This window comes from Fistularia commersonii, chromosome 6, assembly GCF_037954325.1.
Source record: "Fistularia commersonii isolate RoL2024-O1a breed Wild chromosome 6, RoL_Fcom_v1.0, whole genome shotgun sequence".
Lineage (NCBI taxonomy): Eukaryota > Metazoa > Chordata > Actinopteri > Syngnathiformes > Fistulariidae > Fistularia > Fistularia commersonii.
In genome coordinates, this window is record NC_141289.1 from 11,108,389 (window position 1) to 11,352,181 (window position 243,793).

General features: G+C 38.8%; 5 protein-coding genes across 14 annotated transcripts; 3 read left to right on the plus strand and 2 right to left on the minus strand.

The window, feature by feature from the left end:
• Positions 1-7,426: 7,426 nt before the first annotated feature.
• On the minus strand, positions 7,427-61,294 carry LOC147233355 (E3 ubiquitin-protein ligase Midline-1-like). 3 transcript variants are annotated; one of them, XM_086148062.1, is made up of 10 exons: positions 61,162-61,294; positions 28,829-29,622; positions 22,616-22,711; positions 18,624-18,731; positions 16,331-16,479; positions 15,881-16,008; positions 14,584-14,727; positions 11,808-11,969; positions 11,367-11,574; positions 7,427-9,965 (listed from the first exon to the last, which is right to left on the minus strand). In XM_086148062.1, the coding sequence occupies exons 2-10, from the start codon at positions 29,552-29,554 to the stop codon at positions 9,617-9,619; spliced, it is 2,070 nt and encodes a 689-aa protein (XP_086004188.1). In that variant the 5' UTR covers positions 29,555-29,622; positions 61,162-61,294; the 3' UTR covers positions 7,427-9,616. The 3 variants fall into 3 exon arrangements, with proteins under 3 accessions (XP_086004188.1, XP_086004189.1, XP_086004187.1); XM_086148063.1 differs by lacking the exon at positions 61,162-61,294 and adding an exon at positions 44,577-44,595; XM_086148061.1 differs by lacking the exon at positions 61,162-61,294 and adding an exon at positions 44,369-44,566.
• Positions 61,295-90,332: 29,038 nt separating this feature from the next.
• LOC147233356 (rho GTPase-activating protein 6-like) lies at positions 90,333-158,460 on the minus strand. Of its 3 annotated transcripts, XM_086148069.1 has the most exons (15): positions 129,139-129,502; positions 126,952-126,987; positions 106,545-106,704; positions 101,971-102,042; positions 98,880-99,028; positions 98,509-98,637; positions 98,228-98,423; positions 98,065-98,120; positions 97,468-97,618; positions 97,168-97,316; positions 95,637-95,816; positions 94,735-94,826; positions 94,398-94,648; positions 94,165-94,248; positions 90,333-92,930 (listed from the first exon to the last, which is right to left on the minus strand). In XM_086148069.1, the coding sequence occupies exons 2-15, from the start codon at positions 126,961-126,963 to the stop codon at positions 92,359-92,361; spliced, it is 2,253 nt and encodes a 750-aa protein (XP_086004195.1). In that variant the 5' UTR covers positions 126,964-126,987; positions 129,139-129,502; the 3' UTR covers positions 90,333-92,358. The 3 variants fall into 3 exon arrangements, with proteins under 3 accessions (XP_086004195.1, XP_086004193.1, XP_086004194.1); XM_086148067.1 differs by lacking the exons at positions 126,952-126,987; positions 129,139-129,502 and adding an exon at positions 156,989-158,460; XM_086148068.1 differs by lacking the exon at positions 126,952-126,987.
• A 2,860-nt stretch (positions 158,461-161,320) lies between these two features.
• On the plus strand, positions 161,321-170,327 carry LOC147233357 (MSL complex subunit 3-like). Of its 2 annotated transcripts, none has more exons than XM_086148070.1 (14): positions 161,321-161,548; positions 162,613-162,695; positions 162,880-162,975; positions 163,254-163,348; positions 163,436-163,533; positions 163,623-163,751; positions 163,927-164,084; positions 164,588-164,746; positions 164,826-165,061; positions 165,225-165,314; positions 165,644-165,753; positions 166,055-166,154; positions 166,278-166,362; positions 169,177-170,327. In XM_086148070.1, the coding sequence occupies exons 1-14, from the start codon at positions 161,450-161,452 to the stop codon at positions 169,274-169,276; spliced, it is 1,638 nt and encodes a 545-aa protein (XP_086004196.1). In that variant the 5' UTR covers positions 161,321-161,449; the 3' UTR covers positions 169,277-170,327. The 2 variants fall into 2 exon arrangements, with proteins under 2 accessions (XP_086004196.1, XP_086004197.1); XM_086148071.1 differs by lacking the exon at positions 161,321-161,548 and adding an exon at positions 161,897-162,023.
• A 4,762-nt stretch (positions 170,328-175,089) lies between these two features.
• On the plus strand, positions 175,090-238,215 carry LOC147233358 (FERM and PDZ domain-containing protein 4-like). Of its 4 annotated transcripts, none has more exons than XM_086148076.1 (16): positions 175,090-175,504; positions 221,115-221,237; positions 223,703-223,854; positions 225,096-225,198; positions 225,799-225,844; positions 226,224-226,328; positions 226,698-226,805; positions 227,052-227,183; positions 228,377-228,496; positions 228,853-228,989; positions 229,694-229,820; positions 231,788-231,877; positions 232,015-232,197; positions 232,326-232,464; positions 232,714-233,721; positions 233,948-238,215. In XM_086148076.1, the coding sequence occupies exons 1-16, from the start codon at positions 175,500-175,502 to the stop codon at positions 237,259-237,261; spliced, it is 5,892 nt and encodes a 1,963-aa protein (XP_086004202.1). In that variant the 5' UTR covers positions 175,090-175,499; the 3' UTR covers positions 237,262-238,215. The 4 variants fall into 4 exon arrangements, with proteins under 4 accessions (XP_086004202.1, XP_086004199.1, XP_086004201.1 ...); XM_086148073.1 differs by lacking the exon at positions 175,090-175,504 and adding an exon at positions 183,126-183,211; XM_086148075.1 differs by lacking the exon at positions 175,090-175,504 and adding an exon at positions 183,126-183,211 and having other exon boundaries at positions 226,224-226,304.
• A 1,979-nt stretch (positions 238,216-240,194) lies between these two features.
• Positions 240,195-243,112, plus strand: LOC147233359 (uncharacterized). 2 transcript variants are annotated; one of them, XM_086147477.1, is made up of 7 exons: positions 240,195-240,569; positions 240,784-240,894; positions 241,068-241,195; positions 241,377-241,411; positions 241,490-241,538; positions 241,728-241,954; positions 242,423-243,112. In XM_086147477.1, the coding sequence occupies exons 1-7, from the start codon at positions 240,503-240,505 to the stop codon at positions 242,517-242,519; spliced, it is 714 nt and encodes a 237-aa protein (XP_086003603.1). In that variant the 5' UTR covers positions 240,195-240,502; the 3' UTR covers positions 242,520-243,112. The 2 variants fall into 2 exon arrangements, with proteins under 2 accessions (XP_086003603.1, XP_086003602.1); XM_086147476.1 differs by having other exon boundaries at positions 241,377-241,538.
• Positions 243,113-243,793: the final 681 nt, after the last annotated feature.

Sequence of the window (243,793 nt, forward strand, 5' to 3'; positions counted from 1 at the left end):
GCTGTTATAATATCTGCAATGATAGTTGTATTTTGATAGTTTTCTAATATTATGGCACAATCATCCCAATTGCTCTCATAAAAGCAGCATAAAAGCATACTAAGCCCATTCAGTCTTCTATCATCCACAGCGCTTGTCTTGGACTCAAGTTTACGGGGAGACCGAAGCCTATACCAGCTGTCATTGGGTGAGACGCAGGGTGTACTCTTGGCTGGTAGCTAGTTAATCACAAACCATTACTTCTCTCATTCAAGTCACATCTGGGCAATTTAAAGTTTCCAATGAACCTCCTGCATTTTTTTCGGGCTGTTGGAAGGAAATGAAAAATATCCACAGGCAGCCCACGCAACAACTCCTTTGGAAGCATAACATGCAAACTCCACACAGAAATGCCTCCTGTCAGAATCAAACCAGAGACCTTCTTTCTGTGAGTCAGCAACCCTAACTACCATCCTGACAAATTATAGTATATTCTGTCAACAAAACTTTGTTGCTGAATCACATACCATTTGATGTAACTGTCTGCATTTAAAACAGTTGCGATATCGGAGCAATTCATTTCTCAGTAGAGCGTTTAAAGTGGTAAATTCCAAACATAATCAGCCTGAATTTACTGGATGTCATCCCAGTAATCAGAGTGTTCTGGCAATACATTTATACACTGTTACCCCATATACCATTCATTTTGAGTTTTGATATTTTGAAGTGTTTTTGTGTCTGATCACACTGTCAATGAGTGTGTGTGTAATAAACAGCTGCATGGAATTACTTCTTTGTGAGACAGTAAGATAAGAGAGACAATGTATCCCCTTATGATCTGAAAACAACCGTCACACAAACACAGCACCTCAGACAAGGCACACAAATCAGGCAAGGCAAAATCAAACTCGCTCTGAGCGGATATGAACATGATTCAAGGAGTCACCTGGGAGTGTCATTTCTAAGTATCTTCAGTGGGACTCGCCTCAGGTAATCCATAAGCAATTATGGTGGGGAGACAACAGACAGGCCTGTCATATCCGTTCTCCTCTGTGCGAAAGCACTCAGGCAAGAACAAAAGCCACCATGAGAGTGTTCACAACCGCAAACACACAGTCCCTTATTTCTATATGAATGTGCAAATTTGTGTGCTCTCCTCTCACCCATTTTGCTATCTCTAACAGAAACACTACCCTCCCACTAACTGGCTGGATTTACGCATCTTACTTCACTTTATAGCCTGTCTATTCAAGACACACAAGTTTTTCCTTCATCTTGTCCTTCTCTTCATTCAATTCCCTCCGGACTGCGATTACTACTTAAAAAGACATTATAAAATGACATTATGCATAATGAGGGCACCGCCCACCTCAGGGACTGAGGGCAAAGTCATCTCAGCCTGTGCTGTGTTTATGTTTAGAGCTCCTTCATCTCACCGTAGTCACTTAGAGCATTAATAAACCATTAACTTGACCTGGACATAAATCTAATCCTGAGTTTTGAATTTGATCAAATTCGAACAAACTTTTCAACCCAAAGTCGAAGTCTGCCACCTCGTGTGAATACATTTTCTCATTTATTGATGTTTTCTTTTTGCATTTTCAAAACTATACATGAAGGAAAAAAATAAAATCGCTATTAGTCATTGTAATGACTAAGAGCCACATCTTTGGATTGTTGCTGCCTGAAGGTCTATTTGTCTCACAGCAAGGCATGGCCTTGTTTGTCAAGTCAAGTCAAGTCAATTCAGAATTTATTTATATATTGCCAAATCACAACAGGGTTGTCTGATGACCCTTTCAATGTAGAACAGGCCTGGATCGCACCCTTTAAAATGATTTACGAAACTAAATGCCCCCCCCTCATGAGCAAACACTTGGCGACAGTGACAGTGCTCTTCTGCCTTATTAGGTCCGAGACACTCTGGATGTTTTCTCATAAAAACTAAAGTCAATGTGTTGCTGATTCAAGCAAGGCTCCTTCAAAGGTCAAAAGTGGAGAGGGAACAGTGCAGTGACCTCAGATGACCCGGGTTGCACACAGGTCAACCTGGACTACATCTGACTCTTGGTTGGGACTCGAATGTCAAGGAAGAAATGAGCAGAAATGACCCAGACACTTAACTAACTCCCCTCCTGTGTCTTGCTACCTTTTTTAATTTTAGTTTTATCGTTTCTTGCCACTTGGTTGCTTTCTGCTCTTGTCTCCCTTATATATTTTTTCTTCCAATTACTCGAGTGTACAAAAGCCCTCGCCCTTTTGGAGAGCCATAATTTATTGTCTCTTAATTAAGCAGCCAGGCAGTAAAAGCATGTCTGCCCCAGTTTGCTTCAATTCAAATGAAGATGTTAAGATTGAAAGGTGCCAATTAATTGGATACTCCACTATATGTCTGGATTAAATTGTCTAACTACCTAAGAGGGATGTTGCTAATAAACATTGAGGTTGGGAGGAATCATCGTGGGTTTGAGTTTTCTCTCAAGATGAGAAACATGCATTGATACTAAAATCATTGTTATATGGCAGACAGGATTGGTATTTGACACAAGACAGATACTTGCAATGACTATTCACTAAATTTGGACCCAAGTCTTTTTGAATACCATTTGTTTAATGAGTCATAAAAGCCAAACTCTGCAGAAACTCCAGCATTAACTCGATGAGTAATCTAACTTTAATTACCACGCAGGTATTTGCTAATCAATACAAGGAGCTGTGTCTCAGATTTCTCTGGAGTCTGTCTTCAACGGATTAGAATGCAATTTTAGAGCAAATATAACATTAAACTGTAAAATTAAACGAGGTAGAAATGAGCAGCCTCATTTCAATAACCCCATTTAGAGACTGTGGGTTTTGGCGGGCAGGAGTATTGTTTAATGATATTGAGAGAATGAGAGAAAGAGAAAGAGAGAGAGAGAGAGAGAGGTGAGTCCTGATAAGGGACCTCATTCTCATTTCCTCATATCTGCATCATAGAATAGAGAGCCTGGGAATGACACCAAAGTGTGGGAGGAGGGGGTGTGTCAAGGCTCTTGTTTTTAAAGAGGCATTCACACAATTCATAGGCCTCGCACCTGAAAGGAGGTTTTGTTTCTTTTTAGAGAACCGTTATTTAAACCAGTGATGAAAGTCAGGTTGGAGTGGCGCACTGCGGGATGCCCCTTAAAAATCCCCGTGGAAGCCAGTGTGTAATTACTATAAACCGTGCGTAGGCTAATTGCAGGCTAAAGATATGGATGACTCTCCTTCTACCTTTATAACCTCAAGAGAATAGTGCCAGGCAACAACGTGGGAAGTTATTGTGCTTTTGTTTTTGTTATGTTTTTAAATGCAGGAATGACTTGCCAGGCAGCTGTTGTACATCTAGTCCTCCTACTCACAGGGGGCGAGGGGGTAGGGGTGGCCAGCTGGCAGCCAAAAGCCCTGTAGGGACCTAACGTAGAGCCAAGTGAAAAGGACCATTCCTAATCCAGACCGAGCCCCTGCCAGTTCCAGCTACCTGACCTTCAGAGATGTCATATTGTGGATTCTCCCCCGGCCACAGTGACAGCGACGTTTCTTGGTCAGAGAGGTGCTCAAGCAGAAAGTGAAACCACGTGGTAACATCACTTCCAAGGTAACGGGTATCTTCCTTCAGCGGTGTTCCCAAGCTGCAGAGCACACAGAAGATGATATTGCGATGCTTTTGCAGCCAAGTGCAGTCAGACTGGGTGAGGAAACCTGCCCTGCTTTCCCTCAGGTGTTTTTACCATAAGAGCTTGTCACATGAAACATAATAATTGTGACTTTATTTGCAAAGCATAATTGTTATTTCAAGGTATATGTGAGTGTTTTGAAATAGCAGCTGAAATGCAATGGCAGTGCAAAAATTTACATATGCACCAACTAGCGCACAGCATATATGGAATATTTTCCTTTTTCAATACTTTAACTGGAAATTTGTTTTAGGCTTGCATTAAAGGGTAATACGCTGCTTGATAGCTCAAAAAAACAAACAACAGGCATGTCGCAAACACATTTGCATTCAACAGCAATTTATTGGACATAAGGAAAATAGTGCTGGTTGTGAGAACTGAGTCAGTTCACAAGAAAGCACATTTACATAAAACCGTCTGGATTCAAACAGATTTGAATAAAACACATACAAATCTGCATTAAAAGCAGAGCCAGGTTCTTAAGGTGAGTACTGAATCAAGTTAAATAATAAAGTGCTCCATGTTAATTTACCAGGCTGACTCAGAAAATGTCCTTACACTTGCTGATAAGATATTTTACGATCAAGGATATAAAGTTGTTTTTATGTCCCTGATGATATTAGCTTTTTTTTTTTTTTTTTTATGTTGTGCCTCGCATTTCAATTTGTTCCGAAGCTCATATTCTTTTCAAAGAACAATTAAGGAAGTGTTAGTAGTCTAACCAGCATCCCATTGGACTATTATGATGATGCTAAACCTCCCATGTGCCAGTTGATCTCCTCAAAACAGCTGCAGCTATGAGTGCAGATGTACACATAATCTATGTCCATTGTTGGTTCATCAAATATGTGTGCATCTTTTGCTATTTTTCTTTCTTTTTTTTTTTTTTTTTTGCATTTTGCTTTTGGAAGCCAGTTTCTCAGATAACTATTAAAGAGTTAGATTGCTCAGGGCGTTAATCAAGTGAAGAGCTGTCGGTGGAACCCCTGTGAAAAGCAGCACATTTAATGTGTGTTGTTTTTCATAAAGTAACGACCTCACGATGAGGGTTGCAATGCTTTTAGCTGAATATTAACAGTGACATCTACTGGACATCTATGTAATGAATTTCCTGAGAGCGGAAAAAATAGATGAGGCGTGTGGATGCTTGGCTACAAGAGCCCATACAGAGCTGGGATGATATTTAAAACAATAATTTTCCACTGTTGATCGAAATCTTGCCACCATATATTTATTTTCAAAGTTGTTTTCCACGTGTTGTTGTTGATTTTAATGGCTAATTGGGATTTCACATTTACAGAAATTAGGTTTGAAGAGCATTACTCATTCATAACAGATGAGTTAGACCCACCCTCGTCTTTTCTTAGCCATCAGAATCACAAATCACGAGCTCCAGTTCCTTCCAATAGTAGGATTGACAAGTTTATTGATTTATTTTGGCAAGTACATTGATTTATTTATGTACTAGTAAGTTGTTTGTTTATTTCAATTTGTTCATTCCTTATTTACCACTTATCATGCAGTCACAGTTGCAAGGGTTCTGGAGCCTATCCCAGTTATCATTCATGCTGGACCGATCACCAGTCGATCCCAGGGCCACATCTCGACATAATCAACCACTCACTCACTCATTCACACATATGGGCATTTTCCAATTTTTTCAATTTCCCTTCCACATGTTTTTGGACTATGAGAGGAAACCGGTGACCCGGAGGAATCATGCAAACTCCACACAGAAAGACCCTCTGTGGAACCAAGGACCTTCTTGCTATGTGGCATAGGCGCTAACCCCTGCATTACTGAGCAAATGTTATTTTTATTTTATTTTATTTTATTTTATTTTATTTTATTTTATTTTATTTTATTTTATTTTATTTTAAATCAAACTTTTTTTCATTTATTCAATTACATTTTTCATCCTTATTTATTTACATAGACGTAAGGCAAATAGCCACTGTAACATACACATTTTGCTTCCTCGGGAGCACAGATGCTGTGCCTCCTGATGTCTCATCTCCCTTCCGATGCTGTGGCTTGTCTCCCATGATCCTCTGGGCATTGGAGCAGGGTTACAGTGACAGCAAGAACAGCGGCATGCCCAGCCAACTTTGGCCTGATGCTATACACAGAAGTGGGGCAGTGCCTAAAGGGAGTGAAGTAGCCTTGTGAGGGAAGGTCAGTGGTTCAAAAATTGAACGGTTAAGAGCCCGAGTCTCGCTTAAATATATTTCCCCTGCCCTTGAGAGAGAAAAAGCCCAACCAATACTTTGTGAGCTGTCATAAAACAGTTCTCAAGTGGTAATATGGTACATTATTATTGTATGCACAGTATCTGAGGCGAGTTGAATAGAAACAAAACAAATCTCAAGCAAATCTTTGCCCTGATAAAGGTTAATAAAATAGTTGTTCTTCAACCTTTGAGGTACATTTCAACTCAGCAGCAAAATCTCTAGAAACATTATTTACAGTATTGATTGTCTGAAATGTCACATAGAGTCTTGCATGAGAACACAACAGGGTCAGTGAGCACCTTTAACTGCTGAACTTAAATGGTATTAACTTGGAGCAAAAGAGAAGCTTTATGGGACTAGATTGAATTGAAATTCATTATTTATATGAAGGGAATTCATTGTTTTGCACAGTCTCAAAACATGTTTCCTGTGCAGACAGTTTTAGTCCCCATTAATTATTTGTTTAGCAAAGCACCATAGCTATTCCATTTATATTTTATAAATAAATAAAGTAAAACCTCATAAAACCAGATTTAAAAAACAAAGTTAATTAAATTATAAAGCAATTAAACAGGTCTGTTCGTTTTTTTTATTAATTATTATTTGTATTATTTATTATTCATTTATTATTTTTTATTATTTTATTATTATTTTTTTATTTTATTTTTTTATTACATTTGGTGGAACAGTTTTCTGGATACATATCAAGAAATTATATAATGCACTCATTATTTGGTAGTTATCTTCATTTATTCACTCATTATCTATAACGCTTAACCTGCACTCAGGGTCGTCGGGGTGCAGGAGTTTGTACCAGCTGTCATCTGGCGAGAGTCAGGGTTCACCCTGGACTGGTCACCAGTCGATCACAGTTTCACATATAGACACGAACAACCATTAATTTTCATTCACAAGCAATGTACAGACACACAACCATTCACTCTTTTAGTCATATGTTTGGGCAATTAAGGGTCTCCAATTAACTTTTTGCATGGTTATGGACTGTGGGAGGAAACCAGAGAACCTGGGGGAAATTAGACACAGGTTAACATGCAGCCCTGTACCAAAATCAAAATTGGACCAGGGGCATTCTTGCTGTATGGCTGAAGCACTAACCACTGTGCCGCATAATGACAAGCATTCATTTGACAAAAGGTGTCTGAATTTGCAAGGGCTTGCATTTCCAGAAATAAGATCTTTTGTGTGTCTGCTAGGAAAGAAAGAAGCCATAGCTTTGTTGTCAGATTCGGTTATACATAGAGCACATCAGTGAAATTTGACCACTTTATTTAACCCATCATGGATGCACTATGAGCAGAAGGCAGCTGAGGAACAGCGCCAGGGGAGCAGTTAGGGATTCAGTGTCTTGCTCAACAACACTTCGACAGGTTAGGAGGAACCAGGAAACTACCCAGGAATGTTCGGTTTCAAGGAAGACTGCTCTACCACCTGCGCCACGCCACCCAAGCCATAAATGTCTTGTGGCATTTAACCCTGGTGAAAAATAAACACACTAACATGTAAAGAGGAACCACATTTATTTTTGACCTTCTCATACACGTCTCACGCAATTGTGATGCAAGCACTACCGTTTTTTTTTTCCCTTGAAATCCCCCACAGAGAAAAAACATATATAATGACATGGTCATAATGTTAAAATGGAAACATTAAATTAAGCAGTATTTATTCGTATCACATACAACATACAGATTGAGTCAAGAAGACATAAAATCAAACAATAAAAATATTATTATCCTTCAACACTGGAGTGGAATTAACATACCTTAGAGTGTACTGGGTAGGGAAATAAAGCGATACTGAGAAATACAACCATTTTTTTCTTTGTTATTTACACCAAGGAGCTACATTTTTCCATTTATAAAGTATACAAATATAAAGAAAAGGAATTTTATCACAGATTGTATCACAGATTGTATTCCATTTGGAGTACGCATTTATAGGTTCTTGGACTCTTGGTGTGCTCTTGTTTAATTTCCAAATCTGTCCGAGTTTGGTTTATTTTCTCTATTCGTTCATTTAATAAACAACTTTCCAATTAAGCATCATGCACATTTGTCTCATGAATCTTTGCAAGTAATAATTTCATAATTATACTTACTATCAATATTACCTCCCTTCCATGTTTATTATTAATAGCACTGTTTATTTAATGTGGAAATAAATTTTGTCTCTTTTTACATTTAAATTAGTTTGGGTTTTCCAAACTAAACTTCAGCTGAAATCTCCTGGGGTTTGTCAGTAGTAGGTATTCGCCTGATAATATTGGAAAATTTACCAATCCTTGGCAGAGAAGCATTTGCATTTATTTTAGTTTCTTTTATTTATTTTTTTAAAATGGAGATTAACCTCTAATATACAGCATTGATTAAATAAGACCTCAGTTTCAAAAGGGCATGCTAAAAGTTTTAAAAAGAACTAATCCAAGTAAAAATTCTGCTGCTGTGAAACTAGAAAATTGCCTTTCACAGTCCCCCAAACTAGTAGGGGATACAACAGCAACACAACTCATGTTATGTATCACACACCAAAAAAAAAAAAAAAATTCTGTGGCAACAGTAAAATAAAATCAACACAATAAATCAACCGATACAAAACATTTTCCTCAAAATAAAAGCAGGTTAATTGCACCAAAAAAACTTAAAATGCCTTTTGTGTATGAACAATGTGCAAAAAAGGAAGGAAATTCTGCTGTTAATACTATCATAATACTAAAGTCTGTCTCGTACTTTCAAAAATAAATCATCATCTTTCAACTCGAGAAGAATTCATGTAAAGACATCTTGAAAGACAGCGATGGCTACTTTGGTCCTTTGTCATGAAGAAAAGGAAAACACCGGGTGAAACGTGAACATTTACAAAATATAAATCTCATATATCGTCCTTTCTTTAAGTCTGATTCTTCTATAATGAACTGTATGTGTATACTAGCACATCTGTGGTGTTTGGGTACTATATTAGGAACTCTCATGGATTTTCAAAGTGCTCTGTCTGATAATGTAGTGTAAAAAGAACATTAGAAATCAATGTGTGGCTTGTTTCCTTTTTTTATGCCAAAGTAAAAATATTTTATTTCAACTGTAGCCAACAATGCCTCAGAATAGCATTTTTCTCCCAAACCATCTTTTTTTTCTAGCTCTTTTTACATCAAAAGTCAGTCCTCTGGAGTTGATTTGTATGTAAAAAGTCCCCATTGAAGCGCATTAAAATGTATACAAATGCTTAATAATATTATATTCGGGTTCAAGTCAAGATCTGAGAAGCCAAATGTAATATCAGTTTATCAGTTTCACTGCACTGAGCCACAAATGGCAGCAAATCCGGTTTGATGGGTCAAATTATTCATTTTGCTGCTCATTCACACTCAATTTTAAAAAGCAGACTTCTTTTATGATTTAGATTTTTTTTTTTGTCTGATACGTAGCAAATAACAATTGGAAAAGACGGAAATATGAAACACTGGCGATTTCTTGTTCTTTGGAGAGAATTTTTGCTTGCTGCTCAGAATATAACTTTTTTTCTCCATTAATTTCTTATTGCCTCTGGGTACCAAAGTGCATGACCGGAATTAAATATGAACAAATAGAGCAGCAGCGTATGAATTAAAGAGGACCGATAAGTGCAGTCTTGAGATCATTATGCAAGTTTAGCTGATTCTTTTCTATTTTTTTTTCTTCTTCCAGCGTGTTGCTTTCAGTCTTCAGGTTCCAGTCCCTCTAGATGGTCTGGGATGGGGAGACCAGTCAGGATCGTCAAACACTTGTTCCACACGTTAAATACTGGACATACAGGCTGGATGAAAGAAACATGAAACGTGTGCAGGTGTTGGGAGCCCACGGCATCATAGAAGGTCAGGTAACCGGCATCGTAGTCTAACAAGACTCCGACGCGCCTCAGATGAGGCGAGGGCTCGATGGCCAGCTCCTTGCTGTTGTGACGGACCACCCAGGAGTTGTTGCAGCGGCAGAGCACCCAGGAGGCCGAGTTCTTGCCGATCCACTCGTGCTTGGGTGCTGACTTGTAAGCTATGCCCACAGCATACCTGAGGACGAGTGCAGAATTCTATTATCCAAGAAGAACAACAGCTTGTGTTAGGTCTGTGTACTAAGTATTGAACAATAGGTTACACCAGGAGTCTCAAATTCGATTTAGCTGGAGGATTTTGGAGGTGGAGTCTGGGTAAGGCTGGGCTGTATTGACAATTCCACATTTCCACAACATTTTCAAGTATTCCAAACAGAACAACGATCAAATCTTTTCAATCTTTATTAATAACAGCTCTTCAGAAGATAGGCTTATCTACTACTACTTCTACTACTTATTTTACCTAATCCTTCCTGCCAGAGACCTGGCACCACTTCCTTTTGCACAGCTGAGCCACATTTTGCTCGAGGGAGGAAGTAATTGAGATCTTCAGTATGTCTTGAAGATGCTTATCAGTGAGTTTGGACCTGAATTTCAACTTGTTAAAGTTTATGGCGGACAAGAGCTTTTTACAGATATGTGGTCCCAAAATGAAACCTCAGGGAAGGGGGGGAAGGCAAGTCTGTCAAAAATTGTCCAATGTTGTCCGCTTTTTCGCTCACCACCCAGAGCTTGGCTCTGAGTTCAAAATTTAACGGCTGGTCAATTAATTCCGTCAGTGTGGACTTAAAAGTCATAGCTCCAGTCCCACTATTTGCCACGTTTTCTTTCTATTTTCTTTCCTTTGCTAGTAAAAGGTTGCCTTGCTTGCCATAGGAGACCTCCCAGGTTCGTCCCTGTCTGTCTCTCTTGCTGCCATTGGCCTCAGTAAAAATTTTTTTGAACTCTCTTTCTGCTGGTATGAAAGTCTTGGTGTTGCAATGGGGTACATGCACCACCAGTTACAGATCTGTGGTGCAAAAAAGCTTGGAGACCACTGCTGTGAGTGATTAAAAAAGTATAAATGGCCTAGGGCAATGATTAAGCAAAAAGGTGTGTTTTAGAAGAATGTCTAGCTGCAATCGCTAAACTTTGATGTCAAGTAGGGGGTCACAAAATATCATCCTGCACACTGCAATTGGCCCACGAGTTGGAGGTTTGAAATCCCTAGGTTATACAGTTACAATACCATTCCAGGAGAGGTGTTACTGCTACTCATTGTACTTATTGCATACATAACCCTCAGAAGGCACAACATACGGACTGTGTATGTTTTGCTGATTGAAGAAACTAAAGCCTCATGCATACAAAAGAGAGCATGCAGACTTCATGAACGCAAACTCTCCTCACAGGTAAAGAGCTACTAGCTTACCTTTGAATTGCTATAAAGTTAGTAATGTAACTTTGGAGGGGATTTAGATATTTAAGATGATAAATGTGAATAATAAATGTGATAAATGAGAATGAAAGGATCCTGATTATGAAATACTTGATTTACCTTTGAATATTTATTTAGTGCTCCTCTGTTTACAAAACTCACCATGTGCTCCCTCCAATAAGGGCCTCCCAGTAGTGTCGCCCACTGTCGATATAGACATTTCCCACCACGCCATAGCTGCTCTGACTGGTGAAACGATCCTGGCTGTGACCTTTTTTGGATGTGGTCTCATCTCGCTCCACTGTCAGGTTGTCATGGGAGACTTTCAGCTTCTTGTGAGCTGACTTGGGGTCAAGCTTGAATGGCTGGCCTGCGAGTCAAAAATGAACAAAAGTGAAGAGTAAATTGGCTAAAATAATCAACATTCTTTAAAGAAATAATTATTTTCAGATACTTTTCTTTCACTTTGGAGAGGTAAAAATATAATCCCCTCAAGAAAAATGCAGCAAATTGAACTTTGCTTTTGTGCATGCATCTACACATTAACTTTCTGCAAAGGTCGGTCAAATGTGCATGAAGTGCTATTCCTAGTCGGTGGCTTACTGTTGGTCTTCAGAGTCCCCGGTTCACTGCTTCTGCTCCCTGCCTGGTTAATAGCCTTGACAACAAATATATATTTTGTGCCACTCTGCAGACCATGTACCGTGTAGTGGTTCTGCTTTATGTTGGGAACAATCATCCAGCTCTCCAATGAGTTGCACAGACCTGGAAAGAGGATGGCAAAAAGTCATAGAGGGAGGGAGAAGAGGGAATGTGAACATGTCAGGTCACTGTATATAGAAAAAAAATAACACTAAATATAATGCTATTTATCTGTTTATCGTGTTGCCTTATTAATTGAATGGAATTTAAATCAAATATTGAATAAAATTGAATGATATAATGCCACTGGCCCCACTTTGACGCCAATTGACCCCAACAATTCATACTTCATTATATTTCTTATTCTTCCTCCTTTCTACTATTATCTATTACTGTTATGTTTTTTACTTGAAACTCTGGCACAACAATTTCCTTCGGGATTAATAAAGTTGTTCTCATCTCATCTCACTTTGTCTTCCACATAACCTGTTGGTTAAGTGGGACAAATGCTAAGCATGAGAACATAATATAACGGCAAAAGTTCCTCAGGGCCACATCCATTTGCAAGTTTTGTTCCACAGTTGAAACTTTTAATCTTTACTTTTTTACAAAGGAAATCAACTATAGTGGAATCCGGGGAATATTCAAGATGTCTAGAGTATAACCCATAATACATAACATAAAATATATATTGACAACACTATCATTTATTGGTATTTATAAGCACTGTTTGGCTCTGATTTTTTATGACTTTAAAGAAAATAAGTGGCTTCTATAGGACTGTAATTTCACACTATTCTCATGGATTGTTTCTGAGGAAGCAAAAAGTGGTGAGGTGTGAAAAGGAACAAGAAGAAACCCTTTATGCTCTGTTGGCTTCTCAGCTTTAATGTGCTCTCTCTTTGGTGTGTACCTTCCGTGTGTGTATGTGTGTGTGTATGTGTGCGTGCGTGCGTGTGTGCGTGCTTGTGGATGCAGACATGTCTTTTGTGTTAGTTTCATTCACCGACACTTCAATACTGTTGAGCTGCGTCCTAAGGCTAAATGCAGACCAATCAATCATTTCCTTTAAAGGCTGTCATGCAGAATAAATTCATATGTAACTTTGCACATTCTCATTCCCCCTCCTCTGCCATGTGAGTGCTCGATATATAAATTCACAAAGAGGGTTTCTGCCATCCAGCTGCTTTTTTTGTTCACCGAGCAATGAACATATTTGACAAGAGGGATCTATAGCCTCTAACAAAAGAATGCATACTTTTTGTTTTGAGAACTTGATGCCTTATTTAAAGACATAATAATTATCAGTGTGTGTTCCTAATGTTTACGCCTGCTGAGTAAAATTTAATTTGATTTTTGTTGCTTCAGGTACTTTTCCTTAGTAAAAATGTTGTGCTCACCATTCCAAATTGTTGCCAGTTGCAAGTGTTTGCCAGAATGTATGACCTTAGAGGATCCATAATATCATATGTGACAAAGTGTATATGGTTATTATTTTTTCTTCTTTTCATATTCAGAATTTTGATGATGTTGCCAAACTGAAATTGATGTGTACTAAATAAATAGTCATTTTAAAGTGACGAGATCAGAAATTTTGGATTGACAGCAAAAAGCCAAAATAAATATTGAATAAAGATAAACAACAAACAAGGCCCATCACCAATATAAACATCATCACCTAAGTCAAGAAGGTCGACATAACCACTTGTACAAAATTCACACGACCTAACTCAAAGTGAACATTCATTAAAAGGACATGTTATGAATTAATTTGTTATATTTGCTGAATTTCTTTTATCCAAGGACCGAACAAGTATACAAAAAGATGGATTTAGTCCCTTAACTATCATCTTTAACATACAATTCCCTTTGGAAATCAACTTCTCAAAGGTGTTTCTTACAGATTGAAATATGTTGTGTTTGTGGTTATATGGAATTAGTGCTATGCGTCTGTCGCACTTGTTATTGGTTGGTCCATGGGGAGAGCGGGTTCTGTTCCATCACTCAGATGCGCTCTGCAACACCTCTGCCATAATTAATTGTGAAAACAAGAGTGAGCATCTTGGGGAACACATGGATATGAAAGAAAGGAGACCAAAGCGAGAGGAAAACTATAGTGTCAGATTAGTTTAATAGCTGAGAAGACGAGCCTTTAAACTGAAGTGACATTGCGAGAAGGCAGTGACAAGGGTGTAACCTTGGAAATATGTGAGGAATTGAATAAAGGGCGGAAGGAATTTCTAAGCATACAGAGCAAGGAAATGAAGCAAAAAAGAGTGGAAGATAGAAAGGCGGAGAGAAAAGAAAAATCTAAATGAGTTCTGGTGGAATGTAGAAAAAAAATACCTTGATGCTCATCTTCAATCGCTCTGACCACATTTTCTTCCGTGTAGTTTTTGCTCACTCAAGTGTGCCTGTAATTTTCTGGTTTGTGAGTGTGTATGTATGTGTGAGTGTGTGTGTGTGTGTGTGTGTGTGTGTGTGTGACAGCTTACAGTGGCTCTGTTATTTTATAAGGGAATTTATCAATGTATAATTAACCACGTATCATTAACTATGTATCTTCTGGGATGCTTATACATTTTACAGCTTTAACAGTAGCTTCATCTTTGGCTGATGCAAGAATTTGCATCACTAGTACCGTACACTATGTTAGGATTTCGTCATTCAAATCACATAATGCTGCTATAATCAGTTGTATCTACTATCCAAAATCCTTCCTGTTTTCCATACGTACTGGCAATGTTGGACTGTCCAGTAAAGATGGCATACTGGAGCTCATAGGAAACCACCGTGAATTCATCATCTGATGTCCAGTGGACAGAGATGGTGTCATAGGAGGCCGTGCACAACTCTTCTCTGATGCATGGAGCACTTGGCGCTGCATTGGAAAAGAATTATTAAAAACAAGCTGTAGTTCAACTATTTTAGGTCCAAATAACAATAACACAATATCACCCCCCCCCCCAGTGGTTTTAGTAGTTATAACAAACTGTTAACCTTGTTCATTTTCATTAGGTTCAATTTATGAGAAGAAAGGCTTCATTACACACGGCATTAAATTATGTTTGTTCCAGCTCAGTAGCAGGATGACAGGTGCAAAAGTGATGCAAAATCGAAACCAACAAATTCAGAATGAAAGCAGTTTGTATTAAGACAAGGTGTAGAATAGATACCACTGGCAATTTTGACGTAACAGATGAGCGCCATTACATCACGCTTGGCTGACTGACACGCTCCCCCTATATTTTCCATTGTGTTTGATGACACAATTGCTTTGTTCTTTAGCAATAATTTGTAAAGATGTATATTTTAAACGCCATGTTTCTTGCAGAATCCATTGGACAAAGGTATGTAAAAAAAGACAGCTTTAATTTATTCTAAATCACATCCGATCACTTTCTGTGTCTCTGTTGCTTCTGTATTTCTTTTTCTTTCTGTCTCCCTCTCCCTCCATCTGTCTCCCCTCTCTTATCCACTCTCCCTCTCTTTCGCTCTCTTTCTCTCTCCTTGAAGCCTTCTGTCATGAATGGCTGCACACAGTGGAGTGATGCAGACTGATTCACTTAGCAAAAGGCCCTCAGGCAAAGCCCTCTTGCATCCCAGAGAGTAAATACATGCCAGCCATTTTCACAGACCTTCAACTCCACTGCACATGATGCCTTGTTTTTGTCCCCAGTGTACGCATAATTCATACAGTGACATTTTGCAAATGGGACCTCAAAAATGAGTGTTTAAATTACATTTTGGATTGTTGAGACAAATGCTGCAAATGAATTAGTCAAATATGGAAGTTTAAAGATGTATTACAACCATAATTTGAAGATGTTATTTGTAGTCATGGAGGGAATTTCAGCTGATTGTGATCATGGGAAATGAGACATCACTGCACTCCATCTGTATTTAAAATATTTAATGTTGATTTTTCTAGTGACTATAACATATAGGTGCAAAATATGTGCACCACAAAAACAGAAAGATTAATGAACAAGAAAGAATGAATTACAAGACAATGATAATGAATAACGTTTTACCAGTGAGATAATCTAGATTCTCAAGGAGTTTCTTCTCTCTGGTGAAGTCCAAAGCAAAGGTGTCAAATGTATCGGTTAGGTGTATCTCAGGGATCAGCACTTGCGTTGATGCAGTTGCCATGGAAACCCTGGATCATATCCAATAGAAAGAATAAAAAGGTTTAAATGGGTATGTGGTAGTGATCCCTAATTGCTCGTAAACTGAAATGGCGAATTGTATTGACATCTCTGAGAATATTTACACCTAGCTTGTAAAATTATTCTCTAATAATTATAAGCATCACATCAAATCATACCATGAAATTAATTTTGAGTTTGAATAAAAGTGAAAAATTTGTAGTCAAGTCAACCAATGTTTAGATCCTATTTTCAAACTTTGTTGTATCATTGGCCTACATAACAATGCATTTTCACCCTGTATATGCGTGACACGTATAAGAGCTATCACACCTCTCATTGATGCTCTTTGCAGTTTGCAGGAAGCGAGCATGATCGCTCTCTTTGAGGGTCTGATCTGCCTGTGTAATGAGTGCAGAGGACCTCTCAATGCATTGCTTACAGTTAGCAATCTGCTGGGCAAGCTTCCGTAGCCTTTGTGCCTGGAAAAGATGGAATATAAATGTTGCAGAGAGAAATATTAAAACAGATTTTTTTTTTTTTTTTTCAACAAGTGTACAAACAGGCTATATTTTCATCTGGGGAGCTTTGAGATCACATGACAATGCGGCATTAATGCAAAATGGGACAAGAAATTAGGGACATTTGTATGAAGAAATAAAAAATGAAGTGAAATGTTCAATGCTAAGGTCATTATGGTTCAGAATGCACCCTCCAAACAAGTGCAGGATGGGAAACATTCCTCTTTTTTCTGTTATATTCCAATTAATTTTGATCTTTTACTTTGTGGCTTTTCACTGCCAAGTGGCGCAAATGGTTTTTAATAAATCAACCAAAGGACATTTATCTGAAAAGTAGTCTTTTTGGAAAGCAAGCAGGAAATCACATACTCAAAAGAGATGGTTACTCACGGTTTAGCATTTTCAAGTACATCGAAAATTCCGTTGCACCGAAAAACTGTGTTTTTCATTCCCTATCTCCCCTCCCCCATACACAATCTTTCTCTATGTGTGCAGAGATTTTAGGAGACAGATTGAGGGCAGTGGTTGGAATGAGGTCAATGGACATTTCATCTGCAGTTTGGTTTGTTAAGAATCCAAAACAGAGTAAGCTCAACTCAAATCCAGCAAAACCCACCAAACCACAACTTGTTGAAAACAGCAAAAGGAGAAAATGAGATTAACAGTCAAGAGAAACTTCGTCCCACAACATTGAATGTAAGTGCTAATGAACAAATTTAGAACTACACCCAGCAAATCTGTTTGCTGTAAAAATAAATACATATGTGTCTATCCACATTTGTAATGTATCTTTTCATACCAGTGTAAATGCTAAAAGCTTATAGCACATTACACAGTCAAAGAAAATCTCTGTCCCGTTCCAAAGCTTATTAGTTTCAGTCAGAAAAAAAACATTCTGGCTTTAGAGGACAAGTACATTTTCATTCTTCCATATGTTCTATGGGATTCTACTTTCAATCCACCCCACTGATTTTGTTCATTACTTGGAACTGTGAATTCCAGGCTGCTTAAGAGAGCGCCATCTGTTTGCCATAAAAGGCTCAGGTCAAGTGGTTGGAAGTGGTTGGAGCAAAGAACTGCATTTGACCTAAAATGAGGTCAGACTATAGCCTGCATCATTTCCAGTGCATGCGTGTGATTACATAGAGATAAATAAATGTAATGACATCACCTGTCAATCAGCTCAAGCGACACAAACCTCCATATAATTGTCATTCATACTCAAATTGTACCACCCTTGCACCATACAGTACATCCTATTCCAAATGAGCGAGATTTTTTTCGTTTGGATTGTTAGATACGCAGACAATGTTGGATGATTTATGGTTGAGGGAATGGATCCCAAATATATAATGATCACAGACTGCTTAAACTATTATCTACAAAAGTACTGGCTCCAGGGCCCTGCTCAACAGAAGTCAGACAGCTATTCATCTCGCTGTGTTTACGAATTTCCAACAGAACCAAATGTCAGGGATATTGCTTGTCTTTTAATAGAATTCAATATGAATATGATTTTCACCACAATCTAGCCATTTTCACCTTAAATATTAAGGGTTGACGGGAAAGGAGGAAAAACCTCACCAAGTGGCATGTAAAACACTGTCAGTATGTAGAATGATAACGGGCGTGGAATTAAAAACAGATGAAAAAATGCAAGTGAATACATAATCTCAAGATAGCTCTTGGAGCAACATGAGTCATTACGGCAGTGTGGCTCAGTTCGTCTATTTGGAACAGAAAGCTCCTTGTTCAATCCCCAAGCTCCTCTGAACTGTCAAAGTGTTGTTGAGCAAGACACTGATCGGCTAACCTGCCCCAGGGTGCTGCTAAAGGAACTGCCCGCACTGGTTCACACATTAAATTGCGGAGAATAATTTCACACAAGTACACAAATCACACGCTTTAAACAGGAAACAACAGAATCTTGCTGTGGAAAAAAAAACAACAAATTTGACAATGTTAAATATAAACTCCATAATGTTTTAAATATAAAGTATGTTTCACTGTTCTTGAAAACTCAATGTTGACATGTCAGAGGTGACAAACTGAAGTAACAAAAATAGCAAAGTAATATAAACCCTTCTAAAGAGTGTGCCCCTCACCTTCCCCTCCTTGATCTTGCTGCCAATTATTTGCCTCCTCTGTTGGATTATTTCAATCAGAACATCACACTCGTCCATCAGCTTGCCCTCCTGTCTGGATGCGTTTACCTGAGAGCCACAGTGAACACAAGATGAAGAGAGATCAACTTAATGCCAGAGTTGAGAGTGCAGAGAGATATATGTTTAATTACTTTGTATCATGTCAACCGGGAGACAGGGTGTTATTTCCATCAGTCATCTGTGTGCATCTAATATGTTAAGATTATGCAAATTCCCTTTATGAAGAGATAAGTAAATAATCAGAGAGTCATGTAACATCAGAGGAGAGTCTCCCAAACCTATTTTAAGGGAGAGATCTTTATTAGTATCACCAGAAAAAATGAACAAACCTTTTTTTCTGCTAAAGAAACAGTTGTTTCTATTGGGACTTTGAGTCTAATTACCATGGTCACCTCGCAGCAAGATGGTTCAGTAATTTCAATGATATGCTTGGCATGAAGCCCACTAATGGCAAAACAAATGATATGATTTAGTCTGAAAGTGTTTGGGGAGGCGCTGCCCAATACATTTAGCACATAATAATGCATTCAGCTCTGTTCTGAAACACATTCCTCTCACTTTACCTATGGAACTTTTATGGTCCAAGAGGGCAATAAACGTAAAAAGTACAATAATACAGCAGCAAGCTCTAAAATAATGCACAATTCCTCAATGCGGTCGTTTTCAGGTGGTCCTTTCGGCACATTTTTAAATGTTCTCTTGCTGGGGCCAAGTGACAGGACAGGGAGCAATGAAACAAGTCAGCTGTATGTGTCAGTTACCCAAATACATTCTTCTACGTATAGATACTCCGGCTGACAGGTAGTTTAATGCTGACAAAAAGGCAAACATAAACTGTCAAAAAAAAAAAAAAAAAAAGGATCTCGCAGTACCTTTACCATTCCCTTCCTCGACTGCATTTGTGTAAATTTCGGTGTTCACAATGTCAGTGGAAATAGGCAACGTCAGTGTTATGAATAACATGATTTATGGAGACGCAGCATTAGAACCATTACATTAAAAGTTGTAGATTTTTTTATCTACAACTATCTTATTTGATAGTTTTAAAGGAAATAACAGCTTGGACTATGAACCATCTCACTGAGGAATTTGACATACTGATTAAGCTTGTTATTTTGAACGAAAATTTACAGAAACGTCAAACACAGATGTTCATTTGAAAACTGAAGTCACACATTGGTGGTTTTGATATTTCTTATTTTTTCAGTGAGCCAAGAATTGCTATGCCCCACTGATAACAATTTAACTTTATTGGTTCCAGCCGTTCTGCTCATTATGTTTTGCATTATCTGAAAATTCATGACGGTTAATTCAAGATGATAATCTCAAGTGTTGCTTATTTTGCTGCAACATCTGTTCAAGTGTTTGCACATGTAAACCCACGTGCTGTCATAGCCAAAAAAAACTGACCAATCCCCTGCCAGATTTATTTAGAACATTTGAAGATTCTTTACATATTACAAAGTACAAGTTGATAACACGCTTGCCATAACTAAATGTGGAGCATCTAATGACTGTGGGCAGGGTCCTCTGGAGCTTGTGATCAGTTTGACAGATTGGATCTTGGGATGGTGATTAAGTGATTCATTTAGCCACTCTGGGGAAAAAGCCTAGAGGATATTGCAAACTTTTCAAAGGGCAAATTAAGAATAAAGGCATAAATAAATAATCTGTGCAAACATTTTACAGGCCTTGTCTTTGTGCCTGTTTGCATTATATTCATATAAACCAACCGCCCACTCTGCATCAGGAGTGTCACAATAACCCTCGGAGTCAAAAATACCTAAGGGGGACTTTTTCAACATGTTTGCATATTGGCTCTGTGAATTAACTTGATGATGGAAACATGTCATATTCAGTAAAGTACATTGTTATCAGTTGTCCTTTATGAATTAATTGCAAGAGTGACCTCTGTGACTGCTGAAGTTTGCTGTTACCACTTAGCAAGCGCAATCATGTTGATATAGCTTAGATTTGCACATGGAAAATAGACGTTTTAGTCATTTTTGAAAGCCAATGCTTGGATGCAGTTTTAGATAACAAAAAATAATAGTTATCCTGCAGTGAAATGCAAATGAAAATACAATGACAAATTCAATTACTGCAAATGCATTTTTCTAGATTGACATGAATTGTACTGTAACATATCACTATTTGAAATGACACTAATTTTTCATGATATGTGATACATCTGGTAGTTATCAAATAACCTCATGTAGAAGCCAGCTAACAACCATGGTTTGATATAAAATCCTGTGGAACAGCATCATTAAATTTTGAGTACAGTTGAATCACATCCCACATAGAGAGACAGAGTAACTAAGTGTGACCTGATTCAGGAAGACTACCGGTACTCATATTTTCTTAAAATAGGTAAAGAAGAAGCAGAGGACAGGTTTGCAAGACTGGATGTTGAATTTTGAATCCCCACAGTTTTTATGTTCCTCTCATGTTTTTTTTTGTTGGTTTTTTTTTTCCCATGCAGAGTGTAAAGTTTTTAAGAATTTGGCGAATCTCAGAAGCAACCTCCAGAGACGGTTGGGAATGGATTGTCAGATGTGAAAGAAATAGTTAGAAAACTCCACCAAGTGAAAACCATACTTCCTGTTCCCCTTTCTTTATACTACTATGAAATTCAAGTTTACCCATATGCAGATATATGTGTGTGCTAGTCCCAGCATGCTTTTATGGTTATATGTCATGTTTTTAGATCATGGAAATTGTCAAGTCCCATGTCTTCTAACATTCCATTTCTGTTTGTTTCTTTTTGTCATTGTTTTGCCCAGTATGTAAGAAGACTCTTCTCACCTAAATATAACTTGCTACCACCAAAAACATGTCAAGCTATTTTGGGGGTTAAAAGCGTTTGGGACATGTATCTAGTCGTGACTGTGATTTACTTTGAAAAAAATGAATAAGTAACTACAAACAAATAAATATATAACTAAGTAGGCCATGCTGATTTTTGCCCTTTGTTTGCTTATTATTTATTCAACCCTGACTTTTAAATTATAAAGTGCTTTGTTTTGTTCTTTTATTCTGGTCTTTTTGTGAGGATGCTCTTATTTTGTAATATTCCAATTTTTTAAGGCTCACTTCAAATAATTTCCAGGCTATTCAATATCTTGCTTGGTAATGATGCATGGTAATGCATCATTAGAGTAGAACAAAAAAATTCTCAACCAGCATGTGAGAAGTACAATACATAGCAACATTGTTTTCTTTGACAGTTTAATGTCTGTTGTCCACAGATGCTGTACTAAATTAATGGCACACATAGAGGTCACTGCAGTTTTAACCCTTTGGCACTGCTGTGAATAAAAGCCTCTTATTAGGCCAGCATTACACGGAATGGGCAGGCTCAGCAAAGACTTACAGTCAGTAAAGCTAAACACACACTGTGTGCAATTATTCAACCACTAAATGGTAAACAAGCAAAACCAAGTTGTTAAACAATAACAAAATCAGCATGACAGCAAAAACTTAGCAAGCCGTTTTCTACAAAATATCAGAAAATGTAAAACTGCTGAAACTTTAAAGATTGTGATGCACACATTAATCTTTAAATCACTGATCTGAATAAAGAAAAAAATGCTCACATTGCAGAAAATGTAATTTAAAAATGTAGCTTTATCCAGCTTGCAGATTAAATTCCATCTTTCAATAATACTTTTCAAACCACAATTCAAAAACAGATTTCTCAGCAAATAGATTTCAGTACAGCGTACCAAATGGTATAGATTATATTCCCCTGAAAGACAGTCTCAAGTGACCCCGAGATTGAGATTAATTATTTCAGTGTTACTAAATCTTTTTTTCCGTTCATTTTTACAAAGCATTATAGATACCCATAAACCATAGATCTTTACCATGATGTACATTAAAATATACTGATGACGATGTTGGTCACTAGTGACCTTATAGAAACTCACCTCTACATGTTGACAAGTCTGGATCAATTTTCCCATGAGAGACTCCAGTTCATTGTTCCTCTTGATCAAACTACTCAGGTTGGAATCCAGTGCTTGCTGTAAGAACCATACATACAAGCAGGCACACACACACACACACACACACACACACACACACACACACACACACACAAAAGTCAACAAAGATATGATAAAACAAGCAACAAATAGAAGCAAAGACAGAGCTTGAAGCCGAATGCAGCAGATTTGCCTCCCTTAGGTTTGTCTGCCTACAAAATCTGAAGAAGTTTTGAGACAACCTCAGGCACTACATCACAAAACAAACAAACGATGTAATATAGTTGGACTAAAACTGCCTAGAAAAGAAAAAAAAAACTCAAAATGAGTGAGACGTGTGATCCTTCAGACATCATTCACCAAAGAGAAGCACTGTTTAGTCATCTTAGTTCTAATTTTCCCCAAAAGTTTCAACTGAGGCACCCCACTTTTGAAAGAGATGGCTGCTTGCATACCTCTGCGAATGGGTTATAGCCCTCATCCCTGTGCTGCCTCCTCATCCTGCCCTGTCCGAGGCTCCGACAGAATCCTGCACAGGGAGAGGATCTGACTGGGACAGCCACTCCACTGAGCACCAAGCCATGCGCAGACCCAGCCAAGCGGCAAATTAAGCATCAAAAGCGTTCCCTATGAGAGCTTGCAGCGCTTTCAGCTAACGAACCGGCAAACAGGTGACAGCACGTCAGAGATGTCCCATAATGCCCCCTCCGTTCCTCTCTCTCTCTCTCCTGTCCCTTTTATCCCCCCCCCCCTTTTTTTCTGCTGCTTTTGATCCGCCCAGGCTAAAGCTTTGGATCTAAGACCATCATAATATTGCCAAACTGAGAATGCCAAAGCTGCATTGATACTGCGTCTCTACTGTCCTATACAGATCTGGCTTCCAGATGTATTTGAGCCCAGCTTTGGTGAATGTTGAGATGTCTTTCATGGTTCACAAAAAGTGTGTAAGTACACTGGATCATCGAGGCCAGGACACCAGAGACCAAATTGACTGACATATACGTCTCCGGTAGAACTTGACAAAATGAGAACAAATTACTGCACATACATGCCGACAGAGAAAATTGCCAAATATGTCACTTAACAAGCTCAATCCACCCTCTATTTCAACCATATATCAGCAGTATAAACACAAACACGTTCTGATATCGTATATCTAATAATCCGTCAGCATTGCTCCTCTTTAATCCCCTAAATATGAGTAAACACAGAAAGAGATGGTGTGATTGGTGTGACATTGTGAGTGGGAGCTGTTGTGGCACGGGCAGCTTAATGGATGGCCTTAATATGGAGCTGACACACAAAAGAAAAGGCAGTATAAAAGGTCTGTTGTAATGGAAATATGACGGCTCGGTCCCTTTGATTCAGGGCGATGAAAAAATAAACCGAGAAATGCTAAGTACAGGCACAAGAATTTGTCATGAGCTACATGTGAAGGTTGGCATGTGCTAAAAAAAAATTGACAGTGTAAAGAAGTAAATTAACGTCCAGATTTGATTCATTCCAAAGCATCATCCCAGTCAGTGGAAAGCCGTTCCAATGTGGAACACTGATCCTAGCTAAGCTTCTTCTGCACATCGCCAGACAAGAATCCACTCTGTGTCAATGATGCATGCATTAATATTTCAGTTGTTAATATCCCCCTTTCAGTTTGAAACTGCTTCACTGCTCACTATCTTCTATTCAGTGTCATATATTTTTCCCCTTCACCCTGACACAAGCTACCATTTCACTTTCAAAACTCATTTGTTCACCAGCTGTGGATGTTGTGGTTCACAAGCTGTTCTGAAAAGTTAAAAAGGTGATCTAACACACACACACACACACACACACACACACACACACACACACACACACACGCACACACACATACACACACACACACACACGGAGGCAATTTGACTGAACCTTCAGGGGTGTAACTTTCTTTCCTTTTTTGAGATTTACTGCCTAAAAAACCAAGCTAACATGTGTGTTTGAGAGAGTGAGAAAGAGCAAGATAAAGAATAATTAGAGGCTCCTTTGTCATAGAGATGAGCAACAACACTGATTTGAAAATACCAAAGCCGACAGTTGAAGAGAAAGACATGAGCAGTAGATTCATACATATGTATGCATATGATTTTGAATTACATGGATGAAAACAAAGTTTACCTTCATTCAAACAAAATGGAAAAAATAGACACCTGGCTATAGCAATGTAAAGGTCAATGACATGCTTATCTGAAAAGTTTGCAAATCAAATTTAATTTCTTATTTTTTTTGAAGTCTCTTCATGTTTCCTGTTTGATTAGGATCGCGATCACATGATCTCCGAAATGTTTCAAACACCAAAGGTCAGTTGATTTAAAGCTAATGGCCGATAATGCAACCATAATAAATTGATTTTTGTGAAACCAAACCTAACATTACACACACACACACACACACACACACACACACACACACACACACACACACACACACACACACACACACACACACACACACACACACATACACACAAATAGCTCCTTTATTACATCCTTGAGGTTGTAGTCTTTAATTTCGAAGAGCCAAGGACTTTAAAAGCTATTTCAAAACATCTTACCTGTCAATTTCCTGTGATGGAAATAATTTTATCTCTGGAAAAAGGATGGGAGTTCCTACAACAAGCTCTTGGGTTCTTATCAGACCCACCACTACAGCCACTGAAAAAGGCAACTATTCCAATTATCTGATATTTTTTTCTTTCTTGATGGACTGAGGGTATCTAAAGTTCCAGCACATCAGAGCTAAAAGCAATATGCTTGAAAGGGTCCAGACAACGTAACCAAAAAAGCTTCAACTTGTCAGAGTGTGAACTGTGAAAAAACATCTCTTTGAGAGGTGGAGCTTTATGTAATATCTTTGGCATTTCAAATGTTAACCAGTCAAGTTTTCTGTCAAGTGGAGGCTTCCATCTCTACACTCATTCTTTTTTTTTTTCGATAAGGACTGCCATGAATGTTAAATCTTCAGCATTTTAGTGGAACGTAGAAAAAGAGCCCTATGGTAATTAGATAACATCTCCACGCTTCTGTTTCAAAACTGATTTTGACAAAACATCAACATTGCTTGATAAAAACTTGAACACATTTTAAAAGTCAATCATTCAGTACATGCACAAAGTAATGAGTTGAATGAAAGCTGACGGGGCTCTTCATTTTCTGAATGTTTCTTTTATTATTATCTTGCATTACATAATGACATTTGAAAAACGGTTGTCTATGAGGCTGTATCTATCTGTCTGTCTGTCTGTCTGTGTGTCTGTCTGTCTATAATATTATATTATAATATAATGTCATGAGATCAGCTGGAGTCTACGGTAAGAAGAGTTGGGGGGCTTTGCAGGTGATCCAGTTCCCTGCACAGTTCAAAAAAGCATATTTGCTGTATGTGTGTAAGAAAAGAGGCTTTGCTTCTGGGCTATGTGTCAAATCCATATGAGCGTACAGGTTTGTGTAATATGTGTGGGTTTACTTGCCCCAGTTTGTGTGAGAGACACTTCAGTGATTACAACTTTTAAACACCAAATGAGGAAACATGAGTGAGAATGTCTAATCCTCATAGTAAAGCAATCATCTTTGATAATTACTCATTTAGCAATCGCTTCATGAAATGTATTAATTTTGTTTCATTATCTACTACAACCTTCATTCTGCATTATTTTAATAAACAGCTGAATGAAATCATCAGTACTTCAACTGCATGTAAAACAAATACATGTATTTCATTGTGGCATGTCACATTAATGGCTAGAAAATATGGACAAAGCAGCCTTTTCAAGTTGCATTGTTTACAATTACGATAAATCCAAATTCTCTGGCAACGTATTGACTGATACTTATTTTGACCCTGTTCTCAGCCTATATTTCAGATTAGAGAGTCATTAACATCAGTCTAATTAAAAATTCAAAACTGCTGGAATATGTGATCCCTTATTACAAATGCAGGGAACTGTTTGACATGTTTGTACAAGCTGTTTAGAACCAAGTGCAGCATATCATTTGAAATATTGTGTGCTACCTCAAAATGTGCAGGGGATGTAATAGCCATTTTTCAATATCATTGCCTTTTTAAAAATTGCCTATTTTCAGAGAACAAAAAAAAACTGAGCCCACAGGAGTTGATTTAGGCAAAAAAATATATGTATTTGTTTTTGGCACGTTGGTGATATATAGAGCTCTTAATCAGTTTTGCTATTCTGTGTTCTACAGGATTTGATGGAAATATTAATAATGGTTAAGTAAGAATGCTATTCAAGGTTAACAGAAAGCAGAACAGACCGCTGGTTGAAAATGTGACATGAACAGTGTGTGACATGTGTGAGTCACTTGTCTTATTTGATGTGCAATGTGCCTGCCTCATCTACTGTGATTCTGATGAGCAAAAACATGGCTCTACTTCTATGTTTCCTCTGTATATGGATTCTCGTCATCACTCTTATGCGATAGATCTATGATCATTTTTATGGGCATTTGAAGTGACAAGAAATGCATCTTTTAGTGCATATGTGTGATTCAAAACTCCCGTTGTCAAATATGTAGCTTCATGGGTTTTTTATTGCTGTAATAAATTGGACTTGAACAGGTCTATGGAAATACGTATGTATAGCAATACATTCTTATGCTGACATGTCATAATAATTATCTGTAAGACAAATTGTAGTTGTTCATTCCCTCGACTCACATGGGCAATAATTAATGGATAAATAGCTCGTGTGATATCTGCTGCACATAGGCTACTGACCTGAACTTAGGTACTCTATGTTCTGTCACCACATGAATGAAGAGGAGGGACACAGAGAAGCACGATAATTAGTTGAGGCACTGCCCTGGAGCATTGGTGGTAATTATTCCACCTATCTTAAATTTACTGTAACATGCAGAGATGTGACTTGACTGTGATGACAAACAAAATAAGGTCCATAATGGTGAAATTGGTTCAAAAGTGTGTCGAGATTTGCTGCCTGAAACCAACCAGTGTTTTCCTAAAACAACTGCATTTTTGTTATTTGGCTTTTTGGCTTGCTTTTTTTCTAAAACTTTAAGCATGGTTCTGCATATTTGAGGTATACAAACTGGTCATGACTCATTACATGTATAGTGCACACTACAAGTTGTTTGAATCTTCATGGTAAAAGAAATGTTTTGGGAAAATGAAAATAAACATCTGACAGGAATTATAACATTTTTGGCTTCTATTCACCACTTAAACACCTGCCTTTTTTACTCATTTGTTTCTTTTTATTGTTTTTTTTTAATTCTTTCTTTTTTACATTCATTCCTATATTTGCTGTTTTGTCTAATCTCCCTTATTCCTATATACAGAAATGTTCAACTTCTGGCGTGCCTACTGACCGATGCGTTTGGGTCCTGGTCCCATTCTTGATGATAATCATGTGATTATTGGTCTATGCTGCTAATCATACAAATTCAGCAGTAAGTAGCAGTAGGTGCTTATTAAATGTGTAAAATTGTAACAATTACTCTGCGATTTTTAATATCACCTGTTTAACCTCTCAAATTACCCAGTTAAACAGTCTGCTCGCCTCTAACTGACATTGAAATATGAGGTTTGTCATTTATCCTCAACTAGAAAAGCAATAATCAAACACAGTAGTATTTTCTCAAGCGAAACTCTGCAATTTAAGTTTTTTTTGTTTCATTAGAGTAGCATGGTGAGCACACAAGGACTCAAACTTTCTGTTCAGCCATTATGCGAGAACTTGGTAGTCTTGTTGAATAAACCCTATACCACAGGCACTTGGTCCTCAAGAATCCACAACCTTGCACAAGACACTACCTTGTTACTAATGACATTTTACATATTCTCTGTATGCGTTCCTCTGTGCACCTCTGGCACATTGGCACGGTCAGTGATTATGCAAATTGCTTAATAATTTAAGGGAGATTATAAGTCATCATGAAATGATAGGATCTCACTTGATATTTGAGCTAGATATAAATTTTCTTATTGCAGAACAAAATCAAATTAGACCTTGGAGTTCATCACATTTTTTTCAGGATTAAGGATGGTTGGGATTCTAGGAAAGATGGAATGGAAAGACAACCGTCTGTTCATAAAACGTTCAAAAAGAAGTCATTGCAATGAAAATAAAAATATTTTGCTTACCCTGAGTTTTTCAAAGCGGTCACTCAGAGCTGCCACCTGGTGGTCTCTGTGTCTGCCGACCAGTTTGCAGAGGGAGCAGATCAGCTGGTCATCAGTGACACAGTACATGTTCACCTTCTCCTCATCGTGCTCCAGGCACTGGAGCCCACGAAGGTGGGAATCTGGCATCGGCTCAATGAGCCTATGTCCAGTGAATGGCTTCTTGTTGGGATGTGTTGCTCGAAGGCATTCCTCACAGTATGACACCTCGCATGTCACGCATGTTTTAACCGCATCTTGTGGTGGGTCCTGTTCACAGAACTGGCACTGGACCGGCTCTGGAGGCGTACCTGGGCTCGACATGGCAGCACTGACGGGGACCAGCGCCAGCCGGTTGCTCCCTTCCTCTGACGGAGAATTTGGCCCACTGTGGGGTGCAGGTAATGGCAGCGGTAGGGGGAGCCCAGCTGAAGATGAGGCCCTTTGAACTCGATCAATAATGTTCTGCAATGTTACGTTTCTCTTAAGCCCTTCTAGTCCACGTTCAGGACTCAGGGAAATAACATATCTACAAGTTGGACACTGAAAAGCGTTGATGCTCTGAACTGATTCGTTTGTGGCACAGTGGGAGACAAGGATGCGGTGAGCACAAGCAAAGCAAAGGCTATGGGCACAGGGGAGCAGAAGGGGGTCTTCAAAGAGCTCCAGGCAGATTGGGCAGGTCAGCTCTGACTCCAGGGTGTCCATCCTGCTCAGGAGAGGCCAGGCGGCACCAGGTGTAGTGTCAGCAAAATCCAAGAGAGACGCTCAGCTGTCTGAAGATGAGAAGACAGAGATAGAAGGGGGGAGACAAAAAGAAAAAACGTGAAAAAGGAATTTCTGATTAAATGGTGTGAAACAGCTAAATTGTTGCTGTCTCTTTGGACAAGTTTAAAAAGACCACAGAGTGAACACGAGTAAGCTGTATTAGTGTTATTTATTTCAGTAAGAGTGGATAAACAGCGTTGTAAAATAATTTTAACATTTGCAAATGTGTGCAAGACAATCCTAAGAGCAAAATCTTCTGCAGGATGGCAATCCCTGAACACACCACCCCTATGAAAACATGGATTACTGGAGTAGTCTCCAGGAGCAGCAGTAAAATTCGGATGCTGGTATGTCACTGCAAATTAGGAAGTAGTGAACTGCTCTATGAAATCCAGGGTCCCCTATACAGGCTTTCTGGTGACAATGTGTTGTGGATATATCAACAATGTCATTCAGTACAACTGGACATGAGGTCCGCAGTTGTAAATCCTCAAAGATGAGCAAGAGTGTTTTTAAAGGTTTGGTGTGACGTTTCAGAAACCCACCATGACAGATACATTACCTACAGTTTGTTATCATGAGACTAAATAAATATTTTGACTGTAACCTTACAACTTAACCAATTCTACAACTGTAATGTGTTTTTGTATTGGAGAAATGTACATAATAGGAAGTGACGTGCAGTCAGTTGAGGCAGGGGAGGCCAGGCCTCACCTGACAGCATGGAGAGAAAAAAAATGTCTAATGAAAAAGTAAATTAATGATTATATTCATTCAGTGATTTGTACTATAAAGTTATTTTCCACTTAACTTCACCATTTTTAGTCGTTTTTTTTTTTAAATCGCTAAAAAAAAATTCATGTTTACCGTTCAAATATGAAGAAGAGACGTGCGGTGACACAGCAACCAGCTGAGCCCACTATAGATTGCACAGTGATTATGCTAACTGTGCTGGCATGCTATGCACTGAGACCATATTGCTGTCTCTATATATGTCACTATTAAGAAACAATCTTATTATATGAACAAAATTTACATAGTTAAGCTGATGTGTATAATGTTTTTCAACAACAACTGTTACGTGTTTCTTGTGCTGAGCGATCATAAAACGTCTGAGAAGAGACATTAAGTGAGGCAAGCAGTAACTGTGCCTCGGGGTAGGGGGCACCGCTGATCCCAGGGATCCTTCTTACTACTCGGCTACAGAATAACAGAATTAGCAATAACAAGCTACAGTAAACAGTTAGCAAGTGAAGTGCAGCCACCCAGTTATATTTTTGCCGATCTCATCGGGCTGTATAGCTCACAAACGGTGAGGGATGAATGTAAATCTCCTGGGCAGCTTCTCAGCTTTTTGGCCCAGAGGGATTTCATTCAAACTGTTCCTGAGGAGACAAGTTGCTCCGGCCGGTGTTTACCGTCCCAGCTACGATAGCATCGGCGGAGCGGTCATTCTCGGCACCGAAAAGACTCAAAACATACAGTCGGAACAGGACCTATGAAGGATGACTGTCTTCAATGGCAGCGATTTCCGTTGAGACAGAGAGACTTTTAAAACTGAGGAAAGATAAGGAAGACTTCTACAAGCAAGTTATCAGTGCTTTTCTTCAGAAGGAGCGGCGCATGGACCTCATTTACAAGTAAAGGTAAGAGATAAAACCTTTTTTAAAATGTACTTTTTTTCTATGCTACGGTTTGTATATGTAAAGAAGGCTGATATGATACCTTAAACAAAACACGGTAACTGGTGCCAATTAAATGGTGAATAAGCTACTCTGTAGGTTTCATTTGTGACTGTGATGACGTCAGTGCCTCACCAGCCATGAACCTCACTGCACTGCACTGATGAGAGGGTATGAATCATTAAGACTGTGTGTATATGCTAAAGCACACAAGGTGAAGATGAATGGCTTATTTGTAAATCTTTGCACAGGCTATGGGGTTGTACTTATTTGAAGAAAATGGACCTTAGGAATGTACATGAAAATAAACTTGTAAATATGCCCTATAAAAATGCAAAAACAAATTGTGTTTCGTGTTGGAGGTATAGTTACGTGACTCAAATTAAATCAAGGACAGACTATAAATGTCATGAATAGCCCTTTATATTAAAATGCATGCTTAGTGAGCTAACCACACTCCAGGTCATGAGAAATACAATAAAATAAAAAAGAGTTAATTAAAAAAAAAAAAGGCTGACATCATATGATAGTCAATACCTATATGTGGCGGCGTGTCTCTAAAGCCATGTCAGTACTGTTTAGTGACAGCATTTTTGTCAATTATCAATAATACGTCACATCACTTCGTTGTAATTTCTATATGATACTGTGCAAAATCTTTTTAACAACTTTATTTATAGCCTATGTTTATAGCCTTGTTCTCGTATTTTCTCCACTACTCCTTCCAGCAAGATCCCATGTACTCTCTGCTGTTGAAGCATCGTTGCCTCAAAAACATCTTGGAGGTTTTGAATTAGATCATGAAACTGATGTGCAAAAGCTGATGACAGAGACTGATTCTCTCCAAGCCAATCTGACACACTCTAGCAAGCATCATGAATGTACTCAGAAAAACTATAATGGAGGAAAATGAGACCTCGAGTAGCATCATTGTGGAGCACTACAAAAACTAAGGGTAGAAAATGATGCGCTCAAAGCCCAACAGGCAGACCCTCAGCAGTCCTTGAATTTGTTATGCAAAATCTGATTTATGAAAATACTAGTCTCAAAGCCCATCCGGTAGCTTTGGAGCAGCGCCATTGTCCTGATTTGCAAAATCCGATTTTGGGAAATGTTGTACTCAAAGCCCAACAGGATGGCCCTCAACAGCAGCAGTCGGGCGATGTTGGAATGAGATCCCTCAGTGAGATATCAGAGTTGACACGGTCAAAATATGAATGGGGTCACTGAGGTTTCAGAGCTAACTACTCAAGACTCTGAGAATCATCTATGCTTTGTACCATATCTGTGAAGAGAAAATGCATGAGATCAAATTTGAGTGGACAAAGTGTTCCACATCAATCTGAGCATTTCTTCCAATCTGTCAATCTCACACCAAACACAAACCTCAGTTTAAAATTATACGAGGCTTTCAAAATGCAGCAACAGCTCACTGAGACTCAAACAGAACAACAGGAGCTGTCTGCCAAAGGTTATTGAATGCAAGGCTCTCTGTCATGAAACTGAAAATATTAAGAGAAAAACTCTGCAGCCATGGGGCCCTTGATGCACACTTTGGACATATGGAAGGAAGAGGAATAGCTGTAAAACACAAAATCCTCTTATGTGGATAACAGAAGCAATAACAAAAACAAAAAGGAAGAGAATGCCATTTTGAAAGAGCCTCTGCAGACAGAGTAGGAAGAGGCTCAGAGGGGAACACACTCCTTAAGCATGGAAGCCAGGCTGGGAGCAGTTGAGTCTAGGATTCAGGAAGGGTTTGGTATGAATGATAAAAACAGAAGAAAGGCTGCCTCACAGCTTACAGGGTGACTCCACATCTTTCTAGCCTTTTTGCAAATATGCATTATTTTGTGTGTTCCATTCCATTGTGTTCCAAAATCCATTACACACACAGAAAAAAAATAAGTATTTCCTCTATGTCTCACCTTCTGAGTCTGCAACCTGTTTGTAACATCACTTTTTCCCATTAAATGTATTAACATCTGAAAAAACTGAAATTACATTATCAATTCCAAACACCACTGCCAATTTTATGAAAAAGGCATCAAGTACAACTGCTAAACACAGTGTGAATAACATTGTGAATGCCTTTTAATGTAATAACTATGAGACATTTGGTTTAGCCTGTGATATATGCATATATGTTTCTTGGATTCGTGAAGCACCCAGCGTTCCAAATATGGACTAATTTCTTAAGTAAGAATGCATTTTGGGATCTCAGTAATGTTTCACAATATCACACCATTTTGCAATTCCTTTCAACCCACAATCTTCAATTGCATTTTCTCAGGGAAATCTAATTAAAACTAGTTGATAATGATTTGTAAGGCAAAGCAAATATTTCCATCCTAAAAAAAAAATAATATGAGAGGATACACTATGGACTTAAACTGCTTTTGACTCTGTATCAAAGGATGAGGAATTGCTTTGTTGCCACTGCTGTCTTTCTAATCTACCTACTGCTCTCATTCTTCCATCCAAACTGCAACATCCTCCCCTGGTGGCCTGACAAACTCTGTCTTTGCAGCAAGTGCAGCCCAACAACTAACACACCCAACAATGGTGGTGACTGCATGTGGTGTTGGCAGGCATTCTGTAAATCTGCAGAAATCTCTCTAAAGAGCCTTTTTTCCCACCATCCAGGCATGTCAATAAAGGGCATTCTTTGACATTGCCTCAAACTATTCATTTTCCACATGCAAAAGGCAGCACACATAGCCTGTCCACTTACAGGAAGGAGATAACAGCACTGAAAGATTCAAACTCCAAATGTGAACAGATAGAACATGGTTATACATTATAAAACCCCCAACCAACTTCAGGCCCTTCCAATTGGATTTGATGTTATAAAAGCCATGCACTGGTGACAGTTTTTCTATAAAATACTCACATGATTTGACTGCCTTGAAAGGACAACTAAAAGATTTGTGTGCTTATTCGTTCAAAGTGAAAACTCAAATTCAGGATCACTATAATACAACAGACAAGTTTGAAGTGGAGAAGCAGAAAAAAAGGATGTATATCTATACATAAAATGAGTAGTAGAAATGAGGTGAGTGTCGTTGCTCAAACAGTCAATCAATCAAACGCTATTAACTGGATTAATAAGAAATCTAATTAATCTTTTTTTTATACTGATCACTTTTTGGATGTATTGCTGTCACAAAAAAGGCAGCATGAATAATCATGCACAAGTGAAATGTGACCTTAGCTGTCACACATTGCACAATTCAACAACCAAAGCAGTTAAGTTTTACAGGTGACATCATGGAAAGCTTATATGTAGGTATGGCCAAGTCATCAAAAGCAATAGTAAAGACCAGTTAAGGTAAGACCTGAATGAGGAGATTATGAGTTGTTCATTTTACAAGTATCTTACAGTCACTCCATTTAGCTCACATATTTTAACATTTCCCTTACACCACCAAAAAGACATATTCAAAGTATATATGCCTGCATTTTCTTTACTTACATCAAACTCCAACCCCACTACATCTTACAAATGTTAATGCCATGTTTGCATCTTTTTGAGGTCCTGAATAGTCAATAAACCTGCATAGAAATGAATTTAACATATATCGGTACACATTCTCATAGTAACTATTGCTCATTTTCACAAGCAACAATGTGTTGGGTGCCATATGGGCTGTACAGCAAGCAGTGCAGTGAAAACTGGAACTGGAAGTGAAGTTATTCTCAGCTGCGGATGAATCAAATGAATCATTGCTTTTCAAATGAACAAATGGTTGCAGACTAGCTGATGAAGTTTTGGTAATTTTTTTCCTCAAGATTGTCCCGAATCTGTCTTTTTTTTTTTAACGTGTGCAACACACTCAGTTGTTATGTTGCAGCATTGGCGTTCAAATCAAAATTAATGAGTGGATCTTTCCCAGTTATCTGGTACTCTCTATTAAAGAGAAAAATTGTTAGTAATCCAACTCTTTAAGAGCCCTTTATGACAGCTTTTTGGGGCTATTTAGGGCATCCGCCTTTTATCTTTTCGGGTAAAAATCTACCCCACCTGTGCTCCCGAAGTTGACATATGATACATTTACATCATGGGTAACCGTTATAAAAATAGGTTTGTTGCTTCATACTCTGATGCAGAAAACATTGGATTTTGAATCTGTGCCCTGGAAAAACAAGTAATAATCCAGTGACAAATGATCATCTAAATATTATTGGTGTTATTCAAAGCAAAATCTGTTAGGGCGCAGTGACATGATAATGTTTATCCGAGCACTGTTTTTCTGTAGTTGTTGTAGCAACTCCCACCATTCTTGATCAATTCTAGTACTGCAAATGCTGGGGTCATACAGTTCACAATGGAAAGGAAAAATTATATTTTCACAAAAATATGTTATTCTTAGTGGACATATAGAGATTTAAAAGATGTAAAAATCCAGCATTATGTTTCAGCAAGCAACTTCTTACTAAGGTTAGAGTGCAGGTCTTTGCTAGTTAATATAAGTGGAGTAACTGGGAGGTTGGATACATGCAGATGCTCTTTTTTGAAACATCTGTATGTATCTCTCTTTCCCTCTCCCCTACAGTGCAACTTTTCTCTGCACGTTACCTGTTTTTCAGTAGATGTCACTGTTTCCTGAGTTTGTCTTGTGGGATTCAAATCATCCATCCTACTTGTTCTCAAACCAACCTAATGCAAAGATTTCTATCATCTCCACAATAGGAGAAAGAAAAAGCTGCAGATAAGATGTCCTCAACTTAGGTCCAAGCTGCAGCAGCATTTTGGTGCAGATGAAGTGTGAGGGCAGATGCCACTTAATTTGCTGCTCAGGGGAGCAACTGAGACAGAAAATGGAGGGTTAAAATTTCACATCCAGTGACAACCACCTGTTGTAAGCTTAACTAGTTTGATCCATTACTTCAAATTGTAAAATTAAATATTGAGGTGTTTTCCTTGACTTTTGCCTCCGGTGATTTATAAAACTCCTCGCTTGGTTCAAGTGTCTTAGGGCGGAGGATGTTGTACATTGCCCCAATTCATAACATTTACCCAGAAGCAGCATCAAACTTGTTTTCACATATAATGACGGAGCTTAAGAGCTGTGAATAAAACAACTGTTTAAATAAAAGATCTAATGCATTTATATATGGAGGAAATTGTGATTTTATGTACATTCCTGTATAACCAGTAGAAGGTACCAACAGGAATTCATAACAGAATAAAAATATCCTTGATCTGATGTCTTAGTTTGACAGGTCCCTGGCAGTTTACTGCTTGATCAAGCAGGACATCTGGGGGCAGGAATTAGACACAGAGAGCCTATTTCTTACGAAAAGAAATAAATAACCCAAATGTACGCTTGGATGGAGTGATAAAAAAAGAAATTGGCAGGTTAGACAGGGTGAAATGTCTCCTGCACACCATAGGTGACACTGTTGAACCATGTGCTGAGATAACAGCATGGATTGGGGGAAGAGAAACAACAGCGTTTCACTGAGAGAAAGAAGGAAAGACAAATATAGTACAATTGGATATGGAAGACTTGGGAGAACAGAGCAAAAAAATCAGCATGCAATGGTGGAATGAGCTATTTTTACAAAGGTAGGAATGTAGTAAATTATTCTTTTTGTTGCTTGTTTTTTCTGTTTTTTCCCCAAATCTTTTTGTGTATAATTAGAGTCAGAGCTCTTTGGAAAAAGCTCCTCTCCACGATATAAATGTCATTAACAATCCTTTTCAGTGGGGTGGTGGGGTGGGGTGCGTATGTCTGGTTGTATGTGTGTGTGTGTGGGGGGGGGGGCATTTAAAAAATAAAATAAAAATGAAAAAATGAAAAAATATAAACTCATACATTTTGAATTGATGAATTACTTAAACCAGATCTCAATTACACAAGATATTTGTAATCATAAAAAAGTAACGATACCTCTTTGCCATCATCCCCTCCAAGAATTGTATGGTAATTTCTCGTTGCTTTTTACATAAATTCATTAAATGCATTTCTGATTCAGTGGCCCATGTGTGGGCAACAGCATTATTTAGAATGATAATGACAGCTTCAGGATACCAAAGTTACAAATATTTTTATTTAAGAATGTTTTAACAAGGCCAATATTACAGATAACATAGTAGTTTTCAGTGTGATGCAAGGTTTAAATGTTGTACAGTGTAAAGTTGGTATCACTGATTGGACGGTTGACGACCGCATACCCAGATCTTCATCGAATTATATGCCTCTGCATTCTGTCCTCCCTTTTATTATTTAGTTTCCCAAGTGTGGCACTGCATATTATCCTGGCAGATTTTGTGGAATGCTATACAACATGTCATCAATAAACATTCCAGCATCTTGTAGAGTAGTGGTGAAAGCATTTTTTCCTGATCGAAGATTTACACTCTTAGGATCGTTAATGCAGCACAGTCTATCTTCTTGGATTCATGAAAGTCACTAAATAAATTTACCTGCTGAATTATCATTCAGTTACTGTAAATCTAACTGCCTTTAAACACATAAGCGTCTCCCAGGATTCCTGCGAAACTAATAAGCATAGTATTGAAAAACAACTAATTAAGTCCATCAGGATGTAAGCTTTTGTCTCTTCCTATTTATATTTGGGAAGACTCCCCCCATTTTAGTGCTCTTCTAAATCATTCATTAACTATGCAGCTTTCCTCTCCACCCATAGTTTAAACTGTTAAAAGTTTAATAGAAGCTCTTTCCTTCCATTTTCTTAAAATCAGATTTGACAAGAACACAATTCAGATAAAAACAGAGCCTAGAGAAAGTCTGTGTTTTTGAAATGGGAAAAGAATGTGTCTCCTGCAGTTCTCTACATAATACATGGATATACTCATAATACTGATGCACTGTTGATAATTGTTAATAAATTCAAGCCCAAACTGCAGATGGAAATGATGTGTTTTCATGCTCCGTATACTGTGCTTTAGGGAGTTCTGTTTCGTCAGATTAAATTTTTTCCTACAAAATGAAAACAGAATTATTCCAATTGCTGATAGCTGGACTGATTGAGCCAATAGATTTTCTATCTTCCCAGACAATGCGGAGTGTCTCCCTTCCTATGACCTTCTTGGTTAATGATGCAACATGAAATCACTCAATAAATTATAATACGTGGAAAAAAATTGTGTAGCTTTGATTTGAAAAAAGAGCACGTTTGAGGGGAGTTGTGTTTGGTGACATGACGTGAGCGGCTGTGGCGGACTGAGAAGTAGGTCATCCCTGTTGACCTGCCTCACATAATCAGCATACACTGTGTATGTTTGCTTCAGCGTGTGACTATGCTGTTCTAATTCTCCTTTAACTCACAGGAAACAGCAAACAGAGGGTACAGAGGAAGCGAGTCTAAAGGAAGAAAAGCATCTGAAACTGCCTCTAAACATATCTAGCTATCAGCATTCCTATCATTTGTTGAGATTGGAAAGTTCCTCCTTTTTAAAGAAACGCAACAGTGAAATTGTCTTGGTTGCAGAGTCTTTTTTGTCTATGTTCAAGCAATAAACATTTGAAAGCACATTTCTATCTAATGTGCAAAAGATCCAAGTATTCAGTTGTTCAAAGTTACTTTCCTTTTGTTTTTTTTCCCAACACCTCTCTCCCCTCTCTTCCCGATTTAGCAGTTATACAATTTTGTCTTAAACAAACAGCTGAACACTTTGAACAATTTTGCTGAAGAAATTCTTTAACCGATTGAGGTTAACATAGTAAGATCCCTCAACAGCTTATGGGATCCAGGAAAAAAAATCTGCCTGTGGAGTGGTGGATATTGTACTATTATGGATTAACCTTTGACCTAACAGAATTGTAGAGAAGAAGTAGTCTTTTTCGGGTCATGCCCAGGGTCTCTGCCAATAGTTTTTTCTTTTTACCTTCATTTTTTTTTCTTTACACAATTCCAAACACTGTATTGATTCAAGTATGCAGGGGTCGGGGGGTCACCAGGCTCCCCTGCCATGTTGAGCCAAACCAAAACATTTGTCTTTGGCACTCCTTCTAGGAAGTGCTTGATATGTCTTGCAGGCTAGGAGCTGAAGAACATTAATTTTAGCAAGACATGTGGTCGAGTAGAGCAAGATATAAGGTTGGCGTTGTGTAACGTCAGTTATTAGAGAGGAAGGAGAATTGCACTTTAGTGATGAACTAATATCATATCTTCTCTACTTATATCCAACATTTCCATATCATCATTTTCTTCCTCTCATACCAAGAAAGTCAAGCTGTATTCGTTGTTCAATCACCAGTGCCACACATTAAAAAACATATACACACACATATGCAAATACATACTTTTGTCTTGTCTGATTCTTTGTCTGATTCCAGACACCATGCCATGATGATCTCTAATCCGCTTCCTTCCACACTCGCTGTGACCAATCATAGCCTTTCATGATCTGAAATGGTCAGTCACACCTAACAGGATTGGTTGGTTCCAGTCCAAAATGCTGAAGCTATTAGTGATTATGATGAAGGCTGACATGTGTGAGTGTGAGTTGTGTGTGTGGTAGTAGGGTCTGTCTGGGGTCCTGCTTGTGTGACCCAGATTGAGCACGTATTTGAAAGGGTACGTATTAGATGTGATGTTTAGGGCAAGGGATTATAGAGGGCAAAAACAAATCTGGTGTACTCAAGGACATGGCGGATGCTTTTTCACACCCAACTACTCAGACACACACACACACATACACTATCAAACATTTCAGTGCCTGTTTGATCAAAGCACCACATTGGTGAAATCAGTGGTATCAGCTAAAAAAAGATGGCTTAAAATACATTGTTTAACTGCATGATGTCAGGCAAGTATATCCTGCTCAAATGGGCATGAGTAGACAGAAATTTCCTGGGGAGTACAACTGGTAAGTTGGTGTGTAAAACACTCCTTGATTTGCCCTCCAAAAAATCCTGATTCTATTCTGACCCTTCGGACCCCTCATTCACTGCAAGACAAATTAATGGTGTTACCCTTAAATTTTGATGACAAATCTTTGGACGTTTAAAACAACATGAAAGTCAAGTCAGTTCTACACTGAAAAAAGTCTTCAGTTTTTCACAATGCTGGCATGAATAGAAAAAAGTAGATCATCCCAAGCCTTGCATTCTCGAGTAGGATTTTCTGATAGAGCATGGGATCTTGTGATTGCCGGAACTCAAATTGTTTCAAATGGGTAACTCATGTAAATGTCCTCCCTGATTTTGATTTCAGGACACACATGAATATACAAAAACATGCACGAGAAATATTTAGATTTTAAATGTCACTTGTACATCAGTGAATGTTTTCCAGGCATGATAAATGTGCCTGAATATGACCAAAATGAAGTCTCAGGTCACTGCTCAAAGTAACATCATATGCCAATATTGATTGTCAGCATATCTGATATCTTTAACTAAGGGACTGAACCTTTTCAAAGGAAACAGGTCCATAAAGCAAAACAACTAATGGAATAAAATCAATTAAAAATGATGTCCATACAGTATATTTGTGTGGATTCTCACATATCCACACTTCACATGCTTCAGCTAATAGGAGAAATAATGTAATAAGAAAATCATGTAAAATAATGCAAAATCAAAGCCCCAGTAGCATTTTTTTTCTACAAAGTATCATCATTCATATGAATGATGCTGGATTTTATCCCACCATGACCTAGTGAATTAAGTGACCAAAAAGAGCTAAAATATTTGGATACAGGAAAAGTAATCCTACATCTGTCAAAGTGAAGCTGCTGTCTCTGAGGTGCCTCTGATCCTTTCCCACCTTCAGACTGTTCAGCAGTGTGAAAGTTAGTTTCTGGCTCAGCTTGTCTTTTAAGTTTTATAGATTTTTCCTACATTAATTTCACTGTTGCAATCAAGTAAGTCTCTTCTGGGACATTTCTTCTTCTGGAATCCTACTGCCCTGCTACTATCTGTGGTGTTTTATATAAGTTGTGTTTAACTAACTCCCTGTCCTGTGTGTTAACTACATTGACATGGAATTCATTGTACCCAGACATACAGACTGCTTGGCTCAAAAGCCTTCACAGTACCTCTGAATGATCATTTTTTTTCAAAACTTGTTTTTTGGCAGCTTTGTTTATATTGAATCTGGAGTCTTTCAACATGTGACAACAATTAATTGTTAGAGTGCCAAATCTGACCTTGGTAACCCGTCATATATTGGGTCTCATAATGCTTAACACATGGATAAAATTGTAATGTGCTTCCAATTATGAAAGATTGTCAGCTCTTGCTTTATGAGTGATGACATTAAAGAGCAAAGTGAGACGTGAAGTGATCACTGTTTATACAGAATCTGAGAGAACTGAATCCCATCAAAACACATGATACTGAGCTCTGACATCCCTCAAGTGGCAGGTTTTCAAAATATGATATGAGCTGGCCTCTTACATCTGCTGCTCTGCTGTGTGGTAACCAGAGATCACAGGGCGCAGCACATACGTGTCACATAACCTCATATAGCTCAGATTTGAAGATTAAAATTGTTAAAAGCTACTCAGGTTTTACACCTGTAGAAATGCACTTCAGCCATTTTTCTTTCAGTCTTACTAATTACTTCAGTTCTGAAATGGTAAAATATTACAAAATATTGATAAAATATATTGATAAAGATATTGATAAAAATATTGATAAAATTACCCAAAATATTTAACGAGAATTATACAGACACTAAATAAAGCCAGTATTACTGTAAGTGTTACAGTCTGGTATTATGAATGTTCTAATGACATGAAGCATCTCTGTAATTGCCTTACAAAGAGGAAATTAATAAAAACTGGACTTTAGCGCTGGAATAGTTACCTCCTTTGTCTTAAAAAAAATCTTGGAGTCCACCACATGACTACAGAGAGAAAGAAAAAGAATGAAACAAGAAAAAAAATGAAATATATAATGAAAAGAAAAAAAAGAATTTGGGCATTATCTTCGTCATATGACTACAAGCTGCCTGGTTTTACTGAACCACTTCTGGTCATGGTCACAATTTCTAAAGTTTCTATGGCAACATTTCACTTATCTTATTTGGTAAATGATTAAAGACACTCCAGAATGAATACGATTATACTGAGTGAAAATGTGAAAAAGGGGGGAGAAGGTGTGAAAAAAAATTGCCTTTAACCTGCTTGGATTGCAATTAATAAATTCCTCTCAAGTGCTTGAGCCAAGTGACCGTTGATGCTTTGAAGAAGAAACTAACAGTTAGAAAACTTATATTTTCCTAATTTATTAGGCAAACTATACAGACTGATTGGTATTTTGGGGTAATACGGGGGGCTGATTCTATCAAGCAACATTTGTAAAAGCCACATGAGCTCTTTTCAATCAAACTGAGAAAAATGCGAAACATAAAATATTATCATTGTTTTGTTTACTAGGTCATAAAGTCAACCCTAAGGTTGGGAAAGGAGCAATCTTAGGTCAATGATGCTTTTCTCAATGTCACTCTTGACAATGCATCCGAAACGTGTCATGGGAAAACAGGAAAAGAAGCAATAGCAACACCATTGATGCTATATTGGTCGGAACCGTGAGAACTACAATCAACATATCAGGCGGAGAGTTGTTTTGGTTCTTGTGCTCAGTGTTTGATAATGGAGATTTTCTACATGACAAAAACATAGTGGAAACTTTACTGGGACAAAGTAACCCTCTCATGATTATATAATCACTATGAAACTTTCTTAATTACAATGAATTCATCAAGCAATTAGCTCTCTGTTTGCTAAACAATAGCTTCCTGGCTATACAGTCGCTTCCTCTCGATGATTTTCCCATTCGCCTCCAGGTCAAACCATGTAGTGGATTTCCTTCATCCTTTCGACCTAAGCAGGTGAGAAGGATCAGCAAAGACCTTGCATAGCAGCCAGCTGTCACACACTTGTTCCGGAACACATGCATTCTCACAAACATACAGTTCCTGTAATTCAGCACACAGGAGATGTTGTGAAATTGAATTATCTAAACCACTGGGTGATTCATACAAACACACAATAACAGATTTGTACAAAAAAATGGATGGATAGTGAACATGTCTGTGGTCATGGTGAATTCTTCACCCCTCTCGGATGAGGGGTGAAATGTTTTCAAGTAAAGGAATTCATTTCCAGTTGCCACGACAAGAGGATTTTGACAAGATGGATAGTGAAGTATCACGTTTGTTTAATTCATGGCTTCAGACTTTCCTGGCAGTTGCTAAATTAGCACCCTTATATTCCCTGTGAGGTTTTGAAAGAGAACAAATATGCAGGACCTTTCAAGTCACTCATACCTAAGCACACACACTGCCTCTACTCAAGTACACCAACATTTTAAGCATCCCTCAAGGCGCCGTCTCCTATCTTTATGTCTTGAGCTTCAAGCATCACCAAAACACACAGCTGCTCTTTGAAATTGGGTCACACTTAACAGACTCAAACGCAATGTAACCACTCACAAAAAACAAAAAAAAAAAAAAAAAAAACACACACACACACACATATGCATACATACATGAGACACATACAAACACAAACACAGAAAAAATATGTAATATAATGTTGCTGTGACCATATGAGGAACAGCACAGCTTTTATAACAACTCTACCGTTTCTGAATTTTCTCTTTTCTAAGTTGAACTCTAAGGCAATGTAAAGCTCTTTAAAGCTAATCTCATACAGGACATGAAGATTGATACACTGTAGTCTACCAAGCAAAGTAAGTTGTTATTACCTACACGGCATCATTAAAACAGACATGTGATGATGTACATACAACTATTTCTGCCGAAGTTTCTCCTCTCCTCGACTCTGACACAGATGGCTTTGAAAGACTCATTGGTTGCGTTCCAAAGCCAGAACTCTATCATTATCATTCCAGTAATGCTGGCTCCCAATGCTTGACTCTTCATTTCCACTGGGGATATAGTTTAAAAGCCAAGAGTCAGGGGAAACACATGCTGAAATCCCCCAGAGTCACAGATTAAGTAAACTAAGAGGGCCACAAAGTCCCTCTGACACAGGCCCCTTATACAATATGAATAAGAAAACAAAACAAGGTGGCCCCCCATTCCATTCCCTCCCTTCTCCCTCATGCCCCCCTTCTCCTCTTACCTTCCACATGATTAAAATCCCATCATCCACAAAACAAAGTGAAAAAAAGAGGAAGTCAGAGAGGTGGGGAGAGAGAATGAAAGCTATCTTTGGCTCTCTCTCTCTGCTCTGCGGGACACAGTAGCAGTCACAGCGGCACATGCAATGGTAAGCAGCGAACTTGGGAGTCAGTGAGGATGTGGATGTGTCTCCGTGGCTATGTCATCACCTCTCATAACATGTTTCCTCCCCTGCCTGTGTAAGCCTTTCCATCCTGACCCAGCTGAAAGAGAAAGAGAGAGAGAGAGACATAGAGAGAGCAGGGACAAACTAGTGCACCGCCTTCATCTCTTTCTCTCCTCCCCGACTCCTCTCTGACCACCCACCCCCACCCCTCTGTTTCCCTGTATTCAAATCTGCCAGTGGGCTGCCCTGCTTTAAGTAGGCCAATCGCTGGACCACTGAGGGTGGAGTCTCAGCTGATTAAATAAGCTTACAGTCATATGGGTTTATGCACATATTTACTTGAGTGTGGGCATGTAACAGCTGAAGTGAACACAAGCTCATCTTTTATTTCTGCATTCTCATAATAGCAAGTTTCAAGGAGCAAAACAAGGTGTCATTGGATTATACTGTCTTGTTATACAGCTTCCGTTCTGTCCACCTATTCACATATAATCTAAGCAGTTGTTCTGTGGATGCAATTGTGGCTAAAATGTCCCATTTGAATAACCCCACCCATTATCCATTAGCTATAAAATTGCCCAATATGTTGACAAAAAAATGGTACCCTGTTACTTTTGCCGGAATGAGTGATAAGACAAACATCATTTTCAAAGCGCACAGTTAAAATGTTGCAATGTTTAGATGTATTTATGTCATCATGGTATGCAATCAATAATCAAGCATTCAGTAGTTACTTAATAAAAACTGAAGACAAAGAAGAAGTAGAAAAGAAGAATTTTTGTACTCTAAACTTTTTCTGATAAGATTTCCCTTTTTATGTTAAATTATTCATTGACATACTGTTCAAATCCAACATATTGATTAATAATGTCTGCCATCTTCTATTACCTTTACTTTACTATCAAGCAAGGTAGACCCAGACTTAAATGTAGGTGCAGAGTAAACCGAGTTTTCGCATTCCTCATATTAATTCTCTTGTACTCTGTTCTCCCTTTGCCTGAATTTAGTCTTTACAGTCAAATGGCCCATGGGTCTGTGGTTGGCTTTGCTAGCACTCTTGCTTACAGGGGTGTTTTCTTGTGTTGCCTGGCACACCTGGTGCAATGAACGTGAACGTGTTTGGGAACAGCTGTTTTCTTGAACACCCTGTTCCTGACTTCAATGGAGAGTTTTAATTGTGTTCCCTTGTTGTTCAGGGTAAAAAAAATTGAGACAATTCAGGGAGGAGCTCTGTCAAACTTGCATATGTCTTCTGTGATAATGTCTCTCTTGCCTTAGTCAGCGTGCTAAACATTTTTGTGTGGCCAACTCCATAGTTCCATAATTACAGAAACAATAATGTCAAGCACAGCATCATTTTCTCCTTTTGAAGAACTACAGAATTAATTAAGTGGAAACATAGTGTCAATGAAACTCAATCTCCTGTATTCACATTAAAAGCCAACTGCCAATAAAGGGATCATAGCCTTTGTATTGTTGAAAGGCTTTACTGGAAAGTCTGTCGCGAAGTACTGAGTCATATTTCCAATGTCACTATTTCAGTAAAATAAAAAAATTCAGAATGCATGTTACATAATGTACTGTAGAGATATCCATCGTTGTTTATCCTGCACTCAGGGTTCGCAGGGGATGCTGGAGCCTATCCCAGCTGTCATCGGGTAAGAGACGAGGAACACCCTGGAATGGTCGCCAGTCAATCACAGGGTCACTTACTCACTTGGGGCAATTTGTCAATTTTTTTCCAGAGATTGTGGTTTATACAGGGCAAATTATGTCCGCCAAAGTAGCTTATTATATTCACACACAATTAGAAAATATTGAACCATGTAGAGAATGGTGGATTTTGCTATTCCTCTTATTTTTTCTCTTTTTTTGAAACTTGCAGCCACCTAAAAACTAAAGGCAGCCTACATGCACCTCCTCTCAAATAAAATAAAATAAAATAAAATAAAATAAAGAATACATCCCATGTCAAGATTAAGCCTACACAATGCAATGTCCAATTGTACAACAAGGAAAATAAAAAGACTGTTACCAGCATAACTTGTAATGTTTTCAAACCACACTTAGATAGATTACATCATGGAACTGTATCTCAATTCTGTTTCATCTCAGTATGTTGGGCTAAAGATTATAAAAATCACCAGTTATGATCCAAAAGGTGTATTTGATGTATTTTGTTTGACTGTGTATGTGTGTGTGAATGTCTGTGTGTGTGTGTGTGTGTGTGTGTTGGGGGTTTGGGTGCATTATAATGGCTAATGCCCAAATACGAATTCAGTGTTGCTGCAATTTGTCACTGTTTGTATAGAACAGGTGCTTTGTACCTTCTTTTATTGAGCTTCTTTTATTGGTAACCTTGATGAAAGTGATCACTAAATGACCACATGGATGTCTGAAATTAGATGACTTTTTTAGCCTGTGAGAAAAAGACTTTTAGACTTTGACATTATGAACGGAGGTTTGATTACCATTCCCAGAAGCAAATTAAGGCTGTAGAATGACAGAGGAATTGTTCTTTTCCTGCAATTCACAGAAAGGTTTTCAATATCACAGTTGTTGCCTAACCAGACCAAAAATGCTGCTATAATCCAAGCCATGACAATTTCCCCCTGATCTAACCAAATTTTAAAGCAAAATGTGAACACGGAGGCCTCTTGCTCTTCACTTTTTCACCTTGGCCTAACTTCTTCAGTTATGTAATTTTTTTAGTTTTTCTTCTGTCTTCATCCACATTGGAAGTTAGCTGCTTCTTTAGTAGAAATTTTGTTTTCGCTGCATCTTTTCCAAACAACCCCCTTTTCATGTGCTTCACTGGGAAAGCAGCTTAAAATAATCTCCAAGATGTTAGTCAGTCATTTAACCACCCACACAAAGAATATTGCCCGCCATGATTGTAATCTTTGCTAAAAATGCCTCTGCATTCACGCTTTCTTTTGAAAAATATTTTTGGATTGTGATATCAGTTATTATATGAAACTGAAAGCAATACAATACAGAAAATATTAGCACAAACCATAAAGCTAAACCTCTCAATTCAGGTGATGTCAGACCTCGAAAAGTGACTGCTCTGTGATGAGATTCCCAATAATCCCTCACATTTTGCCCCATTGAAATGAGCCCTTGTGGTTCTCATTTGAGTTTAATCCTATCCTGAGCTACAAAATCACATAGCAACAAATGTTTTTGGCACTGAATGTAGTTTTACGCATCAATTAAAATTGATGTCGGAATCTGATAATTTCCAAACAACATGCCCAAAAATCAATGCAGCAATGGCCTGCCATATATTGACATCGATTATGACACAGATGGCGAGTATATAATGTGATTTGAGTCAATTGAAATTCCTTCTGTTCACCTTTGCCTCAGAAATCTGTATCATTTACGGTTGTATATTGGACAGTTTCACTGAACTGAATGTTTGAACTTGAAGATGGAATCATTACCTGTAAGTAAGGATATACTTGATGTGAACTGAAATATTTGAATTATATTTGACAACAATGCTCAAAAATATGTTAATTTACCTCCATATCACAGGTTGTGTCTAGCAGCTTTATTGGGATCAGCCTTGATGAGGTCACTGCCAAAGAATGAAAGTTTCCATCTCTGATTGTTGTGAGCTCAATAATTTGTCAATAATTAAGTTTCCATACCCTTGTCACCAGTCCACTGGGGCATGAAATGTTCTCTTAAACAGTTTAGTAGAATTATTGTACTCTGTGAGATTAAATGTCAACTAGTCAAGGCATCTCAAATTCCTATCAATATTTTTCGTAAGAATTTTTTTTCTTTTTCAGTGTATGTGTATTGTATCTGGTATGAAATTATTGGAAGTTCAAACTATAAGTTTCATTAAGAGGCTTTTTATATAAATTCAGTTATTGACTATCATTATATCTTTCATACTTACTAATTATCAGGTCTTCAATTACCCTCTGTGCGGTAAAATATACAGTATGGCACCACTACGTTGAATTAAAGCAGCCTCTTTATACACTCACATCTCGAGTATTTTGTCGCAGCCTGAAATATCTTCCAAGTCCGTACGAGTACATTGGATTGACCTTGAAATACACTATGCCCACTGTGAAAATTCCCCCAACAGCATAGTACAAGTCAACATAAAAGTCAACAGAATTCAGAATCATGATCAAGGCTTGATTAGGTTATGTAAGTATGTTATCCAACCCTGTGGTTTGTGAACTGGTGAAACTGCAATGAATGAGAGGCGGCAAAACAAACTAAAATTCTATCCATCCATTCATCCAAAAATCTGTGTCAGTGTCTGACAACTGCGAGAAAATTTTTTTAACCCTCCACATCCCATTTGATTGACATGACAACTTTCAGTGTCGAAAAGGATCTCTCTCTTTCTCTTTTTTTAAAAGCAAACAGGAATGAATGGAATGTAGTCCAGTCCGTCTGGTCTCTCTGGATGAAACAATTACTGGGATAAACCATGACAGGGTTACGAGCACGACCTTTTCTAAGGGCATTGGCACTGTGGGTAGCTGAGGATTTATGGAAAACATATGTGCACATAGACATGTGACAACAGCATTATGAACAAAATCGAAATGATGCAAATTATATGAATACTGTTTATTTAAAGTTTAAATTAATGTACAAATATAAATCAGATACTGACTTATGACTTACGTTCCTTTCACACTGTCCCATATAGGCACCTTAAATACATGATTTTAAACTCTATTTAGGTCACAACCAGATTGATCACAATAATAATAAAAAAAAAAAGATATGTATTCCGTATGATCCTCGTGCCTTTGAGATGGCCATGTCTCACTTGTGTGTGACCTTTTCTAGAGCATCTTTGCTGTCACAGCTAAAGGCCTTTAAGAAAATGCCAAACACATTTACCCTCAAACTGACCTCCTGCCTTCTAAGAGAGTTTACAAGTCAAGGTCTGGCTTGAATTAGTGAGAAGATGTACAGCTGGTACCAGCTGAGTAGAGAGGCACGGCAGCTGCTAAGAAGCATAGTTTGGGATTAGGAAGGAAAAAAGGAGGTACATAAAATAACCCAGTATTATCACACTATTCTGCTGTTTTGTAGAGGCTCTAAAAACAGAATTTAGGAGATAGGGATGGCAAACAAGGGCAACAGATTCAGTGATACAGAGAGATGGATTGAGCGGGGCAAGGTAAAAGATGAAGACTTGATATATATATATTTACAACAGTATTTTATTTGAAATTGATCTTTTTGGTATGCAAGGCAATAAAACCAAAAGAGAAAAGAAAACTATCAGGTTCTAGGTGAACTGGACACAAACAGATTATTCAGTATTTCAAATCTATGTAAATTTATGTCTGGAATTTAGTTAAGTGGGATCTGAGGTGGTTATCTGAAAATAAGATAAAGATAAGATTTCTAAAGTTACACAAAAATTATTCTTCTTCTTTTGCTTTCAGCTTTTCCCTTTAGGGGTCACCACAGCGAATCAACCTCCTTCATCTAACCCTACTCTGCATCCTTTTTCTTCACACCAACGAACTCCATGTCCTCTTTCACAACATCCATAAATCTTCTCTTTGGTCTTTTTCTTGACCTCCTGCATGGTAGTTCCAACCCCAGCATTCATCTACCAATATATTCAATATCCCTCCTCTGTAAATGACCAAACCATCTCAGTCTGGCTTTTCTTAACTTTTCCCAAAGACATCTAACATATGCTGTCCCTCTGATGGACCCATTTCGGATCCTATCCATCCCCATCACTCCCAAAGAGAACCTCAATATCTTCATCTATGCTACCCCCTGCTCTTTTTCCTGTCTACTCTTCAATGTCACTGTCTCCAACTGACACAACATCGCTGGTCTCACAACTGTCTTGGACACCTTTCCTCTAATTGTGGCTGATATTCTACAATCACATGGTACCCCAATACCTTTCTCCACCCATTCCAACCTGCTTGAACCGTTTCCTCACCTCTTTTCCACACTTTTCCGCTCAGGACTGTTGACCCTAAGTACTTAAAATCCTCAACCTTCTTAATCTCAACCCTGGTAGCCTCATTGTTCCACTTGGGTCTCTCTCATTCACACACATTGCTGCAACTAACTTTCATTCCTCTCCTTTCCAGAGCATACCTCCACCTCTCTAGAGTTTCCTCCACCTGTTCTCAGCCCTCACTACGGATCACAATGTCTTCTGCAAACATCATGGTCAATGGAGATTCCTGTCTGACCTCATCTGTCAGCCTGTCCGTCACCACTGCAAACAAGAAAGGGCAAACAGCTGATCCCTGATGTAGTCTCACTTCCACCTTGAACTTCTCTGTCACACCCACAGCACACCTCAACACTGTCTTGCATCTAACATACATGTCCTGCACCTGTCTAACATACTGTACTTCTCTGCCACTCCAGACTTCCAATTACAATACCATAGTTCATCTGCAGCCTGTTGCATGCTTTTTCAAGGTCTACAAAGGCACAATGCAGCTTCCTATGACCTTCTCTGTACTTCTCTACCAACATCTTAAAAGCACATACTGCATCTATAGTACTCCAAGTACTGCATCTATACTGCATCAGTGCTCTTTCCCAGCATAAAAGCATACTCCTGCTCATAAATGCCGACCTCTGCTCTCTGTCTAGTTACCACAACTCTCTCCCATAACATAATGGTATGGCTCATCAGGGTTATCCATCGAAAGTTACTGTAATTTTGCACACCTCCATTATCTTTAAAAATGGGCACCATCACACTTCAAGTTCTGACATAATCATCTGCATTATCTGGGCTTGGGACTGGCTCAGACACTGGCTTGTGCCCCTCTGAGGCTGCATTTTACACAAAAATGTATTATGTTAATGAAAAAAATCAAACACCATACAGAATAATCTGACCTTTTGAATATGTCGCTCACTGTGCCGATTCTGCTTCCTGTCCTCCTTGTTGCTGTGGATCTTTTTTGAAGGCTCAAACAGAATTCTGATTTGAGTCCCACAGAAAATCAAGTGACTGGATCCACAGATCCCCTTATTGGATTGGAAAGTTTGATTTTGGAAAAATTACTTATCTATTTCAGCAATGGCAGCACAATAATGAACAGTTATCAGAGATGAGTTCCACCAATATATTTGACAAAATATATGTTTGAGAAGCTATCCTAGCTCTACAAGGAGCAAATGAAAAAAAAATCCTCATTTTCAACATTAGCCTCAAAACTTCAGGGGATACTGGCTAATAATGGACATAATCAGAGACTATTTGTTTCAAACCATCAGCCCTCAGACATTTCTGTCCTGCATTAAGAAATACTGACACGTTGTGATTCCAGAAAAACATTGTGCATGAGCTCATGCATCATTGTGAGTGAATACATCAATCGAGTGATGAGTTTTTTTTTCAGTCACCAAATTAGTTTCTAAAAAATAACCAGAAAAAAGTTCACTTTTCTTTAGTGCCAAATCCTGAATCTCCATCAGCTACAAGCTGATGTCAAACATAATAGAATGCGATGAAAATCTAATCCAGAGAGATCAAAACAGAAAGTGTAAATGCTGTCAGATTTATGGGCTTTCATTTTGAGAGTGCATCGAGATCCACTTGTAAACATATTTTATGCATACAAATCTATCCAGATTCATCACCCGATTCTGAGATTACTCTGCATCAACACTCAAGGTCATCTTCTGTCACACTGAATAAATTCACTGCAGTATCATTCAGGCTAATGCAAACGTGACCATGCACAGACTGTACGGTAAATACAAAACTGCCCAAAACTCATCAACAAATTTGAACATAACTGCACAGACTAACACTTGCACACAAATGAATTACAATCATGCAGTATATATAACCAAGTAGTTTTGACACCCCCACACAAACACCCACACGCACAAACATATGTATAAATATCAGTGTCAGGCAGCATCAGCATGAGCTGTCAATGGCTTCAATGTGTCCCCAAAATGTCACTTAAGGAGTCAAACCCTCACTGCCTGTCCTCCATTTCAACAAAAACCTGCTACAAGCATGAATCACCAAATATTTGTTTCTTGCTCATAGCATAAAACAAGACATGATTTTAGTGCCGCAGTGTTAAACGATTGAAATTCAGCACATAATTATTACTAGCCATCGCTAAAGATGTCTCACTTAAACATTAAAATAGTATTTCACTGTACAATACACCATGTTTGCATGGAGTGGTCAATCTGGTCAATCATTGGGAGAATATTTGCAGTCTTACCAAGTCTTTTGTTTCTTCGTTCTTGCTTGTTTTTTTTTTTCCTTCAAATGATGTGATTTTAGTATGTAGAGGTGAAAAGCAAAACACATATTGTGTCTGTGAAGGCTGTTAGTCATCCAGGTCATGGTAAACTCTCACACACACACACACACACACACACACACACACACAATAAACACATCCATACATACCTAAAAATATACAAAACATATTAGAGCATTTTGACCTCACCATATCAGCTCAGTCTGAATTCTATAAGTGCATAACTTATTGGACTGGACATTTATTTTTACTGCAGTGAAACAAATAATAAAATAGTGCAACTAAGTGCAACTCTATCATTTGAAGCTGTGAAGGGAGTAATTAGAAATTCTATGTGAATATGTGGATAAAGAAGCATACTGTTGGTTTAGATGAGCTTCACTGCTGTGAAAAAGGTTGAATTTTTCCCAGATGTGCATAGTGATGGCGTTAAGCATGAATAAGTTAAAAGTTAAAGTCAGGCTCTTCGACCTGCCCTGCTCTCATTCTCACAGCACCATGTACCTCTGTGTGTGGTTAATGTTATTCAATGGTAAATGCAGTATAAAGTCAACCTGGAAGTGAGAAAATATTCTGATTTATGGGCCTGCCATCATCTGTGACAGCGAGAGTGCAAATACACATAATGTAGAAAGTGGACATGTCTTACTTGTCTCTTTTTGAGTATAAAAGCAATGTGTGTTTCTCTACCATAAAAAGAATGAAAGATGACTATGGAGTGAAGTACAGAATCAGTGAGAGGAATTGAGAGCTGGAACATTAATCAAAGTACATGCATTTTGTATGAAACTGGGAAGGTGGCATGGTGCAGTATGCTGTCATTGCATCCAGTAATGAATAATAGATGGAATAAATGATGGTCTCAGTTGGTTCAGTAATGAGTTCAACGATTAGTAGACTTTAATACAGAGCTGTTTAAAACACAACTATGTCATTTACTCATTCACACAAGACACAAATATAAACACATTATATGTCACATTGGTTGACCATTGTTTTCATGTTCAAATAATTAATTTAATGTTACATTTATTTATCTAACTTTTCTAGGTAAAGACAATGGTTATATTGTTCATTAGAAAAATGTAAACAAAGTTTTCAGCTATGACTTGAGGTGTAACTCAGGAATCTATATCTGTATTATTGTGGACTATGACACAAGTTTGCACAGTCAACTTGTGTCAAAGTGATTTAAAGCACAGGAACAAGGCAAATATAACTTTGCTTCCCAATTTGATAAATGGTTACGCTAAAAGAATTTTTAAAATAATTTATTGGTACAATATGTAATATTCAGCTAGACCAAAAAAGGTCCTGAGTAACAGGGTTGCTATGATCAGTTATTATATTCTGTATTGCAAACCTTCCTTCTTCTTTTATTCAAAAATCACAATTTTAGCATTTACAACTTTAAGGCGAACTTTCTGCTGAATGACTAACTTGAAATCCTTTAATCAGATGCTCTTCCATTTCTTTTCTTTTTTAATTTATTCAGAATCACAAATGTGTTTCTCTGGACCATGGATTTGTGTAAAGTCAAAGTCAGAGGACAAATAAAATCAATGTATCATATTGATTTTTCTAAAAGACAAAACAACCATTATCACTGTTTATTTGCAAGACTATCTGTGCATCAATTGGGTGTGTATAGGATTTAAGTGTTCAGGTACACACATGTTTCTTAATGTTAGGGAGTCTTTTTGGGTAGAAATTGAGCAAGTGTTATTAGACTGGTTAGTAGACTGAAATGCATGCACTGGGATGTAGCTTTGTTTAATCATGCACACACTGGCCACTCAGATAGCAGACCGCTTGTTTGTTGTTTTTGTCTAATGTTTTTGCTGCCCCACTAACTTTGGTTTGTCATCCTCATTCCCTCAGGTACATTGGTGGGTGATATAAACATGTATGTCATGTCTTACATTTATAATGCGTAATTTTAGATAAAGACAGAAGGCAGCAGATGACCTTACACACCCTACTTCCCTTAGCTTTTGTCAGATACTGTCTCAGTCACATTTAATTCACAATGCAAACAGGCACACAGGGATTTCATGGCACCCTGGGATGGATCCACAGAGGGACAAAGCTTCTTATGACCAACAACATCTGTTTTCAACATGGTATTTTGCTCTCATAACATGGCTTGCTTCCCTAGCAAATCTTGGCTACGTCCACTGGCTGCACCAATACCTTGTTTCTATTCTTCTAACATCAGCACAGATAAATACTGCCACACACATGCACCCGCACACACACACACACACACACACACACACACACACACACACACACACACACACACACACACACACACACACACACACACACACACACACACAGTTAAGTGGATCAATAAACCACCCTTTTCAAAAGCATCGAGATATACAAAGTGACACTGATGGTAGGTGTTTGTTTACTGCCCTCTAAAACAAGCAAGGCAGCGTAAAAGGCAATGAGTGATTTCACACTTATTTTTGGAATGCACAGTTAATGCATCCCAGCGCATATGCGCTGTATTCACAAAGAAATCCATCCAAAATGATCTGGGCTTAATTTGAAAAACATCAATAAGAAGTCAAAAAACAATGTGTATTTTCTTTTTTTGGACCAATAAACCATTATATTGCTATAAAAAATGCTGCTTTAAAAAGAACTGCTTTATTCCACTTTTAATGATGATAAATATTTTTATAGAGCATACATTGTCAAAGTGTTGTATAAGTGAGACGGGTAAACACACCTTGACTATATGTCGAAGGATACACATAAACAAATGCAGACACAGAAAAGCTTTGAAGAATCACCGTATATCTGACATTAAATATCTTCCGCTGCATTTTTGGCTTCATTAATGTGGAAAATATCCCATTGTCCAGATGATGCCCTTTGTTCTGGAGGGGAGCTAATTTACAACTGAACATTGCCCATTATGCGGAAAGAATAAAAGAATGAATTAGCTATTCAATTTCATGAATGGCTTTGTTGCATTCATCTGATGTTGATAGATCTAGTTATCAACAGAAATTCTTCTCCAGGTTTGGCTGGTACAAGGATATTATTCAAATTAACCACACTTTTCCATTATCTTACAGTCACCTCTGCTTGCACTATCATATGACTGTCTATCATCATCTAACATATGAAAAAAGATGGCTCTGTCTAACTTAGTAGGTCTTTAATCTTTACTGATATTTGTTGGCTGCTGTCCCGACAACATCAATCTGCATTTTAAGTGAGCAAATACAAAAGCTGTAAAGTCTGACAATGTCTTGTTTAATTTCAAAAGCCATAAAATGTTTAATCATGTGCCAGTGTTTTTGGCCAGGTTTAGGTTGTGTCATGTGACTACATGTGAAACAAGAAGTTTGAGATAGCAAAACAACACCAACCTCTTTAATGTACAGTCTTTAGCTCTACATTAGAAAAAGAATCTGTACTGGCAGTGAATCTAGTAACAAGAATCTGCATTCTTATTATTTTACTACCGTCAGATTCAGTGATTCATTTTGTTCATTGGCTCACAAATTGGACAAAATTTGACAGTTTCTTGGGTTGGAAATGCCAGTCTTGTGGGTAAGGTGATGGTGAAACTTTATGATAATGAATGCTGGAGTGTAACTGTGTCTACCCGTTGATGAGTGAACACTGAGGTCCAACCCCTGCATAACTCTTTCCAGTACAGCTCATAGATGAATACATCATAATCAATTACATGCTATTTAATGCATGATTTTGTCTGTTATAATATGACTGAGAGCGAACACAATCGCTTTGAGGTTCGGTTCTACTTTGAAAAACCACAAATCCGGCTCACCCCAATTAGATAGCATCTTTTCCTGGAACCATATCGTTCATCATAATATAGTATCATGAAACTTCTAATCTGTACACATTTTTGTAAACAGGGCTCTCTCAGCTTTGGGAACAGCTCTCTAGTTTATGAACTCTCCATATGGATACATCTATCTGCATCTTGTGGGGCAAACACTATCTCTTTGTTTCAAAGAGCAACGTACATGGACTGAGCCGTCATGTTAATCAATTGCATAGTAACCTGCACAAGCTCAAATTCTTTGTAAACTAGATGAGAAAAATTCTCAGCCATGTCAGGGTGCTGTTTGAATTGTATTCTGTCAGCATTCTTTACGTCTGACTCATTGTATTCAGGTTCTGTGGACAATTATTCTTGCCTTTTTCCCAGATGAAAAAGATCTATCAAGTCATGGTTGCTCGTGAACAGAAAGGTGTTGTCTTATTCAGAATCACCTTGTATTAAACCACTTTTAGACTTCTGTGTTGTGTCACCAACACTTTTTCCTCTGGAACCCACTGTGAAGTCCAAGGTCAGAAAATCACATTAACCATGTAATCACATGAATATGTTTGTGTATTAATTCTCATAATGTGTCGGGCCTAATTTCAATAAAGCCTCTCTGGTTCTATTGTAACATATATAACTACTGAGGAAATTATTCCTTGAGAACCAATGAGCAATTACACTGTAGTTTGAGCACTCTTCCTTCAGTATCCTAGGTTCTGTGCTACTGGGGAAATAGCTGCTGCTTCTATCCAGAGAATACTGAGTGGATTTAAGTGGTAGATGCCTCGGCAGCAATCGCACATTAACGACACCTCATACCTGAACAGGATTACCAGTCACACATTGACATTACACATTCGGATGGGTTGTCATTTGCAAGGTCCTGCTGCTAGGACAGACAACAGTGTTCCCTGTACCCAGGACGAGATTATCTCCGCTGTGCCCCCGCCCAAATCTCTTCTCTCTTCCGCCCCCTGTTTATTTGTTGCCTTCTCTCTGAGGAACATCCAAATTCAGCTGTTTCAGTCAGTGGGGACATCTTTGGTCAGGATTTTTTACAAGGTAATGGAAGGTAAAATCAGTGTTGTTGATGCCAAAATGCTGTTCACCGCTAACGGCAGTGCTGTGTGTTATCTTGCTGTAGATTAGCATTACTGTGTGGCGGTTCCTCACCCACTGCACCATTTATATTTTCTTATATATAAATAAATTTGAATGAAAAGTCACTCAATCCTCATTTTTTTTTCTCTTTCTTTAGGATTTACACTCAAGAATTATGCTGAGCAGTTAGTTCGGCCAGTGAATGAAATTAGTTAAAAAAGGCAAAAGTTGTGCCCAGCCAAGACATTTTGTGTTGTGGTGAGGGTGCTCCTGACTACTATTTCAAGAGAAATAAGGTAGAAATTGGAAAATAATATTGAATAAAAAAATCTCCATATACATATATTATACAAAGCTTTTATGTAAGTTTGGGAAAAAAAAAGTATTCCTGATGATATTTTAATAGTTTGCAGGCCAAGTTCTAGCCGCCCTCCATGCAGTTATTTTGCCAAGTAGAGTTGCTGTGTTGAGGTCTGGACATCAGTGGACTGAACCCTCCAACTCACTGCAAGATTGAAAAGCTGATTTTAGATATATTTTCAGTGTGTTGCAAGCATGACTGTGGGGTGAAAAAAAAATCAAGAAATGGATCCAGAAATTGAGAAAGAAAATGGCAATAGATCTTAACTGCCTTTTTGAGCCACACACCACAGTTTTGGAGCCATGGCCAACATTTGGCCCAGTATCACAATCATTTGCATGGGACAGCACAACACAGTGGCCGCACTTAATGGAACTGAATATTTTGTTGAAACTACTTATGATATTTAATATGCAAACTCATTGCAATTGTTAATGCTACTTGCATGTACCCAAATTAAATCCCATATTTTTTTTTTGATATATGGTCTCAAATTTGTGACTAGCGTAATTATGGATAAAGAGAAACTTAGGTTCAAGTTTAAGATAAGATAAGATAAGATAAGATAAGATAAGATAATAATAAAGCAGCTGACTGCTCTCAGAGCAAAGTAGTATTCAAAAGATAAGAATCTGTCCATCTTGGTGAAATTGTAATGGAATCCAAGATCAATTTCCCTCCTGGGTTCACACAGCATTGGTACACTCTTTAAAAGCTTCCCATTGTCTTCAGTGATGGTAAGACTTAACTATTGTCCTGTATTGGCACAAATAAACAACTTATCGAGATAAGATGGAACATCACCATGGACAATGCTGCATCTGGCCCAAAGCTGCATGTTTATCTGAATTGGAAAGGGAGAAAATGCTCTTGACAAGTTCACTTGGTCCATCTCATCACCAAGTGTTTTTGGCTCTTTCATGCTTTGTCATGATGTAGATTAACATTCAAGTGCCATGTTTGGTCATCCATAGAACAAATCAGCTAATTCATAAACTCCAAATACCCATGGGGTGGATAAATGAAAGGTATTACAAATATAATGCCTTTACTTCCATTGAAACACTCCTGGTTTCATTCAAGCTCCTTCTTTAATTCATTCTCTCTTTAGGAAACCATTTTCTTTAGCTGTGGTATAAGAGAAGAGGGTGGCACAAAGCCAGAGTTCTGCTGTTGGGGGACTGAAACTCGAATGCCAAGCTCTTGAGTCCTCAGCAGAGAGATGGAATTTTGGAGCTGGAATGTGGGGGGGTTTGGCTAAGTATGAAAAAGACTGGCCACATTTCCAGTTGCTGTTGCCAAGGCCTCCTGGCTTGAAACCATGCTGAGTTCCAAATATGGCAGAAAGAGTGTTAAAATAATCAGACCACATTGCAAAAACAGTTAAAAGAGGGAATGCTTGAGGCCATTAAATTCAAGAAATATTGTGTTATTACAAATAATGCCAAACATAAAGCTTGAAAAAGTTCAGATGGACAGCCATTTAAACCTTAGCTTTTTCTCGGGAATGAAGATTAAGATAGACTTATAGGTGGGATGAAAAGCAGAAGCCTCCCACAAATATGCCACAGAAACTCACTCAACTCTGACCAGTGTCAAATGTCTTCTCAGATGGATGCTAGATTTCAAAGTGATACTCAGAAACAATACACCAGGAACCTCTACGATATTTTCCTTTCATTTTGTGAAGATATCCACTTCTAAGTTGTTATCCAACTATATAGGATTTTTTTGTCCGCATGTGACCTATTGTATGCCCAAGTAAGTGTCGTGTTTTCTAACATTCCTCCACAGATCATCTCACTTAATTTCAGCTCAGCCCCCAGGTATGAACTTGACATGTATTGCTATTACTAACTCTTCTTTTGCAATATGTAAGCACTGATCAAGGAACAAGTGTTTGAAATTTAAAATTTGGAAACCAGACACCGAAAGTGTTTTCATTTATGACCTACATCCTCATTCTTCTTGGACAACAAAATGAATAAGGCAACCAGAATACCAACAAAAAAATCTATCAAAGAATTACAAGCTTGCTTATCCATAAATCTTGAAAAAATCAAATTAACTTTATAATCTATTTGACTGAAAGACTGTTATTGGAGGCAAAACTTTGCATTGAAGATGATTGTTTATTTTGGTTTGATTGTCAGTGCATAATGAATGAACCATAAGTGGAATGTCTGTAACATTATTTTTTAAATCTAAAAACAAATCTGTGTAAATCAACACATTTGTGCCATCAACATTTTTGGTGATAAATTTTTACTGAGCTAGCAGGTTATCAAAAACTGAATACCTGGAAGAAAAGTGCAAGCCAACACATGTGTCCATCATAGATATCTCTGTTAAGCTTTAAGCTTTGCAAAGTACTTCATAATTAATAACATTGTACATACACTATTTGAATTATTTATTGACCAAGTCAGTTGCAATATACTTCAGACACATTGCAGTGCACTGAAGCAATAAATGCATGCGAACTTAAAAGAAGTTGAACTAATAATCATCTGAAAAAAAAAAAAAATTCTCATATTTCTGTTGAATGAGTAGAGATTATCATGCATCTCACAATAGTTCAAAATACAGTACAGAAACAAGAATTTTATTGTTTAGACAAGTTGTGTGTATGATATTGTGTATATGTGTGTGTGTAAGGACTTGTATTTTTGAATATGACGATTTCCCAGGATGTACATCTTTTATGCTTGCTCTGGCAAAACATGACAAAGAGATTCAGCAAAACATTAGCCAACATGACCAACAAATGCAGCGATCCAACTTTTGAAATAAAGAAAGCTGTGCAAGAAAATCTTTGGAGACAATGACAGCAGCAGACATGTGCATTCACTCCCCCGCCTGGACCACATGGACCCATAAAACCTCCTTAACACCCCCCAACCATCCGAAAACCTCCCCCTCCCCCTGACGCCCCCATCCCTCAGCTGTATGACAGCCCCATTGTGCATGTGCCACAAAAAAAATCTTAAAAAAATGAATAAAATAAACACATCAGCTCTAAAGGAATGGTCGCAATGAAAGTGAATTAAGCAACAAAGGCACTTACATTCAAGAGCCTCACATGATCCTCCGACAAAAAAGAAGAGAAGCGTGCAATGATTCCCAACTGAGAAAACAATAGTGAGTAGCATTGAAGAGAGAGAGAGGGGGAAAGAAAGAGCATGTGAGGGGAATGAGAGAGTTGGAAGCATGGCAAATGAAGGTGACAGAGAAGACGCAGGTTCATGCATCCATATACCCGGCATGTTGATACAAATCAAAACACTTGGGATCTTTTCTTGCATGTCCCCTCCTTCTCCTCCTCCCTCTCCTGTTCTGGTTTGCCTCCCCCACCCAACGCATGTCTTCAGGTTTGTCATGTGCTTAGGTTCAGGCAAGCGTGAAGCAGACAGAGGAGAAGAGGACTGCAAGGGCTTTGTCCAGCAGTTTGAAAACTCTTGTTTTTCATTGTGTGGAACACTGAGCTAATTGGCTCCTTTTGTGTGTTTGATCTGAAGCAGATGGATGGAGAGGCAGGAGAGGATATCCAGAAACTTGGCTTATCTACAGTATCACACCTTCCTGGGACTTCCACAAAAAATGAGTCCATGTCTCCTGTGGAAAATTGCGCTGGCTACAACCAGTTCTTTTAGGTACACAAGATATTATTTTACACATACTTTTGATGTTCCCTCTTAAAAGCTGACACAGACTGCTTCAATTTTTAATGTTGTTTACAGCTTTTCTTTTACCCCTGTTGCTTTGAACTTTTCATTGTTTCTAGATAAATGTGGAGAAATACCAATTTGGAGAAAATTGCTGATCCAATTACTTCCACAACAATTTTAAAAACATATAAAGTATTAATATTAAGTACATTACTGGTAGTAGAGTGGTGACCTTATCCTTGTGTTGCTGATGATCCTGTTCTGTAATGTATCAATGCGAGGGGTCTTTTTAAGGGATTTATGCTTGCACTCTTTTATACTATGTATTGTACTACAGTGAGAATTTTACATCAGTTGCCATCTATGGAATGGCATTTCTCAAATTCTAAGCTGCTGCATGCAGAGTCACACACCACTACTGTTTTACTAAGCGGAGTAGAAATTTCAAGCGCACAATCAAGTATCTGGAGTCATCAGGATATTCTCCAAGCCCTGTGTTCCCAACAACATTGTTCCCATTTTTTTCCTGAAATGATAATTTGTTAAAATTATATGTATTCCTTCAATTTAAGTGCTTATTGCATACTCTGGGTTAGTTAGTGAGCTCAAGAAATCATCAATGCTATCACTCAATAAAATGTGTACAGAACTCAGTTGTTCATCCTGTTGTTCCACACACACCTCTGGCACATTATAACCCTTTCACTGATTTATTGGCTGCAAGAAAATGTGTTATGAAAAACCTGTTCAGTGTTTTTTTTATGATTTAAATTGGTGGAGCATTCCAAATTGTTCCTTTAACTGTGTGCCAGCCATGAAAACAACATATTTCCTCTTCTCATTTCAATTCATAATATCATATTGAAGATGACTGAAAAGGGAAGAAGTGGTTTTCTAATTGAGGTTCATAAATGTGCCTTTATTTCAATTTTTTCCATCTCAGAACACTGGGATTGTTTTTTTCTCAAAGAAAGATCAAAAACCCTGGTTTAGTTCACATATAATACCACTCTTAAATGTGTTATAATGAGGCAAACGGATCACCTGTCCTGCTTATGTCCAATGATGAATGTTAATGTCAATACCAGTGACTCTTTCCCATAGTTCTGCACTGGTGTATTTTCTTTGGCCTTTTTTCCCATTTTGATTGCGTGTGGCCTGGAAATGTGACCATTGTGTGTCTTGATTCTTCTCTCTTTCTCCTCTTTAATAGTGATCTTGACTTCTTTGTATCCCCATTACTTTGGATATATTTATCGGATATTGTAGATTTTCTTTTTTCTGTGTATTTTTACTTTGAGGATAGTTTCACAAGTGAGATTTCTGTGAATTCCTGGAATTCAAGTATCACTGACAGCACTTGTGTGCATTTTTAAATTGAATTTAAATTTTTTGTGGTAATAATTAAATTACTTCAGTATTTCAAAGCATTAGAAAAATATTTTGTATTTTTTTTCTACAAAATATCTCAGATGTCAATCACTAGTGATGATGAGCCAGAAATTAAAAACCAAGATATAATAATAAGGAATCAATTCACCAAATGACTGTACATTATGATGGTATTGCTTTATTTAATTTTTTTTCTTTTTATTCATTGGAAAAAACAGCTAAAAATACAACACCTCATCCCTAGCTTATTAACATTTCAAATTTAATGTTCAAAAACATAGACTGTTAGATGAAGTTGACATACTGCAGGTATGGTTTTGTTACAGCAAGAACTTCATCTGACTGTGTTTCATCCTAACTAACCAATAAGTGCCAGCTTAAAAAGAGAACGGACAGTAGCTGCATTGTGTTTACCTTTTTTTTTGACTTTTAGATTACTGAAATTTGTAATGCATTGCCTTTCAGCCTAAAGTTGGAACAAAATCTTCATGCGATTGAAGTTCAGTTCATAACCTCTGGAAAAAGCACTTCAAAGAGGATGATTAATGGAATCAATATGTATCAATATGAAATATTTGCTTTGAGTGCAGGGACATAGTTCATACAGATCCCAGCTGTATTCTGTATATAGTTTGAAAATGAAACAAACAGGCCAAGGCTCCCTTGTAAGCGTCAGCAGTTTATATCACTGCACTGAGTCTCCAGGCCAGTTGGTCATCCTTTACAGAGGAGAATCAGACACGCATCCAACGTCTGTTGACCCATCTGTACAGCAGAAAAAGGACAAAAAGAAATGAGTGCATTGCTGATAATACACGAAACACAAAGGCAGGTCCGTGCAATCAGCTTTGTGACTGTTTCATTTCCAGAGGAATTCAGTGTTCTTTAATTTCATAAAAACAGAAGGCTCAGAATGACAGCAGTGGTGATTGAGATAATATATAGGTATATATATATATATATATATATAGGTATATATATATATATATATATATATATATATATATATATATATATATACACACACACACATATATATACATATATATATATATACACACACACATACACATACATACATACATATATATAAACATACATATTTATATTTTTTTTTCAACTCCAAGCTGTTTAGGCTATGGCTAAGATCGAGAATGCTGAGACAAAGAAGTTGGCATGCCCTCAGGGTCCAACCACGAATATATTATGGCGGAAAAATCAGACCGATTTTCACATATTCAAGTTACATTACAGAACACGGTTGACCTATTTGCTCTTAGAAGTACAATACGCTCACTGTTCTTGCTCACCTTCTTGATCTTATTATACAATATTGTCTGACAATGATAGTTTAGAGAAATGTGTAGCGAATATGTTGCATTAAAGCCCTGGGATTAATTTTTTTTTTTTTCTTTGAATGTGCTATAAAATGGTAGTCCTTTGTGTTCAACATCCAACCGATGTTGTCCAATGTGTCCCAGCTGTATGCTGTATATAAACAAAAGGCAAAACAATCAAAAATTAATAAAACAAGACAGGATGCTGAAAAGCTTGAGTGCATGCTTTGGATGTGCATGCCCTCTGTTTTGTGGCTGTTCCACTTACCATATTACTTTGTATTTACTTGCCAATGTCATCGGCCTTGATAACCCAAGGCAACGCCTTGTGGCCTTGTAGCGTTTGTAGGGGGAGGATAAGCATGTCATGACTGCTAACTCCTCCATGCCAGCATATTCTGCTCAACTCCCTTGGACTTCCTGTAATTATTGTATATGTGCTGTTCTAACAGTAGCTGAGACCCAGCTGTGAGAAGCAAGCATGCGAGCTGACCTGGAAAACCAATGCCTTTACTCTGACAGGCCCAGAGGCTTTAAAGGGCACTATATAGAGGAGCAACTGGCAGAGCTGAAAGCATTGGCAATATCATCCCTGTCAGCTGCAGTTGCATTTGTTTGCAGAGAAATGCTGTTTTATACAGCTTGTGCAGAAAACATTGGGCATCCATAATGAGATGGCGGTCAGTGGCTGTGCTGTGCTTTGTTTTGCTCTTTGCTGAAAAACTTTCCAATGTCCCACATTAAATCTCAATACAAGGGAAGGACACTTAAAGACCTTTAAGAATATTCATTAGATAAGGGATTGAATGCTCTCAAGACTATTTTACATGGTTATTTCTTACTGCTTCCTTGAAGCGTGTGCAGTAATTCAATTAAGTCCACTGACTTTTCTAAAGGGCAATGGCAAGAACCAAACAATTAATAAAATGGGTGACTTGCCTGCTCTCCACTGCTCTTTCTTCTCCTTCGCTCATTTGAGTGGCGTACCATTTCCCTTGAAGCTCATCAATTGTTTTGCATTTAAAACATTGCACATAAAGTGAAATTTGAATTTTGGGGTAAAAATCCAACAAGGGTAATGATTTACAATTGTGCATCACTATGGCATTGCTATGTTCTTTTGAAACAAATATATTTATACCCTCTGATGTTTGAATGCACAGCTCAATGATCTAAAATTAGAGATTTGGCTGGATGACAACCAATGCTGTTAATGCCGGTGGTGCAGATTGTGTCCTCAGCATATATCGTGTCCCTCGGGAGTGGATTTATCCTTCTCAAATGTCAGAGTTTAACTGATGATTTGCCTTCCAAAATGGTGGCACTTTTGCTTTGATTTTCTCTTTAACACTGAGGGTTATGGGATGGCTGGCAGTGGCTCATAGTCGCCTCAGGGTTCCCCAAGGACAGTTCAAAGTGTAATGAGATTAGTTAGCAAGAATCACACCCTTCACAAAAGAACAGCAATCATAAATTTTGAAATGAGCAGGAAGTGTCAACTTTCTATCCAAATAGTTGAGGACTTAAGACAACTACTTTTGAGGGAAAATAAACAGGCATCTACAATTGTTAGTGGAAAAAAAAATCGAGTTAATTAAAGATCTTGTATGTTTGAGCCTTTTTGAGTATATGAATCATAAGATTCTAGGACAAGATTCTCTAAATTGAAACAAATATTATGTGTAAAAAATGTATTTACTTATGCATGTCAGAAGGAGGAGAAATAATCTGCAAATATGCAATTTTAATCATTTGATTTTATTGGAAAAAGTTTGGGCTGCTAAATTAATAAATAAACATTTTCACAAATTGGATGGTCATTTTTGGTACCAGCCGTTAACTAAGCTTTTTGAAATATCTCTCAGTCAGAGGGATATCTCTTCAAGCTGCTCATGTATACCCCATAATCCAGCCAAAAATCCCTTCCCAGATGTCACAAATGAACACACACACACACAGAGTCCACAAGGGTGGCTTAAGGATACATTGATGATGTGAGTACCAATAGAAGGTCAGCATCCAGAATCCTTAAAGTTGTTCCCCATAGCATTATAGAGAGAAAAGATTTAAGGTCAAAGACAAAACAGATACACATAGAGAGACACAAATAGAGGGTGTTTGTGACTGAACTATTCATGTTTACATGTGTATAAACAAAAAATTAAGAATATTTAATTCACTGTCAAGCCGTTTAGCTGTGCCTTTCAGCAGCCTTTGTGAATGCAACGGTTTTTATGTTTTTTCTGCATGACTTTATGCACTACACATGTGAGGAGCTGTTCAAGGCATGCTGGAAGGATTATCGGTCTTGCAGTATACCAACATCTGTTTTCCATTGAATGCCCTAAATTATGCATCTTCTCACCTGCTTTTAGCATTCAGTTTGTCACACTGTTATACAAGCATATAATACATATGATGTAGAAGTGTATTTTTAAATGTTGTGAGATTTTTATATGTAGCAGTTGGGAAGTCACTCATGCAGACAAAATTTAAATATATTATTCAAAATTAGAGCACCTTTTTTTTCATGGACTCATGCATCAAGTATGTTGGTTGATTTCAAAAGCAGATTGAGGATCAGCTCAGCAATTCTTCAGAGGAAAAAGGCATAATTCCGTTGTACTACAGTGATCATCTTCACATTCTGAAGATAAAACACAGCTGTTAACCCATTGTTTCTGCAGCATGCAACCAAAAGATGCTCTCTTATCTAACAGCATGAAATAGCATTTCTATATTTGCTTTATCGTCCATTTGTAAATTCCCAATTGAGATCAAGTTGAGAGCTTTTCAAATAAAAACGAAAAACCCCAGTATCTCCTTCCCCTCATGTTTTTTTCATGCACTTCGATTGCCGTACTGTATTTCTACATCTGTATGAGTCTATATATTCACTTTTGCCATGCAGGTCCTTGGGACAATGCACCTCTTGCCTCTCAAGAGGCATTAATGTCTGACATACGGAACGGAAAACTCATGCTTCAAAAGGGGAATGAAAAGCTCTCAAAAGCCACATGAAATCTTAAACACCTCTTTGGCCCCTTTTTCCCTTTTCATTTGCGAAGCGGTGCGGGTGCCAAACAAATCTACTCATTTCACTTGGTGGATGCCCACTTTCATCCCATTTGTCATTGTTTTTCAACTGTCAATGGGGTTGAGCCTAAAAGATCAAGGAACAGCGGTTAGAAATTTAATGTTTGTATCTTGAGAATGAAACCATCTTGATTTAAGTTTATCACTTAAAAAAGATGATACCTCCTAATTATCATATTATTTAAGTATAAGTATAAGTATAAGTATAGTGGTGGAAATTCTCTACTTTCAAGGAATGCTTGATTCCAAGTATTCAATTCTAGGGTGCATATCTTCAATGCTCTCTAATTTGTACTCTTACAACATAATCTGCTCATAATCTGATTTTCAAATAAACATAAGAAAAATTTGTGGTTAAACATCTGTTTACAGATGCACTGTTCATAATATATCAATCACATACTGCAATGAGTACTTTCTCCAAGTGATCCTCTTAAACATGGTATCACAATTTTACCAGTTTAGTAACTTTACTTTAGTAACAATGCATTTAATTTAATTCAGTGCACTGTAACTATGTGTGTATGTGCGTCTGAGTATATTGAAAATTACAATCGCACCACCACAATTGCACTCAAGTGTACTTTATTGGTGCTGGTTGACGTTTTCATATACTTGCAGCAGCAGCAGCGGCAGCAGGAGCAGCAGCTGTAATGGATTATTTAAGAGTTGAAGGAAATTATTACAAAAATAAAACTTAACATGAAATTATTTATACATATAGCAAGAGCTCAGAGAATGAATCGGTTGCACTGGTGGAAATCTAATATTAATTTATTTATTGGTCTGCAAAAACAGTTGCCTTGAGCCTGTGAAGCCCCGATGCAGAGTTACATTTATTTGGAGGGATATGCTGCATCTTTTTTGAGCAGTTTGTTTTCTAAGTGGATTTATGAATAATGGTTGATAGTGTTAACAGTTAATTTCTATGGAACAACAGATAGATTCTGCTTTCGGAAAGCTGACATACACAGAATACAAAAGCTAGAATACCGGTATATAAATAGTTAGCTGAAAGGTTAAAAATTTCTACTGCTGATTCTCCGCCGGGTTTTTTCCATGAGTAACACCTTTAGCATTAAACTCTCAGCATTCCTTTTCCCTGTATACACATGGTCAGATTATATTTCCCACTGTCTTGCTATTATTCTTAACAAAAGAGTTTTGTTCTTAAATCCCCAAAATGTAAACCTGTTAAAACAGTTGCGTCATAGCGCTGGTACATAAAACAAGTTTTGCCTGAACGTAAGATTCCCATCACCAGCTGTCATTTCAAATCCCTTTAACTACCAAATAAAGGAAAGAGAGTTTAAACGGAGCTGCTCGGTCATACAAAGGGCAATTTTTCAGACTTGTCCTTGAAAAGAGACAAAGTTTGCATAATCTTGCCAGTGAATTAAAAAGCTTATAGTCTGTGCCATATTGTGTAATGCAAATGTCCTGCTCAACACTACCAACTGCTTTTTTTTTTCTTTCTCACTGCTGCTGCTAAAGATTTGCCTGTGTACAAGCCACAGGAGAGGAAGAAACAGATGTGGTGTGCTGAAAGTAATACACAACTCAAATAAATGTGGAATTAATGTTGGGATCTGTTTGTTGAGAGGCAAAACATCTGTTACGCAAAGAAGTGAAATGGCATCATTCTGTGGCTCCATAGCTTGGACTCACAGCAATCCTAGCCCATTTTTATTTTGTGTTTTTAGACTTTGATAAGCATCCCATTTGAACAGTCAAGAGAAATATATAACCGAGGTTAAAGGGTCCCTCAATTAAACTTTTTTGTTATCTCCGTAGACTACTTGGAGGGACTACATCCAGTTTTGGACTACTTCTACTTCTCGTATTGTGATCTTATTTTTGGAAGGCATGGCTTTAAATGCGCATTTCAGCTTCAGTTTAGCCACATTTTCTAGTGCCTTTCTATGACCTCCTAGATATCCAAAGCGATTTTCTGGCAAACTCATAACACAGATTTTGTTTTCCAACCGTCATCATGTGTCTGAATATAAATGGTCTGAAAAGTGATGGACATCTTACTAAATTGCAGAGGTCAGGTTTGGCAAGTGTTTGTGATTTCTTGTATCTGGGAACCTCATAAAGCATGGACAGATATTCACCAGCTCATTCTACACCTCTACTATGTAATGAATGCTAGCGTCGCAAAATAGGACTAAATTTTTCATTTTTTTTTTTTTTTCAGGCATGACTAAAATGTTTATAGCTGATGTTAGCTTGTTTGATTTGGTTTAATATCAAAAAACAATGAAAATATATTCATATTTGTATCCAGTAAACTAAAGTTCACCCGAGCTTCTTTCTCTGTGATGTGTCCATGAATGCTATTTTTACCTACATTTGAATATTCCAGTTTTTCACATAAGCCTGAATGACCACCTCCAGCCCAGCCTGTGATACGGCACCTCTGAGCTTTACTATGGAGACAGGAAGAGAACCTTTCCTATGTGCTCCCACAGACACCAACAGCTGGGCCCTCCACTTGTGATTTTATGATCTCCTAATGCCAAAAGCTGAGGTAAGAGAAGGCAACACAGCAATACACACACACATACACACACACATTCTCTCTCCCTCTCTCTCTCTCTCTCTCTCTCTCTCTCTCTCTCTCTCTCTCTCTCTCTCTCTCTCTCTCTTTCTCTCTCTCCCAAACACACACACACATAGATATATTTGTATATGTGTTCAAATACATCATCTTTTTATTTCTTTCTTTTTCTTTTTCCCTCAGAAGGTCCCCATTGCCTCCGGCCCACCCACATATTTGGCTTGCATGCTGCCCCCGTCCGTATCTATGACACTGCTTTCCACTTCATGAGGTAAGATGCAGAAAAGAGGAAAAGGTTTGAGTGTCCAACCAACACAGTTTCTCTAAGCACATATATAATTAGGTTAAGTTAAGAAAATAGTAGCTTGCATGGAATGGCACAGTCTGTGGGAGTCCACAAAGACAGTTTCTTATTCATTGTTGAAGCTGAAAGTAGAAGAGAATGACACAGCAAACTGAGGTTTTGGTGGCGGAAAGCATGTGTGACTCAAATTGATTTCAGATGTGTCTTGAAGTTGATAGGTTTACCCTTCAGAAATTCTGACCAAATGGTTGCTTTAAATTCCCAACAGCTATTGACAAACTGAATGTTATGATGTATTCTGATCTTACCATCATATACTTGTGGTCATGGTGAAAACAATAAGACAGTTGCACTCTGTCCAGGGAAAGGAAAGCTCTGGATGTATCTGCAGTCATTCCTGGCTTGGTAGAAGACCACAGATGTGCACGACACACCCATGCTCAAACCACATACTGAATAGTTCAACTCACTGGGGAAATGAAGATTTAAAGCTGAAAGCGAACTGAAATAATATATGCTTTCATTAGATACTGCAAACCTTTTCATAGATGCAAAAGGAGAGTAAACTGATCAACTCTTACTTTATTTCCTCTCATTTAAACTATCTTTCTCTACTTTGACACATACACAGAATTGTTTCAAAGCCCTATATTACCAAATGCACAATAATATCCTCCATCAGCCTTGAACTCACCTTTAGTTTGTTACAAGACTTAGAAGAAATTGATACATATACATTCTCACTCGGGTTCTCTCTGGGTCCTCTGTCAGAGTTTAGATATAAATACAGTATGTCAAAAGGAGGATTAGATAAGTTGTGAGTGCATATGAAAAAATAGCAAAAAAGGGTGAATGCAAGACACTTTGTAGCTGACTTTCAATACATATTAGCCAGATTAAAGTTGCCATGTACAGAAACACAGAAAAGAAACTTATCGTTTCATTCTTTATTTTGGTGATGCTTGTGAGGATATTGGTAATAAATCCAACCTGCTGGGTAGGGCAGACATTCTTACTTTGAATTTATGGGATTAATTTGTGTCAGAAAGATTACCCTTATAATTAGTTTCTTGTAATGCATATAATTACTATGGAGTTTCATCCTGACACGAGCTGACTTTGTCCTTCGGAATCCACTGCCAAAGGGTCTTGTCATCTCAAGTCCTTGTTCTAGCTTTAAAACAAAAGCAGGGCAGAGGATGTGCAGCCAGCTGTTTATTAGAGGAAGATCATTTATAGGGAATGTAGTCTGGTGAGGTTCTGAATGCCAGCAGGCAGCATTATAGGGAAGGGTTGTTAATTTGAAGGTGGAACTGGTGCTCTCGGGACAAAGATTTTTTTGCCATGAAAGTACTATTATGAGGTTATATGACCCATTAAAAAAACAGTAGAACGTCAAGCCGCTCTTGAACTCAGGACAATGAAATGGACTCTGACTTCAATGGCGAAGCCAACTTATGTGATTGATTGAGAACAGATTTAAATTTGCAGTTGGAAATGAGTGCTTAATCCATTCTGTTTTTCAGGATAACCTATTTTATAGGAGCTTCAGCGATGCCAACTACTGGGTATTAAGTATAATTCAATCAAAGAATAGCCCAGAGGGCCCAGATTTGACATCACCCACAAATCAGTCGCTCATTTAGGGCCACACAAAAATATATCAACCCATTATTTTCCTAATTTCAAAATTGAGAACCTGGTTATGGCTATAACAAACTCACTTTGGTCAGGTGATCTTTATTGGTTGGGAAATTAAAACACTAAATTCAGGTGTCCTGCCTCTAGTGGTGGTCCATATGGGTTAAACTGAGGAAAAGAGGGGAAGCAGAGCTTGAAGTAGCAAAGATAAAGATGATGATGTTCACTTAAATAGTGACGAGGATCAGGAAAGAGTCCATCAGAGGGACAGTACATGTTAGATAATTTGGAGATAAGGTCAGAGAGGCCAGACTGAGATGGTTTGGATATGTATGCTAAGGTGGAACTGCAAGGCAGGAGGTATAGAGGAAGACCAAGGGAAGATTTATGGATGTAGTGAAAGAAGACATTAAGTTAGTTAGTGTGAAAGAAGCAAATACAGAGAATAGGAATAGATGAAGAAAAGAAAAGAAATGAAAAGAGAAAAATAATAGATCTTCATTGGTGGACAGTCTGGACTAGAAAGGCCTTCTCTGCTGGCCCTAACACTATCAGTGATTTATATTGGAAATTATTTTTTCCATTAATATATAATAATTAACATCTTCCTTTTCTCATAGCTTTTCTTCTGGCTGCAGTGCTTCCAGCGATGTATATTAATATCAGAGCTTTTAATCGATGTGATTCCAGCCATTGTGTGTTACTCGTGAAAAAGGCATCTGTCTTAAAGCCTCCAGATCAAGAGTGCAGACACCTGAGGTTCAAAAATCGCACTTAAGTTGTTGCTTTATCCAGTCAGATTTTGAGTTTGGCGTCATCACGTTTACCTAGCAGTTGTATGCTCATGTCAGCTTTTTCACGTCTTGTGATTGGCCAGCGAAAAAGCAAACTAGTCAAGGCTAGAAAAATGCTGTTGAACCAAAACTAGCTTAATTGTTTTGTTTAGATTTACACAATTATGTGCAGAATTATTAGGCAAGCGATTATTTTGACCATATCATAATTTTATCCATAATTTCCAACTCCAAGCTGTATAAATTTAAATGCTTATTGGATTTAATGCATACCAGGTGACGTGTATTTGTGTAACGAGGAACAGCGCAGCCTTAGGAGATCAACATCCCATATCAAGGTGTGCATAATTATATGGCAGATTCTCCTCAGGGAAAATGGGCCTAAAAAAAGAGATTAACTGACTCTGAAAAGTCAGAAATCATTGTTTTACCCCATTCAGTTGCATCATAATTCTCCACACTTACAGTTGCCTAATAATAGTGTACATATCGATATTCTCTTAAGAAAACCAAAAGTTCACTTTTATGACTAAACGGCCAGATTTGAGGGTTTGTTGACCAAGAGCACGGCAGTTGTACATTAACAAAATTAATCCTCAAAATACAACTTGCCTAATAATTGTGCACACAGTGTAGTAGCGTTTCTTAACCCACAATTGCAAAAGTAGAAGAACTTGATATGGTTTTCTCACAAAGCCATTTTTTTCAAGACGGACATTTCCAGAAAAGCTGATATTATTAAGAAAGGTCGTCAGACGCTACCAAGTCCATCCCAGCCAGGTGTGAACGCCACTGCCAAAACCGTGAATTTGAAAGTTAACCTCTGAGGAACATTAGCTGATAATCAAGGTCTGGTGAGTAAAAGGAACTTTATTTACATTTCTTTATATAGTATCTTTTTATGCATGTTGCGCAGCTGTGGCTGACGGGGTTACTTGCTTAAGCTATGGCATTCACTCTTACAACATGAGATTCCCATATATAATGCAGCTTTCTGTTTACTTGGTTTCTGTGCAATGTTGATGGTATTTTTAAACTTTTGTATCGGGAAGTGTTTTGATTCTATTGAAGGCCTTGTTGTAAGATGTATTGTCCACCACTGCACCTCTTCAAGTCTGGAACAAGTTAAAAAATGATACCGTACGTATCTATGAACTATTGGATGAAATGTAGTGTTCTGCTTACAGTATAACAAAATCATGTAGCCATTCCATTCTGCTAGCCATTCCTAGAACTACAAATAAAGCACAAAAGAAACATAAAAGATATGGAAACCCCATGGTAAGCTAGATGTGCCATAACCAAAAAGCTCTGCTAGATTTTAAGCTCCTGTGTGTTGCAGAAAGTAATTCAGTGGGATTTTTTTTCCCTTTTGCTCACTTTGTAACTAGTGGTTGACTAAGAAAAATCAGATGGAAAAGAAGAAAGGGGGAAAAACTAGAGAACAGATGAGTTTTACAATCAAACATTTATGTGCCTGGTTCATTTAGGCAATTTTGCAGTTTTTGTGAGGCTGAATTCCTGTAACATGGACAAGTTCATACAATGTAGAAATCAATTTATTTAATTTTAATAAAGTACAGACTTGTACAACTTAAAATACCATTCCCTTTTTTTCCTTATTTCTAGCCTTTTCCTAACTAAGCACTTCTCTTCAGCAGTCCTGTGCGAATGTTAACAGCTAATTTTGAGTGGAGCTTGATCTCATTGATAGGCAGGAACGTGGGGAGAATTGGCACGGATGAATATGTAGGAATTGTTGCAGGATCAGAGGCAGTGGAGATAGGGGAAAAAGTCAGACAGCTCGCAAGTTTTTTGTTGGCCTCAAGTTTGCGTGATGGAAATGATATTTCTGAATTTTTTACTGCCTGTGACAATGGATTATTTCAAAGTGTCTTATCATCATAGACTGCCAGTATTAGTGTGAGAAAGTGGCATGTAGTTTGGTCAAGCCATGGCTAAAAGAGGGTTCAAAATAACTGCCGGGACTATAATTCTCTACTCATCCTCTGTCGCTCATCCCACATCACGGTCATGAGGGATGCTGGAGCCGATCACAGCTGCGATCTGGTGAGAGGCGGGGTAGACCCTGGACTGGTTGCCAGTCAATCGCACCTAACTATAATTATAGCTGCCTTTTCTCTATCTGCCTCCTTTTTATGAGAATCTCACTTTCTTTCCAAACTCACAACAACACTGTCCCACATATCCTCTCTTTGTCCATTCTTACCTGACCCCTGTCGCTTCCACTGCTCCTCTGCTGTCCTTCTTGGTCCTCCTGGAGATATCTGGGACATTTGTACCTCACAAGATTCAAACATGTATCCAGACTGGAAACAGACACAAAACAAAATCTACATTTGGACTCAAAGGCATATTTGGTTAAAATATACATTTAGCACAGAATCTGGTCTGGACTTCTATAGAAGTTTTAAGCTTAAATGCACCTGAGATGTTACAGAATCTGCAGGGAGTGGCTGAGGATGGCGCAAGAAACATAATCCACTCACTTGAGTGACATGTTAGTTGTCCGAGATGTTTGTTGATGGATGTCGTTTTAAACTTAATTCAAGGGATGGACTCTCATTGACTCACTTTCTAAAGTGAGAGCTAGACCCGCTGTGTATGAAGTGAAAACCTTTTTAAACATTTTGAAAGGTGTCTTAAATGAGCATGTGCATGCATGTGTGCGCTAATCCAAGTACTGTCTTGTTATTATTCATGTTTTAAACAGTTTTGTTTTTTGTTTTGTTTTTTTGGGGAGGGGGCATTTTTACCCTGTAAGGGCTGAGGTTCTTGCCAAGATATATCTTACAATAATCTAATGTTTCATCACTATGAATTGTGCCATGTGAAAAATCAGGAAAACCAATTTATTTCATCCGATTTACCAAACCTCTTGCTTCAGTCCAGGCTGATGTGACTGCAGGAAACATTTCAGTTGGTCAAACAAAAACCAAAAAAGCTCTCTGAAGTAAGTCTTTATCTTCCCTGACATCTATCAGTCTTTCCTGAAATGAAAGAGGTGCAGGCAACGGGCAACATCTATAGAACTTGAGTAATGAATCAATAATTCACAAAGCCTCTTGTGCTGGGCCCTGAGCTTCTGCAGGTCTTCACCAAACAATAGAATCTTGACCTACATTATTCATCTCCCACCGATTCACTCCTCTGTTGGTCAAATGCGAACACACAAGGGACTCAACTTTCCCCAACTAAACTTCAAATAAATAGTACCCTTTCAAAACATTTGCCTCAGTATCCTCAAAACAATGTTGTATTTTGAGCTACCTTGTGCTATCCCTCATACAAGACTTCTTTTCCTCTTCTTTTAGACCTTCTGCCTGTTAACTCCAATTCCAGCATCCATATACCAATTCACTATCCCTTCTCTGTACATTACTGACCCATCTCAGTCTGGTTTCTCTGACCTTCTCTCTAAAATATCTGATGTTCTGTCCCTCTGAGACACATTCCTGATCCTATCCATCCTCGTCACACCCAACGAGAACCTCAATATCTTGATTGCTGCGACCTCCAGCTCTGATTCCTGTCTTTTCTTCATGCCATTGTCTCCAAATCATACATCATTGCTGCTCTCACCACCATCTTGTACACCTTTCCTTTCATACTGGCTATTGCTCCTCTCGTTCACACACACATACGGTCTTGCTGCAACTAATCTTTATTCCCCTCTGGACTTTCCCCAACCTGTTCTCTGCTCTCACTATAGATCACAATGTCATCTGCAAACATCATGATGCATGGAGATTCCTGTCTCACGCTCTGTAAGCCCCTTCTTTTTTGCAATGGTGATGGACAGGCTGACCAATGAGGTTGGATGGCAATCTCTATGGACCATGATGTTTGCAGATTGTGATCTTTAGTGAGAGCAGAGAACAGGTTGAGGAAAATCCAGAGAGGTGGAGGTATGGGCTGCTTAAGAGAGGACTGAAAGTTAGTTGCAGCGAGACAGAGTATATGTGTGTGAATGAGAGGAACTCAGGTGGAATGATGAGGCTCCAGGGAGTGGAGATCAGGAAGTTGGAGGATTTCAGGTACTTGGGATCAACAGTCCAGAGCAACAGTGTGAAAAGAGGTGAGTAGACGGGTTCAAGCAGGTTGGAATGGGTGGCAAAAAGTGTCAGGGGTACTATGTGATAGAAGACTATCTGCCAGAATGACAGGAAAGGTGTACAAGACAGTAGTGAGACCAGTGATGCTGTATGGACCAAAAGCAGTTACAATGACCAAAAGATAGGAGTCTGAGCTAAAGGTTGCAGAGATGAAGATGTTGAGGTTCTCTTTGGGAGTGACCAGGATGGATAGGATCAGGAATGAGTCTATCAAAGGCACAGCACATGCTAGATGTTAAGAGAAGGTCAGAGAAGCCAGACTGAGGTGGTTTGGTCCTGTACAGTGGAGAGATAGTGAATATATTGGTAGAGGGATGTTGGAATTGGAGCAAACAGGCAGGAGGTTTGAGGAAGACCAAAGAAGATTTATGGACGTAGTGAGAAGATATGACAGTAGTTGGTGTGAGAGAGGAGGATACAGAAAATTGGGTTTGATGGAGAAAGTTGATTCGCGGTGGCGACCCCTGAAGGGAAAATCTGAAAGGAAAAGATTAATTCTGAGGGCGTGGTCTTGCACATGATTCAGGGCAAGGCTCTATCATTCAGGGCAGACACATTCAATGGCGTGGACAGAGGTATGGTTTCTATATTGAAGCCGTACTGTTGTTGGCTTCTCTCCTTGTTTCTCTCCCTCAGGCCATTACCAAGGCAGATAGCCAAATATCAGTTCATCTATGATTTCAGGCGTATCTAAGGGAGCTAACTCATTACTCAAGGAGTCACTGAGGGTGTGAAAAAATGTGCTCTTAAGCACAGGGGAGTTCCACTCAGATGCAGCAGCAAGTATTCTAAATTCGATGAAGTCAGACCTTGTTTAAGCATCCAAAGATTTCTGGACCGGGTGGTGTGGTCAGAATTCTGGCTTTGCTTGAAGAATTCCTTGAAGGTACAACCAAAGCTGGAGGGGTTCTGGAATCGAGCCTCAGCCCATCTTGGGGCTTTGCCAGAAAGTCCCAAGGCGAATTAAATCTTTGAGTTATCATGGGGGCAATGTGGTGAGCGATTGAAGGCCAGGTTGCACTGTAAAAGAAACCCCCCACAACGGCCTACCTCTCCTGAGAATTTCTCTGGAATGGGTGAGCTAACATCTTGGGAGGTTGCGATGGCCTGGGAGACAGGCTGAGCAGTGGGGACCCGTGTAGGAGGAAGAGCTGGATTAGATTGAAGACTCAGAAGCAGCTGATCCAAGCGCTGGTTAGTGCTATCTTGTTGACTGAGAGGCCTTAGAACAGTGTCATGAGAGTTGATAAGAGAACTCTGTTCAGAGAGGGCTCTCTTGAGAGCATCCACTGACTCAGAATGGCCAGACTGTTTGGTCATGATTTTTGGAGGGTGTGCCTGACCCAAACGCAAGGACACTCTGGAGGTAAGGTGTCTCAAGGGGTTTAAATTTATTAGGGACATTAGTGGAGCGCTATGCTGGGTCCAGGTTGTTTCCTGGGTCGTGTAACAGGGGTCTTAGGAACAAGGGACTTACGAGGAGTGTCAAGACGTAGAATACAGCGACGAGGAACAACCTACAATATGGCAGCAGGCGCCTCTTATCCTTCGGCTGTCAAGACCTGATGAGCCGCAACTGTGCACTGCCCCCAGCTGACCTCCAAATTGGGCTCTCTGGTGAAAAACAGAGGTGAAGGAAAACGTTCATAGACCCCCAGCCCCGGATGCCAACAATACGTGGCTAAACTTCAAAGAAATGGTACCTTTCAAAACATTTGCCTCTTCATCATCAAAGTGCTGTTGTATTGTGAGTTACCAAAGGCTATACCTAATAATGTCAACCATGTCGAATAATGCATAGATCCTGCATTCCTTTGTCAGACTATACTCAAAGACCACACCATCTTAAACTTATTTTATTTTCCTGAAATCCAGTCAGTGAGAGAAAAAAAAATGACATTTAGCACTTCGGGTTTCTCCCAATGTCTGTTCATCTTTTAAGTAGGTTTTAATTAGGTATGGGTGGTAAATAAGTGAAGAGTTCCCCTATTGATTACGGAAGTCCACTGGTAACTGCACACAGTGGCTGTGGGATTGATTGCAATTGAATCGAGTCATTCAAAGATACAAACCTAGCAAGGGAGCCATTGATAGGCACAATGAGGCTGAAAGACACACCTGCATATGCCCTCAATGCATTTTAGTGATCTTCTGTTTTACTTAAATACATGCAAAATGTTTGTGAGTACGCCTACTCTTTGGATTTTCCCAATTCTATACACATAATACATCACTGTGCAGGGGCTCTGTGAATGTGTTCTTATGTTCCGTTCTAACATTAAGAAAATGGGGGGTAGAACGGTGAGCAGGTTTGTGCTGATGTGTAACGCATCAAAGAATATTAGCCTCTTGCAGCTTTGCTTCATGTAACTTTAAGTTGGATTTCATCATACAAAAGAGTGACCAATTATGTGAGAAGAGTTGGCTTTCCATTCAAGCAATGGGCAGAAGTCTATTCATCATTCATTGAAAGACCACTGACTATCCGTGAAAAGCACTGAAACAATGTTACATAATTCTTAGATATTTTTGAAAAACTGCGTCTGATTTAGGATGTCCTCTCCTGGGCCGCATACTTTAACATTGAAAAAGCTTATGCATTCAAGTGACCTGAAAGTTAAGCCCAGGGGGGCTTCATAAACTGAGCAGGGCCATCCAAAGCGAATGGGTAAAAAGGCACAAAATGGAAGAGACAGGCCCTGGTCAACCCATTTTGGGTTGAGATAAAGGTCAATTGCCCCACCTGAGAGGAAGAAAAAAAAAAGAAAAATGAACCACTTATAGTTACGGTGATGATGAAAACCAAACCAAGATATAAAAGATTGTCTTTCATTTGATCTGTATGCTCCCTGTGAAGCAAAATGGGTACCTCCATGAAGAATTGAGCACTAAATGCCACTGATATCTAAACAAAGTTGATGAAATGCTAAAAATAAAGGAAAAGTTTAGATCTCAACATTTGAGTAATCACTTCTTTATTGTATAGAGAAAAATGTCAGCCAGTCTCAACTAACCATGAGTCCAACAAACATTCACAGTCGCCTAGTCAGGTGATGTAATATTGTGACTCTTTAAAAGTAAGCTTAAAAAAAAAAGCTTAGAGCCACTTCATAAGATATTTGTTTTATTTATATTTAAATCTATGTGTATATATTGTCATTTATTGTATATTGTCAATGGATATTGATTTACAACAATTGTTTTGTTGTAGAGCCAACTTTAAGAAGTGATTCCTGTTCAGTGTTTAATTCATAATTTTAAAGTCAAAATATCCATTTCCTTTAGAAGATTATACTTAACCCAAACCATAATTTGGAAATATTATTTACATTATTTAATGTGATGCCCTTGATTCCAGTAACACTTTGTCCTGCCTGAAAACGTAGCAGGTGACAGGGAGGTGAAGAGACCTCATTGGACCTTAGTTTGGACAGTCACACCACACGAAACGGTATGAATGGAAGCCAAACGGTCAGCTATGATCCCTTGCCAGAAACAAACTCCAGACAGGATCTTCTCGCTATCACAGCTCTGCACACAGCAGGGCACTGAGGAAGGTTTGGCTGAAACCAGCTGGCAGCTATGCTTAGAAGCTTATCCTTTTAAAGGCATATTTTGGTGTAGAGCACAATGAGATTTTCCAATGGCCCTTTATTAGAGTTTTGACTGAAACAAAACTGTCAAAAACCTTTTTTGCAGCAGAACTAAGAGGAGCAAATGAGATCAAATAAGCACCTCAAATCATTTATTTGGTCACAATATAAATAGTATCACTACAAGCCTTGTCAGTTTAGTTAACATCAGTGATGTGCCGCATAATGTTTTATCTTGTTCCACTCAAAAGCTGAAGGAAACTAGTTAAAGCATAGCTGAGTTCGTCAACGCCCAATGTAACTGGTTTTCTTTAATCACTAAATTATCAATGATATGTATTATCAATGCATGATTTGTCACCAGTAACAAATCAGAATTTAAAGTTCAGATACACATCTGGTTGAACTTTTGGGGAAAACACAGTTCATTTGACTCAACCCAATGTGAACAGAGGATATTTCAAGTGTTTGAGGGAAATTAACAGTTGTAAATGTTCATCTTCATTTACACACATTCTGAAAGTCTACTGACTTATTCAATAGCCCCTGAAGGGGAATGCTTCATCTGTAATTTATGACTCCCATGATTAATTCACACCTTGTAATTTATTCAAGTAAATTTGTGAATGACATACAAGGATTACTCTCCTTCTCTCTTCCCTTAACATGTACTGAAGGACTCACTGGATTCACACAGCTTACAAAGTGAGTTTAAAGCCTCCATAAACAGGACTGATTGACCGGTTTCACAGGTCTCAAGGCCGGGTCTCACAGGTTTTAGTACTGGGTCCCTGCTCCCTGGCAGATTAATGCTTGATACCTGATGGTTCTTTTTTACTATTTAACAACACCCTATGTTTTTCTCTTTTTTTCATTCAAAGATAGCTTGCATTTGATTTTATAAATTAATTTATTCATATCCTTTTTTTTTTTTTTTCCATTAATTCATTCATCATCCATAACACTTATTCAGCATTCAGGGTCGCAAAAGGCTGGAACCTATCTCAGCCGTCATTCACCCTGAACAGGTTTCCAGTCCATCACAGCACCACATATAGAGAAATAAAACATTCACTCTCTCATTTACGCTTTCAAATGGAGAAATACTGTGGCGGACACTAAAGGGTGTGGCCTCTCATCCCATGGGACTAAGGGCTGGAGGGGCGTGGTGAAGCCGGGTATATATGAGTGATCCTGGATGTCCAAGTTTAGTGTTATCTGTTGGTGTTTCTTTATTAAAGTATTAACCTCCTCCACTATCTTTTCTCAGCAAAACACCACAATACAACCATTCACATGTCCAGGCAATTTAGAGTCTCCAACACCGAATATTTTTGGACTGTGGAATAAAACAAATGAACCCGGAGGTAACAAAATATTCTGTCTTTTAAACTGAAGCTATTAAGCTGTTGTTTCTTTTTTGGGATTATAGCATTCAAAAATTAGAAAGCGGTCCAAATTCAGGGATGAGTAAAAACAGAACACTCATTTGCATAGCTCAGTCACCGTCAACAATAGAATTTAAACAGCCAGGGGCATGGCAGATGGTGACCTAGCAGCGTTTGAAATGTCATACAGGCAGATGTAAAATATAATTACACAGAATAGAGAAGGCATTTCAATTGCAGAAAATAATGGAGGATGGTTTGTGGCATAATAAAACAAAAGAATGTTGTAAGTAAAACATACAACATGTGATGTCATGAGACCAGCTGCTTTTTGCTGGGTTATACTGTATATTCGCAGTAAATTTGCCCTCCCTCTCTGTTGTTCAATCATTTCTGAAGCACTGAATACCAGATCTGAAAAGATGATCGTACACACACAGCGTATCATCGTGTTACACAACTAGTGACAGTGGGTTCTGCGCAAAAGTCAAGACAGACTCAGGACACTTTACTCGAATTCCCACGACAGAGTGGATGGTATTCCATTCACACATTTGACAAGCTGGTTGCCCTGGAACCCCCATAGGGCTCTAAAGTGTTAGTAAAGTAAAAAAAGAAACTGAAGAAAACTTCTTGAAACCTTCCTTTCTTTCCACCTGCTCCCTTAAGAGGCTGCACAGTGAATAATATTCCTCCATCTAACCCTTTTCTCTGCAATCTTCTTGAAATCAACCTTTCAAAAACTGGTGTTAATTTTAGAACAATATTTTGCCCAGAGTGCACTGTGATTTCTCCCCATTTGCTTTGTTTTTGGATCACAACTCACTGCTGTTGCTACGAAATTAGCTGCTTATAGATAAAAACAGCATAAGGACAATCTTAACCAATTGGTTATCAGATCAACTGATTTGTATATAGTTTGGTCCAACTTATGTTTCTGTAAGTACAGCATACAGTACAAATGTAATCTGAAATGCTCAAAGTGGTCACTTACAGCCCTACATAGATTTAATATATGTCTTAATTCAGTTGTTTTGTCAGTAAGCATTACATACGACCATATCACCCAGCATGGTTAGTTATAATGTCCTGGAAGAATTGTCAGTGGTCATAATATCTGAAGTGGCACCAAGCTTTAAATACCAGGCTTAGACTTTGGTCTGGATCCATATTTAAATGCAATTTAAATTATAACCAGAATCTTGTGACTCATTCCAGTTGCAGTCATCTGAGAAGAGGTGGACTGGAGAAATTGTCCACTGATTGAATTGAAAGTAAACTTCTTGAATAACAAAAATCTGGCTAAGACCAGAAACAAACATCAGAAGTGAAGCGGAGCCTTGATTTTCAATTCTTTGCCTCTTGCAATAAGACCTCGAGAAGAACGAAGGAGTAAATCCAAATTATGCTCTGCTATAAGTCCTTTGCAATTTTCTTCCAACACAGAGCACAGCCATCTGTTCCTTGAAGATGTGCCGACTATCATGTTAAATCAGTTACAAGGTTTAGCTTTGGCAACTTTTGGGAGGGGTCACTCACCAGCAACTCCCTGGTCAATTGTGTTGGCATTTTAAACTCTGTTGTCAGGGATTAAGTCTTCTTGATCAGCTGTGTGTTTTATATCCATGACAGGATGGCTGTGGCTCAGTTTGAAGACCTGGTGTCATTCCAATGAGAAATTGGCAGTTTGTATCTTGTCTGCATGCTGAAGTGTGCTTGGGAAAGATGCTGAACCCCCAAGTTTCTCCTGATGGTTTGGGTTGTGTCTTGCATGTGTGTGAATGTGTTCATGTAATCCAGTGTAATTTGCTTTAGAAGTGGAGACCATTTGCCACTAACTATTCATGTTAAACAATATGGCTGTTGATCGCAATATTGATGCATACAGAAGAGCAATACTATGACAGCTAGGGATGCTATGACACATCTGACTGTATGATAGCATAAATAAGCAGCAATGCTAGCAAATCAATCCATAAGTGATTATGTTTTATTTTGGTTCTGATGGCCTCCAATCCTAAACACATGACATCCAAACAGAATATTGTTGAAGAAAGCATTTTAAAAATACCCATGAAAAAGGTTTGAACTCACTGAACCCCCACAACCATACTAGTGGGTTTAAATGGCTTGTTTTCTTTGATAAACATCAAAAATTACACTATTTATCAGAGGTTGAAGCCATAACAGCAGAACAGACCATCAAACAGTAAAGTGTGATTTAATCAGTTGGACAGTTTTCTCATTTCAGATAACGATAAAACATATTTTTTCCTCCAAGCAGTTTCTCTAAAATTAATGAAAACAACTTTCACTGGATCCTGCAGGCTCTAAGATTTGATAAATCTGGTTTGCATCTTGTCGTTATGGCAATCAAGGGCTGTTTTTATTTTAATCACATTTATAATTCAGCAGAGGTTCATCACACGGACCCAGCGTGAGAGAATTCTACTGGACCCATCTGGAGCATTGCTGTGTTCAGTGAAGTAACAAAATGCATCACTAATTATGAAGTATTTTATGGCTTTTTGTGATGGCAAAGAGCTAACACATCCTTCAGAAGGAACTTTACATAAATTTACAATAATTTTCTGCGAAGAGGAAACTATCCTTTTTTTTTCCTCTCTTCCTCACAGCACTCACTGTTTGTAGCTGACCTGTCAACTTTTTCTTCTTTTAATTTCGGCTTTTCCCTTCAGGGGTCACCACAGTGAATCAACCTCTGCCATCTAACCCCATTCTTTTCCTCTCTCACAACAAACTAACCTCATGTCCTTGTTCACTATATCCATAAATCTTCACTGTGGTTTTCCGCAAGACCTCCTGCCTGGCAGCTCTAAACCCCAGCATCCTTCTACCAATATATTCACCATCCCTCCTCTGTACATGACCAAACCATCTCAGTCTGGCCTCTCTAACCTCGTCTCCAAAACATCTAGCATATGCTGTCCCTCTGAGACTCATTCCTGATCCTATCAATCCCCCCCCATCAACTTCCTCCCAGTACAAGAAACAGTATCTTAATATAAGATTTCTAATATAATTATGACATGTCAAGTAGGCAGTTGAACTGGAAATGGTTTATTTTACCAAACTGTGCATTGCAATGGATGATTTGTCCTATTATTTTCTCTATGTGTTGACATGCAGCTGAACATGTCAGCTGTGTGCCTGTGTATTTATAACCCTGGGGCCAGATCAGTACATGTTATGGATGGTTGGACATTGCTCTCATGTCACATGGCTAAAGTTGTCACATTCATGAAGGGACATTTACCGGTTAAAATAAAGCTTTTTCTTCCCTCTTCACTATAGCCTTTCAGAATGTCATAGGGTACATTATGGTTCTCTTTTTGATGATTCTTATGAACATGGTATCAGCTGTAGAGGTACAATGTTACTATCTTTATAGATGATTTACCTAAATAGATTCAGTTTTCAAAATTGTTTCATTAACAGTTGACTGTTGTTGGTTTGGCTTGCATATTTAGATAAAATATGTTTAGTTGAGGTCAGGATTCAACGCTTGACCTGAAGGAACTTAAAAAGTATGCAAGTTGAGATTTGCTGAGAAATCAATACATTGGCAATGATATTTACTGTTCTGTTACAGTGCCTGTTGCCGGTTAATCAAATTTAATTTAAACATTCAATATCCACTGTCATACATCCAATGTCAAGCTAATTAATGTAATATTGATTTCCACCCATCCATCCATCTTTTACATCTTATCCAGGGTTGGGTCACAGGGACAGCCACAGCAGAGAATCTCAGATTTCTCTCTCCCATGTCACTTGGTTGAACTCTTCCTAAAGGTTACCATGTCAGCTTAGAGACAAAGTCCCCCCAGCGTGTCCTGGGTCTTCCCTGGGGCCTCCTCCCAGTTGGACATGCTTAGAACATCTCAGCAGGTAGGCATCTAGGCAGCATCCTGACTAGATGATCATAGGTGACGGTAGAGTGTTTCCTTTTGGCTTAGCTCTTTCTTTACCAAGACAGACCGGTGCAGAGTTGGACCGGTGTGGCATCAGCAGCCTGCACCACCTGTGCACTGATCCACCTATCGATCTCCTGCGACGTCGAACAAAATAGTTGAATTCCCCCACTTGAGGCAGGACCTATCTCTTGATCTGGACTGGGCACTGAGAACCATGGTCTCAGATTTGGAAGGGCTGACCCTCATCCTGGCTGCTTCACATTCGTCTGCGAAATGTTCCACTTAGAGCTGGAGATAATGGTCTGATGAAGCCAACAGAACCACATCATCTGCAAAAAGCAGAGAGCCAATTCTGCGGCCATTAAACCGTATTTCTTCAACTGCACCTAGAAATTCTGTGCATAAAAGTTATGAAGAGAATCAGTGTGTCAGTGTTAGCCCTAGCAGAGTCCAACTCTCACCGCTAGCAAATCTGACTTGAACACGGCAATGCAGGCCATGCTGACGCCAAAGACTGTACAGCCCATATTAGGCTCAGTATCCCATACTCCTGGAGCACCTCCCACGGGATTACCAACAGGACACGGTCGAATACCTTCTCCAGGTCCACAAAACACATGTAGACCGGTTGGGTGAACTCCCGTGCTACCAAAAGGATCCTGTTCAGGGTGTAAAATTGGTCCATTGTTCCACAACCAAGACAAAAAACACACTGCTCCCCCTGGATCTGAGATTCAACGACCCAGTGGACCCTCCTGTCCAGCACCTTGAGTAGACATTTCCAGGGAGGCTGAGGAGTGTGATCCCCTGTAGTTGGAATAAAATCAATTTTAACAAAACATAGTTTTTGTTTCTTGATGAGAAGAGTGAGGAACCCCATCCCCCATGAGGGCCTTCATGATGGCCAGCAATATTCTGAAATCAAATTTCAAATAAATCATTTCAGAGGACAGTGTTTACATTTCAGGAGATTACTTAAGTTATATTTTGTTACCATAATCCAGTCTCCCACTGATTTCTTTCAGCATTTTTTTTCATCCAACCAATCATACCTGCATATGCCCTTTGACACCCTAGAGGTGAAGTTGCTATAATTTAAATGTTACAGTGTCTCTGCAGCTGTATTCTCAACTTTGTTTGTTATTCCTGATATCCTGAATAATCATCACACAGGAATGTTTTGCAATTAAATTATCAAGTGCAGTGCTAAACCAATACTTTCAGCAACTTGACTGAAGAAAACTGGTTATTGCTCTTGTTTTCTGTCAGTCATTGTACATCTCTATATGTGCCTTTAACCAAATCCAAAGTATACTGCTGTGGCTGGTTGAGATTTGAGGACATAATTAGTTTCAAGTTAACTGCAAAAGCATTTAAAGCTAAACTCCACAAGCCCCAATTTAGGATATGGCCATTCTTTGCATTGACAAAGAACTGAACTTAACAGAGCTTGAATAAATCTTTATTTTTATTAAGGAGTTCAGTTGAGGATATCAGCCTCGTATTTCGCAACATTTTTATTTTCTGGGCCTTTTTTTCATTCACATGAAGCAACAAATGAGAATAGTTCAACTGGTTTTACTGACGAGGGCCTTGTGGGTCAACATTCCTTTCAGGATAAATTAAGCCATGTGTGTCTGCATGCAACTGCAAAAAAACAAAAAGAGTATCATGGTTCTCATGAAACAAACAACAGCACGTGAACTTTGAAATGTGATAAAACTAATTGAAATCCGCATTTTGTTTACAGACATGTACGTATCCCTAAATCCCTGCAGGAGGAGGGCTAAACCCTTGTTCTGGCAATTACGAGTAGTAATGAGTCCATGCATAAGTATTTGTGCATGTGTATTTTTCTGGAAAGTCGCCTTTCAGTTTTGGCCGAGTGGATAGCGATGCTCCAAGCCAAGTCATTAGCCACTGAAATAAAGCAGCTTTGTTTTGCTGTCATGGTCCACAAAGTTCTATTTAAAATCAGGCTCTCATCCAGAAAATGACAAAAACGTGACACAAAAAGGAAATAGAGAAAGCTCAGAAAATGTACACTATCTAAAAGGAAGCTGTCTCCAATCACCTATCACAATTGATCACTAACTTTTCGAGCATTCATGACAAGTTCATTTGAAATTGGGACATACCAAACAACCTTCGACTTCGATGTGAGATATGAAAGAGAGTAGTTTCCCCTGATAAATGGAGCAGGTTGGCTAAGTGGGTGGAATAGACGACTAAAAGACAAGAAAAATTCTGTTAATAGAAAAAAAAAAAAGTCCTCTGGTTGCACTTTTGGGAGGAAAAATGGCTTGGATTATGATATGCAAGGAAAGATTCCAATTACGTTTTAGACTTAGTGGCTCAGAAGTCAGAAGAACCCGAGAGCGAAGAATTGATTAAAACTGAGGGCAAATCTTCTACTGCAGCTGAGAAATGTACTTTATTCTCCTTATCCACTGAAGAACTGAGAGAAAGCAAGTGAAAGTTAACATTTTAAATGGTCTATTTTCTCATATTGCCACCTGTTTAAAATTCTTGTTAACAATTTTATTAATTTGATCGATGGCCAGTAAAAGTACCACCAACATATGAAAACTATTTAAGGCTCTTGGCTGTCCTCTAGTGGTAGAACTAGAAACATTTAGAAGGTTTGACATTTTGATATTTTCCTGGCACCATCAGCAAGATTAATTTTTTTTTTACTTCATTTTTTTGGCCTGATGATAAAAACAAAACAAAAAAAACAGGAGGTCAATGGCAGTGACTTATCATTTCTTGAGTTCACGGACAAGAGGGTGAAGTTGTTTTGCAACAAAGGGTTTGGTCGCTTAGTTGTTTTCTGTTGTTTCCATTGTCAGTGCGAGGACCTGTTTTTTTTAAGGACTGTCTGCAGATTTGTGCACATTTTCCTTTTGGGGTGATGGCTCATCATACATTTACAACACTAACTGGCCCTATTCATAACTGCACTTGGCGAAATTTGACAGATATTGATTTTGACATCGTATACTGAAAACGTAATGACAAATAATCTGTCATGTTTGAGAGTTTGAAGCTGGTTACACTCTAGCTTGAGAAGATCATTGCTGCTGTTTGAATTGCAGCAGAAAGTAGTATCTTGTCATTGCTGCCATTATATCCTATTTTCTAAAATAAAGTTTAGCAGATATTTTCAGAGACGCAAAAGTAGTTTATGCCACTGTGTTTCAGACAGTTATTGAGGCAAGGCCAGAGACCTGTGAGTCCATCACCATGACAAACATTATTTAGCTCATCATACAAACAAAGCCAGTGAACAACTCAGCCACTGGGTGAAAATGTTCAGGCGATTCCTAAATGTTCATATAAAGAATTTTCAAACTAGAGGCAAACATGTTTGCCTAAACCGGTCGATCTACATCACCCTCACCTATGGTCATGAGCTGTGGGCAGTGACCGAAAGAACAAGATGCCAGATACAAGCAGCTGCAATGACTTCCCTCCTCAGGTTGGCTGGACTCTCCCTTACTAATAGGGTTAGAGGTCTGCTCATCCGGAGGGTGCTCGGCGTAGAGCCGCTGCTCCGCCGCATAGAGAAGAGTGCCTACAGGACCCCTACTGGGGGAGGTATTCCGGGCATGTCCATCTGGGATGAGACCATGGGGAAGACCCAAGACATGCTGGAGAGACCATGTCTCCAGGCTGCCCTGGGAACGCCTTGGGGTCGCCCCACTGGAGCTGGACCATGTGGCAGGGGAGAGGGAGGTCTGGGCCTCACTGCTCTGGCTGCTGCCCCCGCGACCTGACTCCGGATAAGTGGAAGAAGATGGATGGATGGATGTAAATATTATGCACAAATTTGAATTGATAGAGTTGTATTATCATTTTATAACTATATATTGGCATGCCATAAATTAATTCCTTCACATGCCATGTATTCCGCAATCAGGGCCATGACGGGTTTGGAGCTCACAGGGAAACATAGAAAGATACAACCAATCACTCTAATTCACCGGTCTGGGTAATTAATATGCAAAACTTACAGAAAGGCATCCTGTTGGAACAGAATCAGGGTACCTCTTGCTGTATGGCAGAAGTGTTAACCACTACACTGCCATTCCACCCTGTGTTGCATAATGTTAAACACTAAACCATATGAATGACAGAGAATGATACACCAGGGCTAATGATGAAGACTGCATTCTAGTTTCGGATATATATTGCAATATATATATCGGAATATTGCACCTTCTTATTCTATGTAATCTCAAGTTATTATTTATTATCACAGGAAAACTACATTATTACATCAGTCTATATGTGCCATGCACTTGTGACAAACTGATTAAATAACTATTATCATCAGTTTCATCATAGTGTTATGTCTGAAGCATTCATGCCAACAGCAGGTGTAAACTTGGTCATATTTAATTCCATTGTAGCATATTTACGACACACAGTACAAAAAGCAAATAACAAACATTCCATTACAGGTTGGACCCAGTAAACCCACCAAAACAAACAAACAAACAAACAAAAAAAACACCATAGCACAAAGTCTTATCTTTAGATTCATACTGACTTCAACAAGATAAACATGATCATGGTTTGGGGATACAAAGCTACAAAGTTAGTATAATGTTCCTTCTTTTTGAATAAAAAAACAAACAAAAAAACATATATTACACTGCTCAAAAAAGTGAAATAATTTCACAATATATGAAGTTTAAGCAATGCTGGAGAAATAACTAAGAGTGAGACCAGTGGCAAATTAATTTCCCCACACAGATTTACATGTTTTCACAAAAGGTGCTTTTAGTCACAAGCTTTTTTTTTTATGAACACAGATAGATTCCATTGAAACTTGCAATATGTGAAGCAGCAACATGCTAGTGCACATTGTCTGACAGTAGATGGTGCCAGAAGCTCACCACTATCCTTCCCTACTGTGAGGTTTTTTTCCATTGGCTTCACAATGACACTTTCTAAGTAACATTAAAATCCAATACAAGATGCATCTATCCCAAGATTTCTTGCAAAAGTTTTTTAGCTAAGCAAATGCAAGACTGACTCTTTTTAAACTGAAATTTGCCAGCAGACCTCTGTGTGACTGAGGCTTACAAGTGCGGTTGAGCAGGTGGAAGATGATCAAGTGCATTAAACTGAGAATGCAAACACACGACTTGCCATAATACACGAAGGTTTTGAAACAGTCAACTTGATATCAACAAGCCTTGGTCTCTTCCTTGGTTGGTGTCAAAATACATCTATGGGTGTTTTGTTAAGGGATAAAATAATAAAAAAAATATAGAATTTACAATATAAACTGGTCAAATCACTCCAGAATGAAAAAAAACCTAACCTTCCTGTCTTTCAAATGCAATTTAAAACCAGAATTATTTGAAAATATATGTGTGAATACTTTTTTAATGGACAGTCTAGTATAGATTTTCCCTTTGAGGATACTCCTGCAACCCGGTGCTTAAATTCTTGACGGACACTAAACAAATTTTGATTTTCTCTACAAGTGAACATCCTCATGAAATAAACAGAACTGCACAATAAATATCCTGAAGTTAAAAATAAAAAAGAGAGACTTTGGCACATTGTTCCTACAGTGCAGCAGGTGGCGAGGGCACATATAAGCACATATACAGCTTTTATATCCAGATCTTAGTAATTTGCCATTTACAAACATTGTATATTCAATCTTATAGACAAACCAGCAGTCTTACAATCACATACATTTAGACTGATGGTTCAAAGGTTAAAGGGCTTACTTACATTAAGGTGAAATGGTAAATTATATACTTGATAAATAGTCAAATGTAATTTCACTTAATAAGATAACTCAACTGATTGGTTGTGACTGAACTACGTGAGAAGTATGCACAAAACAATACCACTTTTAGCAGCGACTAATGTGAAATACCGTCATGTTTGACTCAACTTTGTTCTTATAAAATGTGAAAAAAAAAACTGAATAATTGCATTTCTCCAATTGGTAATCTTTATAATATGAAGACTAAATGTGATAAGTTTTGATCATATTTTCATAATGTATGGGCAGGCAGAATATATATATGAAATCTGGCCCTAATACTCTATAGTTTTGAGGTATTTTTGATGGGCGTGTTTTCTGCAATGTGAAGTGTCACTACAGACTGAAAACAACATTATATTATCATAGATAATAAAGAAGTAATAGTAGTGGCTCATGGATGTAAAAGTCTGCATAAGGCAGCAGCTAGACATGTAAACAACAACACTGTGGTGCTGACATGCAGGATAACAAGAGGACCATGGAAAGGAAAAGAATCCCTAGATGACTAGATGAAAAAAAAATTAAGATAAGGATGAGGTGATTGTCAAAGGGGGAGGTGGCTGATCATTTCAATCAATGGATCACAGGGAAAAGTCTGAGACAAAGCTTGTCTCAGCTCATACTAAAGTTTCAGGCAGTGTGTCAGCATTATCTGAGGAAAGGAGTTGCCAGATCTGCCACCGGTCTCTCTGCCAGTCCTGCCACTCCGGGCTGTGTGGCACCATGTGTGCTGCTGAGGTGGAATTACTCTGCTCTGGCCCTGGCTTTCCATGTTGCAAAAGAGTTTGTGGAGCTCCTGCGAGCTGTGGAGAACTTTGAGAGTGGGCCAGTCGGTGATTGGCATTATATGGGGGAGGAAAGCGGCTGTCTGTGAGTACAGATTGGCTGCTGTCAGCAGTGTTTCTCCCCGCAGGCCTCGGGGACTGGTTCACTCTTTGTCCACCTCCTTGCTGTGCACTGTTAAGTTGTGTCTGCGATGGGTTGATGTTAAGCTGCAGATGTGGCCATGTGGAGACTGCCTGAGGGCTAGTGCACACCCTGGTCACGAGTGGGTGGAGTCTGCTCTGGGTGGAACCAGGTACTTGATGTGTCTGTGTTACTGCAGACTGCTGTCTGTTGTCACCTTGGAGTCCATCAAGCCCCTCCTGTGAGCTGCGTGAGCTTCCTTCTGACATGTTGCCATGGGACCCTAAAAACAAAAATATCCCTACATGAGTATAAATACCTAATTTAATTCAATACTTTTGAATAAATCAAAATTTAATTGCAAAGCCTTCTCTTGTAATTAATTCATTATAGGGAATAGCTTCGCAGCGTGCACTTAGAGATCTACGGTCATTAAACTGATGCAGCTGTTTGTGCTGGTGCTCCAGAAATCCTTAAGTAGTTTAACATGTTCACCTGAGACTACATATGCACAATAGCAACAAATTAAAATCATTTGAATTAGGTTAAATCAACAGGACAGGCACTACAATGAACATCCCAGAGGTTTTAACTGAAGTGTTATTTATTTTTTTAAGCTATACTTATTTCTCTGATGTGTATCACTTGGATACACATCATGGTTGTGTAACCGTCTAAACCAAATCCTCTAATGAAACCAGAAAACACCTGAAATCCACAAAATATATGAATAAAAATTATCAAAAATTATGAATAAAAATGAGGATAGGATTTTATTATTATTATTATTATCATATTTCCAACACTATAAGGCGCACTTAACAGCCTTTAATTTTCTCAAAAACTGACAGTGCACATTATAATTCGATGCGCCTTATATATGGATCAATCTTGGATATTTATGGCTACTGTAGTCAGGGGGCGTCACTGAAAGAGCAACGGTAAAAAGGGTAAAGCGGAATTCCAGTCACACACCAATTGTGTGCGTATAAAGATCCCAAAGCTCAGCTACCGGTACGTACAGTATCGTATTGTGAATGCACTAACTTGTTTTGGGAGTGAACGGAGTCAGAACGTGGGTTTGTATTATAATAATGACGTCTGACTGACTGACGTATCTGTTTTATTGTCATTACCTTTAGCGCAGCTTCATCTAGCGATGACGCTACCCCAACCACTACAGTAGTTTCTATTCTATGCGGCTTATAATGCGGTGCGCCCTACTGAAGGTGTGCCTTATAATCTGATGCGCCTTATAGTGCGGAAAAGACGGTATATAAGAGGATTGAACATACACACCTGTCTACAGAGGAAGATATCAATGGACAGGAAATCAGTTGTATGTAAGTTTATGCATAAATAAGTAAGCTACATTTTAATAAAATCCAAATACTTCTCAAATTAAGCATGCATTGACCATGACGCTGATAATACTGATGAAACTTTTTCTGTACTGCAATGTTTTATGAATCAATAAATGTCAATAGTCAGCTGATCAGTTTGTGTTGTCAGTTTACCAGTATATGATTGGTCCTTAAGTGTTGGTTTCAGAGTTGCATGCCATGTCCCCCAAATGCTAGTATGCTCCTCTGTTACACTGTCTGAGGAAAGAGAACCAATGTAACTGCTTCGCATTATTTTGTTGTTTTTTTTTTTTTTTTCCAGCATAATGGTGTAACAACACCATTGCTGAAAATATATCGCTTAAATGAGATATTTTTCCAATTATGAATGCTAAAATTCAACTCACCCTTGACAGGCCAAGTCTCAGATGCAGGTTCCCTACCCCAGCCAGCCACCTGACCTCCTAGAGTGTATTGTTCTGGGACACGAAATAACTTTTCCCTCCCGGGGCTTCCGGGTTCTCCTCTACGTTCACTCAGTATGGGAGAGTTGTTGTCATATGGGGACACCTCTCCACTAGACACCTTGTTAGAGTCAGTGGAGGAGCGACGCTCACTGAGGGTGAAGGGCTCCTCTGATTGCAAGAGGTCAGGACTCCTGAGGGGGAAACACTGAAGCTAAAAGAGGGGATGATGGAAAGAATTTAACAGCCGACAGTTTGTGTGTGTGCATGTGTGACTCACTGTGAGGCTTTTCTCCTCAGGAGATAGTCCACCACATCAGGGTCAGTCTCCAGTAGACTCCTCAAAACTTCATTTTGCAAGTCAGGTGGGACCTGAAAAATATGAATTGAATATTATAAAATAAGATAGTTTTTCAGTTTTGAGTGTTTTGAGAACAATATATTCTGGCTCATCCAGGTTATGGACCAACTGATATTTATTAAACTTGAACTGTTTAACTCATCAGGACCAGGAAAGTAATTCCCGATTCACTCCTGACCAATGTGATTAATTGGTCTTCATTGGCTTACTCCAGGAATGTAATCCTTAGGGAATTACGGTGGCAGATTGTAAAACATCACGGTTGAATATTTCGGACCTGAGATGACCTGAAGCGCCTGTCTGCGCTTCTTGGGAATCCCAGAAAGAGTGCGGAACAAAGCTGCTCATGAAGCAATAATCTGTGCAAAATTGTGACCTGGTCTGACACCCCAAGAGGGATTTCATGCCTGAATTTCTTTTAGTTGGTGGGGATGATCTTTCTGTTAGCTCACAGAAAATATTTCTCTCTCAAACATTTGGTGACAAGGCATGTCAGTTAGATTCACAACAAAAACCGACAACAAGAATGTTACGCAGAGCATCTTACTGACAAAGAACACATCTTTAACTGTATTTTCCTTCTTTGTCTTTTGAGTGTGTTTCTATCTCTACAGCCACTAAACCAGGCTGAGCCCTGTTTTTCTAAGCTCACTGAAACACACCCATTGTCTGTTAAGCTAGGAGAGGATTGTCTTACTTAAAATCTACCCAGGAATGTTAAAGGGAACGATTGCATGTCCACCCAGTATGTTTATTTAGTAAAAAGAGGAAGTAAGAGTAAGAGAGAAGTGCACACACACACACACACACAAGTGACTGACCATAAAGAGGGATTGGTAGCTGGTGATCATCCTCTGCAGCACTGCGATGACGGCTGTGCTCTCCTCTGCCCTGGCAGAGCTCTGGACACTGAATTCCTTGTCTGATGACTTAAGCTTATGAAGCAGGTTGGGGCCAAAAATTGTGGCCAGGTTCAAAGAAGTCATCTTGTTTCCTGTGATCTGTGCGAGACAGAGAAATAAACAGCTTTAATGATGGAAAATATTGAGGCAAAAATGAAAATCCTTTTTTTTTTTTTCAAGAAACATCACTCCCTGAACAATTATAGATAGACTGCTCTAGGATGTCAGGAGCATTGACATTGTGGTGTCCACTCTGTCACAAAGGATGTTAATATGAAATTAAAAACCTTTGGAAAATAACGGTATCTCCCTACAGTCCAATTTATCTCTCTTTAATATATTAGATCTATTTTGCTGCCATAATTTTCAACTTTTATCGGTGGCAAGAACACAAGAACGTCCCTGGTTTGATTCCGACAAGGGGAAAGGTATGGAGTGAACAAGTTGCCCTTGTGTCTGTGTGGGTTTCCCTCAAGTTCCACAGTTTCCTCCCGCAGTTCAAAAAAACATGAATTAGCCTAACTGGAGACCATAAATTGCCATAAATTAAGTGTGAATGTCTCTATATACTGGTGAGAACAGTCCAGGGTGAACCCCGCCTCTTGCCCAATGACAGCTTGGATAGGCCCCAGCACCCCGTGACCTTGGGTGCATGATAAGCGGTACAGATATAGTAATACTGCAGTACTCAGGTGTAGTTTTAAGTGACATTTTCTCTTTTCCATATTTGATATTTCCTTCTGCTCTATATAACACCTCTATCTGTGTTTTTTTTTTTCTACTTCTCCCTTAGTTTCCTATTCGCATTTCCTTTCGTTCCAAAATGAAAATGTTTCCAATGAAGTGAAACGATGACCCCAAATCCCCCTGAATTGATGTCAAAAAATATTCAAAGTCAACTCTTACAGCTCCTCCCTTTACACTCTCAGTCTGGCAACAGAAGCGACAACAGCAAAAAAGTATTAATGCGCTGTTTGAAAGAAGTGTTAAACACTCTTCAGTCATAATCTGAGGTGCAGATCCTGGAACCAGATTCTTATGGAGAGATGGTATGGTGGAGACTTGGACACAAACGCACACACATACACAGTTGAGCCCATTCTCATAACAACAAAATAGACTTCCATCTGCATGCAACACACAAATAGAACACACTCTCCACCCGTTCACACCTAAATACTTGACATGTGCTAAGAAAGACCCCCTACCATATACACACAGATGCTTGAACTCATATTTTGTATTCCTATATAATAATGTCATTTTAGAATCAAGACAACTAATTGGAAAGGCTAATCAGCAGGCCAACACAATAACATGCCGTTTTTACGGCAGCTCTTGTAGAATTGTTTCTGATTTTTCTGATGCCTTACAGCTTTACCACCTGTTCTCTGGTATAATTCTTGGAGTGAGTTGAAAACTACTGACATTTGGCTTTAAATGTGTTCACCTCCTGTCCTTCCTTGTCCTGCTGGTCATGGGCGTGGTCAGCTACAGTAGATAGGAACTCCAACAGACGATGGAGAGTGTCACTGTTGCATGCTGGAAGCAGGTATATCAGGAGCTGGGTGACATTCTGCTGCTCATCTCGATCTAGCACTGCGGCAGGGATCCAGGTGAGAGTTGATGAAAATAGAAAAAGGGAGGAGCATGAAAAAAAGTTTTGTCTCAATCCTAATTCTGAATGAGTATTTAATGAGAAAACAAAGAGGAATCCATTTACATTCAGATGCATCATAAAACAGCTTACATGTTGTGTTTATGAAGGCAGTGTAAAGCTCCTTAGTGAGGAGTGGATCAGGCATGTCCCTGAGGAATTCCTTAAGCAGAGCAGCCACATCGTGAACACTGTGTTCCTCATCCAGCTGTACATCGATGCCACGATCAAATTCCTCCCGGAGCTGAAAGAGGGATGAAAAGAAAGAGACGGAAATAGAGAAGGGGGTACATGAGATACATTATCCATTAAGGAGTGATGGATATTTCACTTGAAAATAGCACAATTCCTCACACACACACATGGGGGTTTCCAAAGTGTTTTCATACTCTGTTCATTTAGGTCAGACTAACTTATAAAATAAAAAAAAAGTATACTTTATTTGTTATCACACATTTTCTAACTAAAGAGGAAGTATCGTTTGTTTGCCATTCCAATTTGTGACAAGAGAAAGTCTAAAGTTATTTTTGAAAAACAACCGAATTTTATTTCCTGGTGATTGATTTGCTGTCCCAAATGTTTCCTTGATGGGGTGGTAGAGGAAGGGTAGGAACTGAAGTGTGATAGTAACGCTGCGCCTTTCTCTGTCACTATTTTGAAAGACAGAGGAGAAATTTCAAGAGCACCAACCTGACGAACTCTCTTCTTGGAGCTTCCAACCCTAAAAATCCCCACTGTCTGCAAACCTTTGAATAATGGAAACAAGAATCTTATTAAAGAGGCTGTGTTTGTCTCCAGCATCAGTTACTGCCGTCATGTTGTAATAGCATAGTGAACATAAGTAGCTACACACCATATTTCTCAATATGCTGACAACAGCTGTCGACCACCCGAGGTACCTGACGATAAATGGGATTGAGACTTAGGCGCTTGTCCCGATGCTTCTCCTTTTTACTTGGCGTTTCAGTGGGCAGAGAGAGCTGCAGTGCCTCTAAAAGGCGGGACTGATTGTCATCCAGGTCTGTGATAGAGTCCACTGACATCCCTCCCTGAAGGATCAGTTATATATTTCTTTACACCACATTTAACTAAATTCAAAAAATGGAAATCTAATAGAGCCAATTCCTGTCTTACTCGTCTGCGAGCTCGTGGTGCTGCCTCGGGTGTGTTGGGTGACGTTGACTCATTGGCTGTCTCCGAAGTTGAGCTTAGTGAGGAGTTGCTACTGGAAAGCTCTTTGTTGGACGGCCTCTTAGTGGCAAACTGTAGAAAAAAGGTCAGACAAGAGTGGATTTTGGCACAATCAAATCTTTTGAGTGGGTTATTAGTTTATTCATTTTCTGCTATTCATTTTCTTACTATCAAGTAAGATAGTGGTGCAAGTATTTCTCAAGTTAACTTGATGTTCGTAAACCTCACCTTGCCTATTGCTATAATCTGTTACTATGATACAGTGTCACCACAATGCATACTGAACCCGTTAGTCTACAAATGAAGTGACAAACCTGTAAAATTGACGACACGAGATCAGAGGAGTCCTTGTGTTCTTCACGTTGTGGGGGATCCTGTCGATAGCCGTCCTGACGCTGCCGATGTGTTCTGTCATTAGCAATGACCTGAGAGAGGGGTATGCTGAATGCCTGGGGAATGCATTCTAGGAGCAAATGAGAAAGCTGTTTTAATAAATGTTGTAATCCACTAATATTGTGATACAAAAGTGATGTGAAAAGTAAGAATGTCCTTTTGGCAGTGTTTAGATGTGGACTTAAGTTAAAAGGTGATTGAATCATTGTATAGTAAATATGTGCCATTTTCAGAGCTGGTTTTGTAAAAAAAAAAAAAAAAAAGCATACTATAAATGCATACCCTAGTAAAGTGTAAAACACTTGCAGTACGGAGGATTTCCAGATAAAACATCAAAGCATGTATCCCAGGGAAGTGGTATGCAGATATTCAATTCTAGTGCGCCTGACTAAAACAGTGCTTTTAATCTTGCAAATAAGCAGTGGCATGATCTCCATGGAGGACGTATTAAGGAGCCGTTAAAGACTGACACAATGAAATTTAGCACATGACCTGATAAGTCTTGCTTTTCGGTTTATTTACTTATTTGAACTGTCTTCAATTTACAACATAACATTAAACAAGACAGTTGTACATTTCAATATTTATTTTTATTTTTTCCTTTTTTAAGCAATACAATATATGAGAGACTTTCCACTTGAGGAAGTACGCACAAAATAAGGGGATGCAGTCAGAGAAAAGTAATGTAGTACAAAGTTCTGATTTGGGTGTTGCCCAACTAGCAGAAGTGGACCTAATATGAGAGACAGACACACACGCACCCATAAACATATATACAATTAAACATTGACGATATGGGCCAGCACACTTCAAAGAGACATGATGTCACACTGGATGATCATAGACCATATATTTTATGAAACAGAATCCCAGCCAATTGATGGAAAAAGAAAATCCATCTGTTCTCGCTCCCTGTGTGTGTGTGTGTGTGCGTGTGTGTGTGTGTGTGTGTGTGTGTGTGTGTGTGTGTGTGTGTGTGTGTGTGTTTATGAGACGAGGAAAAAACAACAGAGCACATGCATTCCACTACCACAAGTGGAGGGCTGTGGTTCATGAATAACATGACCACTAACTTTGTGACACAACATATTTACTCTAGTGCAGCCAGTGCTGCTTATGTAACAGCTCTTTCTCTCGTCCTCTCACACACACACACACATAGACAGGAACACTCGAGCCTACAAATTAATATATTCACAATCAGAACCGCAACATGTGAAATGCTTTGCCAACACAATGCACCACCGTGGACAGTGGATCATAACCATATCCATCAAGCAATGTCAGATGTTCATTAAATTTACTTTTAACAAAATTGCACTGTCAAAGGAAGAGCAAGTTTTGGTTCTCAGCAGCATCGTAGACATTTTAACCATGTCATAATGTTCTTGTTGGATTGTTGTATTTTCTCTGGCAGCCACATAACACATGAAATAACAGTCCACAAACTTTCAAAATGGTGGCTTGGACCACACAGATCCCAACAGTGATTGCCAAATACATTTCATGAGACCAGTGGGTTTGCATTCACTTTCACTTTACAAGATACTTCCTGAGGTTTATATGTATATGCATATGTAAATAGAATCATATACACAGTATATTTATGAGGTGGTGGGGCTCAGGTAATAGAGCTCTCTTCTTGGAACTGAAATGTTAGTGATTCAGCTCCTCCTATTCGATCTAAGAGTTGATGAACAAGATAGTGAACCCCATATATGTATTTATTTATATGCACCTGATGTCAAAACATATGATAAACATTGCTAAAAAGAGGTCTTGTCATAACATCATAAATGCAATCATGCAGTTGCATTTTTTAATATATATTCATTGATTTATTTTGGTCTCAATCCATTCGAAGGGAAAGCAGTTTAAACGAGAAAAGCAATGACATGTTTTTTTTTTTTTTACTTTTTCATTGGTTCTAGGGAAGAGAGTTTAGTCTACAGGTGCATGTGAACTATCTTGAGTTTCAGAACTTGCAAGCCAAAAATGTGGTGGTGGAAATACCCAGATAGATTTTCTTCCCAAACCCAAAGTTAGATGGAAAAAAAGATTCAGAGTATGTGCCCCTAAATGAATGTTCTTACTGACAGCTGTGATATTCTACCATCAAACCTGGAGTTTGGTCAAGCCTGTAGCCTTCATAACAATGCCTATTAAGCGTAATTTCTCCCAAATTGTCCTGAATGTTTTTTTTTTTGATAATACCGATATTTTCCATCCCTCCATCTATGGGTAGCAACTCCATTGATGTGCTATTGTAGGCATTGGACAACTATCTTGTTTCTGAAAAAGGTTTGAAATACCCAGCTGCTATCAAACCTCAAAAAACTGATATAATGCAGGTCTCTAAATGATAAATAAAAGCTGGTTTTAGAAAGGCATGGTATTTATTCCTAACAGATCGGAAGATGAACATTCGGGGTAAGCTGGACAATTTTGAAGGATAGTCAGTTTGCAATGTAGAGATTTTGCAAACACATTGACTGATAATGATTAGTCTCTAAAGGCTGACTCCAATACTGTTGTTTGGCTTTTAAAAAAAAGCTGAGCTTTAACTGCTCGTCGGAACATCACAGATCCTTGTAAAAAAAAACAAAAAAAAAACGAATAAATAAATAAATCCTTCAATCAGCAGCAGGCATACAAGACTGATAAGACAATACTGTTTAATGTCAACCTGTCCTATCTGGACTCTTTGATGATCTATTTTGCTTTTTCTGCCAAATACATTGCCTTGCTCTGTACAACATAGTGGTGGCATCTCAGAACCGGTCCTCTTATAAGGAGTCCCTCTAGGTAATCTAAATATAAACTGCAGAAGCAGAGAAAACATAAAACGTACTATTATAACCTCTGTGTTCACCTGCCTAGGGGTGGAGCCTCTTTGGCCCCCACTTCTCTGGCAGGAGAGACAAAGGGGGTGACTCATGATGAGAGGCGGGATCGAGGGCAGTCAAAAAAACTGGAAGCAAAATATGTACCCATTGAAAGAACTCGCCGTACCTTTGTCTTTACTCTTTTCTTTTGCCAAAGAGTCCAACTTCCTCCTCAGTGACTTCTTCCTCTTCTGTCCATCTAAGAAGGAACCGAAATTGGAAAAAAAAAATCATAATCGGAAACAAATTATTTCTTCATCGGCTTTATCATAATCTGGCTCACTTTATTCCAACAGAGTGTCGTCAAGAATGCAGAAATAAATCGGCCATTGTTGGAAAATCCGTTTAGCTGTAAAGTCTGTAAGAGTTGGCTCCAGTGTTAGTGGGGATTGAAATGCATCAGCTAAAGTCTATTAAAAATCTATACTGTTTTACACTCATTAAAGTATCTTAAGACCGTAATTCTGCTCACTGAACAGTGTTTTTTCTTTGCCACTTTGTCACATTACTGAGCTTTGTTCAGGAAACTGTCACTCCTTACACCTTGTTTTGTAAAACTATTTTTAACCCTTGTATTAGAGTTAGACATGCACAAATCTGATTAATATGGAATAGATGCTACCTTGATTACAACGTTGTTTCAAAGAGTCATGTGTTTCACATTTCACAAGACTAAAAACACTCAGTATTCTGAGATAAAAGTATTTTATAATAAGTATAAAAGTTTCTACAGATAGCCTTTTGTCATTGAGGTTCAAGAAAAGTTGTGGAAGGTCCAGGAATGTGTAAAAAAACACTGGCAACTGTCATTTTAAACTCAAATACCAATGAACTACAAAAAGTAGTTACTTCAGTCAAGACTTAAGTGAAGAATGACCTGTAAAATAGAAATAATAATAATTTATCCTTTATTAACCCCCCCCCCCGCCGTGCCTGTATGGGTTTCCTCCGGTTTCTCAAGGTCCCAAAACATGCAGTAGGTTTATTGGAGACCCTAATTTGCCCAAATGATTGAATGAGAGACTGAATCTCAATATATTCCCATATTTGGCCTTGTGATCAACTTTCTACTGGTCGAGGGTGAACTCCTTCTTTCACCCAGTGACATCTGGATTACTCTCCAGCACCCCCACAACCCTGAGTTTAGGATACGCAGGATAATATTTCAAGTTATATCTGCCTTAATTAAATCAATACCATATTATAGTAAATGCTTTTGAAATGTTATCAGAGGCAGAGTACACCCACCACCAGTCCATCACAGGGCCATAAATAAACAACCAACCATTCAGTCCGTCATTCAAATAAACAAAAAATCAATCAAATTCCTCTTTTAAGCCAAGTGTATGTTTTGGGACAGTCCACACATTCAAACACTATTTGAATGTGAACTTGCTATTTCGAGAGAGTGCAAATGATAAAAACTTCCACTGTCCAAATTTGAAAATGACAGGAAATGCATTGTTTCCCCAGGGACTGTTTTTAGATGCAGGTTGCAATATAAATATAATATTTCTTTAAACTGTGATAAAATCTGAAAGTATCATTGGTCATTGTTAAAAAAGAAAGTGTTTTATTGACCCATCCATTCACCCTGACCTTCTTACAAAGAGAAAGTTCTGCAACATTCACATCATCTGGTTTCATTCTTTCATCTGTTTCCCACTAAACTGAGAATTCTTTGCAAGGCTTGTAAGTCAGCCATTTTGAGTGATTGTTCACAAAAAAGGTTTAAATGTGACCAATTGTGTCCAGGTTTGGACTGGAATGCTAAGAGAAAGAAAGTCTCTACATCAGATGTCAAACATGATGTATGTGCTTTGTGTTTGCTGATTAATGATCAGGAAACTCTGGATATTATGGCACAGGAAACTTGAAAGTCTCGCAATCCTTCTCAGTATTGACACTCCTCTGTCACCGGGGTCGTGGGTCTCAGTGGGAAAAACCTCCAGGAACTTTTAAGGGCTGTTATCTAGTCACTCTTCTGTCTGGTTCTGGTGGACTTGATTTCCTGATTTCTGAACCTCAGTTTGGACCCCTGATGATCCCCTCAGCTGTACCAAATGAGAAGCTCTCACAGCATGAGCCGCTCACGTCAGAGGGCAGTATCCTCTGGGGTCCAATCATCCGGGTAAATGTGAATTACTTGCACTTAAACTTTCCTTTCAAAATTATATTTCTCCTTATTCATGATAAAAGTAAATAAAAATTAGAGCCTTAGATGAAAAGAAAAGATCGTCTTTGCTCGAGATGAAGGAAGGGACAACAGAATGCAATAATGGGGTTTGTGGGAGAAAACTAGGTGGGAAACCAAGGGGTTAGGGTGTGTAACTGGAGGAGAAAGAAAGCAGATGTTTTGATGGCAAGGGGGATCTGGGAGAGAATGAGGAGGGAGAAGCAGAAATAGGAAATGGTTTGGATATTTGACAGATGGCTCGCAAAGCCATACGGAAATCCCCCAAACCTCTGAGCCGGCCCAGTTCAACTAGAACCAGTTCTGAGGATGTCTGATGAACTTCTGCTGCTTCTCTTCAGCTTATCAAGCCTTCACGCCCTCTAACCTTTCTGTGTCTCTCACTTCAGCTGTTGTTCAATTTTCTTTCCACACCAGAGGAAAAGCCAATAATACGATCCCTTCTGTAAACAAAACTGGAAAAAAAAGCCTAAATTTTGTAGTTCTGAAACAACATACACACTTATAGTCTTACACACAAGTTGAACTATTTCCCTTACTTGCACATGGCGGCCGTGAGGGGTTCTGGAATTCATAAGCAGCACAGACAAGTATGTATTAAATCATGGTAGGGAGAAGTTTAAACTTCAGTTGGAATGGAAGGCCCTGGATTATCAAGCAACTGTATTGTGCTGGCAGCCATTTTACCAATACACTGAAATCCCTGTGACCAATAACTGGGCTGCATCTCAAAATAGTCCTCCGGTGTGTCATGTCAAATTCTTTCATCATTTGTGTGACCTTTTTATGGCCCCGTGACATCATCACAAGATATGAGACCAGGCAGAAAGCTCTCAGACAACACAATGGCATTTTAAGAACAAATATAAAGAACAAGTTAGCCACACCATCTAAACCAGGTGTTGTCAAAATGAGGAGTATGGGTATGAGTTTCTTCAAAGCTGATGAGGGTTGCAAAGAAACTTCAGAGAAGAAAAACAAATTAGAAACATATAGTAAACACTGCATTCAAGCAATGAATGGTACAAAATACACAAATTACATCAAACAACAAAGCACTGCCTTGAGAGTTGACATTTACTTTAGAATCATAAGCTGCTAATAACAAACTGGATAGACAGTATTGTCCTATTCAGATTGATTTGAGTCATTGCAGATAATGAATGATTCAGACAATTTCCATGACGGCAATTTATAACTTTACAGCTGAATTTCAGTGGCTTAACTGAAAATTTGGATGTGTGAGGTGGCGTTACTGCATCAGTCACACTCTGTAAACACCATCTGATGCATCATGTATCTTAAAGACTGACAGCTGACTGTTTGACAGTTAACGCTGAACAATTTACTGCATGACTGGAAATTAAAGAGAGGAGATTTTAGTATGAATGAGGATTTATTTGCTCTTTGCATGTCTGCATTGGGTTTGTGTTGCCATAACAGTTTCACACCTGGGAAGGTGAACTTAAAGCTATGCAATAGCTGACTAGGCAGGAACAAAAAGCAAAATAACATAGACTCCAAATAGAAGGACTGTAATGTGCTCTTTAATCTATTCACATAACTTAATCAAGGTTTTAAATGGTCATACTGGTATTAGAAGGTACAGGATCAGTAAAATAGACCTAGATATCTGAAAAAGTTTTTTTTTTAAATTTTGTTATGCGAACAAATAATATTGAGTAATACAGCCAACCTTGTGTATTTTTTTCATGCCACTTCATGAAATGCCTGATACGAATGAATTTGCAGAGCTTTGTTTGATTAACATTTATCTATATATAATATATATCTATATTCATTTCAATTGCATAATGGTTTATGTTAATGCTAAACATGGAAGGATTTAGTTGGAAGTGATATGTCATTTGCAGCCTTTTTTAGGCGTTATCTTGACTAATTTGTCAACTTGAAACAGTTTGTTTTGGAAGAGCTAACTCTGTTCAGCTTCAACACAAATGAAAAAATAAATAAAGGCTATTTTGAAACATTTTGAACTCTACATTATCGAAAGGGAGGGCACAGTGGTTTGTGAGTTAACATCAGCCAACTGCAGCTGAAGAAGAGCCGCATGTGATTTGGTTAAGGGGGACCAACAGTTAGTGTTAAACAGGAAGTGCCTGATCCCTGTCTTAAATATAGTTTACATCTAAATTCGCATGTTGTCACAACTTCCCCAAACATCGTCTCTGCATGATTTCCTTTCAATGGACTTGAAGAATTACAAGAGGATGTGGTGAGAGGGTGGAGCTTCATTTTATGAGACACTTGAAAGTAGATGCACAAGCTGAAAACAACACAAGCGTGCATGTAGAGACAGTGGACCGGAGGCGTTCCTAACATTGAACAGTCCTGAGGTCAAACGCAGATGTGTTTTGTCACGGTTAACACTTACATAAATGTCAAAAAGCCGATGCTATCTGGTGTACAGTATGTTGAACCAGTAAATCTCACACTCACAATCGTAAAAAAAAATATGTAACAGTTTAAAAGGTATTTTCACCTACCTTTTGGCAAAGTTATTTGACAACCTAAATCATAGTTCTGGTGTAAACGGGTGCAGGCCACCTCCTGCAACCTTGTCCTCTCCAATTCTGACAGACTCTGGATGGGAACCGGCGTCAGACGCACGCTCCGGCCTGACAGGCTGCTCCAGGTGAAATCACCCTGGAAACGATAAGAGTGACAAAACAGAATGGGAGGCTGTATTTAATAGTCAGAAGTGTAGATGTCTTTCCTTTTGTGCAAGTCCACTGATTTTTGTCTGAAAGAAGCAACGGAACAAAATGTAAACAACATATAAATACATATACGATAGCTACTCCTGAAGGAAACATTTGTATGGTTAATGGTGTTCCCCGTTTTGTTACAGACTTGCATCGCAAAGCAACACAAATGACACCAGTCATCTCAGCCGTAGCCAGTTGACTCAAGCATAACAAGGCAGTTTCCAGTTGGCAAACTCAAACAAAGTCGTGCAAAGAGAATAAAATCTTGCCTCTCATAAGTCTTCAAACAACTTTCACATACTCCATTTCTTAAGCTCACTGACAATCATTTTGACATTTTTGAGTAAGAGACTGTGAAAGTTACTGAATGGTATGTTCAATGGTGTTCATTCTCCCATTGTTGGGTAGGAAAGCACAATCAAAACTGAACATCTTAAACAGCAGTGGTGTCTCGAAATCCTTTATTTGGCCAATTTTAACTGTGGCTTTTCTAAGCAAGATCGTCACCACATTGAGTAAGAAAACAAAATTGAAATAATTGAATACAGAAAAGAAATAAGCAATTAAATATGGTCAATTGTGCATACATTTACAGCAAGTTTCTCAGCTGTCTTAAAAATTGGGGTCAACATGGTAAGCAGAAATACATGGTAAAAGAATAACCAAATTTATGAATTATGACAAATTCCATGCGGTCCAGAATTGATATGAGAAACAAAGTACCTTTTTAAACATATTGCAGTTTAAGTCTGCTTTTAATCATAGTCTAAAAATTCAGTAGATGAATATCAGAAGACTGGAACATAAAAAACGTGGGTAGACAGATAGTTAAACAGAGAGGTGGCCTGTACCTAAGATAAAGTTTTTTCTCCAAGGAGCAAGTGAGGACATCCTTCAACACTGATAGATTTGCTCTCTCCAAACATAAATTAGTTTTATGCACACATAGCACATGTTGATGGGGAGATTGAGTAAAAGGTAGAGTGTAAAAAATGTGTTGTCACACACCTTTCCTTCAGTGTTTAAAATTAAAGACAACCGTAATGAACTTTTAGAAATTTCAGAAAAAGACATGATGAACCATACAAGTAAACAGATCATATGCATGTCTGGTCATACATTTTTGTGTGTCTTCTGAGGTATGGGGTCATAGAGGGGGAGATGTGAAGACAGGAAAAAGCAAGAAAAAGGCACAGCTTCAATTCATTTAATGTCTTATCCAGACGAAGGGCTCAAAATGTACTACACAACGCAAGGGGTCCTAAAAGTGGAGGCCGAGACCCTGCTGCTAGACACATTGCCCAAAAAGGACCTATAATGAAAAATATCTAGCAATTTAGAAGAAATGTATTTGAAAAACAGACATCATCCGAAATGTGAGAAAGAAATTGCCTACAAATTAAATGTCATATCTTGAGGAAATGGTCAATGTTTCACATTTATACTACGAAAAAAAAGGTAAACGATATATAATCAAAACACTCTTTGAAAGTCACATTATAGATGTACATGGACAGAGAGCGACTATTCTATTACAATTTTTTTTTTTTTGTTTGTTTGTTTCAGAAAGGCCCCCCTTGGTAATGACTGTTGCCTTGAGTCACACTGACAGTCATTGTCAAAAACTCCCTTGTTTTTCCATACTAGGCATTAATGACAGTATTTTTCTTGAAATTATGACGCTTCAGCTGTCTGTTAAGCCTCTGGGGGAAAGTGCCAGTGCATGTGTGGGGGGAGCGAACAAATCTAGTTACTGCCCCCTTTTAAATGCACATTTCAGCAAGGACATCATTGCCACCTTCCTGGGTGTTTGTGCCTGTGTTTTCTGTTCATTATTGCTGGAGGAGAAAACCCTTGTCTCCTGCTTGATCTCACACACAGCTTGAGGGTTGCACACACTGCACACATCATGCACGTGCGTGCACACACACACACACACACTCTCTCTCTCTCTTTCTCTCTCTCTCTCTCTCTCACACACACATACACTAAAAGAAAGACAAACAGTTGGAAAAGTTAAATAATAGGCCTCTCCTCGGTCTAGCTGGTTCTGCCCAGCAGGAATTCTGAAGGGGATGGATGAGCTTTACTTCTTGTGTGTCAACCTATGAAACCTGAGGAATGCTGACAGAAAAGTAAAAGGGGGGTTGGGTGCTGGGTACAGACTAAATCCTGGTATCACAGCTGGAATGGTGCAACAGTGACCTAAAAGCCTGTTCGATAAGTAAAAGACCATTTAGATTTATGAACCACGACATTCCCAGTTCTATCTTAAACTTTTAGAAACTGATATTCTTGGGAATTATCGTGTATAATTCCTTGTCTATATGCGTTGAAAGACATTGACAGACAGTTATTTCATCTCTTTTAAGCTGCACAAATTCCTGCTGGTGTAATTTGTGCGGAAAATTGGCAGAATTACATTTTCCTGATTTTGTAATCAGTGCAATCACTTTTTGTTGTTTCAAATTTAAATTTTTCTTTTAAGTTGTTTAGTCTTGACATATTGGCACTGTGGTTAGAAGTCCTGCTTGAAACTAGTTTTCTGGTTCGATTATGTCTGGGGCCTCTGTGTGGAGTTTGCATGTCCTTATAGTGGTGGTTTTTCTCTGGGTTCTCCAGTTTCCCCCCTGTATCCAGTAACACCCAGTCAATTTATTTAAGACTTCAAATAGCCCATAAGTATCAATGAGACAGTGCAACATTGTATTTCACTTTAATTGAATAATGACTGGACCAGGGTGTGTATGTAAATCACTTGCCAGTTCTCTATAGTGCAGATCTGAATGTATAGATGGATCTCCTCCAAATTGAAGGTGCCGCATCTCATGCAAATGCATGTTATGTCTTATTCTGAATCCATTTACTGGTGGCCCAACACATCATGTCAAGCCTTAACAGTTTTATGTTTATCTCCAAAATAGTTGGTTGCTAAGTGTTTGTAAAGCTGCCATCATCTGTATTCTTATATGTATTACAAATATGGAATGATGAAGTTTACTCATATTAATGAACAGTTAATCAAATAAACAATGTCCAACTAATGCTTTGCTGCTCTTGATCACATTTTTTTCGAAGCAGAAATAAATCAAATGAAACAAGGATTGTGCTTTAAAAATGGAGGCAAAAAGTAAAGGCTGATTTGAATGTCAAAGTTTATAAAAGCCAAGCTTATGGGATGTAAGCATATGATGGAAAATGCAATGTATAACCTGAGGGTCCACTCAACATGTGCTGGGACATGAAAGCTCTTCACATCCGATAGGGGTTCGACTAAAAAGATGAAGAACTGCTGACTGAACTGGCACCATATAGCATGATGACTCATGCTATTTGGTCATACAAAGGCACCGCAGCATGTCATTTCAGTTCTATTTCAAACAAAGGACAAATGGTGCAAGAATATGCCTGTTTCCCTGGCAACATATACACATACAATCGGGGGACCGGGAAGTGCGAGAAAAATTACTATGGTAACACACCTGGAACAAACATGGCAGGACACTTGTTGCTATGATGCACAGCATAAATATTCCTGGTTTAAGCCAAATTTCATTGCTGTGACGACTGAAAGTCTCTTTCACACAAAAACTATGAGTGACACTCAACTAAAATGTTGTAACTATGTATTACCCCTTTGCGGTCTTTATTTCGGCACGTATCGGCAAAATGGGATTTACATTTTCATTTTCCATGATGATATATCGACAGCTCTTCTCTGCACACATCGGCTCCTTTTAAAGCCATTGTTCAATACATAACAGAGACATCAGGGTGACTATAAAAGTGACTACTAATGTTGGCAGTTGTTGCATAATGGTTACAAAACGGTGTGACTTACTCTCTTTAACTTATCCCTCTAGCTCTTCTTAATAAAAATTAAAATAACAATAAATCTATACTATTTACACTGTGTGTTTGAGTATGTGTGTGTGTATGTGTGTGTGAGTGTGTAAGTGTGTGTCTTTGGGTCTGTGTGCAAGCGGGCGCGTGCGTGAATATATATTTTGCAGTTTTTAGTCCAAGTTTTGAGCAATAAAAACATTGCAATTTGAGCACCTCCATTGCATTTTGGCCTTGTAGAGAGTTAACTGCTTTTAACTGCTTTGCCATCCCCCCCGGACAAATGCTGAAGTTTATAGACACGTAACTAAATTATAGGTTTCCAATGGCAAAGTTTGTTTTGCTTTCCAATTCCATTATCATTGTGCAGTAAAAGTGGAGTGATCTCACAGAAAATATGTAAAGCGGCTTGTGAACAAAGAATTACATGGCTGTGGAATATAATGATTTAAAATTACATGGCAGCTCCCCTGAAATAATGCCAGTGTAAATAAATTAGGATCCTTTTTTCATGCTGGCCATTAAATCTACCCAGTTTAGCAATGTTGGGTTGTGGTTACTGTTGTTAAGACAAAAGGGGTAGGGTTCCAATAAACACTTGTTTTTTTGGCGAGAACAGGTGTTCAAGTCTCATTTAAAGGACTGTTTCTATCAACCTTAGGGGAGACTAAAAAGTTCTTCTTACTTTAACCAAGGGCTTATATGCCTGAACATAAATAGACCTATAATTATCAAAGAAAAATAGACAAGTCAGTGACTGCAAATAGTCCAGAGTCAGACCAAATCAACAGAGGAAGTTGATCATGTCTCCCTCACTTCATTTTAGGTGTCAACTGCCTCTGTCTGAGACAACTGGTAGTAAATGACCTGATATTTCTGAAAGGAGAAATTTGACAGAGCAGAATGAATGTGTTTTTGCATTTTTTTTTCCAATTGGATGCTATGCAAGATTCATGTTTAAGGCATTGTTTTCCTGTACATTTCCCTGCAATACAGAACATAGTCGTCTCTTAATAAAGTCTATTGGCCATTTTATTTCTAGAAAAACTGATCTTTAACAAAACTGGCATTTGAGATATTATCTGTCCAACAGAGGTGTGTGAGCGTAAGTGAAGAATAAGGTGCTGCTTAACATTTGCATCATTTGGAACATTGCAATGTGTTTTCCTTGACTGGACAAAATTTTTCATCTATTGACAAGGTAAAGGTTTTCCAGGAAAAAGAAGAGGATTTTTAATTATGCAAATGTTTGCATTATATATTTAATTGAGATTCATGTTCTCCATGAATCTGGTAATATTGCACTGGAACATACAAATGTATCTAAATGAATGTGCCAATGGCAAATACACTTTCTTATAAACATCTTGTGTAAAAATACAAGCACACATATCTGGTAACGACAAAAACCTTGCCAATCAGTGTAATGCAAAAAAAAACAATCGAGGGTGATATGTTTCTGTGCTATTGCCAGAAGGTTCAAGAGACCTAGGAAAAGATCACTCACATACAAATACACGCACTAAACATCTTTGCATCATATTTGGATTTGTTTTCTTTGCGTTTTATATTGCAGCTGGCTCAGATAACTCGAGTTCCTGAGCCACAAGGATGAACTAGAAGAATTCATAGTACTTTTAAACACTTGTAATAGTGTAACGTAATAGACTTTCACTGGCCCGAGACCTCAAGATTCACATCTGCTTGTACTTATTGACCACCCGAACTAGTCAGCTGGTGCTTTTGGTATGTGTACGCATGTGTGTGTGTGTGTGTTAGTCCAAGCATCGACCTGTCATACATTTTTTGGGCTTCGCGACTTCTTTTGGGTTTCCCCTGATACTTTTGGATAAAAACGGATACCCATCAATACAAATCACTTAATCCCCCTAAATGTCTGATAACCACATGTCAAATAGATGTAGATTTTTCTGGCTCTATAAAATACAATATTATCAACTTACTGTGCGTCAGGACATAAACAGACTCCATTGCCATACTACGGTACTGAGTGCTATCATAAATGAAAAACATCATTAAATTATAATTCAAACAAAAATTTACAAACATAAAATACCAAGAAAATTCTGACAGATATTATTTACAAATTTGTGCAGGCTTGAAGATAAACAAAGTCCGAGCCAAATGTGCAGCTGCAATTTGAAAAATGTGAGACGATAAATATTTGGAATGATGAATTTCAAACACTGTGAGAAATGATAGAACTGATTGATTGATTTGCTGTTGCTATTTTAAATGATCACCAGATATTTAAATAACTAGATATTTAGTTTGAATCAAATTGGCAAAGGTGTTTTCTTGAAATCCAGCTTCATCAAATATGAATATGTTCTGATTCACTTTTTTCTTGTCAAGATTCAATTATTTTCTAGCAGCAGTGATATCAAGATGTCATTCGAAGCCTTTGTAAATGCCATGTTCCGTCACATATTATGACCCAACAAAAAGTCATGGATTTTGAGAAACAGTTCTAACAGTTGTTTGACCAATAATAAGTTATAGTTGCTATCAGCCTTAGAGAAAACAGCTGTGACTACAAAAATTTAACAACTTGTTTCATATAGTTTTGATTTACATGAAGTTGGCATATTCCAATCATCGGCTGTTATACATAGCAAAACACTTAAGCAAGTTAACATTGAAAATGTACCTTATTTCTTATTGTTGAACTACCTCAACTACCCCTTAACTCCCCCTCAAAGCTGAGACTCTTGAACATAGTTGCATTTAGGTTGCATCCACATTTTTCTACCATGCGCTGATAACAAACCGCGGGAATCCAGGAAAAAAATTCTTAAAAATGCTGGTTCCAGCATTTACTCCGTGCCACATCTCCTATATTTACATTTAATGAGGCCTTTCCCATTTAGTCATCTAAAAAAACAAGTGCAACCTACATTGTGTGCTCAAAATATTTCCAATAATTATTTGCAGGGACCTCAAAAAGGCCTGGGCGGACTTCAAAATATTTCAAGACAAATTAATACATAGGGCCTGTTGTCATAATGAGGCCCTGACCTTGAAGGCTTGGCAAATTGCATAATTGTTACATGAAGCGCAAAAGCAAAGACTACTATATCAACACTTCATCTGATAGGAGAAGTGGGTTAGTATGCTGTTGTGTGTCTTGTTTGACACACCTTGACAATCCCTTGCAGAAGTCTGCCTGCTGTCAGCTGACTTTGGCAGTCAGTTTATTTTGAACACATCTCTTTCATTCCCTCCTTCTCTCTCTCTTGATATACAATCCATGTATTCATTCTTATAAATGCTATGAGTAAGTTCAATGCTGTGCTTTTAATTCCTTATCACAGTGAGATTTCTATGAAGGAGCCTGGTAAAATCTCACTTGAACATTCTTTGTTTTCAGCAATTCTTCTACTTGCCTTGCATAACCTTGCTTTTCCCTGCAGGGCGTTTCTAACATATCAAAGGAAGAGAAACACAAGCCAAACAAATGCACCAATAAAGTAAGAGACAAGCACATCACCTGCCTCCACCCTACTCCTTCATTCCCATCCATGCCTATTAACCAACCTTATTTGCCAATACTTCGTTCCACAGAATTTAATCTCTCTGCTAGCTGGACACAGACACACAAACTGCCCTGACGAATGAATGCACAAAATGAACCGTATCCGTAAGTAAATGAACCTCCTCCTCACTCCCTCGAACCAGATTTGCTTGTTGAGCTAATGCAGCTTGTTAATCATTAATAATCTTGCATGAGGAGTAGAGGCAATACTGAAGGACAGGTGCATGTGTGTGTGTGCTTATGGAATTATGAGCATTCTAACATAAAGGTTAAAAAATGCATTGTTTACTCCAGACAAGCTTGGACAAAGGCATAGCGCCTAAATGCAATAGCAACACCTCTGAATGAATATGAATATCTCACTCTGCAGTGAGACTGAAGACTTGAGACTCAAACTAAGGTCAAAACTATGAGGCAGTCTGAAAAAAAGCCAAACAGAACTGAGCAGATTGTGCTGGCAGCCTTTCAGATTGTTGAGGTGAACATGATTTTCATTAAACCAACTTACTTGAAACAAGTGCTACAAAGACGACTACATCCATCTTTCCTTCTTGCTGAACAAATGTTTGTTCTTTTTAATTTTAGATTATTACAAATATCTGCGCAGAGGCTGGGAAAATTTCTATGATTTGTCTTTTGTGTCTTGATGAATGACTGAATGATTGAATCCAGTGTCATTACATCTCTATGGATTGATTTTCAGAGTAAACTGTGCATGACTGCAATTTATCTGCCAGTCTTTCATAATGTTTGTAAGTAGCCCCATATGCATTACTTTCCCATCGGACCCTGTGCAGTCTGAGTTCTCTACAATGTCCACAGTGCCATGAGAACAGGATCACACACACATACACACAGTGAAAGTCTTTACAGAAACCACTCCTTGAGAAATAATGTGCCACTCAGTCAATCCTGGAATGTTCTAAAAAAAATAGCCACCGAGATTAGAACTAACATCTGTGCCAAAACTCTATGACATACTAGGTCTCAGATGTAAAGCAAGGATCTTTCTATAAAAACAGAACACTCCTATTTCATATTATTTGAAATTTTGTGATAATGATAAAACTGCAGTAATAAATGAAGATAAATGAAGATCTGCCAGTGCACGAAGCTATGTAATTATGCATATTCCCAGTCTCATAAAGGCATTGAGCCGTGCTCTCTTACATGCAGCTCTCTGGACAGACAAAAGGTCTCACACTCAGAAGACGGACTCACTTACACTCCAGTTTTTAGATAGCCTCTATGGGTCCTAACATCTGTTTGACCATCTATAAAAGTCAAACCAAAATGAAAGAGTTAATTTCTAATTTCACTTTAAACAATATACTCCTGGGTTATCTGGGTGTTTGAAGCATGCCAGTATGATCTGGCAGATACACGCAGCACAGAAGGAAAACAGAGACCTCCATGTCATCTTCCTCGATTTGGCCAATGCATTTGGATCTGTTCCACATAACCTCCTTGGGGACAAAGCGCAAGTGCAACAGCTAAAGCAGGACTTTACCAACGGTCTGGAAAACATAAGCAAGACCCAACTAACAGGAAAGCTCAAGCTCTGGTGCCTGCAATTCGGGCTTCTTCCTCAAGTTATGTGGCCACTTACCATCTACGAAGTCCTTATAACAACTGTGGAAAAGATGGAATGAGCTATGACTTCATACATGTAGAAATGACTTGGTGTTCCACGCTGTCTGACCAACATCAACCTCTATGGCAAAAGAGTCCTTGAGCTGCCTGTCAAAAGCCTCACCAAAGTGTACAAGTGCTCTAAAGTGAGGCTCCAAATGACCCTACAGGACTCCAAAGATCGGACGGTCAGCACGACTGCACAACCTCTGGTAACTGGATGGAAGTGGGAAGTATCCAACGCAATGCAGAATGCTGTCTCAGCCTGAAAGCACAATGACATCGTGGGGCATGTCCAGCTTGAAAGACGAGGCTTTGGTCTGTTAGCAAATAAACCAACTTGGCACAAGGCTTCCGCAGCAGAAAGGAGGAAAATGGTGGTTGAGGAGGTCTATCACCAGGAGGAGGCTAATAGAACTGCAAAGGCTGTTTCTCTTGCTAAGCAAGGAAATGAAATGGGAAGACCCGGAGAGAAGAAAGCTCAGCTGGAAGGAGCTATGGGAGATGGAGGCAAATAACCTAAGCTTCATCATCTGAGCTACCTATGATGTACTCCCATTACCACCAGTGGTAGGACGAGGACCAAACCTGTGTCCTTTGTCCATCCCATGCACCTCTCAAACACCTTCTGACCGGTTGCAAGACCAACCTCACACAAGGACATTACCCCTGGAGGCACAACCATGTGTTGAAGTGTCTGGCAGCAGCACTGCAGAACAAGAAGAATGTAGTTAACGCCTTGCCCCCGAGAGCAACCAATTACACCATGGCAGCCTCATTCATCCAAGAGGGTCAGAAAAAGCCTAACCATCCTCCCACCATTCTCAAGCCTGTATAGCTAGCCATGGCCCAAGATTAAAAAATGTTGGTTGACATGGTCAGCAACTAATTTTTTTCCCCAAGAAATCGCATCCATCACCCTTAGGCTAGATCTTGTACTTTGGTTGCTATCACTGAGGTCTGTGGGCATCAGAGAACTTACTATCCCTGGGAGAACGCAGTTGAAGAGGCCTATGAGCGCAAGAAACTGCGATACACCGAGCTCAATAGTGAGGATGGAACGCAAATGTCCGTCCTGTTGAGTTGGGATGTGAAGGATTTGTGGCTTCCTCCATTATCAGGCTGCTCAAAGACCTTGATATTCAAGGACAGGCTCTTCGGCAGACAGCTAGATCCATCTCTGAAGCGGCTGAAAGAAGCAGCCAGTGGATATGGATAAAATGGAAGGACCCCTTCTTATCTCACAGAGCTGACCCATTCAATAACTAACATTGTAATGATTGGCCGAAACACCCAATGAATCAAAGGCACACTATATCTTTTCTGATAGTTTCACATTTTGCTCTTAATATATACCTTATGTAAGTGCATACCATCTACTGGCACAATGGTCAGTTTTACATCTCAACCCTGTTTCTGTAATTCTTATGATTCTTGCAATAGCAGCAGTCATAGGCGGCACTGGTGATTTTTATACATTTTTTAAGAGAAACCTAGATTTTACAGTCTGGCTGAACGAGCTTAATAGTGGGTTTGCAGCCATGAACTGAGCTTGGTAAGTTTTCACTGAATATATCCATGAAGGATTTGTTTCTTGGTGCCTTAAGCTTTCACTGACTCATATCAGTGGTTTTATATTTGCCTCTTCCTCCACCTTTTTTCATGAATGTAAGCCTGTGCAAGGTTATACGTTAATCTTGTTAGGGAATAGTTTGTTTACATTTCACACCAGTGGCCAGAACATGAGCTGACAAAAGTATATTACATTCCCTTCATTATCCCATCCTGTGCTTCTTGAACTGTATTCATTTAGCGCAGCAGGATCAGGGTAAAGTCTCCATAAGACTTTATTTTCCACATGGGTGCCAGATCCCACCTCCTGCTTAATCCTGTGCTGTAGTTAAAGAGCAGGGATTAAAACATACTGCTCCAGCTCTCAGAGTCTTGATGACAGCGATGATGAAGATGGCAGAGTTAAACCCTAGCTTTGGTCACTTTATGAGACACATGGCAGCCTTTATCACAGTTTAAATGCAATTTTGTGCATGCAGGAATGAAGTATGCACACATGCTAGAAAGATTGCGTGCAAACGCTTAACAATGAAAACAAAAAACACTTGTATATGTCAATAAAATCTTTGCACATGCGATGCAAAGTAAAGGCGCCCCCTCTTGGAATACAATTATTTTTTATTCTTGTGAATGTGTTCATTTTTTTAAGGAGTATAGAATTTAACATTACATTTGCAACATAATAGTTGTTTGTATACGGTTTTGCATAAACAATGTGAATAAAAGCCATAGCCAGAACCTTTAGGACAGATCTTGTTTCCTTTGTTTTTCCATTAGTCTGAAATGTCAATGATAAATCACATTGTGATCAATGGCTTCCCCTTTATTTTTGACCCAAAACAACTCGAAGGCCCCTTTTCATGCCACAGGGCTCTTCCTGCAGGAGGAGCTGGACTGATTGCTACTCCTGATGGGAGACTTCTAGTCATGAAAAGGACTGGAATGTATGACCAGGAGAGTTTTCAGACCCCCAGGATAGTGGCAGTTGAACAACCACACAATCGTCATGCTTCATACTTGTCACAGCCAATCCAAGGCAGGCATCAGTTGACAGTTGAGCGATATAACCGTTTGTAAAAATGAAAAAAATTGGACAGGGGAACACTGAAAAAGACATAAATAGGAAATCATAATAAATACTCAAAATAATCAGTGTTACGTCCAATTTAGACCCTCTTCACCAGCCTACCCCCAAAAGGGTAGAAAACCTACGCAAACCAATACAAGAGAAAATATTTGAGAAAATGTAATGTAATTGCACCAGGGCTTAAAACCACCAGCCATGTTTCAGTTCAGGAAGTTCTGGTCAAGTGTAGCTTCCTGGAGACCCACACCACGCCCACCACTGCAGAGCGATGCTTTGTTCTCTATAGACAGTGAATGTGACAGTGTGTTTGTGTGTATTCGTGTGTGTGTATGTGTGTGTGTGTGTGTGTGTGTGTGTGGGTGTGTGTGTGTGTGTGTGTGTGTGTGTGTGTGCAGGTCATAGTTAGGTCAGCTGGTCCATTATTGATTTTTGAGATGAAAGTGGGTGACCAATGTGCTCTTGTGTTGCTGTCCTCTTCAACACACTCACCAACCTTGAACTGGGCGAAGGGTGTGTGTATGTGTGTGTGCGTGTGCGTGTGCGTGTGCATGTGTATTGGCAAAAATTCACTCACATACAAAGTCTGTACAATTATGATGAGAAAAAGAGCACATTCAAAGGGGAATGATAAGAGTTAATTGGCTATTGCATTAGCATGGTTAACATCTTATCACCCTCCCTCTATTATTACAACATTAAAATGCAACTGCAAGATTGTTTTCAAATCACCATAGGAACCTGCCGGCCAGTGTAGGCTGAGGGATGCTTTACAGGAACTAGCCCTATTTGACCGAATACAAGGATGCTACCAGGGTCAAAGTAAGGAACAGAGGACTCACCTCTGATTGACCAAAAGACTGCCTGCAGAGGCAGAATATGATCTGGGGAAAAATCTCAAGCTTAAGTAAAATGAATTCATAAATTATTTATTCCAAAATGTCAGTTCATTGTGAAGATGAGAAAATAAAGACACATTTTCAATATACAGGAGAGTTTGTATTAGTGAGTCACATAAAAAAGTTTGGAACACAATATTTTACAATCATTCAACCATAGAGTTCTCATAGAACCAAGAGAAGCTCCAAGAACAGTCATCATCATTATCATTCACAAAGGATTCTGGGGTTTTGCTGGCCAGTCCTCGCCACACGCTACAATACATTTGTCACAATACAGGCATCCAGCTCAGGGAAGACAGCCCAATTCAGGCATGGAAGATGAAAAATGGTAAGAGCTTCTAATTTCACAACTGTGTCTTCAAACGTGGCAGCAATTTATAAGAGGATGTGTGTCACAAAACTGTGAGAGGAAATCAGACCCACGAGACAAAATGTGTCACAGTCTGTTTCTTGTCCTCTTCTTGTTCTTAAGCACCGCTGTTTAGGCAAGTTTGTAGTACATGGCATGGCTGATGCTCTCACAAATTGAAATTTAGCAATAACAACAATGGGAGCAGAAAAAAATCCAGAGCAATTTTTGGGGATGTTCTTGTTGATGTTTGAACTTAACAAGTACCACAACAAAACCATTACAGTTTTATTGCTTGGTTGAAGCATCAGCAGCACTTAACTAAAAGAGTTATAGCATGAATATGTTGAGTAGTTCTTAAGACTGGGGGAAAATTAAACAACCTGTGCAATTTGATATGTAAACTGACAGCACTTTAAGACACTGTTTTGCATATGTAAGGCTGTAACTTCACAGACAAGATAGGTGACACGTAGACAAGGAAGTGCCAAAAATTGACTCCTATTTCCTCCATTCACCACTGTTGCTTTCATCAAAATCCTTTTTGACCTTTCTGCCAGCAAGAAAGGACAAGGGACAGAACAAGAGGTGGGGTTAAGGAACATTAATGGACTGTAATAGACTGGAAGGTAAATAGTGGGTGCCACCAAAGAATGTGTGTGTGTGTGTGTGTGTGTGTGTGTGTGTGTGTGTGTGTGTGTGTGTGTGTGTGTGTGTGTGTGTGTGTGCGCCTTGCCACAACAGACCTGTTGATCCTCACATTCCAGTGGCAGCCTTGAGAGCAGCTAATCCTGTCTTAGTCAAAGGCCTCTTGAACTCTTGGGTCACACATTCTAGCCAAACATCGACAAATTTAATCCATGGGCACACACATTACCTCGGTTTGTTCTGCGCGCAAATATGTGCATACTGTGCATGAACGCACACTTCAAGCGTAAACAGGACATGGTACACCAGATGTATGAAACGCCTGTGCATCTCGTACACAGTTCAGACAAAGCTGTTCTCACTCGCATCATTTCTATATAAGTGATATCCCTTTGGGTCTTTCCAATAAAATTAATAAGTAACTGATTGACAGGAAATCTTAGTCCCATTTCCTTTTGGCATTATATCTGCCTCCATCTCTCTGGTTTTGATTTGGCTGAATTTGAATCACTCCACCTCTGGCTGAAAATATGTTTTTTTTTTTATACTTTCTTTTTTTCCTTTTATTTATTAGATATTGGTTCCCGTCCATATTGGACAGTTTAAAAGATTCAAAGACTGATTGCACATGGTCCACTCACACACACACACAAACTCACACACACACACACACACACACACACACACACAAAGTATATGTGTATATATGTAGCCGTTGGTTTGCATTTATTACTACAATGCAAATATTGATCACCACCTTAAGCAAACATAAGTGAATAAAAACTGGCAAACTGTTGATGCTCCAAGTAAAGCTCCATAATCAGGTATATGCCTGACAGTGAAGAAGAGACCTTATCATTTATTATCTCTTGTCAATTATTTTAATCAGTGGATGTAAAACATATTTTTCTTTTCATTCTGTGATGTAAAAAAAACGACTAAGTCCCATCTCGTACTTTGTAAATGCAAATATGTGAATAAGAATTAGTGTCATATGTGATTCCTCATGGAACCACTGCACCAGTGCTGCATATATCAGGTATGAATCCACACCTTTGTTAGTCTGAAGGGACGATTCACACAAGTATTGGCATAATGGAGTATGGGTGAAGGTAATGGACAAGGACTACTAAGAACCAATGGCCATGGGGCATCAGGCGACTAGTTTGTTGGATTAGGCAGCTTTTTTTGATACCCATGATCACATACCTATTTATACCTAACATTTGCAATTGTGTTTTAGTCCCATTAAGCTATTCAAGGTAGATCTGTTCTGGGATCCAACCCCAAAAACAAATTATTTTGAAATTGAAACTTGTAGAAAAGACTGAAGTTTTTAGACGTCGTGGTTTGACGAGCACATAGACTATATACAGTGGGAAGAACAAGTATTTGTTACACTGCTGATATTTCAGCTTTTCCCACTTACAAAGCATGAAGAGGTATGTAATTTTTATTATAGGTCTTCTTCAACTGTGAGTGATGGAATCGAAAACAAAGCTCCAGAAAATAGCATTGTATGAATTTTAAATAATTAATTTTCTTTTTATTGCATGACTTAGCCAGAGATGCAACCAGTAAGAATTGCATCTCTCACAGACCTATTAGTTCTTCTTTAAGAAACCCTCCTGTTCTCTACTCATTACCTGTATTAACTGCACCAGTTTGAACTCCTTACCTATATAAAAGACACCTGTCCACACACTCACACAAACAAAATTCAACATCTCCTCAATGGCCAAGACCAAGGAGCTGTGTAAGGACATCTGGAATGGGCTACAGGACAAGCAAATTGGTGAGAAGGCAAAAGCTGTTGGCACAATTATTAATAAATGGAAGAAGTTCAAGATGACGGTTAACCTCCCTCGGTCCCTCCATGAAAGATCTCACCTCGCGGGGCATCAATGATCATGAGGAAGGTGAGAGATCAGCCCAGAACTACATGGCTGGACCTCCTCAATGACCTGAAGACAGCTTGGCCCACAGTCTCAAAGAAAAACCATTAGTAACACACTACACCGTCATGGATTAAAGCGCTGCAGCACATGAAAGGTCCCCCTGCTCAAGCTAGCACATGTCCAGGCCTGTCTGAAGTTTGCCAATGACCATCTGGATAATCCAGAGAAGGAATGGAAGAAGGTCATGTGGTCAAATGAGACAAAAATAGAATTTTTTGGTCTAAATTCCACTTGCCGTGTTTGGAGGAAGAAGAAGGATGAGTATAACCCCAAGACCACCATTCCGACCGTGAAGCATGGAGGTGGAAACATCATTCTTTGGGGATTTCTTTCTGCAAAGGGGACAGGACAACTGGGGAGGATGGATGGGCCCATGTATCGCAAAATCTTGGCCAACAATCTCCTTCCCTCAGTAAGAGCCTTGAAGATGAGTTGTGGTTGGGTCTTCCAGCATGACAACGACCCAAAACATGACAACAACCGTAAGAAGCATCTCACGGTCCTGGAGTGACCTAGCCAGTCACCAGACCTGAACCCGATAGAAAATCTTTGGAGGAGCTGAAAGTCCTTATTGCCCAGCAACTGCCCCAAAACCTGACGGATCTGGAGAAGATCTGGATGGAGGAGTGAGCCAAAATCCCTGCTGTAGTGTGTGCAAACCTGGTCAAGAACTATAGGAAACGTCTGATCTCTGGAATTGCCAACAAAGGTTTCTGTACCAAATATCAAGTTCTGTTTTTCTGATGTATCAAATAATGATGTCATGCAATAAAATGCTAATTAGTTACTTAAAAATCATACAATGTGATTTTCTGGATATTTGTTTTAGATTCCGTCACTCACAGTTGAAGAGTACTTATGATAAAAATGATAGGCCTCTACATGCTTTGTAATTGGGAAAAACTGAAAAATCAACAGTGTATCAAATACTTGTTCTCCCCACTGTATTTCTTTAAGGTATAGGAAAAAATTGCCGAAGAAAGAAACCCACATTCATGAAAATAATCTAATCACCAGCCATATTTACAATTTGTTTGACACATTTGATACATCTAACAGTCCAGATCAGTACACAACCCTCTCTTACACTAGAACACATGCACCCTGTTAGAGAAAATAACTTACAGATCCAGTGCCCTTTGACCCTCAAAGACAGATTGAAACAGTTAAACACATTATGTGATCCTTGACGTCTGCCCTACATTTTTTTAACTTCAACTTTTTATAAAACCTACCCTCAAGAAATACGATGACCATATTATTTGGGAATTTTCTGTCCAGTTGCTGGTGTTATAATATGCTCGGACGAAACATGTTGCGGGTGATTTTGGTCGGGTTATTGCTGGGGTCAAATGGAGAGCAACAGCTGTCTACAGTGCTGGAAATATGAGTAGGGATTTCTCTATGGGACAGCACAATCTGTTCTTACTATTTACAATGTACTTCTGAGTGCATGAATCACAGCATCAGTTGAGCGCAAATATTAGTGTGCGGACTTGTTGCCCAGGATGGCACTCATCTTATTCAGGTCAAATTCAAGTCCCAAACCATATGACATACCTGCATGCACTTGACAATGGGACAGGAATTACTGATATCTTTTCATAACTGCTCACACATAAACAGACAAAATAAAATCTAATGTGTCTCCAACCTACTGACCAACTATCTCAGGACACCTCTAAAGAACTGCAGAGCATGTGTTTAATCTATGAATTAAAACCATCGAGAGCAGAGCTTGCCAGAACTTTCTCATCTGCGTTGAGGACTCCACTCTGTTTTTCCAACAGCCTTCGACTGTCTCCATAAAAAGACAAGTCTTAAGGAGGGCGGGCTTCTCTTTCACTGTTGATAATAGAGAGTGCTTCTCCCTGACAGGTTCTAGAAAGAAAAACGAGGGACAGACAGTGTTGTCATGACAAGCCAGAGGTGACGGCAATGGAACGTGTAGAGGCAGTTTAAACTCTGCACCTTGTCCATTCCCTTCATGATACTTTGATTTTACACAGACGAAACCACTGCAAGAGTCCTTTTGAGTCAATGAATATGCACAGCAAAGTGACTGACAGCAAAGTGCCCATCAGCCTGAGTGTCTGAGTGTGCTTAAAAAAACAACATGCTGTGGAAAATTTGCGATCAAAGTAAACAAACTCGATATGCAAATAGCTGAAATGCTGCACACACACACAGACACATACACCCACCTCATACCACATACCGCACATGCTCTGTACATCTGTACATACGGCCTCATTACAGTTCCTGGAGAGTCAAAGCAATAAGAAAATTTGTGCTTAAAAAAATAGCAGTCTGGAGATGCATTTCAGTTGTTAAAAAAAATCAGTTAGAATCAGTTATTTGAAAATCAGTACAAACAGCTGGTTGAAAAAATGTATATATACATATATAAATTATTTCCCAAGTGTGGAACAAATCACCTCTAAGTAGGCAGTATTTCTAAGATACTTTAATGTTGTCTACTTTCCATTATGGCTATGAAAATAGTTAGTATTTGAATATTTAAATAAAGAGCCAGTGGATTCATTAAAGTCAAATGTGGGCTGTGCATCAACCTGTAATAGGTCTCACAGCTTTGTTGTTTTTCTGGTTCTACTGGGAGGGGATGGGGAATAAAACAAACACACCTACTTCATTAGAACAAGGTCAATATTATAAAGGGAGATGGAGATGGTGATCATGGAGGGCAAGGAAGGCTTGGTGATGTCAAAGTTGAGAAAATGGGAGACACAAGGGAGAGTTTAGGGCTTGTATAAACAGGTAGCTGGGTGGCTATGGGAAAAGATGAGGTGTTTTCTGTTTGGATAGTGATGAGAGACAGAGACAGGAACAAATAGACAGGGAGTCAAGATGAAACAAACCATAGCCAAGGAGGATAATCAATCACTTCATCAATGTGTCCTTTGTGCTCCTCTCTATCAATCCCTCTGCAATGGCACATCGTTGACTGCAGCATTATCTGACCTTGTTTAAAAAGTAGTTTGTAGTAAATTTTTCAGGTTCTTTCACCCTTGTCAGAATATGTTCAGTGGCCTACGGGCAATTTTCATAAATCTAAGAACTTGAATGTATCCATTCATTCCAATGCCAACTAGATTTAATGTTTTATTAAGAATACAGTTCTAAACAAAGATACTGACTTGCTTCAATCCAAGTCTTGCTTGCTGGCATTATGTGCTCTAAAACATCCTTGTCTATTTGTTTCCGTGCTGTCTTTAGTGTGCTTTCAGTTCTGCAATGAAAGCAGGGGAAATACGGTGTTAATCCAATGTTTATATGTGAGTTCATATTCAGCCCACCACTGCAGAAGAAGAACTGAGACCATTAGCCATGCATTTGTGAGACAGTAAATACTCAATTTAGCTGTCAGCAAAAAATGTGCAATTTCATGTGATTGGTAGGGGTTTGGGGTTATTTTTTCTTTTAAATTTCGACAACTTGAACCATAGAGGCATATTCTGCGCAAAACATTAGAATATCAAGAGTTCATAGATTCTTATCGACACAAAGGTTTGTTACTATCATGGTCTGTAAATTAGCAGCAAGTAAAGAAGCCAATCACAGGTTCAACCTGACATAGGGTGCATGGAGAAGTAGAGAAAAGGCCTGATCATGCAGGCAAATGTAGAGAAAGTCGGAACTACCATTGAGGCAAATTTCTGAAGACAGAATTTGAAACAAATTGCATATACGCAGCCATCTCCAATTCATAAGCACATCTTGACTCAAAGCGCGTATTACTTCTGCTTCAAATTCCCTTGAATACAATTTGCCAAACTGGCATTCAAGACTTGACAGGACCATGTCAGGGGACATTAAAGAAAGATGGCCACTACTTTCTGTAAGATTCTCTGTTTTGATTATCTTTCAAATGGCGCTGCTGCCACAGTGGACTTAGAACGCTGTCAGATATGCCTGCTCCACAGACAGTAGAGCTATTTAAAAAGCTGGTCAGCAGAGGAGTAGTAGAAACTTTCCTTATATATTTCAATCAAACTGGGCCAAGCAGCATGTGCCTCATACCTTTAACAAATTCCATTAAAATTTTCAATTCATTTTACGGTATCAATCCTTATGTCATGCTAAGGGATATTCATTTCCAAAAAGAGACCAATCGAAATTGACTTTTTTCTATAATTTCATAAGAATTTAGAGACACATTACCATATCAAATCTACCCCTCTTATTTCAGGGATTCTCTTGTTGACCATCTCCTTGCACCGGACACGCTCAGGTCAGCACTTCCCCTGCGCCCTGCCTCAGCCAACACTGAGGCCTGCACAACGTTTTTCCTGTATTTTTCTTCTGGTACTGTTCATCCCCTAGTAAACATTTAATTTCCCTCTCTATTATAAATAACATAGCAAATTCTTAACAAACTCGGAGTCTTGCTGCAACTTGAACCGACTCCACAAATTCTAGAATTAGACAAGTCCATGGTCAAACTAATAGTTCATCACCTCCGCTGGTTCAGTAATATGCAAGTGTGTGTCTGACATGTTTATCACTGCGAAACAGATTTCACAATCAAACACAACTGGGGAGGGATTTTATATTGTGTAACGTTCTTTCTCAATTAGACACATGACAGTTACAACAAACATGCGTGTGTATGATACAAACCTCTTCTGCCATTTGGTCAAATTCTGCTACTGCTTACTGAAATAATAAAAACATAAGCTCCATGGTTATGTTTTGGAGACAACAGGCTGGTATTATCACTTGACAACACAATCTCAACTGCCTAAGAATTGGCAAGCTATTGCATTATATAAATGCTTAGTCGCCTGTTTTAGGGGAAAAAAAACTATAGTTATAATATGACAATGCACTTCAGGCAACAGACTGTCAGTGCAATATCTAAACATTTAACAGTGCAATGCATTTACCAATGTCAGAATTTAATACCATCACACGCTCTTTAGATCATCTATTAGTATTGGGAGATGACATTTTGACTTGTGTTCCCCCAACTATGAAACAGTGGAGGCCAACAGTTGTCTGTTGATGTGAAGGGTGATATGAGATGTCCGTGCTGAATTTAAAACCTTTCAAATTCAGCATATGATAATTTGACTGAAATATGTGTTTGTGGGAACTATTTGCTCCCCTACAATGTGGTGAAATATGGTCGATGGATGGATGGATGGATGGATGGATGGATGGGTGGATGGGTGGATAGATGGATAGATGGACAGATGGATAGATAGATAGATAGATAGATAGATAGATAGATAGATAGATAGATAGATAGATAGATAGATAGATAGATAGATAGATAGATAGATAGATAGATAGATAGACATTATCAATGCCAGCTTCTATGGGGAATACGCAATCTGTAGACTGATTTATTTATCATTATTTTTATCATTATTATTATATTATCCATCCATCCATCTTCTTCTGCTTATCCTGCACTCAGGGTTACGGAGGATGCTGGAGCCTATCCCAGCTGCCATCGGGCGAGAGGCGGGGTACACCCTGGACCCGTCTGCAGTTTTAGTTTTTAAAAAACTAAAAAAAGAGTTCTAACTAGTTGAACTTCCTCTTTGTGTCAGTTTGTCACCAAGACTGTGAAAGGTCAATGACACAAAAGATCTTTTGCCTTTTGCTTCTGGGGCCACTTCATTTCATCATCGACTTAACTTGTGGCCAAGATTTATTCAAGTAGTTATGATTCCTGTCAGATATCTGTCTAAGTGAGTCTTTTTCTTTAAAAAAACAACTCCAAATTCCAGGCACTTGAATTGGTATTTCTGCCCAAAGCCAGCAAGTTGAGTGCTGAAGAACTGGTCAGGACACTGAATCCTCATTGGCCTTTTGCAGATGAAGCTTAGACATCTGGGGCCATGTAGCAGCAGTTTTCATACCACACAGCCATAGCTGAGCTACAAAACAGCCGAGCCAAAGAAAATCATACTGTTTCAAATCAATGTATGGTGCTTTTCAAGGGGCTAACAGCAGCAAAAAAGGTTAAACAGGTTGAAAACAGTGTGGGGACGGGCGGGGCGATACACACACACCAGCAAATCAAATCTATTCCCTTATCCATACAAGAACTTACATGCTTGCCAGGGAACTTGTTTCATCTATATAATGTTTGTCACAAATATGCAGATAATAAACAAATGGGAGTTTCAAAAATGCTGACAGTTAAACTTAGAAGTCCTGTTCTCAGCAGAGCCCTCATCACCTCCTCGCAGCCTTGACTCATACTTGACTGTTTTGCCCTCATCTGGCTATGGAGCACTGAGGTGACAAGTCCCAAACACAACACCTGCATGGCTTTTACAACTTCTTTTTTTCAGAGACACAAATATCTCATGTGCCCTTGTGCCCGGATACTACACAATATGCCAAAAGTCAATGAGAATTTTCCATCACAGAGGTTTTGTATGCAGAGCCCCCTCATTTGCATCTAGTTTCATATTTCTGCCTTTGTATTTGTTTTCCTCTTAATTGTCCATAATATAAACAAATGTATGACAGTGCTAAAATGTACTTAATAATACTGTGTCTTATCTCTAGGGCGATGGCATAACATAGATAATACAAAATAACAAAGGGTTAGTGAATACTGTGATGCATAAAATCAGAGAAGCAGTGAATTAAAGGCAAAATTGTATCCGGCTCATTTTCATAGGGAAAACAAATATCCCTTTTTTGTCTTGCTGTTCACACAGTCACACAGTCACACGCACACGCATGAACACGTTATTCCAAAACACGCACATTCTCAGCACAACAGCCGTCGAGCCTTGTCGGTGTACAACCCAGTCATTAATGGCATATCAACAGAGCACTTACGAGATAGGAATTCTGCCTGTCGAGGAACACGGAGTCTCCCATTGCTCCGAGTAATTATCCACATATAGCAAACCCCTTAAAAATATAGGGGGGGAAAGAAAAATATCCTTGCAAAAAATGGAAAATAATAGAGGAAAGTATGCACGTTGAACAGGAGCGTAATAGACGTGCGTTCCTTCCCAGTCAGAGAAGGAACAGAACCAGCAGAGACCTTGATACTACTGCGAGTCACCGAGGCAATTCTTTTTGACGTCTTTACAGCAGTCAGAAGACTGTGTCAGAAAAGCATCCGTTCCCGAAAGGACACCATTGTGCGTAATGCGTAACGGATCCATTCTGCGCGCTCGGTGGACCCTGATCAGGACAGATGCTGAACCAGCGAGGAGCGGCAGAGCCCGCTGTGCCGTCAAATAAAACTATAAGAGACACAACTTCCGCTAGAAATTTTCAAAATAAAGTAGACAGGTTCATAACCGTCATCTCGAAGTTGGTGTTTTCCCTGTGCAGCACGAGTGCCAAGTACAGGTGTGATTACGAGATTCAAAAAAATACAGCCATCGAGCAACAATCATTGCAATGAAATGTTTATTATTAATTGCGTTTGTTTGTTTGTTCGTTTTGCTGCCCATCTGGCTTCACTGTTGCCAGCAAAACGATGACTCCATTGTACAGGTAAACACCTTTCCAGTATGCACAAATAACAATAAACACTATAAATCTTGAATAACTTTCAGTAGCTCATAATTTAAAACTTCCTACAACAGGACTGTTTCTCAATAATTCTGCAAAGTCACTGTTTTGTAGTTACATTAAAACAAAGGAGATCAATTTTACATTGAAAAATGCACTCTATCATCAGTAGTATGCCCACTTTGAACAACTGTATAAAAATAAACGAATCCCTTTCCAGAGAGAGGCGTTATCAAATACTAATATTTGACGAATACTTGACGTATACAGTGGGGGGGAAGGTTTGTATTTTGAAGATCACACGAGGTATTTCCGATGTTTGTGAGATTCTCTAGTCAACTTGATGACAGAGACTGCGTTTGACACTGACAAACGGGGTAGAAGACTGGGGAGAGGCGGGGACAGAGATCTCTGAGCCGCTCCAGCGGGACTGTTCAAACGTGAACAACTAGTGAAGCCAAGTTGATAATGTTGAACTGACGAAAACACATGTGTGGAAAGTTTAGTTTTTGCATATTTCCAAAGACGGGATAATATTTCAGCAAGTTTGGCAGAATGCGTGGAGAGGATAAAGACCCTTTGCAAATAGATTTTACCAAGAGATAAACATTGGCTCACCCTTCACACTGATACAAAAAGGGCTCCAAGATAAAACTTAAAACAAAAAGTAAATAGTCTGCTGTTTTTGCCTCGCTGACATCCACACTGAAAAATATGCCACGTAAGGATTTGATACTTCTTGTTTCTCCGTACCCACCCCCAAAAAAGACGACATCTACAAGGTCGAAAGGTCGAGACTGAAAAACTAAAGCTGGTCCAACGATCACAAATAAGTTTCTTGTACATAATTACATTAGAAATAAGATCTGAATTATTTAACAGACAGACCACAGGGCCGACACTGCGAACGAATTGCTTTGATTCCAAAAATCCGTAACCATTTCTTAATTCATAAGCCTTCCCCTTTTTTTCCTCTAAACCATGCTTCTCGCAGCAACCATGAAAGGCCAGTCCACTGGAAGACATGAAATAGGATGTTTGTGCAGCACTTTATGTGGAACTAATGTTGGCCAATCTGTGTCAAAAGGCTCCGCATGCACCCGGTCTCTTAAAAACAAAAGTATGCAAAACAAAATGAGCACAACAGGTTTTATCAAGGACACAGTGGCCATAGAATATGTGCTGGCTTGAATGCACAAACACATGTCGTAGCAGTTAATCAAAACCATTCGCTCTGCCTTGCATTGACAGACCGAGACACACAGCCTGGAGTTGCTGTATTAAGAATACTAAGAGAGCAGCTATCCACTTGTATATTTCACATACAAGGTTTCTGAATTAAGAGACGAGTTTGTATGTCAGTGAAAGATTCTAGATTTCACCATGTTCATCAGATCGTACTGAAACCATTTAAAGAATGCTGAAAAACTCAAAGGAACACTCGCTTTAAATTGCAGACAATACTATAGATTGAACGCTGATGAGTGACAAAAGGACGATTTCGGCTTGGCACTTCACTGATTTAGTAACAAAAAAACATCTGACCTTTCAAGTATTACTACTTCATCGTGACATAAAAACCTGGCTTCGCTGAGAATAACGAGAGATTTGAATAATGCTGGTTTATTAAATCCTTTTTGGGTCAAATGGATATAGAGTTGAGCGAGGATTTGTCCGAACATTAAGTAGTGCTGCATGTATTTGACTTTAATTTATGACTAAGTGGGACTTTATTTTAAACATTCATGAAATGTGAATTTCTCCACCAGGGAACAAATAAAGGATTATATTATTAACAGTGTAACATTTATGAAGCGCTTTTCATCCTCGGCATGCCTCAAATCAACAAACATTCATGATTCCAGGGATGGCGGTGGAGCTGGCGTGCCCATCAGGAGCCGCAGGACAACCACCGCCATTCACAGCACAGGTCGATACATCTTGATATAAATCAGTTACATCTGTTCGAAACAGAGCAGAAGACACAAGAGGAATGTGCAGAGAACACATTTGTGAGTCTTTTACTGCATACGCACAATGAGACAGTGGAACACAAATACATTTTTGTCATTTGGCATGCCATATTGCATAAGGATGACTGTTTTAAACCTTATCCTTTCTCTTTGTTTTCTCTGAAACACCAATTGGAACTAATGTAATTTTGATATTTATGTCATTATTCGAGAAAGGCCCTCCTCTTTGAAAAAAAAAAAAGTTTTCATATTAACCTGACCCTAAATTTGGCTCAGAAATTCATAAAGCCACTCACTGCCTGCCCCCGAAGCCATGTCCAGCACACCTACCATGGCTCAGTTCAGCACCCTTTAACCCAATAAATCGCTTAGCTACTTGAAAGGGGGCGCTGTAGAGAGGAAAATCTCATGTTACTTATCCCATGGAGTACACAACATATCTACTCAAGAAGGTTTACCCCACCCAGCTGGGCTTTTGTGCTGTCAGCAAAGCTAGAGCTGAAAAATGGTAAGAGGAAGTCTTGCCCAAGCACAACATCACTGAGATGGAATGACATTGCATCCCATGGTGGGTTTGCAAATCCTAAGATGATGATGGAAGAGTGCAACATTCCATTGCCATCCTGGGATTCATAAATGAACTAAGACCGAGACAAAGCATCTGCTCTGTGGAGTCCTGAAGTGTAGTTAAGAGGAGAGCTGATAAAGCCAGTAGAGCTTAACACAAATCAGGAAGTGAGCAGCAATGTTGGTCGTTTTCAATCCAGAATTCCTTTCGGAAGACGCTATTTGATAAATTTGATTTGCTGCTCGCCCCATATCTATTTTTGGTGCATTTATTGTGGGTGTATTTATTGTCTATAGAATAAACACACTGATCACTGATTTTGGCATTTCTTAACATTGTGTATAAAGTGAATCTTTAAATCCATTTGTGATGCTTCAGATTTACCCATGCTTATCTTTCCTGTTGCCTGTTCTATCTATCAAGCCTGATTTCCCCTTAGGAATACAATTAACTGAGATATAATAAGGAAGTACTTTCCCTCAACTGAACCCCAGAGTTCATGTAATGGAAACAGATGTGTCTGTCGTGCACCGACAGTGGGTTGAGGCAAATTGAGCAACAGAAAACATTTTTTTTTATTATTATTATTATTATAGTTTTGGGGAAAATTGTCCCGCTGATAGGGTTTCCCCACTTGGCATTGGTACTATTGTGAAGTATGGCTGAAAAGAGAAAATGAACAGGGGTCTCTGCTTGTCACCAACCAAAAGGACTGACGCACAATGTATATTGTCCTGATCTGATGTCCGACATTCCTCTGGTGTAAATATTGCAGCCTGTAGTCTGACACTTCAGCATCTTATTTGACTTCACAGCGCCTCAAGCATTTTTTCACTAGGGTTTGATTTTTTTTTTATTTTTACAACATTTTTAGTTTTTAATTTAGCGAGATGCGTAATTTTATTATTAATTAAAACACTGACTGGTTGAACATATCCTGGTTATTTCACTTGAAAATTGGGACACAACCAAAAAACACAGTAAAGTAATTCAATTGTAAATACAGTGTGACAAGCATGGATAACAGGTGTGTTACATCAGGGAGGGTGGATATGCAGCTTCTTTAAGCAGGCTGCTGTTGGCAGGTACCAAGTGAAGCTTAACCTTCAGCCAGTATTAACATTGAATATCACCTTGAATTTGTGCAAACAAGGCCTAATTAAATCCATGTGACACCGATATAAAACCATAGTTGTAATTGTCCACTGTTTCACCTTACAAAGCAGATTTAGTGTGGATTTTTCTGTGCTTTCAAACTTGAACTTATGGGAGAACCGACTTTGACTTTGCGTTCAACAATTGACAATGATTTAAAAGAAAAGTAAGCTGTTGCCTGTTTCCCTTTTGCTCCCCATTCTCAACTGAATTACATCAATATGTTTCTGCTGTAATCATCCTATATAGATCCACCTCATTCCATTTCCAGTATATTTTTACAGGGACCATATGAGGACAGCTTAAGCTTCCAATGCTATATAGCCTTGGTAATGTTTCAAATGCACATGTTTACATCCCAGACCCCCCTCTCCTTCCCTCCAAAGGCTGAATACCTGAGATGTGAAATCACTCTATCGAATGGAAAATATTCTGTTCAAGCATTTTAAGATGATCCAGTAAATGACCGAGAAAAATCAGACGAGGCCTTTGATGTGTTTAATAAACACTCGCAAAATAGATGTTGCAAGAGAAGGATAATGGCATTTGCATGTGTTTGGTTGCATCACGCCGAGAAGCAAGCTCATTTTCAGAGAAGGCTGCTTGCATATTTTGGAGCAGAGGGTCAGGAAACAAAGCTTGGAAGGTCAGTCTCATAAGTTCCTAATAGTTGATGTAAAAGTGCAACAGAATGTTTCGACCGACATTGTTAACATTTTGATCATGATTTTCAACAGCGGGCAGTCCTGTTCCATCTGTTCTCACACACAGATCTCAAGCACTGTGCGTTGGAGTCACACACACAAGCTGATATAGTCGATGCCAAAGATGCAATCCTCAAAGATTTGCAACCTTTACCATCAAACTGAAGTTTCTTTTTTCCTGTGAGCTATATTTCCAAGTTGTTTAAATATCTTCAGAAATATGTATTTGAATAAGCAAGTAAAGTTTGAAGTTAGGACCAGCCAACAGATAACACGGAATGTCCAGTCAGAAACTTCCTGAGAAGCATAGCAAGCAATGTTTGTAAATGAAATGCGTTTTCTGAATTACTTCTCCGTATGCTGAAGCCTGCAAACAGCAAGCATTGTATTCAATGCAACGATCTCTGCCTTGTCTCTCAAATCTACAGTATGTGACACTGCACATACAAGGGGCTCCAGCTCAAATGTCATATCTGCTTCATGTTTTCTATTTCTGCCAAAAAGGTGGAGTGATGCAAGGCAGCTCATACTAACATCCACAAGAGCAGGGAAGTAAAAGTAGAATGAGTAGGAAAATCATTGGAATATTGCAAAGAAGTATTGCAATACTTTGTGGTACTAATAATTTTGTTCTCCACACATTGTATTACATGTAGATCTATGATGCACTGCTTTGGCAAATTACCTTTGACTGAAATTGTCCATTTCATTTAGTAAAATTTATACAGTGCAGTACTTGTCTTAGTCCTCTGTGTTTGATCAGAATATGGTTTTTATGGTTTGTGGTCCAGGATTTAGGGTTGGATGCAAAACCATTTAAGATTTAGCGGCCACATTCGTAATCTGGATGTTGTTCTGACGATTACAAATATGGACATGACGTTTGACCAACAATCATGTTTGTCACCGTTTCTTCAATCTGGACAACCTCTTACCAGTGTTGCAATTAGTCTGTTTACATCTTTCTTTAATCTATTTGGACTCCAATCCACTCTTTGTTTAACTTTGACCTCAGTTTCACAAGAGTGCCCAAACGGGTGGGAAAGAAAGAGAACGAGAGTGCATCAGAAGGAGGGAGGAGAATAGTGAGACGCTGGATATGCACAAACAAATTTACAGCAGGAGCAGCACAAAGCGATCCTAGTGGATGACCTCAGAACTTGGGAATGTGTGTGTGTGTGTGTGTGTGTGTGTGTGTGTGTGTGTGTGTGTGTGTGTGTGTGTGTGTGTGTGTGTGTGTGAGTGAGAGAGAGAGAGGGAAGGAGAGAAAGAAAGAGATTGGGGGCAGAAAGAGTGTGCAGAACAATGTGCGTTCCTTTCTTCATTTGGAATGGATACTAACATGTTATTCACAAAAGTATCTATTATCAAGGGTTTTTAACCACAATATCGCTCATGAGACAGCCTTAGTGCAATTATTTCACACACACACACACACATATGCATGCACACACACAATGTGACAACAGTGTGAGTCTGGATTCAATCTGAACACTATCAACAGGACAGTTCACTTGCCTTAAATCTCCATACTCTGTCATGGGGGCCAAGATGCAGAGAGACAGGGTGAGAGGGGCAAGATGACATGAAGAATTTTGGGAACCAGCCCAGAGAGGCTAATGGGCTTTTATCTTCATACCACTAATATCCGACCATGCTTGTAGCGATTGGCAGGTCAGTAATGTTCTTTACTAGAAATGCTTGGCACTGACCTCAACATTTTGCAACAAGTTAGAACAATTACATCAAATTAAAAAAGAAGGAAATTGTTGTTAATCCTCAAAATCCATTCAGATCTCCTATCCATTAACTTTTTTTTCCCAGCAATAGGCTATATTGTCATTTAGGTAGGGTGGTTAGTGTAATTATACATGGTGGTGCCAGCCACACTGGATGTTACAAAAATTATTCATACTGTTTGACATTAAAATGCTCAACACTATATCTCCCTTAAAATTGATTAAAAAAGTAGACTTCCACATTCCAATATTTAGTGTTGCAAGGTGGAGCAGTGGTTTGTACATCCACCTCAAAACAAGACAGTCCTCTGTTCATTACCAACAGAGGGCCTTTTTGTGCAGAATGCATGTTCTCCTCATGTCTGCGTGTGTTTCCTCCAGCCTCTCCGGTTTCCCCTCACAGTCCAAAAACATACAGCAGGTCAATTGGAGACACAGACGTGTGAATGGGAGAGTGAATGTTTGTATGTCTCCATATGATGTGTGAATGGGAGAGTGAGCGGTTGTATATCTTTATATGTGGCAAAGTTAAAAGTCCAGGCTATACCCCGCATCTTGTCCAATGACAGGGGGTACGCTCCAACTCCCATGCAACCCTGAGTGGAGGATGAGCAGTATAGAAAATCAATTAATGAAGAAATGTTCCAATATTTGTCACTTTTTAAACATTCATCACCCAGTCGTCAACAGTCTGTGAGCAAGGTATTATATCATCAACTGCTGACAGTATACAAGTGAAGGGTTGTTTGTGCAGAATTCATCATCTGTCACCTAATGCTCCGAGGAGAGGAAAACATGCAATCTGCTTTTAAGCAGGTCATCATGCAAGCATTTTCTGGTCATAACGGTGTGTCTTTCTTTGCATTTCTGAATGTTATTTGCATCAACAGGCTTACCCCTATCATCAACCAGTATGTGATGACGTCATCAGAGATGAAGGAAATAAATTGGGTTTTCATTGGCAAGCCGACGTGCCTGCACGTCAGCCAGGCTGCTCATCTCTGTATATGTTTTTCATCTGTTTGTCTCTCGTGTCATCAGCCAATCTGACCTTTAACCCTTTGAGCCATCTATCCGTCTTCTCGCATGCTGGTCTGTCCATTTGACTGCATGGCTATCATCCCCACAAAATAATGGTCCTTAAGTATGGTCAGGCACTTTGAGCACATTTAATGTTTTGATCGTCATCCTTATGTGTACAAAATTTTTCCCTAAAACAGTTGATAATTAATATCCATTCTTTTAATGTCGTTGGCAGATATTTTTTTTTTTGAACAAGCGGCTTTTCTAAAATGTGTTATTAGAATGAACCTAAGTGTTAGTATATCATCTCATAATAATATTTAATTTCATTCTCACAGGAGAAATGGAGATCAAAAATACCGTGAAATTCATCTCATAACAGTTGTGAAATAGCACCAGAGTCATTATGTAGGATCTTTGCCTGGAGGGTATCACTTCACTTAAAACACCATGACCTCTGTTCAACAGCTTAAATTATACTTTTTTTTTTAATTATTATTTATCATTTTAATACCACAAACAAAAAAAAACCCTGAGAAACTGTTGGTATGAATGAAAATGCATTTATTTGTGCCTCCAGAGCAGTTAAATTGTCTTTCTCGTATTTTTCCCTACGAAGGAGTTCCTTGACTATACATATATATATATATATATATATATATATATATATATATATGTTTCTGTGTGTTTCTCTGTGTGTGTGTGTGTGTGTGTGTGTGTGTGTGTATTTCTAACAGTTGTCATGGTGTCTCAGCTTACCAGCTGTGCTGGATATTTAACAAAAGGATATGTATTACTGTATACATGTGTATGCATCTATGTATCCATGTGTGTATTATGAATGTATTATCATTTGCATTAAATATTCAGTGGTATTTAAAAATATTGTGTGTGACCCACAGGTGGACCCACAGGTGGATATTAATTATCTTAATCCTAAACTATGTTTGTGTTGATATCAGATATCAAAATAGTACTAAAACAGAGCATAATGGAAATAAAATATTCACTTTATGCATTTGCTGGAAGTAGGGAGGCAGAAAATAGCCTTCACTTGTTGCCATAGCACCACAGTCAGAGAATCTAGATTATTGTGGGAGAGAGCGATGTGAGATCAGCCTGCTCCCATGGGCCCATAAACATGTCATCAAAATATCTAACTTGACTTTAATTTTTCCAACTGATATGACAGACATCCAAGAAACACAGACATTATGTGACCCACATAATGCGTGAATATGAACATACATTTGGATAAACACTAAACATGTTCACAGTCCCCCCCACCTGCACCCACCAGAACTAAATGTATGGTTGTACAGTTGGATTTTCATGAAAACAGAGATTTTTTTAATGAAATATGCTAAGAAAATGCCATTATATCTTTTTTGAATAGCAACACACACAGACAAAAAAGATTTGTCTCAATTTGTCCCTCTGTACTTAGGGACTCGAAAGGTTTAGACTACTCCTGAGTGAACTAGATTAACAGCTGCCACAGTCTCCAGAGACACCTCAGCAGAGGGCTTAGAAATAGCTGGAATAATAGAAGAAAATGTCAACTGATTGATATGACGCGAGTGTGCTGGCTCGGCCTCCCTCAGCTGAAGGATAGCATCTATCTTTCAAGTCTGTATAAACACTTTCTCCTATGTTTGTATTTGGACTTTTGTTTGCAAATCCGCTATCATAGTAACAATAGGTCTGGGACATTCTTACGACTGCTTATATTTGTGTCGAGTTCGGGTTATGACAAGGTTTCACGTAAAGTTTCACTAAAAGTTTCACTAAAAGTTTCACTAAAACATATTTTTAACAGGGCTCCCAGAGTTTCAGGAGAACAAAACTGAATGGTGTTTGGAAGGGGTGGGCAAACTACGGCCCGCGGGCCACATCCGGCCCATTGGTCTTTTTAATCCGGCCCGCCAAAGATTGGATCCATTGAATGATTGGATCGATGAATGTGGGAGCTCAAACAGAAGATTATTTCATTTTGGAGCTACTTGAGAACACTTGAGAATTTTCCCGAGCTGAATGAAACAGATTGGCTTTGTGATTTAGCCTTTACTGTGGACATACCTACACACATGTATGAGCTGGACATGAAGTTGCAAGGGAAAAACGGTTTGTTCATGAAATGCAAGCAAACGTCAGAGCCTACAAAACCAAGCTGGTTTTATTTTCAAAGCAAATTTCAGACAATGTTCAGACAAATGTCAGATGAGTTTGATACGTGCTGTTAACAAATGTGTTTTTTTTTTATATGTATTATATCTTGTGCTGACCTGGCCAGTCTGTCAAATTTTAAAAGTCAATGGGGCCCCTGAACCAAAAAGTTTGCCCATCCGAATTACCATTAGGAAGAAGGTTTTTGATTCTCTATTAAAAGAGTCCATTTTCTTTTAGACCATTTCTTAATAGCTTTAATCAAAAAAATTAAATGATAGAAACTAAGAAAATTGGCAGCAGAGCCATGGATTTACCCAATAGTTGGAAAAAATAACAAAATCAAACAATTAGACGTACACATTAAAAATCATAAAAAATTTAAACTGAGAACCAAAAGGGAAATTAAGTGAACAGGCAACTTTATTTGGGTTGCCTTCAGAAAAGCTTGATGACTTCTGTTCATAGATGTTTTCAAGATATTATTGGTATCATATAATGTGTCTTCCATCTTCTCTCAGATGAAAGAATGAAGTATGTACAGAAGTCAAATATGTGCAAGGGTACCCTTGTCACATATTCCTCTGTCTACAAACATTTCATCAGGTATGTCTTAAGTTGCTTAACTACTTGAACTTAACCACAGAGGTCTTGTAAGTTTTTTCTTTTTTTTTTTTTGGTTTTTAGAAAATAGGAGGTGTCCCAATCATTGTTGTGAACACACTAATCTTGCTCTTTAGCATTTTTCACATTTCATATGCCATAATGTTAGATCAGCGGAACAAAAAGACAAACTATAATTGACAAGGACACTCGAGGGAGATGTATGCTTTTGCAAATTTTCTTGTGTTGTTCATCTGCTGTGCATTTATAATTTATTCTCATATACAGTGTAAATGGCTTGCGATTCATCTGATCTCCTGCTCACATGTAAATTAGTTTCCTTCCAGCTGTTAGTGCTTTGTTTTTTTATGCAAATTATGAATTGAATGGCTTCGGCTTAGAAACCTGGCTTCAGCTGTTTGTATTGTTTAGTTTTATTACAATGATAAACTGTATTAGTTAGCATGATAAGCTTAGATAATAAGCTCAATCTGTTCCTTTTTTTGGTAGCAACGTCATGAATTTCAGATATTTTGACCTCCCTCAAGTCAAGCCATCCTCTGAAACAGAAAAAAAGAAAACACGATATTTCATATATCTAGACTCAGATCTGTCTGTCTGTCATTGATCATTCATATATATAGAGATATATATTTCATACACACAATATATACATATATGTACAATAAATAGAATATATGTATACGATAAACAGTATGTGTGAGTGTGTGTTTGTGTATACATATGTGTGGACATATATATATATATATATATATCAAGGGTTTGCAGTGTTAATTAGAAATCAACATTTATTTGATTCTAGTCCAAATGGGCCATTAAGTTCCCCAGATATTTACAAAATGAATATTTTACCAGTATGCTTATTTACACGACTGCATGACTATGCATTGACACCCCTCTGCAGGTACAGCACATGTGTTTACATAGCTGTATACACAGTCTGTGAGTGTGGCCATGTGTGATCTCTGGTGCATGTAAGTCACCTGGGCCATTGCATATCAAACCTTTATCAACTTCAACGGAGCAGCCTCAGTTATTCTCAGTTCAAGGTGTAAATATTTAGCCCTCACTATAAACATGCTGACCTTCTAGGAATGCTGGTGAACCACTGCAATGCTTTTATCCCTTTTACTGATAATACGGGCGAGACCCAAAAGTGTGGGCTCATCTACTACCCAGGATTAGCAATGACTTATTTGGGAAATTGGGTCAGCAAAGAGGAACAAAAAATGTAAAAACTGCTTGGGACTTGACCAGTGGGTTATGATTCGGCATATTGGTAGCAGCAGAGGATTAACATTCTCATAAAGATAAGATATGCATTTGTTTCACTGTGAAGCTAATCAGTGAGTAATCCAGTAATCTTGTGGCAAGATTAATTAAATGCAAAAAGAAATCTTGACCAGTAATATGTCACACCACAAATTCAAACATCTATTCAGCATGCAATTATTTATGTATTTTTCAGCATCCCAAACTTCTTTGTGGTGATTCTGGACACATCTCCAAACCCCATAAACGTTCTTTTTAAAAATGTCCTCTATCCTAATTGTTCCGGAGTCGTAAAAAGTAGCTATCAAGCAAGAAGCAAAGAGCTATCTCTCCCCATATCTTAGTGTAATTGTAAAATCACGGCAAAAAGTCAAGCTATCCTGAGCATGTGAGCACAAACGTTTATTTTTCAAGGACAAATGTTTTGTAGGAGGTTTTTAATTTCTGAGACAGCACAGTCATGTGGTTTAAGATGAGCATTTGGAGACAGTGTGTGCGTGCGTGTGTGTGTGTGTGTTTGAATATGTTTGGGTGGAGATGTGGGATGAGAAGAAGAAGAAAGTGGGAAGGAACGGGGGGGGGGGGGGTCGACAGATCCATTCCATGTCTTTTTCCCACTCTGGAATGCAGCTGGGAATTAATCTTTACTCCCCTGTTGGCTCCACCCACACTCCTACCTCCTCATTTTGTACTACTCACGCAAACAGAAACATATGTGCACACGTGCACGTACACACACAGAGAAACAAACACACAAACAAGACACAAAGTGCATTCACGGCACGTGTACCTTTCTCGGGTCACTTTAGCCACAGAATAATAGTTGTGTTTTTCTACCTCCCCCATCTGGTTCGTAACTTTTCTGTGCATTCCCTTCATCATTTTGTTTACAAAGTTTCTGACTGACATCTCCCGTTTCCACTCGAGGTGCCTTGCAGGCCAACATGACCTGTCATCAGGGTGAGGGTCAATCTGAGTCTGAACTCTCACTTTGCCTTAGACACATTAGACCATAACATGGGCTAATGTGTCTGGCAAAACGGCCCCTGGCATTCAAAGGGATACACAAACTCTAATGCTACAATAAGTTGGTGATTCTCATTTACATTAAAAGCATTAAAAAAATGTATGCTTTGTTATTCATTGATAAAACACTAAAAACTTTTCATGTGTGCTGCTGCAATGTTAAACCAACTAAAAATAATCTTTTTATAACCTTTTAGCATTGATCATAATGTTAAGGCACAGGTACATTACAGACCCCTATTTCTTTCAAGCAAAAAAAGTTATACAAACTGATATTAACAATCTGCCAGGAGTTCTGTCTGTGTGGAGTTTGCATGTTCTCTCCCAATGTCTGCATGGGTTTCTTCCAGATTCACAGTCCAAAAAAATACAGAAGGTTAATTGGAGATATGTGAATGGTTGTAGGTCTCTACATGTGATCCTGTAATGGACTTGCAACCAGTCCCAGGTGAACCCTGCCTCACAATGGCGGCCAGGATTGGCCCCAGCCCCCTTTGGCCCAGAGTGCAGGATAAGTTTAATAGATAGTTAATGAATGACTATATTGAAACCTGCAATGGGACAAGTAAGCATATTTTCATCCCCTTTACCAATTTTTTGATAGATTGCAATAGAGTACATTTAAATGATTTTAATACTTCTCTGAGGATCACGATATGGTCAAAATTACCATTTTAATCCTGTTTGCTGGAATATTTTCTGACAACGTATCAGATTGTATTCAACTTGTTCACCAAAAAAAAAAAAAAAAGTGATTTTTTTCTTGAAAGTACAACGATAATTCATACCAGTATATTCAGGAATGATTCCACAATGTGACTATTGAATATGAAGGATGTTGGATATCAAGTATTTTCTCTCAACCTTCCAAAATATTTGTTATATTCTATTCTTGTTCTATATGCCTGATATTTCCATGACAGAGAACTTTCACAAACTGCGTCAAAGCCTTTGGACGTATAAACTATCTCTCCATGCTCATGTTTGAGGGATGCTGTCTTTGTTCTTACTCCTACACTCAGGGTCAGTGCAGTGTTTACATCAATGAGTTGTTGCCATGGTAACAGACAGAGCCTCACAGTCAGAGTCTCCAGAGATTCGAAAAAAGGTCCTTGAATATAGTTAATGTCAAAATAAAAGTGTTCTCTGCTGATATATTGTTTTAGGTTGATGTCATCTCATCTTTGCGGCTGAATCCCACCTGCTTTCAATCTTTGAGCGACACAAGACTTTCTATCAACTCTCCACAGCCTAATGAGTCAACACATCTTTTCACATTTTCACTTAAATACCGGCTTTAACATTGGAGACCAGAGGGGGTGCAATATATGGGGTGTTCCATTTCAATTATGTGTCAGATATATGTTATAAGGTTAGCAGAGTTGTGTTGTGAGGACCAAGAAAATTTAGCTGTTTACGGTACAAACCAAAATGAGAGCATGATTATCAAGTTGGGAAATAAAGGATGGAGCGACAGAAAAAACTGAGTAAAGTCAAAAAGATCTGCATCATCATTTTACACAACAGGAAAAATAGCTTTAAAAGTGTGCATTGCTGGAGTTAAAAATGAATTTTAGCCCCTGAAGACAGAGTGGAATGTTTAAAGGACAACATTCACAGTGTACAATAAGGAACTGATTAATTTATCATTCTTTTTCAGCAGGCAACTACCATTTAAATCTATAATTTCTAACAAGCACTGGAGGCAAATCTTAGACAGGGGATCCCAAGATGTGTACATATCCCTTTAAATTTGTATGGTAATAAACAGACAGGGCATCAGGCAGTGGCCCTCACTGGGACAATGGTATGTCAAATCCAGTGCTGCTATTTACAAATCTGTGCAGCCTCTTTCAAATATTTTGAATGTTATGAAATGTAGATGTGCCCTTGTTATGCAGAGGGTAGTGACTGCAAAGGGCTTTACTGATAAAGTAATAGTTGGAAGGCAGAGGTGCAAAGCTTGCAGGTTCACTTTGACAACACACATTCAAGCACATATACAGTATACAAAGAGCTGCAAACATGCAATGGGTGACAGTGGTAAGTAATTTCAGAGCCTATTAAATCTCCATTAACACACAGCCTCCCTGCTAGCCAGAGCTAATTCAACCCAGGTGCGATTGTGGGCTTTTTTTTAACCCCAATCTCTGCAATGATCAGGCATTCACTTAGCCCTTTTTTTCTCCTTGCTCCTTTTTTGATGTTAAATACACCTCCAGGTTTGACGTTAACCTGCCAGTTAACGTCAAACCTCATCCAATAATGTCAATTTAAGACAAAATTAGCTTTCAGCGGGAAGTGAGAATGACACACCTCTCTTAATCATATTAAAAATGGTCATCTCTGCAGTCATCTGCAATCTCCAGAGGACACCAACAGGTCAAGGGTCTTCACACACATTTCTGCTCAATTTACTTTTTAACCATCTTTAATCATTCTATTTAAATTTATGTGTGTAAAGTAATTGGACAGTCTGAATAAAATGTGTCTCTTTTCCATTCACAGCAACAACAGTAGATGTACTAAAAAGGTCAAATGTAAATAATATCTAGTGTCAGTGGATGTTTTTTCTACGTTTTCTGAGCTACACTGGCTACCTTTCCTCGTGTCAGTCACCCGGTTCTCGGTGTGTCTGATAAACAAGAAACAGTTGTTGCAGCACGTAGTGTAAAAAGGCATCTTATCCTGTCCTAAATATGCAAGAAATGACATTAGTATCTTATTTCTGAACAACTGACCCACATAAGTCAAATTCAGATAGCAATTACATGAAAATTAATTTCATTATCCTAATTACAACAGCAACAGAACAGCCATAAATTAATTAAAGTCTTAATCTATCCCAGATTCCCTAAGCCAACAGTATTTTTTTTTTTCATCAAGTGGGAAAACATACTTTTGCATGTAGACTCCCTCACTAACACACACACGCACGCGCACATTAATGTTCTGGGAAGGTACTCTGCAGGAGAGAATATGATCTCCTCTGCTTGGAAGTGACGTTGTTCCCTGCTAAAGAAATACAAACACTTGTTGTTATTCTTGTGAGTGTGTAAAGGGAGGTGGTGGAGCATTGGGGTGTCTTTGGTGACCATACAAACAATTCATCTTGTCTGACGACCCCACATGTGAATAGTTTGCCAGCTTGTAATAATGATAAAACAACACACATTTAGCTGAATATATCGTGACATAAGGGACTATTTCTCTGCCGCCCACTGACCCCGCCCACTGACTAGTAAATGTCTAACGTAATGTTGTAATGGTCCCCAATAACTCAACACATTGTGGTGACTGGGATTATTTTTTTAGTTTTTTCACATTTCCAACAGAAACAGTTATATACCCCCAGAATTGTTAAAATGCTGAAGGCTGTTACTGCCATCAGTAAATAGCGTGTTTTTGTAAGGTTTTCTGCATCTAAAGGCGAAGAAGAAAGATGTGCGCAGCTGTAACTAGCCACGATGCAGCCCACCCACATGTTCACTGTGATTCATCATCTATGTGCTAGTGTGTATGTGTTCTCATGAATATTGTCCATATCCAGCCCAAGATTCATCTGGAGCTTACTAGTGCACTCTGCTGGTTAAAAGAAACTTCTACATTTATATCCTGGACTTCTACAGAAAAGGACCGTGTATTTTAATAGTACGATATCGCAAAGAATCCCAGGAGCGTCTGAAGGTTTGGAGAAAACCCTTTAGTGCTTCAGTTAATCATATGGCATACCTTGTTTGAAACCAGGAATCTTTTCCTATATAAAAGCAAGAAAACACTGGACAATATACATGTCTCTATGTCTTCTTCTCCTTCAGGGGTCACCACAGGAAATCATCTGCCTTCATCCAACCCTCTCCTATGTTCATACATACAACCTTCATATGAGTGCATGTACACCTGCCTATGTATATGTATATCTAAACATAGATAGATAGATAGATAGATAGATAGATAGATAGATAGATAGATAGATAGATAGATAGATAGATAGATAGATAGATAGATAGATAGATAGATAGATAGATAGATAGATAGATAGATAGATAGATAGATAGATAGATAGATAGATAGATAGATATTTGTCTATTTGTTTTGTTTGTTCCGTGGTCCATTCTCTCTGTTTTGTTCAAAAAGTTAACATACCTTAAAAAATATGGTCCAAATCTACAGAAGATCATTTTACCTTTTTTTATGTTTGACCTGTATTCCCAGTCTTTTTTATTTGTGTTTTATTTGTCTCGTTGCATGCATTGAAAAAAGACATCCACTAGATTGGAGTACCAGGCCATCTTGCTGTTGTGGAAGGGCAGTCAGGATAATGCCATTCTAGTAAGCTCATTCTTCAGGAAAAACATTGCTGCCCTCTCTTTGATACCATGAAAAAAATAAAACACATAGGCACTTCAAAACATCGTGAGAGTACAGTTGTGCAAAAGATCTGCCTGGCTAATCTTGAATGCACACCTGCAACCAATATGACCCCATGCCTCCCTTCAGGAACTTGAGTGTGTCAAATCATTCCTCTGCGGAGCTATTTTCTATTTATAGCCACACCGCTCAGGCTGTGTCAAAACACCCGCTGTCTCATTTTGTTTTCTTCCTCACTGTCTGATAGATTTGAAAAGGGGAGTGTTGGTACAAGGTTCTCTGGTTTTGACACATTTTGCTCTGCTGGGCCTGAACTTGTATTTTCAGATAACTTATGGTTTGGGCTATCATGAAAAACAGAGTGTCTTAAAGGTATTTTTCTTTGGAACAGGCATGGACTGAGCCTTTCCTAAACAGATGAGTTCTTAGTAAGCCTGTGTCACTAATGTGCCTGCCATCAGATGATGTCATTTTTAATGCCAACCCCTTCAGAGATCTTGTGAACCTTTGAATAAACTTGCAGCCAAGTATACAGCTAACTGCTTTGTCATTATGTAAACATGACTGTCTTCTCTTCCTCTTACTTCAGTAGAAACAGTATTTATCCAACCAGCTTACAAATCGAACAGTCTTTGGAAACAAAATTCAAGGAACGCCATCCAATGTGAAGGCCTGTTATTGTGACCAATGACCAATGCTAATCAGTACTGCAAGCAAATAGATTCATGGCAGGATTATGTTTCTCTCTCAGAGAATCGCTGGAGATTTGAGAATGCCAATGTTGTCTTTGGTAGAACATGCAAGTGAACATGCACATACCTCCTCTTTACCAACACTTGAATCAGACAGTCCATCTTTGCCGTTATTGTGTGGAAACATCCATCATTCAATTTTAAATCTCTGCTTGTGACTTCAACAGGCTTGGATTCTTATCAACACATGCTCATGGTTTTGCTTTTGAGACTGGTGTTCAATACACTCAAATCATCTTTTGGAAATTCCCTATTATTTCAGTTGCACTGGTGTCGTCTTCAGCTACTTTTAGTAACGTGTGCCGCAGGATCCCAGCATCTGTTTTACGGTACGGCCATGAAAAATATATTTTCCATGCTTGGTTAAGATTGGATGGATGCTGGAGAAAAGCCACACTACACTATCTCAAGCAGCCATGACATATCTGTGTTGTGCGAAAAACAAATGTCTATTAGTGTGTGTTATTTGTGCTTACTCTGGTTTACAGAAACTATGTAAAGGCATTTAAACCAGTAGATTATTGATTATTCTTACCTGTGCTACAGCTATGAGAGATGACAACAAGCACGAGCAAGGTGCAAGTATTTCAAAGTAGTTTAGTTTACGTGTCACAGAATAACTAGGTGTGTAATTTCCTGTCCAAAGGGCATGGCAAAACCTCGCCAACAAACTTGAGATGTATTCCTGCCTGGGCTCTTGTTCTAATAATCAGGCTTATGTAAATTTTAGTTATTGCATTTAAGATGATAGGGCTGCAGAGGAGGAGCAGTGCAGTCATTTGCCATCTCTCCAACAGTAGGGGCCATGAGGTTTCTGCACGCAGTGGTGACCTGGAACTCTAAATAAATCCCTGAATCTGCAGAGTGCAAGAGATAAATATAATAATACACACAGGCAACAGAAGGGATTTTGCCAGTGTATCATTTCACAAAAATCACTACATATTAAAGGAAAATTCCCATCAACTTCATGTATGTGAGATCTGGAAGTACATTATTCTTAACTGACATGAGCTGTATCCTATTCACATCGCATACTTATGAACTAAATCTTTTTAGAAAAATATGGCACACACATATGGACTACAATTATCACTAATGGGTGGCATAGTGGGGTTGTGTTTAGTGCTTCCAGCAAGAAGGTTCCTGGTCGGATTCCGAGGGGGTTTTCTGTGTGGAGTTTAAATGTTCTCCCCTCTCGCACACAATGTGGATCTCAGCCGGGTTCTCGGATTTCCTCGCACAATCTAACAACATGCATTAGGTTAATTGGAGATCCCAAAATTGCCCAGACGTGTGAATGATGAAGTGAATGGTTGTATGTTTCTATAAGTGGCCCTGTGATCTATGGGCAACCTGACCAGGGTGAACCCCGCCTCTCGCCCAGTGACAGCTTTGATATCCTGATTGCAGGATAAGTGATACTGATGATGAATGAATAAATTAATGACTCATCCCTAACCTTAAAATAAAATTCTCTAGTAGAAGAGGTGGAAATTCACCATGAAGGTCACTTGAATTGGGGGTGCACTAGATGTCACCTTAGACATTGATACCCTTGAACAAAGGATGAAGTAGAAAGATGGCTACAATAACGGCTAAGTGTTACTGCAATTTTTTCTCATGGCCGAAGCATGGAAATGCAAGTATAGTGTTTCCCATATGATATACCAGGCTCAAGAAAGAAAAAAAAAAGCCCTCAACTTAACATACATCCAGTGTAATTTTCTGAACTAGTCTCAGTTGGTTTTGCCTTCTTACACAATCAATTAAGAAAAATAAATGGGGATCATTATCATAGAGCCAGTCTTTACATTATAATATAGAGAAAGCCCACTCTTGTGAGAAGCCATGTCAGTGTTGCATCATTGGAGTTTGCACTGATTGGGATGAACACACACAAGAGAATTTGTAAACATAATGTGCCATGGCATCTGTGGGAGGATTGCATCAATCCTATCCCTCTGGTCTGAGTGAAAACACATGAGGGGAAAGATTAGTGGCCATGGGGGTCATGGTAACATAAACACGCACACAGATTCAAGACACTGAACATTTTTTGCCTTCAAGACTCACAATTTCATAATTATATCATCTAAAATCATCTATCATCTACCATCTAAAATCTGATTTCAGATTTTCCCTGACACATACACATGCATGCATGCAAGCCCGCGCGCGCACACACACACACACACACACACAATGTAACTCAACACTGTTGCTTCCTCACTAGAGGAGCGGTTTAATCGGCAACAGACAAAGAGATTCTGGCTGCGGAAATTAATGTTTACTTTACAACCATCACTATTTCAAACTGTTCTTTTTTTCCATCATTGTTGAGAAAACCTCCCAGTGGAGATGTGAGATTGCTGAACCACAATGCTGCCAAACACATCCTGCTGTTTCTTAACAGCCCTTTTTGACAGCGCGTCATGTAAAACTTGTCCACAAAATTGTCTTCAGAGGTATTGGGTTTCCGAGCTTGAATGTGAAGAAGGCATAAAACCATTTTTCACATGAATTATACTGCATTAAAATATGTCTCTTAGGTGCTTTGTGCACCTCATTGTAATCCAATGTTGTCACATTCTATTTGTTTCTCCACTGCAGTATATTACATGAACATCGGGAACAAAGTAATTTAGAAATCAACTCTGTATAAACAAATGACAAGTCTCCAACATCTTTATTTTGGGATGCAAAAGTTTTGGCCAAAAATGTGTTCTGTGCACACACAGGGTCTTTGACCTCAGTTTATCATTGAGACCAAGTAAACATCCGTACTAAATCTAAAAATATATCCCTGAGATGATTCTGACTCTGACCAACTGATGTTACTCTCAGTAATGACTGGAATGGGTGAACTGAAATGCAATACAGGGGCATAAAGGTGTTCTTAATTTTTTCAAATTGGAAGAAGCTATGTGATACAATTTCACGATGGTTCTACCCAACATGGGGGCTCTGAGGATGCTGGTACACATCTACAGAAGGAATTAGGAATTGGGTATCATTAGCATGGTCTTTGCTTGGGCTTGGGCATACAAATTTGAACCACCAGTTCCTCACATTTCTATATACTCAATTTTGCTCTCTCTGCAATGCTTTGCCTCTTTTGTGCATTAGATATGCACAAGTACAGTGTATCCAAGCTGGGATATCCATTATTGAATTTGCAGGCCACCTACTTATCCCACTGGTGTCATCTACAGGGTTTCTAACGAACATTAGTTTTATAAAAATAAGTAAGTTGATATCAAGTACATTAGAAGCTTAAGTTATCCCAGAGGCCACATATTATCAATTGCTATGGTATCGGAACGGCCATGATGGTGTTTGATGTTTGGTGTCTTTCAATTTATCAGAGTAAACCGTCTGCTCACTGTTACCAACGGCCAAAAATTTCATTGGTTAAATATACATTTCTGTAAGTAGAGATGTGCTTCCAACATCCCTCTGCAGAGTGTGAGTATCCCTTTGACTGTCTTTGGCTTTCAGTACATTATTGTATTTTGTTAACTGTCCTGGTCTTATTTCAAACACAGAGCAACATCAGCCATACAGGTAGATCTCATAATATTTCTTTACACTATAACATTTGAAAAACATTCAGTCTAGTCATTTGGTCAGACATGCATGTCGGTGAAAAGGCACTTAAACTTAACGGGAACCATAATCAATAATGACCATCATCAAAATGTCTCCCTGCGCGGACCCTCATGGGGTTTCTCCCAGAAGGGGCCTGTTTGAGAAATTGATCCTGAGGTCTTCTTTACAATAAACAGATTTTTTTTATTTTTTTGCAACAAGAATCATTTCTGTCTGTCTCTCTCTCTCTCTTTCTTTCTTTCCTCTCGCTCTATTTCTCTCACTCTCTCTCTCTGTTTCCTCTCTCAGAACCATACCTGAACCACTCTGAGTTGAGTTTTCAGACAAATGCTCACTTTATTATACATTGGGAAGGTGTTGTGTATAGTTGTGTGATTTAGTAAATGTATCTTTTGTGTTGACTACCCTTGTATGTTTCTGACTTTTATTTATGGATTATTCAATGCAGACTTTATCTTCAAATACTCGAGGCAACCAGTTGGATCTGATGTCTTTAATTTACAGTAGCAGTAATACGGATAGACGAAGCAGTCTTAAAATTGGAAAGTGCTACTCTCTGCCAAGAAAATTATACATCACTGCATTCCATTACAGTTAAGTGTTTTGATGGAGGCTCATGATGACCGTGATTAATCTAATTTCCATTATGTTGTGGTACCTCAAACAGCAGCACCCTGTGCCCTGCAGTTTTGCAAGTGCGATTCACGGTTAAATTTCCCACAGCAGTAAATGGACTTATCAGTTTCCCTTGTGGCATAAGCATTCCAAAAATGTCTCACCTGAAACTTGTTATGCCACCAGTGTAGCCACCCACACTTTCAAGGAAATGGAGGCAGAGGGGCAAAATGAAAAAAAAGAGGGTTAATTTCAAATATAGAAGTGTCCTTCTGCATGTTTGAAATAAAACGTATAATATGCTGCGATGAGATGCTGATAATTAGAATGTACAGTAATCAAGTGCAACATTATGCATTTGATGCACATCCATTTTATGCATTAATTTACTTTGGTTATGGATTCAATCATTAAATTATATGATCTCAGGTGTTGAGCCATTTTAACGGTTGAATTGTTTTTTTGTTTGAATTTTCTTGTGCACACTCTTTGTCTTAACATTTTTCTCTGACCCCTATATTTAACAAAGCAGTGCTCACAGAGTACGTTATATTCTTTTCTGAACTATACAGTGTAAACCCAAGAGATGCATGTGCATCTCCATCCCAAGTGATCCCCAGTGAAATGCACAAATCAGCTCCTTCTGCCACCATGCCAGTTTAAAGTTACCTATTTAATCTGATTTCGCTTCCTCTTGTCACTGTTCATGTAGATATTGTTTTAAAATTGAATATTCAGCATTTCCTGGATTATTCATTCATTATCTGGCTTTGGAACCTTTCCCAGCTGTCATACACTGAGAGGCGGGGGTTCATCTTGGATCGATCACAGGGCCATATGTAGAGACATACTGTATAACTATGCACTTCCTCATTCATATAATTAGGGTGTCCTAATAGGGTGTCCGGTGAACCTATTGCATGTTTTTGGACTGTGGGAGGAAACTGATGAACCTGAAGGAAACCTATACATATGCATGGGGGGAATTTTTGTCTTTGTCCTTGATAATTATCAATATGTCTACTAGTTCTAGTTTCATGACCAAGTGGATATCATACAACTAGTCTTCAAAAAATTTAAGCGTGATGTACATGTAATCAATTTCTATAGCAGTGAGAATAAACTTTTACATTTCTTAAAAATGCTTGGGCTCAAGCTGCCCCTGGCCCATCTTTTCTCCAGCACATATACAACACAGCATGTTTCTTTTCAGCTGCCATGCAAGAGTTTCGTTTTGCCTCATTTCAAAACGAAACTGTTCAGTTTCATTTTGCCTCATTTCATATCTCGAGTTTGGTCTATTGCATATGTATGTCAGGCTATAACAGACATGTTGAAAGGTGGTTTCGAATGTATAACTACAAGTCTTTGACTTAAGAGACAACTTTAATTTAAACAAGTAGGTTATAGAGTGTATTACCAAGAACCAAGCCTTGTCCTGAAAGATATTTTAGAACATTTGGTCAGACATAACATGTAGCAACTATAAGAAATACTTCTGCCACTAGTTCTGATAAGCAACTGCGCAGTGGGTCTTTTGTTTCCACTGCTCGGGCCATGTGTTAATGTTGTTATAAACAGTTCAATGTGGACCATTTTTGGCTATAAAATACAAGTGTTGGCACCTCGCAGTGAGTCAGCTGACCTGTGTGTGACCCAGCTTGAATGGTTCACAGCATAAACAATGGCAAACATGTAGAGCACAACATGCACAAATACTTCAGAAATCATGGGAGCCAAATCCAAATACATGCTTAAATGAAATAATATGCCTCTATCCTGAAAAATGTTTGTCCAGATATAATAACCCTGCAACAGACATGTTATTCCATTGGATATTTCTTATTCCATGCGGAGGATTCAATTTATATATTTCCCCAGTCGAGTTGTACAATGTAACAATTTGTCGAAGAGGTAGTTTTCTTTAAGGACAAAAAACATTGAAGTGATGTTGTCCTTTATAGGAAAGCTTTTAAAAACAACAGCACAGCTGTGAGCTGAAAAGAGACCTAATTTGTTACTGTAAAAGAGCATTTATTTAACATTGTCTTCAGTTTAGAAGTAATTTACATCAACAATTTCTGAGATGATTAATGTGGGTTGCATAATGTACATTAGGCATTCACAAATACAATCAGCAGTCGATTAAAACCTGCATAATGGGATGAGATGAATTTTTAGGTGGAATAATAGTTTTGCAATTAATCACAGGGAAATCAGAGCCATTTTCTTTAACTGGTGTCTCTTTGCAAGAGCTGAAAGAGAGGGATCCCTAGAGGTTTTCTGCAACTCTGTAAGCCTGCAGCCTACATCCACTCATCGACATTATAGAGCAGAAAGGAACTGTGCTTTGGTTACATGAACGAAAGTATGATATATGCTAAAGAAAAAAAGATGTATGAGCAACAATATCAAACCAAAATAATATCTTGACAGAATAATAGCCCTTCTCCAGCCTTCACGGCTAACGTTTCATCTTTGTTGTCTTACACAATTAGATTACCCATGAGGCTCTTCAAACATTTTTCTATTTGCCCTCACTTCTCCACTAACTCTAGTAAAGCAAGTCTGCAGCAAGTCTGCAATGAAACATTTTTTTATTGTGGTGTAATTGCTTGTAGGTTTAAGAAAACAAAGATCGGGGCCCAAAGAACCACAGCACAACTGCCTTATGTCATTTCTAACCAACCGTTTAGTATTGAGCAAATACATTACATGATGGCACATGATGGATTTTACATTTAGGAAAGTTTTTCTTGTCATTTTTTCTAAGCCACTTGGATCTAAAAATGGATGCAATGGCAACATTCTGGTACCACATAAACAACTACTGGTCAATTTGCCAACCACTATTTCCTCTGGAAATTTGCTTTTGTGCAAATCCAGAGAAAGATACCTATATGATTATTCCATTGTACATATTGCAAAACACAAATCAGTTTAATAAGCTGAAATAAGAAGATATCAACATTTTGCCAAGTTACCAAATGAATAACTATGACGTATATCTAAATTCTGAGTGATGGAATTGTTTACATAGAATACAAATAATGCCAATTGCTTGCCAATGTATTTAGTATAAGTTCAGACTCGTAAGACATCACTTTGCAGTAAAGTACATGGGATATTGCCTGTCTCCCAAGATGAATGATATGAAAGGATTAAAAAAAAGAAAAGAAAGTGATGAAGTAATATGAGTACAGGCCCACCTAATGTACAAAAGCATATCATATGGTTTGTCACAATCTGCCGCTTAGCAAAACTCCCAGTTCTCGGGTTAAGCTTACCAGCAGAAACATGGTTTGGACTGCAGTTGTCATTTATTTACCACACAGTTGATGTAAAATGCCATTGATAGGAAGCCAGCCATCTATGCTGTGGAGTTCCTCAGGAGAGTGCACTCATCATTGTTGTTTTAAAGTGTATATATGATGGAAGAGGAATGTAAATGTGATCCTTGTTTATATTTACTTTTGATTCAGAGGTTGCTACATCAATTCAGTTTGGATCCAAGAAAGGCCTCACTATCATTAGTGTAGAGCTTTCTGCTAACAAACTCTCCTTACACCTTGTTTAAACAGAATCTGTTTTGTTTGGCGCCAAGCCCTGATTCAACATAGCTTTGGATTTAAAAATAATACATCTCAATGGGAATAGGATTTTGGCTAAAACATCGGACAGATGTTCGAATGGCAAATTTAACAACAATTTTAAGTGGTGTATTGTATGTGATGTCATAAAGGTGGTTGGGGAAGTGAATGTTAGATGAAGGTTTGCTTTTCTGGGACTTCTGGGACTTCTGGGACAGGGAATGTATTAAATTTGGCAGCCAGCTAAAAGCTATGCTATTTTGACAGTGCTTTTACATTTTGTTTGTGTGGTCATTCCAAATTTTGGAAAACAAAACTGCCAAGGGACACTGACCAGATCTCACTGAATTTAGATTTCTCTGATGCATAAGGACATTTACCCAATGAATAACCCTGTTTCAAAACTATAACCAGTGACACCTCATTCTATCATTCAATCTGTCCACAGGTCAGAGAGGCTCATAAGCAAAAAAAAACTCACATGTATAAGTAGATACCTGAAAATGTTCCCACAATTACTGACTAATCAGATATTTTACTGCATATAATTCACTATAAACTGTTCCAGCGGATCTGCTTTACATACTTGTTAAGTTCAGGTTTTTGCAAGGTAAGCAAACTGAGATCAGCTACAAAACATACATTCTTAGTTTACACCTCTCTCAGAATGTTACCTCACACTCAGCAATGTGTGAAGCACTGCGGCATCACATCTTGGCCCCATATTTTAACAAATACTCTGAGGTGCAATAACTTCATGCTCTAGACTTTACTAATGACTCCAAACGCCACACTGATGGCCTCGTGTTATCGTCAGTGGGCTGTGGCAGGAGGAGCGGGGGGTGGGGGGTGCAACAGAATGGAAAACAGAGTTACAGTGGTGGGAAACTCTGCTGAGTGAGAGCTTCTCAACATCACCAAGAGGAGGAGAGGGAGGAAAAGTGTGTACACTGGTGTGTGTTTGTGTGCAAGACTGACACATTGTGATAAAATGAAACAGGGAGAGAGCGAGTGTAGCTGGAGTTAGTCTTTGTAAAAGGAAATGCTGGGAGAGCTGTTGAAAGGACGCATGTTTTTGACCCTGTGACCACTCCCAGCCATGAGAATCAATTCCTTAAAAGCCTCAGAACAATGCCAACTTTACATTTAATAACTCTGGCAGAAAGATATAGTATGTAGTATATATAGTAAATGCTTCTCTTCTGATTCAAGTTGAAGTTTGAGTGGACAAACCACTTACCAACCAGGTAAGTTGTGGCAGCACTGGGGGGGGGGGTCAAAACACTATCTTCACATAATGGTGTAATCCTTATTTAAACCTTGAGAGCTCCATGAGAGACTTTCTCCACTTCTGTTGAGAGTACTTTTCAGACGGACCTCCAACGCCCCCACCCCACCCCCACCCCCGCACCCTTGAGCAAGGCTGGACAGCTTCCAGGTGCACATGTCAGTCTGCTCCACGTTCTTTTTCACAAGCCTCATAAATATTCAACCACACACACACACACACACACACACACACACACACACACACACACACACACACACAAACAGTCAGATATGTAATACATCTGTTGCAAGAGATGATTGCCTTTGATTACCTTTAGGGGTAGACTTGGACAATTTTCTTAAGGTAGGAATCTAATAAAGAATGAATAATTATTTTTGCTTCAACTGTCAAGAGATATTCATTGTCAGTGTCACATTATAAAAACTCCTTTTTTTAGATGAGCTAGGATAAGCTAAGATAAGATAGACTTTATTGATCCTACAGTGGGGACATTCAGTTATCACAGTAGCATTGTGGACAAGGTGAGTGCACATAAGATATTTAAAAAGATAAAGATGAAAACGTATAACATGATATGAAAAGAAGCGAACGGAGTAAAGAAGAATGCCTTGTGTAGGACAGTGGCGATAAAAGTAGTCCTTAAGTCTTTAGAGATAACACTAAAGTTGGAAGGACTTACCTCTGATTTCCAGACGATATAAGCGTGAGAGCTGGGCGGCGGTGTCTTCTTCTGCAGCCACCTCCGCGGGGAGAACAGGGCGCCTGTGCTCCCGGAGGGCGCGTAACTGGGGCTCCGGACGAGGAACGGTAAATCCCCGGTGGTATTCCTTTTCGATCGCCTCGCGATGTCATAGTCGAAGTGGAAGTTGTACGATGGGGAAACGTCCAATGGAATTGACGGGGAGGATACGGACGGCGTGATGGGTTCTTTCAGAGTCAGAGTCTTGGTGCGCCAGGCCGACCTGGGCGGCTGGGAGCGGTCCGGGGACGCACCTGCGTCCGCGCCCGGAGCGGCGAACACCGGCGCACCGCCGGGACTCTCGGTCCCGGAGCCACAGTGCCTAATGATGGCAGGGTCTAGACTCCGGGTCTGTCGGAGCCTCCGTTTATTGATGGCTTTGGAGGCGGGAGAGGAGCAAGCAAAGACGCTGTTGAGAAGCCCATGAGCCGAAGACATGCCTCCTTGCTTTGGATTGTCGACGCCGCGCAACGCGTCCCTCCCGGGCTCCGGCACCGCCAGGCGCGTCCTTCGCTGCCCCCATGAAAGGGGGAACTCCAACCAGCAACCAGAGAAGACCTCGACTGTGCTCCCTTTGGCTGCGCAAAGAAAAAAAAGCTTCCTTTCTCCTGCCCTGTGAGATATCAGCCAGTGGGAGTGTGAAGACCCCGTTTATGTGTGCGTGGATGTGTGTGTGGCTGAGAGAGTGCACGTCATGATTTTGCTTCATAACTTACTCAAAACACTTGGGTTTTCTTTGACCAAAACAACACCAGTTGATTTCCCAATGCACCAAACCACAGGATGCCGTAGTAACCGAAGAAACACCTTTATTCCCGTAATTCATTTATAAATGTAGGCAACAACTTTGTTTATCTAACCCACATTGATGTCAGGGGACATTTGCATAAAATTGTAGTCAGAGGTTTATAATTGTTTACTTTCAACCACTGGCCTGTGCATTTATTAGCGAAAATAAAAATATTATTAAGAGCACATTTTCTTCATTTAATTAGGCAAGTAGAAAAGAACACACTCAAGCAGACATAAGGTCAGACATGATTTAGCTAGGGATGAAAATAGGAGTATTAATCCTTGTCTACCATTAATCCAACTTGCTGTCTGGAAATAATAGGCCTATCAGTGAACCCTGCTGTGAGCTATTATTAGCCAAACAATAAGCGAGCCATGGGATTAATAGCCAAAGGGTTTCTTTTTCACCTGTGCATTAGACTATAGAGAAGACAGTGTTTACACAGATGCTCGGGGATGAGCTCTGTCAAATCAGGCTGCTTTGTGTGTGCAAATGTGGGCCTCTTGCTTTGCCAGGATGAGAGGGGAGAGGGGTATGTGAGAGAGAGCATGTGTGGCCCGGTGTGTGAAAGTATGGGAAAAATGAAAAGAGACAGCAGGAGTCTAAAGAGGAGGGTGCCGGACGTCTGATAAAGAAGCTTATGAAGCCGCACCGCGTGACTCACTCACACACAGCACATACACACAACACAGCATGACATGACACTGATAACAGCTGAGATAGATTTGACCCTTCTAAAAATGAATCTCACCTGAAGAAGAATGTGAAACAGAGAGTGCAAACATTGGGGGAAATGTTATTTTATTTATTTGATACTTTGTATCAAATGAAATACTTTGTATCAAATAAATGAACTGAACTAACAACATGTCAAAGAACATATCTAGGATCAGAGGGTCATATATTTGACAATATGACAAAAAAGTGATTCTACATTGTTGCTGTAACAGAGGTTTATGTATATATATATGTATATGTGGTTTTGTTTGTCAAGGTTGCTGTAGTAGGCAAACCAAACATGTATATGAAATAGAACTACTGAAGTGAAGCTGGCATTGAAACATGACTCATGAAACATACAAAAGGACACGGTACTATGAGAAATCTTCCAATCAGGATACAATGCGGTAGAGTGTGCAATGTGATTAACTGAGTCTCCCAAACTAAAAACAGGTTGAAATGTACACGCGACATTGATGTTTTGTTAACTAGTCGTTTGAAATGTCACCCCATTTTATTTAATATATATATATATATATATACATATATATATCATTCATAGCCAGAAGGGGCCACATAACAATCTTATACATAAAAACACATTTCTACACTGAAGCTCCATAAGTGTCTAACATCCCAATGGACAGAATAATAGAGATACATTTACGGCACTTAGAAATACCTCTGTGAAAAAATAATTTCCATCCGACCAAACGACTTGGAGGGGGTCTTTGAGGACAATGATGATCTTGACTGATTGTTATTATTATTATTATTATTATTGTTATTGTTATTATTATTATACGTAGTAGTAGTAGTAATGCTTGTACTCATAGTGCTAATATATGTATACTGAATACTGTACACTAACAATACATGTACTGTATGTCTATACAGTAGACATACATACTGTATGTCTGTACAGTACGTACATGCATGGCCTTTTGGATAATTCTCTGTCCAATGAAGGACAAGTAAAGACCACTGCTACTTTATAGTATATATAATAATGTTTTTGTGTGTACGTACTTTTATTTATTTTAAGCCTTTTTGTTCAAAAATGTCCTTCAGGGCGGCTACTGAAGTAGTTAAAATCTAATCTTGTTCATCAACTTTTACTTTTTTTTTTTTTTTTAAAGTGGGAACTATACAGAAAAAAAAAATGTCAAGAATATGTTAAACGTTAAATCAAATAAGATGATTGATACACAGACCATTTTTCTCAATTTTGAATCTTAGTTCAAGAACCGCATACAGAACAAGTTTCTGGTTGTAGAATTGATAGCCTCAAACTGATTGTACAAGCCCATGTGGTTGCATAATTAAGAGGATGCTCAGATATTTTCTCATTCAGAAGTTTTCCTTCACTGTTGTACCAAAGGTAGTTTGACACTTCAGATTCTCAGCTGAGTTTTGGACAAAATCATGTCACATAGGAGTCAAAACAAATCTGGTGAGAAAGAACATATATAGGGTAAATCATACAACAGTCATGTTCAGAGTTATATAGTCTTTATCCATATTTGTACGCTTTAAATGGTGTGAGACCATTTTAAGCAAGGAAAGGGTCTAGCTACAGTAGTATGGGCATGGTTCTCAATATAAAGGGCCAACTTGACAGGCATGAATGAAAAGGTCAGAATGTAAGAAACAAAATACATCACATTATTGGCTGACCAACACATGGAATATGAAACAATAAAGTAATAAAACATGGCCTATTTTGAACCTTTTTAATTCTGGGTGAGATGGAGAAATGCTATTTTCCAGGAAGTGATTGCAGGAGTAACTGAATATGCCTGGAAACTTAGTCCAAAATTAAACACACTGGGATATGTGATTACTCACTTTCTTTCCTAAAAAGTTTTTTTTTAACCCTTAAGATATCAACCAAAAGCTAACTATCAGACCAAAGATTCAATGTTTTCCTGAGTGGACAGTGAAATATCCTGTTGGCTATTTGTTTAAGGGTTACCATATTGTTCCATTAGAAGGAAGATTTGATTGCATAGACGTGGTAAATTATCATGTACTATGCTTTGTCGTCAGGGAAATTGCAAAATTGTCACTGAACACCAAAACACCAAAAACATATTTAGCTGCCTAAAGGCTGAGCATTCATGTTACCTAGGTTGATTTATTTAATTTGTACAGGGTGACTTAGGGTCATTTAATTAGCACTCTTGTGGTCTAGTTGAAGCTATTTCAAGAGAGAAAAAGCAGGACCCAAGAGGTTATAGTTAATTTTAGATAGACAAATACATGCATCTCTTCTCTTGACAGTGCGTCCCTGCATGAACATTGAGTAACATAATTTAGAGAAAAGGCATTCATAATGCCACTTAAATCGACATGAACCCTTTACCGTTGCTTTGTGAAACTAAATCAATAAATTGACACTATAACACTACAATTGCTCTCGAACACGGACATCTCGTGGCCATATATTAAAATTACACACCAACTACGGTGTCCGCGTCAGACCAATCCGATTAATCTCTTGACTTTCGTCACCACGCGTTCTTACCACAAGAAGTTGTTTAAAGGACATTTAAGACTAAAAACAGCATGGTGTGCATCAGATATGATTGCTATTGCATATGAAAAAATGAAATTTCAATCGTAAGTGGTCAAGGAAAATCATGCTTTATCGTTATTGTTTCGTTTTATGCACGCAACGAGTCATCGACTCTAATGGGAAGTTACGAGGCGCCCTAAAGGAAGAAAGGTTGCGTTTTTTCTTAGTTCCTCGTGTTGCTTTTGTTTCATTTTAGCGCCCACACTTCCTTTGTCGGTCGTAAAGAAGACGTCCCGGCAGACAGGAAAGGGTTAAGGAGTGTGTTCACGTCCGGATCGATGCCTCCTCTCTCACACGTCGCCATGAACAAATGAATTCGCGGGGAATTAAATATCATTTTCACCAAGGAGAAAGAGTCCTGTGCTTTGAGCCCGACCCCACCAAGGCTAAAGTGTTGTATGACGCCAAGGTAAATGATGCGTCCACTGTGTTAGCCTTGTCGTTGTTACGACTCATAATATCGAACAATATACTCCAGAGGTTAAAATGTTGAGGACTTTGAATCTCTAGCAATGGGCACTTGGGCTCCAGGGGACTAACGTTGAATTGTTTCTTCTTGTTTGGCTTTAAAGTGGTGTTTTGAATTCCCACATTCCCTCACTGAAACCTATCATTTAATTTAAGCGGTACCTACAATTGTAATGTTGCTTTTTATGAGGCATTCTGGCCGAGATTGCTTCGAATGCTGTAAACTGTCAACCATGACACGGTCAAAGTTCATTCTCATTATGCCTGGTTAAGCGTCTCCTGTATTGCAAAGAAACGGAGACTGTTTTTGCTCTGACTAGCTATGCTATTGTGGCTAACATAGAACATCGTAATATCCGTCCCCCCTGTTAACTCTTTTCAGTCAGTGACCTTGGTTAATACCCGAGGCGACACAGGTATAAACGTATATATAAACTGTGTTTGCTCTTAAATTGAAAGCGCTTAAACAGCTAACACATGTTTTATTTCGGTTAGTCTGATGCTAACCCAGGATAGCTAGGTATTAGCATTAGCTTGTGGACGCAGTGATTGCTAACGGTCGGCTGGGAGGGCACATTTCTTTTAGTTAAACATTCATAGCAAGGCTTAAATTACCAAGTAAAGTAGTACGAAGCAGTGGATCATTTATTCACTGCTATGTAATTGCGTCGTAAGTTGTTTGGTCTCGATGTTTACTGAGTAATGAACTGTAAGCTAGCCGTATCACTATTGTCTGATGATCTCGCTACATCATAAGTGGGATAGGTATTGACTTGTCATCAGCGCATATATAGAATAATGGAAGCAGTTTAAGATGCGTCTTTGAAAATCTATTTAATATTTAGAAGTTAAGCTCAATAGGTTGTGTCCCCAAAATATGATCCAACATACACCATTTAATGTATTGGCATCGCTCATCTGCTTACAGGAAAAATAACAAACTGTAAATTGTGAGCGGTGCAATGTGTGTTTCACCTCCTGTTTTCTGCACGTGAAACATTGCAGGTTCTTGATGTCTTAATAGCTGCAGATGAACATGGAAGGAGAATCCCAAAGTACTTGATTCACTTCAACGGTTGGAACAGAAGGTAAGCATAAGATTGACAATAATTGTGGGAGATGCACTTGGAGCTAATGTCTTAGTCCTGTGTAAAACTACCATCCTTGTAGTTGAATTCTCCATTGGTTTGTCATTGTCTGTGATTTTTATTTTCTGTTTTGTTTGTTTCATTTAAAAAAAAAAAATTGCATTATGTGTGTAAATGTGTGTAGTTGGGATCGCTGGGCTGCCGAGGATCATGTCCTAAGGGACACTGAGGAAAACCGTAAATTGCAACGTAAACTGGCTCGCAAAGCTCTAGGTCGCATGTAAGTTCATTTATTGTACATTCCAGCCCAATTAATTGTGGTTCAGTGTTATGACATTTCATTCAAACATGAATTTACATTACTATCAGTATTAGTGGTAATTGATGTTTCAGGTAAGCAAAAATTTTGTGATTGCATGACTTCTTCTCATCTAATTTTTGGTGTTTTCATAATTTCAAATGAGCTCAGTGCTTTCAGTGAACCAAAACAAACCTGAACAATTCATCACAGGGGGGGCTGGATTTAAAATATGTTTATATTTTCACTATTTTTTTTAGGAAGAGAAAAGGATGGGCAAAGAGGCGTCGTCGTCAGTCTGGTACTAAATCTTCTCTGAAGACTCTCCCAAAGGAGGACGACAGTGATGACGCTTGTTAGAAATCCTGCTTTTTTTATTATCTACATCTAGTTCACAGTCACATTCATAATCACATTCAGCCCTCTGGATTTCTGTGTCCAGGTTTGATTTCGTCTTCAGGGAGTAGTGAGGGGGAGGATTCTGACCCTGACTCTTCAAATAGTGGGGACAGCACCTTCTCTGACGACATCAACAAAATGGTGAATGACAAGTGGGATTCATTGAGTAGTTAAGGAGAAAAATTATGAATAAAGAGACCATTTGTCAAGATGTATCCTGATTGTTTCAGAGGGTTGAGCCAGATGTTAATGTAAAGAGGGAGTGTGAGGAGAAGAGTGTGCATGTTGACATCAGCATTCCCGATGTTTTGAAGAAGAAACTAGAGGATGACTGCTTTTATATCAACAAAAGGAAGAAGGTACTCGAAGCATGTGTCCTTGAGTTCAAGAAACTTTAAAATATGTATAATCATTATATTCTTGTCATACTTTTGTTTTGAATTTACATTGAAATTGAACACATTCATGGTAAAATAAGAATGTTTAATGAAATGACTTCAAACTTGTTCAATGATGACCATATTTTTTTCTCAGCTGGTGATGGTTCCCTGTCAGATGAATGTTGTACACATCCTTGAGTCTTATGTGAAGCACTTTGCCATCAATAAAGCCTTCATGGCTAATGAGAGATACCGGCGCCAGCAAAGTACAACACAGAACAGCAGCCCCCAGCCCATTCCCCCGGAGAAGAAGTGAGTCCACACAGTGGGAAGATAATAGACCTATGCATGCTGACATAGAATCTTGCATACAGAGTGCAGAGGAACTAGAAATCACGAGAAAAAATTAAGTGATGTTTTTGAGGCTCCATCCTGTTTTAAAGGGAGGAAAGTAAATGATTGAAATGTTCACTTTTCGAACTTAGTGCAAAGAAAAAGGAAAGAGAAAACACAATTTTCAAACTTCTGTATATTGTTATAATGTGAGTGTTGAGGGGGAAAAAATTACATTTCATTTGAGCTGAGTTTCTTTCCATTCAATTGGCCCAGGACTGGGCAAATCCTGGAGCTATTTGTTAATTGACTATATCTCTACAGTTAATCTGGCAGTTAAATTCAATTTGAGAGGATATTTTCCAAAACTTAACTTATTAGTCTACATAAACTAAGATAATATAACATGATTTTTCTCTGACATATTCTAATGGTCTGTGGAATATAAACTAATTCTTTTTTGTTTTTATATTCATAATAAGTGAGGAGTTGTGTAAAGAAATGGTCGATGGCCTGAGGATTACATTTGACTTCACCTTACCCATGATCCTCCTCTACCCATGTGAGCAAGCCCAGTTCAAAAAGGTCAGCTCTTCCAGGCTCTTCTTGGCCATCAATGAAAGTTCTCCCTGTTCCAGCAGGTAAGAGCTGTGCTCAATCAAATAACATGTAGAATTCTCTTTGGTGTAATGTCATGTGCAATGGTTTTTGTCTTCATAGCGTCCAAAGAGAACGCAGCCCTAGCCCATTGGGGCACAACCCCCCCACACCTCAGTCGACAGACAGCCAGCCAGCGCTGAGTGACATCTCTGCGACCACACCGACTGCTCCTGCTCCCACCCCAAAGCGACGACGGCACCCTGATATGGACTGCATCTCATACCAGTCTCAATCACTAAGACGCTCCACCAGGAACATGTCTGGCAGCGATCGTCCAGCTGAAGGAAGTAGTGGAGGTTAAAATATTTGATACTTTTTTTGGATTGGATTGAATCATTTGAAAGTAAAATAAGTTTATCTATTCTTATGGTTTTCGTTAGCCCCCATTGATATTTGATGAAGAATCCTTAAACACTGATTTTAAAGTGGGATTCAAACACAGTTTTTGGACTGATCCAGGTGGAGGCAGCGTCACCGTGTCCCCACAGTTGAAACGACGTCTGGTTGACAGTTCATCCCAGCCGAAGTTCTTCTTCAACCTTGAAAGAAGTAAGGGAGTGATTGATCAAAACATTTTTTGCAGAACTCGAGAAAGTTGAACACAAACAATTTAAAATAATTAAGTTCACCCTAGGTGGAGCTCTTTAACAATAGTTTCAAAGTTACAAGACACATTTTTGAAAAAAACAACGAATAAAATGCCATGATGTTTCCGTTAGTAATAACCTTTTTGTCCCAGTAGAGGGCGGTAGAGTACTTTCAATTTTCTTAAGTTCTTGTAAAATTGTCAAGCTGCAGTCTGCTCTATATTTTTTTTTCTTGAGTGAAGTCATTTTCATCAACACTTCATTTTTTTCTGGATTCTACTCTTCTTGCAGAAACTCCAGTGCACAGCGGTTCATCCTCCCCGATACCCCTCACCCCAAGCAAAGATGGAAGTGGGCCTTTCTATGGCCTGGAGAGCAGAAGAAACAACGAGCTAAATGAAGTAAATAGAACTTGTGTGCATGCATGCATGCTGGTAGTTGTAGTTGGATTTAGAACTATATATTCCTCAAGGACATAAAACCTTCACTAACCTGTATGAACTAAGTCTCGTTGATAATCGTAGATCTCATTCATCATATATCTGCTGTCATTTTTGATGTTGAAATTTTTGTCATTAGGAAAATTCATCAACAAGGCCTTGTTATTTTTATTTGCGTGAAAATATTTGAATTGTGGATATTCTGCAAGAGCAAACATTGAAAATGGAATCTTCCTCTTCTTTTTTTATCCTGTTTTGTCAGGTTTTGAGCTGGAAACTGACTCCTGATAACTACCCCATGAATGACCAGCCTCCTCCACCCTCCTACCTGTATGGATCACAACACCTCTTACGCCTTTTTGGTAGGTTTTACTTTTACTCCATCATTGATCTTTTTAAAATATTTTTGTAGTGCCATATATTTTTCTCTAAAATCAACATTTTTGCATTTCTTTTCCTCATTTTCTTTATTGCCTTACCTCCAGTAAAACTACCTGAGATCCTGGGAAAGATGCAGATCCCTGAGAGGAATCTCCGAGCCCTTATCAAACACCTGGAACTATTTCTCAGGTAATTTATTGTTGTTGTAAAATCATATTTCTAATTTTAGCTCCTTTCAGAAGCAGTTTTTACAAGAGGTGGGACTGAAACATACTGTTGTGGTGTATTGAAAACAACCAATTTGTTGACTGAAAAACTACTAATATAAAAGTAGAATCTCACCCCACCTTGAAAAGCTGATTGTGTCATCAGGATGATTTCAAATGTGCATTTCAAAGGAAAAACCTTGATTGAAATGGCTCGAAGCAAATACATTGATTACACAGTGTATTGAAGTCTTTGCTGTCTTAAACAAACTGCTTTAGAACAAGTAATTACTCTGAATATAAGCTAATAAATTATCAATCAGCTGTAAAAGCCCATATATATTTAATCAAAAATGACAAGGAAGAGTAAGAAAATTAGAACATGGTTCATGGATGATGGTGGTGGGCAAAGATGGAGTGAGAAAGCACATGTGTTGGGGGAGGGAGAGGAGTGGGCGTTACACAAGCACAGGGGTCTAATCTTTAAATCCTCCCTAGCGATCTTCAGTTTAGCCAGCCCTAAACCTGAGGGATTTAGGTCCTCTTATGCTCTAATCAAACACATGCAGTACTGATTTTGGCCAGCAAGTAGTGCTGCACAGCAACATCTGAACCTATGGTGCAAAGGCACAGGAATAAGTAAATGCCAGTGTGTTTGTTCATACATATGGTACATACATCACATATTTGTGTGTTTGAGAGAGAGGTTTGAAATGCTTTGAAATGGGTGGAGTGTTATTTGATAAACAAGCCATGGTGTTCACATTTTTTTGACATTACATACAGGAGGGCTTAAAATGGCATCGTAAATTCCTGAGTATCTGTGCGAAATGATGGTCCCTGGACCATCGCTCATCATAACACGTTCTTCAAACATCCCAAATGAGATCTTGCTGGGAAAGTTTTTGAATAAAAAATCCCCTTGTAGTTTCAGTTTGTAGCCCTGCAAACACCTGTGAGGACATAATGGACAGTGATGAATGCAGAAATAGATATCATTTTCTCCCATCAAAAAAATAAATATGTTGAGTGTTAAAGGCAGAAGGGCTTTGCTGGACACAGGACACAAGACGAAATGCTTATATCATTTGGGAAAGCTTTCATTTTGACTCTTGATTCCAGCCCTGTGGCAGATTGTGCCGAATGAGTAAAAAGGATTGATGTCACAAAACCCGCTTTGCATTGCATTCTGGGATTTGGCCACAGCTACTCCCTCACTCTCCCTTTCTTTAAGAATGACCAAATGTGGGGGATAGGCATTTACACATCACACTAAAGCCTCGTGCGATGTAGCGTTTTATGTAAAACACAGTTTGCCCTGAAATATTATGTATTTAACTGCAATAGATATCACGAGATTTATGTCCTGCCTGGAATTACGCATCTATATCAATAATTATTTTAGCATTTCTGTCTTATCTCTGAATGAGGTTCAACTCTATTTGCTTTGAATGTCAAAAGGGGTACTTTCATGAACATTATTTTCTTTATTCAGCCACTAACTTCGTATCTTGAACTAGAGCCAAAATAACCCCTCACAAATTTTAATTGTAATGCCAGCTTCTCAACAAATGTTACTCTTTATAAAAACAAAGATTGCCATGTGTCAAACCTGACCGTTATATGAACCTCAGAAAAAAACTTATTCTTCAGGATTTTCAGAGACCCATATTAAATGTGGTGATGGTGTTGAGGATGCTACATATTGTGTTTGTTGTTTTGGCTCGACTGTACGATGAACACACAGGAAAAGCTCACCGCAGAAATTGCAGTTGTCTGATCCATCGTTTTCCTTAATATATAGTGTATATTAAATTATAATATTAAAACAAGAACTTAACAGTGGGTGGCCATAACTATAAATATACATGGGTCTAGCTAGGATTTTACTTAATGGGACTTTCTGTCCTGTTGCACCTTTGCAAATTCAAATTACAGCCTCCAAGAAAAAATACCTTTTGTTCCTCTCTGTTCAGTCTGTTTTCTCTTAAAAAGTCTTCCATGAGAGTAAACCACTCACAATAAAGTAAGACTCTTACAATATTACATGGTCATTTATAGAATATAACACAGAGCCATCCAATAATGACCAGATCATCCAGCAGGGGCCACTTTGCCTCTTCAGAACCCAAAGTAAAATTTTCTGCTGTGAATCAGATATCTTCTTTTTTTAATTTATGTACAGTATTCGATGCCAGTTAACCTAATTCATATCATTTAAGTTTTCTGTTAGGTCCTGTTACTTTATTGTTGATTTTAAATTGTCTGTTTGTCACAGTCAAAGCATTCTTAAGTTCTTCTCTGATGAGGATAATTTGTTTGTATTGAGATTAGGATGGCCGGTGGAGTTAAGATGAGATGGCAAGATTTAGAGGATTTGGCTGAGTAGTGGATACTAAGAAGATTCTGGATTAGTTTTCCCCACAACTGATTAGATGGGAGGGGGAGGGCAGAAGGTTCACTCTGACTGCGGGTCGGTCACTCTCATGTTCTGTCTTTCTGTCACAGTGATTGGTTCTCTGGTGGTGCTATAGAGATAGATGAAGCTTTGTCTCTGACATATACCAACCAGGCAGAGGGCAAGGGGTCTAGGATTTATGTGGATTGAGCCAGAGATATCTAGGAAAACCAGAAGTTCAAGTGAACTGGGATGCGCTATAAATGATCCTTTACTGTCATTGCAACAATGTTAATGTGATTTTTCAGATGTCTGAAAGCTTACACAAACTATATGGATTCCTCAAAACATCTGACAAGATTCTCTTATCTTCTACTTCTTTCTCCCACCCACTTGTAGGTTTCTGGCTGAATTCCACGAGGATTTTTTCCCTGAGTCTGCGTACGTGTCAGCATCTGAGGCTCACTATAACATGAAGCAACCAAGACCAATTTACTGAAGGCGCCATTTTGTTTTCTTCCCTTACTTGTTGCAATGACCTACCTCCTCAGAAGGACTTTTCTGGGATCATTCAGAGAATTTTCCTTTGAATTCAGCAGTGTTAAGGACTTCCCTTTCTCCTTCCTTTTGGACTTGCTGTAGATTTTCTGTGGAAGGAGTTGCTAACACACTCCTATAGTCCATTTGTGCTATTGTCTTGCATGTCTTTCCACCATCCGCTGCTTTCCGTCAACATAAATCCTGCTTTGCAGTGTCATGCTTGGTGTCATTACTGCTAGTGGATGTATAAACTCTTCATATGCAGAGCCCGCTAGCCTTTTGCACCCATCTTCTGTTTTGTCACCTGCCCATTGACTGGCTTTTGTGTTCTCATCAGAGTAGCAGGAGGAGCAGATATTTTAGGCTCTAGCAAACTCAAGCAGACACAAACTATTTGGTTTGGCAAAGCCTGTTCCCCATGCACTGACTTACCTGCTTTTCATGGGCACAGTTGAGGAAAACTGTGCCAGCTCATTAGAGCAGGGTACACAATGAGCTCACACAGCTCACACTGTCCCAGTCCTTTCTTTTGCAATGTACAGTATAATTTTTTTTCCATCTGTAGCTACTTCTTGAGACATTAGTTTGAGAGCTCATCCTAGAGATTCTGTACCACTTTTGTCAAGGAATTTGATAAACTGACTGATGAAGAATGTTTGGGTGCAAATGTTTTTTCCCCCTATACTTTTTAACTATAATTTATTAATTTTCTCTTGTCTTCTTTGACCTTGTTTTTGGTGTTGTCTTGTCAATGTCTCTATTCTTTTGTTTTACCTAAACTCCACCAATCCTTTTACTGCAATTGTATCTTGTTTACAATATCGTTTAATAGAGTGTGAGGGAACTGTACTCTGTACGACATACACAAGAAGAAATTATATATTAGCTCTTCATTTTCTGTCACACATTTTGTATGTTTATAAATGTTGTGTCTTCATTTTCTTGTGAATCAAATGATCATTTGAACCTAAATAAATTTTGGTTTTTGTGTTTCACAAGCAATTATTAAATTAATTACTGCATTCTAATTATTTCACATGATGTGACTTGCCACAAAGTGGCAATACTTAGGTAGATTTGTTCTGATTTTCTTTAACATTCACATGATTGTCATGACCGTATGCAATTTGATAAAATCACTCAAGATACAGTCAGGTCAATAAATATTTGATCCCCCTGCAATTTTGCAATTTTTCCCACTTAGAAATCATAGAGGGGTCGAAAATGTTTATTGTCGGCGCATTTCCACTGAAAGAGACAATCAAACAAAAAATAAATCAGAAATCACATTTTATGATTTTTCTTAAGTATTTATTTGTAAATTACAGGGTCAAATCAGGGCTGTTGCAAAGATAGGATGGGCGTAAAATGGATTTATATTTTGAATGAATAATTACTAAAAGTAATCCGTTATGAAATGGAGTCTTTGCACATGTACTCCCCAAACTCATTTTAATAGTGGATTTTCCACATCCACTATATCTTTTACATTGATTGTTACTTGCAATAGTTCTTTTATACATGCAATAGACCAGGCTTCTGGTCTTAAATCTCTGAACACCTGATAAAACTCCATCTTCTGAAAACCAAAATACATTTTATGGCTTTAGGCTAGTCGTAGCATGTCCTTTGATTTTAGCAATGATTGCTAATATGAAAACATTTCTTTGCTCTTATGCAAAGGAGATAAAAATGTCAGTGCAAAACCCAAATTTTGCAAGATTGTCGCACGTAATTGACTTGGAAATATACTCCTAGCTGGCTTCAAAGACGTTGAAATGTTAGATTTGGTGGATTCCAATATGCTGAAGAAAAGGGAATGTCTTTCACTTCTTGTCCAAAGTACAGGCCTTGTGGATGAGTTTCTGACTGAAATATTGTCCTCTCTTTTGATAAAGACCTAACAAGTAATCAATTTTAAAGCATTGGATACCTTAGGTGACAAGTGGTATTTTCAGTTGAATTGAACAAGTGATAACCTCAGTGTCACGTAAAAGGAGCAAATAAGCAACCTGAACCCATGGCAGTGGTCGCAGTTTTGTGGTGAGAAGCCGAACGCTGCTTGGACTTAACGCATGTCAGAGCTTCATGCACATTATGATAAACACTTGCCAAAATTAAACTCCCTGGGACTGTTTATTGTAAAGTTTGGATAGACATGAGGATAAAGTTTTATCAGAGCTTGTAAGCATGCACAGCCTTTTAGATTTATTGAAGATCGTTTTTACACAAAAGCTAAAAGCTTTTAAAGTACTACAAAGCTGAGGAGGTGGAATGCAACTGAAGACCACTGCTAAGTGGGCTTCTTCTCTACCAATGTGGTATATCATTACTTTTTATGGAACTATGTCATTAGTTGTTTCAGTTTATCGATGAGAGGCCGGCTAACCTGGCATCCCCATATCTGCGTCCTAATGGATTTTAGCGGTAAGCCTTAATGTTGTTTGGACTGGGTCAGACCGCTTGTAATGAACTGCTTATCGCTGTAACTCAAGACAGTACTCTTTCCCGCCGCTATCATGTAGCTGCAGAAGCTACAGCTTTGAGCCTCCCCCACGCATCTCAATTCGATTTCTCATCCTGCTTCATCTCTATCCTCTTACTGCATGATTCGATTGTTGGTGACGTGGGCAAGAGCCAGGCGCTATGGGAAGTGAGCTATCACCTTGTAAGTGCCTGTGCCTGCACCTCTCACCTGATTCTACATCAGCTTTTGTTCACCCCTTCCATCTGCAGCATCCTCCCATCCTTTTGTCCAATCTCATTATCTCACTACTTAACCTGAGGGGTTTCATTTTTTTACATCTATAACACCATTTGTCTAATGCTCCCTCTGATTAGTGTTTTGTCTCCCCCTTTCCTCCCCTCCCTCTTCAGTGCTTTATCTACTGATATATAATGGAGTGAGATGTATTTGGCCAAGAGCAGTACACAAACGTCTCTGTTCTAATGATCCACTCAGAAAGTATTTTTCCATTTTCACTCTCATCCACTGCTCTGTTAAGATATATTCAGATGCAGGCTTGTCCTTACCTGTCTTCATTCTGTTTTCTGCACTTTCATTCTTGCACCATGGACCCAGAGGATGGATTCCGAGAGATGCGGTTGGATCCTAGCCCCTCAATCTCCTCTGCCTCATCTCGGACATCATTAGATGGCAGCACTGACTTATCTTCAGTTAGTTCTGACCAAGCCTTGCCTCCTATAACAACCTGTATTGACTGCAAACCTGTTGGTGTCAAGAAGTTGTCAGTCCATCTATCTTCTGAAGTGAAAATAAGGCAAATTGTGTGGAGGGAAACATCTTTTCTCAGAAATAAGTAAGTACATCCATTACTGGAGTCATTGTTAGGAACCAAGTGAAAAAAAGAGAAAAGAAAAAATAAATAAATGTAGTTATAATTTGGATTTTTTTTGGTCAGATTTCGGGATCTGAATCATGGCATGAAAATAGGTGTAAAAGTTGTCGCATTGCTGCCCTCTGTAAAAGAGGGGGGTTGGGGGGTGGAGGTGATGGTTGTTGGCACAGAGCTGAGGTAATGGTTGGGGTATCTGCAGGGGGTGTGGGAGCTGTGGAATGAAATCTGTTATCTATCTAATCTACGTCTGAAAGTTAATGACAATAGTTGATAATGCATTCACAATGGCGGTTTTTGACTGAAAATAGGGTGATAAATGCCAAACCCCCAGCTGATGTGCTGATGTTTAACAACACAAAAGGAAAAGCTTTCCAAATATTTTCTACTTGTGACAAAGCAGATCCTTCCAGTCATGTCATAAAATGCAAGAAAAATAACACTGATCTTTTATAAAGGTGCAGGAGATAGAATGGACTGAAGGTTCTTTCTAATAATGTCATGGATGATGGGTCCTCTCAGTGGCTCAGCTTTGAATTCAACCGATTCTCATCTTTTTCACCTGGCTTAAATCACGAGGGGTTTTCTACAGGGGGTCCCCATGAATGGGGATGTGAGTGGATCAAACAGTCTGCCTTAGTTTAGATAGTGTCCATAAATCATCCTCTCCTTGAATTCTCCAGAGATACTCTTGCCTATGGCATGTGGGAGAACCTTGGCGGTTTTGCACTTCGTTCTCATTTGGTTTCTTTGTCTTTTTTTTCCCTTTCCATCTCTGCTCTGATATATTTATATTTAATTACCCTCTTACAGACAGGAGACAAAAGTTGAAGCACACTTTCCCGCTGATTCTCTTGACATGCTTTTTAATCATCCTAGACTTCCTGTGGAGATCTTACTATCTCTGCAAAAAGACTCATTAAAGATATTATTTTCCCAGACATAGTTGAGGAATATAAATACACCTTCAGCATTTTCATTCGTAAAATCGAAGCACTGAATAAAAATGTCAATTTTGGCATTCCAGGTGGGTTTAGTAATATCCATTAATTCCAATTTGACAGGAATTATGTTTGGTCGTTTGCCTCTGATTTCATAAAATTGCTTCTGAAAACCAACATTTTTCTGAAACCGAATAAACCCCTGCACGTCTTGTGTGTCAAGTATTCAGTCTTGTTATTTGAGGCTATTGGCTATTACTCTTACCTGTTTCAAGATAAGATATTATAAGATAGACTTTGTTAATCAATCAATGGGGAAATCCAATTGTCACAGCAGCATTACAAGGTAGAAAAGTGTGCAAATGCAACACAATAGAATACAAAATATAAAATGAAATAAAAGAAATGCCTTGTGCAGGGAATTGTTGTAGAAATAACATTTGAAAAATGTTCAAGGTTGTTTTTTTATATCCACATTTAAGTAGTTTTTTGCAGAAATTGCATCACAATAGTATGTTTTTGCAAACAGCTTTCCCCCCTAAAGTGCTAATACACGGTGTCTGTCTGTCTTTCTATCTACCTTTTTTTAGCCAGTGCTTTAAACTGTATACACATCCACTATGAATACACATGATTATTATTTTCCCACCACTGGTGGTTAATTTCCATCTTTCATCATCACCCTGATACTGTAGTTATAACAAAAGACAAAAAGAATGTCAACCAACATCCGTCACCACAGGGGATAACAGACCTCCAAGCAATCATTGCCTACTCTGATTTCAATGTGGCTCAAATTAATTAGATACAATTTTAATAATTCAACAGGTGTCATGAAACAGAAGGTCCCTTCAAATGATTTGCCATTATAATGGGCTCCACTCCCTTTCACTCCTTCCCATCTTACTTTAAATGGTAATGAAAGTCGATTAGTTCATTGCTTTACTTAATACACAACCTCCATTTATGCAAAGCACAGAATAGCCTCCATTAGGGAGCCTCAGCCTGAAATAGACATACACAGAGGTGGAGATGGAACCCTAGGATTTGGCAGTAGCCAGTCTTTACTTTCCCACAGGTAATAATGATGTATCTTCTATGCAGTATGCCTGTTACACCATCAGATATTATTGGTTTAAGTGAAACTCAACTATGTCATTTGCTTGGCACATTTTTAAATACTTTCCTTCTTGGTCTCTCTGATCCAGTGATGTGCCGGGAAATAGTTAATGTTTCTGTGCTGTGTTTTAAGTCTCAAAAGGTCACTGCAGCCAGTGCACTCATGCCTCATTGGCTGTTCCATTTAGGGAGGCTTAGCAATGATTGGACAATCCGAAACAAGATAGCATCCCTTACATGTTAACAGTGGGATTTCAAAATGGATGGCTCTGTCTCCTTTGCCTTTGCCATGCATTGATTTTTACGAACAAAACAAAACAAAACAAATAAGACAAGCATAATGTTTATCCCTGCGTGTGAAGGTGAGGGGGCAAGAGAGGCAGGAAGAGAGGAGGAAACAGAGAAACGAGTCTGGATTCAAAAGACGTTGAGAAAACTACAGGGATTTAAAGAAAGACATAGTAGTTGCTGATTCACTTGAACCAGTCACCAATCCTCTGCAATCAAGATTTTCAGTTGACTCACAGTGTTTTTCCGTCTTGTCACTCCTCTATTCCTCCTCCTGACCTCTGGCATCCCTGCTGCTTCTTAGCCACTGTCATTTTTTTTCCTCCCTCATCCACCACCCCACCCTTACTCACCCTCACATAAAGTAATTTTGCTTTAGTTGTAGTTATTGTTGTTGGAGCTGCCCCCTCTGCTTCTGCCAGCTTGAGGATTAGAACATAGTTGGGCGCAGAGACACAGCAGGATGGAACACTGAGCCATGAGGTAAGATAATATATAGTATTCATTATGTAATGTAAAGACTATGTTTTTATAGATTTAAGTATTGAGTGTATTATATGGTAAATGTTCTCAGGAAAGTGCTTCTTGAGTTAAGTGACATTTGTCTTTTTATGCTATGTTTGAGATGACAAACTGTTTTAGATGTTATGTGTTTTATAGTTTAATCCGCTTATTTAACCGTACAGACAGTCGAAATGTCATTTTTCAATGCTCTCCGTGCAGGATGTTGTTTCTGTGCCTTTAGGCGAGCATACTGTGAGAGTGACATTTGCTCAGTGGAATAGTGCAACTCTGACCCGTGTCTTGTGTCGTAGTTACTGCATTTTTGACTTCTTTCAAGGTCTGCGATTTTGACGTAAATCCCAAGAAAAACATTGAAATCAACCTGTGGTGCGAAACTATGTATTAAAATCTGTGAGACGTGTGTGTGATAGTATGTACCTTGACTGACTCCAGTATAAACATAAACTCAAGATGGATTATTAAGCTTGAAAGAAATCATCATGAGATTATATTCTACGGACAGAATCACTGTGTTTGCTGTGACTTAGTTTGCTGTGATGATTTATGGTACTTCTTAAGCAAGTGTTTAGAAGACTGCCTCACCTTAAAACCACAACCAAAAGCTTTTCATTGAAATGATGCATAAACTTTCAACAAATATCCACAAAATGTGTGTAGATTATGCAAAGGAAGCCATCTTTTGACCAAAGATTTTCTGTGGGTTATTAGGATTTAAACATTTGGCGGCACCAATCCTCCCTTTGGATCTCATTAATCACAGCAAAAAAGGAGGGTGCATCAACATGTTGTATTTCAGGAACACCAGTCAAACTACAGTTGATGTAGAGCTATTTAGAAATATGTTGCACTTACTTTTCCATCACATTTCAGCCTTATTTTTCATCTATTTTTTTTCTCTATTACCATTTTCAGACCTTTAGAATAGGGCCTAAAAGGCTTTGATGCATAATCTCGAGTGACATTAAATTTCCTTGCTTAGTTTCATAAATTATTTCTACATTTTCTCCCCCTTAAATTCTGTTGTTTCTGCATACCAAAAAAACCTGCATAGAGTATAAAAAATCTAAAAGTGCTTATTTGTATGTCTTTGAGGCAAATTTGTACTTCAAAACAGAGAGATGAAGATGAAGCTGTAGTGTTGTCGGATCCATGGCATTTGAGTTTAAAATATTGACCTCTTATTGAACTACCCTCCTTGGCCAACCAGCTGAATATATTAGTGCAGTTGACTGTGTGAGGAATACAGTTAGTAGTAGCTGTATATCCAAAGGAGACATTGAGTAATATGCAGATTACATTTTATCCAAACAGGTTTCACCTTTACACAGGTATAGTAGAAACAAAATGCTTCATGGTCAAATCAGTGGAGTGGGTTTTTAGTTATGTATTTTATATAATAATATTATTATTATTAGTGTGATTGTAATTGTTTTATTATTATTGTTGTTGTTGTTGTTGTTGTTGTTGTTGTTGTTGTTGTTATAAGTAAAATGGTGTTGAAGAGGCTTGAGTTGATTTGACTTGAGACTTTTTTTGTTCATGGTACTATTGCATTTTGGACATTATCAGACTGAGAAAGAATCTTGTTCCTGGGCTTTTAAACATTTCAGTGTTTTCATGGCTGTGCCTGTGAAAAAAGTGTGAAGCCGCTTGGAATGATTTGTGAAGTAATTTCATACGAACCAAAATGATAAAATATTTTTTTTATTTCTGAGAAAAAAAACGCAAACATTTTCATGGACTTTTCAGACCTCAGGCAGCGACACGGTGTATTGGTTCGCGCTCCCAAATTTATGTGGGGAATCCCCATGATGTCTTTGTGTCTATCTGGGTTTACTCAGGGCTCTCAAGTTAAGATAAGATAAACTTTATTGATTCCTATAGGGGAAATTCCTTTGTCACAGCCACGTAACAGTTATAATGTCATAAAAAAAAAAAAAAAATTATGAATATAAATATAAGTAGACAGACAGAATACAGACGATAGCAAGACATTCACAAATAAATAGACAGCAACAACAGCAACAACATCAGGGATAATAATGGACAGCATAAAGGGTGAAAGGTGAAAAATACACAACCAGAAGTAAACGACAATATAAATAGAGTGACAATAGCAAAGACGAGAAAATAAACAAAAATTGGCAGGATGCGTGCGGGCAAGGACCAACAAGGGTAAGAAGGACAGCAGAGTTAGGGTGTGACATGTGAATGGGTAAGGTAGTGAATGGGTTAAGGTAGTGAAATTGTTGAAGCCGCACAGATGCGCCTCAGGCTGGTCAGAGTTGTGTGCCATCCACACTGCTGTTGCACAGTCTGATGGCCGTGGGCACAAAGGAGGGTCTGAAGCGTTCAGTTCTGCATCTGGGTGGGATGAACCGTTGGCTGAAGGAGCTTCCCATCAGCCACAGCATGTTGTGCAGGAGGTGGGAAAGAATGTCCAGGATAGCTCCCAGTTTGTCCTTCACCTTCCGCCACTGCCAGTGACTGCCACCGTCCAGGTTCAGTCCCACCACCGAGCGGGCTTTCCTCACTATCTTTTTGAGCCTATTGACCTCTCCAGTCCTGGCACCGCCCCACCAGCACACTATACCGAAGAGTGCGCTGTCCACCATTGACTGGCAGAAGGTTTCGCAGAGCCCGCTGCAGACATCAAATGACCTCAACCTCCTCAGGAAGAATATCCTGCTCTGACCCTTCCTGTGTTGTGTGACAAGTCCAATTTATTGTTAATGTGGACCCCAATGTACTTGTAGGAGTCCTCTATCTCCATCTCTTCACCCTGGATGTTGATTGGTACATGTCTCCTCCAATGCTTCTGGAAGTCCACAACCACCTCCTTGGTCTTGGAGGTGTTGATTAGGAGGTGGTTCTGGTTGCTCCACTCAATAAAACTTGCTATTAGACCTCACCTCCCTCCAAAACTCCCCTGTTCTACTCTGCTCCATCTTGAATTCAAGTTTCTCCCTATAGTTGAATTTTGCCTCCATCAGTTTCCTCATCAACTCCTTTTGGACGGCCCTGAGGGTCTGGTGGTCCTTAGCCACGAAGGCCGTCATGGCTGCCTCTTCTTGTTAAGAAGACCTTTGATATCCTTGTTGATCCATGGCTTGCTTTTATTGAAACAACAGACTTTTTTGATGGGACTATGTTGTCCTCACAGAATATGATGTAGTCTGTGATGGAACAGGAGAGGCCCTCGATGTCGTCACGGCAGTCCTTTTCAAAAAGGCTCCAGTCACTGACATCAAAGCACTCCTGCAATGCCTCCCCTGTGGCTTTGGACCAGGTCTTCACAGACCTGGTGCTGGCCGCCTACCACCTCACCACTGTTATGTAGGCAGTGTCCAGGAGTATCAGGTTATGGTCCGAGTTGCTCAGAGGGGGAGAGGGGAAGAGTTGTATGCATCCCTCACGTTGGCATACAGGAGGTCCAGGGTTTTATTCCTTCTCATTGCAAAGTCTACGTAATGAGTAAAGGTGGAGAGAACGGAAGTGTGTGGGACATATTTGAAGTCCCCGCTGATCAGGATTAGGGCGCTGGAGTGGTGTGTCTGCAGGTCCGTGTTTGCCGAGTGGATGATGTGACAAAACCTGCAACAGCTTAATTTTCTCTGAAGGGAAATTGTTTGTGTGTAAAATCACTTATTTGCCATTAATGTGCTCTTTTGAGCACCTCATGGCATCAGTGAAGATTTAGCTGGGTTGGTGCTGTGTTGAGATTCAAGCACACCAGAAAATACAGTAATAGTCGCTGGTTGAGTTACAGAGTACAGACAAACAGATGCCTTGTGGAGTTTTGATGTCTGCTGCAAGAATATGTGCCAATTAATTTTTCAGTCGAATACAGCTCCTCAGCAGCCTTGCAGCTAAGGCTGTGTCTGCATGTCACTATGTGTGAAAGGAACTGCAGAGTACAAGATATTTTTATCTCAGTCATACATATCTGGTATTACATGATATGACCTTATTAATTAGTACTGTTGGTATTCTCTCTCCCAGCTCAGAAAACAATATTAAAACTTTAGCCCTGGTTTGGCAGCAACAACTAAGCAGGTTCCTGTTCAAACCTTTGGCTAGTGTCATGACTGTTTTTCTGGTTGCATTTCATGTTAAGAGGATTTTAAACACTTATATTTGCCATTAATTGTATTGTAATTCACTTATTTAATCAGACTACATCCTTGCAACTGTGACTCTTCCTTAAAGTTCTTACTTGTTTGCTTTTCAGTATCAACAGACAAAATTAACTGAAATCCATTAAGCCTCCTGATGTACTTAGTCATTTGACATTTGCATACATGGCTAATAGCAGATTGAACAGTACTTTTTTCAGATATTTGGTCCCTAAAAAGTCACTTGAATTATAATTTCACTTAATCATTTTAATACATAGAAATACTCAAGTTAATCCATGTATACACACCGCTTTGAATTAATCCAGGATACCTTAAACAGGGTAACACACATTTGTCTGTCTCTTAAATGAAATGTAGTTTGATCTTAATTCAAGTAATAACCAGCTAATTTGCCAAAAAACAGTTTATTGGGATGTTTTTACATTGATTTAAAGCTACAATCACAGATATTTAAACCTAATCTAAAGTGTGTGATCAGTCATCAGTGTTCATATTGAAGTATATACAGTATGTCGATAGTTAGATTCTTGGTTAAAGGACAGCGCAAAATATTTTCTACTAAGTACCAAATGAATGACAATACACTACATATTTAATTTGATGGTCCATACTGTCATACAAGGTCTCTATAGGACAACACAAATTGGTTGATTGTCATTCAATGGTTATTTATTTTGCAGGTGGATCATGCAAAAAAATGTTTGAATCTGTCCGCAAATAACGACCTCAAAAAACAAACAAGCATCAACAGCATCAATAAAGTACATGGAAATGCAATTCATTCTGCAAAAACATGATGTATCTACCATCCGACCCCAAAGGTATAGATTTGCAGCCAAATCTTGTTGGTCTGATGGGCATTATTGAAGGTTTCAGATAGTATCAATAGGTCATCGTGATAATCACTGCAGTAATCCTTGACAAGATCTTCCATGTTTTGTGTTTGCAACTCACAATTATATTATGGAATTAGTCTATAAGCATGTATCATAGGCTTGGCCATCAATTTTGTGGTATCTTTGCAAATAAGTAGCTGAAGTAGCCATGATTCCAATTTCCCAGAATTAATTCACTCATTATTGATCCATATTGATTGTGATGTGAGAAAGGTTAGACTTCTTGGCTAGTGTTCAAATAAATTTGTTTGAACTTTTTTCTCCAGACTGAATTGCATATTGATGCATTTGTACCATACAAAATTAAGCTAGTTTTAAATCTTAGAATACAAGATGCTTTTTTAAAGAGTCAATTCTATTCACCTGTCCTTAAACCTCTTGTGCTAACTGTCCTCCCTGACTTTAAATGTGTCTCCCTTTAGTAGTACTCTATTCAAGTTGTAAATATATATTTTAGAATCCAGTTGCTGTTTTCCTATTGATTTTGTGATGTTTTCCCCAACTCAGTAATCATTGAATGAGTATCAGGGTTTTATTGAATAAGTTAAGTTATTCAGAGGAAACACAGCAAATGCAAAAGTGTTTTCAACTCATCAACCCATGTCAACCCTGCAAATCTTGATGTCTTAACCTTAATTCACACCTGTGACTGTCACTGAATTTTGATTTTAGTTTTGATTTTTATTGTCTTTGTTGGTCTTTCTGTTTTGATTTGGTTTTCCTATACGTGTGTAGCCCACTCAGTTTTGCCTGCACCAAATTTGAGTGGTGGCATTAGAACATCTGTTTAATGACAACGGCTGTTGTTGGCCACAGCCATGCCACACAAACCTGCAACGCAGCACTTGTTCGCACTCAATTCCAAGTAAAACCCCCAGAATTCCTTGCACCCCCGAAACCACACCCATGTTATTCCCAGCAACCCACAAATCACACAGAAAATAAGCATTAACATTTGTAACTCACTACAATATTTTTCTTAGCACTTGAGTACTTTGTTATTATTTGCATATCCATTTGTATAAATGTCAGGTTTGTATTGAGTAAGAAAGAGAAAATAAGCATTATAACAGCTGGCCTCATATAAGTGAGTTATGTGTCCAATAAAATATTAAGAAATAAATAAATGTATTTGTGAAAGTACACAAACTTCCATTCATGTCAGATATACTGAACAACACGATACTAATCTTTAAATCAAAGAGTGTTCAGACCCTTTATTTTTGTATTCAACATTCAATGAGTAAAAGATCTGTTTTGGGATGTTATTTATCCACACATTGTTGCAGCAGAACAGTAGAATAACAGCTGTGAACCTCCTGCTTTGCCTGTTCTAATGCCAACAGGTACACACTCACACACACAACAGTGCCACTGACTGTTTTGATTTTAGACTTTATATATCCATAAGGCTTCAGAGGCAGCACTTCTCAGTTAAAAGGCAATAGGAAGGACAAACGTTTTTGATTTAACTGAATATTAATAGAATTTTAATCTCAGACACGATCAGGTTTTGTTGACGCCATTTCTTTTCTATCTCAATTGTGTCAGCAAGGACGATTGCATTATGTTGTGTCCTTCTCCCATTGTATATTCATTATTATTATGTTAATCTCTCAGTGCCTGCTGCATGCCCACAGGCACCATTGACCTTTGCCTGTTCTTTCTGGGTGAAATTGCATCACAGTCATTGATGATCCTGTGCTTAAACATATCTGACACAATTATACATGATGAGACATTGACTGTTTGTCACACAGACTCTTGTAATGTTGCAACAGGGTTCAAAAGTGGCAGTTTTGTGTTCAAGATACACATATCTATGCAGGCAGTAAGTCAAGTTACTGCCTTTGCTTAGTTGCAGCTCTATAATTGATATACATCTGCTCATACATTGATCTCTACCTGCTTTGTATGTAAGGTGTGGTGTTTTAAATATATTTAATTTTGGAAGTATAAATCTTACTTTATGCATGTGTGTGTGTGTGTGTGTGTGTGTGTGTGTGTGTGTGTGTGTGTGTGTGTGTGTTACACTATATCTTGTCATCTTTCTGACACTGCCATGTGGGGGAGGTTTTCTCAACATTGTCCCCCATCTATGCTGCATGACAGTTTGCATGAGTGAGCAACTGATGTGTCTGTGCGTGCATGCGTGCGTGTGTGCGTGCATGCATGCATATCTGCATGTGTGTTTATGTATGTGTGCGCATGTGTGCGTGTGTTTGTGTGTGTGTGAGTGAATATAGTTTATCCCCACTGGCCCAGATGCCCGAGTAAATCCATCACTAGCGGTGCTGCACAGCGGTGCTAAGCTGGAACATTTGGCACCAAGCTAGGAATGAAGAAGAAAAAAACAGGAACACACACACTCCTACACATATGCATGCATATAACCACACTCACACACAGAAAATTGGGTTTAGAGATTTTTCAAAAAAGAAGGGGAATCTTTAGTGGAGAAGTTGGACCCAGGGAGCTGGACAGAGGCTCTTACTTCCACGCTCTGAGCCTGTCGGTGGTTGGGCCGGGGCATCCATCCCACTTTCTCCACCCGCTTATTCCTTAATCATCGGCTAAAGGATGGAGCTATGTGATGAGGATGACGAACTGGGAGTCCTAAACACTTTCCAGTAAGTTTTGATGGTTTCTGTTGTTTTTAAGGTTGTGGTCTTTCCACATGTTATGCATTTTTCTTAGCTGGAAAGTACAATATGTTTTAAATGTCATCGATAGCCACTTTTCTAATCACTCCCAAAACCGCAGTGTTAAGCTCTTTAGCACAGGCTTTGTCAATGAAGCTTGTTGGGAGATTGATGTTGTAGACGTTGCTGCTAGTTGTGGGGGTCTGTTGTGGGCCTCTGGCTCTGGGTCGGATGCATTATGAACACTGATATGCCTGGAGCTTTTTCTTTTATTTTCTTTATAACCTTTATTTTATTCATGCTCTACTTTACATCTGAATCATGGGATGTAACTGGGTTTAGTTTGCTTTGGGCTTTTTACTGTCTATTTTTCAATATTAGCTCACCAGAGGGTGTGACAATAACAGTTTTATTGAAGATATAGAGCCCCAAAATAATGAAATGGTTATGGAAGTGTTATGGTTTGCAGTTGCTTGGGATTTTCTAGCAAGTTAGAGTATCATCTTTGGAACCAAACATTCCTGGTTCAATTCCCAGCTCCTCCTAGTGTGTTGCGTTGTTGTTGAGCAAGACACTGTACCACTACCTGCCCCGCTGGCGCTGGTGGACGGTTAATTGCAGAGAATGAATTTCCCCACGAGGGATTACTAGAGGATCAATTATTAATTATTATACACGTACTGTATGCTATAATACATCACAAAATCATTATATTTTGTAATAGATTAAGCTCTACTAAGTATCACAATGTGTTTGTTCACAACCATTGTTATATGAGGTTATAGTGTCTTGTGAATGGGTGGCAAAACGGCAGGCGTTACATTGACAGGTTATTAGTAATTTGCTTTAAGTGATTCTTCCAGCTATTAATAATTAGTGTAACAGTCAATTAATGTTTATTAACCCTGTGTCATCTCCATCTTTGTCTCCCTTCTATCTGTAGTTTTCCTGTAACTGGTCTCTTTACAGGTTTAAACACAGCCATATTGTAGTCTTGGTCACTGAATTGATGGCACATGACATAAATGTTACATAAGACAAACAACCTGTGTTCTTGTAATTGCTGAACATGATTGATGATTATGTCATGGAAGGATGGTGGGTTTGGCAAGCTGATGGAAATCAAAACACACACACATTGCATCCAGCACTGCCAATGAGATGTATATTGTTTCCATATTGTATTTGTATGCTACACAGTGTGTGTTTGTGGCAGTGCATTTTGAAAGCATTAACTCACTGCTGCCAGTAAGTTTTAGTATCATCGCCCCAACTCTAGGGCCATATACTTAGCCAAACTGGTTAGCAATTCGAATTGCACTCCACATGTGCACGCCCTCAGACACATGGTCTTGATGTGATAGATGGACTTTGTCTCTCAAATAATAACATTGACGTAGTTTTGTGTATTCTTATCTTTATCAAGTCTTTTCATTTAGGATTTGCAAATGTGGTCACATTTAATTAATTTCACAGGAGGTATAACCCAATGAATTGCATGATTTAATATCTAATTGAGTGAAAATGTCAAACTTGTTTTCTTCAGTGCTGCGCCCTGATTAACAATAGCTCCTCAATGGTTTCTAGAGGCCCGAAGGTCTCTGTTCTGTAATGAGAATAATTCATTCATATCTATGTCATAGTAATTTAGTGAAAAAAAAAGGATTGACCAAAATAAAAAAAGGTCACCTTTCTGTCTTTTTTATATCTAAACTAATGCAGCTGTCAGTCACTAGTGGACTGTGGGATTGAGGAGGCGCCAGATCACAGCATCATTGTCGAAGGATTACACCAATCGGGTGATAGGTCATTGGCCAGGAAACATGTGGCCCAGAAAGCAGACAAATGAAATTTAATTCAGACTCAGCTCTGCTGTGTCAGTCAGACAAACAGAGGGACAGACAGGCAGGCAAGCATGGACTACTTCTTTTAATCCACTTGCTGTTTCTGGCGTTCAAACCACTGATATTCTAAATATTTGAATGTTGACTCAGCAGCCAGAGCAGCAGTCAAGCAAAATCAAGTGAACCTGCTGTGTTTTCTCCGATCCCATTCCAAGATCCTTTAGTACAAATGAAATGCTATTTGGTCCTTTCATGATGGGCAGAATCAACAGTGTTCAAATGTATTTCACCATTGGTTGTGTTGGTTGGAATTAAGGGATATTAGGTGTAAAGCCATGATCACAACCATATGAATCAGATAATAAGAATGTTTTTCTCAGCTTGCAGTTAAATTTGTTTTACATTTGTTAAAAAATAGAGAATGATTATTTCTGAATGTTCATTCGTTGATTATACTATGCAGCTGCACCTCCTTTGTGCCCTGTTGTGATGAGTGCTTGTGCTCTGATCGGTGGGGTTGGGTGGGATCGGGCCTGAAGCCAAAGCAGTCACAGACTGATTAGTTTACTGGCAAGTGCTCAGAGTTTAGTGCACTCCCTTTTTCTTCCCTTCTTATTTGGCATGCAAAAAAAAAAACAAACATGAATAACTTTGAAGAACAACACATTAACAATCATCATGTCCTGGGAAATGGATATAGAAATGTCTGGCAGGTAAAATACATAGCATGCAAAAAGCAGAGTTAAAAAAATATTTTGAGTTGAAAATGTTGCTGTTTACTGAAGCGCAGCACAGAGTTAAGAAATATAACATCAATAGAAAAGTGATATGTCATTTTTTGGAAAAATTAGCCCCACATACGGGGACAGTCAAACCAAAATGTGGTATCTACACATGTGGACACCAGATCTTCGTGGGTTAAACTGACATACATTGACCACAGTTAGTAATTTTTGGATGTTGGGCTTTACAGAAGATACAGTAAAATGATTGGATGATCCCAATAATGATCTAATGAACTTTGTCCTCATTCCTGGATCTTCGCTCTGGTGGATTTTTATTTTCTTTTCTTTTTTAAGCTGTCATCATTGATTTGTTAGGTAGTTCACCCTTGCGGCCGTGTTTGTGTACATTCATGCATGCTTGAATTATTTATTTTTTCATGAAGTGTTCATAAAATAAAACTAATAAATTAATGACATGTAAAGTGCTGAATAAATAAATAAACAAATAAATGAATAACGGGAATTATTCTGATCCCGATGTTTTTTTTGCCAGTATTGCTAAACATTTTTCACAGAGGTTTTCAAAAAATATAATATCCTGTGAGGGTAGGTGGTATATATAATGAATTTCAATTATTAAGCCAATGTGTCTTATATCTGATAAAAATGTCTTAAATTAAATATTTGCCAATTTATACTTTAAGTGACTCAATTCTGAAACTTTATGTGACAGCATGTAATTCTGTGGACTCCTAAGACAGAACTGTCAAGTAAATGAGTTGTCCAGGGGAAAGTCAGCATGAGAATCTGTAACTAAAAAGATATTACAACATCATTTTGTGACTGAAAATTTTAAACTATGGGTCATGAAATGTGAGTTTTCTGAAAGAGAACAAGGTCATGGTGCGCTATTCAATATGGTTTTAATATTTCAAATTTTCATCAAAGTGATGGATTTGTGGACCAAAGTGCTCTAGCTGTAAAGCTTAAATGATGGAAAAATGAAATTGTCATCCAGCCTCCTGACCTGGTTCCTTTTTGAGCAACTTAGAGTGTTTTCCAACTCAGTAGTGATAAAACAGTTGAATTTAAATCACTCAAAATAATCCAATATTTTGCATTTTACTGTGAAGTATGCATCAATGCACTGCATTCACTGTTGCTATTGCTGACTGTGTATTTGTGCTCTACACCAGAGACCCATTTTAAGATACCCTGAAAAGCTGACCATGTGATTGACTAACTGGGTCGACCCATCAATAACACATTAGCTGACAAAAACAGTGTTTGTGGGATTTTATTGACAAAACATCATGAGGGTGTTGATTTGTATAATGTCCGGGTGTGTCTATCATCACGTTGTTGTTCATCCAGGAGATAATCATAATCTTTCCGAGGATATCATTTATCACTCAAAAAACAATATCAATAGTGTTGGTTTGTTTTTTTTGTGTGTGTCTGCCTGCCTGCCATGTTGCACGAAGTGGGGATTGGTGCTGAAAATCCATTGCTTGTTTGCAAACATTCTTTCACAAACGTGATATGACCTTAAGTGCAAAGCCACAATCCTGTAATGACTATATGTAGATTTGACTGGAACCTTACCAATCAAGAGAAATTGTTGCATTTTGTTTCTGAGATTTAAAACCTATATGTCACTTAGTTCCCCAGTGTATTTTCCCCTGCACATTTAATATTCACAGCAGATAGATAAGATTAGGATCAACAAACCATCTTTCCTTATATCCCAGTATCATAAATATCTACTATTAGATCTTGGCATCCTTAAGAAATGGCCAGAACACGGAATTCTGAGCAGGAGCTGATTCTTTATTGTGGCATGCTCTTGAATACTTGGTGGTACTTGTTTCCAGCTAAAAACAGCATTTGAATTCAGAATATACGTGGAGTTCCTTGGAATTTTCTTTAAGTAGTTGTCATAGTTGTCATAGTTGGTTCTCACATTTACATTTTTGACCACCTCAATACTTCAAAATAAGGTAGGGATAGTTTAAGAAGTGCAAACACTTTGTCATAGGTAATTTATTCAGACTTTACATTCGAGCAGCTGGCAACATCCTGGTTCATTTATCTACACTAAATGTTTTGCATTCAGCTGTTCAGACCTCTGAAACAGAGCTTATTTAACTGTCCTCTTACTTTAATATATTTACTCTTATTCTGCACCTTTTTGCAACACACTCATGTCCTGCTGTACTGGGTGCACTAGCATTACCCCTAGCCTCTTTAGTCCTAGTGACTTTATTAAAATAAGAAATTTGCCACATAAGCCAGTAGAAGATATACAGGTAGTAGAAAATATAGGTGAGTTTTATAGTTTTTAAGATTCATGATATCTTTCTAACAAAATCAATTATACATTATATATACATACGTAATCATTTTTAAAAGGATTTCAAGTGTTTGACAATATCATATCAAAAATTTTACCTTTTCTGGTTTTCTGGTTTCTGATTGATACTCTTAGATGCCCCCCCACTCCCTGAGGTAAGACTAGGTGTTAATGTATTTATATATTTGTTATTTTTTGTTTGTTTTTATATTTGATCACATATTCTATATTGATATAATTCAATTGTTCCAAAACAATGTCAAGTGAGAGCATGGAAAATGAGTGTATTTTGTTGGTCTTGCAGGGCATGAAACACAGACACACAGACACACACACACACACACACGCACACACACACACACACGCACACACACACACACACACACACAAAGAATGGATTTTTTTTTTTTTTTCAGTCAGCTAACCGTAGGAAGGATGTGGGAATTTGGAGAAACAGAGAATCATATACCAAGTGGATACGAGCCAAAGCGTTTTAATGTTTGAACTCTGGATTTAAAGCACCCTTCTCTCTGCCAGGTAGATTAAATAATCAGCTCTTCTAGGAAAAAAAAGTTTTGATAGAGAAACATGTTCCCCATGGATCTGTCTCAAACATCTGAACGTAATCAACTTGGAAGAATAAAATGTTTATATGTATTTAGTAGAATTTGCTTTGGATTGAGGGGTAAAAGCTATTATGACCAAATTATGTCCTTCTTCATAAATGACAATATAAGGTTTTGCCACTGCAGACTTATAAACTGTGTTTTTTTGTGGGTTTATTTTCTGTGAAACTTGTAATTATAATCAAAATAAACTGCTTTTAAGGTTGTTTTGGATGGGCAACTACAGGTCACATTGATTTTATCTATGTATTGACATCGAGCATTATTGTAGCACTGTTGTATTGATGAGCATGTAGAGTTGCATGTAGAGTTAACTCGGGAATAAAGAATTGCTGAGAGCTGGTCATAGTTAACACGCTCTCTCAAGGGAATCTTTTGCAAATAACCTATAGGTTGGAGCAGAATACAGATGATGCAGTCATCAGTATAACCCGCTAAATCAGTAAACATTGGGAGGACTCAGAGACTTAAGACTTAAATTTAAGTCCCTTAAGTTTAAGACCCATACCTGCCTATGCAGAATTTGCATGACATGAAAGTGTTTTTTTATCACTGGGTTTTATTCCTTTTTAACAGATATGTCCATCAAAATATAACAGTCCCACTGGGGGCATTGTGAATTATCTCATCCAAGTTACAGTGTATTCAGACAATAACAGGCGGCCGGCCAAATAATATTGTTGTCACAGTTTTAGACTTCAGATATATTGTGACCTCTCCAAGAGCAGACGACTCCCCCTTTGCATTTAAGGACTGTGATGGTAATGACCTTATTTACTGTAAATACTTGAACAGTCGAGCTAAAAGCGTATGATACAAAAATCCAAGGTTCTGCGATAATTCATTGGCTTCTATTTTTTTTTTTCTCTTTTTCTTTGTCTCTTTTTCTCTTTTGTCTTTAGCCTCTTTGAGCAAGACTAAGAATGGTAGTGGGCCATGACCATGGCCAGAGTGCTTTTTATTTATTTTAATGCACTGTGTGGCAGAAGTTTCTGCTGTCTGAATTGTGCACTTCAGCATTGACTTGGTATAGTCACTTACATATAGTCTATCTATCTGAATTGGATTGTGCTAAAAACACCTCTACATTGTCTTTCCTCAAATAATAGCATGGTTCCTTCTCCATTTAATCAGCGGGCTGACAAGAAAGTGAATCCTCTTCCTTAATAAATGTTAACATTTACGAATACTACCGTGCATACTCATGAAGCGTAAAACAAATGATCAGAATGCTTTCCAAAAAATTATAACATGAATAAAAAACAATATCAATCACAAAAAATATGAAGAATGACACCTGCAAATTAAAACACTAATGAGTTCAAATTAAACAATATCAATCAAGACAATATATTTATTTTTTTAATATTATATTGTGTATTTTTTTTATTTATTATATTCGAAGCTTTGAACCAAATCATTCTCTTATTATTAACGATGCATCTATTTATTATTCCCAAAATTTGTTTTTTGAATCTCAAACCTAAATTTCTGCAGGAACATTTCTCCTCTATGTTGCAAACCAGTCCTTTCAGAGGGAGCATAAAAGGAGGCTGATGTATGAAAACAGAAAGGGGGAGTGATATCCTACGATTCTCAAATTAAATCGGTCACAACTCTAGAATTAGTTCTAGTTACCCAGCACCATGTTATGTGAAAATGACTGTCTTGGCCACTCTGTGTTTAAATGTTCTTGGAACTATTTACTTATTTATTTTAAAGCCATTTTTTAGCAATAGTGGAGGCGTGGATGCACCGGAGGGAAGAATTTCAATCGGGGCAGCAATGAATAACATGAGCAGGAAACTGCCACCATCATGTGGCAGATGGCCAAGATTAGTCTGAATCATTATTTTTCTTCTTCTGCCTCTTTTCTTTGAAACTGTTTTTCAAATTATACATTTACTTTCTGACCCGCTCTCCTCTCTTGATGTACTGCTCCACGCCCCTTCGGTTATATTCACCTTCATTTTGCCTTTTCCCTTCTGTACTACTACTCACCCTTCAATCTTGCTTGCTCCCAATCCATCACCTAACACATCACACCTCTACCCAACCACCCAGCAATTCTGAATACACACCTCACCCTCCATTTATTAATTCTCCTCAACCTTTGTCCCTCACCCCTGCTCATCTCTCCGTACACGCACTCCTCCCCCGTGTTTCGGTCCAATTCCCCTCTTTCTTACACCCTCTCTCAATCACCCTGCAGTCCCTGTATTAGAGATACATGCCAGATCAGATTAAGGCAGGGTGGAAAGGAGAGGAAAAAGAGAGATTGCTGGTTGGATTATGGGCAGAGCAGGAATGAAATTATTGTTTAGAAGAGCCAAATAAAATGCGTGCGTTTGTCCATGCACGAGTGTGTGCGACAAAGAGTGGTGTCAGCTTTATCCCTTATAATGAGGGAGGTGACCACAAACGGCTTGCGTGGCCTTGTTGCATGATAGAAGATAGCGCACAGGCCTTTGGTTTTGTCACAGAATGAGATTTATGATTTGTACTCTTGTTCCGTTCATTTACTTTTACTTTGCGTGTATTTAGAAATCTAAATAATTGGGGATGGATTCCAGTCTGATTGCTTCGGAATATTCAAATACCAAGTTAACAATGTAGAAATGCAAACAAAAGAGGGACAGATTGCTGCGATATTTGGGTAAATATCTCTTACAGATATTAACAACAACCTTTATTGATAGTGCAGTCAGAGATTCATCATCTGTAGCAATCGTTACAAAAGCCAAGTATTAAACCTCAAGTCCCTTTTATTTACTAGGTATTAAAAGTACTAATAGCCTTTTAACGGAGTATGTCTGACAGTAAATATCAGAAGAAGTCTGATTAAATGTTAAACCAACGGTGTTCCACAAAATCTCTGATTGCTCTCCCTGGACCACTGAAGCAAGTTCTTCAGGATATCCAAGTTTTCATCTCTATCAAATGACTCAGCAGAAATGAACATCTGCTAGTTCTCCTCATATGTGAGACAGGGCAACCTGACCGGGTCACATTCTCTGCCTATCGCATGGCATCTTCATTTGAGAGCTGCTTAAAATACCTTAAGATATTAAGCTGATATTTCTAGTCGTTCACTTTGATGTCAGCTTTCGGTGGATAAAGCCCCTCTTTGTTCCCCAATATCAGCTGTGAATTGATATCCCTGTTTGTGACGGGTTACGCATTCAGACCAGGATGTTCATTCCTCATCACCAAAGGCAAATGGAAGCAGTAGATTTCTCAATTTTTGGATTTGACTCAAAAACAGGGTTGGTATTTTTTCCCCTTCTTTTTATTAGTTTAAATCCCTGAATGGAGCTCATAAGTGGCCAGTGTCAGATCTTGCTTATTCAATTGCACGATAGGAAACAGGGTGGTGAGAACTATTTGGTATAGAAAAGAAATCGTCCCTAAAATGCCTCTAAGCGTTTCTCAAAACGATTATTAAAGCGATAACTTTATTCCAGGTTCCTGTTTTTCTCTCTCTGTTTGTAGTCCTTACATTCTCCATGTGGCTTGTGTGGGTTTTTTGCTGGTTTTCTTCCACAGTCGAAAAACATTCTGTAGGCTAAATTATGACTCCAAATTGACTGTAGATCAATGTCCAGGGACTACAGTTTGAATTGAGCAATACTAATAAAATGCTTTCCTACTATACGGCATGTTTCTTTGTTTTGATGTGAAATGTATCCATTGTGTAGCGTCCCTAAATAAATAAAAATAAATTACATTCGATGAATAGATGTGAATGAGTAAGTGAATGGCTGTGTGTCTCCAACTTGGGGCCATGTGATCAAATAGTCTGGGGGGGTGAACTCTGATTTCAGCAACCTTGTGGGCAGGAAAAGTGATATGGATAGTAAATTTATGAAAATTACAGTATATCTCCACTTGTGACCTGTGTATTTGATCAAAATATGGAGCCACGCTTGACATGAAAAGCCTAATTGGAACACAATTCTTAATTTAATTTATTGAAGGTTTTTCCTGATAACATGGCTGTTTCAAAACCCAATCACACTTGATTGGCTGAATGCTTATCTGTGTGGCGACACTTCCTGTGCTGCAATGCACGATGCAACATTACTTCTCTTGCATCCTTACAAAGACTTTACTCTTGAACTGAACCTCTGTGTGAGGAGAGGATTAAGTTGCTGACAGTTATTTGTGCATTGATGCTGCCATGAAGAGACTCAAGGGCAAGCCAAGGGGGAAACAAATCCTTATTATCATTTCACCATTGTACCACAACCCACCTTTCCTCGGCTCATTTACATTGTTTTCCATTATTATTTTTACATATTGTCATTGATATATATAGGTCTCGAGGAAGATCAAAGAGAAGCTTTATGGAAGTAGCGAGAGAGGATATGAAGGTACTTGGTGTGAGAGAGGAGGATACAGAAAATAGGGCTAGATGGAGATGGTTGATTTGCTGGGGCGACCCCTGAAGGGAAAAGCCAAAAGGAGAAGAAGAAGAAGATACATGTAAGGATACAGAGTAATGAAATGCAGTAAGCATCTAATCAGAAGTGCAAAAAGCAGAAGTGCATATGTACAGAATGTATTTACAGATTTTACAGATATTTACGGTATTTACAGATAAATGCAGTACTTACGGAATAAATGCAATTTTTTTACATGTGCATGTAGATGTGTATAATATATGAATGGAATATGTACAGCTAGTGGATAATTATGTGCAGATTTTGTACAAATAGATAGTGATTAGTATGATTAACAGATGGCAATCTACAAATGGAACTCTAAATATACAGATGTCATATACGATAACTTTACAGGAGGGATAATATAGAGATGCTATGTGAACAATTACACACAATAAAGAGACTTTTACAGAATGTACAAGTATAAATAGTGAAACCAGATGAGCAGCTGCCAGATGCCATTGAAGAGAATATGTTATAACCAGTTATACAGCTATCAGAAATGCAGATTGCTACAGAGCTGAGAGGAGCGCAATGAAGAGGTGTTGGTAAGGATAAGAGGGTAATGAAGATCACCTATGGACAGGGTTCAGTAGGGTGACAGCTGTGGGGAAGAAGCTATTCCTGAACCTGCTGGTTTTGGTCTGCAGGCTCCTGAAATGCCTCTTGGAGGGGAGGAGCTGGAAGAGTCTGTTGGCTGGATGGTCCCTGAGAATGCCTCATGCCCAGCGTAGGCTTCTCTTCTCGAAGAGGTCTTCTATATCAGGAGGTTGAGTGCCTGTAATGCGTTGTGAGGTTTTCACCACCGCCTGTAGTGCCTTGCGATCAGTGACAGAACAATTCCTATTCCAAACTGTCACACAGTTGGTCAGGATGCTGTCTATCGCACAGCGGTAGAAATTACCCAGGATGTCAGCAGACAGATGGTTGTTTTCAGTGTCCTCAGAAAGAAGAGACACTGTTGGCCTTTCTTCGTCAGTTTGGTGGTGTTAGTTGTCCAGGACAGATTCTTAGAGATCAGGGTCCCCATGAATTTGGAGCTGGAGACCCGCTCAACTGCCATGCCATTGATGTGAAGGGGGGCATGGGTGTCTCCTTTCTCCCTCCCAAAGTCCAAAATGACCTCTTTGGTTCCACTGGTGTTGTGGAGCAGGTCGTTGTCAGCACACCATGCAGCTCTGTATTTTACCTCTGCCCTGTATGCACACTTTTCATTTCACTAATGAGTCCTCTCACTGCCATGTCGTCTGCAGGCTAAATGACGGAGTTAGATCCAAACATAGGTCTGCAGTCATGGGTGAAGAGGGAGTAGATGAAGGAGCTCGTCACACATCCCTAGGGAGCGCCCTTGCTAAATGTGATGGAGGTGGATGTGTTGCAGTCTGACCTGAAATGTTGGGGGTCTGTTGGTTAGAAAGTCGATGATCCAGTTACAGAGGGGGTATTGATTCCTTGATCCACGCGTTTTGTGAGTAACTTGGAGGGGATGACTGTGTTAAATGCTGAGCTGAAGTCAACAAACAGATCTGTTATGTAGGACTAGGTGATGATATCCCTTGATAAAAGCATACATATCACAAGTGTTTTTGTTATCCATGTGTGAGAGTACACAGTGCAGCACTGTGGATACAGCGTCCTCTATACTCCTGTTGCTATGGTAAGCAAATTGGTGTGGGTCAAGCACGGTGGGCAGACATTCCTTGAGGTGTGGCAGGACCAGCCGCTCAAAGCACTTCCTCACTTTTGGAGTTAGCGCCACTGGGCGGTAGTCATTCTGGCAATTTGGAGAGGAATGTTTTGGCTGTGGCACTATAGGGATGGTTTGAAGCATGCAGGTACGACTGCCTGGGCCAGAGACAGGTTGAAGACGTCTGCGAAGACAAGCGCAAGCTCTGAGCACACGTCCAGGTATGCCATCAGGGCCAGCAGCCTTGCATGCATTGATACGGTTCAGTGCGTTCTGTACGTCTGTGCGGGAGAGTGAGTGCCTGGTAGTCATCAGAGGGCTTGATCTTAATAGCCCTCTCCTCATTGTCCTAATCGAAACAAGCATAAAAGTAATTCAGCTTTTATGCTAATTTGCTCGACACATCCAAGGTTGGTGAGGTGTTTCTGCTCTTGTGATCTGCAATGGCCAGCATGCTCTCCCACATTCGTGGGGGTCAGAGTTGACAGAGTGTTCCTCCACCTTCAACTTGTGTTCGTGCTTGCCCTTCTTGATGCACCTCTTCAGGTCTGCCCTGGATGTGCTGTTGGCCAGTGCATCACCTGATCTGAATGCCTTGTTGCAAGCCTTCAGCAGGTGCTGCACTTCCCTGTTCATACATACTTATGCATACTTAACAACAAAACAAAACTTATAAACAATTAAAGTTTTCTCAGTTTGTCTTATATTTTCTAATTTTTTGAACATTATTCATACTGCCCTGCACCCATTACCTTGTACCTACTGTGCCAATATGATGTATCATCTGCAGCTGAAAAGCACAGCGAAATGTTTTTTTTTCTTCCACCTGATGAAGCATGTTTGTCTGCTTATGGGCTTATGGGTTTATCAATGGGCAGAAAAATCAAAGTAATTGTTCAGTTTAAAGAAGATGTAGAGCCCCTTTGGATCAAGACACTAAAATCTGTTTAAGGAGTTTCCTCTTTTTTGTATGCTGTGATTACTTTTGACATTGGAGTAGTTTAATTCTGCCAGTATCAGTGTTGGCCCACTGGAGTCACTATGATATGGGAAGGTGTTCATAGCATTTTCTGAGGAACATTAAAGTTGAATGGTTGGGCGAGTCACAGGAGGTGGAATCAGTGAGGTGTATAAACTAACTGAGTTGAAAAAAAAAAGCTCCTGCATGTCCATCACTCACCCAAAGAGTGCAGACCTATTTAATGAACCACAAGTTTCCTTTTATAAAGCACTTCTGCTCAAGTATGTGAAACTTGTTGTGTGTGCACATGTGATGGACCTAAGAAAGAACGTGGGCCAATATAAAGAATTTTTCATCATCATTGTAGCTTTTGCCCAAATTCCAAATCAAACTGTTTGACACCCATAGCAAAGAGAGAACAATAGCTTTTTTTGCTGATTGTGGTATAGTAGTAAAATAAAAAAAAAAGTTTAAATTTAACAGTCAGTATCACATTTAATATTTTTTATCAACTGATTTTAATGCCTCTTTGTGCTGATTTTGTTGTTTTTTTGGTGATGTCAGTGCCAAAAGTTTTGGTGATGTTTGGCATCAGTATGACAAAGAAATATCATTAATCTCAGGCTAAGAATTGAACGGTGGACTTTGGGCAGAGAAAGTAGCAAAAAAAACCAAAAAACAGTTTTTCAAAGCCACTCGAAAATAGTATGAATGAAGTAGAAAGAACTAAAAACATTAATAAGTTATTTCCTTGGGGACTGTTTACAATAATGGAGTAAAGTGAGGGAGTTGTTGAAAAGAAGGTCGTCCGGTATAAGCGAATTTCCTGAAAATCAAGTTTTTATTGAAAATCTAAAAACTCTTATCGCATTACTTTCCAGTTTGATTTGGCATTTGATTATCATGCCTGACTTCATGCCTGACTAACTTCAGTTTGGGTCAAATTGAAATGCTTTTTTTATTTTTTAAACCAAAACACTGGACCAAAACACCAGACATGACGCGGTGGTGCACTGATATTGTGAGATACGTCAGCATTACATATTCATGTAATCAGATAGTAATCTTCAACATTTTGACGTTATTTTTGTAGTGAAGTGAAAAATGAGGTGAATTACACCCGGAAACAAATTATTCCGCCAAGGATTTCTGCTTCAGCTTCATAACTTTGCCATCAGAAGAATTTCATTTTGATTCTAATTCAATCCCTAAAAAATTGGCAAAATCATCTCTTGATGATAATTAATTTTTCCTAAAAATATAACCACATCATGCCATGATGCCCTTCATGCACAAACTGTTTTGCAAACCAATTTTCCAGAAACTAAAGAGAAACAACCCGAGAGGAAGGTCTCTCTCAGCATCTCATTCTGCCGAGTCAGCTTTCTTCTCCCTGTCTTTTCATCCCACCCTCCATGTGTTTCTTTCACTTGCGTTCCCCATGCCAGTGCACTTTCACTCAATCTTTCATCATGATTACACCACCTTGAATCCCTCCTACCTCTCTATCCTCCCGTCCTTCTAACCCACTAAAGGGACCCGTAGCTCTGATATCTGGAAGGATGATTGGGAGCCATGGAGCAACCGTCATCCATTTGCTTTGTATTACCCACCCCTCCCTTGCTGTATCCCATCCTCCTCTATTCTATCTCCCTCCCTCTTCCACTCTTCGCTGCTGATTGCCGCGGACAGGATCACTGCACTCCCCATGCAGTGAGATGGGGAACGCTCACAGAGTGTACGCTGCAGCCCAACTAAGCCAGGTGGAGAGCAGCCGCAAGGACTGACTCATTCCAGAGCGAGCAGAAGGGTACAAGGTGACACTCGACCATCACTTGAGAACGTTCCCGAAAGACAGGAAATTGGATTCTCTGTGTTCTGGATGAGGCGTTTACCAGAGGCAAGCCTCGCTGTCATTTGAGTTTATTTCATTAACTGTAAGAAAAGCTGAAGTCTGTGCACAAAAGGCTTTTGCTGACCCTTGATATGGATCCGGGTTGAAATGGCACTGTCCAATAATTGCGAGGGGGACTGACTATGGATTAGAATACCAATGTGGAGCCCCTGAGTCTTGGGACGTACCGCTTTGTAGCAGGCGCACATGGACATGTTTGTTCTCTCCAAGATGTCAAAGTTGTCGATGTGAGTATGTGCTCAGTTTTAAACATTAACGGGATGAGGTAATTTTGTCAGATGACATTTGATAAATAAATTTAAGTCCTTAATGGTTTGATCTTGTTTATTCACCTGCATTTTGTGATTACATTAGTGCATGACATGCATGGACAAAACAGCTTTTTCCCCAGTCGTCTTCACAACTGTCCATAAAATACTGTCAAATGTTTCTATAAAGAATAGTTCCTGGTAGACTCATCTAACAAGCTTTACACATTATTATTATTCTGAGTGTCCTCTGCCAAGTTTAAAAGTCAAATACCCTTGTGTAATCAAGGAATTTCTACAATATCCTGGAGATTCGCCTGTGGATCTCTAGTATTTTGTTTCTGTGGAATTATGAAGGAAAAAAAGCCTGATAAAAATATCTTGATCATCATTCAAGAATCACCACAGCAGGATGAGCCTACTTCAAGAATTACTGTCCAGAGGTTCAAGCAATGTTTGTTTGGAAGGTGACACTGTCTACTGACAGCCGGGGACGAAAAGGGTTAGTAAGTGGTGAAAAGATGGGGCAAAGTATGAAGAGTGAGCAGTCAGTTCCAATGAAAAATAGCAGTGTTGATTCTTGATCAGAATCCAATCAAATATTTGGTTTGTCTCTTGGAACGGGGTATTTTGTGTGCTTCAGAAAAATGTCAGCGTTTGTAAACGGCGGAAAGGGAAGTTTGCTGGGTTAACGTTATATGTCAGTACATATTTTTTTGATGAGTCTGCTTTTTGTGTCTCACCATTCTACGTGTTTCTAGAACAGGAGATGGAGCCGACTTAGCATAGTGGCCACAAATCGCTGTTGATGGTTTCCTCATCTGTCACCTCATCTGTAAAACTTTAAGCCTTCATACATTTTAAGCTGAAGAGTTATATAAAATGTCATCCTCAGCAAAGTTGGAACTTTTATTCCTGATGCAAAGTCTGCAATTTTAATGTGATTGTCTTGGTTTGTCTGAAGGGGCTTCATGTAAAACTGCAGGTTGGAATAATTCTTCACTGGCCCTCACTTTGTCAGTATGTGATGGATCTTGAGCATAGAAATGAATTTCTGTGGATTTTAGCATCACGCTGATTCGCAAAACTCTGAAGAAACTGGAAGGAGACAGCTAGGATGATTTGAGGGTAGCTTTATTTTGCTTGGATTTACCTAGCAGCAGTAAAATGTATTACTTTTACATTTCAATCACGGTTAATCTGCCGAGCACATGCTGTCTTAAGAAATATCTTAAGACAAAAGAGAGATTTTCAAGTCAGGGCTGTAGCTATAAACAGAAGCTCAACCAGTAAAATCCTCATTCCCCAATGAGAGCATAAATAAAAATTTGCATGATCCTTGGCTTGTGTACAGTGACATCACTACTCTCACGTAACATGGCCAAGGGCGAATCTTTAAATCCTTCAGACATACATCTGGCATGAATCTCTAACCTCTCATCCAAAAAGAAATGTATTTTTGTGGTATGAGTTTGGTATAAGTTTGGTCTGGCATGTCAGCATTTTCAAGAATAGTCAGGCAGTGCTTTTATGGCGGTTTGACTTTAGTTTCCTCATTCTGACACTATATTTTATAATAATACATCAAAAAATACTCCTAGTCCTTATTTGGATGGTTGCTCTATCTTTTGAAGTTGGTCATACTTAACCTTAACATTAAACAGATGACATGATATTTAGTCCTTATTGAGGACGTATTTTAAGTGACTGGAGGATTAAGCAAGTTATGTGATCCATCTGCGATGGACTGGCTAACCAGTGCTAATTTTTCTGTGTCATAATCGGATCTGCCCGCATTCCTGTGCAGGCGCCTATTGAGACAAAAAACCGTTAGCATCAATTCACCGTGGCAACTGAACTCGATGCTTCTTCATGGGTCCCTGAAAAATGGTCAGATCCCTCTTTCTATGGCCCCCTTCTGTTTCCTGGTATTTAATTCAGAAATACATGTTAGAAAACTAGAAATGCAACTAGAAATGCAGCTTTTACAGTCTTTTGTTTTTGCTTTGTCAAAGCTGTTGCTTCATTGTCATCCAAATATATGTTCTCCAAATTCTTTCAACCTGCAGGTCCTCTCTTGCTTTGTCCTGTGACCATTTGCAATAACACAATTTTAAATAACAAAGATTCAATTCACAACAAAGTATTTCAAACTCCCTAAAAGTTTTACTACCATGGGAGCTTAGCGTTATTATTTGTCTTGATCAGGTAACTAACTCTTCACATCTGGCGCGATTATTTGGCAATAAACAGGGAAACTGTGAAGATTAAAAAAAAAAAAAAAGTTTATGGCCATAAGGCAGCTCAAGAGTGATGGTATCAGTGGCAGCTGCATGCAGATACAACCCAGATGGTCAGTGTGTGTCCATGAACAGCCATTTTACTTTTGGGGAACCCTTGTGTTTGCTGATGACACACAATCCAAATCTGCTCCGTAAACGTTAATGAGAAGTTGTAAATCGTGTATCACCTTTTAATGGTCAGAATATATCACACAGTTTGACGGGAAGTTATAACATTGCGGCAGCATTCCGCGTCCAGCTTCACTCCGGCAACGTTTACCCAACCACGTCTGGTGTGTAAATCCATGATCCAAAAGACAAACTGTATCAGTATTTGTGGTGTGGGAAACCTTGGCTTTACTGTGATGACATTTGGCAACAAAACAAGCCGGCAGCGCTTGTTTGTGTTCTGAATATCAGATTACAGTAATGTGTGCCAGATTGCCCTCTACTTCATGCCAATTCATGCTGGTACCTCAGAGGGCAAAGTTCCATTGTACAGAGAGCCATCTGACAAGGTGTGGCAACCTAAATAACATTTATACATTCTCGGAATTCTACGCAAGTAGGAATGAAATGATATACAGATATATACTTATGGGACATCAACACCCTGTATGAAACAGAACATGTTGTTCAACCAAACTTGTAAATCATGGTCTATATTGCCCTATAAAATATATATATATATTTATCTCTCTCTCTCTCTCTCTCTCTCTCTCTCTCTCTCTCTCTCTCTCTCTCTCTATATATATATATATATATATATATATATATATATGTATGTGTGTGTGTGTGTGTGTGTATGTATATAGATAGATAGATAGATAGATAGATAGATAGATAGATAGATAGATAGATAGATAGATAGATAGATAGATAGATAGATAGATATAAAAATAGATATATAGATATTTAGATATTTTTAGTTTTATAGTGATTTATAATGGAATGTTGTAACTTTTTGTAATTAAAGTGAATTTCTTGCCTCTTCATTCAAAAGTAAATGTGACCGTTTTAATCCAGAATCCTGTTTACTCATTCCATGAGCAAATAATACCCTCATTATTTCCCCAAACCATTTTATTTCTTTAATTTTCATCCTTTTTTCTACTCTACTACTGCTACTTTGCACTGAGAAAACCATCATGCTGCTATTGCACCAAATACCATTATGGTGCTACCTCCTGACCTTTGCACTAAACCTCTATAAACGAAAAAAAAAACACCTCTGCTGCTAAACTTTTATGCCGTCAAATATCAGTCTGTGTCTCCATGCACTTTGTACTTCATACCTCATAGTTTTATGCTTATGGTTTAATGTAACAGTGCACTTTACTGCTAATTTGAACTTTATTGTTATTATTATTATTATAATCTTAATTTCCTGTCACCGTGGGATTGTGAAAAATGTCTTCTCTATTCCTCTGTATGTCCAGTTCATGCGGAGAAATTGACAATAAAGCTGTCTTTGGGCTTTGAACTTGTGTATTGTCACAGCATATTCTTGATAGCATGATATCTTAATAATCTCCTTCAGCATAATAATCATATTTAACTGCAACAAATGCATTTTCGTCTACATCACTCTTTCTCAATGCCAGCATCCTTAAAGATGCACATTTTTTTTTCTTGATTTGAGTCAAGATAATCCTCCTAAGGGATTTGGTCAGTGATCACCGCGAACGGGAAAAGCGGGGCGAACACGCTGTTGGCTCTTTCATTCAGTATTTGTGAAATCACATCACACATCACTCTCTCCCTCCCTCCATCCGTCCCTCCTTTATCTATCAGCACATTCATCTGTGACTGCCTCATAGGTGAATTGTTCTTGTGTGTTTCCAATCATTTATGCTAACATGAAAAAATTCACACACCTTGTAAAAACTAACATCATGAAAGGCTAACATCACATTTCAGTGTAATCTATCATCTGATACAAAATGCATGATAAATATATTCATGATGTATTTATTATAAAAACACCAATAACAAGTTCTTCTTCATTCCCATGTTTGCATTGAAAGTTTGAAAAAAAAAAACACCTTTCCGACAGGATATTCTTCTTGAACCTTGAAATGAAACGATTGCTTTTCCTCTCTTCATGCAGACTGTGTAAAGTGTAAAGCCAGTAGCAACTTTATCACATTCGCTGTCCCATTGCTTATTTTTATGAACCACAAAAGGTCTGATAGGAAATGCAGATCAGCTCATCAGGCTTATCAGTATCTTCTACTGGGATGTGTTTCCTAGTTTGACACATAACACAATCCGATACATTATGCAGATAAAATTGTATCTCCATGCAGATTTGAACTTCCTTCTTTGCAAAGCCAAATAGTTTTTTGAATATTAATTTAACACTCTTATTCTGGGGAACCACTGATATTGAAATTCAGGAACAATTAAGACAACAGATGAGACGCTGCAAAAAGAATATATGAAATTAAAAGTCAACCCACAAGAGATACATGTAAATGTGAAGAGACATTCCAGCACGTTTCTCTGTCAGGACTTGCGATTCATCTATTTTGCATGTAAGTACTTCGGTAAATAGAACAGAAATCTCTACTGTATGAATGGTTAACTGCACTTTTCTTTCGCTTTTGCATTTGCTGAGACACCTTGTCCCTGATTCCCATTTTAACAAGGCATGAAATGGTTTTCGGCCCTCCGTTGAACCTTGAAACAATTCCTGAGAACAAAGGCTCCCGACTCACCCATGAGTCCTGTAATGATTCTGTCCGGGAACTGATCCCCTTTCTCACATTTAAAGTGTTTGTTCTCAAAATACGTTGAGATAGCAGCTTCAGCAGAATCACGGGAACGTCTTTGTTGAGTTTGTCGCAACGTGACATGGCAGAAACGCAGTATGTTTCGTCTCAGCTCATATTAGATCAACCTGGCATTCAAGAGACAAGTTTTAAGAATCAATGCTTTGAAAAAGGAGAAAGAAAAGAAAGTTAGAGCTAACATTAACTTTGTGTAAACAGCAGACTGCATTGACATGCTCATTTGAAGGAGCAAACCAACCTGTAAATTATGTTTGTTGAAATACTGTTCCTTAAATACATTATTACAGATGAATTGTAAAAGGTTATATTTTTATGATCCATTGGGCTGTAATGGTGGCACACAGGGAGATAAGAATAGTGTTTTTGACTTGGAGGCCAAGGTTTTTTCCTTTTTACAATTAGATGTCAAGTGACACCTTGGTAGACATCTTGAGCTCTGCTGAGTCATGTTAACTTCAAACCCTTCACAATTGCAATCCTTATTTCAGTTAATGCAGATCACAGTGAGAATTACATCCCATTTTAAAGGATGATGCGTACTAGTAACAGCAACATCTCACTGTATAATCAAAGAGCCTGGATGAGGAGGAGGGATTTTCAGCTGTCTTTAACATTTGACCAGTTTGGTTCAAAACCGCTGGAGATTGAAAGCAGTGGTGGAAAAAATGTTGTCTGAGAAACGAGTACCCTCTTTCTATGCAAAAGTGTACAGGCAGGCTCTATATCAGTCATTTGATGCATTCCGATGCGGAAAAACAACACATAAAACACACTGCATTTACATTCATCATATTCAGAGAAAAACTGCATGCCTCAATGTACGACATTTCCTTTTTCAATACCACTTATTCCCTCAGCTGCTGTAGCTGCTGTCGCTGCTCATAAATGAATTCAGTAAAGTCATGTATGTCATAAGTCAGGACACATAGATGATTTAGGTATATGTGCCTGTGATTATGGGATGACTACCAGCACATCACAAGCATGACAGACTTCTTGCTTGGGGTGCTTTAGTTTCAGAAAAACTTAAAAGGATTTTTAAGTTTCTGCAGGTTTATTGTACATGCCTCATTGCAAGTGCATATTCAATAATTGATCTATGTGGCCAGAGCATTGCTCCACGCAGGAAGTGGTTTTGCTAAACAAGAGAAGAAGGGAAACTTGTCTTCTCCAACTAACATTTTAGTAAGTCTTTCCGTCTTTTTCTCTTTTGAAGTTGGTCCAGGAAAAGAAGTGACACAAACTTAATTTGGAAAAGACTAATCTGGAATTAATTAATTCTTGTAATCCCACTTTAATTCATCATTTGAGATCTGGATTTTTTCATATAATTATTTTAAATGAATATTTCATTAATGGGGTGACATTTATGAAAATGTGTGAAAATTAAACCCAAGTGGGATTCAGAAATTGTGTCAACATACATGATTTATTTTGATATTATTATATATAAACTGTTTGAAAATAACTTCCTTGTATATCCATCAGGAGATCATTTACCCCTAATATGAAGCTTTAACTCAAGCTAAAACGAATCCTTTTGTATTATTTTAGCAGTTTCCAGTTACCAGCCACAAAATATTGTCTGCTCATGTTTTTTTTTTTTTTTGCCAAATGTGTGTTGGGTATTCAGACTTCATGAAAATACAAAAAAACACATAAAGTTGAATAGTGTCGCAGTTGTTTTGTTGAACTGTTGAACATTTGTTGAACATTTCTAACATACCCTATTTACAACATTATTTTGAAATGCAATAACAGCCATCAATTTTTAGTTATTGAGAGTGATATGTTCACCAACTATTCAACCACAGGGTAAAACAAAATAGTACATGATTGATATTTGACATTTTAATTAGTAATTGGCCTTGTAGTAAAAATGGTCACCATCATCCATATTTGACACAAAACCATCATTGAGAGAACCAGATGAAACAGATTATTGCAACAGGCTGTGTTTGATTTAGTTTATTAATTCTTAACTGGACCTTTCGTGCCCTATGTTTTTCTCCTTTGCCACTGTGCCCCTGCAATACTTTGTCACTCTCTTGAATCGTCCCTGAATGTATCTAAAGATAGCTGAGAGTGAAGATAAATGTTGGATGAGTTACCGTTTGTTACTTTGCTGAAACATGTGTTTGCAAAAGAGGCTAGAGGTGCAATTAGTTCTGCTCCAAATACTGTCATATGACATATGACAAATGTATTGTAGACCTGCAGTACAGTACGCTTAAATGCCTGCACATGTACTTTCACATGTACAAATGTCACAGGTCCATCCTTCAACTTGTTAATATTTCAGCGAATATATCTTGACTGTAGATATGTGTAAATTGATACATTCTTTTCAAAGTAAATGTAAATAAATGTTTTGACCCACCTTGCACACTGTCTTGCAAAGATGTTCATGAAGACATTTAACAAGCCCAATATAGTGAGTCAGTCTTATGAGTTTCTCAAAACCCGAAAATCCATCCTCTGGGAAGTATTTTAAACATCATTCGATGAGTAAAGGGATTTTCATGAGTTCTTTTGTTATGATTCAAAAAGCATAAGTGTACGCCTTTTGTCGTAATCATCACTCATCGCCTGTGTGACCTTCTTAAGTGGTGTTTAAGGACACTTGCTCAGCTGTGATATTTTTAGCTGGAAGGAATTATGCTGCAAATGTTTGTTGCAGATGTTTATCTTGTGTGGTGTTTAAGCGGAATACAGCTGGTGACAAATGAAGTTGCAGCAATGTATCAATCTCTGTTTAGTGTGTACTGACACAGTCTTCACCAGTGGATTAATTTAGCAAACGCTGATGGAGATATACAACATGCTCTTCCCGGTTTTGTTGAACTGATTGGATTGTTAGTTTATTTTTTGATCGCCATCAGCTCACGCAAGTTCGGCCAGCCAACCAGAAGGTGACTGGTGGTTAAACTTGCCATCAGGTTGACCTTGGTTGGAAGTACATAATCAGATCACTGGAAGCAGGAGACAAACTTTGAATACAGAAATTATTTTTTAATTATGATGATAAAAAACAACAACAATGCAGAAAATTGTCTTTTCATTGTAATTATAAGTTTCTGTCAGAGTCATGATTGTATGCAAATGAAACATCAAAAATAATCAGCAGCCTCAAGCAGAAAAAAATAAACTCTTATTCATCCAAGAGTTTTTCAAATTACTCTTCCCTCATCTAATCATGTAAACATAATTAAGAAAATGGCTTTTTAATTTACCTTTAACATTACTGATGAATGACAGTCTAAACTTTCCACAGGAGAGCCATCAATCCATCCTTTTCCATCTGTCTCATTATCTCTGGTAGAAGCACACACAGAGGATTTTTTTCCAAGTCATTACGTAACTGCTTCATCAATTGTCATCACTCACAGTGAAATGCCTACAATTACAAAAATAGGTACATATCATTTGTCCTCAGACAAAACAAACCAGTGATGATTTATAATTTTTCCATCTCAAATTTCTCAAAACATCTTTCTATCAGGGTAAAGATAAATATCATTGACCATATGTGTTCCATAACATAGTAAAGACTCAAGGCTTGCATTGTTAAATGATATATAATACTTTCACTTTCACTTTTTTCAGTTTTGGACACTTTCTTATGGCCAAAACTACCATGGTCATGATCTATTGCTAAGACCTCATAGCTCAGAACATTCTATGCAGATTATAACTGATAATGACTATTGAATTCACTGATTATATCTGTATCAACTACAAAATGCGAATGTGATAAACTTATGTGATAAATTAAGAAAAGTAGGGTATTTTATTGCTTGAAATAAGTTTGAAATAATTATCAACAAAGTCTGTTTCCGATCTCAAACCTGAGGATAAGTGTTGCTCCCTTTGAGCAAAATTAGCAAACAGTACTCACATAGCAAGTTGTCAGATATTCCAGTAATACAATGTGACTTGCTGCCCCCACTCTATTTTCCACACCTTGAGTCTGTTGGGCTTCATGTGGCATTTAAAAAGGGTCAGTGTTGTTTTGTGCATTGGACAGTGTTATCCCACAGTGATGCACCACTGTGCTGCAAAGGTTAAAAGGGAGCACAGTTAAGTATTTCAGGGCCGATACCAATCCAGCCGTAACAATCCATCCATCAAACAGTGGGTGAAAATATTTGCCAGCGTATTTCCATACTTTCATAATCTTATCCCTTTTTAACCTAACGACCACACTCTTTCTGTATTTCAGCCTTTTGGCCATAATTACCTGTAGGAAAAAGGTGGAGGATCAATACATGTATTGATATAACTCCAAAAGCTATACCAATTTATGAATAAATGCAATATGCATTTCTTATGTCTCTATGCCTAAATTAAAAAAAAAAATCTTGTATGATTCCCATGCTAAAATGGAGCATAGATGCCACTCTGCATGATAAATGTTAGGTTATATTCGTCACAGAACCGTCAATTATACACCCCAAAAAGCTATTATGTATTGTATAAGTTTAGATTTCTGCATGTATCATATGCAGAAGCATTTCATTTCCTATGGAAGTTCTTTCCTCAGGAAAAGACAAAGCACTTGATGTAGTGATTGTACCTTGTGACTGTCAGTAACCCCTTATCTGGGATAAAAAAAACATTGTTTCCATGAGCTTTTCATTTCTCATGAAGTGTTACAACATGATGGCAAAATAACAACAATTGTGACGGCTAGTAGTCGATTCAATTTCTTTTAAAAATGCATTTATTTTAATTTTTAAAGTGGCTAAACCAACCTAAACTGTTTTTGTAAAACAGATGTTTAAAAAGTACATAAATCATGGATATGCATTTATAATCCTGTAATCTGTAGCAAAAAACTGGTACATTCCTTTACATGTGTATGGTGCAAAGACAGCATTTTAAAAATAACAATGAAACCGGAAAGTGTGGAAAAAAATAATAATGGAGAATGAATTGGACTTCTTGTCAATGGGTCACTTGATCCTTGAGATGATACAGTCTACTGGTGGATTGTCATTGTTTAATAAGAGCGAACTGACCTGAGGTTTAACAAGGCTTGGCAGCTGCGATGGATGGAGCAGACGCTGGACATATTGACTTAACCCTGACGTGTGTAATTATGCGTGCGTGTCTGCGGACAGGCAGGTCATATATTATTTCTTTCACTGCAGTGACTGGGAAAATCTGTATTCACACCAGTAACAGTGCTGAGAAGGGAGCTGTCCGTGGTTCTGAAACCAACCAAACAAAAGCCTGACTGGAGAGCTCTGGGCGCTCCCACTGTGATGTCTTTGTGAGAGTTTTCTGTGCTTTGCTTTTAAGTAATTCCATCCTCACATGCCAGTGGAGTGATTCCTCATTGGTAAGTGTGTTTATAAAAAGCTGAGTTCTAATATAAAGATCTGATATAAAGTTCTGATATAAAGATTCAAACCCCATGAGTCAACTGCAGCAGTGCTCAGTGTCTAATATGTTCTGAAAGGAAGGTTGATTTGCAGGTAATACAGTGTATCCTCTTGTTGGATACATTGCACAGCTTAATGTGATTTTAGAGTGGTAAATATTACAGTCTCATGGTTTTGACCAATGTTCCATGAGAACATTGAATTGTTCTTTAAAAGTTGTCAGTCCTCTTTTCTTCTTTGTTTATTGATTTTTCACATTTTCCAGTGGTTTCAGAAGGCCCAGTGTGTCTCTGTTACACTTTATTTCTTAAATGTTAGTTTTGTGTTTTTTTTTTATCTGCCAGATGGTCACATCCATGTAGAATGAAGTTTGTTTGCGATATTACATAAGAAGAAATTTTATTCTGAGTATATTAGTTTGTGTAATGATGTGATGTGTTGATGCTTGTGTGTCACACTCACTGAAAGCTAAGACATGTTCACAGATAGTAAAGCTGAATAGTGCAAGCTGTTCAAGAGCAACCTCTAACAATACTTATACTTAAGGAAGAATGCAAAGTCCTGGAGAAACACTGATGCACTCTACAGGAAGGGTCAGAGCAAGGTGGTCTTTCTGAGGAGATTGAGGTCATTTGGTGTCTGTGGCGAGCTTCTACCAGTCTTTGGTAGCCAGCACACTCTTCTTTGGTATAGTGTGCTGGTGGGGCGGTCCCAGGACTGGTGAGGTCAATAGGCTCAACAAGATAGTGAGGAAAGCCCGCTCGGTGTTGGGACTGAACCTGGACCGTCTTCAATTGGTGGCAGTGGGGAGAGTGAAGGACTAACCAGGAGCTATCCTGGACAATCCTTCGCACCCCCTGCACGACGAGCTGTGGCTGATGGGCAGCTCCTTCAATCAACCGTTCTTCCCACCCCGGTGCAGAACCGAATGCTTCAGATGCTCCTTTCTGCCCACAACCATCAGACTGTACAACAGCAATCGGGGCGGCACACAACTCGGCCCAGCCTGTGGTGCATCTGTGCTGCGTCCACAATCTCACTACCCCATTAACTACCTCACACATTCACATCATGCCCTAACTCAGCTGTCTTTCTTATTCTTGTTTGTCCCTGTCTGCACGCTTCCTGCCTATTTTTTTTTTATTTAGTTTATTCATTACTTTTATTTCTCTATTTATATTGGCGTTTAGTTCTGGTTGAGTATTTTTCACCCACACTGTTCCTTTATGCTGTCCATTATTATTTCCTGATGTTGTTGCTGTTGCTGTTGTTCTTGTTCTTGCTGCTGCTGCTGTCTATTTATTTGTGGATGTTTTGCTATCATCTGTCTTCTGTCTCTCTATTTATATAAAATTCATATTATATTTATTTTACTCTTTTTTTTGACATTATAACTGTTATGCTGCTGTAACAAAGGATTCCCCTATAGGGATCATTAAAGTTTATCTTATCTTATCTTATCTTATCTTATCTTATCTTATCTTATCTTATCTTATCTTATCTTATCTTATCTTATCTTATCTTATCTTATCTTATCTTATCTTATCTTAAATGCAGAGAGAGCAAGGGAGGGGTCTGGTGGGGGATGGTATGAGCCAACAATCAGAAAGAGGAAAACACAATGATGTTGCCAGAAATGTTGTAGCCTGAAATCTTGTTACTTTGGGAAATTATGAAAACAGAATAGGTCAACTGAAGTTCACATCAGGACATTTTAGCAGCAGATCACTGTTAGCCGATCTTCAATATGTTGCACCAGGTAATCACAATTTATGAAGACATTGGGCATCTTAACACAAAAGTTTATATTTTTTGTTTGCTTTTTGATTTTACCATGGGTAAAAATCAGGACCAACTGATTATCTAGACATCACAACTTAAATTACATAATAAAATGCAAAACAGGAATGAGCCATGAAAGACTAGAATTACATGAAATTTAACAAATTTAGGCTGAGAAAAGCTGACAGGAAAGGTTTATTAATTTCATTATCTTTAAAGAACATATTAGATAGAAATATTGATAAACTCATCATTTTGCCTAGGACAGCCTTGGTTACTTTATTTGCATTGATTACACAAGAAATGAGGGAGAGTATAATGCTCCAGTACATTAGCCCAATGAGCTTAGCAGTTAATCTGCGCTGTTATATGCTAAATTGTATCAAAGTTTATATCCCATGAACATTAAGACGTACTAGAGGCAAAAAACACTGATAATAATTATTGCTACCCCTTCCCTCCTCTCCTTTTTTTCATTGATTCATTTCAACAAGAAAACTTAATTCCTGATGAATTTGAAGCTGATGCTTTTGAGACAAACAGTTTACACTAATGAAGGAAAAAAGTGAAGTTTTTAGCTTTTCTTTTTACCATCATGTCTCAGGTATGCATATTCAGAAATGTAAAACAAAATCAGGTGAAAAGCTGCCTTTGTATAACTCAAATCCCAAACGCCTTTGATTGAGTGACATATCAAATCACTTAAAATCATTATAACTGTTCAAAGTGGAATGAGTGCAAACTAATCATACGTTAAAATGAGTAGGTTTAGATTTTCATGTAATTGGCCAGGTCTCACCTTATCCTTTATTATGGGAGAATTTCAACAAGAGGGCTTTCAAGAAAAATAGCACTTCCCATGGAATAAACTTAGCTGAAATTAGCCTAGTTGTTCCATTGAGTGTAAAGTGGTTGGACCTGGAGGCAGAAAACAGCAAGTAGATGTGGGTTTTATGCTTGTGGCTGCATTTTGCATTGTCATCATGTAGGCTAAGTATCCATGGAGAGCTCTTCACCTTTTGTGCAAATTCGGTCAGTCTAGATATAGATCTTGAGGGGTTTTACAGATCTAATGTCTGAGTGTGTGAATGTGACTGTGAATGTGTGTGTGTGTGTGTGTGTGTGTGCACTGCGCAAAATTATTTCCACTCCCAGGCATAACAAATAACCTCTCCATTGTTGCAAACAACCATTTAAATGTCCTCAATCCTGAGGGTGAATCTTTGAAAGGCTACAGTGACTGGTTTAAATTGGGATTCATACTCTGAATCAAATGTGTGTGTCAGCAAAGGTCAAAGAAGAAACATTCCAGTGACTGCTTGCACTCTTAAATATCTATTGTCCAAGAAGACTGCTGGATAATTATACTTGGTGATACTGTTGAACAAATGACCATGATTGACAGAAATGACACTGATTTGGGCCACTGGTAAGGCAACTTTAGTAATATGACTTTATTCAAATGCTAACCCAGGACACAAAACATTGAATAAAATATAGAGAATATTTAATGATGATGATAACATTAAAAAGTTACAATATCATTGCTTGGGCAAATAATTCAAGAAATCATAGTGTTTATATACGATGGAAAGAGCACAATAAGACTGATTCACAGGACTTCTGGGTATGGCTTTCCAAGGATTTCCTAGTGAATCATCTATAAATTCAGCTCTAAATATATATTTTAGCAAGCTGCTATAATGCTGTAGCATTTTTAGTCACCTGAGAAACACCCAGATGATGGTAAACGTCTGTTTAATAAGCAATAGCTGTTGTGGGCCACAGCCACAGCACACAAGCCTGCAATACAACTAACTGTTCTCGCTCAATTCCAGGTAAAACCCCCCAAGAATTCATTGCACCCCAAACCACACCCACATTATTCCCAGCTACCCCCAAATCACACAGAAAATAAGCATCAACATAAACACCAACATTCTTGACTCGCTACAATAGTGATTCTTCTTCTTCTTCTATGGGTATGGGTATGCAAGAGGGAAGCAGAGATTGAAAGCGTCTTTTTAGGCCATTTGGACCATTTTTTTCCACTCACCTTTTTCTGTATATTTACTTTGGTTTTTTTTTTAGTTTATGCGCTTGTTCTGTTCATGTTTACAATATTTTGATTGCTATGTTTGATTGTGCCCGTGCACCGACCCGGGGATGCTAGCTAATCGGAGAGATGGCGTCCTCCGAGCGTCCACCCTCCATCTCTCCGGCAAGGAGTTCAGATTATGGCGCCTGACAGCACAGTGTCAGTGGAAGGTGTACTGCTTGCAGTCAGCAAGCAGGTAAGACATGAAAATCTGATGTGCGCGTCCAGAATGAACTGAGCTGTGGTTGCCTTCCTGAAGTCAGAAGCACTCGTCCACCTGCTGATTGCTAGCGGCGTAGTCATCGGTGATACCTTTGTGCAGGTTTCCCCCCCTGCCCGCACCCTCAGTCGGGTCACTGACTCTGTTGTGCCACCGTTCATTCCAAACGGTCTGTTGGACAGTGAACTAAAAAGGTTTGGAAAGATCACCCATGGCTTTAAAACTGTGAACCTCGAGTGCAAGGATCCTTGGCTGAAGCAACTTCAGTCCCTGAGGAGGCAAGTCTTGATGTTTTTGGAGGTGCGGTCACAAACTCTGGAAGTCTCATTCCGTTTGAAGTATGGAGATGCCTCATATATGGGGCAGGCAAGTTCAGGGCGGATGAAATGTTTGAATGTGGACATGTGGGCCACAAACAAGTTGGTTGTACACACAAAAAGCTGGGATTGGAGAGTGCTTTGGTTAATAATGGCGATATGATGGCGCTACGAGCTTACAACCCGGCTGGGAGTGCTTCTCTCGATGCGCAGCCCATGGGGGTTGTGGCTGCGGTTTATCAGTTTTGTCAGCAACATCAACAAACTGCAAGATCTGTACCCTTTGGCTGAAAGGACATGGTACTGCTTGGAGAAACAGGTCACACTTCTGAGGAAGGCGAAAGCCAAAATCTCAAGGAAAATAAAGAAGAAGCCCAAGTATCACGCTTTGCTCTTTCAATCATCCTTGTATTTCATGTCCAGTTTCTCACCCTGGTGTCTCTCTTCCCCCATTTATGCCATTTATTAGGATGGGCTCTTTGAACATCAATGGTGGGAGAGACAGAAACAAGAGAGCACTGATATCTGATGTCTGTTTGTCCTTCACCCTCCCCACTGCCACCGATTGAAGGTGGTCCAGGTTCAGTCCCACCAACGAGTGGGCTTCCCTCACCATCTTATTGAGCCTATTGACCTCACCAGTCCTGGCACTGCCCCACGGCTTTTGTTTTCAGCAATAACTTTGTATCCTTGCTGCGCCTAATTTACAATAATGCACAATGCCTGGTCAAAATGGGCACAGGGCTGAGCCTGCCAATCGCTCTTTACATGTGGAACAAGACAAGGCTGCCCTATCTTTGGCAAGCTCTATGCTTTAGCCCCCGAGCCTTTGCGCTCATGACTCAGGAACGGGCTCCATGGCTTCCGCTTGCTGGGTCCAAGGGAACAGGAGCACTCCTTTACCCTGTGTCCTTATGCTGACGATGCGCAAGAATATTGACAATAGGTTCCCCTCGCTGGCCAGTCCGCCACAGGTTTGGGAGTAGGAGGACAAGGATGACCTACTACTGGCATTCGGAACCCAAAGCTTGAAAACTTTTCATGCTACAGACAAAAGAGACCTTTATGCAACTTGTGTCAAGGTTCTTAACCTGCACCCCCTATCAGGTGAAGGACTCAAAGTGGGACCGCTCCGAAGAGGAGCTAGTGGGCTCTGTAAAAGGCCAGCACTGGAAAAGTGGGCAGGTGACCTCCAGTGGAGGATTGTGCATGGTGCTATAGCCACAAACACATATGATTGATTGATTTCTTCTCTTTAAACGGCAACTTGGGGGACTTTATTTCTACTTGGGTGATAGGAGGAATTTTGTGTTCCGTAAACAACCATGGTGAGTTGATGTACCCGAGTTGATCCCCTGCCGCTGAGCTCTTCTGAGTATTTTTCATTGTTCTTGTTGAATGCATACCTGTTAGATCCCAGTGTTTGAATGAAAGGAATTTTTAAACTCAAACTCTTCTTCTTCTACCAGTGCGGTTAAGCGAGAGGGAAATAGAGACTGAAAGTGTCTTTTTGGGCCATTGGGCCCACCTTTCCATTCAATTTTTCATTAGTTTTTTGGTTTATTTTCTGTCTGAGTTCTTTCTGTTCATGTTCATGATTTTTTGATTGCTTTGTTCGATTGTTTGGTCCAGGAGGTACCTGTGCACATGCCCGGCAGTGCCGGCTAATAAGATACATGGCCTCCTCCAAGCCCTCCCTTCTGTCTCTCTTCTGTAGAGTACGGATAATGGTAGACTGCTTGCAGTCAGTGAGCAGGTAGAACATGAAAATCCAGAATGTCCAGAATGAACCGAGCCTTCCTGAAGTCGGAAGCGCTCGACTACCAGCTAATTGCCAGCGGCATGGTCATTTGCGACACCTTCGTGCAGGTGTTCCCCCCTGTCTGCACACTCGATCACCGCCTCCCTTTGCAGAGTGGGTCGCAGCTGGAAATGAGGCTGCTGCCTCTATGGCGACAGTGGGGACAGGAGCGTTCCCAAGCCTTTCCGGTGTTATACATGATGAAACTACTGCGGGTACAGGTGGGATGGGAAGCCTGTTAGGTGAGGCAGAGGGCATGAAATGTAGTTCAGAGTCGGACACTATTTCAGTTAGCAGAAGTGATAAGGTACAGATTGATTTTTTCACCTTAGAGGACATTAATGTCTTCTTAGCTAATACCTTCTATAAGAAAGTTGATGTCTCCAACAACTTTAGTGACACTGATACGTTTATCAAATTGGTCACCTTGGAGAGGCAGACACCTCCCCAAAAAGGAGCTGGCCAGCTCTGTTCGAGCCAAAACTGGAAAAGTGGCCAGGTGACGTCCAGGGGTGGATTGTGTACAGCGCCATAGCCATGCACACGTGTGGGGCCCAATTTGGGCCTAATGCGACCAGAGACTGTTTGGTTAGTTTGCGCCCCGACACATTGCCTCATTTGTTTATTGAATGACCAGGTTGCTGCCACTGTTTAGTTTTTTGGAGGGTTTCTTTCTTGGTTTGTGGGTTCCCTTCGCTTTCCATTTATTTGTTTCTGGTCCAAAATATTTGAAGAACAATAAGAGAGTATCAGTTGTACTAAACTTTTTCAACCAAAGTCACCATTTGGTGGAACCGAAAAAAGATGACCCTTGATCAAGGAAATGAGAGTCCAGTGAAGGTCTTAAAGGCACTGATGAAGACTTGCCTAAAAGTGGAATTTCATTTATTTTATCGAACCGCCAACTTAGGGGAATTTATTTCTACTTGGGTGATAGGAGGCATTTTGTGTTCTGTAAACAACCATTGCGACCTGATGCTGTCATTGTAAGTTGACCCCCTGCCACTGAGCTATGCTGAGTATCTTTACATGTTCTTGTTGAATGTATTCCCGTCAAATCCCAGTGTTTGAATAAAGGGAATTTTTAAACTAACTTCTAACTTCTTCTTCCTCTTCTTCCTCTTCTTCTTCCTCTACTTCTTCTTCTTCTATTATTATTATTATTAATATCAGTGTGATGATATCAGGACTAGCATAATGAACTATTTTCTTAGAACTCTGGAAGCTGAGCAACAATTGTCCAGTAAATTTCAGGCCAAAACCAGTGATGAAACCATTGTGAGGCTGGATCCAGCCAAAAACAGCTGCATGAATAAAATAGCTCCAACTGATTACAAATGTATATTTTACATTCTCGCTATTTCATCAATGCAGTATGAAACTGGGGTGATTTTCAGTTTGTTATTTGAGAAAAATATACATCGTTTCTGAGTGAATTCAGGAAATTCTTTCACTTTTACTCATTCGTTCAATCTTTCATTCATTCAGTGCTCCATGTAAACAAGTGTTACTAACTACAGTTATGTTACGAGACTGATAGATACATGTCTTATTATTGTATGAGGGAAGACGAGGAGAGGTAATGCACACACTGTATAACATATCAAGGATTCAGTCCACAAAACCCAGGGGTGATCATTTTAAAATATTCTGATCTTATTCACTGAAACAATAAAAATGTATTATTCTAGTGACATGGACTTGAATGCTAAGTTTTGCTTCATTATTTGTAGGCAAAATTAAAAAGCAGCCGCATCATCCAGCAAAATGTGTAGCCATTCAATAATACAACATTTCCTACTCATTAGTTTGTGCGACACGTGAAATAGAAGCTGAGCCCTTTGAAAAAGACCACAGTAAAAAAGTGATCAGGAAAAATGGGTCTCGTCTTCTGTAGGAACCGCAACAATTAGAGCCACCACTATAAATCAAGAGTGGTTGTTAATTTTCTCTGATGAACTATTACATATCAGTCTCATGTGTGTGAGGTAAAATAGATATTAACCCGGGTGAACCCTTTGATGGATCACTGTAATAGGTATTAACAACCTGAAACAAACCATTAGTAAATGAGTCCGCTTGGAGATGTGCCAGAACTGTTACTGTTGAGGATCATGCAAGAAGGATTCATGACCTCCAATGATAGGATGGCTTGGCATATGATTCAGCAAAAAAAGTATTGTATACTATTGAATGCTACTGTACACATTCATTCATTCATTCATTCATTCATTCATTCATTCATTCATTCATTCATTCATTATACAGCTTGTCCTGCACTCAGGGTCACAGGGGAGCTGGAGCCTATCCTGTTTGTCATTGGGCAAGAGGCAGGTTCACCCTGGATTGGTCACCAGTCAATCACAGGGCCATTCATACATTCATACATTCATACATATTCAGCCATTCACTCGCTTCCCACATGATCTAGAGACATACCACTCCCTCATTTACATCATATAGAGACATACAGCCATTTACTCTCATTCTCACCTCTGGGCAATTTAACTCTCCTATGAATGTACTGATATTATATGATAGATCGGAAAAAAAGATGTCATGTTTGTATCCAGACAATGATATCATATGGATCTGAAATGTCTGTATCGTTGTTTTTTCACCTGGTTTACCATAAAATACAGCAAGAGAATAGATATTGATTTGTTTTCTGCTTTAACCTTACTTGCTGCATGTATAACATTTTTTCTTGTATGGATTTCCTGGTGCACAATGGTCACACTCAGTTGACCTCACACTACCTGGTTGAATGACGTATGTAAGAAATCAATTCTTTTTAAACCCTGTAAAACAGAAGGAGATTGTGGTGATATACATTCGCACACAAAATATTCAAATACTGAAACTGATGACAATGTAAAATTTGTCAAATCTTTGTCATTCAAAATCTCTCTCATACCACAATATTTAGATATGTGTTTATTGTTTTATCTATCTTTGAAAATGTATGCTGCTGATTATCTTTATCTTCACCATATGGTTAAATGACATCAGTGTAGTTTACTTTTGTATTTCTAATTATTATTTTCAAATAGAACGGCATTACACTGTCAAAAAGGAAACTTGGAAACTAATGGTTGGAAACCATTAATCGATATAATCGCTCCCCCTCAACAACTCAACAACCAAGCTTGCAAAAAAAAATGGAAAATATTTACTGTAGGTTTATTTTTGTGTCTGACCATATTTAGATCAGCTTTCACACTTTCTCTTCCTTCAGCAGCTTATTGGTATACAATAATTTAGGTCTATCAACTTCATTTTTGATGTCTACATCCATTTTTCAGATCATATTACAGGAATCTTAATAGATTTATATGTATTTTTTATCATTTAAGATTGTGTGTGTATGAAAGAGGTACCTCAGGCTATACACCCAGTAATCTGTAAGGACATTAGCATCACCAATGTCATGGTCCAATGTCATGTCCTTGTGCTACCACATCGGATTAAGGAAAACTCACTTCTCATGAGCAAAATGCACTACATTGGCTGCCCCAGCCAAGAAAAATAAGATAAAATACAAAAAGTTAAGCAATAGAAAATTTGAGTATGCAAAGAAGAGTCGATATATATATATATATATATATATGTGTGTGTGTGTGTGTGTGTGTGTGTGTGTGTGTGTGTGTGTGTGTGTGTGTGTGTGTGTGTGTTTATTTTTAATTTTTGTCAGGAAGTGATAACTTGTCAAACTCAGTTGGATTCTGATATCTTTTCCTTATTACAATTAGCAGTTCAGAAAACATGATTTTATGTGTGGTGGTCTGGACAAACAGTCCTATCAAATTTAGAAATAGTTCCCTCTTGTGTATTTTGCTTTATTTGTCTGAATTTTGTCATATTTTTTTCTTTGAAGCAAATGCAATTTTATTTGCTACCTTTAAAGTGCAACACTATTTTGCTTATCTTGGTCACTACTAAAAAATTTAAATACCGTTGTTTCCTCAATCCTGGCAGCAGTTCAATAGTTATCTGTATTATCCTTGCAATTTTAAGTAGCTTTTGCCATCATGAGGTTGATAATGCTACAAAAAGTCATTATTTTGAGAGCAAAAATAACAAAGCCCAGAATCCCTATCTTATCAAATGTATATATGTGTGTGTGTATATATACATGTATATATACATACACACACACCCACGTACTGTATGTGTGTGTATATACATATATATGTGTGTGTGTGCGTGTGCGTGTGTATTTGTAAATATATGTGTTATTGTCTGTATTTTTCAATTTCTTTTTCAATAACCTCAACATTATTTATTGTGTTCATATTGGCAAAGACATATTCAATCCACTATTCCATTTCGAACCATGCAGTGAACATTTTATCAGCTTTTAACATGTAGTTTAAAATTTTACCATCCTGTGCTTTTTTTAACTAAGACAGCATGACACTCACTGGAGAAATCAGGAATTGCAGCGCATGCTCTTTACGGAAACAAGTGACTTCTTCATCATTGTACCAGGTTTTCAGAGTCACTCAGGCCAGAGTGAAGGTTTAGACATCAAGTTCTTGTCCATTAGCCATAATTGCGACACCCCAAACACAGACTATTTCCGATTCCAGTCATGCAAAGTTGTACAGTTTCTCTTTATAGCTTCATTCATGGAGGTTCTCGCTCTGAGATGGAGCCGTGTTAACGTACAGATTGCTGCTTTTCTCTTACCCTCATATACATCCTCAGATATAAATGCAAGGTCTTGGACACACTCTGATTTGCATATTTTACTACTCCCTCTCTCCCTCCCTCCATCCCTTCCTCTTTCTTTCTCTCTATTACATAGACAAGCTTGGATTTGTTTTCTCTTTGATGAGAGGGATTATAGGATAAAGGAGGTGAGGCCATTGCAGTTTAGTTCTGTTCGGACCAAAGCTGCTCTCTGCAGCAGCAGCAGCACAATGACAAACAGTTGAATGATTAATGTCTATCAACGTTGAGATCCTCGGGTCTAATAATGTCGCGGCCTTTAATATATTTTTAGCGCAAGAGCTGATTGGGATTCCTAAGTGGCGTCGGATTTGGTTTCTTTTGGGATGACTGAAGATCAACAGAACTTGTAGCAATTTACTCAAATTCATGGACAACAGCAGAATCCAAAATAAGCCAATCAAGCTTTTCTAGGTATTGATCAACATCCTGGATGTTTACAATGGGAATTCTACAAATTTCTTGAGATCATTTGACATTCTATTTTTGTTTTGTGTCTTCCTTCACACTAACAGCTTTTCTGCAGGAGTGGACGATGCTAATGAATACTTTTGATCAAATTGTGTCTTTCAATATACTGCAAGCTATGAAATGGTTTCAACTAATGAACAACACAATATGGAAATCAGTCAGCTGGATACATACAGTAATGACATCACAGAGGAAGCACTTTTTTCAATTTAAAAAGATAACAACACAATAGCACAAGATGCTGTGCAGAATGATTGTCTGTAATTTCGCACAAAGACTTCACTAATCTTTTCCTTGCACTGCTTATTCCCTCTTACTCTGAGTTGAACTCAGCACTTTGAAGTCTTCTTCGCGGTTTAAAGCAGCATTCGGAAAAAAAGATGGTTCATTCTTATATATTTCTAAGTTGTTTCTTTTTATCATCCATGATGATTTTGGTGGAAAAAGCGCATATACTAGATGACTTTTTATGGATGTGTGATTAGATGATGCACTTTTAAGACTTGGGGGATTGAAAATTCAAAAGCACTGGACCCATGGGGAAAATTCATTATTTTCATTATTGGATGAACTTTTTGTCCCCATGATTTTGCCCCAAGGTGCCGCACAGGTACCACTGTTTTCCTCCCTTTCATCTTCTTCCGTACCCTTTGCTGTCTCTTCAGTTCCAAAGTCCTGAAATTCTCAATAACATTGGCTGCCCAAAGCATACACCACCATTTACCCGTCACATTAGCGGCTTTGCTCACTGCATGGGTAAAACTGCAAAGTTCACATCACAGCAGTGTTTGAACACAGAGCAACTGATCGCCTCTCAGCAAACCCCATGAGTCGTCATTTGACCACAGTTGATAGTGTTCATATCTCACAATGTAAGCTTCTCACTGAGAGACAAGAAGTTACTAACCGGACAAAGAGGAGTCTAGCCAAAACAGTTTTTCTACATGGAAGGGACAAAGGACTGATACCCCTTTGATTCTTAAATTATGCTAATTATAATGCAGGTATTAGGATAATTATTTGAGTAATATTCTGAAGGTATATCGCTGGTCATTGGGATATATTGGGAATTATTCAGTACATGAAATAAAAGTTTAATACACTTGGGAATCCATAATTAAGTTAAGTATTCAAACAATAAAAAGCTGGACACCAGCAATGTAGAACTCTTTTAATGTTGTTTCCTTCCTTCATCTCTAGCCATAAGAACAAATCATCAGGCTGGCCGCCCCCTGGCCCAGGCTCCTGGGGTGGACTCCAGGGCCCTCCATACAGCTGGGACAACATGAACAGCTCCAGGGAAGTCCAGGACTGCCTCACCAAGTATGTGCCATCTTAATCTTAACAACTCCTTTTCTGACAGAAAAGACTGAAGGTTGAATTTACTTCTAGAATAAATATGTACTGAAAGATATTTCTCCAGAGATAACACATATAAAAGCGTACCTTTAGGATTCCTAGAACCAGAATTTCACACTGTTTTGTAAAGCATCATTGAAAAGTGTGCCAGGAATTTTGCATTTTGGTTATTTCTGCAGCAAAATGCTGTTCGTGTGCATGCACTGTTCCGTCCAAAAAATTTGAACTGTACTTCATCACCCCAGTGGCAATCCACTATTTTCTTCCAATCCTTGCATCCATCCTTGCCCGTCTTTATGCTCTACCAGAAATCTGTAGCACAGCAGTGCGAGATGTGTCACCTTAAAATTTCAGCTGATTTTGACGAGACTGGATCATCCACTTGGTTGCAGGAACGAGGATACTCAAACCATAGCAATTCATTGATATGAGACATAAATGTGCACTCCCTTTTAAATGTTCTTCCAATGCTGAAAGCCTCTGTTCCAGAGCTGTGTCATATTCTCATTTTTCATTCATTCAATCCCTCCCTTTCAAACTCTTGTTGGTCATTTTTTTTTCTTGTGCATTAGAGGATGATGGATACTATCCTCATCATTTATTTTGTTCCATCACCTTTTTTTTCTTCTGTGAGTACACTTGTACACTTTCTGCTCTGTTTTCCTTTCGACCTTTCTACCTACTCTCTATTCTCTTCACTTAGTGGTTCTCAACAAAAATATTTTTCCATCTGTCCACGCCTTTTTTGTTGTCAGAAAAACGGCAAACCCACGGAAGGTAGGCTCTTCCCTAATGACAGCTAGGATAAGCTCCAACATCCTTGCAGCCTTAAGTGTAGGATAAGCGGTGAATAATGAATGATAAATGAATGAATAAGACGCTCAGACATTTTAATTTGCTTATTGTGATTGTTCATAAATAGCACTAAATCACTTATGTCAGGATTCATATCCCACAATGAAATGCCATTTTTCTGTACACTTTAATGTAAGCTAATCTGAAAATGTTTCTTTCTCCTGAATGATCTATATACATTTTATCATGTGCATTTTGCGTTTATTCATTCATTATGTATACTGTTTATCCTGCTCTCTGGGTCTCTGGGTTGGAGCTGGGGCTGGAGCCTAGCCCAGCTGTGATCGGGCAAGAGGCAGGGTTCAAACTGAACCGGTCGCTAATAGATCATAGGGCCATAAATAGAGACATAACACCATTCAGTCTCTCACTGACACTTCTGGGCAATTTAAGATCTCCACTGAACCTACTGAATGTTTTGGACAGTGGGAGGAAACTAGAAAACACAAGCATAAACGCGGAGAACATGCAAACTCCAGACAAAAATGTCCCTTATACATACTCAAACCAGGGACCTTCATGCTGTGAGGTGGAAATGCTAACTACTGCGCCACAACGCTGCCCTCCATCATAATTGTTTCATTAATATAGGCTACATAACAAGCTGCCATAATCTACACCCGACCAAAACCCTGGCAGTCATATTCGGAAACTCCCCACAGGTCATTAGAACTGAAGAAGCCTCTCAGATGAGGGGTGAAACGTCTTCAAGTGAAGAAATTCAAGTCCAGTTGCCACGACAAGAAGATTTCAACATGACCTGGATGACTGAGAACCTCCACAGAAATGGGAAGAAGAGCTAACGTCACAGATTGGAACATGCCTTGTTAGGGGCTGATTCAGTTTGAGATGTCTCTATTTCATGTGGAAAAGAAGAAATTTGATAAAGAAAGGGAGGAAGAAAATATGCGGTAAAGAAAAGAGGTGAAGTGTAGAGTTAGAGTGATCTAGTTGGCGTTAAGGTCACATCCAGGAGAACTGCAACACAACTAGCAAAATTTAGGCCAAACACCGCAAATAGATATTCTGAAACTAATATTACAGTGACTTGATGAAAGTGCAGTAAGTGATGTAAAAATCATATTGTTGGACATAATTTTAACCCTGCTCAAAATTAACCCTTCAATGCATCGTGAAGACCGTTATTTATGTCTAGTTTAATTCCTGTTTGCACATGACAAGTCTTTTGAACACAGGACCTTTGCTGCGTTTTCCAAGAGGCTATTCAGCATAAAATGATGTGCAAATGACTGGACCTGGGCCAGGTTTTATTTTAAAAATTGTAGGAACATAGCATTCATCCCAGGTTTAATGTTATGTCTCTGGCTAAAAGTCATTTGTATTGTCAAAATGAATACAGTGATAGAATTTTTATGCAAGACTCTCACGAAAGATTTTTTTTCCCCTCTGCAAAACTCATTCTTGAAGTTAAACAATTCTTGCTCATTTTTCATCAGTCTAGTTTACCAACAAGCGTCCAATATGTCATTGATTCGCAGTGATGTCCTTGGCCTTTTTTATTTCTCTTACCAAATATATTTGACGGAACTAACCTTATTCATTAACATTTCCAGCCAAGTGTCTCAGAGCAGCTCCCTGGAAGAGGTTCACCTGGATGGCCTCCCCCCAGTACCCCGGCTGGTGGAGATGAGGCGAGACCCCGTGCTGGGTTTTGGCTTTGTGGCAGGCAGCGAGAAACCTGTAGTGGTACGCTCTGTAACACCAGGTAGAGGATTCATTCTCAGCATCAAGCTGGTGTCTGGATGTTGTAACTCTATGAACATTGTGCATCTGAGAATAAAGCAGATTATAATGTGAAATATCAGTCACACCTTTCTTATGAAATAGTCATGGTAAATTAATACGATGTGAGTCTTTTTAAAATTATAACAATAATAACAAGCAAGCAGCCTGTCAGTTGAACTGTCTAACTTGACATTGCACATCCTTTAGCATGAACACTGCACTTTGTATTGCTATAACACAATACTGTACAACCATTTTAAATGTAAACTATTTTGAATGAACTACATCTCTATCACAAATATATACCATAACTTTGTTCAATGTCCGTGTTGTCCCTGTTAGAGAAACATTGAATTTTAACCCACTATAAAATATATTCAGAAATAAATGCAAATAAATCAAGGAATGTGTTGTGTTATCGAGCGATAAGGTAAATAAATACAAAATACAAAACCTACCAATTTAAAGGGATGTTGGGATTTGTCACGCTCACTGTAATCTGAAATGAGGAATTTGTTGAGTTACCAAGCCCTATCTTTAACTACTCAAAGAAATTAACCATAGAGTATCATTGGTTAGGATCAGCCATTATAGCTGGATCACCAGTCACAAAGATGCATTAGTTCTTCGGTCATCGGAGGGGTCTTTTTCCATTGAACCTTTGTGATTCCTTCACAAACTAAATAGGTGGATTAGATGGGTTCAATCTCTTTTAATTTCTATTTCTTTATTTCAGTTTATAATTTTACAAATCATGCTCCTGCAACTAATGACATTATTTCCTCCTAGAGTTTTAAAGTGTACTAAAGTTTTGGAAATTATCTATTGTAGAATAAATGAACCAAATTGGAAGCAGAAAATTACTGTCTTCATTTTTCCCCTAGAAAGCTTTGATTTCGATGTCTACATGATTACTGAATTAGCCTTGAGCTACTGCTTAAGGGAACAGACAGTCTTAATGGTTGAGTATCTTAATAATTGATCAATTTTGAATTCAAATGATATTCATTTTTGAGTCAAGTATGTGAAGCCACTACTGAAATTTCAGAAGAAACATAGATTCATACAGGAAACACAAATATTTCAAAATTAAAGTAGATCTTTTTTTAGCTTCACTTTCACAGAATCATTTGACACAATTTACCTGCTATTTCTGTTGATCAGTAGTGGAACCAACTACAGCTTGTTGCGTGCAATTAATGAATGTGTGTGTGTGTTTAGGTGGTCCTTCAGAGGGAAAGCTGTTGCCAGGCGATGAGATCATCATGATCAACGATGAACCTGTTAGTTCAGCTCCAAGAGAACGAGTCATTGACCTCGTCAGGTAGATACAAAAATTTCCATGACACTAACTAATTATTCTACAGAATGATAAAACCAAAGCAGACTGAATCAAATGTTAAACACTTTTCTAGAATGAACATAAAACTCAACTGTACTCAGTGTTATATGAATATTCATGTTTTTTGGTCTGTATTTCCATTTTGAGATGTTTATGTGTCAACAAACCTCAGATACTCGTCAGATCATCAGTTGACAAGCTATAATATTATTTTATTTTATCTGTTAAATTTATGCAGCACAGAAAACAATTACGATAACTGGTATCAAAATAATAATTGAGCAGAAATAATTTTGTTTTAAAATTTACACCTGACCAAAATTTAAAATTCAACAAAATCCACTACACTCTTATGAAAACCTGGCAAAGTTTTCATACAGGAAAACTTGCAAGGTGAGTCATTGAAAGTCATCTCTCAATACAACATCAGAATTCAAGTGCTGTTTAAAGATGTTTGTCATCTCTTCACAAAGAATATGCCAGACTAAATCAGTCCCTGATGTTTACCCACAGTTTCTTGTAAAGTTTTTTTTTTTTTTTTATTGGTAAGTATGTTAATTTTTTCCCCTTTTCGTCCCTCAGGAGCTGTAAAGAATCTATCATGTTGACTGTTGTCCAGCCATATCCTGTAAGTAGAAGTTGTCAAATTACTTTCTTTTTTTATCACATACCTCCAGGGGTGTTTGTTCATTACAAAATTTTCCAAAACCACAAGAAAAATTATTATTCAAAATAACTCCCTGTGTATTCCTCATACTGATGTTTTGAACCAAATTGTCACTTCCAGTGTCAGAGAGATATATGTGGTATACCTCTCTTTTAATTTCAAGCACATACTCTTAATATCCAATATGTTGTTATGCCCTATAAAGCTGTTTTATCTTCATTTGTGCATGTGTTTATGCTTCTCTGTTTTTCCCCCTCCATCTGCTTGTCTCTGTCTTTTTCTTCTTCTCCTCTTTCCTTCAATTATTCTGTCTCTCTTTTTTTGGATGGATGCCTCTTAGTCCCCTAAATCAGCATTCATCAGTGCAGCCAAAAAAGCCATGCTCAAGTCCAATCCAGTCAAAGTGCGCTTTGCAGAGGAGGTCATTATAAACGGCCAGGTTCCAGTCAGTTCTTTCACACGCACATCAGTCACACACACACACATACATGCACACACACGCACACACACATACGCACACACAAACAACACATACACACGCACACACGCACATATGCATGCACACACACATACATACACACACACATACAACACACACATGCACTATCACATACACATGCACATATGCATACACACACGCATACACACACATACAGTATGGACCGATGGAGAAAATATAGATATATGTCTGACAACCAGTTGCTATAATTTTATTGATTCATTTAATCCACTAGACCTCACAAAGCACATGAGATTTGATACAAAGCAGGGCCTGAATGACCAACTGACGCATATGTTCCTTTTTTCAATGCAGAACCCAGTGAAGGACAATTCTCTTCTGTTCATGCCAAATGTCCTGAAGGTATACCTGGAGAACGGGCAGACTAAGTCTTTTCGCTTCGACAGCAGTACTTTGATCAAGGTGAGTTCCAAAAAAAATTACATTTTTCGAAGCCTCTGCAATAGAAAATAGAGAGATCAATTTCAAGTGCTAAATAATGTGTCTGCTACACCGATACACATGCATGCATTCTCAATATTGTAAAAATATTTAGTAGTAGTTGCTGTTTCTTCTGCATATTTATTCAAGCAAGGTCACAAAATGTAATCCCTGTGTGCTAAATGTGATTTTGGACCAGAAAATATGATTTTTCCATCTTTACTGAAGGATGTGATATTGACCCTGCAAGAGAAGCTTTCTATCAAATGCATTGAGCATTTCTCCCTCATGCTGGAGCAGAGGGTTGAGGGCTCTGGAAGTAAACTGCTACTCCTGCATGAACAGGAGATGCTCACTCAGGTAAAATATATCATGCCTGCACAAGTTCTCTATTTACTTTTGTTGTCTCTGTTTCCATCCAACACAAGCACACTTACATTGACTCTCATGCACACACACATATATATCCCTACTCAGTATTACAGCAGCATTTCAATCCCAGTGTAATTCATCGGAACTGGTACAGTGGGGATGACAGCTTTCATTGCGCCTTTCCTCCTAAATCGCACACACACAAATAGTGCAAATGTACAAACACCATGAAGATGCTCATCCAAAGATGCCACAGTACTAAAACAAGAGCACCACAGGTCACTTTCAGTAATATTTAGTAACTACAGCTCATACACAGCTCATACACCCGTTGTGAGCTGCATGTGCAGCACACCACAGCTGCTGACTTATCTAACCATTGTATGGACTAACACACTCTAGCACTCTGGTGCGGTTACATTTAAAATTCCTTTGGCCTCGCTACATTTACACATTAAATAATTGATACAATACGGTCAATATTTAAAGGAATTTTGTTTGGCTTTTGGTTTTAAATAAGAAATGGATACAAAAACATAAATAGACTGCTAAATTCTACAACCCTTTTTTATCGGGGTTGCAAATGGTTAGAATAACAGCCAAATGGCAGAAAACATTTTCCTTCATCCACTGATGCCTATGTCACCTATGCTACTCATTTACTTCTAAGTTTAGTGAAATGTTCATTTCTAGAGTTTTACATTTTCACCACAGCAAATCTTTTTGGTATTTTAACAGTGAGATTGAAGCAAATTCTTTAACAGTGATTATAAATATCCAAATATAGCATTAAAGGCTCCATTATACGCCTTAATGGTATATGGTCATACATCCACATTTAAACTTTAATACTAAATTTTATTTGATTGCTTTTGATTGAGTTGCATAGATGAACTGATTAATTTAGTTGTTGATGAATCCATTCGTCATCATTAAATTATTGATGACTTTACTGTATCATAAACAATGTCCTCATATGAAGCCATATTGTTTTTATATTAAAGTCCATAAATTCTGCATTACTATTACACTCAAAATACCAACATACACTTTTTACCAAAACAACTATCCCTACTGCTGTTTTTTCTTTATCATCCTCTTTTTAGCTACACTGTTGATCCCTATACGCCCCCCTTCATGTCTTTATTTCATTTGTACGCATTCCTTTCTGTTATCCTCAGGTGACTCACAGGCCCGGCACTCATAAGATGAAGTGTTTCTTTAGAATCAGCTTTGTGCCCAGGGACCCTGTTGAGCTGCTTCGGAGAGACGCTGTAGCGTTTGAATACCTCTATGTACAGGTGAGAAGTCAAGTAAAACAAGTCTATCTATCTATCTATCTATCTATCTATCTATCTATCTATCTATCTATCTATCTATCTATCTATCTATCTATCTATCTATTAGATATCCTTTTTGGGATCATTAGGTTTTTGGGGACTTAATGTGTTTGGACAGTAATGGGGCTGAACATCCTTTTATGATAATAATAATAATACATTGCATCCGAGACACCTGACTTGACACTCAAGGATACCATACAAATACACATACACAAAATACAGACTTAAAAGATTTAATAAAAAATAATAATTAAAACAATAAGTGACAAAGATTTAAAAAAAAAACTCTGACATAAACCTCTGATTTGCTGCAGTGCTGCAATGATGTTGTCCTGGAACGTTTTGGGCCGGAGCTGAAATATGATGCCGCACTACGATTGGCAGCGCTGCAGATGTACATCCTCACTATGACAACCAGACAGAGTCAGAAGGTCTCCCTCAAATACATCCAGTAAGTCTGCATATGTGTCAAATCATAGTATTCCTGTTTGTCTGCCAGTTTCAAGTAATACTTCAAAACCATCGAGTCTAGGCTTCTTCTGGTCCTTCCTTTTGTTTTTCCAATCCAAAGGTTTACCTCTCATACAAAACAAGGGAGCAGTCGGCCTCAATGCTGAATGACTTAGAATGGGTTCATGGAAATGAGAGGGTGACTGGTGACCTGAGAAAATAGCAGGTTATCTGGCAGTACAGAAAGACACAGTGCAAGGAGAAACCCTGGATACTCAAGGTGTAACAAATAGCCAAATCCTAATACAAAAATGTGATCTAAGTCTTCTAATTTGTGTAGTCTTTAAGATTGCACTCTCGGTAAGGACATGCAGTAATGTATTTCTAAAAGATCCTTTCAGTATGTATTCAAATTCTCAAAGTATTATATAACTTAACCCTTGCACTCTTAGAAAATGGCGGAACAATATGATTTAACATGCTGCCAAATCTAAGGGAAAAAGATGGAAAGTACTGAATACTTATAATGGATTTCATTTTTGTTTTTATCTCAGCCTTTTATATAAATAACTTATAACCTCAGCACATGCCAAGTGTTCTCTAAAAGTCAAGTGTGAGTTTTAGTGTAATATCTAACTTACCATGACTCCAGTGGAAGTGTTTTGCCCCAAAGACTCCATGCTAAAATCAATGTTCTCTCAACAGAAAGGAGTGGGGTCTTTCATTGTTCCTGCCTCCCACTGTGATGTCCAGCATGAAGGAGAAAAACATCAAAAAAGCTCTGACACACATCCTCAAAACCAACCAGAACCTTGTGCCTCCAGGGAAAAAAGTAAGCTGTTTCTTTTGCCTTTCTTTGCCCTCAAAATACTAAACACACACACACTCACACGCATGCACATAGATATAAACAAGCAAACGCTCTCTGACATGGTACCCTAAAATAGCTTCATTGCCTTGGTCAACCTTGCAAAGGTCCTCACCCATGTCAACCTGAGATGCCATCTGTCTGAACTGTACTGTAAGACCTTGAATGGTGATGTAAGAAACACACAATGTCTAAAGTGTGTGCACACAACGTGACCAACTATGGCTGTACTTTCTGTCTGTAAGACACTCTAACTCTCATGGGCTCAAGCTGCCCCTGGCCCATCTTTTCTCCAGCACATATACAACACAGCATGTTTCTTTTCAGCTGCCATGCAAGAGTTCGTTGCAAGACAACCAAAGATGTGAAATCACATTACACTAGACCAGGGGTCAGCAACCCGTGGCTCCGGAGCTGTATGCGGCTTTTTGATTCCTCTGATGCAGCTCCCTGTGGCTTTTGAAAATAATTAACAACTATTTAATTAAAATGTGTTTTATTATAGTTGGTTCATTTCTAAAATGTAATTTTAGATTTGAAGATTATGATGATCTTGTATTTTCTAAATAAAGCATGTTAAAATATTATTGTCGCTCTTAATAATAGTCTGTAAAACGCCAGTAAAAGGATAACAGCACAGAGAGAGAGGACATCATTTTCGTTTGCTGTCGGTGGATAATTTAAGTTCGGCTTGTTTCTCATAAATACAAGAAGGACTCAAATAGACATTGAGTATTTTCCTTAAAAGTAAATTGGAGTTCAAAATGTTTTGTTGCATGCAGAAATGTAATTTTGTTTGCAGTTGTTCAATGATTTAAAAAAATGCAACATATTTTGTTTGACATTGCATAAAGTTAAAAAAATAATGTTATATGTAGTGTTAATACATTTTAAATGTCAAAAGGGTTGTGTGGCTCCCAATGTCTTGATGACTATGGGGAAACGGGTTGCCGACCCCTGCAATAGACTATAATAAAATTGTAAACAAAAACAGCACAATCTGTTATCATTAAATGATTACACTCAACAATAAAAACAAAAGGAAATATGTAACTGAAACTGCTTTTTCTGGGTCTTGACTCTTGATTTGGGTGTTTAAGCTTTCACCGTAGCAAGGCAGTAGGGCAACATCACCAGCTGTTGTCAAATGGCCAGCCTTGACAAACTCAGCTGTAGGTATGTAGGTATGTAGGGATTGAATTGTTTATCCATATCTGTGACTGAACAGAGCTTACAAAGCTTTTTGTTCTTGCAGTCACAGGCAAAATGTTATTTTCTCTTTGTTCACTATACCATGAAATGTCAATCAAACTAAAGGGATATTGATTCCTCCGTGCCTCTGCATGTTGGAGCTGCTGATAAACAATTTGCATTCACAGAGGCAACTGATATTGGGTTTATTCACCAGGGTCATATATAGATAAGAATCAACAGAGAAATGGCATGCAATTCAGTATGGGATTTTTCCAAACTAGGTAATTGTAGTCCGTCATTCAAAACAGACTGCTTCATGTTCTTCATGGTTCAGTCTTTCAAGAGACAGAGAGTCAGAAAACAGATTTGTAATGCATTTTTTTTTTTGACATTACAAGAACATTTTACGTATAAATAATGGTAAATCAAGTGGGACTATAATTGACAAATCTGAACATTGTGAGAAACATTTGATGGATGTATTTATAATGATATTTTGTGAATGGCACAGGTATAGACTCCCAGACAAGAAAGTATGGCACAACTATTTGATGTTGAAGGGCCCACTGCCTCAAGTATCGTCATTAGAGAGTACTGTACAAAGGAAGTGAAGTGTTGTGAATCCAATGCTTTTGATCATATTTAAATGATATAACGGAATTCGATGTAAAGTCAATGCTGTTAGTGTTGCTGTTGTTATGAATGTTACCTATCACATTTTACTTTTGTTCCAACAGCTGACTACTCTGCAGGCCAAGGTGCATTACCTGAGGTACCTAAGTGAACTTAAACTGTACGGAGGCAGGGAGTTCAAATCAATACTTTTGGTAAGGCATTTAGTGAGGGAAGGTTATGTGAAAGTTTGAGAATTTTGAACAGATCTACTTTGAAAGTGTAAAACCTTTGAGGAACATATGACTGATAAACTGCAACTTACTGGTTTGGAATTTTTACTTTTTTACAGCAAGGGGAGAAACAGACAGAAGTAACATTGCTGGTGGGCCCTCGTTACGGTATCAGTCACGTCATTAATGTCCGGACCAACCTGGTGGCCCTCCTGGCTGACTTCAGCCATGTCAACCGCATTGAAATTCTCACTGAGGATGAAGCCAATGTCCGGCTGGAGCTACATGTTCTTGATGTCAGGGTGAGCTCTGAACATAATTCTTTCAAAAATCCAGGCAGTTTGCTGAAAATATTGCGGTAGAATGTTTTGTTTGCTTTTTTTTTGTCCTTCTTCTTCCCCCTCTTCATTACTTTCCTATTGATTTACAGCCTATCACGCTGATCATGGAGTCCAGTGATGCCATGAACTTGGCCTGTCTAACTGCTGGCTATTACCGCCTCCTAGTGGACTCGAGAAGATCTATTTTCAACATGACTCAGTGCAATAGCACAGGAATAGATAACAATAGTGAGTTATATCTGTGTTTGAAAAAATTGCATATTTATTTAATTTGTTGTTATTTCAATACATCTCTTGTTCTTTTATGTATTGTGAAAATACAGATAAATATTCACTGACATAAGCAAAAGCAGTTGCAGTAAATCTTGTTGCAATTCAAAAGTGTATTGTGGAGAATATACCGGTAGTTCCTTTAATATAAAAAACATTTAATATAAAAAATAAAGTGATAAAACTCAATTTTGTGTCTCCTTATAGGCCAAGATCGTGTCCTGGAGTGGCCATACAGTACATCTTTTGGGGACAGTGACGAGGCCTCATTCAGCCAAAAAGAGGTCTATAACAGGGATGCTCAGCAGTCAGATAATGTCCAGAGAGAAAACAGCATTTCCCCTTACTTCCATGACACCAAAAGCATGGAGAGAAATCTTGGAACATGGAAACGACTATCGCCTCCTCCACTTCCGCCTGCTACTAGACACAAATCACAAGACTCACCCCGGAGTGCCAAAGTGTCATTTATTTTCGGAGGAGACCCACCATTAAACAAGTCCAAGACTTTAGGCTATGACAGACTTTTAGAGAGTCCTGAGATACCTGAGCACAGGCCGCTCTACTTGGACAACAATACAGACTTTCAGGCACAGGACAGAGTGCCATTTCAATTCGGCGGTCTCACACATGTTTATAGTAATATTATAAGTGTTGAGGGCAGCGAGGAGCCACTGCTAAGAGATCTGTTTTATCGTGACACAACAGACGATGCAGAGGATGAGGAAGATGCATCGTGCGAGGAGGACTCAACTGGTGGGACACCAGTGGGTGATGACCATGCAGGTGCAGATGAAAACCAAGGGCTGGCCACAGCTGCTGGCAAAGCGACTTTCCTAGCTCTCTCTGGATCAACCGATGACATCATTGATCTGACATCACTGCCTCCCCCCGAGGGCGACGATGGCATTGATGATGACGAAGATGACACACTGCTGCAGACGCTTAACCTCGCAATCGCAGCCCCACCGCCAGGCTTTCGAGACAGTTCAGATGAGGACGCGTCACCTGAGGGAAGGCCACTGAGCACACGTGACAATGATGACATACCAGTGTCATTAATTGATGCCATTCCGACTCAAGGAGAGGGTGAAGGCAGCAGGGGAGGTGAAAGACAGCAGAACAGTGCAGTCGTGAACACTCTCCAGGCACTTGAGACTTTGTCTGTCTCTGAACAAAGGCCACCCCCACCACCACCCAATAGCAACAACCAAGGTGTGTTTAAACAATGATTGCTGATCACCGGCTTTTAATCGTGACTATCATTTATTTCTTCTAATTTTTAATCAAAATCCATAAATTCTAGCTGTAGTTGTCTGTAATTTCTTCTCTGCTGTAAGTTAGCAAACAGCTAATATACTCTCATGACACCAGGACTTTAAGTATTTTTAATTGTGTTTAATTGTGCTGATTAAGCCATATTTAATTATCTGTCTTCTAGGTGTTTACATATCACAAGGCTTTACCCCAGAGTCTTCATCGGATTCAGGTAATGAGACCAACTCATCAGAGATGACTGAAATCTCAGACCTAGCTGCTACCCATAGGCTCAGTGAGAGCCACATGCGACTTCTGGTGGCCACAAAGGAAGGTTACCAACCTCTACTTGAGGAGAAAACAGAATTCCCTGTCTCACCCAGTGCAGGAGGAACATTGCAGAAGAAATCACGCAGTCCGAATCAGAACCTTCAGCCACCAGCAGTTCCCCCAAGACGTAGCCCCCAGTTGGACACGACATCATCAGGCCCAGACATTTTAGGAGTGAGGTCTCAGACAAACCTCTCCACGACTCTACAACGACCAAGTTCTACCACTCCAGGGGGCAAGCATCATAAGAAGTCCACAGATTCCAGTGGAAAATATAACACCTTCAGCACAAGGGTAGGGTGTCGAGGTTTGATTAGCAGTAATAGCCATCTTGAATTAAACCAATGCACTTCATTCTGTGAGCGAGGGCAAAGTCAAATAAGACAAAATTCCTTTTTAGCCGAAAGTTGCCAAGCTCAGGGCCTTGGGCTCAAAAATAGTCCGTGTGACCATCAGAGAATGCCCCACCCTGCTTCCTCCAGCTCAGATTGCTTGATGGATGTTATTACTTTGGGAGATCATGACGCAGATAATGCAGCAGCGGCAGTTGAGCAGGATGAACACCTAGTTGTAGCATCATTACTGTCCCCAACTAAAAAATCCAGATCAGGAGGTTCTGAGCAAGGGTCGGATATACAATATGACCATCAGCCTATTTCCAGACAGCAAAGTGTTGCACGTTTGTGTGAGTACCATCTCGCAAAAAGAATTTCAAATTTGCAAGGCGAAGCCCACAGCTCACTACAGGGCTCTCTGTGTTCATCTCTGGATGCAGGTGGCAGCACAAACAGCAGTGCCTGTGCCACCCCAACTGACTCCCCACTTGGCCCTGGAGCTGTTGAACCAAAACACCCCCATTTGCAAAGGCACCCACTTTCTAGTTCGTCATCCTCTTTACTGAGGGTCCTAAACTATGAAGAATACAAACCTGGAGTCCCTCACAGTACCCCTGGCCAAATCACTCAGGGGAAAGATCTTCATCCTCATGCAGACCCCGCCCTGCTTCGGAAAATGCTGCCCAACATTCATTCTCCTGCAGCTGGAGCTGAGCACAGCCATCCTACCCCCTCTACCCCATCAAAGCACAAAGAGTCCACCACTATACCAAGCAAGAAACCCTACAATGATGTGCATGCTAAACAAAAAGCATGTTTTAAGGGGCAGAACCAGAAAGAAGGCAGTGAGGCCTATAGACAATTAATCAACTATTTAACGGTCAGTCAGATGCATCAAGGAGGGAAGTTGCACAGTGCAGGAATGGGTGGTGCAGTAAAAAAAGATACTCGGCGCTATATCACGAGCAACCCTCAGCTTGTTGAGATGGTTAAGAATAGGTCGGGTGCAGGAGCACGTTGTCCCTGTATGCCTTCTTCAGTGTCGTCCCCATTTCTCAGCCCTAATTTGGTGGCACCTAATACAGCCAACATGTCGCTGACACATAAAAATTCACGTTCTTACCACTCAGCTACACTTCCCGCCAAACTCAAGAGAAGTCCTGACATGCATGGTCCGAGACCAAATGACAATCTAGATGTTGTCCCAGCAACATCTGAGAGGAGGAGCTCCTTTTCTGGCCTTGTTAGTGAGCTGGAGCAGAGTGGATTGGATGCAGAACATTTCCTTGCACTTTACAAGAGAGAGGGATGTAGTAACCGTGATGGTGCAATGACTAGCTATCCTCAACCTCGGTCAAGAAGCCAGCCTAGTGGCACCACTGAAGAGTGGTTTAAATTTGACCCCAGAGAAAAGCATGCAGTTCGTCAGTCTCCTTACCCAGCATCCAATTTATGTGGTCCACGTCCAGACCTAAACACCCTCTCACTTGGGAGGGGAGAGCACCCTTCAGCCTTTACCAGGCAAACCCCGACTAGCATTAGAGCTAGCATAAAATCTCCAACTCCCAATATGCAGTCTCCAACTCCCCTACCACCTCCTCCACCATCTCCTCCTCCTTTGTCCATACCAGTTCAAACAAATGCTGGCTCCACCAACTTGGGCTGCACACAAGATGCCATTCATTCTGTCCAGTCCCGGCAAAATCACATTCATGCTGTTACCTCAAACCTATCACAGACAGATCCTTTCAGCAACAACCTGCAAAGAGGCCGGGAGCTAAAACGTAGCTCCAGCAATGTGACTGCCAGTTCTGGAAGCGTAGAAGTTCTTTTTGAAAAGCCCACCCGAAGCCGGAGTCAGCAGCCCTTGTCACCGTCCGTGCCCCACCAAGGTGAGACCAAAGTCCAGAGGAGGCCAACAAGGAAGCGTCTCTCTAAAAGTTATTCACAAGGTTCCGTATCTTCCCATACCACCTGTTGGTCTACAGGAAGTAGGGTTGACAGTAGAAGGGCATCTGTGGCATTTCCCTTGCAGAAAGATAATAAACACTTGAAGGGCTCTCAAAAACTTGATACCAGTCCCTGGAGGTGTAATGGGCCCTTTAGTTACTGTTTCTTTAAACATAAGAGTGAGGGTGAGGAGGATGAGAATGAGTGGGAGAGGACCAGACAAAGTAGAAGTGGTAATGATATTGAAAATGACTGTGCCGCTGTGGTGGGCATTTTCCCCGGTGGCTCAGCAGTGGATGCGACAGGGGAGCAGCTGTATGGAGAGGTCCTCGATAACATGAGCTTTAGTGACCGGCTAGCTCGAATCAACGCACTCAAAGACCGTATGTATGGCTTTCCATCTGGTTTCACCGATGTTCGCCGTGATGCCAGTGAGCTCATTGCACTAGTGAGATCCAGTGTAGGCCGCTGCGACCGTGGCGCTCAGATGCCTATCCAGGATGTATCGCAGTACAAGCAGCTCCTCTCAGTTGAATCAAAAGAATTAGGACGGGCATGCAGAAGGATGGCGCAAGCACACAGTAGTCCAGAAGAAATGCTGCTAGCTGTTACTTGTAGCTTTCAGGTGTTATGCTGTCTCTGCGAAGCATGTATGTGTCTTGTTAAGGGGCTTGGTGCATCAGCCTCACACCAGCAGAGAGAGGTTGTAGCTAAGGTTGATGAAGTTGTTATGAATTATATTTGTTTACTCAAAGCAGCTGAGGCTGCCACAATAGGAGCACCGGGGGAGCACAGTGTTAAGGCCTTGGTCCGGCACTCAAGCACCATGTCAGCCATTGCTAACGCGTTAACCCGCTCCCTTAAAACGCTGCTTAGTAAGTAAAGGCTACACTTTTTGTGACGCGTCATCTACACAGTCAGTAGAAGTTTGTCTTCAAGCGTCTTACCATTTTTGAGGCGGCTAGAAGGATAATATCTATGTTCCACAATATCTGGATAGTATTCATATCTGAATGAATCAAGTGAAAACTTGTTCAGTTAAACGAAACAGCAAAGCTATATCATGACACAACAGAAAAGATGAGTAAGATGTGGAAAAGCAGTCCTCACTGGCTTCACAATATTGTGATCTATATTTACAAAGCCATACTACTGTAGAACTTTGTTAAATGACATATACCTAATAGACCCATTTACCTGTGCATTATGTAACTTATTGAAGAATGTATATAATGTAAAAAAAACATTATTTATTTGCTGTAGCAGTTTCAATAAGCCATGTGTTTCACTTAATTCACTTTCAATTAATTCATGAAGTGCAGTTTTATTACAGATATTTATAATTGTGATTATTAAACTCAAACTGTAGAGATGTAGGAAATTAAATTGCTCTCAGTTCAGTGATGGAGTTGTTGCTATGATCTTATTCACATGATGAATATAAAGTTGTATTTCAGAATAACAATGTAAAATTGAACTGTTTTTTTTTAAATCCCGTTACACTGCAATCCACTTTTCTTGTCAGATGTGAGATTATTTGTTATAAGTATTGAAAAGATATTGTCACCAAAATTGCACTGCATTTTCCACTGCCTCACATTTCATTGATTTATTTTACATGAGCAGTATTTAATTTTAAAAGAAGCTCCCCAAAGCAAGATATTTAATAGTATCATGATTTTATTGTATTATCCTGATAAGATATATTTATTTTAACATAATGGTGTTAATAAGCATCTCTTTTGAGGGAATTCCTGTGCTTGATTTGTTTATATTTTCACACCATGTTGAAATGCAGCTATGCCTTTTGACAGTATATGAAATCCCTTTTCAATTATTCAAAATCCTATTAAAAATATTTTACAGATAAGTTTTGTCTCTTTGCTTTTTTCATATTCCAAACACACTTGTTAAGTGTCACATCTCTATGTAACTTTGGCCTGATCTCTATTTCATATACAGGCTTATTACTTTACATTTTTTTCCTCTACTTTTCATGAATTGCACACAGCTCTCAACTATTTCAATCTGTCATTCCACCAATGCTGCCATTTAGGATGACCATTTCCCTACACTGTGACATTCCCTCTGATTTTAATGGCCTTGTGTTGTTTTCAATTAATTTTGACAATTTGTCTAGTCTTTTATTTCACCGATGCCCAAATGTGATAGAAATTTTGTTTGCTGAATTAGTTGTGAGTTGATAACATATCCCATGATGCCCCCTAAATACGTCTTAACATCCCCAGACCTAGCATTCACATATTATTCACTTGTTAGTCAGGAACTGAGACCCACAGTCCCAGCATGAGGGCATCATCTTTTTTTCATGTCAAAAGTTTTTTTTATACTTATCACATCCCAAAAAGCCCAAATAGCAAAGATACATTTAAAATGCATCACAAACAAAAGCTTGGATCTCGGGGGGAAAATGTTTTTGAAATGCATAAAAAGAAACACCTCAAATTAATGTGCTTCTTAGCTGTGTAAATTTAGTTGCTATTGACCCAGCATGGCAGCAGTTCAATGGCATAATCAATTTTATAATCAAATATTATTTATCTTAAGTAACACTAATTAAACATGATAACCTCTGCTCTGGTGAATCATTTGAGCCATCTTGACATTGGTATGCTGTCTTCATACTTGAACTCTCTGTTGTAGATCGATGCACTTATTGGATCACCACATACATCTATCAATGTTTGAAATACTAAGTAACTCCAAGACAACACCCGACAGGTTTTACAAGCCACTCTAACTAATGATAAACCAAACTTTTCCCCAGATTCTCAACTCCAGTGCCATTCCATCTGCCATCAAGTAAAAATTTACTTTTACCGACCTCTCCTTTCATTGCATTACTGCAGAACCAAGGATCAACTGTCCTGTAAAATTGCTCCACTTATTTGCAGACGAGCGATTTTGTCACAGATTTCAGCAGTATTTTCTCCTGTCTCAGCCAGGAGTCCAGATTTGAGCAGTTATAACAAATTGAGTTTGAAGATGGCAGTAATGAAACACTGACAGTAATAAATGCTGACAGAATAAACTCACTGGATGCCACCTACCATAAGACCATTCCAAGGAGAAAAATGTGTTAATATTTGTAATATTTGTATATGTAATATACACATAATATTAAGAATGTATTTAGATTTTTTTTAGAATATTTAGAAAAATACATAAATATTCCAAATGATTTAATATGATATAAGAGGGTTTTGATTCCTTACCTGATATGTTAAATACAGGAGATGAATGGGTCGGGTGGTTATTGTGTCACATAGTGGCATGCTTGTGAGGGTTGTTGCATCCCTCCTCACATATTGTAAAGAAAAGATATTATAGCTGTACTACGTATAAGTAATACAACAACAGTGATATTGGTAGGGCAAATTTTAATGAATGTCAATGAAAGGGTTTCTTTTCTTTTCTTTTCTTTTCTTTTCTTTTCTTTTCTTTTCTTTTCTTTTCTTTTCTTTTCAACCAAAGCGACTAGATGAATTTTGAAGTAATCACTTCTGGAAAGAAACCAACGTGTTAAACCCATTCATCCTATTGCATTGATAAAAATGACTTTTTAAATCCAGTTTTAATCTTCTCGACTTCCCCTTTGGCTTTCTTCTTCGTGTTGGTTCCATCACAGAGCCAGCGGTGGAGGGCTGTGCGGCGCCAATGCACCCGGAACTCCATCTCCCATAAGGCAGTAGAGCATTTGGCTTATTGGGCGCTTGTCATGTGTCAGAGATGACGTCAACCAATCCGTGACTTTTCTTTAAAAAAAACCACGCCTGCGCGGCAGCTCGTGTCGCGCGCTTCTGCAGCTTTGTGCTTGCCGGGGGGGGAACAGAAGTTGTCAGTGTCTCAGCTTCAATTCCCTGGGTATTCACTCCCAGAACAGACGTAGTGGAGTTTTCCAGGGTTTGATTTCAGACTTTTGCTTTGTGTAGGGTGGTAGGGGGTTTGCATTTGAGAAAATGCCGCCCGCCGCCGAAATCACCTGCTGAAACCAACTCTTGCGGACAGAAAGTTATCGTCGGACCCCCGGTGGGGTTTAAAGCTCAGCTAACGCTAGCTCCAATTAGATTGATAGCTCCGCAACTTCATCGATTTATGTTGTAATGGCAGCCGTTTGCCAACCGCGACGTGCCTTGATGGAAATACCGGCCCCGCAGCCAAAAATTGCAGGTAGGTCTGGAATTTGCCCGCCTCTATTTATGAAGCTGTCTCTAACTTTGTGTAGAGAGGCGCCACTTGGTCGAAATGCTAACGTTATCAGCAGCAGCTGGACGAGAAGCGCGCGCTTCCCCGGCTGTAAACAGATGTCTACCAACAGATTACACACCTCGACCACCACACTAATAAAAGTTTCGAAAAAAATGTATTTTTTTTACCTCCACAGCTCGTATGAGGAGGTCCTACCTAGAGATACTGAGTTCACGTTTAACCCCTAAAGAGCCTCAAATTCCAAGGGGCAGATGCTCGTCCTCGCACAAAAAGCGATTGCAGTCAGGTAAACAACGTTAAACTATAAATTGAGAGCTGAAGGTTTGATAGATTCGAAATGATCCTGCTTGTAATATTCACCCCTGTCTATACACATACCTTCTAATCTGTAAATATGACTGTTTTCTTCTCTGCCTGCCTTGTTGATATATTCCTCAATTGCATACTCTTACTTTTCAGTGGATTTCGCGATTGATGGTCTCTGGGGTGGAAGCATAGGGCACTGTAAGAAGAGTGAGAAGCCACATTGCCCCCTTGCTAAACAGCGGCTGGTACAGCTCATAAGATCCCTCATTTCAGTTGAAGAGGTATTCATACAGGGTTTTTTCACATTATTATATTTATCTAGGCGGAAATGGAATGTCGTCAAGACACTTAAGTTATGATGAACGGTCTTCAATTTCTGCAACACAACACAATACAGTGTCCTCCCCAGCCCTTTTCTTCTAAGTCATAACTCTATATGCAATGTGTTCCATTCCGTCCCAGAGCCAAGAACCCAGGACTTTGACGTCTGACCTAAAGTATCTCCAAGAGGACTTGCAATTGAAGAAAGCCAATGTTTATAGGTCGATACCTTACTCACGCTTTGGCTCTAACAGGGATGCTCACTGCTACAGAAAAGCATACCCTCATCTGGTGGCCTTTAAAGTGAGTATCACCAGTGTCTAACATCTTTCATTTTGAATCGTTGCATTTCCTTTTTAGATAACTCACTGCACTTTTTTTTTTTTTGTTTTCAAATGATAAGCCAATTTACCATCAATTATTTTGTGCTCTGTAGGAGACCTCCACATACTTTTTTCTTTCTAACGCATTGATGCTTATCCTTCCCTGTAGGTTTCATGTCAGGAGTGGGGACAAGTTCTTCTGAGAAGCAAAGAGTGGGATGCTGTGTTGGAGCACACATTGATGGCATGGCGTTACACCAGCGAGTTGCCCCAGTGGGATACAGCAAACCATAACACTCTCCAAGAACAGTGCTACAACATCTTGGCAGGGCACAGCCTTACGGCTCTTCAGCACTACTGCCCTGAACCAAAAAGAGGATTCGAGTTGCTTAGAAGGTAGTGTTTTAGTCAATGATGTCATACGATGTCATAAAGATATTTACAATAAATATGGCCTTGCGATTGACTGCTGACCAGTCCAGGATGTACCCCATCCATATGTATGTATTTTCTTGTGTGTTAATCCTGTTCCTGTTTGCCTACTGCAGCCTCCTGAACGATAACTCTAAAATTCGCGCGGAACACAAATGTGAATAACTTTAAAATGCTTCTTAAGTGTTTGTTTTGGACTTTTTGATTCTTTTTGACTTCAAACATCTGGAACTGCCTGCTAAACCCAAAGAAGAATTGATACATTTTCCACTTATGAAAAAAATGTTGTTTTTTTTAACAGTCATTTCAATTTTTTATTTCAAAAATAATCTTATACTTTATGTTTAATGAGAAATGTTATAAAGCTAAAAAATGCAACATATAATGATAAAATATTTCAAATCTTCTAACAAATCCCTTTTCTGCTTGTAGATTTAAGATGGCCCAGTTCTACAGCCGTTCAGTTGTGCCCAGTATTCAGGAGTTGCAGAGGATTGTGGGATGTGACAACTCCATGAACATGAAGTAACCCAGGATCCCTTCACAAGTTATTTGGCATTGACCCCAAAAAAGGGTGCCATATTTGCAGACATCTAACTGTCATGAAAGCCCAAATCATATATGTTTGTATAATGAAATGGGGGGGGCATTGAAAACGCCACTATGGTTGCCAAAAATAATGCGTATGATGCTGTAAGACTTGTTCAGATTCCATTAAATTATTGCCAAATTATTTGTTACAGGGATTAGTGACTTCTGTTGTCACTTCTTTTGGTAAATTCCATCCAGGTGGTGGTGTACCTTCATCTTCCTAAGACTCCTTTAGAAGGATTGTTTTCTTTTTAGAGGTCAACACTCAGTAAGGTCATTTAGTTTGTGTTTTCAGCCACATATGGAATGATTACTTGGTTAAAAGGAAAATAGAATAACTTTAATATGGAAATATTAATGTGTCTAAGGGCCTCATTGCTTTTTGGAAGGTTATGTCTTCGCATACTTGCGTGACTGTTAGTACTTGAATTTTTAGGTTTCTTTTTGACTTCTGTTGTTTTTGCATGTCTGTCTTCTATCCAGTATTGCCTGTCACTGATTGTACTGGTGCTGTTATCCTGAAAACTTGAAATAGTTTGAGAAAAAAATATGACCCCTAATTTAAATAAAGTGGAAATTTTGTACTTCATATTAAGTGTTCTGACTCCTAATCTTTCAAGTGGTCATTCATTGTCTATTCTGCTCATATTTCACTGAAGGTGGCAGTTTTGCTGTGGCTGTTCCCGGCTGTCTTTTTGTGAGAAGCAAGCTGCACCGGATTTCCACAATTTCACCACCTTAACCCATTCACTACCTCACCCATTCACATGTCATACCCTTACTGCTGTCTTTCTTATGCTTGTTGGTCCCAGCCCGTGCCCAGCCTGCCTATTTTTATTTATTTTATTCTTGTCATTGCTATTGTCACTCTATTTATATTGTCATTTAGTTCTGGCGGTGTATTTTTCACCCTTACTCTTCCTTTATGTTGTCCATTATTATCCCTGATGTTGTAGTTGCTGTCCATTTATTTGCGGATATCTTGCTAATCTTCCGTCTTCTGTCTCCCTATTTATATTCATATCTATATTACTTGTTTATTTTTTGACATTATAAATTCTATGCTGCTGTGACAAAGGAATTTCCCCTATGGGGATCAATAAAGTTTAACTTTTCTTTTCTAATCTTACATTCACACTTGCACAATTCACTATCTATCTGCTGCATATTTTTGGACTGGGAGGACAACGTAACCCTCTGGCACAGGGAGAT

Coding starts and splice junctions, on each gene's coding strand:
- LOC147233355 (XM_086148062.1), bottom strand. CDS start 29,554: ATGGACACCCTGGAGTCAGAGCTGACCTGCCCAATCTGCCTGGAGCTC. Junction 11,970..14,583: donor TGGACAGTCCAACATTGCCA/GTACGTATGGAA, acceptor TCCTCTTTCCAG/GTCTGTGCAACTCATTGGAG. Junction 9,966..11,366: donor CTTATTGGAGGGAGCACATG/GTGAGTTTTGTA, acceptor ACTCGTCCTCAG/GTATGCTGTGGGCATAGCTT.
- LOC147233356 (XM_086148067.1), bottom strand. CDS start 157,486: ATGTCTTCGGCTCATGGGCTTCTCAACAGCGTCTTTGCTTGCTCCTCT. Junction 94,827..95,636: donor GCTACCAATCCCTCTTTATG/GTCAGTCACTTG, acceptor CATATTTTTCAG/GTCCCACCTGACTTGCAAAA. Junction 94,249..94,397: donor TGAGACTTGGCCTGTCAAGG/GTGAGTTGAATT, acceptor CTCTTTCCTCAG/ACAGTGTAACAGAGGAGCAT.
- LOC147233357 (XM_086148070.1), top strand. CDS start 161,450: ATGAATTCGCGGGGAATTAAATATCATTTTCACCAAGGAGAAAGAGTC. Junction 163,349..163,435: donor GGACGACAGTGATGACGCTT/GTTAGAAATCCT, acceptor TTCTGTGTCCAG/GTTTGATTTCGTCTTCAGGG. Junction 165,062..165,224: donor AGCTGAAGGAAGTAGTGGAG/GTTAAAATATTT, acceptor GGACTGATCCAG/GTGGAGGCAGCGTCACCGTG.
- LOC147233358 (XM_086148073.1), top strand. CDS start 183,162: ATGGAGCTATGTGATGAGGATGACGAACTGGGAGTCCTAAACACTTTC. Junction 228,497..228,852: donor TTGAATACCTCTATGTACAG/GTGAGAAGTCAA, acceptor GATTTGCTGCAG/TGCTGCAATGATGTTGTCCT. Junction 231,878..232,014: donor AGTTCAAATCAATACTTTTG/GTAAGGCATTTA, acceptor ACTTTTTTACAG/CAAGGGGAGAAACAGACAGA.
- LOC147233359 (XM_086147476.1), top strand. CDS start 240,503: ATGGCAGCCGTTTGCCAACCGCGACGTGCCTTGATGGAAATACCGGCC. Junction 240,570..240,783: donor CCCGCAGCCAAAAATTGCAG/GTAGGTCTGGAA, acceptor TTACCTCCACAG/CTCGTATGAGGAGGTCCTAC. Junction 241,539..241,727: donor CTCATCTGGTGGCCTTTAAA/GTGAGTATCACC, acceptor CCTTCCCTGTAG/GTTTCATGTCAGGAGTGGGG.